Genomic DNA, 288,358 nt, shown 5'->3' on the forward strand with positions numbered 1-288,358 from the left:
AGCATTTTCAATTCGCCAAGAAATTTTTTATATCAAGTAGTTTACCTCCTGCTGTGTTTTTGACGAAATCATTTTCCTCTTTGATTTTTGTTGCGCAAATTTGATCACAAAATGAATAAAAATCCTTCACAGACTCTTAATTACCAATACCTTTGTACAGTTCTCATAAAGTTGAACCTTTCCTCATCAGCTTCAACATGTCATAACCTTCAAAATCTGTCGTAGTATGCGATAGAACAGCCGCCGAAAGTGGAGTGTATCTCATTACTGTCGCGTGAGGCCTACGCATAGCGTCTAAAGGTTGCGATAAATTAGAAAACCATCCAATTTCCAATGTTTCCAACCTCCCTTTCATCGGCCTGACCTGCATGAAACTCCATTCCATCAATCCCGCGCCGCCCATACCAATTCCCCTCCCACCCACCTATCAGCTAGTTCTCCTCTTTGCCGCCGTGTTCCGCCGACTCCCAAGGCATTGATTCGATTGCGAGATAACTTTGTGGGGGCCCTGGGTTTATCCTCCGGGCAAAGGCGGCCCTCCGCCCTCCCGCCGGCCGGCCGGCCTCTGGAAAGATTTCCTACCTATGCTGCCCTCTCAAACAATACACCCACACGCCAAAGAATCGTGAGCTAATTGGCACACTTATCTGCTCCCTTCCACGAAAATATTTCCATTAATTATGCTCTCCCCCAACCCAATTTCCCCTCGCTTTGTTTCACGGCGAGTTCCCCCTCTCCCACCTGTGCGGGAAAAGGGGTCGCGTGCCGCTGGAATAATGGCTTCAGCCTCTCTCTCTCTCTCGTGCCTTTGACATCAGATTATCACACTACTCCCAGCGAAACAGAATGGCATCCTTCCCCGACATGCAATACAACTTCCTGCTCAACCCTCTGGGTCGTTTGAGTCCCATGGGTGGTGAAGCGACCGGACAAAGAAATAATATGTTATTTATACGAGGGATGCCCGGAAAGTATTGCAACATTTTTTTTCTTCGACATTTAATTTGTTCACGTACTGAGAATTACATACACGAAAGAATTATGCTTCAACTATACACCCTATTTTTCCACTTAATCTCCGACCCGTTCTATGGCTTTCCTTTCAGTGATAAGTCGTGTGTTTGCACTGTTAGTATCAAACTTTGTTTTGGTCCCCGACCGCTGCAAATCCAGCCCTCTGATGCCTTCGTCCTCTGAGCCCAGCGACGGATTGCACAGTTGACAGCAGGTGCTCCATACACTTGCACAAACGTTTTTCAATATGTCATATAGTATCTTTTTCTGCTGTGACAAATTCAATGACGTCGCGCTGCTTGTAACGTGCATCACGTACAGATGCCGTTTTGGTCCTGCAACTACTCCATCTGTCGGGAGAACCGGAAATTGAAACCACCACCTCCCACGAAACTTCAGATAATGCATATGCGACATTTCCCATTCGCACCAATGTCGTCGGCTGAAAAAAAACCTGGTGCATTTCTTCGTTGGTAATCCTCGTAAATATACTTATTTCGCGGAAACCTAGTGTGAGCATCACCAGGAAAGACTATAGCTCGGTGATGCAAGTGATGCGTGATAAGGAACAGGTGCTCCGATAGCAGGAGATTCGGGATCGTATTCAGGTCAAGTCAGAGCCGAATGACTCCTTTTAATGACGTCCAATGTGTGTTTCATGCTTCGAGGAAAGTCACCAGTTTCACGCAGTGCTCTGACAAGCGCCTGTCGTTGAATGATATTTAATTTCCGACCTTGGTTTCTATGGCATAGGAAAAATAGCATGAGCGTTGAAATAAAGTATCTGCAGTTGAAACCTTGCTCAGAAATATTGTTTCAGGATGTGAAATTTGGAAGGTTACTTTATGACCAGGAGTTCATGGTCACCAAGTCATTCCAAGGTGCTTGAGGTAAACGGTGGAACTTCTAATCAGATAGTATTTAGAATGTGCAGTCTGTGTAATTTTTTAAGAAATGTATTCAAAGCTTGTTGATGTGCCACTTAATACATGTTACTTTCTGCTCTAAATTTTTACTTCCTTATTTTTATGCCAGTTGTTCGGTCTATCATGATAGTAATATTTTAATACAATTGTATTACTAATATATTTTTTCCATTTAGTTTTTTATTATGTTATTGCCAGTATTTTTTATTTTGTTGCTGTGTTCCCTAGTACATATGTAAATTGGAATTTTTATGCACCTTATTGTACTTAGTGGACAATTTTCCTAATCACTATACAGTATATCTATCTATTTATCGCAAAATATTGCTAAAAAATACTGCCTAACGCAAGGATTTACGCGAAAGAGAGTGCTTCAACAACTCCGCATCTTAAAGAGATGCATTAAAATGACTTAAAGACGTGCTTTGTTCGTAATGGCCGTCACCCAAATCAAGGAATTCCTTCCCGAGCTCAAACCAGAGCCACTGTCACGTTCTCCCCGCCAGAGAGAGAGAGACGCGGGAGGAGGAAAAAAAAATCACCGTCGCTGGAGTGCGAGATCTCCGCCGAAAAAGAAAAGAGGGAAAGTCTGCGAGGAGGGAGGGTTGGGGGAATTGCAAATTCTTGCCATCATTTCTTTTCCCTGTTCTCCTCCGAGGACGAGACATCAAGGAGGAAAAGGATTTTGAAGGGAAAGGGTGAGAGATTGAAGACGGCAGAACGCGGCCGACGACAGCTTGGACAGGAGTCGGGAATGAGCTCGTAATGGGCGCCTCTTGTGAGAGAGGAGCGAACAACTTTCGCGCAAGTGTGCGTCCCTTAGATGCGTAGTGTATGAGGGGAAGGTGGAATGCTTGGAATGGGGGTCCATGTAAGGGAATGGAGGGGACATTGCAAACAGGAGGACCTAGAAAAAATAATATAAAGGATCTGAAACGGATATTACTTGTAATACGTTATAAGCCTATTGTTTAGTAGAACAAAGTTGAAGCATAAATTTGTGAACATTATCTTTCAATAAAGTTAGGTAATGGCCTACAAACATTCAATTTAAAAAAAAGAAGAAATTGGAATGTAAGGGAAATTTCCAAAAGTATGCAATCGACTTTGTTTTTTCGGTAATCTCCTAGAGTACCAACACCTCTATGCCTCACTAAAAAAATAAAATTAGTGTCGCTGACTGGGAAACGTTATTGAATTGAGCGAGAATACCTTTTGGTAAAACGTTTTCCCAAGTCCCGTGGACAAAAATGCGACGGATCAGCGGTGAATGGTCGGAGAGGGATGATGCTGGGGGGTGCGTTGCTCCCCTGTGCCGTTTAAACCGAAGCCGGAGAGCAATGTCACGTCATACATTGATATCAAATTTTTATGTGGTTGTCATGGCAGGAAGCACCTGGTTTAAAGTTTTTCATCAAACTAAATTCTCATTTAAGCTTTTATGCAGGGGAAGGTGGGGTAAGATTACGAACTTCCGCTTCCATTTTTCCTCAGTTCATCATCGGCATCTAAACTCACGTCGCCAATTTGGTTTGTAAGATCACAACCGTAACTAATTGTTAAAAACCTACTTCAGAAATAACTTCGACATGATATGTTGCATCCTGGTGATATTTTGGGAAAGAGTTAAAACAAATTACAGTAATCGAGTGATTCCTTACTCTGACAACTGCAAAAATGACAATCGCGAGGGAAGAAAGCGCATCTTGCTTGCCGCTGCTCTCAAATACTCTGGCTCGCCGTACATTGCGATGAACGTTGTCATTAATGGCCTGAGACCATAAAAGAGCTAGAACTCATGCTGCTATCTATGAATGAATAAAGGAAAAACAGAATTTTTCATCTTACCCCCTTCTTCTTCCCAAATTTCCCATATTTACCTTTCTTCTTCTTACTCTTACTCTTACCAAAAGTGCGTATTGAAAGTTGTAATTTTTATGAGGACTCTTCACCAGCCTCGGTGGTGGCGGGGTAACGTCCTCGCCTGCCGAAAAAGAGGTCGCGGGTTCGAATCCCGTATGGGTAGGTTTCCTCTGACCAGGACATGGTTGTTCGTGCACGGTTACTTGTTGAATTTGTCGCAAATCCCGATCTAAAATGGCCAGTATGAGCTGTATTCGGTGGTTTGAGAATAAAATAAAAAACATGTATGATTTGAAGGTGATAGTCTTCGACTGACTTTCGAATTGAGTGGAATGAAATGCGTTGCCGCACAAAGGAGGCGAGAGTCTTGATTTGATGTCTCGTAGCGAAGAAGTCATTGCGAGTTGCGATTTTGGGTTCCTTGCCCCTTTTAGAAGTCATTCATTTGCCTATGAAGGGAATGTTCATTCAATTAGTGCATACTTTAGTTCGGTAACTGTTGGCTGAATGGCAGTTTTGTACAACTTCTCCTGCTCTTTGCCAACTTTCTCAGTCTCGCACATGCATTCAGCAGATGATCTGAGGGGTTACCTGATGAAACTCATCTATGAAAAATACAACGAACATAAGAGGATGGAGCTAATTGGTAAGTGACAAATACGGGGTTAAAAATGAGTATAATATATATATATATTCGTTTTCTAATTCTCGAGTATTGTTCATTCAGTTTTATGTTCAAGAAGTCACAGAATGGTTCATTCAATGAGCGAAAATGTTTCGCTGTTCTTTGCAGTCAGTTTTACGTTTTAAGTATGCATTAGTTCGCTAAAATTAACTGTGGTAATTGAGTAAACACTATAAAATGTAATTTCAATAATGAGTTAGAACTATTCTGCATTTTCCCTACCCCATGAGTTTCATTCGAGAATAAGAAATTATAGCAGAGTTAAGTTCATTTCAAATGAATTTTACATGATATTACTTAATAAAATATGTCAGTTATATTTTGAATTTAATTTTTCGTTAAATTAAAATTTTAACGAGAAATACACAATTGCACGTCGCAATTCATTTCATTCGTAAAAGGGAGGTGCAAAGTGAGTATCTGATAATGAAAAATCAAAAGTGTGTTTTTTATAGTGAAATTTTCGGAAAAAGAATGGTCGTTAGCTATAATTGGCTAAAATTAAACAATTTTGAAATCAAATTGCTTTTCAGTTTTTATCATGTATGTTAGTGCGAATGGAATAATTTCCAAAAGCTACTCAGAAAAACAAAATAATAGTCAAAGAGGGAACGTGCTGACTGGCCGCTCAGGCTTAGAGGGTTATAAAGGGTAGGTACTCATTTTCTGCCTTTTCTTCGCAATTGGCGTTACTATATTGATATCGTACATTTTTAATTTAAAATCGTGATTGATTACGGATCAGAGGAATTAAATTATTTTACTATACGCATGAAAGTAAATTGAAATCATTTTTTAATTTTATCTTCAAATAAATGATGCGATCCGTGATAAGGTTTTCTGTCCACTTCATTTGTCTTTATATTCTCAATTTTATTTCGGTTTTACTCTATTTTGGCCTTCAAATTTGTCATCAAATGTGTGGCTCTTGGCTACTATTCCTGTCACAGCACGCGACGCATCCTCTTTATCGATGGCTAGGTTCTAACAACACCGTTCTCAAATTCGGCCGGTTTGAGACGGATATCTTAAACAAAGGGTAATAAAATTAAAAAAAAAAAAAACAAAATTCAAGCAAATAACACCTCTTTGTTTGTCATTGAATACTTCTTTATCACTTTTATGAACTTCTGGTTTTTAATTTCAGTGTAAAAACAAAAATAATAATCGTTTTTTTCCTCTACCAAAAAGTCGCTATTTTTGAGATACGTGTTGTTAGAGCCTAGCTATCGATATGTTTCTGTTTACCATGTATGTGAATGTGGGCGTATCTCTTGAGATACAGATGGAACGATCAAATACTCCGATGCGAACACTCATTCCAGAGAGAAAATGGAGAGGCTAGGTTTGCAATTAACCACATATTTGAAATTGGATATCATTTCGCGGAATGCTGCTCCTGCTTCGGAATCAATCGTCGTCGATGTAATATACCTACCGATGGAGGTCGAGCGTTTGCTCATCCTGTGGATGGTGGAGTTATTTCATAAAATCTTGTCCGGAATTGTAGATACCATTGAGGAGAGCTGTAACCATGCATGCTCGAGTGTTTTGGAATGCCCTGGAAATTCAAATTAAAATCATGTTACTTTGAAAGTTTACCTGGAGGCAATCATATCTTTTGACCACTTGTATTATTTTTTCAAATAGAATTTTTTTTCAAAATTCTGAGTTCGAACTGTACACAGACATCTCTTATGAATTTGAATCAGCCGCATTTGGCGTATTAGAAAAGAGACTTAATTTTAGAATAATATTAATGAAACACCGCATGTAACAAGTCGCTCAGTAGTCAGTCACTGGTTATATGCAGTGGTTTGGTAAACCTGCGTCGCCAGAGAGTGTGGAGTTTTCTCTTCAGGGGCGGACTAGGAAGCTGGTCCTCCGTCTCCCGTGCCACAACGAGCACTTCAGTCGCAAGTACCGTGGTCTTCATTAAACCCAGTCTGAAATTCACACTGAAGGAAGATGGCTTGCGGCCGTATTCATAGATTTCCGCTAAAACACGCTAGTAGGGCGACTAACTTATTCGGCTACTAAGACCTTTCAGTCGCCTACTAATAAATGGTATTCATGGATTCTATTAAGTGAGCTACCAACTTAGTATGCTACTAGCCAGCTCGGCAGCCGATACTCGGTAGCGATTTGGGTTCAACCCGCTAGGCTACGCATGACAAAACTGCATCTGACTCCTCCGCGGCGCGGAAAATTCGTAAAACTATCAAACAAAAGAAATTGATTCAGCAAAATGCATCGAAATTTTTTACTTCATAATGGATAATTCGATGTGATGTCGCATCGCATAAATATTTTTGATTTCTGTACACAAACATTATGCAATACTACCATTGGGAAAGGGTAGATTTATGAGTAATACCGAAGCATTTGTATGTTTGAGATGCAGTTATTGTTGTACAAACGGCCGTGTATTCATTGATCATATACATTGCATATTGTTTGCAATTCCGATATTTGTTTCCATTAGTGTATGCATGACTAGTATGGAAAAACATAACTAGCAAAGTCAGTATTATACACATTTGTATTCGGAAAGCAAAGATACACCTCGAAAACAACGAAAAATTTTGCAATGCAGAAATGAATCGTTAAGAAAATAACGTTAAGATAAATTTGTGAATGATACACATTTACGCGAAATTTACACACTGGCGAAAGCTCACGATGAAGTGACTAGAATAAGTAATAAAATCAAACACAACTTATTAACGTACAAACGAATGAAAATTTATAAGCGTTTGCTGTATCCCTAAAGAACATCTGCTTCAAATATGGAACATACCCCTCTCGCAAAAGCTAGTAGATACCTTTGATCGAAATGATTAAACCAGTATGGAAGAAATAAATTATTTTGTCGAAGCTCATACACTCACAAATCACTTCACTTGTCGCTTCACTCTTTACTTCAGCGTCTTTATGCAATCAATTCACTTAGGGGTGCATTGAATGTACAAATTACGACTGGGCGGAGTACAAATGGGCGACTAAGAACCGGCTACTAAGATAGTAGCATACTAAGCTTAGTTGCCCTTACTAACGATCTATGAATGCCAATTTGCTAGTATGCTTCTACTTAGAACGCTACTTAGGCTTTAGTAGCTTACTAAGGAAACTATGAATACGGCCGTTGGTGTTTTAACAGGTGGCATACCTGACCGGCAATTGTGAGCTCTGGGTTCGAATCCGGATAATCCAAATGGTTTTTATGCCAAATTCCACACTTTGTGGAAATATAAAAAAATATATATTCATTGGTTCTATCTGCGATTTGGACAGTCTTTGGTTCGTGAAAATGTTAGTATAGGTGATATTTAAAAAGACTAAATGGCAAATGAATTTAATGGAAGACAGTTTCCCCACTTGAGCTTGGGCTATTCGATAAGATACTGAAAGCAAAACAGAATAGCTGCGACAAGTTAGCATGGGAAGTTAGTATTCAATTAATATTTGACTTAGTTTTTAATTGATTCTAGATTTTTCACCCTTACTATCTGAATTTTGCAATTTTTCTATTTATTACTATGCAACCCATTAACTAGATATTTTAATTTACGCGAATTATGTATGTATCTTTTATTTTTTCAACTCTGAGCGCTTTCACTCTGTTGAAAACCGATGCTTACATTAAATCTGCCATTCTCTGACGCCATGTGCATATTGTATGGCGATGATCCAAGAATATATTTGTGAGACTGTGCTGTGAATGAAAGTCCTTGCAAGCTGAAATATTTCCTGGGAGCTTGGGTTTATGTACGTTGTTTGATGGAAGACTGAAAAGCTATTTTACATTGTTTCAAGTGTTATTATAGAAATCATAGTATGGGCGTGAAATGGACCATATTTTCTTTCAATTACGCGCTCCTTCCTCGATTTAGACCTATAAATTGTTCCAAAGGGTTGAATTAGGAGCACTCTTGGGAAACTTTTCCAAACTAATTTTTCTTTTATTTGCCTGAAGGGGCTCGATTTATCTGATGTTGCTTTGATTTGCACGAGAAGAAAAAAGTTATTTTTTTCATTTTAATCATTTCTTTACTGTGGGACACGAAGTTTGTCGTTTGAAAAAAAATGGCGCCGATTCCTTTCCTAATGATTTTAGTTTCTCGAAGTTGGATGCAAAGTTTCATCGTGGTGGAGGATTTTATTTTTCAGTCCCACTCTTTAGTTGGCCTAATTTTGTGCTGAAAGGGATACACGAGCCGCAGTACCTAGAGAGTATTCCGAACTTATTCCTGGGATAAAGCAGCCTTTGCCACACAGCTAATGGGGGTTTCTCGTTAAAACCAATCCATACGGACTGCTTTCACGTGCCGTGCGAGCCCTTGTGAGCATTTAGTGCCTTCTTCTCTGTACAAATAGCAAGAACGACTCTCGATCATTCGCCAAAGTGTGAATAGTCATTGAAAACATTTATTAATGTGCATGTTGGATACAAACGTTTTTGAAGTATTAAATGCGTGTAACCTATTCTTGACTGTAATGAGTATTAAACATGCTGGTGAAAAGTTAAATCGTCTACCAACACTCATAAAAGTTGCTACAGTGTTTTATTTCCTAAAATAATGGCTAACGTTATGTTTTTCTCTCATTTTAAGTATGACGCTGGTAATTGCTGTGTGATCAATCGATTCTGTGCAGATTCGTGAATTGGGGTGAGTGATTCTGTAGAGACTAATTGTGAATCCACTTGAGCATCAAATGAGATGCTGAAAGTCAAATAGTAAAGCTGCGACAAGTTAGCATGGGAAGTTTGTGTTCAATTAATATTTGAATTAGTTTTTAATTTTTATTCTTGCTTTTTCACCTTGGCTATCTGAATTAACCAATTATTCTATTTATTCGTATGCAACCCATTACCTAGAGATTTTTATTCACACGAATTAAGTATGTATATTTTCTACTCTGAGCGCTTTGTAACACTTTGCACTCTGTTGAAAACCGATTTTTACATTCTTGCCCGCCCAATTTATATTAAATGACAATGATCCAAGAATATGTTTGTAAGAATGTGAGTCCTTGCATAGTGAGAATCTGAAATCTTTCCTGGGAGTGAAGCTAAAAAGATATGTAATTCTTCAAATCATCATTTAAAAGTCAGGAGTCTAAAGATTTTTTTGACCCAACTCTCCACTCAATTCTCTTATTCTGCTAATATATTCAATCCAAGATAGTATTTCTTCTACTTGGATATAAACTTTTCTCCTTCAGTTCTTTGGATGTGTTTAGGACGCTGTCTTCACTTCAGATTTTTGTCATGATTAGGATTTATCTGTGGGTATGGAGAAGAATGGAGAGGGTGAAATGGACGGAGAGGAAAAGGAACGACGAAGTGCTGGATATGGTTGGCGAGGAGAGGCAGCTTTTAGATGAGATACGCATGAGACAGAAGGTTTCGATGGAGTTAGTGCTTAGCGGGGAGGGGATGTTGAAAATAGTGTAGAGGGTAGAATGTTAGGTAAACGAGGGAGGGGAAGGAAAAGAATAGGATTTTTAGATAGATTGAAGGAGAGTAGGCCTTACAGTGAATTAAAGAAGGCAGTGCTGGAAGGAAAGGGAGATACTCCATGAAAACCTACCTTAATCGGTAGAATACTATAATAATAATAATAATGTCCCCTAAAGTGAGCACTTATCTGGTAAATGGGAATTGGTCTTAGAGACTTATTCGCACTTGCTCTGAATCGCAATCTAGTTAAATTCGTGAATATTTCATTCATGTTTTACCGAGCATAATCTTCTCCTTCTTTAATCATGTTGATATAATAATATAAATGAAGGTATTTGATCGGTTAAGTTAGGTTTGGATGGAGGATTTGAGAATCACTGTGGCCGACTCCACTTCCATCTTCGATTCACTACATGGCCTTCTCTCAGTCATTCTGTTTATAAATCCTTTTCCATTCCTCCTCCTCCTAACAAGCATTCGACTCTTTAGCACGGTTTTTAACATTCCCTCTCCACTAACTCGATCCAAACCCTCATCTCAATCTCATCCAATATCTTTCTCACCTCGACCACCATGTCCAGCACTTCGTAGTTCCTCCTCCTCTCCGTCCACTGAAACTTTTCCATTCTTCTCACACCCACAATTTGGGCGTAAAGTATCTCATCTCGTCCTCCTTCCTCAATGTCCACGTTTCCGCACCGTAAAGCGCTACACTCCAAATCTGACACTTCTTCACAATTATTTTCTTCAAATTCGTATTTAATAATAATGTCATTATTTTTTTCTATCATGAACGCCTCTTTTGCCTGAGGAAGTCTAGCAACCATGAAAATTCATGGCATTTTGATTTTATAAATCGCTAATGGTTGCCGTCTATTGAGTCTCGGTGTCTTTATTGACGCACATGTTATCCTGGGTGATGAATCAATATCATATGCCTTAGAACTGTGAGGATGTTCTTTATGACAAGTTTATCTCATATGCCCTCGTCACCCCGTGTACACCCACCCCTGCTTTTCCGATCACTTCCCTGTAGATTAAGTCAGGTAGGTTCATTTTTTCGCCGGAGTACCGACCATTTCATTTTCGTACGATAGACTGTCAGCCGTAACACGTAACAACACTTTTTCTTTACTTCATAATGGCGACTTAGACAGTCCACGCCATTTTTTATTCGTAGTATTTTTCACTATTAGATTTTTTTCTCTCATCTTAAATTCATTTAATTAAGGATAGAATATTTTTTGGAGTATAGGTCAAAAGGTATAGTATTAATAATTCTTGGAGTATTGGTTTTCACCTATACTCCAAGAATTATTCTATCAGTATTTTTCACTTGATGACTGACGTATTTATGATATTGACTTGGATGGACTGTGTAACATAATTACTCAGTATTTCTCTCATGAGCATAATAAATCGATGAGAGGGACCATATAGTTAATTTCCATGTCTTAATTGACCCACATCTTTTCCTGGGGGATGAATAAAGGTCATGCCTCTCGGAACTGCGAAGTAGTCGGGCCACGAATGTTCTTCTTTTACGTATTATTCTACTAAGTTTTCGTATTTGCCTTCCTCACCCCAACCAACCCCCGCTTTCTTACGACCCCTTTGTTTTCCTTGCCTGCCTCACCCCCCTCTCGCTGACTCCGTTGCCCTCACCCTGTCCCACCCGCTTATATCTCCCCTTACGTTTTCCCCAAGGATCATCCCAACTCCTGTTACCTCCCGGAGAAAACTTAGGCTCTCCTCCTCGCAAAGAAAAGACCCCTTTCCCGAAGAACCAACCGCTTCAGTCCTTCGTTTCACTCTTTCATCTTCGCCCTCGCCCCTTCCAAGCGAAAAAGCCGTTTGCCCGCCACTCCAACTCTCCGCAGAAATTGGTCCCTTCTCTTCGATTTTATCATCCATAAAAATACCCCTTTTCCTCTCCTCCCTTTCCACGCAAACTACTCTTTCCTCTTCCGTACCTACTATTCTCCTCTATTCCTATGTCCTCCACTTCGTATTGGTGTTACTTTTTCCCTTTTCTCTTTCACTCTTCACTCAGCGTAACTGCGGAGTATAAAACTTTGACTTTTGGCGCCAACTGGACACGCTTTTTATTTTTTATATCCATTATAGGACTTCAAGGAATGAGATGTATATTTCAATCAATTGAAAGAATGGGTAATTTCCCTTTCAATGTGTCGAACTTACACTACATTGCGCCTGAATCGGTTGAACTTATTTCAATCAAAGTTAGAGTAATTGAGCAATATCCCATCGCCCGTTAAATTGAGGTAAAGAAGATCTCTCTGGTTTGTAACTGGTGATGCTTGCTTCTAGTACTCTATTTTTGGCGTGCAGAGAAATAAACTCTGCTGTTATCAGACGCCTTACAATATTCTGCTCTATAATTCCTCTTAATCCTTCCTATATAATCCTCGGGCCTTTACTGTTTGCGTTATACATAGATGTTCTAGTTAACATTATCTCCTCCACCAATTGCAAAATATTATTATACGCAGATGACTGCAACATTTTTAAACAGATTGATTCCCCGAATGACTGCCTTGCTCTGCAGAAGGCTCTTGATGCCATAGACCAATGGTCTGAGATTTGGAGTCTGAAAATTAATCCAGCCAAGTCTACCATTCTACCATTCACCCTACGCAAGTCTATCCTGAGTATAAATTACCGATTATCTGGACATCATATTCCTTCGGTCACCTCTCAGAAGGAATTAGGGGTTATTTTTTACTCTAAGCTGCTCTTTCGTGAGCACATTAAATCCATTTCCACCCGCGCTATGTCTTTGGTGGGTATGATGTATCGCCATAGTGAGGTGTTGGATTTAATTGCTCTACGCACCTTCTTCCTTTCCTGTGTCTCTCCGGTCCTAGAATACTGCAGCCAAATCTGGGCTTCGGCCCCACCTTCTTCATTAAAGCTCCTGGAACGTCCATTGAACTTTTTCCTTTCTGTTGTCCGCTACCGCCACTTGCCTTCTCGTAACTTCTCCCTCAATAAGATTACATCCTCCCTTGGCATTTCTACTTTAGCTGATCGCCGTATCCTCAATGACCGGAGACTCTTTTTAAATATCATTAATGTCAAATACAGGTCATCAGACCTTCTTTCTTTTTTTCCGCTTCGTGTTCCTTCGCGCACGACGAGGTCGAGTGATCTATTTCATTGTTTCACCCCCCGCGTTTCTGTTTCTAAACGTTCTTTTCTATTCAGACTTCCTTCTTCCATTAACTCATATTCCAAATGTGTTCCAAATTTTGATCCTTTTTTTCATCCCACACCCAACTTGCACCATCACTATCGTAATATTCCCCCTATTCCTTGCACCACCTGATGACTATTCTTTGTTATTATTTGTAAATACTGTTGAATTTTTTTTTGTTGGTTACGTTGCTTAATGTTATGTAATCATTTCTCCTGTTATTGTAGTCCTCTGTAATTGGCCTCGTGCTGTTTTTGGAACTAAATAAATAAATAATTACCAATGGGTTTGAATAAGGAAAAAGTATAATAAGTGTGCGAACTGCTTTTTCAAACAGGAAAGGAAGAAAAGCAAGATAATTTCATAATTATGTTATTAAGGAAATATGAATTGTTATTTTGCAATCTTTTCCGTATAAATGGTATAGCTTTTGAACATTTGTTTCACGGTAGGTATGTTAGCGCATGCACAGTATTTTGATAGAGTAGGCGACTGATCGTGAAACGGAGAAATAACAATCTCTTTATTTTTTAAATTCCATCACATTCGGTTGTTAGCAAACATTTTATGAACGAGTGTATAATTTTTCGAATCTGAAATTAGTGTAAGGGTAGAAAATTACCGATGTTATTAATTTTAAATCATTTCCTTTCCTCTCCCCCAGCATTTATGTTTGTGCTTCTTTCTCCAACACCCGATCATCTTATTTCCTGCCCCTTCCCTGAATTTTTCTTGGAAACCCAACCCAAACCCCTTCTCCTTCCCTCTCTCTGGGTCGCTGTTATGTTCCACCCACTCTCCGTCTTTCTACTCAGTGGGTGGGACGAGGAAAATATCTCGCCAGGGCAACTTCTTCTTCATCTTCTACTCGCTCGGAAATCATTTTCCGTCCTGTTTCACGGTTCCCAGCTTTTTTCTCCTTCGTTCCCTGGCAGATGGACCACTGGGAAATGCTGTAATAGTTTAGGCCGGGCGCGATAGACTACCAGTGCATCTCTGATCAGGTTAAATATAAAGGGCTCCCCAGCAAAGGGAAATGGACACACTTGTGAGCTTCATCTTTTTTTGGATCTCATTGTTTTTCAACCGAGTACATGGGTGCCAATTGCATTTTCCTTAAATTGAACTAATATTTCCATTGTTCAAAGGATATTTCGATTTAATTATCATTGATCAACAATCCTTGAATGGCTGTATCGCAGCTGTGCATTGCCTTCTCCTGCAAGATCATGCATGTAACTTTTTGGTAAATTTAAAGCTACGCAGTATATGACTAATTGTTTGGTGTATAAAGTATGATATTTATTTTCCCTTATTAGTAATTGAACCCAAAGGTCTTGAATGTTCTTTACATTTTTAAATGCCAACCATTTTATTACAGCAGTTAACTTTACATTTAATGGAAAATATTTAAACATTTTTATCCTTCATTTATTTTAGAACTGTTTCTATATCACCATGAAAAGAATTTATGTTTAATCATTCCGTCTCAAATACGACCCTCGCTTTAAATAATTGGAAACAACAAAATTAAGCTGATGAAGTCAATATTGTTCTCCTACACTGATACACAAAATGTGTTTGACTAAAAAGAAAAATGAAATGTACTGTACTGCCCTACACTATCGAACGAATGCGTCAATACGCTAATGTTTGAAAGCCCTCATTTTAAGGCCAAGTTTTGTTTTATGTCAACTAGGTATGCAAACTTCGTGCCTTTTCTTCTCTGCTGTCAGCTGTTATTGTAGTTAGGTTATTTATCAATATTAAACAAGTTGAGGGCTTATTGCTGCTGTTCTCAACAAGTTTTGTGATCGTTAAGTTTATTTTTATTCCTCTCGAGGTTTTATTCGCGTGCAGGAAGTTTGCAATTGTTACTGCCGTGCGGGTAAAAGTCTATTGAGACACCATAAATAGCGGTGACCCAATTAACCTGGTGTATAATGCTTTTCCTTGGTAAACACAGGTGACGCTATGTTTTACGTCACAATTTCGAGTGATGAAATATTGCATTGGCTAATTGAAGCATGAATTTCCGAGTTACTGCAGCTCTGAGAGTATTTCAGAATTCATTTTTTCGCGTTTCCTGGCATCGTGAAGACATGGTCACGCGAGTGTCTCGCATTTCTTGCAGTGGATATATGCCACAGCTAAAATGGAACATATACTCTTGGTACAGACCTTTCTTTTCTTATCAATGAGTTTGCGATACCATAATGGTAACTATAACGCTTTGCCAAAACTTTGGCTCATTAATTTTGATGGCCTTATAAAGCTCTAGAATATGATTTGGTCCCGGTATCAATTCATGGATATATAGTGTGCAAAATTCCTCATCAAAATTTCATAATTTTTTGATACCAAATTGTTAATGAAAAATTATATCTATTAGCCTGACTTCTCTGGCACAGTTTTACTCAAAGTCCTCTCTAATTTGGTGTGAAAATCTTGATAATCTGGTAATTTTTGGTAAAAAAAATTATATCATCGAATATGTCTGGGTTTAGTTTAAAGAATATAGTGTGTGTTTTGTTATAAGTCAATAGCTCATTATTATTTGCCTACTCACAGCACCGAATATAGTAATGTATTTAGAGCCTTGAGTGCATATGTCATCTGTTGCTTACCGTGTGTGTGATTAAACCTTTGATATTAATTAATTTTATTTTTCATTTCATTTATTGTGTTTCTAATGAAACAGTATACAAAACTACGAGTACACCGATATGGAAAATCTGTATTCAATAAGTATAATTAATTTTGCACGCGTGATATCAGATTATCTGAGTTCACTGGGCATTCATTTTATTTTTAATTAGATATGTTGGATTGCCGTATTTTACCAGTCTTATTTTTTTCTTTCCTAAGCCTATGTTTTGATTGGTAGCCAAGCTGAAGGTTTTGCGAACTTTCAAATGTGTACGTCACCGATACACCGAGGTGTTAACTCCAAGCGTGGGACATATTGTCGGTCTTTCAGTGGTGTTGGGAAACTCTACAGGCATACATTTTGCAAGGAGATACCGTCATGGATAGTAGTTTTTTTTACCTTTCGAAAATGTATTCTTACTTCTGTTAGAACTTGGGACCATGATGTGAAGTCCGGAAACTTTCTAACTGAGAATAGGATTCTTCGTTAATAGGATTTCTATTGTCATGACCTTTCCGTGGGAGATAACGAACAGAAATTGCAGATCAATATAGAATAAAGGAATGGTAAGTCTGATTTTATGCAGAGAAAAGACTAGACTCTTCATTTTTCAGTTAATTCCATGATTTTGGTATCCTGTGACAGTTGATTATTGTACGATTTTCGGTTGAACTTTTGGGAAACGAATCGGTACCAAAAATTAGATATATTACAATTGAATACAGTGTTGGAGTTTCTCGCGTTTACTTAGAAAATAGGCTATTTTCTGTATTCATTAAACCTTTAATTTACCAGCAATTCAAAGATCCAATTATTAATAACCTCGTATCGAGGAAAATTGAGAAGTGGGAAGTAAATTAAAGTGGCCTTGAGTGATGAGAAAGATTCGCCGCCAACATATCCGAGAATGTGTACATGAGAACAAAAAAAACATTTTTTAAATGATTACAAGTCGAGAGAAAAAAAGTAGAAGAAAAAGAACCTTTGTGCCATTAACATGCTCTCTATACAACTCGTTGCCATGGATTGGTTACAATTCTTAAACATTTTCGATAGGTGTAGTTTCAAGAGCGAACACATGTTTATCAACATGCATAAACTTTTTACTAAGTTCTTCTAAGAACTTTTAACGTGAGAAAATGTAGTCAATATTGAAACCGTTCTTTCTTTTAACTTTAATCTAAGCACCTGCCGCCTGTATTCTATTGGGTTAAAGATCTGTGATTAGGATCCATGTGACATGATGAAATAAGGATTATTGGTTTCAAATCGGGGTAAAATAACGTCCTAGCTATGGCGATTTCTTGGTGGAGATGGTATTTGAAGGAGGTGATCGACAGCTGAGGTCATCTGCACCATGGAAAAAGGTTAAGGAAAGAAGAGGAGAGAAAAACACGGCGTCGGCATTAGCTTGATCTTAACGATATGCTCCATGGGATGGGGAACAAGACTACATGGGGACCACAATAACGTCCCATGTTGCGCTTGAATTGTCCTCCACACAACAATCAAGCAGGAATCGGGGTAGTTTTCTCTGTAACCGTCTGCAAAATTCTCTGCAACCGTCGGAATTTGAACCAGATACCACGGGGAGGGAAGCCGACTCTCTAGCCCCTATATCAACCTTATCACCATGAGTTACCTTGCTGCATTCATTTTCAAGTCGTTAGCAAAAGAATGAATTGAAAGTCGCCAATATATTTAATTCAATTTTTTGCATAAATTAATTGACACAAATATTTTTCTTTGCCGTTAAGTCAACACTCTAGTTACCACTCCTATACGATCCCCGACGATTCACTGATGGTGAAATTAAAGAATCAAATGCATCGCGTAATATATATTGGGAGTAAAAAGTCTTTTCCTTAAAAATCCGATGGAATAGTAAGGACTTGGATGCAACGGAAGCATGTGTGTGTGCCCTGCTGGCGTGCACTAGTATCGAGGGAGAAATCGCGGTGGAGGGGGCCGAGGGGTTTAGGGGGTTATTTAAGCGTGAAGCGTGCGTGGGTTGGAATAGTGTGTTCGGAAGGCGAGAGGCAACTGGAGACGGGGTCAGATGGGAGATCAAAGAGAGCGCCGCCGCCACGTGGCGGAAAAAAATGGAACCAGTCCAATGGGTGGGGATCACGCGAAGCCGATTTTGGGGGGGGAGGGAATGTTCTGTGATCGTGCGGCTCGTAATAACAACACCCCCTCCCCTCATCTCACCCCAAGTCACGCCCACCCCAAGCCACAAGACATGGCTCTTCTGTTCCTCTGTTTCTTTTCCACCGCGGCGCTAAGCACTAAATCATGACATCAACAGCTCTTTTTGTAAGATTAGAGGCGTTGATTTGCGCTAATTCTTGCGCAAAAGTCTTCCCTAAAGTCATGAAAGGCACTTAGGACAACGTCGGTGGAAAAGGAATCAGATCTAAATATTATGCAGGAAATGTAAGCTGCGGAGCTGTGATGATTGAGTGGGACAAAATATCTTATCAAGAGTATCTACGCTAATAAATATTTAAAAAAGTATTCTTTGTATAGATTTTACCATAACCAAAAGATACGAAGGAAAATTCAGATTCTACACCTTTTAAGACATAAACTAGGAGACATTTTGCTCGTTGTGACCTTGGTATCAGATTTTTAACACGGACAGATAACCGACAATGTGTTCCAGGCACACATTTTTTATAGCTGCTAATTCGAATTAAAACAATTTTACTGGGTGGGAATGTTGGTACTTGAGGAATTCAACTCATATTGGCATCCATCATCACACTAGTTTACATCACATTAGCAAAGTTTTAAGTGAGCAAAGTTTCCATCGATGACTTCAACCTGTTATTAGTATTTTCCTACATGATTAATTCTTAGGAACTTAGACATTGATGCTGAAAATTACTGCAAGACACACTCAGCAAATATAATTTATTGTCTCCAAAAAATAACTTGAATATACAGCCAATGCGGAAAAAATAAGAAAATTCGTGATAATTGTTCACGTAAATTCTATTCAAACCTTAGGTATGCGTAAAAAACATGTAGATATTGTTCTTCCCTGTATTTTGTACCCATTTCGTTCATTGGTTTGGTATCGACTTAATTCCAGTAATTTTAGTTTCGTTTCGACTTGCGTCATCACAACTTTTGTGATATGCTGATTCCTCTATGGAATTTGTTCTTACTGATAGTAAGTGAGCGGGAATTTTGAATTCATCTTTATGAAGAGGAAGAGTAGTAAAAGTGGCGCATTTTTTGTGTATCTATGAAGTAACTTTAAGAATATCTAAGCTTCTAATTTTTGTACTCAACCTGATACTCAACATTTAGGGAAAACCTGTATTTTTTTGGTATTTTTGCAATCTAACTTTTACACGAATTTTGGTTCTGCGTGATGGCAGAAATAAATTAGGCAAAATATAAAATTGGAGATATGTTGATGATTGTGTTCCAGAATTATGTTCAGAACTGGTATCAGTGCTGATGGTGGAGTTTAGAAGGGTTTTAATCCCATCTCCCTACCATAGGATATTACTCCATGCTAGGACAAAGGATTTTATGAGATACTGCTTTCCTCTCGATCGTCTCTCGAGCATAACCAGCCTGTTAGCAAAGAATAAATGAATGGCGCATGTGTTTCCGTTGACTGTGTAATTTGATGTTTTTGAGAAATTTAAGCTTCAAATAAATGATTTTTCTAACCAATTACTAAATATAATTGAACAAATTGTACATAATTCTGAGAATAAAATATTATTTTTTCTCATTACCAATGTGGTAATTTACTTAGGAATAAAAAAAATGCTTTGTTTTCCTTGGAATGGCAAGAGCGACTTTCTTTCTTTTACGAATTTTATTTTGAGGTCTCTGTTTTTGTGAAGTTTTCACACAAATATTAAAAGTTCGATGAATGAATAATGGTAACACATAACCTGTGATTAGAAGGTTAAAAATACTAAAAACGAATAGAAGAGGAGAGTAATTAGACGTCATATTATTGTAAAATGCCTGCAAAGTGTAAATTGATATCCTTCAGCCAGAAATTACAGTTTGCAGAAGTCCAACGAGTGTTGGCTTTAAATTTTATTTTGGGTGGATGCTATTATATAATAAAACGTGAAGGAGTAGATGACTTCATGCTTGGTTTGTGGCCCAATATTGCCGTATTCAATTATTTACCACTTAATTTATTTAGCGCACCACGCGTTCCATTGTGATGACATGCGTTATTCGGTTATTGCAAAGGTCATTTCAACGAAATGTGTTCTGCACGTTATAAATTCAGCGTAAACAATTTGCTTCACCTCATTCAAAATATGTCTAGATGAAACTTAATTTGCCAATGCATTCTTCATTTCTGAGGGCCAACCTGTCTCCACCTTAGATCACCGTTTGACCTGGCGCCTTGAACTTCCTCACCTACATTCTGACGAGTTCCTAGAGCCACTCATGCTGGGGGTCGTTTTTCAAATCCCGTCGCGTTCATGTTAGGCCTCGATCTTGCGTTGGTTTTTCAGTGCGATCACTCCGTTTAGACAGCCCCTGTCAAGCCTCTTCGTCTCTTTGTCTAAAACTCCCTCGCGTCACGCTCGCATTTCTCATAGCTACAATTTACGGTTGGACTATGAATCGCCGAGATTTTTTTCCATCCCACCTTTTGCGAGGGCGGCAAACCTCTTAATCTTCCCCAGAGCGGTGTTCGCCCTTAGCCATTCCTTTTTAGTGTCGGTGGTTTGTGGGCCGTTCCCCTTCTTTCGCTACCGTCTTTTCTCTCTCTCTCTCTGCAAGGACTTGCTCTGCGTTTGCCGCGGAATCGCGACTCTTTCTTCGCCACGAGGGTGTCACCTCATCCTTTTCAGTCGCGTAATTAATGGCCCGGCTCATTCCCGCGCCTTCATGTTTCGTCGTCATGTTTCAAGCCATGTGCCGCTGACAGGCCCGCCGACGCGACGTCGGTGGAGTTCGCTGAAGAAAAATGAATGCTCCTTTTCCGTAGACTATGCTACCTAGATTTTCTTACGAGGAATTTAGGTCTCCGACAAAAACTTGGTTCCATTAAGTTCATAAAACTAGGTGCCTCTTAAACTTCTGATGTTTTTGTGCGTGAGCACTGGGACGCGTTCCTAACGTATTACTCGTATGAAGTTGACACCATCATCGTCAAAATATTCAAAATATATATTGTAGACCGTAGTTAACATTTCCCTGTATAGCATAGGTACACGACACTTTTATTTGCTTATGAGTTATAATTAAAGTATTCTACCGATTAAGGTAGGTACCTTGGATAACTTAAAAACTATACTGGCAGTCTCTCCTGCCTTCATTAACTTCTCTTAAATTCAAAATAAGGCCTACCCCCTTTCATCCTATCTAAAAACCCTACTTACTTCCCTCCTTTCTCTCCTTCACCTAACATTCTTCCCTCTAACACTGTTTTCAACATCTCCTCCCCGCTTAGTACTCGCTCCATCCATACCTTCTGTCTCCTCCGTATCTCATATACCAGCAATATCTCCTCACCCACCATGTCCAGCACTTCGTCGTTCATCCTCCTCACCGTCCACTTCCCCTTCTCCATTATTCGCCACATCCACGTCTCGAATGCCTCCAGTATTCTCTCGTCCTCCTTCAAGTGTCCACGTTTCTGCACCGCAAAGCGCTACACCCTGGCTAGTAGTTTTTGGGTTGAGTTGCTTCATTCGTCATGCTAGATATTGCAGTCTTCAGAAAGACTTATTTTTTAAATTTGAAATTGTTATTTTTGGAGAATTCCTTCCTTTGGCATAGCTCCTTCGCTTTCCGATGCTGATTCATCTTTCCCCCAAGCTTTACTTCATTTCTTAACTTTCTACGTGCTATCACCTACCAGCAAACATCCTAATCATTTCACTGGTAATTGAATTGAAAAAAGGCCTGCATTTAAAATGCGGTTTAAAAATCATTGAGTGTACCTACCTAGCTTTAAAAACATTTAATTCTTTTTCAGGGATTTTTACTCCAATTGATATATATATGAGTATTTTCCACTGGGATATATGTATTTAGTTGTTATAATGGTGGAATCATGTTTAAATTTTCAAGCTTACCCATTGAGAATTTAGAAACAATTTATGGATGAGCAAAGAGTGGTCAATCGCATGATATATCTTGGATTACGTTTGGGAATTTAGTTTTAAATCGTTTAACACCCGTAATTATCAAGGCTTATGAGTGAATATGGATGGATTTTTAATTGTCCTGTACCCAATTTCAGGAAAAAGCATCACGCCCACACCCCAATTCGAAATGTTCTGTGCAATTTATAAATTATATCTATTTAGAGAATGTTCCCGATCCGAGCATTCAATTAAAAATCTGATTCATCATACGAAAATATCGAATTTTTGGTAGTTATTAAAATATAAGTTCACTGAATTCAGTGCTCATATTTGAATCCAATTCAGTAAGTAGGAAAAACGGTGATTCGCCTAAAACGGTGATCGCTTTGGAAATAAATGTTAAGCGTGATCAAAATGGATTTATCGGCAGCCCTTTGGAAATTATTTTTTCAACTCATACTATTTCACATTACTAACCCATGAGTTTTATAGTTCTTTTTGTAAGAACATTTAAACTCCGGTATTGACTCATCGTCTCTTTGGTTCACACTTCTTAATTGGTATGTGACGGTATGGTTTTTGTAGCCAATTACTTTTAGGATAAATACAATGTAAAAATGTGCCTCTGCTCGATGATCACTTCATTTTTTTCGCGTAAATTCTAGTTTTAACAAGATTCTATGAATATATTAAAGGATGCGAGGGATAATATATTGGTGAACACAAGACTGAATGGAAAATGAATTACACGAAGTATATGGGATAAGCCATTAAGAAGGAATCGTAACTTTTTTAATGTTGTGCTGGTGGAGGCAAATTGTAAGGGTTATTGGTCATTATAACACAAATTACGTATTTTAAATTATGGGAAGTATCCGTCTGTTTATCTGCTAAGGCGTTTATTTTGTAGCAATGTATTATAGTTACATATAGTTATATATTATTTATACCCAAAGTACACAAGTGACTGTGAGGACATCTGTCGGAAAAGAAAAGGAGTAGTTGGGAGGCGGGGGTGAGGGTTAAACACGGACTGAAATAGGGAGAGGGGAGGGGGAGAAGGGAGAAGGGGCAGCCTTGGTTTGGGACGAGGGTTTTTTACCAGCCAGGGGAGGGCGGGGTTAAAGTGGGTGAGGAGACGAGAGCTATAGAAGGTGGCGGTGTTGGGGAAGAAGAGAGGGTTAGCGGGTTACATTTGAGTTTTCTAAATGACAATAGTCTATGGAAGGTCGTTGAGTCCGGCTGTGGAAGGTGCTGGTATGGGTTAATAATTTCCCCGAAGGACATGGGTCACTGGGGGAATTTTGGTAAAGGCACTGCTCAGTATTTGTTCTTGGAAATTTTAACGGCACACATGTGGATAGGCATTTGAGAATTTAAAGGTTGTCACTGTAAGAGTTCATTTATGGGGATGGAAAAGAGAGGGGAGTGGGAGGGGAGCACTTGTTTTTTGGCAAGGGGGGAGTTGTTCTTTAAATGTTGTATAATCTCCAACGTTTCCAGGGCATCGAGTCTCCTCCTGTTTCTTTCTGAATGTAGGATATCCGGCTTAAAATCACTATTGTGTTTACCTTCTAATAAATGATTGGCGAAGTTGGAATGAATTTTCTTCTTTTTGAAGCAGTTGCGATGCTCACTCACACTGATATTAACACTTCTCTCCCTTCTGCCGATGTATCTCATGTCACAATCGTCACACTTCTGGCAGTAAATTCCACTTCTTCTTTCTGGTGGGAAACGATCTTTGCAGTTGGGCAGCAATGTTTTGAGAGTTGAGGGGGTGTAATAGGCGATTCTGTATTTTTCTTTCGGGAAGCAAGAGGTAACGGAATGAGAAATTTTCCCTAGGAAGGGAATCCTGCACCAATTTTTGGGGTGTTGATGGGGGAGAGAGAGAACACCATTGATAAGGCCTGTTTCTTCCGCACTCTATTGAGGATGTTATCAATTACTGATTGTTGATAGCCATTAACCTTTGCAATGTGTTGAATGATTTTCCATTCCTTGTTGTAATTCTGTTTTTTGAGAGGAATATTGATGAGTCTATTGATTAAATGATGGAACGCTGCTGTCTTGTGTTGGAAGGGGTGGCATGAGTCCGCGGGAATGGTAACGTCAGTGGAGGTGGGTTTTCGGTAGATATCAAAAAGATGTATTCCTTCATTTAGTTGAATGTTTAAATCTAGATAGTTAATTGAATTATTTCCTACTTCCATAGTAAATTTAATATTACTGTTCTGGGAGTTGATGCAGAAAAGCTTCTGGATAATTTTGAGTCAAAATTATTTGATTCGAATCACGTTCTAAGTAAACATGTTCACTATTGGTACAGATATGTGGACGACGTGCTATGCTGTTGGACCGGCACCACTAGGCAGTTAGAACGATTCTTCACATTTATCAACTCCCAGAACAGAAATATTAAATTTACTAAATTTAATATTAAATTAAATGTATGATGCATGCAGGTTTAGTCACCTGACGATGTGACTAAGTTACGAAACCCGGGTCGTGCCCTTAATTAAACAATCAGTGAACCTTACTAAGTTTTATTTCCTTAATTCCAATTCTGAATTTCTGAAAAAAAATAAAATTGTGTCCGCAATATTTCTTTTCACACGTCGTTTCTAGATGGGAGGGAATTAAACTTATCCGAGCAGGCGGAGGCGGGGGATGAAAATACGGATTTACATATGCAAATATTCTCGAGGGTGGAGAAGCAAATCGGGTTTCCACCCCTCACTAACCCGCGTATCGCCTCCGTGCCACCAACCATCTCTAACCCAATTCCCACTCCCCCTTCTTATACCCTTATTTATTGTCCAAAACGACCCCCGAGCTATCTTTGGCCCACTCCATTGACTTGAATTCGTGTGGCTAATTCTGTTTTCCTCTTTCCGATCATTTCACAGCGCCTGACGGAGATTTTCTCCTATCTTGGCCTCCCCCTCGCGTTGAAAATCGGTTCACGGTACGCACGACTGGCCTTAATCTATCGACATCTTGTGTTGAACTTATTTTGCTTTACGTACCCTTTGGGATATAAATGAAATAATAACGACCATGATTTTAGAAATCATTCTGCAAAGTGAGGATATCATCATAATTGGAGCTTCAAAAAATGTATCATTTGGTAGAAGCTGCCAGGATATCTCTTGTGGCGTAGAGATTGGATTTGTTCTTATTAGTTTAACTTCCTTTTGTGAATTGGTAGATGGCAATTTTAATTTCTAACTTGTATGTTTCCAGCACGCTACGCGTGCACTTGTATACCGGTTAGCGCAAATGAAAATAAATGATGTTTAATGAATGACGCAGACGTCGGAGAAGGACAAGGCGAAAGAATAACGGGGTATTATGGATTACGTATAGGAAATGATAAAGAAGAAAGAAAACCTAAATTCTGCACGTGTTGCAGGCCAGTGATTAATAACAAATAATTTAAAGTTCATAACCGAGAAAGAGACGGTTGCACAATGCAACGAAACGTGAGGAGTGTTTAAATAGACTGCAACTTAGCGAAGCAGTCATTTACTTGATTCAAAAGGCAAGTGAAAAATTCAAAAGCTAGCCCGGGGCTGATACCAATAGCGGCAATAATTCTATAACGATGAAATGCCACCTAATATTAAGAAAAAGTGAAGAGAACTATATAGAACGTATCGCAGGTAGAAAAATTGGAGGAGGCTCATCATCAGCAAAAAATCAGCTGACATTCCAAGAGGAGGTTGAGGGTAAGATGAAAGAGGATGTTACCGAGAAGTCAATAGAAGAAAGCTGGAATATCATTAAAGTTCGACCACAGGAGACGGAAAAATAAGTTCTTAAAAGAACAATTGCAGGCTCATTGAATGAAGAATAACGTGCAAGAATGCTTAAACCGAGGAAGGGTAACTAAACTATAGCAATGAAGTTCGAAATTAGTTTTTTAAAACGTGTAATTTGAGAAACGCGGAAGAAGAATATCAGCGAAGATGTGCGGAACGACCTCTCTCGGGGAAAAGTACAAGCTGCTTATGGAATACTGAGGAACCGTTTTTAGGAGCAAAGCGCAAGATACAATGTCATTTCGAGCGAGAACGAAGATCTCCTTACTGAAAATGTTGACGAATAGATGGAAGGAGTATCTGTAACAGTTACAAAGTGGTAATAATCTTGCCCCCAAATAATTAAAGATAAAATTGAAGTCGGAAGAGATGCTACGGAAGCTGCAAACTTAATACCCGAATTTGACGCCTTAATAAAGGACGTGAAGATGATTAATACGTCTGTAATTGTCAATGTTCATGCATATATCATTGTAAATGCACAAAATATAATAATTCAGCTCTACAAAACCATGTGCGACATGTTCATAATAGGAGACATAGCAAGGGAACAAGATAGTATAGATACCTAACTACTGTAAAGGAAATTAAAACATGTTATTTCGTCTTGTTATCCATGATGATGGATAGATTCTTTTGTTGATATCAGCTCTTTCAACTCATCTTTAGGTTTCTGTAACCCTTCCGACGATATCTTACCTTTCCTCTGACGTGAACTACACTTATAAAGAATGACTCGCCACTAATCAGGGTCTAAGTTATTTGTTCGTGAGAGCGCCATCGCAGTTACAAGAGCTCATCATCTGATGGATTTCGAAAGTTCGGTCTTTCCAACTCTGTTTAAGATGCCTGCCTCGTGAGAGCGCTGCGAAGGCTGTGAAGTATGTTGTATTGAGGTGATAATTATAAAAGTGTCGCTACCATTTCACTGATTTGCTTTGTTATATATCCAAGTATTACAATTTATGCGTTGGATTTTTATTGTGTCACATGCACACTACTTGCGGCGTAACGTTTTGGAACCGGATATTACGAGCGTTAGTCCATTCGAGAACAAAAACTTTTTCCACTTGTCGCTGACCCAAATGAGGAAAAAATCCACAAATCATAACAAACATAACCAAATAGAAAAATCAGATTGGAAGTATATTCCCAAAAGCTCAGCCACGATTAGTAGAAACCAACATTTGAAAATAACTGCCCTTAAAGTAAAACTTGGCCTGTGAGTGGACTAGACTTTAGGGATTAAAATACAAAACTAGCCACCAAAGCAGCCCGATCCCCCGACTCTAGTTAAATCTTTAATTACGCATTCAATTTACGATACTTTAAATGACTTTACACATGAAATGCACTGCCAACTCTGAAAAACTAGTTAAATCCGCCTGGTATTCAATTTAAAATAGTTTAGCTACAGCCTAACATACAGTCTAAAATAAAAATAAAATTTTTAAAATAGTTTAGTTCCAGTCAGTAGGAAAAATTCTGTTTGTAATAAAATGCCCCGAGTTAAATATCGAATACTCTCCTCTTAAAATAGTGCTTTTCCATGCTTACGCTCTTGTGGGTACCGGATTTGAGTGCATCAGGAGCAGTATCCCTGCGTAGCACTTGTAGATCGCATTGGCCCGTAACTAAAACAGTAATGTTGCCTCAACTTGGCTATCTATATGGTGAGGAATTTAATTTTTATCTTAAAACTGCCCCATGCAATGTTTTAAAATTTTGCGGATTTTTTTTGATTGTTTGTTAGTATTAAGAGGTTGTTCACCTCCTTGTTGTTTTCCTCCATGCCTAAGCCTTCTCATCCCTTTAGCCGAAAGAGTGCCAGAGAAGTAGGAAGAGGCGATAACGGTGGCCGGATGGTGGATGCTGGCTTGGATATTTTTTGGGTCAGTCGATGAAAATGAATCGGGGAGAGAGAGGGAGTCTGTTGTAACCCGAAATGAAAAATTTCCCGCGCCCGAAAAAAAGAAAGGGAAGGATTGCCACACGAATAAAGGGAAGAATAGTTTTGAAAAGTGGTTGACGACAATGCGGGGGAGGGGGTGGGAGGAAGGTGGAAATGGAAATAAATAGGGGATGGCAAGGAGGAGTCGAGGGAGGGTCTTTTGTTGGGGGTGGGATGGGCGGGGATGATTGGGGGTAGAGTTGGGGAGGCGACGCGTCCTCGTCTCGTTGTCCATCCCTCTCCCTCCCTCCATATTGATTCCTTCGGCTCAATTTTGATCCACTGATAGCGGAGACCGCGCATTTCTAAGCCACGGATCAGAACGTGGATCTGCAGGATTTGCGGTGATATACCTTCCTACCGCAGAAGACGAGATCTTGATGTTATTAATCTGCTCAACTCCATGGGATAAGATTCACTGACATCTTTAAACAAACGTAATGAATAGACTCGAACATACTCCTCCGAAAACAAGATATTGTTGCGAAAGCAAATGTAGGCTTTTATCAAAATTTTAATGCGATAAAAACAAAAGAAAGTTTACTATTAGTTTGTCAACTAAAATCCCGCCGCTTTTTTAGATTGTTGCATTCCGCGTGTCATTAAATAATTTTTGTTCAATGTATTAAGTAATTTGAAAGGAAAAAATTTTCCCAGAATGCTAACTAAGATTTTTGAAGATAAATTTCCTTTACTTTTCAGATCGATAAAATGGGATGTTAAGTTCAGTAAAATGAGCATTTTTAACCCATTCTTTTTTATTTTTATCGAAATTAAAAGGCCACAGAAGATTTTTGTAACATTTTTTCTATGTATGGAGTGGGTGCTGTAGCTGAAAGAAAGGCTCGAGATTGCTATGCGAATTAATGAAAGGATATTTCGACCTCTCTGGCCGCCCGGCTGAATTCGAAGGCAACGTAAAAATGGCAGAAATGTAGCTGCAACTTAATTCTTTGAGAGATGGTAATCTTCCATATTGCCTGAACGATAACTGCGTGAATTTAATTTTTTTTAAAGCGCAGTTAACCGACTGAACTGAAAATGGCTTATGTTCATATCTTCCGAAAAAGGAAACCGTCTTCTTTCAGGACCTTGATGGGATTTTTCTCCTCCATTGTATTCCTAAATTGAAAATTTCATTCAGCGTTGTGTTATTAATTCAAATTCCAACGCACTCGAGGTGCTCTTGAAGTGCTTAAAAGACTCGAACAACAATATACCTGTAAAATATAAATAGCTTTGCCTGTGAAAAGATAATTCATAGCATTGAAGTCAAAATCGGAAGAGAGGGATTCACGTTTCAAGCTCTCCTTGACCTCCGTGGATGCGTTCGCGTGCCGTGCTAGCCATGGGATCAGAGGCACGCCACACGCAGAGCCAAACTCTGTCTCTTCAATGACTTGTGAATGATCATGCGATGGCTCATGTTGCAGATTCCGGGAAAGGAAAATTTTTCGTGCCGTTAATTCCTGCCCGTTAATTGCTGCAAGAGATTACAAACGGCGAACGCAGAAGCAGACTTCTGTCTGACTATCCTGACATGGCGGCTCGTTCATTGCGTCTTTGTGCCAACTCTTGCAAAATGGAAGACTCGAAATTAAATTTAGCTCCACTCATCGTGTGCTGGTGAAACTTTATCACTTTGAGATTATGACTTCAATTTTAAAGCTTTACTATGCACTAACCTATCTCTAAAGGTTTAAGAGTTGTTTAAAGAGTACAAAAATAATTTCTTTTAATTTCTTTTATAATGTTGGTCATACAGGAATATCATGTGAAATATTTGACGCAGAAGATTTGGTTGGCGTATTTACACTACGGGCAGATCGTTTTGTTGTCGGAAGAATGTCTGATAGTTTAAATCCCTGATATTACCTTTGGACAAACCAAACGAAAATCCTCTCGGTTAGAAGCGACTTAAGGAAGTAAACTGCCTTCTCCGGATACCAGAGAATCGCACTCCTCAGGCTTACTCCAGGTTGAGCCCTACCCTCAACTATCAGATATCAGAGTTCACATTTGGAGTGAAACATTTCACTGTGGGTGTTGGCTCATTAAAAAAAGGATGAAATAAATAAATAGACCCAAGGAAATTAATTTCTTTCCAAGGAATGTCGTAAAAGAATAGGATAGGTAGTATTAGTGAGGGAAATGAGGCAGTAGCGTAGCCGGGGCGGGGGGGGGGGGGGTGGTTCGGACCCCCCTGAAATAAAGTTGTTTTCTTACTTAAAAGAAAACAAATTATTGAAAAATCATGAATTTACAAAATATTTCTTTAACAAATGAAGTTTTTCGTTGATGAAAGGTGATAAAATTAGTGTAAAACCCATTTCTTGGTACCCTGTTTTTCAACTAAGTTCCCACCTCGTTTTGGACCCTCCCCGACTACGAAATTCATGTCTACGCCACTTGAGTGTGGTAGTCTAAAGGGTAATTGGCTTGGCTGCTGATCGAGGGGGTTCCAGCTAACTTTTCAAAATCCGGAGCAATCCTACAACTACCTAATGATCCCAAAGAAGTTATCGTCACTCCTACATTGTGGACTCGTGAAGCCAGGAAGCCCACGGCTCCCGCTGGTTTTGTTTATGCTGCAGGTCGTTTGGGGGGGAGGGCCTTGGAGTTCAATGGGCCACGCGTATCCCGGGAGTCGACTCCACCGACCGCCAGTGTTGGATTCGCTGTCACGGAGACAAGACTCTCGCACCGCGGTCGCCTCCGTAGCAATTTCAATCCGGTGCTTTGGTATCTCGTGCATAGCCGTGCTATTTTTGCCAAGTTTTGCACGGTTCACAATAAGCGATACGTGTTCTTTGCAGTCCAACAACGGCAGAATAGTGGAACGGACGACGTTTACTTTTAAAGCCGTTAATAAAATAGTATTCACTTAGATATAAGGTAAAAAGCTTTCCCGACGATCTCGTCCCATGAATTCTCTTCTGGTTCCCCTCCGGGTCAGGTTTTTCTTACCTCTTAGCTTTCGGTGCTCGCCTCGTGTATCTAAACGTGGGTCACGGATATCCTGACGCGATGGAGAACCTAAGAAGAATACCCGTAACTTACCTGGACATTGTTTTTTGTGGATATTTAATTTTTGCGTGGAACAAAATGCTTTCCATGTGTCGCTATGCAGATATGCTCGCTTAAGATCTTGTATCTGTTCGCGTGCAGTGATGGGCTACTTTTCAAGTTCAACATTTTGTATTTTCGTTGCCGGCCATTGATTTGGTTGCAGTATGATACTATTTTGGTGGTAGTGTTGCTTATAATTTAAATTAAACGTGAAATTACCAGGCCAGTGAATGTTTCCGGATAGTGTTACTCGGTTTAGCGAGGTTACCCTTCAACCAGCATCGCAATTCGGATTTACTTATATCCTTTGCTGGTGATTCCACTGTGAACCATATTGCGGCTATCTACGTGCTTAACTTATCCACGTGAGAGTTAATGCATTTTGCTTCTTTCCGGAAGTCTGCATACCGCTGGAGTGCATGGACGATGCTGTGATTGTTGGCCAGCCATTAGACACTTGGAAAACTTCAGCCAGGAAACCGGTGAGAGCATAATTTATTATTATGGTCATCTTCAGTTCCCTAGCAATATCACATGCCTCGTTACCGTATTTTTATTTCGTCAAGTCTTGTTTGTTGGTCACTTGATTTATGATTTTTCATTTATTCCACATTTTAAACAGTAAATTTTCCACTATTTCACCTGCAACTGTAGCATCGGCGAAAGAAGCAGACGCTTCAGAGACGAAGTTGAAGGCCATAAAATGCGTTTCATAAATTGATCTCGTTTCACGAATCTTTGTGCCGCTGCTATCATTTTTACAATGTCGACGTTGCTGATTTTATCCGTTTTCCCATCCATGGAGCCGAGTTGAATTTCTTAAAGCAATGTGAAATTGATTACTGTCGGTCTTTAGTCATTTGGCGATAGCTTTTAATGAGATCTCACCGCTTCATGACCTTACGCTCCCTCCTGTCTGTTAACCTCTTGCTCGTTGCCCCCACCATTGCGCTTGGAGCGCGGTGCATTGTGGGATTACTGGAATCAGGAAAAGCATTCAAATTGAGATGGGTGGACAATGGCTGATGAGCAGGAAGAGAATACGTCGGTCCGTAAAACAGCAGAAGTCGAAGCGGCAGCATCGTGGCAATTAGGAGATGGGGATTGGCTGGCGGCTTCCAGGGGAATCTGTGCAATATCCCACTCGATAGTTGGCGCTGCAATCCGCATCTCTCGGGTTGGAAATGAAGAGGCCGTCGTCGTTGTTGTTGCATCAGTCGGGTGAAACGATAGCCCTGCGCGGTGTCAGTTGAGTTTCCCTTTCCAATTTTGTGATCGATAGCTAGCTATTCAGCGATTTATCGATTGCCTCTCCTCATTCTGAGTCACCATTCGACATTTAATTTCTTTTACCCTTCCACGCAAGATTAAATGCCTTTTGGGACTACTTAGTATGAAGAATAAAAAAATTTAAACTTCGTTTTTCCACAGAATATGTTCTAATATTCTATGGAAAAACAAAGTTTAAATTTTTTTATTCATCATGAGTAAGTTCCACTCAGTAACGTCTCAAACCATCAACTACTTAGTATTCCTGTAATATTTCCCTGATAAAAATCATCTATATTTCGGAAATTGTATAGTTGTAAAATATAAAAATATGTCCAAATGTTGTGGTCGATAGCTGTTCAGCGATGCATTTTTTGCCTCCACCAAGTCTTATTCGTCGTACGACATTCTTTAATTTCTTTCCCCGTTCATCCTAAATAACTGCCTTTTGCGTCCTCTGAGTATTCCTCTAACATTTGTCTGATTAATATCATTCATACTTTCCAAATTATTTAATTTAAAACATAAACGCCAAATGTTGCTTAGGGCATACGGCGGTGAATAAAATTGAAAATTTTCACTTATTGAATCTATTTGATGAAAGGACTACATTCAATGCACTGAATCAGCGTAGAGCTCCGGGATGGAAGTCCCTCAAAGCCGATTCGCCGCACGCAAGTCGACTTGCGATACTTTCAAGGTGATAGCGTAAGCTTGTCGTTGGTGATCAGTCACTGAAAAAGACCGACTGAGACGGAGTAACGATTCCTTCTAAGGAAGATCACCACCTTAGCGTTACGCTCGGAAAATAATATCCAATATACGTCTTTTAGGTGCTTGTGAATTCTGAATTTTCACAGAATAATTTAGACGTATATTTCAAGTTTTTTTCATTTTTAAATTAAATGCGGTAAATATATATTCTTAGGCAGTATAGCATGCTGTTTTTTCTATCTCAAACTGAAAAATCTTGTCTCCACATTGCCTCAGTTAATGTTTTTTGCATTTAAATTGCAAGCAAATTTTGAAAACGGGGTTATCTCTAAGCAGTAAAAGTTTTAAGTTGATAGCGGAGTTTTGAACGAATAATTTTCATAATGGTTTTATTCCGATTAAAGTATGTTTGCATAGAGCGTTCGCTAATTTTTCCGGGCGTCACCATTCCCATCATTGAGATCCCTGTTCAGTTAACAATGATACCTATTCCCTTTCATCCTATCCAAAAATTCTAGTCTCCACCTTCCTCTCCCTCGTTTACAAAGCATTCTACCCTATTGCACTGTTTTTAGCATCCCCTCCCTGCTCAGTACTTACCTACTACATACAGTACTATACATACCTTATGTCTCCTCCGTCTCTCATTTAGAAGCTGCCTCTTCTCACCCACCATTTTCAGCACTTCGTCGTACCTCCACCTCTTCGTCCACTCCCCAGTTCTCATCCAATCGCGCATTTCAAACTCTCATAGTCTATATTCTGAGGTTTCAGGCGAGATGGAGTGGAAACGGTACACAACGAAGTAGCAGAAGCAATTTCCACAATTTTAAATTTTATTTTTTTAAAATCTTATTTTTAATTTTAAATATTTAAAAAGTTTGAAATTTAAAATTGTGGAAATTGCTCCTGCTTTTTCATCCCTTCTAGTCTTTTCTCGTCCTCTTTCTCAACATCCATGTTTTTCGCGTCGTTAAGTGCTTCACTCTAAATGAAACTCGAGAGCCTTATCTAAAGGCCGTTTTACACGGTACACGGAATTGCGCAGTCTGACGTACGTGTGAAGGCGCAATCAAAATTGCGTCGTGTAAAGCGGTGAATTGCTAGAACACATGCGAGAATGCGTGGATGCGAGACGGCATAATAGCCCCTGTTCTAATTTCGTTCATGCATTCGCGCAATTCCACGCCATTTTAGAAATTAATGCAGCTCTAACCTGCGCAATTCCGTGTACCGTGTAAAACGGCCTTAAAAAATTATTCGTAATGATCGTCTCATCATCTCCTTCATGTTCATGACCGCCTCCTATCACAATGCAATTAATTTCTCGAATTTCCTTTCTACTGTATCCTCTCTTGTACTACAGAAAGAGCAATGCATGACCATATAATCCTAACATTCTGTTTTGAGCTACCTCATTAGTGCCTATGAACCACGTTTGGTCCTCCGCATTGTTTCATCTCTTGATCATGTTTCAAGCCTCCTCACCCACGTCTAGCACTTCCCTTCTGCTGCGATAGTAGCGGCTCTGTCAAGTGGTGAGGGAAAATTATATCAAGAATATTACTTCTGAACATAATAAGACAATTCTAGAATTATTATCATTGTCACGAATTATCAGACATTCTCAGCTGGTTGTCTCTAGCAGGAAACTATTCGAGTAATCCATAACAATGCGTCAAGTTTGGAGCAACACTGTTTTATTTTGCCCGAGGTTACCTCTATTTGCTTTAACCCTCGAGCGGGCGCGCTGGCGTATAAAGTACGCCAGTCTTCGAAACCCAAGGATTTTGACATTTAACGCACATTCTTGTCCAAAAATGCCTCATGTATTCTTAAAATGTACTTCTACTATCTATTGTACGTGTTTTAAAAGCTCCAATTATTGTAGCTAATTTATTTTTAGATCGGCATGTGGAACGCCGGTGGCGTACAAAGTAAGGTACGCGACCGGCCGTGTACCTCTTGCTTCGCTTTTCTTGAATGGCCTCGTGTATTCTTACAATGTCTATATTTTGAATGTCTATAGTGTGATTTTTTAAAGCATGAGGTTTTGTGGCAATTTTTTTTAGATCGGCAAGAGGAACCCGACACCCACGGTGTATAAATTATGCCGCGCGACCAGCCGCGTACAGCCTGGGTACTTTTGTAACTGCATAGCCTATAAATGTTCAAGCTTGGACTAATTTCTACAAATAAAGATAAATTTAAACAAAAATCGAGTGTTATCATATAAATGCATGTATCGTGGACAAAGTACGCCACGTGCCCGGTCGTGTAAAAATATCAGGCGCGCCCGCTCAAGGGTTAATACCAGCTTCTTAATTGATATATTATTATTTTACCTAGTACATTGTTACTTTATCATCATAATTCTCTTATTCTGGTGAAGCATTATTTAAATACTACACCTTGTTACACGTCGGGCGTTTAAATGGATTTGCAAAAGTTACCTCTTTTAATTCTGATGAGACAGTGATCGCAATTTCAAGGGACTTCAGTGTATAATCATGGGCATTAATCAACATTTATTATCCATGAGACGCATTCTCTCCAATTCGTACATTTTAAGTGCTTTTTCTCTTGGGAACAATTAGGTATTCTTTTTTAAACATATGGATAAGACAAACCCTCTGCTGAGCGCATCGGCAAATTAAATCAAGTTGCTAGCACCATAAACAATGGCTTATGAAACAACATTTGAACATTTCACACAGTTTTGTATATTCTTCAATTAATTTTCATAAATAGACGTCATTTTCAGCCCCCTTGAATTCGATCGGAGAGAAGGCATGCAAATATGTGTGGAATGTGCAAAATTCTTTCCGTTTACCATTTTTAATGTTCCAATAAACTTAATTTACTCTGCCACGGCCCCCAGGTTATTAATTGGTTTTCAAATATGACCACAGATAGATTTTATTATTACCAGTTTTGCTGTGCTGTATCTAATTGTCCCAGGAAAATATTAATAAAGACAAGGAACTGCTAAATATTCTTGCAACAAAATGTTCGCTCGAATCAATTGCATTAAAATGTATTACAATACTCCGACCATATGACTACGAATTCATTAGGGTGGGCAGATGAAATGGTTGTAATATCCACAATGCCTTTTGCCTTTGTCCATTAATTAAACAAGTTTCAAGCTGACAGAATGCGGTATGGCAGTGATGTAGCCAGGAATTTCGTTCCGGGGGGGGGGGTCCAAAACCAGGGGGGAAATATTTTTTAAAACAGGATACTTATTACTAAGTAATGGGTTTTAAACTAATTTTAACACTTATCACAATCGAAAAAACATCATTTGTTAATAGAATACTTTGTAAATTCATGATTTTTCAATAATTTTTAAGGAAATATCCTTTCCTTTTATTATGAAAAATAATTGTGCTTTTATATTTCGGGGGGGGGGGGGGGGTTCCGGACCCCTTCTACCTTGGCTACGCCACTGCGGGACCCTCTCTTGGCAATTATCTCCTTTTCCATATAAATCGCTTTTGAGAATCGGACTCGGGTCGGTCAACATGCGATGGCTATTCTTTTGGATGCGGTCATCGGTGATTCCGTTACGACGGCGATGCAATGAACTTCCTTTCGAGCATTCAGCTCCGCCTTCGTGCTGCCCGCTTCAACCGCCCACCGAATCCAAACGAACGCGTGGCCACTCGCCGCTTACCTCTCTGCAGTGAAGGGAACATGCCCCAAAGGGCAACACGGGCCACAGTGCGCCTCTCTCTCTCTGAATGCAGTGAGTCTTCGCCGACTAGCGGGCATTAACGGGGCCATTAGAGAGCGCCCTGCTTCTCCTCCTTCATATGTCAGGGCGAGAGGTGGTGGCCACACAGTCACTCCTGCGAATGCATTCCAAAGGCACGCATTCCTCAAGAGCCCTTTTGCTTCGCTCCTGCAAGCTGGAATGTGTTTTTCAATTGGATGTAGAGTATTTCGCTTGGTCCCCTGATGGATGGCGCTATGAGGAGTTTTTGACCCCAAAAACACGCAACGTGGGCACTAGGAAAGATGGAGAACTAATAAGAGATAGATTATTGTTATACTGTCAATTTAATATAGAAAGCAACATGGAGTCGATAGAATTTATTAAAATTCACAAATATCATTATTTTTATATGCTCGTTATCGCTCATTGAAAAATTGCAAATAAATAACAAATTGTCTCTCTCAGTTTTATTTTTCTTTCAGGGTAATTGGAGGACTCGATAACGTTTAAACATTTTCTTAAATTAACAAGAAAACATACGTTATAAAAGTAAAAAAATCCATTTTCTTTATCTGCATTAATTTCTGTTACTTATTGTGCTAGATGAATGCTCTTGACGTAGTAGTTATCCCTAGGTTGAGTTACAAACTTCATGAAGTTGACAAAACGACTAAGTTTACGGTGCGCGGAGTTATTTATTGCACTGGCGTGTCTACATTTTTGAATTTTTCATAAAAAATAAAAAAAGGATTAAGAAAAAATTATCTTTAGAATGGCGTTTAATTTTTTTCCGTACAAGCCCATTTATAAATTTGCAAAGTACAACGGCACATCATTCTGACGCCGACAGTAGAGTCACTAGCCAGCATAGAATACATATTTCACGTATCAAAGCACAAAGGAAGATTTTTTTGCTGTTTCCGGATTTAATTTCAAATTTCCATCCATTCATTCATTCTTATTGGAGTCAAGAATGAAATGGATAACTTAATTGGTTTTGAAACAAGGCAAAAACGAACAACTATTTCGCGTTCTTCCACAGGCGAGTATATTATTTTCATACTGCTCCTCATAGGAATTGCTGTGAGGCTATTCAACCCAAAATCACCGAGCACGGTAACTAGGTGAATTTGGGAAAAGTCTTATCAGAGAAACTATCTCTTGGATTAATTGCTCAGAAGGTATATTTCCAGTGTCTATTTATGAGTGCACGTACTAATTCTTTTCCAAGAACTTTTCTTAAATTGAAGTTGCCCCTTCACCAGCGTAAAGCTAAGAGAATAGGGTTGTTCACCATTTTTTTTTACTGTCTTAAATGAAAGTGCACACCGAGGGGATACCGGCGGCAGTTTCAGCGCTTTTCTATCCAAAAATTTAATCCCAAAAAGGCTAAGCGAAAAGTGTGGAATCCGAGGGCCGGCTCAAACGCTCCGAAAGCGCACGAAGGTTGCCGAAGGCATGCTGACGTCACACACAGCGAACTTCTCGCGGAACCCGTCAACCCCGTCGAAAAACCTGTGATCCTGGGTCAGAGAAGAAACAACGAGGGTGAAAATAGAGGACATTAGGAAGAAGGCGTATCTACTAAATTACTTTCCACCGCTTTGTAATTCTAGCACAATAAGAAATACGGGAAAACGTTTTATTGCTGTGCCTCTTAATTCTCGTGTGCGAAGGAAATGGTTAACTGCAGCAATGCGAGATGACCAAAAACATCAACGGCAAGACATCTTATTATTGCTGTGAAGATTATTTTAATGCTAGTGTTAAATTTATACTAAATGCCAGCATCACAACGTCAGTTAACGTGATTTGTTGTTTTACTTGCTGTCTTCCAAAATAAGTCGTACGGACGAAAACAATTTAAATTTAAGTTATTTGAAGGGAAATCATTTACAAAAGATTAAGAACAATATTTATGCTACTATTCAATGAGCACCGAAGTTAATTGATGCTAACATAGTCTTAGATTTAATTCACCAGAGATTACCATACAGTAACCAAACATAATGTTTATTGATGAAATATTCTCGAGCACATTCTCAGCCGAGAGTTTTGGAGTTGGTGAAAACAATAATATAACTGACTTAATAATGAAGTTACCCCAAGAGGTACTTAGGAATACCTAAATGATCCAATGTACGTCATTGATTTGCCCTCTGGAATATTTAAGACTGCCACCAAGAGACATTTTCATCGCCATTAAATTAAATGACAACTTAAAGAGATTAGGATACCAATTACAAATCAGTAAGACAAGAGTTCCTTCTACTATCCACGCAACTTTACCTCTTATTTCAGATTGCTTAAAAATTTTAATATTTCTTCCGAAGCATAACAAATTTGATCTACTTTTGTCTTTTCAAGCCAATTACAGCAATGTACAGTATATAATTGAATGTTTTGAAATCCAAATTTAAAAGCCCCCTGATCCAATAAATCAAGCTTTGACATGGAGTGAGTATATAAAAAATGTAATGCCATCAAGTATTTAGTACCTTGTGAACCATATGAATTTGTAAATTTTGTTTCCTCTGGGTATGGCGGAAGAATAAGTGACAAAAATCATTTTTCCTGTGGTTTCTTCTGATTTTGTGCTCAGGACAAACTGTTCCTTTCATAGTGTATATATTATTCTCTTTTAAGCTGGATATAGCTAACTGCTGAATCGCCGTATTCTTTTCTGGCAGCGCTGAAATAGTTTTCAACCCTTAGACCCAAAGCACAAGCCGATTTTGGACGGCCGTCAACATTCCAATGGTGAACAATGGAAGGGCATGGGAGATTGCACACTGACCGACCGCGCACCGGCACTGGTAACAAGTCTGTTAGCTACCGGCCAATGCCACTGCGGATCCCCTGCGCCAGCTCAACAACCAAGCAACTTATCTTTTGACCTATGAAAATCCGGCGTGTGTGCAAGCAGCGCTTCACCGGTAAATTATCGGCCGGTATTTTACCGGCCGTCCAAAATCGGTGCGTGGGCCTTGCAGTAGCATTCACAAGAATAAATATTGACAATAATTCGCCATTCCATAATCATGATTCAGACAAATCTGAGACGAACGAAGGTGATTATTTTACGGTATTAGTTCCCTAATGTCACCTAAGTTTTTATAGGCTATAAATTATCAAAAGCCTTTAAAACTAAAAAAACGAGCATTGTGTGACATGGATTTATGATATTACGAGTCGATGGGCTCTTGAATTCATCAAGCGGGTTTTGGAGAGGAGTGGGAACATATTTGTGTCACGTGCGTTCAAGTATTGGGTCCATAAGTTGCTTAAAAAGGGAAATAAAACACTTACAATATCGTTTTAATAGATGAAATAGACGGAGGATACGCTCTTTTGCTCTCAACAATACTTAAGATATAATATGAAATGTACCCCTGCAGAACCATTCAGCGTTTACTAGGGGATAATTCGAATAAAAATGGAAGCCAAGGTTGAGTAAATCGTAACAAAATTAAGTATTTGATGCAAAATATACTCATAAGTACGATTAACATATTTAACAGTGCTATCATAATTAATATGCATTGACCCCTAACTTGCCTGCTCTTAACTTAACTCCTTGAATTTCCGGAGCGCTAAAAATGTCATTACTGCGTATTTAGATATTTTCTTGTCTTAACCTCTTTTTATTCATGATAAAAATGAGCATCAGAGCACTCATTTTAGGCACAGTAGTAGAATTAGCCCTCACAAAACCACAATCCGAAGGCATTTCTCACCACGGCATCCACAAATTCAAGCACGGCTCGGATAACGGCGTTCACCGAAAGCGTGCAGACAGCGAGGTAGCTGTGTGTGACGTCACAGCCATTCGATCCTGACTTCCCGCCGAAACTGGCCGTTTCAAAGGCGCACAAATTTCAACGGAGCACTAAAGAAAATGTAATGCTCCTATTGAAGAAATTTTTTCACCAATGTGAATTATTAGCCAAACCTCACCGTTATCATCTACTTAAATGGGTATTTTCGTTTGAGGTTAACACCCCTATTGCTATTGTGGTGGTCTTTAGTATGGTTTCCGCCGAGTTTGTAGACCCCTCCCTTTGTGTCTGTTTCATTTCAATCCTGATTGGGAATGTTCTATAGTCAGTTTTTTGACCGCCAGCAGTCAAGATGATCATATTTGTAAGCTTTCCATAGTTTATAGGATAAGAAATAGCTTCTTCATTGCAATCCGTTGGGATTGAGGAAAATTGAGCATTGCTCATTTAAAAAAGCAATAGCTAATCAAGTGTTAATCAAATGCTCTTTAGAGAGACTAATTCTATGCGAATTGAAAATAGTTCAGTGTATCGGAACGCGAGAGCAGTTTGTGGATGTGAATTATTGGATTAATGCGTATGGCCACACGAGAGCGAAGTGAAGAAGCGTTTAGTCTTATGTACCCTCATTAGATCCACTGTCCTTTTTTCTACTTTAATACTTCTTTATGACATGTGGTTTTGCGTCAATTGTGAGACTGACTGGTAGGATTCAATATTTCAAATAATTTTTTTTGAAGGCTTAAAAAAGTATTTCTCACAGATTATATAAAAACCGAAATTATAAGTAAAATTACAATGAAGGTTTACTGATCAATCGGCGTCTATAGAATTTGGTGCTGGATCACCGTTGGCGGGGAATTTCGTTTTTATTCACATGAAAGCATACCAGTCTTTTAATATTATGAAAATTCAATAATTTCGTAGCATAGAACTATTTTCAATTGGTTAGATAAACGATTTGTGCCATTTATCGTGTTTTCTGCCCAAAAGGAACTAAAGACTTTTTTGACCACTCATTCTAGAAAATTTTTATCTTCATAAAGCATGAATAACTATGATAAAGTTCAATTTTAAAATGCATTTTTATTCATGTGATTGAACTAATGAAAGTATTTGGCTTCAGTCTTATAGAATGTGGTACCTGACATAGGAAGTGTGTGTTCTTAGGCGATGGTAAAACTAATTGGTAATCATCATTAGCACATTGACCTAAAAATTCTTTTGGTTCAGATGTTTTCGACTGACATTCATGCGACACTTGATACTTGATGAGTTACTCCCGCAATACTTGACATTTCCTTCGAACAACTCGTATATATTACTTACTTTTCCAGATGTTCGTTGGAAAAGGAACATGTTAATCATCTCCCTGAATGTGTCATATTCATACACCTTTAGCTTGATCCGAGATGTCCACCACCCACACCTATCCACGCATTGACTTCCGGCTGTAGTCACTGGCATGGTGTACTATGATTCATAATTTTTTTTCTTCAAATAAAACTTTTGAACAAAAATGGTGACTTGGGTTTGGTAACTTCAAAATAGTAACAAATCATGGTTGTAATAATAAATTTAGAATCAAAATTTAACTTATAAATCGAATCCCAATTATGGTAGAGACCTTCGTTAACAGGCATTCTCCGTTCAAAGTTTCATACATGGATCCATGCTTCCATAGGTGTGGATAATAGGGTGGTTTCCTATTATTTTTTTATTGCCTTAATCGAAAGATTATTACTCCTGGAGTACGTATTTCACGCTTTTAGATTTTTAAATGACAATATCTATTTTTCGCGATTAAATGAAAAGTGAAAATTTTCAAGCGCGCGAAAACGCGACGCTCAAGTATGAATGCTGGGAAATATCTCCGTACGTCGTATTTCTGGTTCCCCCTCCCGCCCGGTGAGGTGACCTTGAGGCGAGGCTTAGCGCTGATACGTCGCAGGCTGCCAGCGGGTAGCTGAGTACCTTGCTGAAGGGTAGCGCTTGGCTTAAAAAAGGTTTATTAATACCTTATCAAACGAAGAAAACTTTCTGACCTTAGCCAGTTTTAGTAGGTGATTATTAAGACATGTTTCCCTGAGCTTTGTGCCTCATGCATGCATTGGTAACCTCAGACGATGTATAACTCCTATCCTCTCGTGTAGAAACTAGGTCCCTGTGACGTCACGTGGAGTGGAATCGCATGGGCGCCAATCTGGCCTTTTTCAAATGAGGATAAAATTTGACCCTTGCCATTCGTCTAAACCGGTATTTCAAAAACCAAATAATTTGTGTATTATGAATACACTAATGGTGGGTAACGAATCGCAATCAATGCCTTTCGTTTTCTTTGATGAAGGAAACTACCCTATTACCGTCATATTAAAGGAATTAAGATTAATGGTTACCTTTTGAAGCCTGGGTTGGTGATTTTTCATAAAATTGTGGATAGTTACTTTAGAAGTATCTACCTACCGTCATGGTAAAAAAAATCTCAAATATCTCTCTTCTCCACCATCATTAAAAAAAATTTTTGGGGAAGACCTGAGTCAATATTTTGCATTTTATTATTTAACTTTCAAATGAGACCATATCATACAAAGCAGGCAAATAACTTGTGCCGTGAAAAAACACTACGCGTATTTTTTTCTTTATCATATATTGAAATAAAAGAGGAATTATTTACACCAATGATGAAAGGTGCTATGAAAAAACATTTGGCTCAGTAAGAAATTCAAACCTGGATCTCGCAATTTCCGGTCAGTCATGTTACTACCTAAATCACCAAGTGAATCTGGGAATAACTTGAGTAAATATGAACCCGTGCGTAGCGTAACAAAGTATTTGGACCCAAGAGTGAGACTGCACCATTTTCATTTACTTTTTACATTAAAAACCAAGTGTTAAACTATTTTAAAGAATGCGAATAAGTAGCCGTGAGAATGGGTAGCGAGTCGGTACCCGAAACGTCGCACAGTGGGCTAGAATCGAAAAAAGCTGGCCAAAACCTCAAAATCGATTTTTTTGAGCTGGGAAATTGAAACTTCGCATACATATTCTCAAATAAATTGTACGTACCTTTCCTGATTATTTATTTCCTGTGTTTTCACGTTAACAATATATGTGAGGTCAAAGTTGAACAAATTTAGCGAAAAACGACGACCCTCGATTTTTTCTGAAAATTGCCAACTTTATCCTCGTGCACTGGTTTTATGAATAGTTTTATCGACAAACTGTTATACGATCTTAATTAACATTTCTTTTTCTTTCATTTGAAGGGTTTTTAAAGATTTTGTTTCATCAATACCCATAGATATATAGCAAAATGGCTCAAACGAATTGCCTTACCGTTTATGATTCCCCGATCGCCCCCGGGCCCACATCATCCACTATATTCCCCGCATTTCAGATTTTAAGCCTCCTCTCCAAGCCTTATCTTTCGCAATCCTTTCCTTTTACTAGACGGTTGTTTGGAAGATGCAAAATCTGACCTAGCATCCTCAAGATAGTTTTTCGGACCCGCATTTTCTTTCTGAAAATTTTGTATATTTGGTCTAGAAATGTTTTGGTTTCTCCTTCATCACGGAATGATCTACATCTTTTTATATACATGGATAATGTGGAATGCTTAATACACTTTCGGCACTCTCTGATCACATAGAAATCATCTCATCAGTTGACATGTTGGGAAACCAGGGGGATGTTACTCGTTTTTGCCATTGCATAGTTGCTTCTTCTAATCTTTGCTCGGCGTCTAAACCAAGGACTGGTTACCCGTGAATCACAGTAATAGCGATGTGGGATGTGTAATTTGTGTTGCATCGTGCATGCATACTATCCGCGAAGGAACGTGTCATAGAGACATTATTGTTGCATGGGATAGTCTCTGCAATATCGGCGTTCCTCAAAGGGGGCATTTCTATGGATTCGTGTACCTTTTTCTTTGTTCCCATACACGATTCCATTTGATATTCTTCAGAGCTGCGTCCGATTTCTCAGTCACCCGTGGCTAACCCCTTCAGTCTAATCCCTCTTTCCCCTGTCTCTTTGGCCAGCCACCCCTTCCCCCCTCTTTTTCCTCCACCCTTTTCTTCTCTACTAGTCGTTGGTGTGAGGGTGGGGGGTGGGTGAGTGGAAGGGGGGGGCTGTAGTAATCATTTCCCTTTTGCCCCCCGAGGGCTCCCCGCGCCTACCTTGTTTCCCTTGACGGACGTACTTTGGCAAATCGCTAATCCGGGCGATGTCTTTGGCCCCTATTGATCCCTTTAATCGTTGAGAAGCGAACGCAAGAGATCCCTCAGGGTTTTCCGAGTAACTTTTTTGAGGCTGAGGAAAACTTAATCCACGAGATTACACGCTGACTAAATTCTTAATCTACCTGACCTACGTTCGTTCTTGAGTTTTTTATCCCTTTATTTCTTCGGAGGGATAAAATTATGCAAAATGGCGGGATTCATCGAATAATGCTGTATTTTACGTTAAAATGTTGAGTATCGTGTTATTGAAAGGTAAAATGAACTCTCTCGAAGAAGTTCAAATCCAATTTAATTTTCTGACTTCTCTGACATGTTTAAAGCGTCTTAAAGTATTTTTAACAATGTTCAAGTCACTTCCAGGAAGAAATAGCTACTCTGTATTTCACTGAATAATTTTGTGTAGGCTCAAATGAGGACATCAGGCTTTTTGCAGCCTTATTAGGAAAAAATATGAATGATATTTTTCGACCTTCATGTATTAAAAAATATGCAATAATTAGCATTGAATATTCCAGATGATGACAAGTCATTGATAGTGTTAAACTATTACATGTCTTAAACGATTTTACATTTGTTTCTTGCTGAAATCATACAAATAGCTATCCATGCGGCTAATTAAATTATTTTTTAATATTTTTTCTTAAAATTGGGTTACACTTTTTGGTCAACCAACGCTAGTTTCCTTTCGCCAACGTATTCAAATGCATTCATAATAATAACCTCAACATGTTTGCATTCGGAATTAATTGCATATCATTACTTGGTCTTTAAAATAATAATTATTAACGGAGGTGCACGAATAAAGCTGATGTAATGGAAAGAAATTATTGTTACTGTTAGCCGACTGAAAAATATGTGCTGAGGAGACATTTTTAATATATTTACTCTGTGTTTCAATCCAATGGTTGAATTTATTAAAATAGTGGTCAACTGTAGTTTCATTATTCCTTTAAAAAATTCTAGTTACTTTTTAGTATTGTCTACTCAGCCAACGGTGAAGATGAGAAAGTGGTTTCATCCCATTTTACCTCAGACCTTCACGTTTCCCACCCTCAAGCATTTTTGGTAAAGCGCGTGCGCGTGCGGAAAAATGTGTGTAGACGTAATGTGGCGCATATTTTTATCCGCAGAGGTCTGTCTCCCTTTCTCCGTCTCCTCTTTGTGTGGTCCTCTGACATGGCATTCCTTGGACGCCAAGCGTATTTGCGATGACATCCTTCGGAGATTCAAGAAGAATGGAAGGAAATGCGAGGAATGGGTAGCGGGGAGGAGAACGAGGGGGATGGAAGTGGGAGGGGGGGGGCAAGAGTGGAGGGAATTTGGCGAAGAGCGAATCGGGCTTTAGGAGAAGTGTAGAAGAAAACACAAAGGAAGAGAGGAAAGCGTCAATGGTTATGCTTCGTCATGGGATGAAATTGAGGCAGGCAGGGAAGGTACCAGAATCTTATAAGGACTTTAATGGCGGGAATAGTTTTTAGCTCTTTCAGAAAATATGTCAAAAATTGCATTGACTTTATTATTAAGTATGCACATCAATAGTCACAATGCAGGAAAATTGGAGAGGCTATTAATTGGCTGCGTGAAAAGTTACATTGCACACGAATAAGACTGGCAATGGGTATAGAATTGGCATTAGATGAAAAGTTTGTGGTAAAAGAAATGTTGAATTTTGATTTTTTGAATATTTAAAGATAAAATATTTCACAATGAGAATGTACACAATGTGATCTAAGAAGGCCTATCCCCGAATGATCTCTACTCTAAATAAACCGAATTTATTTTTAAGCCCGAAACGCTAATTTATTGTTCAAGAAAACTTTTTTAATTTGACCGGGTCTAATGGTTTGGTAATATTTATATTTTAACGACGAATAATACGGGGATGAAAAGGGAGTCATTCGCAAAACGCAATTATATATACCATTTCAATAGCCATTTAGTTAGCAAAGCAATACGAGGTTATTACGTGACACAACGATGGTAGTGCTGACGAAAGTTGAGCTCTTGGAATCGTAGATTACTTAGGCTCAATGACAATTCGGCCACGTACGCAGTGGAGTTCTGGCACAGCTCATTGACGCTAACCTGAGCGTTCCCCCTTGACTGTTCACGGGAGAACCGTTTCACATGAGAACAAGTTGAAGGGTGGATGGTAATATTCGATGAGTATCTTGTGACCCTGCTGTGTTCGCAATGGGCGAGTACGGTTCGCATTTCAACTAATGTTCTTGACTCCTTCGAGTGGATCTTCAAACAAGTGACCCATCTGATATTAATGTTACCTTAAGGCCTAGGTTGAAGTTGACCCACGTGTGCAGCAGACAACTGTCACGCGACGGCCAAGTTATCGCAGATGAAACGTAAGAGCGGGACAAAAAAGTAAAAGTAAAAACTTTTCCGTGTGGTAGGTCTTATTCGGTGCTCCGGCAGAAGAGAAGAATTTTGATACCCGAGTCGACCTGATCCAACAATGGGGAAGGGTTCCATAAAGAGCTTGAATATTAAATCTAATTAACCATGGAAATGAAAGCAATGCTGTGCTGGCACGGACCGAAATATCGGTCTGATTGAAAACTTCAAAGAAATAAAGGAGTTAAAAAATGATTTGGGAAGAGAAAAATTTGCACCTCAAACATTATGCATGATACCAATTAGTAAAATTAAATGAGGCTATTAATTAAATGGTGATAATGACGAATTGCCTTTTGTACACCGGATAACATTTTCTGAAGTGATTCATTGGAATATCAAGATCAAAGTTCACTTTTCTACTATTAGCAACTGTTACAGGAGAAATTGATTGTCACATCGCACAATTAGGTTTAGAGTAAATGATGGATCTCGCACATAATCACATCAGCCCCTTCACCTTGGCAACCAAAGCAATTGGTTCCAGCATCAACCTGGCCAGTGATGTGGTACACGTCGTAGGAGCCTGTGGATGAAGTTATTTTAAGAATACTTTCCGTTTTTCAATACGAATTCTAGCAGGGAGCTTGCTGACCACAAACAAACAACAGCGGTGCGACCCCAGCTCCTCAGGGCCATCTCCTCTACAAACATTGAGAACAAATTTAATATGGAGGTTTATTTTTTAGCAACTCGTCCCGTGATTGCATGATTGATCATTTTATCTACGTGCTACCCCGCAAGCCACCTCATTAAGCTCGTGGCGGGGGTGTCAGCATGACAGCCGTTTACAAAGCAAAACAGAGGAGGAGATGAGCCTATTGAGCTCCACCTAGCATTTATTGAAGTCCTCTTTGTTCGGATAATGTCTAAGAATGACTACAGACATTCCTTCGAAAAACATATTTCGTAATTATTCGTTTCTGTCTGTCTGAGAAATATGGTGGGGTTCAAAAGTGTTTTCCTTGTCGCTCTTAGACTTGTATAAACTTACTTTCTCGAGAAATCTAAGACAAGCAAGTAGCCTCCGAATCTCCATTGGATCAAAGCATAATTCGTACATAAAAGAACTAGCTAATTAGTTGACTGTAATTATACAACAAAATGGAAGAATAAGTTAAATTAGCCTTAAAAGACCAACACCAGTATAAATGATGGGTTTAGACTTATTTTTAGCGTAACGCGTGTTTTTTCAGGAAATTGCAACACTGTATTGAATCAGGCAATGTTTATGTATTTTTAGTACATTTATGCATTTAACATTCCTTACTACATTATGAATGGAAGTAATAAGTATATCTGCCATGCGGTAGGCCAGGCAAGGGGAAGCAGGGGCGACGTAAGCGCTCTTCATTATTAATTTATTTTGTAAATTGATAAGTGAAATACTACTCACTTGTATTCATTAATAAAGGAAAAGGTTACATTAAATGACGTAATCATTTGATTTTAACGTAAACAAAAAAATATTAAAAGCAATTACTGTTTGTCAAAATGTTGGGTAATAAGCGTCCATTAATTACGTGAAGTGATTTTGGTGATTTTGAAACCTCCCTCCCCGTTAGTGACATATCGTGAGATTTGGCTCGACCCCCTCACCCCCTCCCTCTAGTCTCACGAAAGATTGTTCAAAATGCGTATTTTCAGTGTAAATACGTTAATGTATGCTTCATTGTGTTGGATTTATTAAGAAGGAAAATTTTAAATCATTTTTATGAGAAGAACAGGTTTTTCTCCATTTAACCAAGTTTTCTCACAATTTTACCCTGTTTCTTGCGGAAAAAAAACTTGCCATGTTCCCACCCCCCCCCCCAGGAGATTGGTTTAGAATCGGGTTGACCCCTATACGCCCCACATAATTAGTGGATGCACCCTAATGGTCCTTGTGGGCAGCCATACGACCCTGGTCCTTATAGTGTTCTGCAATGGAAAACATCTGTTTCGGAGATTATTTCCTGCCAAATTTATATATGGCATATTGATTGCTTGTTTCTGACGTACGTATTCAATGGACTGTCTCCTTTTTTGTCTAGCTCTGTTTCCGGGGGCTAGTGGTCTGCGCGACGTTCGCATCGAAGTGCCAGAGGCGGTGCGTCGCGGCGACCGGGCGAAACTCAGCTGCCACTCCGACCTCGAGGGCTCGCCCCTCTACTCCATGAAGTGATACTGCGGCGACGAGGAGTTCTACAGATACGTGCCCAAGGAGTCCCCATCCTCAAAGGTCTTCCCGCAGCTCGGCGTCAACGTGGATGTGAGTCTCATCCCTTCTCTAATGTTACGTCAACTATTCTTAACACTGTAAGAAGTTGATAAATGTTTAGATTGAGTTCACTGTGGTAAAAGGCGAAAAGAAATATATATGATTGTAATCACTTTGAGGGCTAATGACGTAAAATTACGTTCTCGCGAAACTTCGTAAACTGCGGGCATTGTAAAAGTTCGTCAGTTTGAATTTCATCGTTTTTTATGTTGCCGCCGTAATAATAAGCGATTTTCCGATTACAAGACCACCACTCGTATGTGGAGCCTCACCATAATAAGTGTTATAATATCGAAATCGTATAATATTTTTCAAGATTCTTATCTATGATAAATAAATAATAATTGCTGTTATCTAGAGGTTTTTGTTTTATTCCATATTTATTAAGGGTTGCTATATTTTCCGCAATATTGTACATGTTTGAATTCAGAACTGCTTTAAAGTTATATACATGGAGCTGGATTAGAGTTGTGAATAATTTGGGTTTATTTGAGCCGAACTGGTTCTTCTGTCTAGAATATCTTAGAATTCCTCCAATTTTATTGTTTGTAGCTTAGCTTAACACTGCGGCAGAACGAAATACATTGATGATTTTTCGCTAAAAATATGCCACAGCTTGGATACCATGTATTATCAAAGCTCCTTATGCTGTGTACGTTGTACCGATAGTATTTATGAAACAGTGTATCATGTACTCTTCTCAAAAAAACGTATTCTAGGGTGCATCTTTTCTTTAATTACCACTTAAGAGTCCACTTGGATAACGGCACACCGCGTACATGCGCCCTTTTTTCAAGTAGGAAAAAATAGCACATAGGTATGACACCCGTGATTCGGTGCTGACTTTGAGCAATATTTTTGCCGAATTTATATTGTATATTGTATGTATGTAACTCTTATGCGTTTATGTTGGAAAGTTTGTTTTCCGTGCGTAGATTTTTGAAATATCACAAGTGAATGCAATCGGTAAGATAACAAATCACTGAATACAAAGAAAGAAATTTACTTTTCACAAAATGTTTTTACACCAGACCTGTACAAAAGGTGTAAGATTGTAACCCCAAAACTATTCAATAAGGGGTGTCTATACCTATATTCCACAATTATTAACGTGTTTTCTGATGTAATATATTTGAATATAAATGGAATAAAGTTATACTATTATTAAAATAATTCTAGCTGTACAGGTCTTTGAGTCAAAAACACAAAATAAACGGACCGCTAGATAGGAGTTTTACATCGTCTGAGAATACCAATGCATGCATGAGGCACAGAGCTCAGGAAAGCATGTCTTAATAATCACCTATTAAAACTGGCTAAGGTCGGAAAGTTTTCTTAGTTTGATAAGGTATTAATAATCCTTATTTAAGCCAAGCGCTACCAGCTAGCATGGTACTCTGCTACCTGCTAGCATCCTTCGTCGTATCAGCGTTCAGAGACTCGCCTCAAGGTCACCTCAGATGCGGCAGCGGGAACCTGAACGACGTCACTCGGAGTTTTTCCTGGCATTCCTACTTACCCGTCGCGTTTTCGCGCGCTTGAAAATTTTCACTTTTCATTTGATCGCGAAAAATAGTATTCGTCATTTTAAAATCTAAAAGCGTTAAATACGTACTCCAGGAGTAATAATCTTTCGATTTAGGCAATAAAAAATTATAGGAAACTACCCTATTGTGGATATTTCCCAGAAACGGTAATCAAATAACGCAATTGTATTCTACACTCAAGCTATAAGCCTACTGGTACTTGGCTTGGTACTGGTACTTGATATTATTATTTATTATTATTATAGTATTCTACCGATTAAGGTAGGTTTCCATGGAGTATTCGAGAAGCGATCTGGGAGCCTCTCTTTCCATCCAGCACTGCCTTCTTTAATTCACTGTAAGGCCTACTCTCTTTCAATTTATCTAAAAAACCTATTCTTTTCCTTCCCCTCCCTCGTTTACCTAACATTCTACCCTCCAACACCATTTTCAGCATCCCCTCCCCGCTAAGCACTAACTCCATCCAAACCTTCTGTCTCCTGCGTATCTCATCAAAAGCTGCCTCCCCTCGCCAACCATATCCAGCACTTGGTCGTTCCTTTTCCTCTCCGTCCATTTCACCCTCTCCATTCTTCTCCATGCCCACATCTCGAATGCCTCCAATCTTCTCTCGTCTTCTTTCCTCAGTGTCCACGTTTCCGCACCGTAGAGAGCTACACTCCAAATCAAACTCTTCACCAGCCTTATCTTTAAACTCTTACACAACGATCCTCTCAGAAGCTCCTTCCTGTTCATGAACGCCTCCTTCGCTAATGCTGTTCTCTTCCTGATGTCCTTACTACTGTATCCATTTTCCTCTAACGTACTGCCTAAATAGTTGAATTGCTCAACCTGCTCAAGTTTTTCATCGCCCACCTTTATCTTGAGTCTCACATTCCTCGCTCGTGATGCTTTACAAAACCGCATAACCTTAGTTTTCTTGTGATTAATCATCATCCCATACTCCTCGCAACGTTCGTATAACGCATCCACTAGGGCCTGAAGCCCCCTCGCTGTCTGGCTGATCAACGCTTGGTCATCCGCGAATCTCACTGATTTGAACATCATTCCTCCCACTTTTATACCAGCTTCTAACTCATCCCACGCGTCCCTTACCATCTCTTCAGCGTACACGTTAAAGAGCAGCGGCGATAGAGGACAGCCTTGCCTCCCACCTCGGCCAATGCTTGCCCACCCAGATTCTCCGTCCGCTATCCTCACCTGCGCAGTCTGGGCCATATACAGATTACGAATCAGTCGTCTATCCCTCCAATCTACACCCATTCTCTTGAGAATAGCCATTAGCTTCACCCAGTTCACCCTATCAAACGCTTTTTCAAAATCCACGAAACACGCATATACGTCCTGGTCATATTCTAGCCTCCTCTCCACGAGGGACCTCATTATTGCTATTGCATCACGAGTTGACTTCCCTTTTCTGAAACCAAACTGATCTTCGCCCAAATGTTTGTTTGTTTGCCCTCGCCTCCATTCGTCTGTTCAATATCCTCAGTACCACTTTCGCCGCATGCGATATTAGGCTGATAGTCCTATAGTCTCCGCATTCCACAGCTTTCTTCTTCTTCGGAAGCGGAATTAAAACCGTCTTCACGAAATCTTCCGGCCAACATCCCTCTTCGTAGATCCTGCGCACTAGTTCGAAAAACCTATTCTTACCTTCCTTCCCTAGATTCTTCAGAAGCTCACATGGGATATTGTCCACGCCTACTGCTTTCCTAGCCTTCATATCACGAAGTGCTCTCTCTATTTCCGAATCTAATATCCCCGGCCCAAGATTGTCCTCCTCCACTGCACTTTCCTCCTCTAGAGTCAATCTCTCTGGTCTGTTCATTCCGTCATACAGGTCCTCCACGTATTCCTTCCACCTACCCTGTACCTCTGCTCGCTCGGTTAGCATCCTCCCATCCTTAGCCTTAATTTTAGACATGGTTTGTCCTCTTTTGCCGCCCAATAGCGACTTAACTTTGGCGTACAACGCGCCTACTTCTCCATCCTTCTGGAACTTTTCCATTTCCTCGCACTGTCCTTTCCACCAAGCCTCCCTTGCCCTCTTAGTTTCACGTCGTAATCGATTATTCAATTCCCTATGCATTCTTTTGCCCTGTTCTGTGTCCACGTTCTTCCACTTCCTTCTCTCCTCCATTTCTTTTACCATTGCCTCCGTTATCCACGGCTTCTTTATCCTTCTACTGTCCACGTAGCCAATTGACTTCTCCGCCGCTTTGACTATTCCCGTTTTAATATTATCCCATCTTTCCTCAACAGTCTTGGTGCTGTCAATGTCCCGCATACTAATGTCCACTAGTTCCTGATATTCTCTCCTCATGCTCCCTTTCAGGGCTTCTACGTTCCATTTCTTCGTCTTCCTAACTCTTATAAGTCTTTTGAATTTTACGTTGCATTTCATGAGCACTAGATTGTGGTCCGAATCCGCATCCGCTGCAGGGAAGCTGCGCGAGTTTTTCACACTATTCCTAAACCTCTGTCTTACCATAATGTAATCTATTTGATATCTCACCGCATCCCCTGGACTTTTCCACGTGTACCTTCGCCCTTTATAATGATTGAACCACGTGTTTGTGATGAATAATTTGTTTCTCCTACAAAATTCTGCTGCTTTCTCTCCCCTGTCGTTCCGTTTTCCTTGACCAAAATCTCCTATTTCGTTTCCATCCCTGCCTTCCCCGACTGAGGCGTTCCAGTCCCCCATTACTACCAGATTTTTCGTACCCGGTGTATCTCTAATTATTTCCTCGAGCTGTTCATACACCTCATCTACTTCTTCCTCCCTATGATTGCAAGTGGGCATGTAAACTTGGACCACCACAAGGTTGTTGGGCCGCGCCTCAATTTCTACCACCAGAATCCTATCGCTTACCTGGTCTATACCTACCACACGCTTACCCATCTTCCCGTTTAGTACTAAAGCTACCCCTCGCTGGCTTTCTTCTCCTCCACTATATATAACCCTATACCCATCACTCCAATAGTCCCCCCCATCCCTCCACCTCACCTCGCTTAATCCTAAGATATCTATCCTCCCTTTATCCATTTCCCTTTTGATATTTTCTAATTTCCCCGCCCTCATCATAGTCCTCACATTCCACGTCGCTACATTTACAGCCGACGTCTTCTTCTCCATCTTCTTGGTCTTATTTTCTTCTTTCTTCATTGCTGCTGCTGCTGCTGATGGTGATGATGATAAGTCTCTGCAAGGATTTCGCATGTTGGCGACCCCGAGGACCTTGCCGACCTCGCTGCCGTGCCCGACACCCGCACTTTGCGGACCCTTCGACCTATCTGGCATGGGTGGCCCTACCGGGAATAATTTAGAATTAATCCCGCCAGTGCAGCTCTAGGGGTCATAGGAACGCGCAAGCCTTTCCACCGCGACTAGGTTGTAGCCCAAGGGAAAGGGAAATGGCAATAATTGACAGAAAATTAAATGACAAGTTGTAATATTGTGGGAATAAAACGTACTTTTTGGAAAACATCTTACTTATACCTATTGCATGCGTTTTTGGCAGAGATAATTTTGTGGCGTACAATGAAGTATAATATTATAGAGTCTCAGTGACATCCCATGTGTAGAATACATGCAAAAGATAATTGTGGCACATTTTAAAGTTAGGATTCATCAATCTAGAAACGATAGTAATATTTTTTCTCTTAAACACTCTTGAATATTATTACGTAAATGTGAAATTTAAGATGAATTACTTGGGAAAATGTTATATTGTCACTTTAGAAGTGAGTCAGTGAATATTTGTGGATAGACTAAATTTTTTGTTATTAAATAAACTGATCAAATGAAATAGTGTGAATTTTCATCTACGTTCCGTACATAACCGCAGTGATTTAAAACGAAATTCGTAGCCATTACCGGTTAATTTAAAACTGAAATATTTTAACTCGCGTAGATGTTTTGTTTGTACCCGATATTGGTTCCAGCACCAGAAAGTTTTCACGCGGAGTCCTGAGGATTTTTCCTGGAACACTAACGTAGATGTTGCAATGAGTTCTAATGCGGTAGAGCACCCCCAAACAATTACAATAATACAATGTCATGAATGAACTTCTCACGTTAAAATAAAATTGGTGAGAAGCTACTGTGCCGTTGGGAAAAACTCCTTCGACTATGAAGTGTATATTAAGGGTGTTCTATCCTAATTCAAAAATCCAAATTCAACCGTCGCCGGATTTTAGTTGCGAAGTCGGCCGCAACGGCCAGTGGAATGGGAAACCTCCTTGGGCGGAGGGGAGTACCTAGTCGCTGACCGAAGGAAAAAAAAGGAAAAGACGAGGGGTCGAGCTTCGCTCCGACCGAAAAAAACACCCGGCGCTGTATCAAATTTCACTGCGGAGGTGCGATATTGAGAGTGGTCGGGATTCGGAGGTTGATTTTTGCTCTCTGGTGGCATTAGTCCCATCTCAGCCACTCGGTTGACGTTTCGTGGAAGAATTCAAATACGCACGCTCTCGACGAGGCTGGTAAGTACGGCCGGCTTCTATGAAGAAAGGCGATTACTTGCATTGTTCTCTCCTTATTCGAATCCCCCTCGAACGGGAGAGCTGGTCAACGTTCTCATCTCAAAATTGTTAAGTGTTCTTCAAAGCATCGTAAAAGTCAATTACGCTAACCGAAATGCGCGTACTTCGTGAAACTTTTTTTTAACGTACAACTTTACATTTTTACGTTATTCCTCAGTATGAATGAAATAGTAACCACCCACGTACATTTGAAAACGTGTATTCAATACAGTTACTTTCCGAAACATGTTTATTCAGTAATCATAGCGCTACAGGGAGAACACTAATGAGAAATATGACAAATAATGAATGAACGAAAATTGATTTTCAATCATCTTTAATATTTATTGATTTATATGGTAAGAACATCATAAATTGCATATTGCATCAGACATCACATACAGCTTTAATAAAGCCAATAACCCTGAATATATCGCATCGGGTAATATATTGACTTTTTCTTGGATGTTTTTTTAACAAAATGATGCCGTTCGAACTAGAGTTTTTCTGGTCTCTAATTTCTTGTAATTCTGACTGAAGTAACGTTTAATATTCAAAGTGTTCCCTAGTTTTGCTGCAACCGACGTTTTGACCCGATGCGACCGAAAGTGCTACAATTTATTCTCGCTACCGATCCATCGTGGAGACGATTAAAATTCATTCGCTCGAATTTGGCTTGATGAAATCGCCGATGACTCATCTTCCTGGAATACACCCATGTGCAAAGTGTGTATAATGAATCATCAGCATTTCGCCTCTTTTTGCGCAGAATTATTAGATATAATTGTGAAAATCACAAATCTCTACTTTAACTCTGTTTCTGGAAATTATGCAAGAGATCGTGATACAAGCAGTTCAGTGAAGATGAATAACTGGCTCTTATTAGTCTCCTTTTTCTCTCAGGTGCGTATAAAATTTCCCATGTTGATATTAGGGAGATTTGGAGCAAAGAAGTCTATCAAATTTTTTCCCGTACACTGAACTATCGAATTTTTTTTCTACGGTGCATTAGTTTTTATGACCTCAGCACTAGACTAGAAAGTAAGAAAAGTGACTAGTAAGCTGCAGTTACTGAGGTCATTAATAAAATATCCAACAAATTTGAATTTGCAAATACACCATCAGAGTGCATCACGATCCTTGAGCAACTTATACCATTTCGAGGCCGATGTCCTTGAACGCAGTATCAATCAAAAAGCCAAAGAAATATGTTATTGAAGTCATTGCTGTGGTGGATGCTAGGAAATTTTACCTAAAAATTGAAATTTTTATGGGCAGGTAGCCAGATGCCCTTTCAAAGAATCCAATTCACCTCATGAAATTGTCAAACGCTTAGCAGAGCACATTGACTGCAGAGGAAGAAATATTACCAGTGACAGTTGGTGTACCAGCATGCCTTTAACAGTAGAACTTTATCAAAAAAAGATTGAATATGGTAAGGACGATGAGTAAGAACAAAGCAGACGTTCCTCCTGAATCTCCCCCAAGAAAAAATAGAACCTTACATCATAGGCGAGGGGCAGGGGGGGGGGGCAATTGCACCCCCTCCAGAAGCAAAAATCGCAGAAGTCCTTAAGCAAAATCGGTACTGAATTGAAACGAAAGTATTCAACAAATTTCCTTTAAACCCACGAAAAATGATATGCATTAGTAGGTATAAGATATGTACTTAACTAAAATAAAAATATTTTTTCTATGAAATGATATCAGAAACTAATAATGCGCTGTTATAATTTTCTTAAAACATTTTTTTCATTCACCTTTTCCATGCTAAAATGTCACAACTTGGCTTGCGCCCCCTTCTAGACTATGGCTTGCCCCCCCTAGTTATGACCCTGGGTATTCCCTTGTCTTACATCCTTCCCTTTTTGCTTTACTCCCGACATTTCCGCGTTGTTATACCTACGTTTCAATAAAATCCATGTAGTATTTATTTCTGCCATTATCCATGACGCAAGTATTACTGCCTCAAGTGGTAACAAAATGCTTCCTGGCTTTATATCATTTTACAATACTATCAAGGGGGTGTGGATTCAAATGATCAGCTTTGCTTAAATTATCGCTGGACGGTATGAAAATCGGCCCTGACACCATTCCTGCTATTTCGTTTTTAAAATGACCTCCTAAATCCGAATATTAACTCTGTTTTTCTCCATCACCCACCATTCTCGGAAGAGCCTCCAATTTTTACCACTTTTCGGTCATTTGGAGAAATTAAAAGGATTATTTTAGCATTTAAATTTTTTCTAGGGGTTTTGAGGGGTGCAAAATTCTGAAAAAATAATATTAATGGTAACGATGTAGATTTGAGGGGAATTAGTCTCCGTCAATTGTGTAAAAACGCATTGAAAATGACCAATTTTGCCATTTTTTCGCAAATTTTCACGTATTTAAAAATATTTCCAGCTTCTATTTCACATCATCCTCCCCGAAAGATAATAATACAAAGCAGCAAGAAACAGCAGTATTAATAAAAATATTTTGCAGTTTAGCATAGCAGCAATAATTAAAATATGTAGCAATAGCTCGGAAGATTCACTTTACTACTCTGGCCCTCGCAGTGCCTCTCCCGCTCAGGCTTGGACGGCAATTTTCTTGATTTCGCAGCTAAAAAAAGAAAAGTAATACTTTCTAGTTCCACGAAGAATGTAAAACTGAGATATTATAATTTCATTGGATTAAAAAAGTATTCTTTCTCCTTAATCATGGAATTCCGCAAAGTATCAGCCTCTAAAATCAATTATGTATATTGAAGTTGTCATCATCTTCCCTCGGTATACCTCTAGCGATCGCAGAGTCAACTCTTTCGGTGTTCTGGACAAGGATCCTTTTTTTCCAAGTAGGTAATTTAAATAGTGCAAAACAGTAAAAAATGTTTTACTCCGACTTTTTCCAGGTGAATGTCAGTATGTGGGCTTGAGTTGTGAATATTACCGTGATTTAATATGTAATTAAATTACACGTGTGTAAAATCATCGTCATCGCTTCTGCTATGTTTGCGGTGAATTGACTAAAACATCGCAACAATAATCTCTTTCTTTAATTCTTTAAACTGCTTATAAATTTTTCTCTGGCTGCCAAATTGGCGGTCAGGGCTAGGATTAAGCTCCAAGTGTTTGCTGCACCACTTGTTACAGTAATTTGGCCAAATACTTGGAGAAACTAATGTAACATATCGTACGAAGTTGCGCCTATATGGATGCCAATCTCTTACAAAAGGGCATAAAAATCTTTTCCAGTAGGACAAGAGCGCCAACACTGAAATTAATTTCTACGTAAGATGAAGGCTTGGTTTTTTTACTGTAATTAAATGCATTGTTGATAGAAATTATGATGCCATGTGACCCAGAAAAATGGAGACTGTTTATGGATTCGTCAAAGACAAGCTTTGAAGTGGTCCTGTTGGCCAATGGGAATGAGTTACCTTCTATCCTATCTGCATACTCTGCTGATATGAAGGAGACGTACCGATATATCAGTTGAATCCTTGAGAATACTAATTATCGTGATTATAATTGGTAAGTTTGCGCTAATCTGAAAGTTGTCGCTTTACTCACGTGACTGCAATCAGGCTTCACGAAATACTGCTGCTCCCTTGAATACAACAGCCGCGCCCGAGAAAACATTACATCTTACGGAAATGGCCTCTGCGAGAAAGCTTCACTCATGGTTATGAAAATGTCGCCCATGTTTCCCTGGTTCCGACAGAAAATATTCACTTGCCACCATTGCACATCAAACTAGGACGGATGAAATACTTTGTGAAAGCAATCGACAAGACAGGAGCTGAATTTCAATTTTTAACTAAAATTCCTTGTCTTAGTGAGGCTAAAACCAAGGAAGAAATTCTTTTAGGTTTTTAGAAGACTTATTTTAATTCCCACTTTCTTAGCACTCCTTCATTACTTACTCATTCGATCAATTTTATCTTCATCATTCTTCGGTGGCACCACATTTCGAATGCTTCCAATCATTGACTTCTCTACTGCTATCAACGTCCAAGCCTCACTTCCCTAGAGAATCACACTCCATATGTAGCTTATGATGAATTGCTTCCATACTTCTATGCTTGTATTCTCATGTGTGAGAAGATTCATCTTTTTGTAGTAAGCCCTCTTCGCCAGCGCTATTCTACTGACTATTTCTTTCTTGCTTCGTCCATCGTTGGTAATTCGGCTTCCCAGGTAAGAAAATCTCTAATAGCTTTTGATTTCTTACCTTAATGTTTGTCCTAGCCTCCTCTCTTTTACTACATACTAATATCTTAGTCTTCCTTTTGTTAATTTTCAACTGATATCTGGCCATTTTCCTTTCTATATTTGTCAAAGACTTCTTAAAATTCTTCTCTGTCTCGGCTATGATTGCTATGTCGTCAGCGAATCATAGAATACTATTTTTCTCAGTCAATATTGACACCCAAACCCTTCTCCTTCCAATCACCTAAAATTATAAGGTTTTCTTCACGTCTTACCTGTTTGATTACTGCGGTGATATCTTCATAGACGCCTTAAACTTCTTCATCCTAGTAGTCCGTCGTAGGTTTGTTAACATATACCACTACGGTATCTACCGGCTTAGTCTCTAGCTTTACCATAATTATCCTTTTATTTTGGGCAGAACCTTTTTCCCTGAATTTCTATCGTATGCTCCTTATCTTTTACATAATTAACGGAAGGAGGAATATATCTCGCAATTTTCAAAGTAAATTAGTAAAGGCATTAGAAATAATTTATCCCCTACGAAATTAAAGCGGGCCAAATATTGGCAAAGTCGAATCCATTAGTTCGGAATCAGACATAACTTAGTCCCAAGAAGATACATTGAATGAATAACACGCCATTTGTACGTTGAAGATGTTGTTATATCATTGAAATCTAGGTCACAATAACTTTTCTTATAATCGTGGAAAATATCATTAATCATTCTACCAATTAAAGTTGTTAAGCATGGAACGGCAACTAAATACTTGCAAATACTTCATCTAATATAAATGTATATTTAATTTTCCTTGCTTTATTAAAGCTTATTTTTCTGAGATAAAAGATATTTGTATGCATGTTAAACTCTAAAAAAAATTGAATGACCCCTTTTTTTTTTGGGTTTTATGCATTTTTAGGATGGGGAGGGAGATTTCGAAAATACTAGTTTTTATTTTTTCTTGCAAATACTTCATCTAATAAAATAATTAACTGTATTTTTTTGACTTACAAATTATTGTGAGTTTTATTCTTGCTAAATAATCTTTTTATTTTTATTTTATATACCATTTTTGGGTTTTCTAAAAGAAGAATTTTGTAGTATAAAATATTGTTTGTTAAGTTAACTTAGATACAGTAAATTATGTAGATTCGGTTAAATTCGTGCCAGCATCCGCGGTTATACGATTGAGTCAAAAGATTATTATTGGTTAGTAGTACTTATTTAAATTCTTATTATTATCCTATCGTACAGTGGTTACAGTTATTTGTGAAAGAGGATACTCCTGCGTCACATGCAAAAGGTTTTGTGCTCTCATTCATACAAAGTACTGCGTCGAAAAAGCAACTTTGTACGCAGTCACGCGCACGAGTGCATAGTTAAATACACCAGTGCATAGTTAAATAAGTATGATAATCGACATGAAAAAATCATTTGACTAACCTGGGATTCGAACCCGGATATCCCCGATGGCCGGTCAAATATGCTACCAATTATACCTCGAAGCAACCTTTTTCCTTGAATATGAAATTCTCCTCTTACTTGTGTCTAAGATTCGCCTAGAAAAAAATTACTTGGTAATGTAGCTGACCGGAAATCGGGAGGATCTGGGTTTGAATCGCAGCTAAGCGAAATGTTTTTTTCGTGGCAAATAACAGTTTGGTATATATGTATTCTCATTCATGTTAAATAATAGTGGAGTATAAGAACTAAAATTCCCTTCGGAATTAATAAAATGGGAAACATATAAAGTAGAATACCTAACTTCAATGCAGGGTTCCATCCCGGAAGGGTCATACAGTGTACTGAGGGGTAGAGGTAAGTATGAGTATGAGTTGGACTGAGTATGGATTGATCGGGTAATGCTCCTGAGAAATTTTAGTTTCTTCCCAAAGACTACAACCGCGCTGCGGTGATGTTAGTATCATTCTAAACTGAAGAATTTTGATGAAATTACATTTATTTGTCATAAATTTCTAGACGCATTATTATGCCGAAGAATTTCAACAGTTAAATATAATGAGTCTACCTGATCCTGTGCACTAGTATTTTATATGAAGTCTCGCATATTTATATCGCAATGTGGTCGTTTACTCTGACACGAAATCGTAATTTTAGTTAATAATTCGGTCGATGGATGGGCAAAAAAAAAACTAACTACCTCGTTCAGTCATTCTCACAAAAATTAGAATTGAAAAATCGCGGAAGTTGCCGCCCACTTCCGAGAAATGTTGCATTCATCATCAGAGTTTCGGTTCATTACGACCTGTAGTGAGAACCATTCATTGAGAGAATCAATCGCTCAGAAGAGTGTAAGCAGCACGTGAAACAGATTGTTGGTGAGAGATATACCGCGAAGTTAGTTTGCATAACTTCACTCGAGCGAAATAAATATCCCACATTCAAGTTTTATCCGTGTGTATTGTTTGTTTTCTCGTCATTCCTGCTACACAAGTAAAATTCTTGCCTTATACTTGTAAAACTGGTTCGCAGGCAGGATCTCGTGTATCTATTTTTTGCATACAACAAGAATATTTACGTAAATAGGAGATAGTTACCGATTAAATTCGGTTATCTTGACGTCATCGCTGTATTACATCGACCAAACATCAACCCCTGCTTAGTGATACGGTGGTTCAAGTTCAAATTCTTTCTTTTGGGTGACTCACGTAATAATTAATAATATTAATTTTAATGATAAGAATATTTTTATAAGAAAATAACTTTTCGAAGTTTTCTCCCTCGGTTGCAAGTTATCGAGAAACATATATGTCGGAAATGCAAGACAAATAAACCAGCGTGATACTTTTCATATCGTGTTTTGATGACATAACGGTTACTTTAAAAAATATTTAGACACAAAATGAAGATATGCACGTTATATTACCTACTCGGTGAAATATTTATTCTTGATTATCGTCTGCGAGAACTTAAAAGGCAATGGTGTAACCTAGAATCTAATTGATAATGTGCAGTATATTCTCTATATTCATCTTATTTTCAATGCTTGGTTACAAAAAATTAATATATTATAGTCATAGCCAATACATTATCGAGAGGTACTTACTTAAAAGCAGTTTCTCCTTCTGCAGTGTAAATAACATCTATTGTTGCAGGTTTGTAATGACTAAAATGGTTAAAATAATTTGATAGTCTATTTATTAGCTGCATCACGTTATTAGAGATTTTACGTGGATGAAAATACGTGTCTAAAGATATACAAACTATTATTAATGAAGCACACTTCAAAAGGATTTATATATTCACCATTATTCCTAGTACTTCTTTTCCACCTTCCTACATAAGATATGCTTCCTCTTTGATTTCCTTTCACTTTCCATGCATAAGAACAGAAAACTTGAAAACTCGCGCTAGCCCCGTTTCAAACATGCCGCTCGCAACACAAGAACACAGGGCTTCGGATAATAACGAAAAGAAAACTGTTGGCCTGCTGGGTCAGACGGGCTTCTTAGGTCGAGGAAAGCATAGAGGAAAAAAAAACAGATGGAGGGGACCCAAGAGTCGATGGAGGGGAGGTATTGAGAGAGACTGCTGTGGGGTGAGAAGCTCTTTCACCGAGAGTGGGGGGTCATACAGCAGCGCCATGGAAGAAAAGATCGTAGGCGCTTGACGTTGAGAAAACACGCTCGGGAAATTAGGCTATAGCGTGGTTATTACAAAGATCACATTGATGAAACGTATCTTATTTCCAAGAAGAAGGAAGAATGTTCTCATTTCCCGAAAAAAAATTCAAATCGCGCTTTCTACGTGGTAGAATTACATCGAGAAAACAGGCGTTTTATTGTGTTTTTCAGCGCCAATAACTAATTAACAAATGCTTTTAAAATATTTTTTTTTCGCTTGCCGAGAACAATAATCTTAGCTTAAACCATATCCAAAACAAGTTCTCTCCCGAGTGTATAATAAGCGAGCAAATGGCGAGCAACCTGAAGTCTGCAGAGCCGTTTTTCGCGGAGGTATAGAACACCCTTAAGCCGAATCTGATTAAGTAAATCACAATTTGTAGACGTGGAAAACTTTGTTCACGATAGTAGGTGTTCTCAGTGAAGTTTGGCCTCCTTAACTAAAACATGATCTTCCTCCCTGGAGTTTCTCGGCTATAATGGCGTGGCCTCCTAAAGCATTACTGTATGCTCATGGTGAAGCATACGTCAATCATCATCCAAATATCTCAAATTTTCTGGCTCCATAGCTCTACTTCCATATATGAAACCATTCACCATGTTCTACAAATACAGTGTGCAGTATGTTATCCTATTAATCTAATGCATCATTATGAATTGCAAATATGTGCTAGTTTTTTTCAAAAACGTGTGTGATACGATTTTTTGAGTGCCATTCCCGTGTTTATGAGGTTGAAATACATATAGCTCCTCTTATCCCTGTACTTAGAAAAAATGAAAATGTCTCAATGTGCGTGTTCGCACGCATTTCACTCGCAATTTTATTAACTTCACTGATGATTCTGCTCGGAAAAAGTCATGGCCATGCGAAGTTGAGCATCTGCAAGGAAAGCAGGATGCTAAATATTTACCATTGGTTTTATCCTGACGCTGCTACCGTTGAAAAAAAATACAAATTCATGTCATAGGATTTTTACTAAGACTACGGCGAGCGAGTTACTGAGGGTTCCTTATACTCCTCATCAACGAGCAAGAACTCGACGTCTAGATAATTATATTTTTACTTGTTAATTTCTTTTAGTTTAGTATCGCTCATTAACGAGCGTGTTATATAGCCAGCGCTTCGCAGCGATTCTCAATAACTCTTTAAGGCTATAGATAGCCATTTAAGGAGAAATTTTAATTGAAAATGGTTACCATTTTTTTATGCAGCGTTAAACACTAATTTACGGGCATACACTCGCTTTAATCCCTCGTGGAGCGATAGCATAACTGCAGTTTTGGTGTGCGCGCGAATAAATAATTGCTTTGCAAAGTTGACCGTCAGTACCGCGGGTGAGGTCATATTTAAGCATTTGTTTAATCCGCACGCAGTCTTTAGAGGACATACAAGACTGCACATTTCACAGTGCGATGTTGAATGAAATTAAGGCTTTATTTTTTATGAGTTATTCATACGTAATCGCCGAAGCTTTTTCCTTGAAAATTTGACTGTTAACTTACACAACCACATTGAGGGAGATCTGGATATTCTGACCTAATGGGACTGAAAACCTTTGCCTTCGGTTTTGGAGGCGAGAACTTTATCCCACCGTCACAGGGGCTGGCACATTTTTTCTCTAATTATTTAACACTAGAACCGCTGAAATTTCCAACTCCACCAAAACCGCGGCATGGGACTTTTTTGTCCCATTGTCCCGTTGATCCTGTCACGTTTAAGTATAATTGACGTTTTTTGTGGTTTGTGTGAACAAAACACGTGTATAGGTAATGCTTAAAACGTTTTATTAAGTTTAACTAGGAAAACAGTAAACTTATTTTGACGTGTTGGTTGCAAGCTCAGACCTGCAGACGCGCCGGGCAGAGGTGACGCGGCCGGCGCAGTGGTCGGAAATCGAAAAACGCGGACCAAAGTCCGAAATGGCTTTTTTTGAGGTAGACAATTGAAATTTGGCACAAATACGGGGATATAGTTGCTGATTTTGAAATAGCAAGTCATTTTTATTAAGTCTCGGCCGTTATGGAGTTACGGAGGCTTAAACATGACGAAATTTCGAAAAACTTGCCATTTATCATTTTTCTTCGAAAATGTAAAAAGTTACGCAGAAGGTAGAGCAGTGGATGGATTTTCATGAAATTTTTAACATGTTTATCTGTCATTATAGTTTCTTCCCTGTACTTTGCATAAGTTTCAGACATTTTGGTTGATATTTGTGTGCTGTAATGTATCAAAATGGCGGAAGCTTTTTTCAAGCAAAATTTCACCTAAAGCAGTCATTATCTTTTTTATAAGAAATATGTATGTCGAGATATTTCGCCCGGCAGAAAAAAACACTGATGTAAACCTTAGAAAAAAAAACTCGGTAAGGATTGCTATCACTCACACTCAATATCGCGAGTAAAAAAATATTTCATCAGAACAGATTTCTCCCAATTCACTTCACCACATCACTTCACCACAAATACCAAGATAGAACTACTGCTCAACATGCATTTTCTATAGGGAAAGTCCACCCAGGGAAAACCCATCATAACTGTTAAAGGGTGCGTGGTGTCATAAAAACTCCCTCAGGGACCGAGTCGTATGGTGCTGTGAAGGCGGAGGGATTTGGCGGCTTGCAGTTTGAAAATGCAAAGAGAGTGGAAAGGGAAAACAGCCAACCCCACACTCTTCCACAAAAGAGGGTATGAGGGACAAAACACCCTCATGTGCACTCAGGAATTGAAGGAGTTCATAATAGGAGGGAACACTCAAAATTAGAAATTGGATTTAGTTATTTTAAACCAAAAAGATTTTTCAGCTTTTTCTCTCGTTTTCTTTCTTATTTACAGGTTTTTTGTATTCGTAATTTCGCTGTCAATGCCAATATGATTTAATTGAAGCTAATGCAAATTTTTTAAATTAATAAAAAATATGGTGGATAAAAACCTGAGGTCGGCGTTAACGTACCTACAGTTTGCCGGCCTCGGTGGCGGTGGGGTAAAGTCCTCGCCTGCCAAACCGTAGGTCGTGGGTTCGAATCCCGCCTGGGTAGGTGATCCCTAACCAGGGCATGGATATTACCTTGTTATTATTGGAAACCCTCGTTGTAAAAGGCCGTTATGTGCTGTTTACGGGGGATGTGATAAATAAATAAATAAGTCTGGCAAGAGTAGTCGCACATTACATTGTATAATTGGACACTTATTCTTTTTCGATTGATGATAGTTCAAACTATTTGCTAGTATTCATTCAGTACGCATTTTCCTTTGGTTTCTCTGTTTTGTTGTAAGATTAGAAAAATTAAAAAAGAAATAAAAGTTATTATTTACTATTTCTGCTTCCATTAATAAATCTGGCGGCACGGTGACTCAAATGTGTTTAGTTCTGCTTGCTTTGAGTAATACGATATCGTAGTATTTCCTAGAGTACAAATTTGTGATTATGATGTATTACTTTGTACTATTTGGCACATCACCAGGTTAGCGTCGAAGACACTTTCCGTTACACTAGTTAGCTTTTAATGCGCAAGATAGATACAAAGAGTGAAAACCGGGGAAAATATGTAGTAAATGCACACGAAATAATCATTAAATCCAACATTAATTGAAACATAATGATGTATTTGCAATTAAAAAGTCAAATTTCCCGTTAAGCGCGTACGTATTTTAGCTAATACGAAATTTTGCTATGTGTAGCCAAAGACAACAAAAGGAGTAATGGAAACTAAATCCCATTGAGAAGCAGAAGAGACTTACATTAAAATGGCCCTCACTAATTCTATAACAGCCCATCTCTGAAGGAATATGCTGTCTCCATGCGACGTCGTACCACCGCCTTCCTCGGTCTGGGTCGTTTGGCACTGCAAAAAAAATACTTTCCTTGTGTTTAACGAGAGGTAGATTCACATTAAGCACACAACAGTACACGTAAGGTTTCCTCCCACTCATTTAAAATTTTCCGTTTCATCTACCATTTATTTATACTCGAAAAAACGCCTGCGATAATGCACTCCTTATGCAAGCAATGCAGACATAATGAGGTTCACACGTCATCAACATGGCGTCGCCCTAGAAATACGTTTTTGGCGCGGAATTCAAGTTGAAACTTCAAACTCCTCTAGGGGCGAAATTATTCAGCGCTCAATGGTAAAACTTGGTGAGAGGCTTTCTTACACCCATTGCTTTATAAATCAAGAATAATATTTGGTAGTGTAATCCCTTCTATTACTCGGAAAATTCCGTGGAGTAACCGAAGAAAAGCATATTCATCACAGTTAGGCATCACAGTCTACAAACACATGCGCTGGATATAGTATCCCTCTATGATAATAAATATATGGCATTTGGTTATCATTGACAGCATGGATGTCTTGAGTAAGGCGAATACAGGACATTAAGGTCCTCAGAAATTCGTCAGTGTGGGGAGTCGGAGTTTCGAGGCCGCGCTGAGCCGAGCCGGGCCGCGAAACGCGATCGAAAATTGGAATTTTTTCTCAGGGTCGCAAACTTTTTCCACAGATTTTTGTAGAATACTTTAAAATTATGTTTACTTAATATCCTGACAAAAAATTATGATATACATTTTTCTAAAACCAGAGATATTGACTACTTTATGTTAACTTTTGCCTAACAAAATGTCCGCCATTTTATGACCTAATGACCAATACTGCTTTCAAAATATCTTCGATAGAGGACCTTAGGGAATCCACAAAAGTGTTTTTTGCTTGAAAAAGGTAAATTTGAGGAATTTAGGTGCAAACCACTTCAACCATCACACGCAATAGATATTACCGGGGTCCGCCGCGTGGAGCCGGACCGCGATGCGCGGTCGAAAATTCGAATTTTCTCTCAGGGCCGCAGCCTTTTTCCCAACCCTTTTGCAAACAAACGTTTAAATATGTTTTCTTAGTATTATTGCGAAATATCTCGACATACATATTTCTTATAAAAAAGATAATGACTGCTTTAAGTGAAATTTTGCCTGAATAAATCTTCCGCCATTTTGATACATTACAGCACACAAATATCAACCAAAATGTCTGCAACTTATGCAAAGTACAGGCAAGAAACTATAATGACAGATGAACATGTTAAACATTTCATCAAAATCCATCCACTGCTCTACCATCTGCGTAACTTTTTACATTTTCGAAGAAAAATGATAAATGGCAAGTTTTTCGAAATTTCGTCATGTTTAAGCCTCCGTAACTCCATAACGGCTGAGACTTAATAAAAATGACTTGCTATTTCAAAATCAGCAACTATTTCCCCGTATTTGTGCCAAATTTCAATTGTCTACCTCAAAAAAAGCCATTTCGGACTTTTGTCCGGCGTTTTTCGATTTCCGACCACTGTGCGGCGCAGTGGACAGATTATTCCCTTCTGCGCTTCTAGCTGGCAGAATAAAGGTATCTGTGCATCGATACCCTTCCAATAAACTGTTATTATGCTAAATACAAAACAAGTGTACCAAAAAAAACTGAAATAGTATGCTTTCCCCATATGGGAAAAAGTCCCATCCCGCGGTTCTAGGTAAATCGTCGTTTTTCTCGCGAACCAAACATCGTTCAATATTTTCGTTATGACAGTAAATTTCAAAGGGATCAAACCACTAGTACATGAATGGCAAACGTTTGCAAAGGGCGATGGGACAAAAAATTCCCGTCCGCGGTTCTAGTGTTAATATCCAATTATTAAGCGCCTTTGTCAAAAATAATTCCATAAGTGTGAAAATGGGACGTATTAGAAAAATTAACTATTACCTACTACAGCTCATTATAATAGTTAGTAAGTAATATAATAGTTTTACCTCGTAATTTCATCACCTTTTAGATGAGTAACTGAGTATTGGTCAGGAGAATATATTTTTACAAGCAGTTATATTCATCAGATTGCTTTTTTATGCACAGCATGAAATGAATTGTAAGCAATGAAAAATTAAATTATTGGCCAATTATTGATTATTCAAAGAAATTAATAGTTATGATAATGCGTTTCGTTAAAATAAATAGACTGGCGAAGATGGTCTTCGACACGGCGGCGGGCGAGGTCACATTCAAGATCTGGTTCTATCCGTTCGAGGCCGCTGTTGACCTTGTAGCTCTAGGAGTTACACCATACGATGTTGACTATAGTTGAGATTGTCCTTTCAATTACAAATAGCCCGAGCCAGGTATTTTGCACGAGAAGTGCTAAAAAAAGAACAATGGGAATTTTCTTAGTAATTAGTTCTTTGAAAAAGTATTTGTTTATTCGTTAACGTTTATGTGGTCGCCTCGGAATAGTCTCCATTTGATATTAATGAGGTCATATGTTCATAACCGCTTCTTTAAATTTTCCTGCATTTTCATCGGTTTTTGGTGTGCCGAGGTGTTCGTCAAATTCAACGTCTTCACGTCTATCTTGGAAGCTCTTACGCCACTCATAAATTCATGTTTCACTATTGCCACACTGTTTTAGCAAACGGAAATCCCTGAGCTATTAAAAAAATGTGTCTAACGTTTGTGGCTGCCACTAAAAAAGTAAACAATGAATACAACGGGGAACTTAATCATATTTCGGGGGAATGTTTATAAACACATTAAAAGTAGTTGACAGTCAGACTCTCCAAGCATGCGAGAAATTTAAAAATTCCCGTTAGTTTCGGAAGACACCTCGTAAATGAGTTTACGTGCACATCCATGCTCAAGTAAGAGTGAATTACGTACCCTGACAGTACACAAGTCGCAGATTCCGATTTAGAAAATGAAAATTCTCCCCCAAAAGCACCGAAGCTGGTCTGTTTTTCTTTCTCATCTTTAAGTGCATTATAATCACATTGAAAAATACATATAAATGTAACAGTGTCTTATTAATATTATTCAACTTATGGATAACTACCTCCTTTAACTAAGAATTGGTTGAGCTCATTATTTTTAACCGGCTTCATTTTTTATGCAGTTTATTAATCAGGAGAGTTCAGCAATTAAATACGACCTTCATGGTATTTAGTAGAGAAATAAATACGCTCATCAGTGTCAATTTTTAGCATTCGTAAAATATTTAAGTTTGAATACGCTGATGATCTACCCCAGATCGATTGAATTTCAGCAAATCTGTGGTATTTAATGAAAAAGCAATTCCCGTGGAGAAGATTGCTCTCGGCGTAGGTCCCATTTAAGCACTTTTTTTGTCCACTCGAAGCTGCAGTTGAACAGGCAGCACTGCGCATTACTTTAAACGGCGTTGACTGAGGATAAAATTGTATTTCTAATGTTTATACTTGTACCGAATAGGCAAAATAAATTATTTATTATTTAGTGAATGATCTTAGCAATGATGATTGAGATTTTATTTGTTACCGTGGAAGGACTTGTTGCCAAAGTTTTGGTTAAGTTGACGAAAATTTTATCTCACCGCCTTCTATTTCTTTCATATCTTCATGTCCATTTTGATTTTTTGACAATAATTCCATAAGTGTGACAGCTTTGAAAAAATTTATGGAAGACAGGTAATTTTGTAACGAGTAACGTGAGGTATTGTCGAGATAAAGCATTTTAGCCGATTGATTTAATTTTGGTTGAGTTTCTCATTCATAAGAGTGCCTTTTAAGTAAAAAAGCCATAAGAATGACTTTTTTATTTACGGGTATTGAACATAAAAAGTTGAAAATTATATTGATAGCCACCTACAGAGACTTTAGAGTGATGAACATTTAAAAATTGTTGCACGCGTTATTTGTCTAAATTAAATTCAATTTTTGGGCAATCTTCGCCTTGACTTGAAGCGATTGCATTAGAGTCATTTGCGTTGGTGATGAAATAAGTAAATAGCCGGGCTGGCAATCCCTTACAAAAGTCTTGCTGTTATCCATACGAGGCCATCATTTAAAGATCATCCATTGTATGGTGCGATCGCGACTCAAGGTAATACAAACTTGCCAGCAAACAATTCCACTGCCCCCTTCCCCTCCAAGGCGATCAAGTGTATTTATTATCGGGGACCCAATTAAGGCTTTCATTAGCTGTGATAATTCACTGAGCTCCTCTTTCTACCATCCTGGCCCCCCGTATAGTGCCTCCCTCTGCGTGGATATTTATATCGTGAGCCTCTTCCCACGCAGAATTCCACTCCGTCCGCGCACTTCATAAGGCGAAGGGATCTTTTGTGCCTCTCTGCATAACCGGACGGCCGGCATCCCCACCATCGTGCTCCAGCATCCTCCTGCTCTTCAATTCTGTTGCTCCTCACTATTTCATTCCTTTCTCAGACGACGAAATAACCCCGTACACTTCTCCTGCACCATTGTCCCCTGAACACTCTGCTCATGTATTACGCCCACATTTAACTGAGCCAGAATCGCAGGACGATGCAGAAAAATCAGTCATTTTTGGTCAATATTTCAATTAATAAATGGTTTGCTCTGTCATGTTTTTTTACCTCCCAATATTTGTGCACAAATTAACCATACGGGTAATTTTATTTCATGCAAACATTCAACGCTCATCGTAATACTAATCGAGATAGTATTACATGCATTTGTCACTAATATCACCATTGGCAAGGATAAATAAAATTGGAGATCAGTTTTTAGTTTTTAAGATCAGAAATTAATTTAAAAAAACCTTTATCCCCCCTTATTCCATACTTATTATTGTATATTTACAGGATATAGTCCAACCATTGTCAAAATTCCTATAAATAATAAATACTGTTATTGCTACGATTGTAGTTTTTATTGGTTGCCAATGAATACAAGAATGATTTTTGAGAACAATATGAGATTATTCAACCAAACAAAATAATTTTAGGCGAAGTATGAGACCTTGTGGAAAATCGATGCGAAGAATTTTAAACCTCCGTTATTAACCATCACATGAAGCTCAGCCCTATTTTAGGATTGAAATTTTTATTGAAAATCAAGATATTGATCCGCTACACAATGCTCAATAATTGGACCACGAGGGAGGGCCTTAAGGCTTCTGCTTGGAAAATTATTTTTGCTATGGTTGAACTTAAAGATAATTGACCCATTACATAAGCCAACTAACATGGTGATCGGTGAAACTAAGTCGAAGTATATTAGCGTCTGATATTGGTATAAGAATCTTTTTTACGGCCGTCCGACGGCCTTTCCTTCCTACCACAGAATTCTCTTGGTCCAATTTATTTCGTTCCTTTTCCAGTTTTGTACATAACCCACCATTGCTGCCCTCGCCCGTTGACCGCTCGAAATTGAACGACCGGCTTGCAGCTAGTTGCAATTAACCAGAGATGTCACTTGAATGACAACACATCCTGCGCATTTTCTAATTTTGCTTACTTGATGAACATTTGAATAAATCACTGTTATATTCGCCAACAAAACACCTTTCAAAATACCTTTATTTACAATGCACTTTCGTCGTAATAGAATATAGTTAATTTTCCTTGAAAAGGATTGGTACCCTAACTCACCCCTCCAGCCTTTAAGAATGTTTTACTTTCAGAATAATTTATTTGTGGCAGTTCCGTAAAAAAGTACTCTCTAATTACTTACTACGGGAGGTAATTTATCAATTTTTTAATTAATTTTTAATTTGAATCACTGGTCACAAATCATTGATTTTTTTAGCTTAATTTATTTTACAATACATGCACATAATCTATGATTGATTGTTTTAGTAAAATATATTGTTTTTTTTCCAACATTTTAGATGATTGGTAATAATTCAATATTTTTCTCCTTTAATAACCTAGTGTCTTGAAGATTGAAAATACTCATTGGATAAGTGATCAATTCTCTTTCAAACAAAAGTTACTTCGAGCGTAGGTTTCCGCGGCGATGGTTTGATCTCTGCATTTCTCCAGGGTTTTCTTCCGCGTCAGATTGTTGGTTGACAACAGTTTCGCTGGCTATCCTGCCAGCGTCTTCAGGTCGAAGGTGTCGGCTGCATCGCATCGCATCGCATTTCTGGTTAACGTATTCGTTAATGTCACGATATTCAGCATCAGCTGGTAATCGGCGAGTTGGGTTTTAGTATATAATGGCGTTTGTGTGATTTGTGGTTAATTAGTCAATTTTGTTCAGCGGTTTGGATGTGTAATGGCTCTTTTGGGTCTGTTGTATTTAAAGTGTGGGTTTTCTTCGTAGTTCCAAATTGGTGTGAGTAGCGTGTTGTTTGTTCTGTGCAGAGAGTGTTCGAAGGATTTGGCTATGTCGTGTAGGCATTGTGTAAGTGTTTTAATTTTGAGGTTGTCGTGAATGTATTGGTTGCGGACGAACCAGGGGGCGCCCGTGATGGTCCTTAAGACCTTGTTTTGTAACACTGTTAGTTTGTGTAAGTGAGTGTGTGCTATTGATCCCCAAGCCGGGTAGCCATAGGTGAGATACGGTCGAATCATCGCCGTGAAAAGTAGTTTCTTGGTGTCCAGCGCCAGGTGCTGGCTCTTTAAAAGAGGGTAGATGGACGCTGCTGCGCCCCTTGCTTTTCGGATGGCTGCGGATGTGTTGGCGCTCCAGGTGAGTTTCTCATCTAGAGTGATGCCCAGAAATTTGGTGGTGGCACTTCGGACGATCCTTTTGTTCCCGTAATAAATTGGCGTGGACAGGGATTTTTTCCTCTTGCGTGCAAATTGCATGACCTGGCTTTTGGTTGGATTCAGCTGAAGTTTCCATGTGGACATCCATTCTTCCACGTCATCTAGATGATCCTGGATGTGGTCGGCGGCCGTGTCTGGATCAAAGGACTTGGAGAGAATGGCGAGGTCGTCTGCATAAAGGTAGGTATCGGTGTTTGGATGGGATGGCAAATCGTTGATATACAAGTTAAATAGGGTAGGGGAGAGGAGTGATCCTTGGGGAACGCCAGAGTTGATAGGGTATAATTTGGATTTTGAATTGGAAAAGGATGAAAAGAAGGTTCGGTCAGTTAGGTAGGATAAAATAATTTTGGTGAGGTATGAGGAGACGGGGGAGGTGTGGAGTTTGTGTATAAGTCCCTGATGCCAGACACGGTCAAATGCCTTCGACTGATCGAGGAATACGCCAACGATGTATTTTTTCATGTTATATCCTAATTGGATGTATTCCACGAGCCTGGTAATCTGGTGGGAAGTGGAGTGACCAGTGCGGAAACCAGCTTGTTCGTCACGGATGATGGCGTTGTCGATGAGCTCAGGTAGCAGGCGATTTAGGATAGTCTTCTCCAGGATTTTGCCAAATGCCGATAGAAGACTAATTGGTCGGAAGTTATTCGGGTCCCGTGGAGACTTTCCCGGCTTTGGGATGTGAATGACCTTGGCGGTCTTCCAAGGTTTGGGGAAGTAGGATAGCTTGAGGCAGGAGTTTAAGAGGTGTCTGAGGAACATGGTATAGTTTGGAGGCAGTTGCTTGATCAGGTGGTTGGAGAAGAGGTCCGGGCCTGGGGCTTTCTTTTTCGGCATTTGCTTGACGATGGATTGGAGCTCTGATGGAGAGACCGGCGGAAAAGGCGGTGTAGGACATTGGAGAACGGTGGAGTGGGAAATTTGGCAATCTTCCGCCATGTCTGAATCTGCTGAGTCCCGGAAAGTTTCTGCAAGCAGTTCCGCAAACTTGTCGGCTTTCTGTTGATCGGTGGCCGCTTGTGAGGTACCGAAATCGACAGGAGGAGAAGGGGTTTTTCTATTTTTTAAGGAACGCGCTAGTTGCCAGACGGAATGGTCCTTATGGCTTAGAGAGGCGATTTTATTATCCCAAGACTTTTGACGGTGGTCCCTGATGAGACTGGTAACTCGGTTGCGTAGCGCTTTGTAGAGATTCCGCATAGCTGGATCATGGGTTCTTCTCCAGCGGAGAAGTGCGTTGTTTCGGCGCTGCATCAGCGGAAGAACTGACGGCGGCAGAGAGTCGTCAATGAGGGGAGAAGGTTTGGGCGTGAAAGAAGCTTCAGCAATGCAGTGGTTTAAACTGTTGTTTAGGAGGGTTACATGGTCTTCAAGATCCTCGGTGGTGCTGCAGGTGCGTGGGTCGGGAAGAATGACCTTCGAGGCACAGGCTGTAAATTTGTCCCAGTTCACTATAGGGGAAGGAAGAGTCATCGGGTATGAGAGAGGTAATGAAATTGAAATCGGGATATGATCAGATGAAAGTTGTGGAAGAGTTGTAGGCAAGAGGAATGGAGAAAGGTTTTTGGTAAGGAAGAGATCTAGTATGTCAGCTGAACGGTTGGGATCGGCAGAGATGTGGGTGGGGTTTGGTGGTGGGAGAATAGTGAACGGGACTGTTAGCTCTGCATGATGCAGATCTCGTCCTCTTGAGTTTGTGATGCGGCATCCCCAGGCAACGTGTTTACAGTTGAGGTCACCGCCGATGATTGCGGTGTTAGTTAGTACAGATGCAATGGCGTCAAGATCGGTGCGGCTGATGCCATGCTGTCGGGGGGGGAGGTAGGCACTCCAAACATCGATACTGCCGTTGCAAGTGGAGAATTTAGAGCCGAAAATTTCCAGTCTATCGGTGGTTGGTGACTGTAGTGGCGTTTCTGATAAGGACTTCTTGTAGCCAAGCATCACACCGCCTCCACTTGTCCCTTCAGCGCGGTCCTGTCTTCTGATGTTGTAGTTTGGGACTGAAAAAGCATCTCTCTGTTTGAGCCACGTTTCTTGCACGAGGAAAATGTCCGGTTGGTTGCTGTGGACTAGGTGTTTGAATTCCTGGGTTTTTGGCCGAAGGCTGCCCGCGTTCCAGGACAGTATTCGGAGATTGTGGACTGTTCTGTTTTTATAATCCATTGAGAAGGATCATGGCGCCTGCGATGACTTCTTCTATTAAGATGTCCATTCTGGATTTGCCCTGTTCCGGTGCAATGATTTTTTTAATGAGCCCGGAGAGCCAACCTTTCAGTTGACCCTTCCAGGAATCATTATGAACATTTGGGGCCGATGGCGGCTGGCTGTTTTGCGGCGGTTGTGGGTTGCGGCGGGGGAGATTGGTAGTAGCGGAAGATGTCGAGGGTGCTGAGGGCATTGTTGTGGTTGAGGGTGCAGTCTGGGTCTGAGGAACTGTGGGCGGAGTTGTGGCTGGACGGTTTGTCGTCCGTCGCTGCGTCCAGGCGTTCGTAGGAGGAGGTGGAGGAAAATTTGTTTCGTTGTTGACCGGAGCTGCGGGGGCTTCTTCGGTTGGAGCGTGTTTCAAGCGCAGCGCGAGAGCGAGCTCTTTATATTTTGGGCAGCCTCTGTATGTCGAGATGTGCGCTCCTTCACAGTTTGCACATTTCCCCGGCTGTTCCTTAGGCTTAGTGCAAGCTGAGTGGTGATGCGGGCCTGCGCACTTGAAGCATTTGATTGCCAGGGCACATGCTTTGTGTGAATGCCCAAACGCTTGGCATCGTCGGCACTGTATGGGACCGGGAGTTGCTTTATAGACTTCGATCTTGGCAGTAAGGCCAAGCATGTGGTTGATTTTGGTAAGATTAACTCGTTGCTCCGGGTTGTCAAGGCGTACCTGAAACATGGGCAGCGGTTTCAATTGGATCGGTGGCAGTTTAGCGTTAGGATCATCACGACGCATTTGAGTGCGTGCGCGATTCTCAGCTGGCGTTAGGCGCGACGTGTGCAATTGATGCACGTGTTCTGTGCGTACTCCTTTAGATTGGAGTTCGTGAGCGATTAGTTCAGGCGGTGAGTCGGCTGGAAGGCCACGTATCACAAAATGTTGCTTTTTATCCTGTTTGAGTTGATAAGAGTAGTGCGGAATCTTATGTTCCGCAAGAAATTTTGTTGTGGCTCTAAAATCGTCCACTCCTTGGCATTTCACCATGATGTCGTTTTTCCGGAGGGAAGCGACGGGCAGAAACTGGCAGGCCGATTTAATCAGCCGCCATTTTTGTGACCATTTCGTCGTCTCGGTAATAAAGATTGGAGGGATATTGGAATGGCCTTCCCTAGCGTTTTCGGCTTCTTCTTCTTCCTCGGCGTCGCCTTCCTCCATGTCTGTCGGGGCGATGGCTGCAAACTGGTTGGCTGTTTCTATAGATGGCTGCTGCGGCTGGTCTGCTGGCGGAGTGTTTGGGCGAGTCCGTTTGGTGCCCACAACGGGCGTAAAATCAGGTGGAGGCGCGGGTAGAGATTGGGCTGCCTCTGCCTGGCTGGCGAAGAAAGCACGCAAATCGGCACTACGTTCGCTCAGGAGCGCCAGAAAGCGCGGATCTTGGTCGATGGGTAGATTGGCTACCGCGGCGGGAGAGAGTGGAGAGTCGAGGGACTCCATATTGGCGTGTATATGTGGGTTTGACATATGTAACCTATTGCATGTGTGTGTAGTCCTAGCGAGGGGACCCGGCGGGTCCCCCAAGACGTGCAGTGAGGTTTCCCTCTGCCTTGGGGTTGCCGACCGAGAACGACCAGGGTGTAGGAACGGTCAAAGCGCCACCTGGGGATTGCACCCGCCTCCCCCCAGATGCCTTTGCCGAGTGAGTGTACCTAACGTGTGAGTATATTTGTGTAAATAGGCCTCGGAAGGCCAATGTTGGTTGTGAACAAGTGGTGAGTAAATCTATCAAACGTTAACTGATAATGCTGTTGAGTCCCCAATTGGGACAATTGAACAACCTAAGTCCCCAAAAATGCCTAACATTACGGTATATGGAGTCTCTGAGTGGGTCCCATTGTATGCTGCACTGGAGGAAACTCTGGTGGTTCCGCCAAAATGTCAACTGAGAGGCCCTACTACGGTGGTAATCTCAACTTCATCCCCGAGAGATTACAACGAGGCCAGGAAGGTGCTGACGGGAAGGAAGATGGATCTCTAGACAGGACAAGGTGACGCTGTACAAATCGTATATTCGTCCTCGGCTGCTTTACGGGTGCGAAGTGTTCGGCAACACTTCCCTCACGAATATCAAACACTTAGAAACATTCCAGAATCGTACTCTGCGCTACATCACAAACCAACGTAGACTCATGCCAATGACTGAAATAAGACGCGCTCACAAAGTACCCAAAATACACGAGTTCATCAAGTCACAAGCTGTGAGACTACAGAACTCCCTTCCACGTAACACGCTTACAAAAACACTATGGGATTACCCTGTACATTCAAAACGCTTCAAAAGCTACAGACTTCCAAAAGAAATATTATTTCGCTGATAACGAATTCTATCCTATGTCTTTTCTTTCAAAAATTTAATCATTGTTATGGTAATAATTATATTGTGGTTTGAAAAGAAAATGGAAAACTTAAACAAAAAAAAATATATAAAAATGCTAAAAATCAGACAAAAAAAATATTAAAACTGATAAAATGAACCAAAAAAAAAAAATATAAAATGAGCAAACACGCATTGTATGCGACAAAAAAAATGATAAAAATAATAAAAGCTCAAAAATAATTATTGTAAAAATTGTAATGTCATTTTGGGGCCATTAAGGGCCGTTCCCGGCTTCCGATGCCGTTAGTTTGTAGTCTTTTTAATTTTTAGAGTGCTTTTGCACGCGCTCACTAGAAGCCTGTCTTTCTAATTCTCCTTCACTTACACTGGAAAGGTTACACTGGTCCCTATACACTTGTTGAGTCAAAATTCCCTTTTTACGCACTTGCGTAAATTCACCACAGCCGGAGAGGTGGTATATATACGCACCGGAGGTTGGACGAATCAAGGGTATAAAACCCCGTGAAAATTGAGGATCGTCGTCGTCGTTTTGCTTTGTTGATGGTAGAAGTGATGTGGTGTGACCATGTTAGACGCTTATCGAGTTCCACGCCGAGGTATTTTGCGACTTCTTGCTTCGGAATGGTTTTGTTTTTGAAGTAAATTCGTGGTCCTTCACCGGCTCTTGGGCGTCTGGAAAATACCACATGTAAGCATTTGTTCGGATTTATGGAGAGTTTCCAATCTTGCGACCAGTCTTCATATTCATCAATGTGTTCTTGAAGGCGATCCGCTGTAGATTCCGGGTCTGAACCCTGAGCCAGAATCGTGGTGTCGTCTGCGTAAAGGAGAAGGTGGGTTTCGGGATTGGTTGGAGTATCGTTAACATAAATATTAAATAGGGTAGGGGAGAGGATGGCTCCTTGGGGAACACCAGAGGTTATTGGGCGGAAAAAGGATTGAGCGGAATTAACTTGGACGAAGAATGTACGGTCGGATGCAAAGGACTGGATTATTTTGAGTAGGTATGATGGAGTTCCGATAGCAGACAGTTTGTAGATTAGGCCCAGGGTCCAGACACGGTCGAACGCCGCTTCCAGGTCTAAGAAAACGCAGTGGGTGATCCATTTGCTATTGAATCCGGAAGTGATGGCTTCGGTCAGGCGTACAATTTGGTGCGTAGTGGATATTTTCTGCCGGAATCCTGCTTGCTCTGGTCGCAGAACGTCGTTTTTTCTGACGAATTCTTTCAGCCGGCGGTGAATGAGAATTTCGAAAAGTTTGCCAAGAGTGTCTAGAAGACTGATTGGCCTATAGGAGGAGGAATTGGTTGGAGGTTTGTGTGGTTTCGGGATCATAATGATCTTGGCTTTCTTCCAGGAAGTGGGAAAGTAGGAAATTTGCAAAAGGAAGTTGAATAGTTTGGTTAAGAGGTTTATGGTGGGTGAAGGTAAATTTTTAAGGAGACGGTTGGGAATGTTATCAGGGCCGGGAGCAGATTTGGGTTTTAGGGTTCGGATTATTGATGTTATTTCGGAAGAGGATATAGGCGAAGGTTCAGAGATTGGGTAGTAGTTTAGGGCTAGCCAGGATGTGGTACAGTCTTCCTCTAACTCGGATGGCAAGTCGTTTGAAAAACGTTTTTCAAGCATTTCGCTGAAAATTTCAGCTTTTTGATGATCCGTGGTTGCCCGGCCGTTGACGGTTTTCAATGAAGGAATGTCTCGGCGCGGTTTGCGTAGAGCTTTCGACACTGGCCAGATACTGCCGTGATGTAATTCAATATTCTTCAATTTATCGTGCCAGGATTTCTTACGATGATTTGCAAGAAGTCGTTGTACGCGATTTCTCAGCGCGTTGAATTTCATGCGATCTTCTCGCAGTCTTGATTGCTGCCACGCCTTCCTGGCTGAATTCCTGTGCCGGATAGTTGTCAGAATTTCAATAGGAATTGCGTCAGGATGCGATGTCGGAGGAGGAATGAATTTCGCCTGTGCAGCAGAATCGTTGATCAGGTCCGTGAGTTTTCCTATGAAAACGTCTGCATCAGACCGGGTTTGCAGCGGAAGATCTTCAAGCTTGAATGAATTATCTCCGATGAGTCTTGTGAATTTGTTGTAATTAATTCTGGGCTTTGAGGGATTGATTCGGTCGGAGGGTGAGCAAGGAATGGTGTACAGGATGGGAAGATGATCAGAGGCGGATGAGTCTAGGATAATGGGTTGATTTGGCAAAGGGATATTGTAGGTTAAAACGATATCCAGTATGTCGCTGGAACCGCGGGAAGAAAAGTGAGTAGGAGATAAGGGAGCCAGAATCTCGAAGTTCTTCTCTTGCTGCAAGCGGTGGAGTAAGATGCCAGGACGATTAGTTGCGTTGCATCCCCAGGTTGTATTTTTAGCGTTGAAGTCGCCTCCTAAAACGGCCATTCCGTGCAGAAGTGCTGCAATTGCTGCAAATTCTTCTTTTTTAGGGCAGTTGTTTGGTGGCCGGTAGATGGACCAGATGGCAACGTTTCCAATCCTTGTTCTAATCGATGCGCCAACAGCTTCAACAGAAGAAGATTGATTATAAGGGAGTCTTGACGCTGCAATCGAATTTTTGACAAGTAGTAAGACTCCTCCGCCAGTTTCCTCGCGATCTTGCCGGAAGCGTTGATAGCCCGGGATGAAGATATTCTTTTCTGGCTTTAATTTGGTTTCTTGAATTAAGGCAATGTCAACAAGTTGTTCATTGAGGAGATGACGTAGTTCTTCTTGTTTATGTTGCAGTCCACAGATATTCCACTGCAGGATCCGTAACTGAGTAATGTTCTGATTAGCCATCGGACAGCAGACTAAGAGCTCCTTGGATTATGGCATTAAAAAGGATTTCGGATTTGGGAGTGGTAGAGGGAGTAATTAGTTGCCTGACTAAGTTAGAAATCCAGGAAGTGATTTTTTGCCGAAGGGATGGGGTGAATAAGGTTGATAGGAAGGATTGTAGATCGGAGGCAGGAGAAGGTTGTTGACTGGCGGAATCTGCAGTGGAATTGGTACGTGCGTCTGATAGTGGAGGATAATGCTCGTTGTTGTTTTCAGGGACGGTGCTTGTAGCAGTTCGTCCAGCTCGCATTTTTTCTGCAAAAGTCTTGTAATGAGGGCACTGCTTGTAGTTAGCTGGGTGCGGTCCTTGGCAGTTTGCACACTTAGCAGGTTCTGGGCGGAATACTGTGCAATCGGTATGAGAGTGTTGGCCTCCGCATCGAACACATCTTGCTTGCAATCCACAGGATTTGTGAGTGTGACCAAATCGCTGACACTTGACGCATTGAGGTGGCCCTGGTGAGGGACGAAATGGTTCTATTTTGACGCCGAGTCCACAGAGATTGGTGATTTTTTCAAACTTTTCCTTATCCGCTGCGGATGACAGCTTTAGTTGAAAAAGCGGTAGCAAGCGTGTAGGCAGAGGTGCTAATGCTGCGCCTGGATCATCGGCAAGAATGCGCTCTCGGCGTTCGCGTTCAGATTTCAGGGGACGAGTAGTCCGAAGCTGTACAATGTCGTCCACGTTCAGTCCAATGGCTTCTAGTCCTTCCTGAATTTCTTCGATGGTAGTGTCAGCCTGCAAGCCGCGGAGGAGAAGAAATATCTTCTTATCTTCTTGAAGCTGGTACGTGAAATATTCCCAATTTCTTTCTTTAAACAGGCGAATAATAGAGCGAAAATCGTCGGAATTGTGGCATTGGATGCGAATGTTGGATCCAGTGGAGTGGCAGACTGGTGGGTTGCTAGTTGCAGCAACGATTGCTCTGTTTTTAGTTGACCATTGGCTGCCGTCTTTCAGGAAAATTGGTGGTATTTTGACTCTTGGTGGATTAACGCGAGCGTTCGAAGGTCCTGCTGCCGTGGATGATGACGCGGCGTCCACTGGGCGAACTACCTGTGGTCTGGGAGGCGTAGCGGCGCTAGTACTTTGATGAGGGTCCTTAAGAGGGCCGTTGCTTGAAGCAGAGCTAGAGTGCTTGTGGTTAAGGCCCTTAAGAGGACCATTGCTGGTGTGCTTGTGGCTAAGGTCCTGAAGAGGGCCAAAATGGTCCTTATTAGGGCCGTTTTCAGAGTCTACACTGGCAAATACATCAAAACGGTTGCTGGTAACGATTGGAGGTGGTGACATCGGAGGCGAAGATGACATACGCTGTCGTTTGCGATATAAGGTGAAGGCACTATCGCCGGATTGAGTGACGTTAGGCGTCAACGGCGGAAGGCCGAGTAAATCGCGAACACTTGGATCGTTAAGCTTGGCTTTAGGCAAAGAAATGCTAATGAATGTTTCATCGGAGACACTGGGATCACTATGATTAACACTAGGGGGATGGTCAGTGCCATGACTCACCGAGTCTCGAACGGGGATGGCCGACGGAGACTGGTTGGCTGCTGTCTCGGATGATTCCTCAGGAACGGGGCTGACTGATGGCCGCCGGAGAGGCTGGCGTGATGCTTTCTCAAATTCCCATGCAATCTCCGGATTCGGAGACTCTGGGGACTCGAGATCCATGGCGCCCAAAGGCGCGCAGATGCTGGAGAGCTCCTTGTTGTCAGTTGTCGTGATAACGAAGCACAATAATAATAATACTGGCGCAAGGCGCAAGAAGATCAGCCGCACTTGAATAAACTGCCTGCAGGGAACAGCTACTCCGTGTCCGACGGGGGGAGATGTCTCAACTTGAGGTTTTTTCTACTGTGAAGTATTTAAGAAGTCATGGCACTGACGGTATCAAATCAGGGGGAAGGGATGTGGGAGGAATTTAGGGCGGTTTTGGGTTGTTTGTGACGGAGGTTTGTGTAATCATAGTCCCAGATTTTGTCGAGCATTTCATTATTTAAATTGCCAAGCGTTTTCGAGAATTTAATTATCTGCGATTTTAGGTCGGTTAATATTGGGCAGATTTTTAGGTCTTTTCTGATGCTGGCGTTACTCAAGAACCATGGTGCGCCGATGAGGAGCGTCGATGGCGTGTTTGATGGTGACCAAGATCAATGACCAAGTGAACCAGGTAGCTACCCAAGCTCTTAAGGTTGTAAGCAGTGGAGTCATTCCAGAGCAGAATCAAGGTGTCGGCTGTTGGTTTCTGCCTCGCTTATATACTGTAGGCTGGATGGCAGAAATGCGATGCGATGCGATGCGAGCTGCACTGTGATCGGCTGTCTGACTGGGTGCTTCTCTCTGGTTGGCTCTCTCTTTGATCACTCTTTTCCAGGCGCTGTGAAGGAAGTATCCATCTTCTCTATTGAAATTTAAAGGTGTTTTTTGAATTTCTATTGCTTCCCTGATTTGTCTAGGGAATTATCGGCACTCCTTAACTAAAAGTTTCTTCTCCTAAAATTTAATGTCATGGCCGGGTTCCGACCATGCATGTTCGGCGATGGCAGAGAGTTGAAACTGCTTGTTCTTGGTCGCCCTCTGATGTTCTATATGCATGGAGCGGCAAGTTTCCCCTATGTAGGATTTTCGGCAGGAGCAGGGCACCTTGTATACCTCCTCATGCAGTTCTTGAGGAATGATATCCTTGGGCCCGGGGAGGAAGTCTCTTATCTTGGTCACACAGTTATATCTGGTGATCACGTCGTGCTTTTTTAATATTCTGGCGATCCTCTCTGACGTTCCAGCAATGAAAGGGATGGTGACGTATAGCTTCCTTGACGATTCTTCTTCTCCAACGTCATCACTCTGGTTTTCAATGGTGGCCTTGCGTCGCTTTTCCTCCTCCTTCGTGGTCCTTTTAACCCCGTGGTCCTCGGAACCCGGCCATGACATTAAATTTGAGGAGAAGAAACTTTTAGTTAAGGAGTGCCGATACTTCCCTAGAGAAATCAGGGAAGCAATAGAAATTCAAAAAACACCTTTGAATTTCAATAGAGAAGATGGATACTTCCTTCACAGCGCCTGGAAAAGAGTGATCAAAGAGAGAGCCAACCAGAGAGAAGCACCCAGTCAGACAGCCGATCACAGTGCAGCTCCCATCCAGCCTACAGTATATAAGCGAGGCAGAAACCAACAGCCGACACCTTCGACCTGAAGACGCTGGCAGGATAGCCAGCGAAACTGTTGTCAACCAACAGTCTGATGCGGAAGAAAACCCTGGAGAAATGCAGAGATCAAAAGTTACTGCCTTGTATATGCATTTGCGCTGTAAATTGAAAAGGTAGTAAACAGAGGATATTTAAGGAGACTCTCAAGCCATAGCACATATTCTGGGCTCTTCACGGAGGACGTGAAGAATAATAGTGCATCGTGCATTGAAATTAAATCATTCACAGTTACGAGGATTATTCCGTTGGAATTCGCACCGCGTTAGGCAAAGGAGAGAGAGAGAGAGAGGGTTCTTGGCGATAGATTAAATATGTTCTCCATGACAGTCAGGAAGGGACTGGGCGGAGGAGTGCGTCATTGAGATGCCATGTAGCTTTCAAATTATGCAAAGGAGGTTATCATCGTTCCGCTGATTACAATATTCCAGGCCGTAAAAATACGATCCTTCCCGCCGCTACCCCGGAGTGGAGCCCTCTCGCCCTCCCTCACCCTCACTCTGGGATCTCCCACGGCGCGGCAGTGTATCCTCCGCCACCGCATGCTTGTATAAAAAAAAAATCAAGATAAAGGATTTTACGAGGCGACTGGCACAGGAGACATTTCACGGCACCCTTCGTTCTGTGCTTTATTTTTATTTAGCGCGCGGTCAGGCGAGAGAAAAAGAAAGAAGTAAAAGAAATAAAACAGATAAAAAGTCTCTATTTATTAAGTTGCTATGTACAAAAGTTCAGAAGACCATCCTATGTTACATTCCCCTTCTCTAGGGCTTTGTTATACTAAAAAGGCGACCCACAAAGTGTGGGCCGCCCTAGTAATATGCATTGGCTTTATTACAATTATTTCGTAACCCCTCATTTAGGCCCGTATCCAGAAACCATGCTTCAGCTTGTAGCGGCGCGCTCCGCTGAATGCTGTATCCAGAAACCTCACTACTCCTAAACGCTCCAAATGGGTGGGGGCAGTGTTGCCACATTTATTTTGGGCTGGATTGATGACGTAGACGAATTTAGCGACATTTTGAGTCCCTAATATGCGGGCTTTGGGAGGAACTAAGGGCGACAATTGAATAACGAATATCGCAACGCGACTTTGTTTGCAAGCAAAATGGAAACGGGTTGGAAGTAGAATCTCGGCGTAGGAGAAGAGTTTGATTTTAAAACTAATTATTGATAGGAAAGTTGTATTGGAGTGCAAGAAAACCGATGCTGTGAGTCTTTCTTTAAAGGTTATGGCATGGAAGAAGGTGGAGGTTGAATTTAATCGGCACGATGGCGTAACGAAGGTAAGCACATTATTAGGCCGTGATTTGTGAAATTTCAGCAGAAACTCTTTTGTCTTGTTCTTAAAATCTGAATGGAAATTAATGATAAAATTTCTCTTTTTTAGTGGTGTTCATGGAAATATGGTGTCTTAGGAGATGCGGTATCTCACACGGAATTTATTCTCCGTTCCATGGGATTTTCCTGGTCCTTCAAGTTTCTTCTGTGAATGTGGTTCCGTTCATTGTGTGAAAAGAGTTCCTCTAAATCGGCAAAGTTATAATTGAGAACCTGCTGGTACATGCTGATGAATCTGGGTGCTCAGAAATCCCCCGACGTGTACCAAGTGTCTCGACAGTGTCGATCGCCGATGATTGCCGGCTGGCCTCGGCTCTGCCGCCGGGGAAAGCCGGCCGATGCCCCAGGCCCCGCACGCCGAAAATGTACCAAGCTGGGTGGAAAAGAGTAACCTTATCAAGTTTTGTTCAGGATACCCAAGTTTCGGTGCTGACTTATTTGATCATTTTTTTAAATAAAATGTTTTCATCTGTTACAATTATTGTTGACAATGCGAAATGGAAGGAAAGTGAGCATTTTTTTAAATAGTGCCGTCATTAAGTTGTACGGGTCGTTGCTGCCGATGTTTCGCTCTAATTACTTACTTCTTGTGTTCGCAATGTGTGTGTAAGTAATTTGATTTGTGAATTTAAAGTTAGTGTTTTCGCTCCCGAATTTCTTCGTGTGAACATTTCCTGGACAATTTTATTTGCAATTAGTGTTAATTAGATTTGTGAAGTAACAGTACGTGTCATGTTGATATTGATTTTCTTCGTGAGTACTTTTCTTGGACAAGTGTTCTTGTAAAGTGTGATCATTTTATTTGTTGAATCGAAAGTGAGTTTTACGACGTTAATAAATAAAAGTTTGTGAACTCAGTAATTCTTGTGATGGTATTTATTGCTGAATAATCCTTGGTGTCACTAGCGCAATTCGTCATTGTGGTTGACAAATATACTCGTACAACTGTCGATCGTATTGGTGTAGTTGGATATATTAGACATTGCGGTATTGTAATAGGTACATGTATAGTATTTTAATGACCAAAGGTATACGTGACATTCATTATGAGATGAATATCATGTGCTATTGAAAGCGGACCAAGAAAGCAACATGCCATTTCCATCGACCCTTCCCTTAAACTTTAACTCATCATTTTTGTGACGGCATAAATCACTATCGGTAAGTTTTCACGTAATTGAGCATGGTTTTCAATGGCTCGGAACTGACATTACTTAAACTAGCAGTAACTGAGTGTGGATGTAGCTGACTGGAAGACGGCCTTGTTGCTTTGAGTATTTTACGCAAATTTTGAATGTCAGAGGCGCAAAGCTGGTGATTGCAACTTTATTTGGGCACTTATATATGTGTTACTATTAATGGTTTTCAAGGAAAGCCACGGTCTATACCAAAGTTAATAGCTATTAGAATGGCAAAGCCGAAGAGGTTTCAGTATAGTTGCGTTGACAGTAGTTATTTTTCGTAAAAAAGTATTTCACAAGCATCAAGGCAAGACATTACTATGTCCCTAAGTTGTTTTTCTTTAATTATAAATGGTTTTCAAGGCATGACAGGGCCCGTTTAGAAGTTAATTGCAATTAAAACGGAGAAGCCTAAGAGGTTTCATCACGGTATTGTTGACAGTATTTATTGGTAGTTAAATTAGGTAAAATATTTACTCATTAGGATAAAAGCTGGTTATTGAAGCATTCTTACTATATTTTTAAGCAATAATAAATAACTATCATGAGCTTATAGCCCTTTAAACATCAATAATTATTAATAATAAATGCGAGACGATAAGCAGACGAAACCCGGCGGCCATATTACTTGTAGCGAGTAGCATGCCATGGACCTCACTAGACTTGTGCAGCGGTGAGCGTAGCGGTGCTCGGCCGCTACAGCGGCTACGTCATCATCTGATGACGTATCTAGCAGTAGTGAGGTTTCTGGATACGGGCCTTAGGGGTTACTTTTCCCCGCCGGCTTCGAAGCGAGGCCGGTCAGGAAAAATGTCGGAGTTTTTCGTCCACAACTCTTTGCACAGTGCACTCTTCATTTTTCATTAGCATTCTCACATATACATCTATCTACATCTAAATAATACCCTGCGAGCCACCTCTAGGGTGTTTGGCAGGGGGTGATCAATCACCAACATGCAGCATGCATTTGGACTACCACATGCACACCACACCGTCCAAAAAACGTCCCGCATAATAACAAACCATACTACCACATGCTGTTCGAAACAATAATTGAATGAAGAAACATGCATTAAGTTTTACATAGGTTAGTAGGCTACAATACAAGTCATGCAATCTATTTACGAGGTCTATTGCAGCCGTTATAATCTCTTATTGATCGTGGAAAAAATGACATTCGGAATCTGTCTGTTCTACAATCTATCTTTCTTATTTTATTTATATGATCTGATCTTCCGTAGTATGTTGGCGTCCGTAAGATATGGTTAACTTCGTCAGAAAAGACACTGCCCTTGAATTTATCTAAAAGGTTTAGTCTGTTTTTCAATCTTCGGTCCGACAGAGATCCCCATCCGAGTTTATCTAAGAGGTCAGTTACACTAACAAGACTATCGTAACGAACATTTTCATGAGGGTCCCAAACACTGGCAGCGTATTCCAAATGTGGTCTAACGAGGAAAAAGTAGCTAATTTCTCTCTCTTTGTCGTCGAACTTTCCCAATATCCTTTTAACAAAACCCATTTTACGATTAGCTTGACCGGTTATTTCTCGAACATGTTTATTCCATGATAGATCATTATTGAGTCTAACCCCTAGATATTTCACGGATTCAACTGCCTTTAATTGGGTGCCCCGAATGATATAGTTACGTTGTAGGGAGTTATTCTTGATCCAGAAATTCATTACGACGCATTTTTCCAAATTTAGTTCTAACTGCCATGCATCGCACCAAGTTGGATAGCAGCAAGGTAATTTGTTAGTTCATTTATATCTTTGCTGGAACGGATTTCTCTGTAAACTACAGCGTCGTCTGCAAATAATCGTAACTTACTCTGCACTACTTCGCCAATGTCGTTTATATAAAGAAGGAATAGGAGTGGGCCAATGAAACTACCCTGAGGAACGCCAGAAGTGACTCTAACCTCATTGGAGACTGCACCGCCTAATACTACTCTTTGGACGCGGTCGCTCAGAAATTCTCTAATCCAGGAAATGACATCTTCGTCTAGACAATAAGATTTCAGTTTTATTATTAACTTTCCGTGGGGTACTTTATCAAATTCCTTTTTTGAAATCAAGAAAAATCGCGTCTACTGGAATGTTGTCTTCCCCGGAGACTAAAATATCGTGGGCGAAAAGCGCTGAGTTTCGCACGATCTGCTTTTCCTGAATCCATGTTGAGTTCCCATTGATAAGTTTTGCGCGTCTAGGTGTTTCATTACCGAGCTGACTACGATGTGTTCAAGGACTTTGCAAGAGATGGACGTTAAAGATATCGGCCTGTAATTAGATGGTTGTTCCTTGTCTCCACTTTTAAATATTGGCGTTACATTAGCGATTTTCCAGTCATTAGGTACTTCGTGTTTCTTGATGGATTTACTGAATATTAACTGCAAGTAGGGGGCAATTTCTGAGGCTAGTTCTTTATATACGCGAGAAGGGATTTCGTCTGGACCAGGTGATTTATTTGGACTAAGCGATTTCAATATATTTTCTATTCCGAGCGTACTAATGTCAATAGGTGGAATCTTATGTATACAGGGATTGTCATCGGTCTCGGGTGAGTTTTCGGAAGGCTCCGTGAACACGCTCTTAAAGTAGGAATTTAATAAATTGGCTTTATAGTAACTGCTTGTCAACACATCTCCATTGTCGTTTCTCAGCGAACATACGGTAGATCGTTTACCTTGAACTTCCCTAACATATGACCAAAATGCTTTTGGGTTATCCTGTAACTGCTCTACTAGTGTTTTTCTTTTAAAATTCGTGAACGCATTCCTGCGAACGCTTCCTTCGTGGCGGCTTTAGTCATCCTATATTTTTTAATTATTAGCTCGCGTTCATTAGCGGATAAATCCGTGCTGACTTTCTTCATTTTAGCATGACACGCTCTCTGTCGCCTCAATGATTTTCTCACTTCCGCGTCGTACCATCTCGGTTCGCTGCCTTCTTTTACTATTTTACTAGGGAAGTAGCTATTTATTCCCGAAGTTACGAGCGAAAGAAAAGCTTTCCAAGTATTCATCTACATCTACATCTACAAATTACCCTGCGAGCCACCTCTAGGGTGTTTGGCAGGGGGTGATCAATCACCAGCATGCAGCATGCATTTGGACTCCCACATGCACACCACACCGTCCAAGAAACGTCCCGTATAATAACAAGCTATACTACTATATGCTGTTAGAAATAGAATATAGAATAGAAATTCAGAAACATGCAGTAAGTTTTACATAGGTTAGTAGGCTACACTACAAGTCATGCAATCTATTTACGCGTTCTATTGCTGCCGTTATAATCTCTTATTGATCGTGGAAAAAATGACATTCGGAATCTGTCTGTTCTGCAATCTATCTCTCTTATTTTATTTATATGATCTGATCTTCCGTAGTACGTTGGCGTCCGCAAGATATGGTTAACTTCGTCAGAAAAGACACTGCTCTTGAATTTATCTAAAAGGTTTAGTCTATTTTTCAATCTACGGTCCGACAGAGATTCCCATCCGAGTTTATGTAAGAGGTCAGTTACACTAACAAGACTATCGTAACGACCTTTCACATACCTGGCAGCTCTTCTTTGCACGCGTTCTAACTCTGTTATTAAGCCTTTTTCATGAGGGTCCCAAACACTGGCAGCGTATTCCAAATGTGGTCTAACGAGGGAAAAGTAGCTAATTTCTCTCACTTTGTCGTCGCACTTTCCTAATATTCTTTTAACAAAACCCATTTTACGATTAGCTTGACCGGTTATTTCTCGAATATGTTTATTCCACGATAGATCATTATTGAGTCTAACCCCTAGATATTTCACAGATTCAACTGCCTTTAACTGCGCGCCCCGAATGACATAGTTACGCTGTAGGGAGTTATTCTTCTTCCAGAAATTCATTACGACGCATTTTTCCAAATTTAATTCTAACCGCCAAGCATCGCACCAAGCTTGGATAGCAGCAAGGTCATTCGTTAGTTCATCTATATCTTTGCTGGAACGAATTTCTCTGTAAACTACAGCGTCGTCTGCAAATAATCGTAACTTACTCTGCACTACTTCGCCAATGTCGTTTATATAAAGAAGGAATAGGAGTGGGCCAATGACACTACCCTGAGGAACGCCAGAAGTCACTCTAACCTCATTGGAGACTGCACCGTCTAATACTACTCTTTGGACGCGGTCGCTCAAAAATTCTCTAATCCAGGAAATGACATCTTCGTCTAGACCGTAAGATTTCAGTTTTAATATTAACTTTCCGTGGGATACTTTATCAAATGCCTTTTTGAAATCAAGAAAAATCGCGTCTACTGGAATGTTGTCTTCCCCGGAGACTAAAATATCGTGGGCGAAAAGCGCTAACTGAGTTTCGCACGATCTGCTTTTCCTGAATCCATGTTGATTTCCCATTAATAAGTTTTGCGCGTCTAGGTGTTTCATTACCGAGCTGACTACGATGTGTTCAAGGACTTTGCAAGAGATGGACGTTAAAGATATCGGCCTGTAATTAGATGGCTGTTCCTTGTCTCCACTTTTAAATATAGGCGTTACATTAGCGATTTTCCAGTCATTAGGTACTTCGTGTTGCTTGATGGATTTACTGAATATTAACTGCAAGTAGGGGGCAAGTTCTGAGGCTAGTTCTTTATATACGCGAGAAGGGATTTCGTCTGGACCAGGTGATTTATTTGGACTAAGCGATTTCAATATATTTTCTATTCCGAGCGTACTAATGTCAATAGCTGGCATCTTATGTAGACAGGGATTGTCATCGGTCTCGGGTGAGTTTTCGGAAGGCTCCGTGAACACGCTCTTAAAGTAGGAATTTAATAAATTGGCTTTATCGTAACTGCTTGTCAACACATCTCCATTTTCGTTTCTCAGCGAACATACGGTAGATCGATTACCTTGAACTTCCCTAACATATGACCAAAATGCTTTTGGGTTATCCTGTAACTGCTCTACTAGTGTTTTTCTTTTAAAATTCGTGAACGCATTCCTGAACGCTTCCTTCGTGGCGGCTTTAGTCATCCTATATTTTTTAATTATTAGCTCGCGTTCATTAGCGGATAAATCCGTGCTGACTTTTTTCATTTTAGCATGACGCGCTCTCTGTCGCCTCAATGATTTTCTCACTTCCGCGTCGTACCATCTCGGTTCGCTGCCTTCTTTTACTATTTTACTAGGGATGTAGCTATTTATTCCCGAAGTTACGAGCGAAAGAAAAGCTTTCCAAGTATTCTCTACATTTAACTTTAATACTGATTCTTGAAACTCGGGGAAAGCATTTTTCATATGACTCTTAAACCCATCAAAATTAGCTCTTTTAAAAACGAAAACTTTACGCTCTTTTTTAAAGTTTATTAAAAGTATTCTCTACATTTAACTTTAATATTTATTCTTGAAACTCGGGGAAAGCATTTTTCAGATGACTCTTAAACCCATCAAAATCAGCTATTTTAAATATGAAAACTTTACGCTCTTTTGATTCTGCCTCCAGCTCCTGACCGGAACGGACGCATCCCTTGCGCGCTCCCCAGGGCCACCTGACTACCTGCTCTTGCTACCTGCGCTTGCTGCTGCTTGCTTGGGTCTTGCTGCTTGTGCATAATAGTGCAGTGACATATATTGTCGTAGCTTATTTGTTTATTAGCGTAGGATATTTAAATTAGTCTTAGTTTTAATATAGGGGTGCAATATTAATTGTTAGTTGGTGTGGGTTTTGTGTGTGGTGTGTGCGAGTGAGTGAATATCCTGATTTTGTTTGATCCCGGTTCCTGCGACGTGTGATTATCGAGTATCTGCTAGTAGTGATAAGTAGAAAACTTACTTATATCTCAAATTTTTCTCTTCCCTTTAGTATTATTTATTGCATAGTTATTTGCACGTTATCTTTATTTGTGTCGCTGCGCCTTTACTAATCTGGTGTTACGGTCGTTAAGTAGAATATATATTTGGCTGCTTTAGATTTAATTTTTCTATCGGAATAGTGTCTTAATATTATTTAAGTAATTTTGTGATAGTTGCCCTCTTTCTTTTACATCAGGTGTGTAATCCTAACTCTTAATTCTTATTATAGGCTAACGATATATATACATATTGTTTTAATATATTTTTTTCTGTTATAAAGCTCTTCATATATTATTTGTTTTACCGTTGTTTTGAGGTCTATTTTGACTGTTAGGATTTTTATTGTAATTTTCGTAGCGCAGCACTCTCATTGTGATCTTGAAAACTCTCGTTCCGTTCTCCAGTAGTGGTCATTTTAGCACATATCTCCCCTTGAAACACAGGTAGTTTCTTCCGTCCCTCTTGTTGTTAGTCATTGACTCACCCCTTCACTCCTAGCCCTCTCAAAACAACACCTGCGTCCTTGAAGAGCTAGGCACACCTCCCCCCCTGCTATCAATCCCTTTTGCTAATCCGTTTCTTCCACTTTCGGTTAACTCGAGTGACTATTTAGAGGGTAGGAGGTTGACCTTTTTCTTCTTCAGTTATTTTCCATTGCATTTTCGAGTGCGGTTTTGATATTTTTGCCTTGTTAGCGTTTTTCATGTGTTAGGATATACTTTCACCAAACGCATTGCAACTGATCACACTTTTATCTCAAGGACTCATATACTCTTTTTTACTTATTTATCCAAAGTCTATTTATACTTATTTATTTAAAGTCTATTTACGCGTATTTATATATTGTTGTTAGTACTTTTATTACTTATTTACCCTTATTTATACATTTTTGTTAGTCTATCACCCTTTTTATAGCTTTGCTCTTTCGTGGGGATCATATTGCGGGGAATTTATATTTTAGCTAGTTAGTTTCGTCTTTGCTCTCTTGTTGATTATTATCGTTAATCTATTTGTCCCACGTTAAGTTATATCTTAATTTCGTTAATTAGTCTTCTTTGGAACTATATAGTTTTCTAGTTTTAAACCCATTAATCGACTTAATCCATATCCAGGTAACTACATTCCCTTATTTACGTTTAAAAAGAGACAAGTTAGTAAGTTTATCGGTTTGTTTTACTCTCTCTCAAATATCTATTAAGCGTAAATATCTATTAAAAAGAGACAAGCTAGTAAGTTTATCGGTTTGTTTTACTCTCTCAAATATCTATTAAGCGTATCTCCCGTCAGGTAAGCTTTTCTGAAATCCAAAGTTGCGATAGTGATAGGATGCCTTCGAATAGGTCACCCGTTTCCGGAGTTGAAAACGCCGGTGAATGCGAGGCTCTCGGAGACCGCATTACCGCGTTGGAGACGATGGTGCGGGAACTTCGGGCCCAGTTTGAAAGGGTGGCTGATACCGCTGAGGGGAATGGTCCGAGGGGTGGTTCTTCGAAAGGTCGCCGTGCCACAGGGGCTGCACGGGTTCGCCCGATTGCAAATAGCGGCTGGTCGATCGAGAGCCTTCCTCGAGGTCCATCTCTCGATGACGGGGTCACGTCACCCCGTAAATCTGAGTTTTGGAGGGTCGTGTCTCGGAGGGACGGTGGTAGTGTCACTCTAAGACGGGGTTTGGGGGATGCTGAGGCAAATCCCGTCCCCGTCTCGAACAGGTACCAGTTGCTGTCGGATGGAAACTCCGAGGTGCCTGACGTGCCTACTCCTACCCCGAAACCGGCACCTAGGAAGGGGCGTCAGAGTGGGAAGGGGGGGATCATAGTGTTAGGGAGTAGCAATGTCCGTCGTGTGATGGTCCCGTTACGGGAGAGGGCAGACCGCGAGGGTGTAAGCGACCGTGTAACGTCATGGTGCATCCCTGGTGGCGGTGTTCCTCAGGTGACGCAGGCGGTTGGTGCGGCGGTACGGGGCACGAAGTGCTCCAGACTGCGGGTCGTGGCTCATGTCGGCGTCAATGATGCCACCTTCCGTGGATCTGAGGAAATTCTAGATTCCCTCCGGGATCTGAATTCCGAAGTGAAGCGGGTGGGTGGGACCATTGGAGTCGGCATTGAGCTTTCGATTTGTAGTCTTGTCCCGAGGATCGATCGTGGTTCTCTAGTTTGGAGCCGAGTGGAAGGCATAAACCAGAGGCTGCGTCGTTTCTGCACGGACATCGGAGCCTCCTTCGTGGACCTTAGGCCGGCAATCCGATCGTGTAGGATCCCTCTGAACCGTTCGGGAGTCCATTACACGGCCGAGTCGGCTAGTCGTGTAGCGAGTAGCATATTTGAGCACTGTAGGTCTTTTTTAGAGTAGAGAGTAGGGCAGAGTGTAGATATATTAGTGGGTTGAAAAATAAAGGGGTAAGTTCAAAACTTTTCACAGACAAAGATTCTTCCAGAAATGAGAATAGAGAAGTAGAGAGAAAAATCAGCGTTTCAGGTATTACATTTAAGCACGAGAAGCGTCAGTCGAGCAACACGTTCAAAGGCAGTCAAGGCTCAAGTCATTTTGATAGTGTGTCAATAAGACATGCATTTCCATTTATCAGCGGTATAGAGCCTGTGAATAGTCTATTCGACAAAAGCAAATCAGAATTATTCCCGAATCGCAATAATACTAGTTCCGAAGTTTTAATCGTGGCTGTGGTTAATTGCCGTAGTTTAAGAAATAAGATTCCCGAATTCCACCATTTAATTCATAGTACGAAGTGTAACGTCATTTTTGGAACAGAAAGTTGGCTAACAGATGATGATTCAGACAATGAGATCTTCCCAAAATCGTTCACTGTTTATCGGAAAGATAGAATTAATCGAGTTGGGGGCGGAGTTTTTATAGCTGTAAAGAATTCAATCGTCAGCCAAGCGATAACCGTAACTGAGACCAGCGTTGAATCTGTGTGGTGTTTAATTAAATGTCCAAAATTCAAAACTATTTTATTATGTTCGTATTACAGACCACCTAACTCAGATATAACGTCAATGTTGGATTTTCAAAATCAAATAAACAGCGTAGCATCCAAGTATCCTGAAAGAAACTTGATTGTGGGTGGAGATTTCAACGTACCTTCTATAGATTGGGAGACTTATAGCTTCATTCCTGGTGGGAGGGATAAAGTGATCTGCGAGGCTTTATTACACACCTTCACATCTAATTCATTGTTTCAAATAGCATCCGCACCGAACAGAGGAGAAAATATTCTTGATTTATTAGCGACAAATATACCACATCAGGTAATAAACGTTGGCACTGTCGAAGGAATAAGTGACCATAGGGTAGTAACTGCAAAGTTTTCTCTAAATACCGCTGTAAACTTTAAAAAAGAGCGTAAAGTTTTCATTTTTAAAAGAGCTAATTTTGATGGGTTTAAGAGTCATATGAAAAATGCTTTCTCCGAGTTTCAAGAATCAGTATTAAAGTTAAATGTAGAGAATACTTGGAAAGCTTTTCTTTCGCTCGTAACTTCGGGAATAAATAGCTACATCCCTAGTAAAATAGTAAAAGAAGGCAGCGAACCGAGATGGTACGACGCGGAAGTGAGAAAATCATTGAGGCGACAGAGAGCGTGTCATGCTAAAATGAAAAAAGTCAGCACGGATTTATCCGCTAATGAACGCGAGCTAATAATTAAAAAATATAGGATGACTAAAGCCGCCACGAAGGAAGCGTTCAGGAATGCGTTCACGAATTTTAAAAGAAAAACACTAGTAGAGCAGTTACAGGATAACCCAAAAGCATTTTGGTCATATGTTAGGGAAGTTCAAGGTAAACGATCTACCGTATGTTCGCTGAGAAACGACAATGGAGATGTGTTGACAAGCAGTTACGATAAAGCCAATTTATTAAATTCCTACTTTAAGAGCGTGTTCACGGAGCCTTCCGAAAACTCACCCGGGACCGATGACAATCCCTGTATTCATAAGATGCCAGCTATTGACATTAGTACGCTCGGAATAGAAAATATATTGAAATCGCTTAGTCCAAATAAATCACCTGGTCCAGACGAAATCCCTTCTCGTGTATATAAAGAACTAGCCTCAGAACTTGCCCCCTACTTGCAGTTAATATTCAGTAAATCCATCAAGCAACACGAAGTACCTAATGACTGGAAAATCGCTAATGTAACGCCTATATTTAAAAGTGGAGACAAGGAACAGCCATCTAATTACAGGCCGATATCTTTAACGTCCATCTCTTGCAAAGTCCTTGAACACATCGTAGTCAGCTCGGTAATGAAACACCTAGACGCGCAAAACTTATTAATGGGAAATCAACATGGATTCAGGAAAAGCAGATCGTGCGAAACTCAGTTAGCGCTTTTCGCCCACGATATTTTAGTCTCCGGGGAAGACAACATTCCAGTAGACGCGATTTTTCTTGATTTCAAAAAGGCATTTGATAAAGTACCCCACGGAAAGTTAATATTAAAACTGAAATCTTATGGTCTAGACGAAGATGTCATTTCCTGGATTAGAGAATTTTTGAGCGACCGCGTCCAAAGAGTAGTATTAGACGGTGCAGTCTCCAATGAGGTTAGAGTGACTTCTGGCGTTCCTCAGGGTAGTGTCATTGGCCCACTCCTATTCCTTCTTTATATAAACGACATTGGCGAAGTAGTGCAGAGTAAGTTACGATTATTTGCAGACGACGCTGTAGTTTACAGAGAAATTCGTTCCAGCAAAGATATAGATGAACTAACGAATGACCTTGCTGCTATCCAAGCTTGGTGCGATGCTTGGCAGTTAGAATTAAATTTGGAAAAATGCGTCGTAATGAATTTCTGGAAGAAGAATAACTCCCTACAGCGTAACTATGTCATTCGGGGCGCGCAGTTAAAGGCAGTTGAATCTGTGAAATATCTAGGGGTTAGACTCAATAATGATCTATCGTGGAATAAACATATTCGAGAAATAACCGGTCAAGCTAATCGTAAAATGGGTTTTGTTAAAAGAATATTAGGAAAGTGCGACGACAAAGTGAGAGAAATTAGCTACTTTTCCCTCGTTAGACCACATTTGGAATACGCTGCCAGTGTTTGGGACCCTCATGAAAAAGGCTTAATAACAGAGTTAGAACGCGTGCAAAGAAGAGCTGCCAGGTATGTGAAAGGTCGTTACGATAGTCTTGTTAGTGTAACTGACCTCTTAGATAAACTCGGATGGGAATCTCTGTCGGACCGTAGATTGAAAAATAGACTAAACCTTTTAGATAAATTCAAGAGCAGTGTCTTTTCTGACGAAGTTAACCATATCTTGCGGACGCCAACGTACTACGGAAGATCAGATCATATAAATAAAATAAGAGAGATAGATTGCAGAACAGACAGATTCCGAATGTCATTTTTTCCACGATCAATAAGAGATTATAACGGCAGCAATAGAACGCGTAAATAGATTGCATGACTTGTAGTGTAGCCTACTAACCTATGTAAAACTTACTGCATGTTTCTGAATTTCTATTCTATATTCTATTTCTAACAGCATATAGTAGTATAGTTTGTTATTATACGGGACGTTTCTTGGACGGTGTGGTGTGCATGTGGGAGTCCAAATGCATACTGCATGCTGGTGATTGATCACCCCCTGCCAAACACCCTAGAGGTGGCTCGCAGGGTAATTTGTAGATGTAGATTTTAAGTTTACAGCGGTATTTAGAGAACACCTGGGAAAATAAATGTTTGCCATTCACACATGTTTATTTACATTGCAATCGTACCAAACACACATGCGAGGCGGCCACTTACACCCCGTGGCTGCCCGCTCATTCATACTTGCGCCGCGCCGTGGCCACTGAGGCATTTTTCTCCTCCGCGACGTTCTTATGTCTTCCCAGGCGCGTAGAATGCTCCCGTGTTCCACGCGCATCTGGTCCTCGCCGGCTGCTGTCAGCTCACAAAGATCTATGGAAAATTCCATGCCCACGCGCACCTCTGCCGCGCAGCCGGCTGCATGCCCAGACGACGAGGCGGGGGGGACGGGGAGGCCATGGGGGAAGCGGGGAGGGATCGCTGCAGAGGCGGGGTAACATTCCAGGCGTGCCTTGCAAGGCCGCCGCCGCGGGGGGTAGTGGGGGAAGGGTGTATACGGCGCGCCTACCTTCACTCACTACCGCCAGAGCGGCGGAGTTACACACACACATTCAAACATAGAGCATCTGGAGAGGTCGTTAGCTACCCATCCCACGGTAGGAAAGTGAAGCCAGGGGGGCGTGGCACTTCAGCCCGTCCGCCATATTCCTTTACCCCGGGTGAAGCAGAAATACATGGTTCCTTATGGGATATTCGTCAAAGGAAACTCAATATTTTCCCAACTGACAGCCGGAAAAACCCGTTCCCACCGATGAGCGAAGATTATTTGTTGAATATAAAACCGGAAAAAATGCATCTTTTGGATGATATAGACGATTTAACCACGGTGCGGCAAATTAAAAATATGACGCACGACAAGTCACTTGCGACAATAGCAACTAATTTTCGGCTGTAAGCTGAAAAATATCTGATGAATTCATGTGAACCCTTAAAGTATATAACTTCTGATATTTACAATAGAATGTTTTAAACCAAATTCAATTATGAAAGTAAATATAAAAGGATAAATGGACGAGAGAGGAATGGGAGGACACTGACTGCTACGATAATAATCACGTTTAATTGCTATTGCGTGCACTACAAGATTTTATTTGGCTAACAATCCGTCAAAAATATACATAAATCGTGATTCAAGGAAAATAATATGGTTTAGCAAGACTTAAAACATTACATCGGGAATCATGCCTACCATTACTTATGAATGCTCTACAAAAAGTATTGATGAGAAAATTTTAAACACAGCGAAGTCAAGCTTCGATTCTTGGCTCCGGACATTTTTTTCGGATATGTAACTTCAATATCTAAGTGTTACACAGTGTAAATCATTTCCGAAACTACTGTTAATAACCTCATGGCCATTAATCAAAAGGGCTTCCTCATCAAAGGAAAAATTTGAGCATTAGGAAAGTAAAATGTCATCTAAGAGACAAGCTCGAAAGAGATTTCGCTTACAATTCCGAGTAAACTGCCATGAAAGCAATACTGTCTTAAGAAATTGAGGATGGGTCTGATGAATTTCAAGTGCTGACAAATCAGAAATTATTTTCCTTCCCCGAAATCAGACGAACATGCACAGTGGGTAACAGCTGTGTTAAATGGAATCGTTGTAGGAGGTATCAAAAAAGAAAAAATTCCCATTTTCCAACTTATATAATGTACACACCCATCAAATGTTACATTTTCAGATTTGCAGAATGATTAAACAATGCTATTGAAACTAATTATTTATACAATCAATGCAAAGTAACCAAATTCACAATAAATCTCAGGCAGACATGATGTAAAATTCTATTAAGATATATTCAGATTGGCAAGAGAATTATGAATACATGATGAAGGCCGCCACACCTCCGGGATTATTTCCAATGTTTGTACATTCATACAACCTCAATTACATCGGCTACTGGATTAGCTGAACCTGCAATTAAAAATATGCATAAATTCTTTAGCTATATTAAACCTAAATAGGAATTATTTGACAATTTCAATGGGCAGAATCTGTGTGATATATCAAATGCTTAGCATCACCAATCAAGATAAACCTCTAGATATTTATGAAAAATGCTATCACTTAAGTTTCTACTTCATCAGGAGAACAATGAATGAGAAATTTCAATTTCGAGTTCATTTGAAGTTCATCGCTAATTAAACAAGTGATTGAATGCAAGATATTCAGAATAGGAGGACTGATTACTTTCTTTGACCACCACAAAATGCATGAATTTCTGTTGGATGTGTCAAAAGGTGTCACACTTCAAGCAGTAGCCCAATGGTCTATCCACTAGGCCACCGCACTTCCACACTGGTGGTAAACAGAGTTGGTCCTTATCAAATTGGGAACAATTTATTACACATATACAAAATAATCCTATTCCATTTAATGTTGTCTGAATATGCAATATTTTTGTCACCCTTTAATGCCAAAACAGTAATGAAATTGAATTTTTGCAAGCTAGTATTTGAGTAACTTGACATTATGGTGCACATGTGTGGTACAAAATAGGTGCATACTTTTGTTTGCTATGTATTGTAGTGGTGTGACATATGCGTGCACCTAGTGTACATATAGCCTAAAATAGATTGTTTATTGTATCGTAAGCAATAACCTTAATGAGTGTTATTCACATTGATTAAAATTGAAGTGATAATTGTAACGAAAGACAGATATGTTGAGTCAAAGGGGGAAATTCATTGACAGATCATGAGTTCTGGGCGAGTAGTTAGTAGGAAACCACCATATGTGCCACAAACTTTCATCGCCTTATACAGGGTAATTACTTATTTTTTTCAAATTGCAAAAAAGATGAACACATGATTGATCATGATGAATACATTCACAAAGAAGCAATGAAAGGGGCACTAACTTGAAAAAAAATGAAAGAGGCACCAACTTGATCATAGCATAGATCATAGCATGATCACAGCATAGCAAGGAGCTGTTGCTTCAGCAAAGTTGTAATCACAAAAACAAATATAAAAAACACCTGCGAGCAAAAAAAATGAACAAGAGCAAAATGAAAAATGATATTAACCAGAGATTTCTGTAACTCAGCAAAAACTAATTAGAATGTTCCCTCCACTTTCTAAGAGATTAGTTGACATGAATGGGCTATGAAACAAGAAAAAACACATTCTGGGCATGTAAAGTGGTTCATTAATACATATCAACTTATGCTTTTACAACAATATTTTTATGACTAAGCATTTTATTTCTAAATAAGATCAATTAAGGTGTGTGTCAACCCATCAACAGAGGAAGAAGTTCGTGTTCTTTTTTTGCTGAGTAAGTGCTGTTATTGGTCATCGCTAATGATCATAATAACTTTTCGGTCGATAATTGAATTATTGCTAAGCATTCCTTTCGCAACATGAGACGCCAGGCCAGACGTAAGGCCAGTATAATAACTTAACAATTTTGCATTTTAGATCTAATTTCCACAATTTGTAGAAAACAACATTAATTTGCCAATGCTTGGTTGAGAACCACAAATTCCTGTACATGTGTTATGATTTTTAACTAATGTCGAATTTCGGTGGCTAAGAGTGCCATGCGTATCTCCGCTCTAAATAGACCTAATATCTGAACACCAAGTGTTCAATGAAGCACGAAATTCACTCACATCGCGCAACTTGTACCGCGAATTGGCACAAAAATTTTTGTACCATTATGTCAATACACAAAAATGTTCAACAGCGATGGTACGCAGGGATGAAAAGAGTTCCGAAAAAGAACGGATAGTTTTAAATAACTTACTTCATTACGATAAGCATTATCACTCATGACAAAATTCAACATAGTATAATACAATTTTAGCACTGATAAGGATAAGTAACAAATAACCAGTACACTGCCGCACATGAGTCCACCTGCTGCACGCGGCACATACATAGACAATTAACAAGGTTGACCATGCACTTCAAGCCAATGATATAGATATTACTAATAATTGACCATTTTGCAACTTACCGGTGGAATGTGAGTCCACGTATCTGTTTACCGGGGCAATTACTGCACCCGTAAGCCGCGCAGCAAACCATCTGCGAAGGTTGAATAAACATGTCGTTTTCTAGATTAAATACTCACTTTTTAAAGGAGATAATAATATACCAGTATTAAGATGAATTCTAGAAGATCAGCATACCTTCAGAATGCTTCAGCAGCCTCGGTATACTGAAAATTAGGTGATTTTCTTAACACGTACCTTTATGGGAAAACGAGCGAGTGGGGTAACGGAATATGGCGGACGAACAAAAGCGCATCGGGTAAACAGCTTTCTGCTAGCTTCACTTTTTTCACCTAACGCCCTCTCCAGATGCTCTATGCATTCAAAACACTCACACACATTTGCATTTGGCCGTTCCCTCCCCTCCATCGCCAGCGCTGGGTGATGGGCAATGGAGGGGAAGCCTCTAAAGATCTAAACGGAAATTTAGGGAAAAAGAAGGTCTCTACGTGGCCTACACAATTTCCTATGTACACCGCGATTTAAAGCTGTAACAGTGTGCGTTGGCTCGATCAACCCAGCCAGTTTACAATGAAAAATTAAAAATAGCGCACGTGTTCTGTTGTGGGTGTATTGTGTTGTTCGTGTGACATAGAATCTTATAACTAGAATTTTTAATACAGAAATATTGAATTTTTTGTAGTCATAACATAGGTTGGTACCGACCATCTCTCTACACATCCGTCGTAGCAAAGCGTCTTCTCATCTACATCTAGATCTACATAATACCCTGCGAGTCACCTCCAGGGTGCTTGGCATGGGGTGATCAATCACCAGCATGCAGCATTCCATTGGACTCCAACATGCACAACAAACAGTACAAAAAACGTCACGCATACTAACCAATTATACTACTATATGCTGTTAGAAATAATAATGAATTTAGGAAACATGCATTCAGTTTTACGTACGTTAGTTTGCTACACCACATGTCATGCAATCTATTTATGAGTTCTATCGCTGCCGTTCCGGAAGATTTCGTGAAGACGGTTTTAATTCCGCTTCCGAAAAAGAAGAAAGCTGTGGAATGCGGAGATTATAGGACTATCAGCTTAATATCGCATGCGGCGAAAGTGGTGCTGAGGATATTGAACAGACGAAAGGAGGCGAGGGCAAACGAATATTTGGGCGAAGATCAATTTGGTTTCAGAAAAGGGAAGTCATCTCGTGATGCAATAGAAATAATGAGGTCCCTCGTCGAGAGGAACGTAGAATATGACCAGGACGTATATGCGTGTTTCGTGGATTTTGAGAAAGCGTTTGATAGGGTGAACTGGGTAAAGTTAATGGATATTCTGAAGAGAATAGGTGTAGATTGGAGGGATAGACGACTGATTCGTAATCTTTATATGGCCCAGACTGAGCAAGTGAAGGTAGCGGACGGAGAATCTGGGTGGGCAAGCATTGGCCGAGGTGTGAGGCAAGGCTGTCCTCTATCGCCGCTGCTCTTTAACGTGTACGCTGAAGAGATGATAAGGGAAGCGTGGGATGAGTTAGAAGCTGGAGTGAAAGTTAGAGGAATGATGTTGAAATCGGTAAGGTTCGCGGATGATCGGGCGCTGATTAGCCAGTCAGCGAGGGGGCTTCAGGCTCTAGTGGACGCGTTATACGAGCGGTGCGAGGAGTATGGGATGAGGATTAATCACAAGAAAACTAAGGTTATGCGGTTTTGTAAAGCATCACGAGCGAGGAATGTGAGACTCAAGATAAAGGTGGGCGATGAAAAACTTGAGCAGGTTGAGCAATTCAACTATTTAGGCAGTACGTTAGAGGAAAACGGATACAGTAGCAAGGAAGAGAATTGCATTAGCGAAGGAGGCGTTCATGAACAGGAAGAAGCTTCTAAGAGGATCGTTGTGTAAGAGTTTAAAGAAAAGGTTAGTGAAGAGTTTGATCTGGAGTGTAGCTCTCTACGGTGCGGAAACGTGGACACTGAGGAAAGAAGACGAGAGAAGATTGTTGGCTTTCGAGATGTGGGCATGGAGAAGAATGGAGAGGGTGAAATGGACGGAGAGGAAAAGGAATGGCGTCCTGCGTCCTCGAGGACCTACTAGTCAGATATTCCAAAACGGAAAAACTCCTTGAGACTACCCCAACTACGATAACCCTTGGGAATTTATCATAGGTTTATGTTAGGCACGTGCTAAAATGAAGTGTACAAAATGTCAATTTTTCAACTTTTTTATATCTTGATCATTTTTGAATGAAAATATTATAACATGCATCAATGAAGATTCAGAGGATGACGAATAAAATTCTTTAGAGAAAATTCACCAGAAATCGATGTTTGACCAGGTATTGTTTATTTTTTATAAGTTTTTTTTGATATTTGTATGCCAAACAGTAAAAAAGTTGAAAAATTGAACATTTTGTACTCTTCATTTTAGCACGTGCCTAACATTAACCTATGATAAAATCCCAAGGGTTTAGCGTAGTTGGGGTAGTCTCAAGTTTTTTCATTTTGGAATATCTGACTAGTAGCTCCTCGAGGACGCAGGATAAATCTCGTACACTTACAAATAAAATTATTCTCAGCTATGAAGGAGTGGGGAAAGGGTTTGGGTGTGCGGAAGCTTTTGATTTTAAATAGCTTACTCGGAGGTTTTCGGAGTCCTGAAGCCATTTCGGCACCAGCATCCACAAAGCTCTGTCCCTTGAGGTTGGAATTACAATCGGCATGAGTTTGAGCGTTAGTGAGAGGACTAAATATGTGCAAGATGGTATGAAACGGGTGTTATGGGGATAAAGGTCATGGGAAAAACAGCAAAAAATGGCCAAAATGGCATATTTTATTTTTTTCGGGGTGTTCCACCACCTAAATGTTCTTTTTTCATTGCATTAGCTGAAAGGTATTTAAATACTCCTTCGAAACACATTTTTTAATTGTGGCGCTTTCAAAAATATTTTATGAAAACTAGCGTTTGAAATTTTCAAATCGCCGCCATTTCTCCTTATGCCCCTGAAAATTTGTGAAGAAAATTATGCTCCATTAAGAGAGCCATCAAATGGCGCAAATTGCATTGAAAAATATGCTTTCTATCTCGAGATATTTAAAAAAGAGTGGAAATCGAAATTCCGAGCTAGCCGGCCCTGGTGGGCCTCTAGCGGGCTGGAAGTGTGGGGAGGTTAGTCCTATTTGATCCCAAATCCTATGCCCTAAGTCTGGGAAAAATCCGTGAGGGGGGACTTTTCAATCTCTTACTCGGCTATGCCCTTTATAACGCATCATCTTCATCTGCAGCTCCAGAGCCCGGTGTGGGCTTTGGCTTTTTGTCCTTCACCATTCTTCCTACATGACCCAACCGTGTCAACCGAGGTGATTTGGCAAATCAAATTACACCCTTCTCTTTCAATGTCTTATATATCTCCATTTTCATGCTATTTCTCCATTTCTGCCCTTCTCTAATTCGGCTTTCATTTTCCGTATGACATTTCTTTCAAATTTTCTTATGGTTTAATCATTGTTTCTTCCCCTTGACAGTGTTCATGTCTAATTGTATGCTTCATAAGTCACAACTATGTGTAACGTAAAATGAAACCTTAAATCGACTACTAACTGGTTAAAATTATTCTCTCATAGCATTAACGTAACTGCTGAGTTGCTTTATTAGACTGTGAGGTCAAATTCCAGTATAGACAACCCGGATCCCACTTCAGCACCCCTACTCCCTTAGAAGCAATATATTGGCTATGACCTCGCAGTGTTTCGTGTTCTCGCAGATGCGCATGAATGGTACATCTACATACTAACCCGCTAGCCTACTCAATAGGCGTGTGGCTGGGGGTGTTTGACATCAATATATTAAAAGAAAATGCTCAAACAAAATTAAGACTACAATTTATAGTCCTTCATGGCTCGGGGCAATAACGAACTCGCATATCTATCCGTTCGGAAAAAATATTTCTCTTAATTTATCACTTCTTTAGGACCTGGGAATATAGTGAGGTTCTAATATGTTCTACTTGTCGCTTTGAGGATATCTATTCTCAATTGCTCCAGAGTTCTTCGCCTAGCAGGAATCCTCCAAGCATCTAGCGGCTCCCAGCCAAACTTGTTTTACGCTTTCTGTACTTCCGTGGCGCTTTTCGTCGAATCACGGGGCTTTCCTTTGCATTTTATTAATTTCACGGATGAAATCTTTCTGCGTCGGAAATTTACCTTTCTGTATCTTGCTGAAAGCCATTCCAAGTAACTTGGGGCAAGGAATGTGCCAGTTTAATGCTGATATATCCTTTTCGGGAAATAAATAATATCGCACTTGACATTGACAAAGCGTAATTTGTTGGCTGAACGAAAATTTATTAAAACATCTCTTCTACAGAGCAGACATTTCAGGTGCCAAGATTCCCCAAACACAAGTTCATATTTGTAGTGTTTACGATATTTGGGCTTCTTAAAGCTCAGAGCTCAAATTTATTTTTACTGTTTTTTAATCATTCAAAACCAAATTAGCCTTTAAAAAATATACCGTCTCAGTGGCATCATTGTATATTGCATGTTAATTTTCTATAGTCAAAGATATTTCTAGTGTAAATATTTGTTCCAGCAAATATTATTTTCAGTTTCTGCAATACTGCGGTTTTTTGCATTTTCATATTGCATTTTTCTGTGCAAAACTGTGTAAACATTCTCGAGTCCTTCGTCAGTCCTATCTATGTTAGTTAATTGGTCTTTCAGGCAAGGCGAATCAAATTGTGTCAGATCAGTGGACTTTTAAGTTTCAGTGTGATGCTGACCTCAAAAAACCTTTGAATACTCTTCTTTGGTGTCGATGAGCAACCATACTGCACTTTACAGCATTCAGTGCCACTGCGCGCCTCCACTTGCCAGAAGGAGGAGGAATAGCTGTGACGCCCTCCCTCTCAAAGTGACCTCCACGCGCATGTGGACGTTTCAAACGCACCCACGGAATGTTTCATGATGTCACGCGTGCGAACGTATGGCGGAGTGGACGCTCATGTTGGGATGCGTGTGTGTGTATGAAATATGGTGCAGGAGTTGGTGCGAGCGTTTGCGAAGAAGAATGGCTGAAGGCGAAATCAAAGCGGGGGCAGTCGGGGAAAGGGAATGCCGGGAAAGATGAGGGACCTCCGCTTTCCAGGTCGACATTACGTATGAAATGATCGCATGGAATAATGAAGCAATCCAAAGCATAAAAAGGTCATTTAGTTGGGGGAGCGATGAGGGTGGGAGGAGGTAAATAAAAGGCGACCGAATTTCCATTGAGCGGACGAAACAAAAACGGGAATGAACTGTCGGGGAAAACAAACAGCTAAGCCAACGACATCCGAGGGACATTTCCATGGGGGAGGGGGAGGGGAGGGATTTGAGGGGAGGGCGCGTTGGAGACGAGACTTTTCTCTCTCCCTTTCTCTCGAGTGCTTTGTTGAAGGGCGAGGAGCGTTTATGTGAAACTGGGGCTGGGCCGATGCAGTTTTATGGGGAGTGAATTGCGATGCTAGTATTTCTTTGATGGTGATGCTCCGATTCTCGAAGCTTGAGCGTTAAAAATATATGATGATACTTGCGCTTTTATCTCTGCAATATGCTTTTATCTCTGCACTAGTCTTGAAAATGGTACAGTGTACCGAAACTAGTCGGCAATAAAGTGTGTGTTTTGTAGAAAAGCAAAGTAATTTTCTTCCAACCAATGTATATTTACGTGCGAATCTCCACTGGGATGTGTGCTGTTATACTTTCGCTGTCCGTCGTTAGTAGTCCATTTATTTAGGAATAAAAGTTCAAATATACCGTGTTTTAGTCATTAGAAACCAAATTAGCATCAAAATTATGCTATTGCATGTCAGTTTTCTGTAGCCATAGGCATTTCCTGATACAAATATTTGTGGCAGTCAATACACAGAAAAATTGCGAATTTGACATCTCATTTAAATTTCAAAGTTTTTTTCTAAGCGAAGTTATTAAGAATTTATCGAGGATACCATCGGTCCTCTCTGTAATACCTGGTCTTTCAGGGTAGGTGACTGAAATTGTGTTACACCGATAGGATTTTAAGCACCATTGTGATGATATCATCAATGATACTTGATATATTATGTGATGTTATGTATTGATGAGCGTGGTAGTCCAGTGGCTAGTGCAAATGCCTACTGATTAAGGGGTCCCGGGTGGAGTATTTATTATTATTATTATTAGAGTATTCTACCGATTAAGGTAGGTTTGCATGGAGTACTAAAGAAGTGATCTGGGAGCCTTCCTTTCCTTCCATTACCGCCTTCTTCAATTCACTATAAGGCCTACTCCCTTTCAATCTATCCAAAAATCCTACTCTTTTCCTTCCCCTACCTCGTTTCCACTAACATTCTACCCTCTAAGACCTTCTTCAACATCCCCTCCCCGCCGAGTACTCCCTCCATCCATACCTTCTGTCTCCTCCGTATCTCATCCAAAAGCTGCCTCTCCTCACCCACCATATCCAGCACTTCGTCGTTCCTTATCCTCTCCGTCCATTTCACCCTCTCCATTCTTCTCCATACCCACATCTCGAATGCCTCCAATCTTCTCTCGTCTTCTTTCCTCAGTGTCCATGTTTCGGCACCATAGAGAGCTACACTCCAAATCAAACTCTTCTCTAACCTTTTCTTTAAACTCTTACATAACGATCCTCTAAGAAGCTCCTTCCTGTTCATGAACGCCTCCTTTGCTAGTGCAATTCGCTTCCTGATGTCTTTGCTACTGTGTCCGTTTTCCTCTAATGTGCTGCCCAAATAGTTAAACTGCTCTACCTGTTCAAGTTTTTCCCCACCTACTTTGATCTTGAGTCTCACATTCCTCGCTCGCGATACTTTACAAAACCGTATTACCTTAGTCTTCTTGTGATTAATCCTTATCCCCTACTCCTCGCACCGCTCGTATAACGCATCCACTGGAGCCTGTAATCCCCTCGCTGACTGGCTAATCAGCGCCTGATCATCCGCGAACGTTACCGATTTCAACATCATTCCTCCCACTTTCACTCCAGCTTCCAACTCGTCCCACGCTTCTCTTACCATCTCCTCAGCGTATACGTTAAAAAGCAGCGGCGATAGAGGACAGCCTTGCCTTACACCTCGCCCAATGCTTGCCCACTCAGATTCTCCGTCCGCTACCCTCACTTGCGCAGTCTGGGCCATATAAAGATTACGAATCAGTCGTCTATCCCTCCAATCTACACCTATTCTCTTCAGAATATCCATTAACTTTACCCAGTTCACCCTATCAAACGCTTTCTCAAAATCCACGAAACACGCATATACGTCCTGGTCATATTCTACGTTCCTCTCGACGAGGGACCTCATTATTTCTATTGCATCACGAGATGACTTCCCTTTTCTGAAACCAAATTGATCTTCGCCCAAATATTCGTTTGCCCTCGCCTCCTTTCGTCTGTTCAATATCCTCAGCACCACTTTCGCCGCATGCGATATTAGGCTGATAGTCCCATAATCTCCGCATTCCACAGCTTTCTTCTTTTTCGGAAGCGGAATTAGAACCGTCTTCACGAAATCTTCCGGCCAACACCCCTCTTCGTAGATGCTGCGGACTAGTTCGAAAAACCTTTTCTTACTATCCTTCCCTAGATTCTTCAGAAGCTCACACGGGATATTGTCAACTCCTACTGCTTTCTTAGCCTTCATATCACGAAGTTCTCTCTCTATTTCCGAATCTAATATCCCCGGCCCAAGATTGTCCTCCTCCACTGCACTTTCATCCTCTAAACTCAATCTCTCTGGCCTGTTCCTTCCGTCATACAGATCCTCCACGTATTCCTTCCATCTACTCTGTACCTCTTCTCGCTCGGTTAGCACTCTCCCATCTTTAACCTTAATTTTAGACATGGCTTGTCCTCTTTTGCCGCACGATAGCGACTTAACTTTGGCGTACAAAGCGCCTCCTTCTCCAACCTTCTGGAACTTTTCCATTTCCTCACACTGTACTTTCCACCAAGCCTCCCCTGCCCTCTTAGTTTCACGACGTAATCGATTATTTAGCTCTCTATACATTTTTTTTCCTCCTCTGTGTCCACGCTCTTCCACTTCCTTCTCTCCTCCATTTCTTTTGCCATCGCCTCCGTAACCCAACTCCTTTTTTATCCTTCTGCTGTCAACGTAGCCAATTGACTTCTCCGCCGCATTAGCTATTCCAGTTTTAATATTATCCCATCTTTCCTCAACAGACTTCGTACCTTCAATCTCCCGTACACTGATGTCCACTAGTGCCCGATATTCTCTCCTCATACTCCCCTTCAGTGCTTCTACATTCCATTTCCGCACCCTCCTGCCTTTCATGAGCCTTTTGAATCTTAACTTTGCATTTCATAAGTACTAAATTGTGGTCTGAATCCGCATCTGCTGCTGGGAAGCTGCGCGAGTTTTTCACACTATTCCTAAACCTCTCTCTTACCATAATGTGGTCTATTTGATATCTGCCTACATCCCCTGGACTTTTCCATGTGTACCTTCGCCATTTATGATGTTTGAACCACGTGTTTGTGATGAATAACTTGTTTCTCTTGCAAAATTCTGCTGCTTTCTCGCCCCTGTCATTTCGAATTCCTAATCCAAATTCTCCTATTTCGTTTCCATCCCTCCCTTCCCCGACTGAAGCGTTCCAGTCTCCCATCACTACCAGATTTTTCTTACCCGGTGTGTTTCTAATTATTTCCTCATGCTGTTCGTAAACCTCATCTACTTCTTCCTCCCTATGATTGCTGGTGGGCATGTTAACTTGGACCACCTTGGTTGGTGGGCCGCGCCTCAATTTCTACCACCAGAATCCTATCGCTTACCTGGTCTATACCTACCACACGCTTACCCATCTTCCCGTTTAATACTAAAGGTACCCCTCGCTGGCTCTCTTCCCCTCCACTATATATAACCCTATACCCATCACTCCAATAGTCCCCCCCATCCCTCCACCTCACCTCGCATAATCCTAAGATATCTATCCTCCCTTTATCCATTTCCCTTTTGATATTTTCTAATTTCCCCGCCCTCATCATAGTCCTCACATTCCACGTCCCCACATTTATAGCCGACTTCTTCTTCTCCATCTTCTTGGTCTTCTTTTCTTCTTTCTTCATTGCTGCTGCTGCTGCTGATGGTGATGATGATAAGTCTCTGCAAGGATTTCGCATGTTGGCGACCCCGAGGACCTGGCCGACCTCGCTACCGTGCCCGACACCCGCCCTATGCGGACGGGTCCCGGGCGATGAGATTCCGAGGCTCATTTTGTTGTACTCCATGTGTTCAGGGAAGAGATAGTTGGTAGGGTTTCCCACTTCCATTCCAATAGTGTTTTTTACGTGACACCATCACGTGGACTACCTTTCGTCTGGCTCCTACCCTTCGACCTATCTGGCATGGGTGGCCCTACCGGGAATACTTTAGAATTAATCCCGCCAGTGCAGCTCTAGGGGTCATAGGAACGCGCAAGCCTTTCCACCGCGACAAGGCTGTAGCCCAAGGGAAAGGGGTGGAGTATTTGGATGCCCCAAAAAATCCTCCAAGTGAGAGGCGACCCAGTGAATGGAATAGGGCCTCCTACCCTGAATGTGCGAAATTCTTAGTTAGTTTGAGGTGAGCTCTACCGTTATCCATCCCAGCTAACCTTTGGGTTGAATCAGGGAGTGAGAGAGTTTTCATCATGCATCGGCAAACAGACTACCCATGGCTGTTGCGTCATTATCTTCGTTAAATATTGTCTCTCATTAGTCCTATGCATAGGCGAGGCGCAGATAGAAGCTTTAATGTGAGACTGGGACTGAACCGATGCAGTTTTATGAGGAGTGCATTGCGATGTTCGTGTTTTAAATGACGATACTGATAGCTTGGGGGGGGGGGGGGGAAATATGGTGACAACTTCGCGTTTATCTCCGGCACGTTCATAAGCACACGTTGAATTTAGCAAACGTTATAATATTTTCGTTATACTCTTCCTTGAACGTATTTACCATATTACTTAGGCACCAATACGCACTCATTCCAGTTTCATCGAGTTACGAACGCTCTAAATCAAAGTAGTCTCAATCGATAGAGGCACTATCTCAGCTACTGTGCAAATCCATGTTTTAAGTTTAAATGTGTAGCAGTTAACTACATTATCACATGGGAAGCGTTGCTGCAAGGAATATTTTGCTCCACCGTCGCATTTGAATAACTATATTCCTATATAAACGCCAAATTGTCTATTGTTCTTCATAGCCATCATAAAATCCTTTGTATGTACTAGTAGTAAAGTAGTCTCTCATATATGCTGTGTAAAATAGGTCTTGACCGATGGACTATTTTCAGTTACATCATGTACTTATTATTTATGACGATATAGATTGGAAATACTCCTTGTGTAGGTAAGCAGAGCCTCGACGTTTTTATTTTTTTATTTTTCGAGGCATTTCTTTCATCTCTCGAGTCCTTTGTGAAGGTTGATGAGGGTTTGTATGAAACTGGCGCTTGACCGATACAGTTGAAGAGGTGTACTATTGCGATTCTCGTATTTTTTTATGACAAAACCTCGATTCTGGGAGATTAAGCAGGAATCATACGGCATTTTCGCTATCATTTTAAATATGCATTTAGTTAACATGTTTGTGCGAATCTTGAATAGTATTTTGTGGTTTAATCTCCAATCGTGGCAATCTCAAATAAGGATATGGGTGAGTAAATGGCTTCACCGATGCAGTTTTTAACTTTTTGTATTTTTCAGTCATTGTGATACTAGTCATTGATGGAACTTTCAAATTTTTTACAACGCTGGGTATTAAGCAGAGGGCGTTAGTGTTGTATTGCAGACGAGGTTCCTTTGCGAAGGACGAAGAGCAAAGAGAATTTACGTAACCAGAACTGGATCGGTGCAGTTTTATCCGGTGCAATGATATGCTTGTATTTTTCGTTGTAATTCTCCGATTCCGATTGATTTAGCGGCTAATATAAGTAATGCAACACTTTCCCTTTCGTACCCCTTACATTCATATATTCATGGACATCCGTTCATATTTTACTTTGATTTCATTTTGTCTCATTGGTATAAATATAATTGGACTGAACTGAAAATTATCTCGTTAATGAGCTCAGCATGTCAATTTTTTAGTTCTATTGTCATGCTTACTTTTCGTGGCGATATTCCAAATTATATGCAGTCCTCCTATGGTTAATAGATCCTGACGCTTGCGATATTTCCATCGCTCGATAAACGTTTCTTCTTCCCAGAGATTCCGTGTAATTGTTCTCGCTGACATATCTGTAACTCTCCATTTCACTTTGTGTGATGATGTAGTCCTTTCTCACTAAGTATTCTCTATGTCCCACTTTTTATGTTTCGCGGAAAGATTTTCTAAATTGGAGGAATTTATTCATTGTGCTCCTATCTGAAAAAAAATATATAATAAATCGATGTTATATTTTCATAACGTTTTTTTTCACTTTATTGAAAAGTAAGAAAATATTTCTTACGTCATTTTAAATCTTAGAATCAAGAATGTCCTTTGAGTGATATACGATAAACGATTTCCTTCGTATTAATTCAATATCGCGAAAAAAACTCCGGTTCCTATTGAAAATTGTACTTCTCAATGAATTCACTCGTTCGATTTGTATTTTTACTTGGAAACGAACCATATCAGCTCCGGCCCAAAACTTTTAAGCTCCATATAATGGGCGATCGGGTTGTTGTAGTGGCTAGAGTGCTTATTTAGTGCGATTTGATTGGAATACTATTGAGGAAAAAGAAAGCTTTTTAATTATACGCTAAGAAGGGGCAATGGTGGTAGGTTGAGGTGCAATATGGAGTTGGAGAGAAATCATTTAAAACAGTAATGTGAAGCATTGGGAATATTTTTTCTCTTTGAATACGAAAACGAAAATGCAATAAGATGAAATGTAGTACATGTAATATTGTGTACATTATTATAACACGGTGGTAAAGAAACATGTTTATTTTAACGATGCCATGAAAAAAACGCAGATAATCACGAATAACTAGTTTCACAATGATTTGAATGCGAAGTTGAAGTAAACGTTACGGGTTAAACGAGAGTGACATGGAAGTTGAAGGAAGGGTCGAAGTTCAAATATGAAGAGTGCAAAAGGTACATACATTCACGCACTGAGGTAGGGGGGGGAGGGAGAGGCTTTTCCCGAGGTTTTTCTCCCCCACCCCATCTACCCTTCCACCCCCTTTTCCTCCATCTTTATTTCCTCGTTGAATTTCACTCCGGGTGTCGCCCTCTTCGAATTTAAAATGAGGTTGCCGAAACAGCGAAGCAAAGTGAGTGTCACCCGAAGAGATAGTTCTGTCTCCGCTACATACACACCCGCTGAGACCACGCCCCCTTCCCCCTTTCCACCAATACATCCGTCGCTCCTCTCCGCAACTTCCTCGTCGTTACATCACACTGGTTTTGTCCCCGGGTGCGAATGGAGGATTCCCTTGCCACTCGTCACAGGACATTTCTACGATTTAGTTTGCGAGAAGAGTTCCGGGAAAATTCGTTGACGAACTCCGAATAAAAGTAGCTGATAGACTTTGGATGCCATGTTGAGAATGTTTGACTTCGAACTAAGTTAATTTGCGTGGTTGAATTACAAAGGGGGAACATAAGATTATATCTAATTATATCCTTGAGCCCGAAAAAACTTATTGTACTGCAACTTTTTTAGTATATTACTTATCAACAACTTGCTTTTTTCAAGTTTGTTTGTTTGCTTGTTTGCTATATGAGAAGTATTGCAATAATTTCATGCTGATAAAATGGGAAGCGTAGGATACCCTGATGCCGTTTCCGAAATTGCCAATTATCAAGTTACCTTGATCTCCAGTTCATTTGAAAATCGAGAACAGCAATCTCTAACAACAATTTCAAACCTACAACAAAATATATATCACGTGGTCATCGCAGGGGAAAAATTGGTGGTCGAAATTCAAAATTGGGTAGAGAGAGAGAGAATCGCTAGCTACTAGCGACCTAACCTCTCCCTTCGAAAAGCTGCTTCCTATAAGGTGGTTGACCGTCTCTCCACCCCCTCCTTCCCCATCAGTCGCAGCGGTGGCCACCACATCCATACCATAGTGATCTCACCCCAACCCTCTCATAGCGACCCATTAGCAGCCAAATGTTCGGGTGATTCCTCCATAAAAGGAGTCGCTCTCAGAGTGCTCGGGCAGTGTGTGTCGCTGTGCAGGAGACCAGGGAAACACTGCCCTTCAGCGCTCTCTCTGGGGACTCCTACGTGGATGCGCCCCCATTTATGCCCCCACCGGTTCGCATAAGGAACGCGTGACGAGAGGCATGGATTTTGCTCTTTCCCGACGCATGACACTGGTGAAATTTTCTTCTTGATTCTGGTCAGAGCCAGCCTACAATCAACTCACCCGGTGAAAACTTGAGAAGGTTTTAACCGAAGAGCCATAGGGTTATCTGACTGCACCAAATATAATAGCGTGAAAATTATTGCGAGAGAGTTAGAGAAAAAGATTTAAATACTCATAAGTTAATATGCTTCGCAACTACTGGCCTTTTGACGCTCATTCTCTGGCCACGGTGTTTCCCAGTTCGAGAGTATTACGTGATGTCTCTATCTCTGAGTCTCAATTGAACTCAACATCTAAGTAGCTATGTGTTTCCAGATACTGCCTTAGCATGATTTCTATTTAGAATGTGGAAAAAAGTGGAACAGGTTTTACCCATGAATTTTAAAATGAATTAGTTACAAGTTCCAATAATATTTTCATATCTATAATTCTGCTTGCATTGACGAAATTCTGTGACTTAAAAAATATAATTCTCTCTCATTAGTTTAGTTACACAAATTATTGTCGCCATTATCTCAGCATTATCAGGCGTCTATAGTGCTATTAAAATTTAACGAGCCTATTTTGCCTATAGTTACGATGTTAACGTGCCATAAAATAAATGTTAATAGTATCTCTGTTATATGTGAGTCTGGTATTGCTTATGAAAAAGAAAAAGAGAATAGCATAATGACGGAACGAGAACGTTGTATCAGATTAAGGTCACCTAAGTTTGCACCTTGTTGAAGCTTGGAGTTTTATTCCTTGCATCCTGAAAACTGGCAGTTATAGTTGGGTCTCCAACTCCCGTTAAAACAAACCCAAGTTATGAAGTAATCGTTTACTTCTGATTTTATTTTTCTCTATCCATGCTCATTTAAGCAATACTTTGATATAATTCCGCATTTTTCGGATTATTAATTGATATTATTTAAATTCGTGAAATTTTTACGAAAGTGTATTTACCTTTTATTCTATGTGGAAGTGTCAAAGCGAGTTTACTTTCTTATTAGTAGTGTTCATGCGAACCATCATATTACTTAGGCGCTATGTTTTATTTTTAGGTTTAATATTAGGTTTCAGTTTCATACGAGAATGTATAAAATATTTATCACTTCTTCTGAAATATTCCATGTTACAGAAGAAGTGATAGTTGTGGGCCATAATTATGAGAGATTGTACATTTCAGTGTTAAAGAAAGCAGACGTACAACTAAATTTACTTATCATTTATCAACATTCTTTCACAAATATTCTGACCGAAAAAAATTACACGCAGTAGCAACAATTGGTCGTCATATTTTCGAAATAAATCATAAGTCGGGACTGTATTTAAGACTACAAATGTTCAAGATTCAATGTTTTTCAAGTTTTATAGAAACGCGTCTACAGAATTTTTAAAATTAAAATTAAAATTTTGTGTTAGAGTGCCTATTCCATGCAATAGTTCCATGTCCATAAAATAGAGTGAATAATTACTGGCACACTGAAAAGAATAACCGCTGGTGTTGTAGCTTTCCGAGCTTAACTTCCTCCGCATATTCTCTTTCAGGGTATTTTATGCAAACTCTTTCCAACTTTTGCTTGAGTTACAAATGTTTTACTTCAGTATCTCCTATGGAAATCTTCCACTGTTGAAATACAGGACATAATTAGAAAGATTCTATTTTAATATCCGTCAATTTAAAAAAAATGAGTGTGTTTCCTGGACTACTAACAGGTCTAAACCGCGCTGTTTTTCTTTTTTCGGATGAAATGGCCGAAGATGCAGCTGCCATGAGATGCGCGAAAATGTCAAATGCGATAAATGCGATATAGATGCGATGTGCGCAAATAAATATGACATTGATGCAATGACTGGACTTCTATGATATTCTTATGCAAAATTTCCTAAAGTAAAGTATATTTTTAAAAGAAATACACTAAAACATGGTTGCCAAGGGATACGAGTGAGTCTCTATTCTGGGCTGGCATCGAGTAGAAAATCAAATGCACTACTAAATATGTAATGAAACTCGTTTGTTCTCTTTGCGTAATTTCCGCATATAACTCTGTTTAAAAAAGGAAATCACTTGTGCCCCTTTGGCTTCTCACCCACTCGTATACTAAGTAGTTATTTTTGTTGAAAATTATTCATCTCACTTGTTGAGGGAGGGGAAAGGCGATTGTTAGGAACACCAAGCTCGCCTTCGAAGCGTTTGACTGTCTAGTACGCAGTAATTACAAAATACTTTAGAGATAAATAATTTGTACAAGAAATATTGACGGATAGGTTCACTCGAGTTTAACATAACATGATGATAACTGTAACCTAAGTTTCAAGGCAAGGGAATACTGAATGGATAGGGGAAGTTAAAAACCGTGTTTGGGGGGAGATTGTAGGGTAAGCGAGGGACAGAATAGGAATTTGGAAAATGGAAAAAATGAATGGGTCTTACTCCGAACTGAAGAAGAAAGTCAAAGTTGGGAGGAAGGACAAGGGGAGTGTTCTGGAGAACACTCCACCTTAACCGGTAGAATACTTAGATAAAATTCGCAAAAAAGTCATCAAACTGCCAATTTATCTCATCTGCTAAAACATGAAAAGCAATCAGTGCTTTGAAATGTGAGGGTATTGCGGTCCTCCGTCACGGAAATTCCAGCAGCAAGAAGGCATGGGGCTGAATTACCGATTTTCTTTTCGCTCTATTGTATGCCCTATATTTGTACGAAAACTATTGTTGACTCCTTATTGTAAAGGGTTGAGTAAGGTCAAAACTTATCATTACTCATGAAAGTCATCAGGAACAGTTCTGTTGGCATAACCTACCCTGTCTAAAGGCCTGTTTAAACGGTACAATATCACGTACGGGTTAATGTCTAAATGTATGAACGCGAGAATGAACGCCAAAATTCACCGTGTAATCACCCAACTTGTGCGAATGCATGCACAGAAAATAGAATCTGTTCTAATTTGGTTCATGCATTCGTACATGTTCCGTTCCGGTCCACAAAAATCATTCACGCAAACGTACATTAACTCGTATGTGTTAATGTATCGTGTAAACAGGCCTTAACGCTTGCTGTAGAAGACTCACCAATGTAAATGCAGCACCAAGCATAATTCGTATGAATCATAAATATTCTAGTAAATGTGAAGACGTAACTAGAATTGTAATATTTCCTTGCGTCTAGTTTTGACTCGTGGCCCAGAATAACTCGATTTTTAATAGAGTGCATTTTATTCAGTTTGACTTTCTACTGCTTTTCGTTGTCAATGACCTTTCTTTTCTAAGTTCATATGCTACTTTTATTTCAATGCCACTATGCATTTGTAGCTTCAAATGGATTTGCTGTGTTGGTCGCCTCTTTACAGACTATTGAAATTAAAGAGAAACGAGCGATTTTTGGCTTTTGTGCATGAAACGGGGATTGAAACGGAAGAATCACCAATCGCATAGTTGATAAAGTATGACGAGAGCGTTTCTTTTCATGTATTTTTGCGATTTTAAAATTTTATTATTTCAGTGCAACATAAATTAAAGTAGAATCATGGAAATGAATAGGTATGAAGTTTGCAGTGGTGTCCATCCGTACATATTTCGCATTCTTTCTTTTAAGTTGCTCTCTACCAGTGCCGTGGGAGTTAGGAGAGCCTTATTTCGGTCAGGCATGGGTGCCTTTAACGGTTAAATCGGTTTCCGTTTCTGAGAATTCGTTTATTTCGGGATACGTATTCTTGAAAACCGTCATTTTAAATTCACGGTAATCTGATGGCAAATGCTAAAAAAAACACCCGGGGACCTAAGTTGGTCCTAACACCGAGGTAATGGGAAAACCGATGGAATGGGAAAAATTCAAAACACTTTCGCACAAGTCGCCAAATCATCTGTTTCACCTTGAAAACTGTACAAACATGAAAATAATCCATTTTTCGCGGCTACGGGGTGAAAATATGTCGATATGTATGTTTTGATTGAATAAAAATCGACGTAAAATATGATTTTTTTCGCAATAAAATTAACATCGGCTTACATGTTTTTTGTGTGAATATCGTCGAAAAAAGCTCATTATGCAGCTCTCCGTGAGGGCTAGCTGCTTGCAAAAATTCGTTTACATTTCATGGAGTCGTGGCCGTAAACAAGGAAAAGCAAAAAACGCGGGACAGATGTGAGTCAAAATACATTTCATATTAAGGTACTGTAACACCAAGGCATGTAAACAATTGTCCTCCGATGACATATGGGTGGTTCCGCCCTGCTCTGTTGGGTTGTTCTCTATGTCATATGGTTGTAATGCTGCAATACTGGCTATGTCCAATAAGCCAGACCTGACTACGGAGCAGGCAGCACTGGGGGGCTAGTCAGGTTATTTATTATTAATTAATCAGCAAATGCTTCATTTGGTATCCATTCCCGTTTATCACTATAGTACTGAAGTTGCGCGTTTCAAATTCTCTACTTGACACTCGAGCACTCTTTTTCGCATCTCTGTCGTCTAATGTCAACAGGCGTCCTCGGAGTGGCGTCGGATGTCATGGGCGGACGCGTCATGCTAGTGACCGGCAGCGGTGGACGTCAAATGACTGCTCGATCGAGAATCACACGGCGCGTAGCTTATTTTCCGATGCGGCCTGCATTCTTGGAAACGTTCCGTGCGGTGAGCGATGTGTGGTTTTGTTGACCGTCACGGATACGCCACGTCTCCTGCGGGCGTTTATGCACTCTTTCCCACGGAGTTATATATATATAGGGTTGATGCGTAGTTTTCCGCGGCGTTGTCTAGACGATGTCTCCATGCTTCTGGGTTTCACCGCGTGGATTTTCTTTGCGACGACAGTTTCTCTGGTATTCCAACCGTCGTCTTCAGGTCGACCTGTCGTCGCAAAGAAAATCCACGCGGTGAAACCCAGAAGCATGGAGACAAACTTTTTAGAGTTTTGCTTTCGGCGTTTATCCGAAATAATCCCTAATCCCGGGCCGTATAAGAGAGTATATAAAAAGAGCGTATGTAGCCAATACATTAAGGTGGCCCTACTAACCTACGCATAACTTAATGCATGTCTATGAATTTTCCCAGTATTCCTAACAGCATGTTTAGCATTTTTAGCTTCATAGAAATATTGACTTGATGAGAGGTCGGCAAGTGTTGTCTTTCGCATGAATGTGGATGCATAATTAGTTCGTAAGCGCAACGTTTTTATGACCGTGTGGTGTGAATCTGGGAATCCTCTTGCATACTGCATGCCAGAGATTGATCACCCCCTTCCACACACCCTAGAGGTGGCTCGCAGGGTATTATGTAGACGTAGTGCGTCACTGGTACGCTCTATCTGTGCTGCCCCTAGGCTCGCTTTTTAACTGCTTTAAAAAAAATGTCCGCTCTCCAGCATTTGTTGCATAGCCTTCTATTAATCCTTAATATCGATGGCTACGTTTTAACAACACGTATCTCAATATTTGGCCGATTCGAGACGAATATCTTAAAAAAAAGTGTAATGACAACCTCTGCGAGAGCTTTCAAACAAAACGGTTCATGAGTAGGACGGCGCATACGAAGATAGAATCGGAACTCTTTCCACCCTTATGGGGCGTTGCATTCACTGAAGCTATTATTTATAATTTTGGATCCAGATCCGATGTCTTCCGCGACTTTTGATCCAATGTATCCGATTAAGGGCAATATCCGCGGATATTTGGATCCGAGGTATCCGATCCGACCATCCCTAGAATAAATACATCGCTATGTGACGATCGCCGCAAAATCATTGGGATAATTTGTAGCCCACCCTTACGAAGAATGTCTGTAGTGTCCGGTTTTTTCCTTGCGAACAATGGCGAAGTGTATAATTCTCTGGTAAGGTTTCCCAAATCTCCCTCCGACGCTTCGTTGATCGAATAGATTTTCATTGGATTGCATTGCACCTCTGAATCCGTGAGTGCGATGGAAGGCTCATCGAAAAGTTGGAAAGATTTTTGGAAAATCTTACCCGTTTTTAAACCCGAGACTATTCTTCACTGCCAAATATCTTCTTTTTTATCATTTTGAGGTCGCTATGGATTCATAAAAATGCAGTATTATTCCGTTTCCTCGCTCATTAACTCAGCGAATCAACGCAAAGGTTGTTTAGGATAGAGGGTAGGGATCTCGTATCATTGCCCATCGTGGGACATTGAATGTCGCACGCACAATCAGCAATACTACTTAACCTCCGAGATGGTGATGTTTGATTTGTCATGCGCTACCAGAATAGTTTAAATTAACACTTGCGATTTTTCACGATTGTAATATATATATGCCAACCTAGGTTTCAACATTACTATATCATCTTCAAGGTACAAAATGGTGGAAAGGTACAAAACATTTTTTATCTTGAAGATGATGTAGTAACCAGGCACGCAGGTAGGAATTAAGGTTATGGAGGGTTTTAGGAGCAACTAATACTGGGGTTGTGGAATACGGGAGGTGCGGGTGCCTTCCACCAGAAATTTAAAAAGATGAATGGTTCAAAATGCTGAGTTTCACGGCTTTCTGAGGGATATTTTATTAATCCTTACACTATTCTTTAAGTGATATTTATCCAATTAAGTAAAACGGATTAAATTTTAAAATTTCTCTGAGTTATGGGGGTGGTTTATCCCCCAAAAACCACCTCCCTTGCTGCGCCACTGGTAGTAACAACGAAACCTAGGTCGGAATAAATTTCATAATTGCGGAAAATTTCAAATGTTTATTTCAATATGGAACAATTCCACTCCATCAGGATTTGATCTTGGGATTTTATACTTTACGAATGGGTTGCTTCGGATAAGCTTTGACAAACTGTGGTCCAAGTGTGGGCCCCTGAGGAGACACAGTGGGCGATAATTCAAATGATAAACTCCAGTTGGAGTGACGTTATTGGACCGTTGTTTCTGAATGGAGTCCCACTTAGACCCAAGTCCCGACGGTCGTAAAATGTGTGGCGGTCTTCACGCCACCTACCCTCGTTATGATGTCCCCAGATATTATTTCCCACGACCCTCTTAATTGTTGCCGTTCAGAAGGATTCTTTATTCCCCTTGAAATTTCTAGCTCTTATATTCACGAGTCCCTTTTATTTATTTGCCACAACACGGTGAACCGAGGGTGTATACATTAATACCTCCACTGCATCAACGCTCAAGAATCACCCACCGAATCAACTACGTACTAGATGAGCGGATTTGATTCGGTGGCTGATTGTTGAGCTTTTTTTTCAGTGGGGTTATCGATTTTCCACATGAGAAAACTGTAAAAAAAACGTCGGTGTTATGTTTCATGGAACCCTTAGCTGTATGCCTTAAACCCATTATGCGAGGCGTTAATTCTTAAGATCTCTACATCGACTCATCAGAGCTAGAGAAATACTCACCCCCGCTACACGCATTTCTCTAGTAAAGACACTAGTCTTCCCGCGCCTGGATTATCGTAAAGTCTTGTTCTGTAATCCCAATAATTAATCCTTTTGTTTTCCTTTCATCCAGAAGTAAATGATTAGTCTGCGACCAACTGCTAATTCTCTCGATATCCTCACTGATAATTGAGATTGTACTATAACGATATATAATAACTATATATTTTTAGTACAACGTCATTCAAAGTAAAATGATTAATTTTCGCTGATTATTTTTCTATGGCACTGTCAAGAAATAAATTAGCGCCATTCTTTTATCCGCATTACCTATCTCCTACATCCACCTACAGCAATGAAAATACCTCTCTAGTCGCTTCTTTTGTGCTGCTATTTTTATAAGCTTGTACCGAGTTATTTATTCGGTACAAAAAAGTCCTCTTCGAAGTACTTGAAAAAACTTCAAAACTCTTGATGAATTAAAAAAAATTCTTTCATTACTCGTTCATAATTTAAGTAGTTGCATACATTTTTGAAAGAGTTCCCTCTCCTTTCTGTACACTATGTGTCTTAAGTGACCGAGAATTTGGGAAAAATATTTTTCTGCTACTGCTCGCATACATATTTTGCTACTTTATCATACGATTTACATGCGCACTAACGTCACGATCTTGCGTCTAAACAAAGCAAAAGTTACCAATTTACCAGTTAAAAATCGCACAAAAAACCAGAACTAAAAATCGCAAAGTTACACAAGGAAAATCAAGACTGGATTGAAATGAAAGTTTTGAACAAATTTTCTGTAACCCCACGAATAATGATAGTAGTATTCGAGACTCAAATCACCGATGGCGGCGCTGCAGGCGCTGACAATATGGCCGACGCAGCGAGGTTAGGGTTCTGATAATAGCATAGGCGTAGTAGGAGCACAACTCTGTGGTATTAAGTATCGTCGAGGCATCCCGCTGTATCAATTGAAATATGTCGAGGAAGATTTTTCTTGGTTATGAAGAGGTATATGGATACCTAGGGGCAACAACGAATACCGGCTGTGCCACGCAGGGAGAGTGTATTTTAAATGAGGGAATTGTTAATTTCCGTTGGTTGCCTTAGCCAGCAAGGCGGTGAATTGAAAGTATTGGCTTTGGAAAGTATTGGCTATTGGTAACGCATAACATATATTACTTACAACGTTATCACAATACTAACAAATTAACACTGGACGGCATGATTATCGGCCCTGACACCATTCCTGCTGCTTCTACTGTGAAATGACCTCCTAAATCCGAATATGAACTCCGTTTTTTCCCATCACCCACCATTTTCGGGGGAGCTCCCCCCTCCATTTTTTATCACTTTTCAGTCATTTGGAGGAATTAAAACGATTACTTTAGCATTTAAATTTTTTCTAAGGGTTTTGAGGGGAGCAAATATGGTAAGGAGGTAGATTCGGGGGGAATAAGTCTCCATAAATTGTGTGAAAACGCATTAAGAATTATCAATTTTGCCATTTTTTCGCAAATTTTCACGTATTTTAAAAATTTTCCAGCTCCCATTTCACGTCTTCCTCCACCGAATGATAAAAATATATATAAAACAAGAAACAGCAGCAATAATAAAAATATTTTGCTGCATAGCAACAATGATTAAAATTTGTATCAATACCTCGGAAGGTTCACTTTACTACGCTGGCCCTCGCAATGCCTCGCCCGCTTAGCCTTGGACGGCAATTCTCTTAGCTTTCGCAGCCAAAAAGGAAAAGTAATACTTCCTTATTCCACGGAAAATATAAGACTAAGATTTTATATTCTCATTTCAGTTAAAAAGTATTCTTTCTCCTTAAAAATGGAGTTGCACAAAGTATCAGCCTCTCTAATCAATTGTGTGTATTGAAGTTGTCGTAATCTTCCCTCGGTATCTCTAGCAATCGCAGAGTCAACATTTTTCGCTGTTTCGGACAAGGATGATCCTTTTTTTCCAAGTAGTTAAAATTGTGCAAGACAGTAGAAGTTCAGCGTGGAGGTTCTCGGGGTTACATAGATTCATCTCTGCAGACAAATCTGATCGCAAATCAATCTACAGAATCTACGCGGTAGTAACCCCGAAAACCTCCACGCTGAATCCTCACCACACCGCGAAAGCCTACACAAGGATTACAGTAGAAGTTGTTTCACTCCGGCTTTTTCCAAGTGAATGTCAGTATATGGGCTTGAGTTGTGATCATTACCGAGATTAAATGTGTAAAAATCATCCTCATCGCTTCTACTATGTTTGCGGTGAATTGACTTAAGCATCGCAACAATTACCTCTTCTTTTAATTTTTAAAACTGCTTATAAATTTTGCTTTGGCAGCCAAGTTGGCGGTCAGGACTAGGATTAAGCTCCAAGTGCCTGTTGCACCACTTGTTACAGTAATTTAACGAAATATTTGGTCAAACCACTGTAGCACATATGGCACATAGTTTCGCGTAAATGAATGACAATCCCTTAGAAAAGGGCATAAAAATCTTTTCCTGTCAGTCAGCACTGAAATTACTTTTTATGGAAGGTAAAGACTTGTTTTTTTCTGTAATTAAATGCATTATTGATAGAACCGATGATGCCATGTGACCCAAAAAATGGAGACTGTTTATGGATTCGTCAAAGACAAGCTTTAAAGTGGACCTGTTGGCCAATGGGAATGAGTTACCTTCTGTCCTGTCTGCATACTCTGCTGATATGAAGGAGACGTACAGATATTTCAGTTGAATCCTTGAAAGAATTAATTGTCGTGATTACAATTGGTAAGTTTGCGCTGATCTGAAAGTTGTCGCTCTACTCATGGGACTGCAATCAGGCTTCACGAAATAGTGCTGCTTTCTTTGTGAATACAACAGCCGCGCCCGTGAAAATTCATTACATAGTACGGAATTGGCCTCTGCGAGAAAGCTTTACTCATGGTTATAAAAATGTTGCTTATGTTTCCCTGGTTTCGACAGAAAATATTCACTTGCCACCATTGCACATCAAATTAAGACAGATGAAATACTTTGTGAAGGCAATCGAAAAGACAGGAGCTGAATTTCGATTTCTAACTTAATTTCCTCGTCTTACAATTAGTGAGGCTAAAACCAAGGAAGGAACTCGTGGACCCCCAGATTAGGAAACTTTTCAAAGATTCGACGTACAGTCGCTTTCAAAAGTCGGTCCCCATACCTGGCGCAGCCGTCTCCGTTATTCTCCGAAGTCGACCTTTGCGTATTGCTTACACGTTCCTTGTCCACTGGGGATCGATTCGACTTGATCAGGTATACCTTATTCCCGAACTGAAGGCGGCTGACCTTGAGCGTGCTCGCAACCCACCCACTCTTCTAGCCAATCACAGAAGAGCGACAGGAGAAAGTGTGCAAGAGCCCGCAGTCTCTCTCCGAACTCCGTTGAGTGCACATCGCTCTCCAGCTGGCAGTGTTGCCAAGCCGAATCTTTGGAGATCGCCGAGCACTCGTTCTGCTGCCCCCGAAAGTACCGTTACTCCCAAGGCTGGCAACACTGGTCGACCGGATGGAGGGGAGCGGAGTGGAAAAGGGAAGGGGATGGAGGGGAACGGAGAGGTGGAAGGGGCAGCGCTTCCCATTGGCTACTTTCTATTTTCCACCCAGCCGCCTTCAGTTCGGGAATAAGGTATAGTACAAATGGTGCAACTTGACTACTTTAACCGTCGTCAAGAGCCCCACGCACGATTTCAGAGGTAGGAAAGCCGCGTGAACCTCCCCCCGACCCCCACACAGGAAAACAATTCCACCACCGAAGAAAGCGGAGAAGAATATATGGGTTTTTCCGGCAAGTAACCCATCGCACGAGGAAGAGAGGAGACATCTGTGTAGTTTGGTAAACTTATACAAAACATATTGTGCAAATAAAATTTCGGAGGATTTCGAGCATGTTACTCCAATATTTTTTCTTCACATCGCCTGGTGAAAAATACGTAAATATATACGCCTATGTAAATATTGTCATTTGCGTCACGGTTACCATCCGTCATCGCGTTCATCCATGCCGGCGGTTAAAGATTTTCAGACATTTTTTCAATGTTTACAAGTTATAAATAGCAGTCACTCCCCAAGTAGTAGGTTATTCGGACAACAAGTAGTGCCTACATTTTGAATAACACAACTTATTCCCATACTGTGAATAGAAAATCAGAAGAAGTTTTTAAATTTTTACCGGTCAAAACTACCGGTACAGCAATTTATTATGGGAGAAGATAATTTTGCATTATTTTTTCGAATAAGCAATTGGATTGTCTTTAAATTTTATTGAATTGCTTTTAAGATAAACGTAAATTTTCACTAAAAGAAGCAGCGAGATGTTTATTGGCATCAAGTGAAATGGCAGGCTGTTAGACCATAATGCGTCGTAGGAAGTGTTGTCCTTTTGTTTATGGGAAATACTCTTACATTAATATTGTTCATTTTTTTAAGAAAAACAGTACAAGCAACATGTGCGTGGAGTTATGATGGTTAGTCAACCAGTTATGGTGGTCATAGAAAAACATCATATACCTGCCTTTCTGAATTGAAGATTTTACGAATCACAGTGCCTGCGCCTCTCCCAACTTGAACTTACCCCTTTAATTAAAAGTGACGCCCATTCGCATTAGGCCCTTTCATTCTAACCATATCCTTACCTTCATCCTTCCCCTCCCCCCTTACCAAAAATCTCTCGACCATGGATAGCACTTATTCTTTTTTTCCTCTCCATCCTTCTCACCTTTTCCTTTCTTTTTTATACCCACATCTCGGATGCCTTCATTCTTTTCTTGTCCCTCTTTTGTCGTCGCCTAAGTTTCCACACCGTCAAACGCTACATCCCAAGCAGTATATTTGGCAGCTCATAAGTTTAATGTGTATTAATAATGCAGAAATAGTCATTAGGTACCCAACACGGTATATTTTTATCGGATGAATATTATGCGTGCGTAGTTTAGTGTCAGTAGGAATATGATCAGTATTTGTTCGCACGTAAGACTGACTCAAGGTATTCATTACATGAGTGTAAGTTCTATTTATGATGTAAAACCACTTATACATAATAATGTGTAGGATATGGCCCTGCATGATATCAGCAGGCGCCAATTACGACTGGTTTTAGCAGAAAAAAATAAGCGAAAAAGGGGGAAGACTTAGGTTAACCTCTCAATGAAGGGGCAAAGATAAAACATATGTATAGTATTAATATGCCTTTAAATGGTAATAAATAGGCACACAAGTCATGTAACTAATGCTTCCGTTGGTATTTTCATTATAGAATATATATTTATGGTAACTATTAAGACATTCGAACTTTCGATGAACATAAATATGTCGGTTAATTACTTCCTGATACCTCGAATGTATAAAGCATTATTTAAATATTTTTTCATATGGGATATGTTAGTAACGACTGGAATAAATATGATACAGAATTAAACATTACAATTTAGCGCACATTAATATTTTTGATTTCTTGCGTGATGAGACACGTAGAAAAATGTAGTATAAACCATGGTAAACATATGTATCCTAAGAAAATGGTTAGGAATAATGAATGCGCCAAACAAAGTGTTTGAAATACTTAAACATAGAGCAATATATATTGATGATGTTGGTAATAATGTGTTAAAGGTATAATCTAGAAGGTTATTTTGTAGGAAACTTTTTGAATACTCTTTCAGACGTAAATTCCAATTTTCGTTTCTTCCTCATATGTGCGTTGCGACGGAGATACGTCTCGTTATTTTTTAGTGCAAGCCAGACTACTCGGAATATCCATCTCAGAATACTATCAGGGTGGGAATCCCATGACTGAGAACATATGCTTCGCCTTGTGTTGTGGCACTGGGAGTCGGGGAAGTCGCGAAGTATTTAGGAATAGTGAAGAATGCCTCGGGAAGACTTGCGCGGACGGTGAGAGTAAGTCAAACTGGCCCGTTCAAGACACAGAAGGCATAGCCAATACCCGAAGTTCGACCTCCGAGAAAAACGTAGTTGCTCGCGCTGGCCGTGGGGACCTACTTTTGAAAGTGACTGTACATGAAACACCTGAATTATAAATAAAATCGAGCTTGGCTTGGATTCTGAAACGTGTGTTAGCTATGAGAATGAGCTCAGAAACGTGTGAACTGCTGTCAGCGTATTAGGCCAAGGGGTTTAACGTGTCACTAAAAATGCATTTCCTTCATTCACACCTGGATATTTTCATAGAATATTTAGGAGCAGTTTCAGATTAACACAGGGAATGGTTCTATAAAGACATCATCAAATTTGTGAGGAGATTTTCAGGGAAATTGAATGCGGGCATGTTGATATATTAGGCCTACTGCTGTTTTTGCATGTGAAACTTCTACTTCACTTCACACTGGTTATTTTTTTCTTTGTTGATGCGCGTGTGGTATTGAGGGCACCAGCATGGTAGCGTACCTTCTCAACTGTTGGCACACATTTTCATTATTTTTTCTATGCCGTGTACCTAAATATTTTTATTATTGCTGATATAATCTGTTGATATGTATATTTTTCCATCATTGTAGGATATTTTGGGTATGGGAAAATAAAATAGGAGCTGAAAAATGAAGAAAATAAGTGAAAAAATTGCGAAAAAAGCAAAGGTTCATCATTTTAATGTGTTTTTAAAATCATTAACGGAAATCAATCCCCCCAAATCTACAACCTTACCATTAATTATCATGTTTTAGAACTTTTCACCTCTAAAAAACCTAATAAGAAATATAAATTCTAATATAATCCTTTTCATTCCTCCAAGACATATGAAAGTGATGAAAATTAGAGTGGGGGCTTCCCCATGTAAATGATGGATGAAAGCGGATTTCATGTTCGGATTCAGGAGGTCATTTTGCATAATAATTAGCAGGAATGGTATCAGGGCTCAAAAAAATTGTTTTTGCCGTCGAGTGTAATTAGAGAAAACACAATATACCCAACAATGTCAAAGATTTCTCAACGTGGTTTCCCACCGTCGGGGTTTACCGTCAAGGGGAATGATGAATTGCAGTGATCAAAATCAATTAAAAGACCTCACACACATTTATATAAATGCATAAAGTACATTACTAACGAAGTTATCCAAGCTTAAAACTAACAATTTATCCAGAGAAAACTGACTACCTACCCTACAATGCCTATGATTTCGCAACGTGTTTCTATATTACCAACGTTGTGTAGTTGAGTGACGAATTGTAGCAATAAAACCAAACTAAAAGCCTCAAGCACAATATCAATGGATAAAATATATTGCTTACGACGTAATGATAGCTTCATGTCAACAAAATAACTACAGAAATCAGAGAATACCGAACAATACCAATGCTTGATCAACGTGGCTTACTGCGGTAAATTCCTAGCCACCAAAGGTTCCCTCGAAGCTCTACTTTCGAATTCGGCCGATAGTTGGCGTCTCCCTTGTCTGGATTCTCGAATAAGACATGTTACTAAAATAAAAATAGCATTTATTCAAGCAAATAATTTTAAAAACAAATAAAGCGCTGTCATAATTTTCTTTAAATGTTGATTTTATTCACCTTTTTCATTGCTAAAATTTTACACCTAAAATTCCTTCTCTCTGTTATCTTTGTTATTCTGCTGTAAAATCAAAATGCAGGGGTAAATAAAATAATAATAATTATTATTCACTTGAACGACCATGGCTTGCCCCCCTTCTCTGTTGTTTTGATCGTGAGTACGCCCTTGCTTGTAACCCCTTCTGTTGCATATTCATTCAGTTCGTTTCTCTCCTCACCTTATAGTGATCGTTAGGAAAATCTTAAATTTCTCAAATTCACACATTTCTCATGCTGTCGCCTACCATAAAACCGCCAGACCTCTTGTATAGCATTTTTTGCGTATTTTCGTTTTAAAAATAATTTATGATTTAGAGGGGGATAAAAAAATGTTTCTTCCATCGAAATGCACTGGTTTTTCGATCCAATCCAATCGTCTTTTTAATTCTACCTTCGCTTACGACTTACCCCACCATATGCTTCTTCCCACCCACACTCTGCCTTTTATTTCCTGTTCAATCTCACGCCTTCAACATTTACCTCATTGCCAGCGAAATAAACCCCATTCCCCAATCCTCCCGAAAAAACTAACTTTACATCGCAGAATATTTTCTAATCTTCCGTTTGTATAGGTCAATGCCTACGAAGAGAATCTTTAGGGCATTATAAGCACCCACTGGATAAGGACGGTAGAATAAGCAATTGCGTTCTTTGTGTTTGAGCGATTTAACGTGAAGGAACGATTTAACTCTCTTTTGCTGGAACATGTAGACTATACTTACTTCCTCGACACTACGGCCCGGTATGGGCTTTGGCCTCCCTCAAGACGCCTGTCCATTCTCTCCTGTTCTGCACTTTCTCCCACTATCTGACAACCCTCATAGCCTTTATGTCTTCTTCCACATCCTGCATCCATCTTTTCCTAGGTCTTCCTCTTTTTCTCTTTCCATCCATATTTCCATGTAGAATCTGCTTAGGCATCCTTTCTTCACTCATTCTTTTTACATGACCTAGCCAAGCTAGCCGTTGGGTCTTCACAAATCTCACTATGTCTTCGCCTCGGATAATATTTTCTATTTCCTTGTTTGTTCTTATCCTCCAAGTTACCCCATCTGTCACGGGACCATATATCTTTCGCAAAACCTTTCGTTCAAATATCCGCATAGCTTGCTCGTTTCCAGCGGATATGCTCCACTTTTCTGCTCCATATGTCACGACCGGTCTGATAAGTGTCTTATAGATCTTGAATTTCATCTCCTTGGATAGAAGAGTTGACTTCAGGAGCTTAATATTAGCAAAGTAAGCCCTATTTCCAACAATTATCCTCTTGTTTATCTCTTCTATCATTGAATTCTTACAGTTTAAATTAGTACCTAGGTAGCTGAAATATTTTACATTTTCAAAGTTGTACTTCCCAAATGTAACGTTTTGAGTCCATCTTCAGTCTTTCGTGGTCGACATTTTCATGTATTTCGTTTTTCTCTCATTGATTCTGAGCCCTATATTCTTACTCTTCTGCTCTAAGATTTTGAATATTTTTTTTCGAAGAATCCATATTCCGTGCCATTAGAACTATGTCGTCGGCGTAGGCACATGCCTGAGTAGATTTATGAAAAATTGTCCCCTCTAACCCCAGTTCTTTCATGGCTTCATGTAGACACAGAGTAAATAGTACTGCTGATAGAGAATCTCCTTGTCTTACTCCAGTTCTTATCTTAAAGGCTTCGCTAGTCTTACCCCCGATGTAGGCCTTGGCTTGAGATCCTTCCATAGTCATATTTACCAACTTAATTAGTTTTTTTGGTATTCCAAATCCCTCCAATGCCTTCAACATTTTTCTTCTATTAACACTATCAAAAGCTTGCTGGAAATCAATGAAACGCATATGTTGGTCAATGTTGTACTCATAACATGTAGACGTATACTCGTGGCTTTATGAGAATTGAACAGCTCACATACGGTCGTCTTGTCCGAGAAATAGCCTCCCATTGAGCCCATCCTCTTACGCTTTCAATCTGTCCTTGACCTTCAAGAACTCCGCGTATCTAATGAAGTCGTTGCCTATGTTCTCGGGTGACGTTTGAGCTACCAATGGCCAAATTAAGTGGCGATGGAAGTAATTGGGGGTTATTACGTTTCGTTTTCACGCTCATTTGGTCGTTCCTAGCGGTTATGGGTGACTTTTTTTTACTCTTCGTAGGTGTAACATAGGTTTTTATCAAAGACAAGTAGTCATATATTTATTGCTGCTCATCTTATTTGCCTCATTATAAGCGTTGCTAAGGGTACCTACGTGTGGTAAATCTCTTATGGGAAATGCGGTCTCTTTTTTATGAACCTTTCAATTTAATGTTGGCCTATGCTATTTTAGCTAGAAAGACGGCAATTCCGGCTCACATAGCGTTCATGGCTATTACTTGCACTAGCATCCAGAAAACATAATGAAATTCATTCTGAAAACGCGGACATGTGAGGGAAAAAATGATCCACCTAAGAAAGCATTCTATAAACATAAAGACATGACTAAGGTATCTACATCAAATTTTCCTTAGGAATAATTGTTAGCGGCCGTATGGTGGCAAAAAATTAGGGTTTAAGGGGTCGGTACCCAGTGCCTAGGATGGTACTTCAAAGTTAAAATTGAAACTGTAGGCTTAAACAACATTAATCATGACACAAGAGGAACAACCTATTCAATTCTGTACCACTAGCATGTAAATATTGTCATCATGAGGACAGTCTTTGGCGAGGGAGGGGAGGGGGTGAGGGGAAGTGTCTAGTAAGTGGTGCGGGCCGTACCTCAGCGGCGCCGCGGTGCGGGGTGCCGCCCCGGGGATGGAGTGTATTACGACGGACGATATCTCCTAAACGATTAGAGATAGGTCAAAACAAATAGAAAATCGGCTCTAGAGAACTTTACTTTTACGTTTTACATAGAATTAGCACTTTTTCTGCTCCAAAAAACTCAATACAGGGTCCTCAGTACTTAGGGCCCATGGGGCACGGGTTGCCGTTATTTCATAGTATCCAAATTTTAACATGTGAATATAAATTTTCGTCTGAAGATTTTCACAGCTTCTTTTATCTATATTGGTGGTGGCTTTCGGGTATTGCTGTGTAGAAAACATTTTCACTCAACGTTTCACTCCTCCTACTGGGAGCGTTATCAAGAGAATGGAAGGAATTTATTCTTGTCCCGAGATTATTTATGTTTTTTTTCGCTACCCATTGTTGTGCCGGATTTGAATTTTAGGCGATAGGCGTTGGTCATTACATTGTGCTAGGAACCCTCTCCATATACGGCTGAGGTTATACCCATCCTCCCTATTAAAGTTATTAGGCCTTTTCGCTATCTCGATGGATTCACGTATAAGACGCGGATGATATTCTTCCGTCTTCGCCAATACCCATGTAGCGTCAAACATTATTCTATGCCCAGGGCTGGAGGCAAAATGTTCAGCAACAGCTTATGCGTCCCACTGATGTAATTTTAACGCCCTTTCGTGCTCTTTAAGCCTTTGGGAGATTGAACGCCTGCTCTGTCCCACGTAGCTTCTGCCGCAGCAGCAGGGAACCTCATACACTCCCATAGATTGAAGGGGAGGATGGCTATCCTTCGGTGAAGGTAGGATATTCTGAATCTTCTTCACGGTGCAGAAGCGAGTCTTAATGTTGCCTTTATGGAGGATTCTGGCGATTCTATCGGTGACCCCGGAGATGTATGGAATTTTAGCGTATGTAAGTGGCTTCTTCCCCTTGTGGCCGTCATCTTGAGGAGGGTGTTTTTCTTTCATTGCTCTTTTAATGAAAGAGACACTATAACCATTACCTTTCAGTGCCCACATAAGGTGTTGCATTTCATCACTGATATGCTCAGCATCACACACGATTTTGGCTCGGTGGGTTAGCGTTTTAATGACGCAGGCCTTTTGTTGTGGGTAGTGATGCGATGTTGAATTCAGAGACCTGTCTGTGTGGGTCTTCTTTCTGTACACTGAATGGCCTAGGCTTCCATCCATTTTTCTTTTAACCAGTACATCTAAGAAAGGGAGACAACCTCCTTCTTCGAGTTCTTTTGTGAATTTTATGTCTGGATGTACTGTATTTAGATGTACGTGGAATTCCTCAAGTTTTTCTTTTCCATGTGGCCAGATCACAAAAGTATCATCCACATATCTCAACCAGCATGATGGTTTCTTCTCGCTCGTCTCAAGTGCCTTCTTCTCGAAAAACTCCATATATAAATTGGCAATCACAGTTGAAAGTGGGGAACCCATTGCCGCACCACTTTTTTTGTTCATTTATTTGCCCGTTGTTAACGAAGTAATTGTTTCTAAGGCAGAATTCTACCAATTTTGGGTAGTCTTCTGGTAGTCCATCACCTGTAAGAGTTCTTAAAATTTCCACTGAATCGGGGACAGGAACTTTGGTGAACAGCGACGTGACATCAAAGCTGACTAAAATATCTCTTTCGGTCACTCGAAGGTCTTTCAGGATCTCTATAAAATGCGCCGAATTTTTTATGAAGGAATCCGTTCTACCAACGAAATCCTGGATGCCTCTTGAGAGATAACGGGCTAACTTATTGGTCGACGAACCAATGGTATTTACAATAGGTCTCAAAGGTGTACCTTCCTTATGGATTTTTGGTAGACCATATATGCGTGGAGCTCTGGATGCGGAGGGCATTAATTTCCAATGATTTTCCTCGGGAATTGAAAACCTCTTGATCAATTCTCTCACTTTGCGCTCGATTCTGGCTGTCGGGTCTTTATTTAGTCTCTCGTAAGTATCGTCATCCAAAAGGGAGACAACTTTCTTGCCATATTCTTCCTTATCCATGATGACCGTTGCATTGCCTTTGTCAGCTGGAAGTACGAGGATGTTGTTATCACACTTCAATTCGTTCAAGTAACGTAGTTCAGCTGCTGGTAAATTTAAGTTAGGCATTTTTGAACGTCGAAGCACTCGCACAATTTCATGTCTCATGCTGTCAGCCTTGTCTGGAGAAAGTAGACGTATTGCAGCCTCTGCTCCTGCAATGATGTCTTCCGCTGGTAGGTATTTAGGCGCAATTGCAAAGTTCAACCCTTTTGAAAGAACTGAGACTGTCTCTTGGGCCAAATTATTCTTCGATAGATTATAAACCGCACTTGGTAGTTCAGTCTGCGGTTTCTCCTGCCTCAATGCGAAATTTTCAAATTTGCGCTCAATATGGCTTCTGGCATAACAAGCCTTTATTTTTTCTGTCACCAAGGTGACGACCCAAATGGCGCTGAGGAATCAAAAAGACAACTAAAACAAACAACAAATGAACTTCAGAAAATGAATCAGAATGATAGCGTATATTAAAATCATGTGTAAAAGTGATGAGGGCCATTCATCACCCCTTCCCCCACCCCTTCCTCACTCCGTTGTGACGTTACGTCGTAAATCTAGTTGATTTTTCACGTAGGCCCAGACAAGGGAAATACTCCAACCGTCGGTCACAAGCTGGATCAGGGAAAGACTCCACAAACAAGAAAAACAGCTCACAAGAAAAGGTAGCCAAAAACAATTTACGAATATAATCAACAGATTTAGGCGTTACTTGGTGGAACGATGAGATATTCATGGTTAAATAAAAAACACAGTACTATTCCACAACCTTATATTTTGCAGTCTACTAGTTTCAGCGTTACAACGTCATTATAAAAATAATTAGTTAAAATATATTGCAGTCTCCCATACCCTCATTATGATGTCCACCACGTATAATGACGTTGTAACGTTGAAACTAGTAGACTGCAAAATATAAGGTTGTGGAATAGTACTGTGTTTTTTATTTAACCGTGAACAATTTACGAGTTAATACCGTTCGATATCTATTCAAAGTAGAGTATTCAAAAATCAGAAGTATTACAGAAAACAATGATAGTAATTCATGATGCCAAAGGAAACATTGCCAGCTAAATACCAGCCGAATAATTGCTCAAAATTTGCCATGTCTCACTAGATATGCGTCCTCGACCAGGGCACGAGCAGAAGAGCGCTTGACTATTGCAAGACGAGATAGGATTTTGAGGGGAGGGGTTTTTCCAAGCGGGGGAGGGGGTACTCAAGGCGAATTCAACTACTGCGCCACTGCTCCTGTTGACCGGCTGCTCCGCAAAACATCATCCCCTGGGTTTGAGTCAACAGCATACCAGCCAGAATTCTCCCCTCAAACTTCTGGGGGGGGAACACTAAAAAATGCCACACCGTGTTACGTCACATTTAGAAACAGTGGCGGCGCGTGCGTATACGCATGTTAGCTAGTGCACACCCAAAGATGAATAAATTATAAAAGAAAACCATTCCTTTGCAACGCGAAGGATAAAAGTACTGTCTGCATATGCAAGAAACATGAGCCTCCGAACGCTACAGCTATCTCCTTTTCGAATTCACCGCTCTACAAGTGTGCGATCCCGTGGCATCATGCCGGGCGCATTTTCGGTCTGTGCGATCGCTTTTGGGAGCTCTGGCGGGACGAGGTAAGCGGGGGGGTATGTGCTGTTCAAAGAGGTGATGGGAGCAGACTCAAAACCATGCGAATGCGCACGCGCATGTTTTGTGACTGACTAGCAGGTAGTGTAGTGGTGTAGCCGCCACCTACACTACCTGCGCCCAGGATCCTAGTCCGTCTACAGAGCCATCTGTATAGCCGTTTTCTTCACTACTTCCTCATAGGGTGTAAGGAAAAGAGAATGAATTTCAACTACCGTCACTTGTAAAGGTGTGTTGAGAATAATTATTTTCATACATGCTAATATTATATCTGTTCATGCAATTTTAAGGGTAGAGTGTACCAGTGATATGTTTTGCTTGCTATGTATTCTATTACGACGAAATATGACGCTCATGGATTAGGATTAACATAATATAATTAAATCATCCTATATCTGCTCTAATGCACACCCTAGATAAATTACCACCAGCCGCCACTGCTTAGAAACATATCAATTGTTATTGATTTTGAGCTATCCAAGGCAACCGACTCCATAATAGCCAATAGTCTGGAAACGCAATGGCATGAGACGTACTTACACTTCGGATGGACAGGTAGCAGCCAATACGGAGAGCCCTCAGAACAGTTCCAACATCTTTGCGAACCATAGTGAAGCGAGTCTGACTTACACCATTGTATATCCATGCAGCTGCCACTTATTGCTGAATAACATTGCATAATTACCTCCCATTGCATGGTGAACAACATTTCATAGTGAAACCCAATGGTGAAGAACTGTTAAGTCTATTGATGGAAGGGTGTGATACCGATGAAGATTAGGATTATAATCCTGAGAACAATGACCAACGCAAGGTTTAATTATGGAAAAACTTTGATATTTTGACTAACTCCATCATTTTTCTATTCGATGCCAACATAACGAAGCTCTCTCTTAGGAGAAAATGTTAATGTATCTTTAAAAGGCTGAGTTTTTTTCTGGCAGCTACTTAAGGCAGATGTTCTTACTTCTCTCGATTTTTGTACCATCCGTGGAGACAAGCAAAAGTGTATTGTGCGGGATGAGTGAAAGATTAATTATGTACATAGTGTAGACGGCATGCGAGTGACATAAGAAAGTCGTCGTAAAACCTTATTGTTTATACGTTTTAAAAAAATACTAGTCTTGCGAAAATCTGTTCAACCTTTTTCAAGCAAACTAGTCAGTGTTGTCTAATCTATGAAAGCTTGGGAAGCATTTCATTGTGTTAAATAAGTGACTTGGATTATTTCCTCGAATGTGTATTGAAATGATGCGACTGATAAGACGGAGGCTGCGGAGGCAATAATTTTTAATGGTTAAATAGTTCTTGGAGTATATGTCCAATGTAATGCTGTTAATATCTTCCATTTGTCCTGTGGAAGCACAGGTACTATAAAAGTTTGTTTGAGTGACTGTAAGAACCTATGGTCTCAATGCGTTTAAGGCATTGCAATAACGATGGATTTTTGGTATCTAAATGGTTTCTTGGTAAGTCGTGATGACCTTTTTCTCAATCGAAAAGATTTGCGTAGTTACAATTGGCGATACCTACTACATTTTATGTCCTATGGGCCTTAATATTTTAAATTTTACATTTTCCTGAATTTTTTTATAAGAAGCACTTGTAGAACAGATCACTTGGATCTCATCACAATAATGTGTGCGCTTAATCTTGTATGGTGATCGCTTGTAGCAAGCTATATCGGTTTGCATTTTTGCTATGACCTCAATGCAATTCTTTATAATAAATCGAGCTCAAACCACTGTCTTAATGCGTAGAACTTCGATCCTTGATTATGATATTGTTAGCGACCATGCCGCAGAGCTAGCTAGTACTACATTTGGCGGAGCTCTGGCAATTTAATCCACGAGAAGGACTTCCACTTTGATTCCTGATCCAATAAGAGCTCTTAGAGTATCGCATCCGATAATGAGTCCTCTCAAATGGATTTCAGATGATAAACTCCGGTTGGAGTGACATCATTGGACGGTTATTTTTGAACAGATTTCCACTTAGCCCGAAGTCCCAAGGGTCTTAAAATATATTGCAGTCTCCCATACCCTCATTATGATGTCCACCACGTATTATTTCCTTCGAGCCTCTTCATTGCTGCCGTACAGAAGGGATCTTTATTATCTTTGAATTCCATGACCTTATATTCCTAAGTCCAGTTTCTTTATTTGCCACAGCACGAGGTACCACAGGAATTTATGTACCAACGTCGCGTCCTTGCATCCATAAAAGGAGCAATTTGCAGTAACTTATGGTGAAGGGTATTGTTTATATGTCTCGTGAAGTATGTAACTTCTCTTTCCGATATAAATATCGTGCGAGTTTTCAAACTTTCTGATTTTGGCTGAGCGTGATAGTTTTCGTTTTTTTGTCGGGCAATGCGACGGTTGCATTGTTGTCAAGTACGATACATTCTACTAGATACAAATATTAGAGTAATATACTAGTACTCTAGCACTATATCTGCATGTATTATACTCTTATAAATTTGAATGTAATGGTTTCATTTATTGTCATTGCTGATACCTATTTTTAGAGTTTTCGATTCTATACCAAGAAAAACTTCATGCGAGATTTTTAAGGGGGCGCCCTAGCACGGTCGCGGAAGACGATGCAGACCCTTTCTATTAACCAGTTTGTGCTTCGCTCATTATAGGTACATAGCGGTTTCTTGACTCAGAATATTTCAAAGCTTAAATCTGTGCCTTGAGACAAAGACGGGTCTTTTACCAGGTTTCCTACTGGAGATACTTGAGGCTCAATTTCACGATTTTCGATTTTTTTCAATGACTATCACCACGTCGCTAAATCGCGTAAAGAAAATCCAACCAGCCAAAGCATAATATAATCCTTCAACTTCAAGCAAAGGCTGCACGTATGCCACACGTCGTAGATCAAAGCTACAATTTGGGAAATTGTGAGACTTTGCAGCCAGTTTTTCGATAACGCGCAGTCGTTTCGAGTCATCCTAAACACCTTTCCTCCTTCCGCGAGTCATCCTTCACTTCTTTGCCTCCCCTCCTGGCCCTCCCTTCCGAGGCGCGCAGGCCCTCCCCTCAACAGCAACACCGGCAGGCGGTTTTCTTAGCTGCTTGATTTTGAGGTCGCATCGACGTTCTTTCGTTTTGCGTATTTCTTTTTGTAGAGCGATGGAAGTGTCTAGCAAGCCCCAAGGGAAACGACGCCGTCGAAAAGAATGAAAGCCTTGGAAAAGGAGGACGTGTAACAAACAGAGACTTCTGTCAAATTAACATTAATTGATCTCAATAATGTTTTCTTATCTTTTGATAAAATTATCAGAAGTGCATGTCTACAGTTGCGTTTTCTTTTAAAATGAGTAATTTTTAAGGATGCCATAGCAAGAATGAATATGAATAGATTCCGCAGTAGTGAACATTTCTGTTCTATTGATAGTTTCTATTATTTTTTATGAAACGATGAAAATGTTTTATTTTTCACGTCGTGATAACATGGTGAGAGAAAAACTTCATGTTTATTCACATTGCTACGCATAAGATCTTACACCGCATAACAAAAAAATTATCAACTTTGATTCTCAAAAGAGAAATCTTGCACCGACCTGCCACCCCACCTCTCCTATCAAGCTATGTGCCTGAGTGTCCAACCACCCGACGCGATGATTAGATGCGGAAATTTGTTCAGCATTAGTTATAGTTGAGGATATTTCGCTAAAGATGAGACGACATTACAGTTTTCTACACTTGCATACATTATAAATTCCATATGTGTTATTTTTTGATTTTTTAAATGTACAAATTACGATTATATGCATGAGATATATGTTACGAACTCGACGATTGCGCTGGCAAGTCAGAAGCTTGTCTGGGAAAGGGCGCGGCTGCAAGGAAATAGTTTCTTATTCTTGGAGAACCCATATCTTACCGCAATGTACCCGCATTTTGCTAACCACATTCTCCTAGGTCTTTCATAGCTCCCATCAGCTCAAACATTGGAAAGGGCTCAAGAGTGGCGGCAGGCCAACCGCGGTAACCCCTATTGTGACCGTTAACCCTACCTCAGTCTTACGATTTTTATCTAGCGTTTAAAAAGTTTTCTACGAAAAGCATACCTGTCCGTTTGTATAAATGCCGCTAACTGCTTTATTGCCTCGTTATATGAAGGGTTTTTGCCATTTTGAGGATCGCTTATCTTCGATACAGGTGATTTCTACGAGGTGGCTCGCATGGAGTTTCCCACAAATGCTTCTTCCCAATTGATTGCTTCACAAATGCTTCTTCCTAGATTTGAATACTTTTGTTAATTTATAATGGTTCATACATAATTTCATGTTTTCCATTGCATTTTCAAAATATAAAATGTTTGCGAGGTGATTTCTGATGAATGCTATATCAGAAAAAATGATGACACAAAGTTCAACTATTAATTAAGTACTACTTTTGTCTTTAAATGCAGGTTTCGGCTCTCCCACGGAGTTTTTTTTCATAATGTTCTGTTTTATTGCTTCTTTTCATCGGTGTTAATAAAAAAACATTTCTAGCTCTAACTTAAGTAACTGTTGCTTTTCGCATCCAAGTGTGATTTTCAAGCAGGCTAGCTGACATATATTGTTACATTTTATTAATAATTAATTATTATAGTTGAATATATTTCACGTAAGTATATATCAAATGAGAATCCTCTCCACTTTTCGTTTGCCACCCGTTTTTCCCTTCCGTTTCGAAAACTGCGAGCGATGATGTCTTCGTTACGTAAAATGACTCTACATTCCGTTAAAATAACATCATAAACCACAATTCAATGCTGAAATTTTATTTTTTAAATTTATTTTTATTCCAAAACCACCGAATACAGTTCAAATTGAGCCATTTTGTATTGAGTATTCAAAAAGTTTAACAATTATTCACACGAACAACCAAGCCCTGGATAGGGGAAACCTACCCAGGTGGGACTCGAACCCGCGATTTCTTGTTTGGCAGGCGAGGACATTACGCAGCCAACACCGAGGTCGGAGATGTTATGTTGACGACATGCATGTTTACGTAATGAAGATATCATCGCCAACAATTTCGGAAAAGGTGTAAACTCAAAAGGACCTTCGCATTCACAGGCCTATTTTTTTAGCGCATGAAAGAGGAACCAGAAGTTGGCTTCTAATATTTTTAATTGGCTCGCCGCCACTTAGGTGTCACATATCAACTCCGACTGCGAACCCTGTTCCAACGACCCGTATCAAGTTTATCCTGAGTATCAAATTTCTCCTCGGAGTCGTCGCGGGTGAAGTTGGGACGGGAGTTGCTCTTCCCCCCCCCCCCTTCTCTCCCTCGAGGCGCTTCTGCTTCCGTCTCCATATCCCGGCGCTGCGGCTAGAGGCCTTTGTGAGCCGTTAAATTGGGAAATTCAAACGCTAGGGCGCCCCCTTAAGTACCGCCATGAGAGCAAAAGATAGTAGTTTTCTCTTTTTGAGGAGCAATGCGAAAGTTGCATGAAAATTGTTAATGAATTATAATTTACAGTGATACATGGAATTGGGTTTTCCGTGAGAGCAGAAATTTATTCAAAGTAAAGAAATGAATATTAGACATCATTCAAACCAAAACCAATGCTGAAACTCTATGGAAAGCCATCCGAATTTCCGTTCGCCCAGCAATGCCATCCAAAACCCTTCCTCCCCCCCTCCCTCATCTTCAGCTTGCCTCATTCTTTTCCGATACAATTCGTATGTTATCGACTCTCTTTTCATATTCAGAGGGAACTTGATGTTTTTTCATTATCACCCTAATTCAACTTTTTGGCCTGCACACATGGCGAAAAACGGATACAGCAGTAAGGACATCAGAAAGAGAATTCCATTAGCAAAGGAGGCGTTCATGAACAGGAAGGAGCTTCAGAAAGGATCGTTATGTAAGAGTTTAAAGAAAAGGTTAGTGAAGAGTTTGTTCTGAAGTGTAGCGCTTTACGGTGTGGAAACGTTGAAACTGAGAAAAGAAGACGAGAGAAGATTGGAGGCATTCGAGATGTGGGTGTGGCGAAGAATGGAGAAGGTGAACTGGACGGAGAGGAGGAAAAACGACGAAGTGCTGGAGATGGTGGGTCATGAGAGTCAGCTTTTAGATGAGATACGGAGGAGACAATGTATGGATGGAGTTAGTGCTTAGCTGGGAAGGAATGTTGAAAACAGTGTTAGATGGGAAGAATGTTGGGTAAACGAGGTAGAGGAAGGAAAAGAGTAGGATTTATTTTAGATAGAATGCAAGGGTGTAGGCCTTTTTGTGAATTGGAGAGGGAAGTTTATGAAGGGAGGGGAAACTGTCAGAATATATCTTCAATAATCCAACTTCAGAACTTACCTTAATCGGTAGAATGCTTTAATAACTATAGCAATTCATCCGGTTTAAATATGGTATAGAATTTGTCTTGCTTATTTTAAGTCAGAAATTTTCTCTTAAGTGCGCTGAATGAGAATATGGCAAGCATGCTAATTAGGTTTGTGCATAGCTTTAGGGACTTGTAAGAAATTAAAGGAATGGGATTAAGGGTAAATTATATTTGGATGAACAAAGTATTTATACCACGACATTTCACATTGTTGACCCGATGGTTATTAGAAATTCTGTCGATAAAAATGTGTTTTTATCTTTTAAAAATTGGTTTACATTCTCCTGGAATATTCTCATTGAGTGTAATTATGTTTTAAAGCCATGATTTGTGTGATACGAGGATTTTTCGTAAGCAAAATTAAAATGGATGAATTGGGGTATTATTAGAGTATTCTTACGATTATGGAAGATAGGTCAGGTACGTCGAATCTTTTCTCCTTCATAGAAGGGAGCTTATTTCCACAAAAATTTTAGAATATATGAATCAGAATATCCTCGAACAATGTGCCCTTAAGTTCGCAATCCAAAATCAAGGAATGTAATCTAAATTGAATAATAGCAATCAGCAGTAAAGCCATTTTTGATTTCAGTGAAAGTTAATGTGCTCTTTACCAGCCATGCTCTCATTAAGTATTATTACTATAAAATATTATGACTTGGGAGAAACGGTACTAATTCAATAGCATAATTAAAATGAATTAATTAGGGTTATTATTAAAGTTTTCCAAAGATAAAGGCAGGTCAATTACTCCAAATCTTATGTTCTTCCAAGGAAAAGACTTATTTCTATGAAAGAAATGAATCAATACGATCGCTCTACATGGGGATAGAAAATCTAATTAGATTAAAAAAGAAAATCGAGTTTTAATAGTGAAAATCAAGGTAATCGTGATCGAGCCATTATCTTTGATTTGCGATCCAAACTTGATTCTTTAAACTTCGATCTTGATCGTTTAGACTCATCTCAGCAGCGTCAATACCGGCCTATGATAGCGTAATCCGTTCCATTTTTATAACACTTTTCTCTGAGGCCGGTAAAATTGGAAAGGCACGCCCTCGATCTTCGAGAAGGCATAACAATAATCTTATATTTTTCAGAAAATTCAGTGAATCTAAATTGTTCCAAGCGGTGATCCTAACAGTAAACACTCGAGAGGGCGCGCCTGAAATTTTTACACGACCGGGCGCGTGGCGCGCTTTGTCCACGATACATGCTATGATAACTGATATGATAACTGTCGATTTTTTAAAAAAATTATCTTTATTTTTAGAAATTATTTCAAACTTGTACATTTATAGGTGGTGCAGATATAAAGGTGCACAGATGGTACTGCTGGTACGCGGCGGGTCGCGCGGCGTAATTTATACGCCACTGGTGTTGGGTTCCTCTTGCCGATCAAAAAAACCCTCTCACACGCACACCCACTAGTAGGAAAGCGTTTGCGCTTTCATTCTTCTATCTTCCCTCTTTTTTTGTAATCGATTTCTAGAAATTTGAAAACTATAATAATCAATCGAATTGCGATTATTTGTTTTACTCTTGGATTCTCAAAACGATTTCAACTACTAGTGTACTTGGTTATTTAGTGAAAATAGTAGTTACTAAGAGTAGGAATTTTATTCAACCGGGATTTGGCAGTAATTACCCGAAAGGACACGAAGACACAACCACCGCCACCTCCCTAGCTTATTTCTTCACCGTGAATAAATCCGTTCATAAATTAATATGTTAACTTAGATGTATAGAGTCACCATTTTAATATGAAGTCATTTTAAATAAATCAGAATTGATTTTTTTTAAACGCCCTAACGTTGTACCCTACCTCGCACAGAATGGTAAAATGCTGAAGCTAATGATAATGCATTTTAGCTGGACCGGCAAACAAAGTTCAACACAAGTAGCCAGTTTACATTTCAATATTTATGGAGCGTATCTGTTTGAGCTGTGTGCGTAGTGTGTTTGTTTTGATGGCAGATACTTATGGATGGATAACTTTATTTACTAAAGATATATATGGATAGAAAAAGATAGATAAAAAACTCGAATAATAAAATATATACGTATTTTCAATCTCTAAAGAGCCCTTCTAGTTGAACAATCAAGTGAGCAAGTGAGAATGAGCTTTAGAACAAGTTTTTGTGTCCAAGAAAATGGTATGATGCGCCGAAAGTTCTGTTTTAGTCGCATAAGGACCAATACCACTTCGCATGCATTTCACGGTGACCCTTTCCTTTTCTCCAGCCCGCCGTCAGGGTGAAAGGCGTAATGGAGCGATCGTATCGAGTTTTACCACCGATAAATTGCCCAGAAAATGGCATTATGTGCCGATACCTGTGTCGGTAGAAAGAAATAAGTCTGGAAATGCGCAATTTCTTTTATTATGTTAAATATATGTCCACCAAATCGCGCCGAAAACTTTTTGTCTTTTAATCCTTGTGTAGTCTCCTGCCTTCCATCTGTCTCAAAATCACAAATTTAAATAATATTTCTTCCTGTAACGACGTTTAAGGAAGTTTAGTTTTCAATTAGTTGCTTCTTGAAATTCGTTTAAATCCTGTATCCTTGGTTCTGTGATGCTCGCCTTCTGCTTTAAATGTAGTCCGTATGATCCCTATTGATTCTAATATGACTTATATTTTGAACGCCGTTTTTGTTCCATTTTATGTCTAAAATCTCATAAAACTAACATCACCAAGTTTGGATTGTACGGGTACTTAAACTCACATTAGCATGTCTAGAACCAACGTAAAGTGAATAAAATGTATCATATTGACGGATGATAACTTTTGTGATGACATTGAAAGATTCCAATAGGGTCAGAGGGTGCATAATATTTAATATTTTCCGTGAAAACTGAAAACCGTTGATCCTCATATAGCTTTGTGATGTTTTCATGCCTGTTCTTAGACAAAGGCGAATCACTTTTTTATTCGATTCCGGCGTCCACGCCCCTGAAGCCAACTATGAACGCGCGCCTCTTTTCTCCTCCCTCTCCCACGACAGAGCTGCCGGTACGGATAGTAATAATAATAATATGCCTTATTTCGGGCGAGGATGAGACTAAAATGTCCCCTCTTCCACCTAACCCCTCGATAGCGTTATTGGAAACACATTAAAACATGGTAAAAAAAACCTTTACAATACAAAAGATATACTACATACACTATTAGTGAAATGCCAAAACAGATAAACAAGTATGTGTGAAATTTTTGTGTAAAAAAGATTTCTGTTTGTGGGAAAAACATAAGAATAAGGGTGTAGTATCCTTCAGCGAAAACCCCCACTGCAGGAATACGCCCACACAATAAGGGGGGCGTGAAAACCCCGCGAAAAACTACTACATATCACTTTGTCGTAGGCGCGGCTCAGTGTCAATTATATTTACCAGCTAGTTGTGAAGTGAAAAGTGCTTTGTGTAGCCTCCTCTTAAAGGATGCCAATGATGATGAGTTTCTAGTTGAAACGTTAAGATAATTACATTCCCTACATGCTGTAACGATAAATGATTTGTTGTAAAGTGGATTATCTATATAATTAATAAGATATATTGAAGTTAATAGTGATATTTAATGTAAATATTATAAGTACTAGCATTACATTCATAGTGCGGCATACAACAGTGCCAATCAAAATTCAATTGGCCCATTGGCTCAGAAGTTAGTAGATGTTTGCGTTGCTAGCATGAAGTCCATCAATTTCAGTGGTGTAAACAACTCAATTTACACAAACTGTAAATACCATATATGGCTTCATTACATCTAAAATAAAAGGTATTGGAACGGAAACTACGGGAAAACCCAGCGTTGAAATTCCGACAACTAGATTTTGCGCATAAAAACGAGTACTTTTTTTGAGAAAAAAAATTGTACAGGAAATAATATGGAGCCAAAGATTTTTTAAGTAAATCATTCAACGTAGAAATAAATTCTCTTTCGTATGCTTTTTGCTGCATTGAAATTGACAGCCTCGTTTAAGACGATAAAGCTCCTAAAAAATCGGGGGTCTTGATTTTCTTTTTTAGACGGTAGTCACTGTGCGCCTACATAAGCATATTCAGCACTCTTTCCCATACCCATCTTGTTATCCCGGGGTTGGTTGACTCGACGGACTTTGTCAGGATACAGAGAAGGAGACTGTGGGGCAGGAGGTGGTTGGCATTCGTGGGTTAAGAGGTCCGTCTTTCATCCTCTTTGGTATTCTCTCTTTGAAGATACGTCCGATAGAAGGGAAAGGGGTGTGGAGGCTGCCTTCACGAGAGACAAGACTCCACATCGATTTCCCATCCGCGGACGACTCTTCGCTTGTCGCGCGGATAACGAGTCGAGGGATTGAGGCGATCATGATACTTCCTCACGTGTCCTTTCCCTCTCGTCCTCAAATCTTATCTTCCTGCCCCATGGTCCTTCACCAACATCTCGAAAATAGGGCGTGTCAAATTTCCTCTCATTTTCCCGCGTCTAACCAAATCGACCACATCGCCCATCGTCAACGCAATGTCGACAGGAAATAAAAACATTCGGTTTTACTTTGGGGTAAAATTAAAAAAATCGTCCGCACAGTTAGTTGCCATATGATACGTTTTAAATAAAACATCAAAAAATGTATTGTTTTTTTGGAACCTATAGTAATTTTTTATTATTTTTAATGCAAGTTAATTATTATTTATTTGTGATACATGTCAATTAATGGCTGATTGAGTTCATTCTCTGTAAAACACTGACGGACGTTTATTTTATTTATTACGTGTAATGTGAAATGGTTTCTGTTACGTCACAGTATGATCTTTCCCTTTTGTTGACGATATTGTAACACTCCTCTGTCTCCATACTATCGCCGGCCCGCACAGAATTCATTTGTTAGGAATACTATTTTTTCTTTTATTTTATGCATGAATCGATTCTGAAACAGCTAATTGTGATGTACAGTTATTTTCTCATAGACCTGCAGCTCGATTCTGTAAATGTGATATGACCGTCACAAGCGGATTTTGTTAATGTATTCACGGCTTTGACGCTGAAGCGAATCTGAAACTTTTTAGTGACGTCACTCTCACTGCCGCATCCCTGAAACTATTCACGCCAAGAGGGCCCGTGGTAGCTTCGTCGCGTCAATGCGCTCTAATTTTTCATTGTGAATTTACGCTGTGATTGATAATTAATAGCACATTATTCATTAATTACGATGGTGGCTATTTTATATTGTCACTTCCCATTAATAATATGTATTAAAAACAAATAAAGAAATGCGTAAAGTTAAATTTACATCCGCGTACTATTTAAATTCATTGGCTTTTATTGGGATTGAAGTTGGAGAGAAGTTAAACCTTGCGCTGAGGTTTTCACAATTAACTTATATTTGTGCATCTGCTAGAATGTAGAAGTCAAATACTCACAACTTATAATGTTCATAATAATTTGGAGTAGAACCAATAGTAAAAGTATTGTGCGGTATTGAATGTTAACAGATTTATTTGATATTTGTTTCGTAAGTTCAAGCCTTCGATTTGTTTTTATTAAGGAGAGTGGAGGCTCTTTACATAGCTCCGCTAGTGTTGCATGAGCATCAATGTCGACGGAGGCAGTAGATGCACATACTTCGGCGGCAGATACGCGATATCAACAATCCCTTCGAGATGCGGGAAGAGTATTTAAGAGGTGTTTGTCCCACGTATCTCGAGGATATGCGATGGATACAGGGTTTGTCCCAAAAGTAATGAGCCTTTCTTCAAAAAAATAGATTTATTGATCAAACATATAATATAACTTAATATAATAAACTTCAAAATAGTCTCCTCCCGCATCTATACGCCTTTGCCAACGTGTTTTCTATGCATCGTAGGCCCTCTGGAACTCGCTTTGCAGAATGCTGTTAAGGCACCTCGTCGTGGTTTTTTAAATGTTGTCTAGGGTCTCCAGATGCTTTCCTTTCAGCTCCCTTTTTACCCTAGGAAACAAGAAGGAGTCTGCCGGGGCTATAGGGGGGCTGTGGCACTGTTGAAACTCCGATCCGGGTCAGATAGTAGTTGACTACAAAGGCGGTGTGACTCGGCGGGTTGTCATGGTGGAGTCTCCATGACGACCGAATCTCTGGCCGGACGCGGGTAACTCTGTGAACAATTCGATGAACATCTGTTTTCGGCAAATTTAATTGTTCTATCATCAAAGGAACACTCATTCGGTGGTCTTTGTTCAGCAAATCTCGCACACGAGTGTCATTATTGTCCGTTCGCGATGTTGATGGACGCCCAGAACGGGCCTCATCGGCCACTTCTTCCCGGCCTTCCTTGAACGACTTGTGCCACTTTTTGACCTGCAAGTACGACAAGCAATCATCCTTGAAGGCCTCATTGAGGGAATAAAATGTATCCTTCACCGTCATTTGAAGTTTGACGCAAAACTTTATCGCATAGCGTTGCTCCAAAGTTCTCTCCATCCTAACCACGACGAGGCACTGCGCGGAGGTTTACTAAAAATGAAGTCCTACCGTTCTGAAAGCTCGTATGCAACTGAAAGAAGCGTTGCTGACAAGCTTAGAGTCCCTTCCACCACTTCCAACCAGTCGCACAGGTGGCATTGTACAGTCGCATTGCAAAAAAAATGAAGCTCATTACTTTTGGGACAAACCCTGTATTGTCACTGAGCTCACACCACGATTAATTCGTAGACGTTTAGATGGCTTGCCGGGGCATTCTTTAGTACGTTAAGGTAAACATTAATCATCCATTCCATCTCTTCCATGCATTATTGCCGCCGTTCAGTAACAAGACCAGCATGATACTTTTTTCAGTTGACATAATAGAAATACTAAGACATGTAAACATCTCGTCCTGTAATAGAAACTGTTAATAATCAACTCGTATTCGAGCCAGAAACATTTTCGCCAGTATAAATCGTGAATAGTGGCATGTGCTTGCACTATCAGACATATAAAATGCATTTAAAATTATGTACTGAAATAATGAGAACAGCTAACGAATACGTAAAGTAACTAAGCAACCGTAACTTATCATTAATAGGTACTTTTAAAAGAAAAGACTTCTCTCAAATTTGAGTAAAGAAGTCTTATCTCCTTTGAGAATGAATCTACCACAGCATTGTATATGTTCCTCTATGGTACCTAACTGAAGTTGCAGTTGGCCGCTGAAGTAAGTTTGTGTCGGAGATTCTGATTCGTTCTTCGGATCCGCACTGCTACCAACATAGGAAACTCATGTGATCGTTCGCAATCTGTCAAGCATCTCACGACTCTGGCTTTCAGAATCGCTCGAACGTCTTTCACGGTAAGAGGCGTGAGAACTCCACTGTGGTTCAAAGCACGCGAAACGCAGATATCACATTTACAGAATCGAGCTGCAGGTGCCTCAGAAAATTAAGGAAATTATTAGTGTGGCAAGCTGTTTTTATGTGAGCTGGATAACATTTTAAAAAGTTTGTTCCTGAATCACACAAAGAATTTTTCCAAGATTTTGCTTCCGATCAAAAATTCGTACTGAAAGTTTCTTTAGAAGTTCTCAAACTGTTCAAACTATAATTTCAATAGTGCTGAGAGAGCAATGTGTTTCATTCAGCTGAGTGACGAAGTTCGTTTTTAAGATAGTTTTGGAACTCAGTTAAGAGGGCGCGTCGGTGGCTCTCAGTCTCAGAGTCCTCCGGATTGTTGATAACACACTACAAAGTTGAGGGACCCTATGAGGGAGTAGTGCAGAGAACTGCCATCCAGAGGACTCTGTCGTGGTTTGTTTGTTATCAGTCTGACGTGGTTAGTTTGTTATCCCGGCGTATTGCTCGTTTAACGCAAGCGGTGTCCCCTTAAAAGTATTCTATAAAATAGCTTAATACTCTAAATTAAAGTGCGTATAGATGAGTGGATTTGCGACGCAAAATCCCACAGTTTCAAGTTATGCGAGTTACGGAATTGAACTTTTATGTTACCCAGGCATAGCTCAGACCCAGTGAACGAACCGCCGCTGGTAGAGATGGGGCGGTTCCCCAAAACCATGGTTGAGAGGTGGACAATTTATATTTATATTTTTATTAATAGGGCGCCAGGTGCATGCATTGGATGCACCACCAAGGAAGATAAGTCACCACCTTTTATGACGAAATGAAGTATAACAGATGCAAGTTTTATTTTCACCAGGATTTAATATAAATTCACCAACATTCTGGGAATAGTAAGGAGTTTCCCCAATTCACAATTATGCCTCCAATCAGGAAGTTTTCTCAAAGTTAACACAAACTCACTCTGGTCACACTCCCCGAAAACATTTACTCTTTATCTTACCACACTTATCTTATGTAAGATAAAATAAAATTAAACAAAAATATGACTCCTGTTATTCCAAAGTAAATATTCTGCTGCTTGCACCCTCAAACTTGGGAGAGGAAAAGAAAATCCACTCTGCAGCCACATGGCGATGTACGCCATCGAGAGAAACAGCTCTTTGCACTTAAATGGGACCCGATGCGGGCGAAGCAGGAGGCGTGGCGGAGAGGACTGCCTCGGAGCGTGTCTGTTCAGACTGCGCACGTCGCCGGGTTGGAAGGGCTCCCGGGAGGGGAGGCGTGGAGGGGGAGTAGGGGGGGGGAGAGGGGTGCGGGACGGGAGGTCACGAAAACAGTAGTCCACACTCAATTAATGCACACAGGCGAGTGCCACACATCAAAATCTGTTCCTAAGGCTCCCCCCTACAACATTCGGTCTTGCAGACCCCCCTCAATCTTCCTGCCCGTGCGGAAAAATAAACAGTCCTACTACTCCTGGATACCACCCTGTATTTCCAGGTCCGACAGAACCTGTTTTCTCAGACGCAAGTCGGATCGCGAAGAGTCCCCGTAACTAAAATTTTCCGTCAGCTGGTGGGCATACGCAGAAGTCGCGGCGGAGACCGTGACAGATTTCTTAACACTGGAATGATCAGGGTTATGGTTATGTTTGAAGGAGTTTTTTTCCAAAATATATCGAGGTGCTTCTTTGTTTGAAGGGCCTCATTTCAGTTAATTTTGTATTTAGTTTTTTTATTTGGACGGCCATTCAATGTTAGCTCTCATTTTAATTAATATTTAATTTGGGCCCTCAGTACTTAGAGCCTTTGGGGTATGGGTTAATGTTATTTTTAAGTAACCAAATTTGAGCTTGTGAAACTGGTTGGCCTATTCGCCAAGAATATCCTTTAATGCAACTTTTTTCTTCTCCCCCATCACGATTATTATACGCATATCTGTGCAAACATTTTGCTTACTAGGCATGTGGAATTTTATATCCACCATCACAAAAAATCAACTCCTGGGAGTGCAAACACATCATGAAAATTATGTGTACCTGGTGATCAATTTATGGTGTCACCTGCAACGCATAAATTGTGCGTAGAGACACCATTATCTTATGTGGATATTTGTGAACTCTACAGGACAAGATTGTTTGAAGTGCTGAGCATTTGATGAGACTGACAGTCCAAGTCGGGCGCACTTCGCCATAACCAGAGATCATAGCCTGAAATTCGAACAAAAGAGGGGTTCGCTCTTGAATTATTTAAGTTTACCGTAGTTTCACTTGTTATTTACAGCAGTACTTGTCCATTTTTTATTAGATCGTGTTGATTGGCGACCCGTGAAATAAACACTTTCTCGACTCAATTCCATACCTTTACATACAATTTATGCCTTCCACAAGGATGTAAAAGACCTTAGAGTTTTTGTATTTTTTCTATTTGTACAACGAGAAAGAAGGGCTAAAAAGATATTCCCTAATAATGAGGTGTTTAGTGGCGAGACATAGAAGTATAAGTGCCCCTCACCTTCTAGCCGTCCTTTTACTTATTTCATGTTTATCGGCTTAAAAAATCTACATTATTCTCCGGTGACGCACTCCCCCTAACGGCAAAGGGACTTTTGTCTGACATTTCCACTTGGGCCTGATTTAAGTGGCTTCAAAGAGCTCATATGAGAGCGGAGATTCTAACTGCTTCCATTTGTGGCTAAAAGTTTTCTACTTTTACTATCCGGAATTTATTTTCTATTTCATCATGGCAACGATTACGAGGGCGTGACTATTTTAGACGTGATTACTCCGGGCGTGGTCATTTATATCCGCATGGGACCTATGAGACCCATTAGTGTCTCGTGAGTTTACCACATATTAATATTAGGCTCTCAAGGAGATGACCCGTGACGTCTCTTGTTTACTTAAATGCATTTTTTGACCTCAATTTCGTCCCTCAGTTGAATCAGTATTAGTGGACCATGGCATTAGTTGCCCTTCTAGTATGGTTGAATAGTCCTTCTAGTAACGGCAAGATTCTCGAGAAGAACGGAGTGAAACGAGATCACACACGATTTTCAAGGAATTAACTGTGCGTACTTTGGATTCATGTGTCGAAGATGAAGTTTTTCAGTGCTTCTTGTACATTCGAATGGTTTGAAGTTGTGTGTGTTCGTTTTCGTTTTCTTTGAAAGTGTGGTTTAATAGGCAAAAGTTGTACCAATTCTGTTCTCAGGTAGCCTGTTATTTCTGTTTGCATTTTTAGAGTAACTGTTTTATGTCACCTCCAGTGTATGTAATTCGAAATAGTCCTTTTCTTTTTTAAGTGGATTATTTACCTCCTATAACTTCAGCAAGAAGTGCATAACATAATAGATAAAAACTTCCCAAAAACTCGGTCATTCCAACCTTTGTTTCGACAAATACACAGTTTAACGGCCAAACATCGGGAATAGATATCAGGAAGATGAAAATTCTGCAAAATGTAAGTACAAATTTAATAAGTGGTAGTCTAAATTCTGGTACAAATTTTGAATAATGATTAGAATGCTAGAAACATTAGAGCTGGAGGTTTCACCAATTTTCCGATGTCTATCACATAAAATTACGCAAGATATTTAAAATACATCTAATTAATGTAATGCTGGAGGCAACGTATGAGAACCTGTAACGCATATTTTGCTTAGGACACTTGTTAGAGGCTAAACATAAATGAAGACGTATGTGTACACAAACATCGTAGTCCCTCAAAATTTCTTAGAATACGTAATTTTTACTGTGGCCATCACTGTTTCGCGAGCATATTCAAATTTGACATGTGGCAAATCTTGGCAAGGTGCAGAAAAAAATCAGTTGCCTTACACACTCACAGTAGAAATTTGATGATATATAGTCACGTACATATATCAAATGATCTTCACGAAAAAGATTTTCAATAGTCACAAAATTCATAAATACATTAAGGTCAATTCAAATAATAAATGATAGTCTATATCCTTTTAAAATGATACTACCTTCGTGCCTCCGAACATGAAGTATTTTATCACCTTTCATCAACTTTTTCTGAAGGCCTTATGGGAGGCACTTGACATTCAACGTTCCCTCTGGTCAACATCATGAGGTTTGTATAGTCAATGTATTCATCTGCAAAAAGAAATAAGTATGCCATTAAAAAGTTAGTTAGTTAGAGTTACCTGAGGTGAGTTATTCTTAAAGACTGTGCAGTGCAAAATGACCCATCCCAAAATTTATGGTAAATTTCCATTTTTGTAACCAAATGCATTTTATAATTCTAATTAACTGTAAAATTTTCGACTGTTCGTCGGAAGTGAAGGTGGTGGAAGAAGTAACTCGAAAGGAAAATATAATGTTACTTTCATATGGCCTCACTCAGTGGGGTAGCCAAGAATTTCGTTCGGGGTGGTCCAAAACCAGGGCGGAATTTTTGATCAACTGAGTTCTGAGTATAAGGTTTTAAATTTATTTCAACACTATTCAAAATCTAAAATACTTCATTTTTCTGAGAATTATTTTTGTAAATTCATGATTTTTCAATATTTTGTTTTCATTTGTGAAGGAAAGCAATTGTCTTTTCATATTTCGGGGGGATCCGGACCTCCCCTCTCGCTACGCCACTTGTGTCACTAGTAATAATAATAATATCCGCTAAAATATTACCCATTCATTAAACGCTACGGCAGCAATTTAGCAAATCTGCGGCATCCAATATAGATGGACGTAAGACCCAATGACGCTGGCTGTGGTATCCAACGAGTTGGTTGTCACAGCCATCTCTAACCCAGCCATTTAAAATGGCTGCCTCATCCAACTAAATGGATGGCGCCCCAGCATCCATTTAAATTGGGTGTGGGATCCAACTCTTGGATATCACAACCATTTTTTTCTTTCAGTATAGATTAAGTGCAACTGTGCGCTGTTTTCTTGAAGCCCAAACAACTGCATCTCCATAAACTTTGAAAACATAGCCTGACACAGACTTTCTATCATTATGATTAGCATAGTCTGCATCAGCATATCCATCAGCATTGCTGTCATTAAGACCTTTGAAGAACAACCCATAGTTCTTAATTCCTTTTAAATAACACAGAACTCTTTTTAAACCAGTCCAAAGAGCTATAGTGGGTTTGGTCTGATATTGACCATAAAAACTAATTGATGCCGAAACATCTGGCCTTGTTGCTACACATGCATACATAAGTCCTCCTATCAACTCTCTGTATCTATTATGTTGAATTGGTTCTGATTGAACATCACAGAATTTGCCAGATGCCAAAGGATTTGCTGTAACCATATTAAATCTCTCAATAATTTTTCAATATATTTAGTTTGACTTGGAAACGTACTTCCCACTCTTCCTTCTATCTTTATACCCAAGAAATATTTTAATTCACCATGATCTCTCATTTGAATTTCTTCTCTTAATTTTCTTACAGTACCCTCAATTGACACCTTTTCATTACTGGCAACAATTATGCCATCTACATACAACAAAACATAGTCAATAGTAGAGCTTAGACATCTTACATACAAAAATTTGTCACTTACACATTGCTTATAGTTAAGTTTGGTTATAAACTCATGAAATATAAAGTTCCACTCCATAGGAGTCTGTTTAAGTCCATACCATGTTTTCTTTAACTTACAAACCAAGCCTTCTTGAACTTTCGAACCTTCAGGGGGTATCATGTATATATCTTCTTTCAACTCTCCATTTAAAAAGGCGTTCTTTACGTCCAATTGATGGGAATACATATTTTTATGATTAATTACACTTAACAGAGCTCTAAGTGATGACAATCTTGCTACAGGTGCATATGTCTCTGTATAATCTATACCTTGTTTTTGTGAACATCCCTTTGCGGCGAACCTAGCTTTATATCTAATTAATTCTCCATTACCATCTCTTTTTAGAGCAAAAACCCACTTGCTTTAAATCGGTTTTCTATCTGGTGGACATTGAACTAATTCCCAAGTTTTAGTTTTATGAAGTGCATTCATTTCCTCTTGAAAAGCCCTCATCCATTCCTTTTTATCACTCCTGCCTTCTATCTCATCAAACGTTTCAGGAACACTCTCAGAAAAAGCTGTTGCATTTAAAACTAAATTAGAATATTCTTCAATCTCGTGAGTTAGAGGTTTAGTGTTTTCATCAGTAAGAAAATGAGTCAACAAGCAGTGATCTATTTTGTCTTGATCCTCTCTCTGAATCATGTCATTATAAGCTAATGTCACATAACTTCTAAGATAAGTAGGACTCTTGTGCTCCTCCTCAATCCTTGATCTTCTTCCTCATTTTCAGTTTCACTAACGCTATCTTCTACATTTTCATTCTTACTCTCACTCCAGAGTTCTACATAATTTTCCCCATCAAATTTAGTCTTATTTTCATTAAATATAACATCACATGCCGATATCATTTTATTCTCAGTCGAACTCCACAACTTAAACCCATTTGGACAATAACCTATAAAAATACATTTCTTAGTCTTTTCATCAAATTTTCCTTTAAGTTCATTTTTGTTCCTTTTTGACATAGGCAGCACAACCAAAAACTCTCAGTTTCTTCAAATTTTGACGAGTACCATACCAGAGTTCCGCTAGAACTTTTAAAGGATCAATAGCTTTTGTCGGTATTCCGTTAATTAAATACACAGCTGTTAAAGCTGCTTCAATCCAGAAAGATTTCTTCAAGTTACTACCATTAACATACACCTAGCTTTGTCCTTAATTGTTCTGTTCAGACGTTCAGCTACTCCATTTAATTGAGAAGTATAAGGGATCGTAAGTTCCCATTGAATCCCTTGTTCCTCAAAGAATTTAATCAATTCTTCATTTACATATTCCCCACCATTATCACATCTAAAGATCTAAAGTGAACTACTTTACAATTGAATCTACTTGTTACCATTGTTACATACTGTTTTACAAATCCTGCAGCTTCTGATTTCTCCTTAAGTCCATATTTGACACAAAAATGTGTAAAATCATCAACAAAACTGATCAAATATCTGACTCCATTGTAGGCAGTTGGAGTAATACGGCCAATAAAATCGGAATAAACTCTTTCTAATTCCCTTGTTGCTCTATCTCTGGTTTGAGTATGTGGAACACTAGTTTGTTTTCCTGAAATACAAATTTCACAAAAATCTTGACATACGTTATAAATGGAATCAAAACCGTCCACATATTTAACTAATTTCTGATATGTCAAAGTCTCCTGTGCCATAAATCATCAGAAATAGTAGCATTATAACATTGACCCGCTAGATTCAACTCTAATTTATACAGACTACTATTCCTTGTACCAACCACTACAACTCTATTTTGTTTCTTACTAACTATTGTAAATTCACCATCATCAATGAACGATTTATTACCTTTGTCTTTAAGTTTAGAAATAGAAAGCAAATTACACTTCAATTGGTCAACAAATAAAACATCTAAGAAATTAATAATATAATCTTACCATTTACTAATGTGGAAGCATGAATGTCACATATATTTTCGGCAATTATAAAATCAATAATTCAAATATTATTGGCTAGGGTATCATTTCTCACCAAAGGTTCAAGCGCACCAGAGTCCATAACCCAGTCATCTTTGGATGCATTCCCCGTATCAGCTTTAACCTCAATATAGCATGCTTTAACTTCAGTAACAAAATTATAAGTTAAAGTTATAACAAGAATTTTAATCGTCAAATAACATTTATAAATTTTTCTCTCCTCGAAAAAAAATCGTGATTATAACCGTGATTATATAAGGATGTTATACTCCAAATAACATTATTAATTTCTTATATTTTCGCAGTGAATTCAAGATTATAACAAGCATTTTAATCGTCAAAGAACATTTTTAAATATTTCTCTCCTCGCAGTAAAATCGTGATTATAACCGTGATTATATAAGGATATTATACTCCAAATAACATTGTTAATTTTTTATCTCTTCGCAGTGAATTCAAGATTATAACAAGCATTTTAATCGTCATTTCACATTTTTAAATTTTTTTCTACTCGAAGAAAAATCGCGACTATAACAAGGATAATATACTCCAAAAAACTGTCATATTTTTTAACTCTTCACAGTAAATTCTAGATTATAACAAGGATTTTATTTGTCAAATCACATTTTAAAATTTTTGTCTCCTCGCAGTAAAATCGCGATTAGAAAAAGCATATTATACTCCAAATAACATTATTAATTTTTTATCTCTTCGCAGTGAATTCAAGATTATAACAAGCATTTTAATCGTCAATTCACATTTTTAAATTTTTCTCTCCTCGAAGGAAAATCACGACTATGACACGGATAATATATTCCAAAAAACTGTCTTATATTCTTAACTCTTCGCAGTAAATTCAAGATTATAACAAGTATTTTATTCGTCAAATCAAATTTTTAAATTTTTCTCTACTCGCAGTAAAATCACGATTAGAAAAAAGATATTATACTCCAAAATAACATTATTAATTATTTAACTCTTCGCTGTGAATTCAAGATTATAACAAGGATTTTACTCGTCAAATCAAATTTTTAAATTTTTTTCTCCTCGCAGTAAAATCGCGATTAAAAAAAAAGATATTATACTCAAAATAACATTATTTATTTTGTATCTCTTCGCAGTGAATTCAAGATTATAACAAGCATTTTAATCGTCGATTCACAGTTTTAAATTTTTTTCTCCTCGAAGTTTAATCGCGTCTATAACAAGGAAAATATATTCCAAAAAACTGTCTTATGTTTTTAACTCTTCATAGTAAATTCAAGATTATAACAAGTATTTTATTCGTCAAATCAAATTTTTTAAATTTTTCTCTCCTCGCAGTAAAATCGCGATTAGAAAAAAGATATTATACTCCAAATAACATTATTAACTCTTCGCAGTAAATTCAAGATTATAACAAGCATTTTAATCGTCAATTCTCATTTTTAAATTTTTCTCTCCTCGAAGAAAAATTTCGACAATAACAAGGATAATATACTCCAAAAAACTGTCTTATTTATTTAACTGTTCACATTAAATTCAAGATTATAACAAGGATTGTATTCGAAAATCAAATTTTTAAATTTTTCTCTCCAAGAAAAATCGCGATTAGAAAAACGATAATATACTCCAAAAAGCTGTCATATTTTATAACTTTTCGCATTAAAATTCAAGATTATAACACGGATGTTATTCGTCAAATCAAATTTTTAAATTTTTCTCTCCTCGCAGTAAAATCGCGATTAGAAAAAAGATATTATACTCCAAATAACATTATTAATTTTTTATCTCTTCGCAGTGAATTCAAGATTATAACAAGCATTTTAATCGTCAATTCATATTTTTAAATTTTTCTCTCCTCGAAGGAAAATCGCGACTATGACAAGTATAATATCTTATATATAAAAAAGGTAATATAGTCCAAAAAACTGTCTTATTTTTTTTAACTCTTCGTTGTAAATTTAAGATTACAACGAGGATTTTATTCGTGATTTCAAATTTTTAAATTTTTCTCACCTCGCAGTAAAATCGCGATTAGAAAAAAGATAATATACTACAAAAAACTGTCTTATGTTTTTATCTCTCCGCAGTGAATTCAAGATTATAACAAGAATTTCAGTCGTCAATTCACATTTTTAAATTTATTTCTCCTCGAAGAAAAATTGCGACAATAACAAGGATAATATACTCAAAAAACTGTCTTATTGATTTAACTGTTCACAGTAAAATCAAGATTATAACAAGGATTGTATTCGAAAATCAAATTTTTAAATTTTTCTCTCCAAGAAAAATCGCGATTAGAAAAACGATAATATACTCCAAAAAGCTGTCATATTTTATAACTTTTTGCATTAAATTCAAGATTATAAGACGGATTTTATTCGTCAAATCAAATTGTTAAATTTTTCTCTCGTCGAAGAAAAATCGCGGCTTTAACAAGGATAATATACTCCAAAAAACTGTCTTATATTTTTAACTCTTCGCAGTAAATTCAAGAGTATAACAAGGATTTTATTCGTCAAATCAACTTTTAAAATTTTTCTCTCCTCGCAGTAAAATCGCGATTAGAAAAATGATATTATACTCCAAATAACATTATTAATTTTTTATCTCTTCGATGTGAATTCAAGATTATAACAAGCATTTTAATCGTCAATTCACATTTTTAAATTTTTCTCTCCTCGAAGGAAAATTGCGACTATGACAAGTATAATATCTTATATATAAAAAAGGTAATATACTCCAAAAAACTGTCATATTTTTTTTAACTCTTCGTTGTAAATTTAAGATTAAAACGAGGATTTTATTCGTCAAATCAAATTTTTAAATTTTTCTCTCCTCGCAGTAAAATCGCGATTAGAAAAAAGATAATATACCCAAAAAACTGTCTTATTTATTTAACTGTTCACAGTAAATTCAAGATTAAAACAAGGATTTTATTCGTCAAATCAAATTTTTAAATTTTTATCTCCTTGAAGATAAATCGCGATTAGAAAAAAGGTAATATACTCCAAGAAATTGTCTTATATTTTTAACACTTCGCAGTACATTCAAGATTATAACAAGGAATTTATTCGTCAAATCATATTTTTAAATATTCTCTCTCCTCGCAGTAAAATCGCGATTAGAAAAAAGATTTTATACCCCAAATAACATAATTAATTTTTTATCTCTTCGATGTGAATACAAGCATTTTAATCGTCAATTCACATTTTTAAATTTTTCTCTCCTCGAAGAAAAATTGCGACTATAACAACAATAATATACTCCAAAAACTGTCTTATTTATATAACTGTTCACAGTAAATTCACGATTACAACAAGGATTTTATTCGTCAAATCAAATTTTGAAAATTTTTCTCTCCTCGAAGAAAAATCGCTATTAGAAAAAAGATAATACACTCCAAAAAACAGTCTAATATTTTTAACTCTTCGCATTAAATTCAAGATTACAGCAAGGATTTTATTCGTCAAATCAAATTTTTAAATTTTTATCTCCTCGAAGATGAATCGCGAATAGAAAAAAGGTAATATACTCCAAGAAACTGTCTTATATTCTTAACTCTTCGCAGTAAATTCAAGATTATAACTAGGATTTTATTCGTCAAATCATATTTTTAAATTTTTCTCTCCTCGCAGTAAAATCGCGATTAGAAAAAAGATATTATAGTCCAAATAACATAATTAATTTTTTATCTCTTCGATGTGAATTCAAGATTATAACAAGCATTTTAATCGTCAATTCACATTTTTAAATTTTTCTCTCCTCGAAGAAAAATTGCGACTATAACAACAATAATATACTCCACATACTGTCTTATTTATTTAACTGTTCACAGTAAATTCACGATTACAACAAGGATTTTATTCGTCAAATCAAATTTTGAAAATTTTTCTCTCCTCGAAGAAAAATCGCTATTAGAAAAAAGATAATACACTCCAAAAAACTGTCTTATATTTTTAACTCTTCGCCTTAAATTCAAGATTACAGCAAGGATTTTATTCGTCATATCAAATTTTTAAATTTTTCTCTCGTCGAAGAAAAATCGCGACTTTAACAAGGATAATATACTCCAAAAAACTGTCTTATATTTTTAACTCTTCGCAGTAAATTCAAGATAATAACAAGGATTTTATTCGTCAAATCAAATTTTTAAATTTTTCACCCCCGCAGTAAAATCGCGATTTGAAAAAAGATATTATACTCCAAATAACATTAATAATTTTTTATCTCTTCGATGTGAATTCAAGATTATAACAAGCATTTTAATCGTCAATTCACATTTTTAAATTTTTCTCTCCTCGAAGAAAAATCGTGATTAGAAAAAAATATTTTACTCCAAATAACATTATAAATTTTTTATCTCTTCGCAGTGAATTCAAGATTATAACGAAGAATTTATTCGTCAAAACAAATTTTTAAATTTTTCTCGCCTCGCAGTATAATCGCGATTAAAAAAAGGATATTATACTCCAAATAACATTATTAATATTTTATCTCTTCGCAGTGGATTCAAGATTATAACAAGCTTTTTAATCGTCAATTCACTTTTTTAAATTTTTCTCTTCTCGAAGAAAACTCGCAATTAGAAAAAAGATAATATACTCCAAAAAACTGTGTTATATTTATAACTCTTCGCAGTAAATTCAAGATTATAACAAGGATTTTATTCCTCAAATCAAATTTTTAAATTTTTCTCTCCTCGCTGTAAAATCGCAATTAGAAAAAAAGATATTATACTCCAAACAACATTATTAATTTTTTATCTCTTCGATGTGAATTCAAGATTATAACAAGCATTTTAATCGTCAATTCACACTTTTAAATTTTTTTCTCCTCGAAGGAAAATCTCGACTATGACAAGGATAATATACTCCAAAAAACTGTCATATTTTTTTTAACTCTTCGCAGTAAATTTAAGATTACAACAAGCATTTTATTCTTCAAATCAAATTTTTAAAATTTACTCTCCTCGAAGAAAAATCGCGATTGGGAAAAAGATAATATACTCAAAAAAACTGTCTTATATTTTTAACTCTTCGCAGTAAATTAAAGATAACAACAAGGATTTTATTCGTCAAATCAAATTTTTAAATTTTTCTCTCCTCGCAATAACATCGCCAAAAAAAAAAGATATTATACTTCGAATAACATTATTAATTTTTTATATCTTCGCAGCGAATTCATGATTATAACAAGCATTTTAATCGTCAATTCACATTTTTAAATTGACCTCTCCTCGAAGAAAAATTGTGACTATAACAAGGATAATATACTCAAAAAACTGTATTATTTATTTAACTGTTCACAGTAAATTCAAGATTACAACAAGTATTTTATTTTTCAAATTTTTTTTTTAATTTTTATCTCCTCGAAGAAAAATGGCGATTAGAAAAAAGATAATATACTCCAATAAACTGTCTTATATTTTTAACTCTTCGCAGTTAATTCAAGATTATAACAAGGATTTTATTCGTCAAATCATATTTTTCAATTTTTCTCTCCTTGAAGAAAAATTGCGACTATAACAACAATAATATACTCCACAAACTGTCTTATTTATTTAACTCTTCGCAGAAAATTCAAGATTATAACAAGGATTTTATTCGTCAAACCAAATTTTTTAATTTTTCTTTCCTCGAAGAAAAATCGCGATTAGAAAAAAGATAATATACTCCAAAAACTGTCTTATATTTTTAACTCTTCGCAGTAAATTCAAGATTATAACAAGGATTTTATTCCTCAAATCAAATTTTTAAATTTTTCTCTCCTCGCAGTAAAATCGCGATTAGAAAAAAAGATATTATACTCCAAACAACATTATTAATTTTTTATCTCTTCGATGTGAATTCAAGATTATAACAAGCATTTTTATCGTCAATTCACATTTTTAAAGTTATCTCTCCTCGAAGAAAAATTGCGACTATAACAAGTATAATATACTCCAAAAAACTGTCTTATATTTTTAACTCTTCGCAGTAAATTCAAGATAATAACAAGGATTTTATTCGTCAAATCAAATTTTGAAATTTTTCTCTCCTCGAAGAAAAATCGCGATTGGGAAAAAGATAATATACTCCAAAAAACTGTGTTATATTTTTAACTCTTCGCAGTAAATTAAAGATTACAACAAGGATTTTATTCGTCAAATCAAATTTTTAAATTTTTCTCTCCTCGCAATAACATCGCTATTAGAAAAAAGATATTATACTTCAAATAACATTATTAATTTTTTATCTCTTCGCAGCGAATTCAACATTATAACAAGCATTTTAATCGTCAATTCACATTTTTAAATTTACCTCTCCTCGAAGAAAAATTGCGACTATAACAAGGATAATATACTCAAAAAAATGTATTATTTGTTTAACTGTTCACAGTAAATTCATGATAACAAAAAGTATTTTATTTTTCAAATCAACTTTTTTAATTTTTATCTCTTAGAAGAAAAGTCGCGATTAGAAAAAAGAAAATATACTCCAATAAACTGTCTTATATTTTTAACTCTTCGCAGTTAATTCAAGATTATAACAAGGATTTTATTCGTCAAATCACATTTTTCAATTTTCTCTCCTCAAAGAAAAATCGCGTATAAAAAAAAAATATTATACTCCAAAAAACTGTAATATATTTTTAACTCTTCGCAGTAAATTCAAGATTATAACAAGGATTTTAATTGTCAAATGAAATTTTTAAATTTTTCTCTCCTCGAAGAAAAATCGCGACTATAACAAGAATAATATGCTCCAAAAAACTTTCTTATATTTTTAACCCTTCGAAGTTAATTCAAGATTATATCTAGGATTTTATTCGTCGAATCGAATTTTTAAATTTTTCTATCCTCGCAGTAAAATCGCGATTAGAAAAAAGGTATTATTCTCCAAATAACATTATTAATTTTTATCTCTTCGCAGTGTATTCAAGATTATAGCAAGCATTTTAATCGTCAATTCACATTTTTATATTTTTCTCTCATCGAAGGAAAATTGCGACTATGAATCGGATAATATACTCCAAAAAAACGGTCTTATATTTTTAACTCCTCGCAGTAAATTCAAGATTATAACAAGGATTTTATTCGTCAAATCAAATTTTTTAATTTTTCTCTCCTCGTAAGAAAATCAGGATTAGAAAAAGTATATTATACTCCAAATAACATTATTAATTTTTTATCTCTTCGCAGTGAATTCAAGATTATAGCAAGCATTTCAATCGTCAATTCACATTTTTAAATTTTTCTCTCCTGGAAGGAAAATTGCGACTATGAATCGGATAATATACTCCAAAAAACTGTCTTATATATTCAACTCTTCGCAGTGAATTCAAGATTATAACGAGGAATTTATTCGTCAAAACAAATTTTTAAATTTTTCTCTCCTCGCAGTATAATCGCGATTAAAAAAAGGATATTATACTCCAAATAACATTATTAATATTTTATCTCTTCGCAGTGAATTCAAGATTATAAGAAGCATTTTAATCATCAATTCACATTTTTAAATTTTTCTCTCCTCGAAGAAAAATCGTGATTAGAAAAAAATATTTAACTCCAAATAACATTATAAATTTTTTATCTCTTCGCAGTGAATTCAAGATTATAACGAGGAATTTATTCGTCAAAACAAATTTTTAAATTTTTCTCGCCTCGCAGTATAATCGCGATTAAAAAAAGGATATTATACTCCAAATAACATTATTAATATTTTATCTCTTCGCAGTGGATTCAAGATTATAACAAGCATTTTAATCGTCAATTCACTTTTTTAAATTTTTCTTTTGTCGAAGAAAACTCGCGATTAGAAAAAAGATAATATACTCCAAAAAACTGTCTTATATTTATAACACTTCGCAGTAAATTCAAGATTATAACAAGGATTTTATTCCTCAAATCAAATTTTTAAATTTTTCTCTCCTCGCTGTAAAATCGCGATTAGAAAAAAAGATATTATACTCCAAACAACATTATTAATTTTTTATCTCTTCGATGTGAATTCAAGATTATAACAAGCATTTTAATCGTCAATTCACATTTTTAAATTTATCTCTCCTCGAAGAAAAATTGCAACTATAACAAGGATAACAAGTGAACGAATATAAATATTTGGGTTTGATTGTTGATTGTAATTTCACTTTTAATTCTCATGTATCAAAATTGAACCAAAAGCTCAGGTTCATTATGTACAAATTTTATTATCTGAAGGACAGCGTCACGAAAAATGTACTCAAAATGATGTATCACGGTCTTTTTGAGAGCCTTCTCAGATATGGCCTTACTGTGTGGGGATCATGTGGTGTGACTAATATGAAAAGATTGAAGTCCAACCAAAAAAGGATTTTAAAAATGATTCATCAAACTAACTTTGAGGAAAATGGTGGATATTCAGGTGACTCGTATTTTAAAGACCTTAGTACATTACCACTTGATAATTTGTATCAGTACATATTAATAATTGATAATTATTTTAATAATAGATACAAAAGGAAAAGAAATATTAATAGTAATATCGATTTAAGGGCTTTAGGAATGTATGAGATTCCGCGATGTTATACGCATAAGGGTAATAGGCAATTGAAAGTTGTTGTACCTAAACTGTTCAATAATTTGAAGAGTGAATTTAAAGAGTTGAAATCTTTGAGTGAAGTAAAAAGAAAAATTAAGACATGGATATTGTCTGGTTGTTGATAATGGAATGTAGCAGTATTTTATATATTGATATGCTTAATTGCTATTAAGAATGTTTTTTTTTTAATGTATAATTTGTTTGTTAGTGAAATTGTTAATTTAGTAATTTTTACAAGACACAAATTGTAATGCTTAAGTTGGCACCTGCTGACAAGCCAATTTCGGCTTAGCGGGACCAGAATGTTTGTTTTCTTTTGTAAATTTTACACTGTTGTATAAACATTATTTCTTGTTTGTACATAGTTAAATGAATAAATAAATAAATATAATATACTCCAAAAACAGTCTTATTTATTTAACTGTTCACAGTAAATTCAAGATTACAACAAGGATTTTATTCGTCAAATCAAATTTTTCTCTCCTCGAAGAAAAATCGCGATTAGAAAAAAGATAATATACTCCAAAAACTGTCTTATATTTTTAACTCTTCGCAGTAAATTCAAGATAATAACAAGGATTTTATTCGTCAAATCAAATTTTTAAATTTTTCTCTCCCCGCAGTAAAATTGCGATTAGAAAAAAGATATTATACTCCAAATAACATTAATAATTTTTTATCTCTTCGCAGTGAATTCAAGATTATAACAAGCATTTTAATCGACAATTCACACTTTTAAATTTTTTTCTCCTCGAAGGAAAATCTCGACTATGACAAGGATAATATACTCCAAAAAACTGTCATATTTTTTTTAACTCTTCGCAGTAAATTTAAGTTTATAACAAGGATTTTATTCTTCAAATCAAATTTTTAAATTTTTCTCTCCTCGAAGAAAAATCGCGATTGGGAAAAAGAAAATATTCTCCAAAAAACTGTCTTATATTTTTAACTCTTCGCAGTAAATTAAAGATTGCAAAAAGGATTTTATTCGTCAAATCAAATTTATAAATTTTTCTCTCCTCGCAATAACATCGCTATTAGAAAAAAGATATTATACTTCAAATAACATTATTAATTTTTTATCTCTTTGCAGTGAATTCAAGATCATAACAAGCATTTTAATCGTCAATTCACATTTTTAAATTTACCTCTCCTCGAAGAAAAATTGTGACTATAACAAGGATAATATACTCAAAAAACTGTATTATTTATTTAACTGTTCACAGTAAATTCAAGATTACAACAAGTATTTTATTTTTCAAATTACTTTTTTAATTTTTATCTCCTCGAAGAAAAATGGCGATTAGAAAAAGATAATATACTCCAATAAACTGTCTTATATTTTTAACTCTTCGCAGTTAATTCAAGATTATAACAAGGATTTTATTCGTCAAATCATATTTTTCAATTTTTCTCTCCTTGAAGAAAAATTGCGACTATAACAACAATAATATACTCCACAAACTGTCTTATTTATTTAACTCTTCGCAGAAAATTCAAGATTATAACAAGGATTTTATTCGTCAAATCAAATTTTTAAATTTTTCTATCCTCGAAGAAAAATCGCGATTAGAAAAAAGATAATATACTCCAAAAACTGTCTTATATTTTTAACTCTTCGCAGTAAATTCAAGATTATAACAAGGATTTTATTCCTCAAATCAAATTTTTAAATTTTTCTCTCCTCGCAGTAAAATCGCGATTAGAAAAAAAGATATTATACTCCAAACAACATTATTAATTTTTTATCTCTTCGATGTGAATTCAAGATTATAACAAGCATTTTTATCGTCAATTCACATTTTTAAAGTTATCTCTCCTCGTAGAAAAATTTCGACTATAACAAGTATAATATACTCCAAAAACTGTCTTATTTATTTAACTTTTCACAGTAAATTCAAGATTACAACAAGGATTTTATTCGTCAAATCAAATTTTTCTCTCCTCGAAGAAAAATCGCGATTAGAAAAAAGATAATATACTCCAAAAAACTGTCTTATATTTTTAACTCTTCGTAGTAAATTCAAGATAATAACAAGGATTTTATTCGTCAAATCAAATTTTGAAATTTTTCTCTCCTCGAAGAAAAATCGCGATTGGGAAAAAGATAATATACTCCAAAAAACTGTGTTATATTTTTAACTCTTCGCAGTAAATTAAAGATTACAACAAGGATTTTATTCGTCAAATCAAATTTTTAAATTTTTCTCTCCTCGCAATAACATCGCTATTAGAAAAAAGATATTATACTTCAAATAACATTATTAATTTTTTATCTCTTCGCAGCGAATTAAACATTATAACAAGCATTTTAATCGTCAATTCACATTTTTAAATTTACCTCTCCTCGAAGAAAAATTGCGACTATAACAAGGATAATATGCTCAAAAAAATGTATTATTTGTTTAACTGTTCACAGTAAATTCAAGATAACAAAAAGTATTTTATTTTTCAAATCCACTTTTTTAATTTTTATCTCCTAGAAGAAAAGTCGCGATTAGAAAAAAGATAATATACTCCAATAAACTGTCTTATATTTTTAACTCTTCGCAGTTAATTCAAGATAATAACAAGGATTTTATTCGTCAAATCATATTTTTCAATTTTCTCTCCTCGAAGAAAAATCGCGTATAAAAAAAAAATATTATACTCCAAAAAACTGTATTATATTTTTAACTCTTCGCAGTAAATTCAAGATTATAACAAGGATTTTAATTGTCAAATGAAATTTATAAATTTTTCTCTCCTCGAAGAAAAATCGCGACTATAACAAGGATAATATGCTCCAAAAAACTTTCTTATATTTTTAACCCTTCGAAGTAAATTCAAGATTATATCTAGGATTTTATTCGTCGAATCGAATTTTTAAATTTTTCTATCCTCACAGTAAAATCGCGATTAGAAAAAAGGTATTATTCTCCAAATAACATTATTAATTTTTATCTCTTCGCAGTGTATTCAAGATTATAGCAAGCATTTTAAACGTCAATTCACATTTTTATATTTTTCTCTCATCGAGGGAAAATTGCGACTATGAATCGGATAATATACTCCAAAAAAACGGTCTTATATTTTTAACTCCTCGCAGTAAATTCAAGATTATAACAAGGATTTTATTCGTCAAATCAAATTTATAAAGTTTTCTGTCCTCGTAGGAAAATCAGGATTAGAAAAAGTATATTATACTCCAAATAACATTATTAATTTTTATCTCTTCGCAGTGAAATCAAGATTATGTCATGGATTTTATTCGTCAAATCGCATTTTTAAATTTTTCTCTCGCAGTAAAATCGCTATTATAACAAAGATATTATGCTCCAAATAACTGTCTTAATTTTTTAACTATTTGCAGTGAATTCAAGATTATAACAAGCATTTTAATCTTCAATTCACATTATTAAATTTTTGTCTCCTCGCAGTAAAATCGCGATTAGAAATAGGATATTATGCTCCAAATAACATTATTAATTTTTTATCTTTTCGAAGTGAATTCAAGATAACAACCAGCATTTTAATCGTCAATTCACATTTTTAAATTTTTCTCTCCTCGAAGAAAAATCGTGATTAGAAAAAAATATTTTACTCCAAATAACATTATAAATTTTTTATCTCTTCGCAGTGAATTCAAGATTATAACGAGGAATTTATTCGTCAAAACAAATTTTTAAATTTTTCTCGCCTCGCTGTATAATCGCGATTAAAAAAAGGATATTATACTCCAAATAACATTATTAATATTTTATCTCTTCGCAGTGGATTCAAGATTATAACAAGCTTTTTAATCGTCAATTCACTTTTTTAAATTTTTCTCTTCTCGAAGAAAACTCGCGATTAGAAAAAAGATAATATACTCCAAGAAACTATCTTATATTTTTAACTCTTCGCAGTAAATTCAAGATAATAACAAGGATTTTATTCGTCAAATCAAATTTTTAAATTTTTCTCTCCCCGCAGTAAAATTGCGATTAGAAAAAAGATATTATACTCCAAATAACATTAATAATTTTTTATCTCTTCGCAGTGAATTCAAGATTATAACAAGCATTTTAATCGACAATTCACACTTTTAAATTTTTTTCTCCTCGAAGGAAAATCTCGACTATGACAAGGATAATATACTCCAAAAAACTGTCATATTTTTTTTAACTCTTCGCAGTAAATTTAAGTTTATAACAAGGATTTTATTCTTCAAATCAAATTTTTAAATTTTTCTCTCCTCGAAGAAAAATCGCGATTGGGAAAAAGAAAATATTCTCCAAAAAACTGTCTTATATTTTTAACTCTTCGCAGTAAATTAAAGATTGCAAAAAGGATTTTATTCGTCAAATCAAATTTATAAATTTTTCTCTCCTCGCAATAACATCGCAATTAGGAAAAAGATATTATACTTCAAATAACATTATTAATTTTTTATCTCTTCGCAGTGAATTCAAGATCATAACAAGCATTTTAATCGTCAATTCACATTTTTAAATTTACCTCTCCTCGAAGAAAAATTGTGACTATAACAAGGATAATATACTCAAAATATTTATTATTTATTTAACTGTTCACAGTAAATTCAAGATTACAACAGGATTTTATTTTTCAAATCTACTTTTTTAATTTTTATCTCCTCGAAGAAAAATCTCGATTATAAAAAAGATAATATACTCCAATAAACTGTCTTATATTTTTAACTCTTCGCAGTTAATTCAAGATTATTACAAGGATTTTATTCGTCAAATCATATTATTCAATTTTTCACTCCTCAAAGAAAAATCGCGTATGGAAAAAAGATATTATACTCCAAAAAACTGTCTTATATTTTTAACTCTTCGCAGTAAATTCAAGATTATAACAAGGATTTTAATCGTCAAATGAAATTTTTAAATTTTTCTCTCCTCGAAGAAAAATCGCGACTATAACAAGGATAATATGCTCAAAAAAACTTTCTTTTTTTTTTAACTCTCCGAAGTAAATTCAAGATTATATCAAGGATTTTATTCGTCGAACCCAATTTTTAAATTTTTCTCTCCTCGCAGTAAAATCGCGATTAGAAAAAAGATATTATTCTCCAAATAACATTATTAATTTTTTATCTCTTCGCAGTGTATTCAAGATTATAGCAAGCATTTTAATCGTGAATTCACATTTTTAAATTTTTCTCTCATCGAAGGAAAATTGTGACTATGAATTGGATAATAAACACCAAAAAACTGTCTTATATATTTAACTCCACGTAGTTAATTCAAGATTATAACAAGGATTTTATTCGTCAAATCAAATTTTTAAAGTGTTCTCTACTTGTAAGAAAATCAGGATTAGAAAAAGTATATTATACTCCAAATAACATTATTAATTTTTTATCTCTTCGCAGTGAAATCAAGATTATATCATGGATTTTATTCGTCAAATCGCATTATTTAATTTTTCTCTCGCAGTAAAATCGCAATTATAACAAAGATATTATGCTCCAAATAACTGTCTTAATTTTTTAACTATTTGCAGTGAATTCAAGATTATAACAAGCATTTTAATCTTCAACTCACATTATTAAATTTTTGTCTCCTCGCAGTAAAATCGCGATTAGAAATAGGATATTATGCTCCAAATAACATCATTAATTTTTTATCTCTTCGAAGTGAATTCAAGATTACAACAAGCATTTTAATCGTCAATTCACATTTTTAAATTTTTCTCTCCTCGAAGAAAAATCGTGATTAGAAAAAAAATATTTTACTCCAAATAACATTATAAATTTTTTATCTCTTCGCAGTGAATTCAAGATTATAACGAGGAATTTATTCGTCAAAACAAATTTTTAAATTTTTCTCTCCTCGCAGTATAATCGCGATTAAAAAAAGGATATTATACTCCAAATAACATTATTAATATTTTATCTCTTCGCAGTGAATTCAAGATTATAAGAAGCATTTTAATCATCAATTCACATTTTTAAATTTTTCTCTCCTCGAAGAAAACTAGCGATTAGAAAAAAAAAATTTTACTCCAAATAACATTATAAATTTTTTATCTCATCGCAGTAAATTCAAAATTATAACAAGCATTTTAATCGTCAAATCACATTTTTAAAATTTTTCTCCTCGCAGTAAAATCGCGACTACAACAAGGGCAATATGTACTCTGAAAAACTGTCTTATATTTTTAACTCTTCGCAGTAAATTCAGGTATTAACAAGGATTTTATTCCTCAAATCCAATTTTTAAATTTTTCTCTCCTCGAAAAAAAATCGCGACTCTAACAAGGATAATATACTCCAAAAAACTGTCTTATATTTTTAACTCTTCGAAGTAAATTCAAGATTATATCAAGAATTTTATTCGTTGAATCCAATTTTTAAATTTTTCTCTCCTCGCAGTAAAATCGCGATTAGAAAAAAGATAATATACTCCAAATATCTGTCTTATATTTTTAACTCTTCGCAGTAAATTCAAGATTATAACAAGAATTTTATTCGTCAAATCAAATTTTTAAATTTTTCTCTCCTCGAAGAAAAATCGCGATTAGAAAAAAGATAATATACTCAAAAAACTGTCTTATATTTTTAACTCTTCGCAGTATATTCAAGATTATAACAAGGATTTTATTCCTCAAATCAAATTTTTAAATTTTTCTCTCCTCGCAGTAAAATCGCGATTAGAAAAAAGATAATATACTCCAAAAAACTGTCTTATATTTTTAACTCTTCGCAGTAAATTCAAGATTATAACAAGGATTTTATTCCTCAAATCAAATTTTTAAATTTTTCTCTCCTCGCAGTAAAATCGCGATTAGAAAAAAAGATATTAAACTCAAACAACATTATTAATTTTTTATATCTTCGATGGGAATTCAAGATTATAACAAGCATTTTAATCGTCAATTCACATTTTTAAATTTATCTCTCCTCGAAGAAAAATTGCAACTATAACAAGGATAATATACTCCAAAAACTGTCTTATTTATTTAACATTCACAGTAAATTCAAGATTACAACAAGGATTTTATTCGTCAAATCAAATTTTTCTCTCCTCGAAGAAAAATCGCGATTAGAAAAAAGATAATATACTCCAAAAAAATGTCTTATATTCTTAACTCTTCGCAGTAAATTAAAGATTACAACAAGGATTTTATTCGTCAAATCAAATTTTTAAATTTTTCTCTCCTCGCAATAACATCGCTATTAGAAAATAGATATTATACTTCAAATAACATTATTAATTTTTTATCTCTTCGCAGCGAATTCAAGATTATAACAAGCATTTTAATCGTCAATTCACATTTTTAAATTTACCTCTCCTCGAAGAAAAATTGCGACTATAACAAGGACAATATACTCAAAAAAATGTATTATTTGTTTAACTGTTCACAGTAAATTCAAGATAACAACAAGTATTTTATTTTTCAAATCAACTTTTTTAATTTTTATCTCCTAGAAGAAAAGTCGCGATTGGAAAAAAGATAATATACTCCAATAAACTGTCTTATATTTTTAACTCTTCGCAGTTAATTCAAGGTTATAACAAGGATTTTATTCGTCAAATCATATTTTTCAATTTTCTCTCCTCAAAGAAAAATCGCGTATAAAAAAAAAATATTATACTCCAAAAAACTGTATTATATTTATAACTCTTCGCAGTAAATTCAAGATTATAACAAGGATTTTAATTATCAAATGAAATTTTTAAATTTTTCTCTCCTCGAAGAAAACTCGCGATTAGAAAAAAAATATTTTACTCCAAATAACATTATAAATTTTTTATCTCATCGCAGTAAATTCAAAATTATAACAAGCATTTTAATCGTCAAATCACATTTTTAAAATTTTTCTCCTCGCAGTAAAATCGCGACTACAATAAGGGCAATATGTACTCTGAAAAACTGTCTTATATTTTTAACTCTTCGCAGTAAATTCAGGTATTAACAAGGGTTTTATTCCTCAAATCCAATTTTTAAATTTTTCTCTCCTCGAAAAAAAATCGCGACTCTAACAAGGATAATATACTCCAAAAAACATTCTTATATTTTTAACTCTTCGCAGTAAATTCAAGATTATAACAAGAATTTTATTCGTCAAATCAAATTTTTAAATTTTTCTCTCCTCGAAGAAAAATCGCGATTAGAAAAAAGATATTATACTCCAAAAAACTGTCTTATATTTTTAACTCTTCGCAGTAAATTCAAGATTATAACAAGGATTTTATTCCTCAAATCAAATTTTTAAATTTTTCTCTCCTCGCAGTAAAATCGCGATTAGAAAAACAGATATTAAACTCAAACAACATTATTAATTTTTTATCTCTTCGATGGGAATTCAAGATTATAACAAGCATTTTAATCGTCAATTCACATTTTTAAATTTATCTCTCCTCGAAGAAAAATTGCAACTATAACAAGGATAATATACTCCAAAAACTGTCTTATTTATTTAACTGTTCACAGTAAATTCAAGATTACAACAAGGATTTTATTCGTCAAATCAAATTTTTCTCTCCTCGAAGAAAAATCGCGATTAGAAAAAAGATAATATACTACTCGAAAAAACTGTCTTATATTTTTAACTCTTACAAGTAAATTCAAGATTATATCAAGGATTTTATTCGTTGAATCCAATTTTTAAATTTTTCTCTCCTCGCAGTAAAATCGCGATTAGAAAAAAGATAATATACTCCAAAAATCTGTCTTATATTTTTAACTCTTCGCAGTAAATTCAAGATTATAACAAGAATTTTATTCGTCAAATTAAATTTTTAAATTTTTCTCTCCTCGAAGAAAAATCGCGATTAGAAAAAAGATAATATACTCCAAAAAACTGTCTTATATTTTTAACTCTTCGCAGTAAATTCAAGATAATAACAAGGATTTTATTCGTCAAATCAAATTTTGAAATTTTTCTCTCCTCGAAGAAAAATCGCGATTGGGAAAAAGATAATATACTCCAAAAAACTGTCTTATATTTTTAACTCTTCGCAGTAAATTAAAGATTACAACAAGGATTTTATTCGTCAAATCAAATTTTTAAATTTTTCTCTCCTCGCAATAACATCTCTATTAGAAAAAAGATATTATACTTCAAATAACATTATTAATTTTTTATCTCTTCGCAGCGAATTCAAGATTATAACAAGCATTTTAATCGTCAATTCACATTTTTAAATTTACCTCTCCTCGAAGAAAAATTGCGACTATAACAAGGATAATATACTCAAAAAAATGTATTATTTGTTTAACTGTTCACAGTAAATTCAAGATAACAACAAGTATTTTATTTTTCAAATCAACTTTTTTAATTTTTATCTCCTAGAAGAAAAGTCGCGATTAGAAAAAAGATAATATACTCCAATAAACTGTCTTATATTTTTAACTCTTCGCAGTTAATTCAAGATTATAACAAGGATTTTATTCGTCAAATCATATTTTTCAATTTTTCTCTCCTCAAAGAAAAATCGTGTATAGAAAAAAGATATTATACTCCAAAAAACTGTCTTATATTTTTAACTCTTCGCAGTAAATTCAAGATTATAACAAGGATTTTAATCGTCAAATGAAATTTTTAAATTTTTCTCTCCTCGAAGAAAAATCGCGACTATAACAAGGATAATATGCTCCAAAAAACTGTCTTTTATTTTTAACTCTTCGAAGTAAATTCAAGATTATATCAAGGATTTTATTCGTCGAATCCAATTTTTAAATTTTTCTCTCCTCGCAGTAAAATCGCGATTAGAAAAAAGATATTATTCTCCAAATAACATTATTAATTTTTTATCTCTTCGCAGTGAATTCAAGATTATAGCAAGCATTTTAATCGTCAATTCACATTTTTAAATTTTTCTCTCCTGGAAGGAAAATTGCGACTATGAATCGGATAATATTCTCCAAAAACTGTCTTATATTTTCAACTCTTCGCAGTAAATTCAAGATTATAACAAGGATTTTATTCGTCAAATCAAATTTATAAAGTTTTCTCTCCTCGTAGGAAAATCAGGATTAGAAAAAGTATATTATACTCCAAATAATATTATTAATTTTTTATCTCTTCGCAGTGAAATCAAGATTATATCATGGATTTTATTCGTCAAATCGATTTTTCAAATTTTTCTCTCCTCGCAGTAAAATCGCTATTATAACAAAGATATTATGCTATAAATAACTGTCTTTATTTTTTAACTATTTGCAGTGAATTCAAAATTATAACAAGCATTTTAATCGTCAAATCACATTTTAAAAATTTTCTCTCTTCGCAGTAAAATCGCGACTACAACAAGGATAATATATGTACTCTGAAAAACTGTCTTATATTTTTAACTCTTCGCAGTAAATTCAGGTGTTAACAAGGATTTTATTCGTCAAATCACATTTTTAATTTTTTGTCTCCTCGCAGTTAAATCGCGATTGGAAAAAGTATATGATACTCAAATTAACATTATTAATTTTTTATCTCTTCGCAGTGAATTCAAGATTATAACAAGGAATTTATTCGTCAAATCACATTTTTAAATATTTCTCTCCTCGCAGTTAAATCGCAATTAGAAAAAGGATATTATACTCCAAAGACATTATTAATTTTTTGTCTGTTCGCAGTGAATTCAAGCTTATATAAAGCATTTTAATCGTCAAATCACATTTGTAAATATTTTTTTCCACGCAGTAAAATTGCAATTAGAATAAGTATATAATACTCCAAATAACATTATTAATTTTTTATATCTTCGCAGTGAATTCAAGATTATACCAAGGATTTTAATCGTCAAATCACATTTTTAAATTTTTCTCTCCTCGCAGTAAAATCGCGATTAGAAAAAGGATATTATACTCCAAATCACATTATTAATTTTTTAACTCTTCGCAGTGAATTCAAGAGTATTACAAGCTTTTTTATCGTCAAATCACATTTACATTTTTTTTCTCCTCGCAATTAAAACGCAATTATAACAAAGATATTATACTTCAAATAACTATCTTAATTTTTTAACTCTTCGCAGTGAGTTCAATATTATAACAAGGATTTTATTTGTCAAAGCTCATTTATAATTTTTTCTCTCCTCGCAGTAAAATCGGTTTTATAACAAGGATATATAATACTCCGTCACGCGGTAACGCTGACTGCATGGACGAATGCAAATCATGATAAAACATGAAAATTAATGTAATTAGTTATGAAGAGTGTGGTAATGATCTTTGAAATTAGTCAATAAACAAAAAAGGCTAAAAGTAGGGTTGTTTTGTTCATTGACATTCGTTAAAGGGGTGCGATTTCCAGATTTCGTGAGGTTCTTCTGTATGGACTAAAATTATTTTTTCAATATATGTCAAAATAGTATTTAAGTGACTCTTTTAAGGTCTTATAAGCATGGTTAATGATTTATTACTTTACTAATTATGTATTATAATCATTCATCATCAGATTATTCTCAATCTCACCCATCCCTCTCCTCTCCTATTCGCTCGCAGAATTATGAGACTCCTGCAAGACCAAGAGATCACGAACCTCCTGCGAAAGTTCTTTAAGGCCCCGACATTTGTTCAGTCAGTTCCTAATGTACTAATAAAAGGGTCCGATGTCAGGATCAGTCACCGGAAAATATCCTCATTCGTATGAATTCGAGATATTTTTCTCGCGTTATTCTCGCGGTATTTTCTAATATCTTTATTGCGAGATTCCTGGGCCTCCTCCGATAGTTCTCCAATAGGAAGAAGATCCGACTCGATAACATCTGCACCATGCATAAATACTTCGTGCTCCGTGGGTGGCATGTAAAACCATCCATAATGTCTCACAAAATTTTACGCTGTATCTAAGCAGAACTTCTTAAATTTTACCGGATCAATCAAAAATCCGCAGGACAGAGATCTCAAAATTGTTGAGAATTGAACGACTAACTCTTTTTCTACTCCGGCAAATTAATTGACTTCAAGCAACTTCGTTTTCCTAATTTTGGAGTACGTAGTAACGTCAGTGAATTGTTTACTTGGCCTACCCCTTTGTACATCGGAAGTACCTGTTAAAAAATAAGACTACTAGAACAATATCCCAGGGGACCCCACGTCACCATTAAAATGATAGGAAAATACGAACCCGAGGTGCTTGGAAGGTTGCGAAATACATCAGGGGAATCAACAATTTTGTTCAACCAGTGGCCATTCCTCTAAAAAAAGAGATTGATCGTGAACTAGCTCGCCATGTTCTCTCGTCGGAATAAAAAAATTTCATGTTCAAAAAATTAATAAGCTCAAGTTTTGCCTTTCATCTCCGTGTAATCTGAAACAACCCCCTAGATATGCATTCAAATTCCTTTTTCGAGCAACTATGGTTTTCTCTTTTTTCTCAAGGGATTTTTTCCTTGCAGTTCTCGCCGCGTAAATGTCCATGAAATTTTTGACAGTAAAAAATAATTACACAGGTTTGTAAAAAGCTACACAACAGTCTTCTTTCTACAAAGTTTAAATATAAATTAGAAGGGAAAATCTAAAAAATAGTGCGGTGCCTCGTCTCAGACCAATTTAAAAAAACGGAAACTAAAAACGGAAATAAATGAAACATAGTATACCTGCTCAATAATCCTTATTTATGTGGTTGTCAGGAACTAATAAATCACTGAATCACATTTTTTAGTTATCACAACCCTATAACTTCTTTGTGAGATCACTGTTAAACACAAAAACTGTGGCCAAAATAGGACTTCTCAATTAGTAATGGGTATGCGTTCACATCGACAGAAAAGGAGAAACTGAAGGGTACCGAAATGTTTTGACCGCTATTTGGACGGAGTTAAAAAGAAGAGCCATGGAAATGTGGCCCTTCCCTCAGATAACTTGTAGGGGTAGGGTTGGACCCCGTAAAGAGAATGTGAAATGTTTAGATTTTGTGCGAAAATGCATGCTAGCGGCGGACCTACAATACAACCCGTCCAAAAGGAGGCGGGTGGAGGGTAAAGACCTCATCTATTAACACGTGTAGCTTCAATTGCAGGTCAGACCGCCCCTAGGAAAGCAATAAACTCAAGTTGGGTGGTGCACCAAGTTAAGATAACAAAAGGTCCCGACTAAGGAGCACTTCCCACGTCCCTAAGGTCCGGCATGTGTTCGGGTAACGGGTCTCTTGCCACTTCGGATTGAAAGAAAGGGAAGCCGGTAGTGGATTTTCCCATTAGCAGTGCATGTAGCCTATCGTATTTACTTCAATAGATTACCAAAACGCAATTGAAGTCGTTCTGAGAAGCGATCGAATACAATACAATTAACGCTAAAGACCTGAAAAGAAGGAAACCGGTTGGGTTTTTAATGCATACTCCGCTCGTTTCTTCTTAAGAATAGGGATTATAATGTTCCTTTCGAAGTCCTTTCGTATCTCACCTGTCTAATACATTTCACTAATGATTTTGTGTAGCTGGTTCAACGTCTTCTCTCCCGAATTTTTAATTAGTTCTCTGTGTGGAATACAACAAAGGTTATTTTTGTGTCCATAATATATATTTTATTAATTAAAATGCTCATTTGCAAACTTTGTTGTATTCCACACAGTATGCATTTAAAAACCCAACCGGTTTCCTTCTGTTCAGGTCATTAGCGTTATCTTAAACCTCTAGATAAACCTGAATATATCGAAACCGGTTGAGTTTTTTCATTAGTACTGTATTGAATACTAAATGGTTTAGTTTTGAATTTATAATGTCACCATACCGCGAAGTTAATTCACAAAACGCTATTTCAAGTGTATATATACGTTCGTGATCGTCTATTTCATCGCCTGGTGTGGTCCTAAAAGTAAAAATGAGCGAAAATTGGTCTCGGTAGGCGATGGAAACTCTCAACTAGGAAATCCGTAATAATGAGTTGATCTTTAATAAGAAGGAAGAGATCTTTAGAATCGCAATACAAGGAGGGGTGTTTTGGAAATAATAGAAGATTTACTTAAGGTATCGAGACCGAATTCTACAGGTTATCTTTGTGGCCGGCATGCAATCCGAGCGAGCGAGCAGCTGGAGAAATGACTAATATGAAATGACGATTATACCTGTGAAACACTACCGCTGCCCGTTTCTATCACTATTATTATAGGATAAGGACCATATTTTAGCAACTGCTAGATCAGGAGAGGAAAAATGTCATTTTAATGCACGTTTACAGCACTATTCATGAATCTTCTCATCCACAATATCCATCTAATTATTAATAATATATTCACCGCGGGAATAAACTGCGTCACGTTTGTATCCTGCCGTTTCATTCTGCCCCCAACCTTGCTGATAAGGGACATGCAAATATCCTCACTCATCGTCAATTATTTTCGATAATATACGGGAACATCGGCGACCAACTCCTTCTCCATCATGTTTAGCATGCTTATTCCAACGCTTTCATACCGCCTTTCCAGCCAAGGCCAAGTTCAGCATTCCTTCTGTTTTCTTTTTTTTCGCCTCCTTAATGTTCAAGAGGCCTGTTAAGACAATTTCGCCTGCTAAAAAAGACAGAATCCTTCACGTCCATAATCTTCCAAATTTGTTTACATAAATATCGTCTTTTTCCTTTTCCTTTTCGTCCAAATGATATGCATCGTGGGACACCCCCGTCCAGTTGCATCAAAATATTTGCAATGTGCATCAAAATTGGACAAAAATTTTGATGCTAATTTGACCGTGGGACACCGGCTTAACCTATGTGGCCTCTGTGTCAGTGCTTGGCGATGCTTTTTCGTCAAGGGCCCTGTGAATGGTTGGTTTCATCCTATTGGATGAAAATTTAGAACCTGCCCTATCCATTTGGACAAAACGGTGTTTTGTACAAATGACAGTACCAAAAGCCAATTGGATGAAATTTTGACCGCGGGACAGGGTGCGCGTTAATTGCATCAAATTTTAATGCAAATATTTTGATGCAAATTTGACCGTGGGATATCGCACAGTGGGCGGAAATCGGAAAAAGCGGACAAAATTACAAAATGACTTTTATTGAGTTATAAACTTGAAACTTCGCAGGTATACTCAAAACTGATTGAAATTTAAGGATATGCACTTCATTTGACAAAGATCCTACCCGATTCTGAGATACACAGGCTTAAACGTGAGCAACGTTCCATAAAAACGCCCGTCTTCAATTTTCTCTGAAAATCTTCCAAAGAAAGTAAAAGGTGAAGTTGTAGGTGGATTCTTGCAGAATAAAAAACCACATAATCTGTTGGAATGGTGTTCCTTCTTTAGTTTTCCGTAATCTTTAAGAATATCATCGATAAATTCTTACCGTGCAGTTACAAAATGGCGGGTACTGTTTTGCGACAAAGTTCTACATTGAGGTAGAGTTTCAAATGATTTTTCGGCAAAGTCACGCAAAGTAAGTTATATGAGAGCATTTTTTGAAGATTTCTTGAGGTGTTTATGCAGTTATCTTGGAAATAAGTTTGCAACGCCGAAAATTACATTGTTTTATCGATCGCGCGGCAGGGTTCGTCTGCGCGCGTCGGGAGTTGGATTAGCCGCGACGCGGTAATGTTATTGAAACTGTATGGGTTTTAACGCACAGCATTAACCGTTTTTATGTTTTGCTTCAAGACACCGATTCTCAAATGGTCCGTGGTGAAGACTGTGGAAGTATTTTAGCCGAGGTGAGTGCACGTTTCATGGAAGTTCATTTCGTTTTCTTTGGATACGATCGAAGACCATGCTTCTATTAAGAGTGTTCAAACTTCGAAAAAGTGAATTGTTTTCCCGGGAATCATACAAAAGACCTACCAGAAAGATACGAGCTGAGACTTATACCTTCTTTACTCTCCAATCCCTCACCCCCAGGATTTTACTGCGAAAACGGACGTTTTATGACACCGCGGTGCGGAGCCTTAGACCGTCTCAACGGGGTATGTCCACGGGAACATCTAAGATCTAATAAGAATATTTGTTTAAATTTTTACTATTTAAAATTTCTCTAAAGCATCAAGCCTTGTGCCCTTACTGAAGGGGTGGAGAAAATTCTGGTGGAAAATGACAAGAATGAAAAGTCTGTACCAAATGTTTGGCGAGAGGTGACGTTTCATCCCAATTTCCTGCACCTTCTATGTTCTTTCATTCTGATAATAAAACTTCTGCATGTTTGACCAATGAAACTCAAGTTGCATGATTCACGATTAACTTTGTAAATGCCGGATTGATGGATGGGTTCTATTTTGTCTTTGTTACGACACAGAACTTCACCGAGAGTGCAAGGGATGTAAAAAGAAACATTGAATTTATTTTTGGGGAATTTGTTTGCAAGCCTGTTGGAAACGTCTCCCACAAAAAATGACCGGCACCAATTTTTAGAATTCTCTATGATGGGGGAAGGGAGCAAAGCTGTGAAATAGATCGCGTTTTCAACTTTCTCTGAAGGATTTTAGTTTAAGTATTTAAGCTGTAGCCATTTGAAATAGCAATTTATTTCATTGTGGAAAGTTCACAATTGAAATTGACTGTATTTTGAGGTAGATTGACCAATCTATGTAACATAGAATGAAAGGAGGATACATTTTGGGAGGTTGGATGGCATCAGTAACTCGGAATGATTGTATCACCATAACAAGGGTTTCTGTATACACCAAATTCATGTTTGTCACCAACTGTGGATATGGAGAGATCGAGAAAGTTTAGTTGCTTTTTGGATTCTATTTCTACTACGAAGGTAATATTAGGATGTCGAGGATTTAAAAGATTCAGAAAATTATCTAATTGTATGACAATTCCGGTCCAGCGGCAAATGATGTAGTCAACATAACGGTACCAGAAGATGTTAGATGAGATAGAATGCCCGAATCAAATAATTGGCGATTTGAATTGTCCGTAAATATTTCGGCTATTACAGGTGAAAGGGAATACCACATCTCAAGGCCGTCTGTTTGGTGATAAATATTCTTATTGTACAAAAAATAATTTTGGCTGGCACGCTGTTCCATTAGACAATGAAGTTTACAAGACACACAAGACTGTTTTTAATGTTGTGGTATCTCAGTAAGTCTCTCATAAGTAACGAAGTTGTTTGTACAGGTACAGAAGTAAATAGATTTTTAACGTCAAATGAAACTAGCTTGGAGTTGGATGGTAACGTATGAGGTGTTGAAGTTTCTGTGGCAAAATGATGGGGCTATTAATATTATATTTTGGTGAAAAACCAGGCAATTGCCTAAAGATGATATTTAATTTAGGGGCTAATTTATAAAATTAGAGCAGGAAGATAAAGCTTTTTTAGCACTTTTTTGGAATGATTCCGTTGGATCACGGGGGAGAATCACGAATGAGGTATCCTCCAACACATCATCACATTTGGCGATGCATGAGACCTTATTACGGATTAGCACACTGTTCCTTTTTTCTGCTTTGGAAATAATCAAATATTCTTCGGTTACAATCTAATTGATTGATCAAAATCAACTTGGTTGTGATTAACTTTCATTTGATCGTCAAATCACATTTCTGAATTTTTCTCACTTCGCAGTAAAATCGCGATTTTAAGAAGGATATTATACTCCAAATAACATTATTAATTTTTTATCTCTTCGCAGTGAATTCAAGATTATAACAAGGAATTTGATCGTCAAATTACATTTAAAATTTTTGTCTCCTCCATTTTACTCTTCGGTGTGAATTCAAGATTATAACAAGGATTTTGATCGTCAAATCACATTTCTGAATTTTTCTCACTTCGCAGTAAAATCGCGATTGTAAGAAGGATATTATACTCCAAATAACATTATTAATTTTTTATCTTTTCGCAGTGAATTCAAGATTATAACAAGGAACTTGATCGTCAAATTACATTTAAATTTTTTGTCTCCTCGCAGTAAAATCGCGATTGTAAGAAGGATATTATACTCTAAATAACTGTCTTAATGTTTTTACTCTTAGCAGTGAATTCGAGATTATAACATGGAGTTAAACCGTCAAATCACATTTTTAATTTTCCTCTACTAGCAGTAAAATCGCGATAACACAAGCATATTATACTCCAAATAGCTGTCATAATTTTTAAACTCTTCGCAGTGAATCCACGATGACTGTCTTAATTTCATTGCTCTTTGCAATGAATTCATGATTATAACAAGGATAATAATCGTCAAATCACATTCTTTCAATTTCTCTCCTCGCATTAAAATCGCTTTCGATTATAACAAGGACATTATACTCCAAGTAACTGTTTTAATTTTTTAACTCTTCGCAGTGAATTCAAGTTTATAACAAGGACTCGCACGCTCCGCGCGCTCGTTAAGGGGCTCCGCCCCTTAAAAACCCCGGTTCCGGCTTCGCCGTCTACATTTGTGGTCGCTCGAAGGCTTTTAAAGTTCGAATAATCTCACCTCAGCTATGGGCCGGCTTCGCCGGCCAGGGGGTAGGGAGGCGTCCCACTCATTCCTCGAAACGGCTTCGCCGTTCCTCGCTGGAGGGCGGCTTCGCCGCCCAGGGGTTGAGTGTGAGTTGAGATGGGTGGAGTCTACAGCGGCTGCGCCGCTTGAACATCGAGGCGGCTTCGCCGCCCGAGGGTTACTGCAGCTCCCCCTCGCCTACGCCAGTCACTCCTCGGAACGGCTTCGCCGTTCCTCGTTGTGGGGCGGCTACGCCGCCTTGGGGTCGAGGAGCCCCCCCGCGGCTGCTCCGCTTAGTCCTCATTAATGCTCTTCTCCACCGAGAGGGGTGCCCAGTAGGGCGGATCGGAAAAATCGATTTTTTTCAAATCCATCTGGCCCAATGAAAAAAAGTTGTGGGACCGATCAAAAATAAGGCCTGAAAAATTTGAGACCTCTAGGTGAACCCCTGACCCTCGCTCAAATGCAATTTAGGGGGGGGAGGTCGAAATTCGAAAAACATAGTATTTTATGGTCATTTCCTATAGATTTTGCCGAGTTACTGTCCTTTAGGGCAAAAATTTCATGCATTTTGACGTATCTGCCACCGTTTTGCCACAAAATGCCTAATTTGAGTCCGCGTCCGCGAAGAAAATGTTCCAACGCCCACGCAACGTCGCGGATACAAGAGCCGCAGGCCGATCCCCTCCCCTCCCCGCTCGCTTCTACCCCTCCCACGCCTCCAATACATCAAAATTCATCCCGCGTATGCTGCTAGGAGGTCGTTTATCTGTGATAATATAAATCGGAAGATGGTAGAAGGTAATAAAGGAAGCTTAGTGAGACGACTTGTCCCTTATTAGGCGCCTCCTCGGGGTTCAACAAATCGATGTTACCACCTTTCAGAGAAATGGTGAAATAGTTTTAGATCCGAGAACGCAGGAAAGGAGCCTACGGTCCATGAAAAGGCCTCTCGAGTGGCTATAAAGGTGTGCGAACTATGGTGACGCTCCCCTTCCATTATGAGTGTGACTAAATGGATTTAGCGGTACAACAGGAAGTACTAAAACTTACGGAAAATGCAAATAGGCCAAAAGTAGGGTTTTTGCTGAAGTACAAAACTCAAGCACTTTTGAAAGAACATTTGAAATTATGCGATATTTTGCGTGTAAGTGCAAGAAGGAGCATAAGGTTCCCCACAATGAAGTAGGTTGAGAGACCAGCGGACGAAACTAAAGATGATGGCTGCTAGATTGAGTCCTAAAGAAACTCAACAACTGAGGAAAAAAAAGGGAATCGTCGGAGAGCGTTGAGTTGACATCGTCAATTCTTGTATGGGAAAATAGTATCAACAATTTTCTTCATCAATTCATCCGAAGAAAATTAAACTGAAGAGAAATCATCCGATTTTTATCTCTACGTTCCTCATCAAATAAAAATGCAGGACTTAACTCAAACTGGAACTTCTGCGTGGAAAATGCGTCTGCCAAATGTGATAGAGGTATATGCAAGAACCAAGAAACAGCAATGATCGTCCCCGTAACTTTAGTTGACGCAAAAATCATAACTTCGACAGAAACATCCAAGGTAGTTTGCAAGAATTACTTACGTAGACAGAAAAAGATGCTAATTATTGTGAATACGAAAAGAGAGGTATCAAAGGGTGTCATCAAAGGGCTATATTTTTATGGAGTGAATGACTATACTTTTGTCTGATAAAAAAGGCGATAGCACTTATCAATCCAAGTTTAGAGGGGAATGTGTGATGTTAGTTGAAGAAACAGGGTCCCACTTTTGGGTTTGCCTCCCCCGTCGGAGGATTAGCAAAAGTTATAAAATCTACGATTCTCGATTCCTTTCCGGGTGAAAATTAGATACACAAAAATAAAAAGGATTTGAATGCGATGGTGAATGCCGCCCGAAAAGGAGGCATCATCCCTATGCTACAAGCATAATTCCAACATCCCTTGCTATGTGAGTAAACTCTTCTCGGGATTCCCACCGGGTTAATTTTTCCATAATGGCAAACGTTTCAAACTTCGACTCGGGGCTCATCATCAGGGATAAATTTCGTTGAATCCCGAGAAGAGTTTACCCACATCATTCGCCGGGAAAGCATCAAATCATACTTCATCCCTTACAGAGGTCTATTTGCTAATTGCACTAAGTTGACTTAGATTTGCGACATAAACATTGGAAGGGCAATCTAAGGACCGAATTTGCGTTGTTGCAAGTATGCGTTTGGCGGCCGATCCGAGATTTTTTAAAGTGCTGGATTTAAATATCAACTTTAAGGACTACTCGCTTATGACATATTGGAGAGAGACCACAGTACCTCCGGCTACATCTGACCTTAGTGCTGTGGATTTTCAAAAACCTATTGATGAACGTTCAAATTTGAAGTTAAATATTTATTTTTATTATACATACGGACGAGAGATTCGCGAATAAATTCACCAAAACTTTGTTGACAACAGCGAAAGACGAGGAATGACACTGACATAAGAAATACAGATTGGAAAGCAGCTAATTGAAAAATTCTTTCGTGATTGTTCCTCCACAGACGATACTGAAACATTAAATATTTAGACTAACGAAGTAAGACGCAATTGGTGTGAATTTTTGTGCATTTGGCGCGTGGGAGAAGCTTGCGGGGAGGGGATGCGAGCGGCTTTCGCCAAAAATCCATTTAATCACATCTTTCGGACAAAGCCGAAATTGGAGCGCATATCCGATGTTAGCACCACTTTATAGCCACTCGAGAGGCCTTTTCATGGACCGTAGGCTCCTTTCCTGCGTTCTCGGATCTAAAAATATTTCATCACTTCTCTAAAAAATGGTAACATCGATTTGTTTAACCCCGACGAGGCGCCTAATAAGGGACAAGTCGTCCCACTAAGCTTTCTTTATTACCTTCTACCATCTTCCGATTTATATTATCAAAGATAAACGACCTCCTAGCAGCATACGCGGGATGAATTTTGATGTATTGGAGGCGTGGGAGGGGTAGAAGCGAGCGGGGAGGGGAGGGGATCGGCCTGCGGCTCTTGTATCCGCGACGTTGCGTGGGCGTTGGAATATTTTCTTCGCGGACGCGGACTCAAATTAGGCATTTTGTGGCTAAACGGTGGCAGATACGTCAAAATGCATGAAATTTTTGCCCTAAAGGGCAGTAACTCGGCAAAATCTATAGGAAATGACCATAAAATACTATGTTTTTCGAATTTCGACCTCCCCCCCCTAAATTGCATTTGAGCGAGGGTCAGGGGTTCACCTAGAGGTCTCAAATTTTTCAGGCCTTATTTTTGATCGGTCCCACAACTTTTTTTCATTGGGCCAGATGGATTTGAAAAAAATCGATTTTTCCGATCCGCCCTAGTGCCCAGGGGGATTCGGATGTTTTAATGTGTTATGCATGCGGTCACTAATCGTCCACAGTGATCACGTAGCGTTCATTGTAAAGGGTAGTGCAATGCGGAGTAATAGTGGCGACAAGTACCCATAAAAGAAGACTTAATGGCAAGTTTTCCATTTTTTTGCGGGAGGTACCAACGGAATACCGGGGGTTTTATACTTGTGTTAAACCAGTGGACACAAATCGTTCTCATAAATTCCGTGCCGATAAGTCCTAGGGGAACGGAAGAGTGGTCTGACGATTCTTTTACCTGGAGAGGCGATTTATTAGAAATCTTTTGGGAGGTTTCACGGGGTTATCGGGGGTTTTAATAATTGGTAGGGGCACCGGTTAAATTACGACGAAAACTACTCGGAAAGGCGACTTTAAAATTCATTAATTTTTTTTCAGCGATGTTCCAGGAGGTGATCGGGGGTTTCTGGTATTTTTTCCCGTATGGTTTACGGTTGCTCGCCCTCACCAAATATTCCGGATCTAGAGCTCAGAGAGGACGGGTAGTGTGGCGCAGTGTTTGCGAGAAGAACCCAAAAGGGAGACTTAATGACACATTTTACATTTGGGAGGGATTTCAGGGCGATACCGGGGGTTTAAATGTGTGTACTCCTGGCGGTCACCATCCATTTACATAAATTCCGTGGGGATGAGTCGTTGGGGGCGGTGGAATAGTCACGAAAAGTACCCAAAAAGTAGACTTATATGCAAAATTTTATTTTTTGGGGGGTGTATGAGGGTTTACCGGGGGTTTATAGGTTTTTACTGCCAGCGGTCGTCAATTGTCCACATCAATAGGGTAGTTTCCTTCATCAAAGAAAACGATAGGCATTGATTGCGATTCGTTACCCACCATTAGTGTATTCATAATACACAATTTATTTGGTTTTTTAAATACCGGTTTAGACGAATGGCAAGGGTCAAATTTTATCCTCATTTGAAAAAGGCCAGATTGGCGCCCATGCAATTCCACTCCACGTGACGTCACAGGGACCTAGTTTCTACACGAGAGGATAGGAGTTATACATCGTCTGAGGTTACCAATGCATGCATGAGGCACAGAGCTCAGGGAAACATGTCTTAATAATCACCTATTAAAACTGGCTAAGGTCGGAAAGTTTTCTTCGTTTGATAAGGTATTAATAAACCTTTTTTAAGCCACGCGCTACCAGACAGGAAGGTACTCAGCTACCCGTTAGCATCCTGCGTCCTATCAGCGGTCAGAGCCTCGATCAAGGTCACCTACCAGGCGGGAGAAGGAACCAGAAATGCGTCGCACGGACTTTTTCCCTTCATTCCTACTTACGCGTCGCGTTTTCGCGCGCTTGAAATTTTTCACTTTTCATTTGATCGCGAAAAATAGATATCGTCATTTAAAAATCTAAAAGCGTGAAATACGTACTCCAGGAGTAATAATCTTTCGATTTAGGCAATAAAAAAATAATAGGAAACCACCCTATTCCGTAGCGATGAGTGGTAAGGATTGGAAAAGCGGCGGAATTGTGACGAAAAGTACCCGGAAAGGCTACTTTTGTAAAAATTTTAATTTTTTAGGGGGTTTCGGGGGGTTTAAAGATAACGATACTATATGGTCACATTCGTTTACAGTCATATCGAACAGAAGTGTGCCCTACGACATCCATATTTCGAGAGTAATACAATAAAAACCAAACCAGTCCCCGAAAAAAGTGAGTAGTGCCCGCCATTTTTATTTTTTCACGGTTAAATACATTGAATCATTTATTAAACGTTCATGTTTTCTGAAAGATAATAAATAAGTGTATGTAACTACAAAGTTTGAAAGAAATCGGTCAGGTTAAAATCGACATAATCTTATGTTAATCTTTTGGAAATCGTAATTTTCGGTGATTTTCGGAATATTTTAATTTTTTTCTGAGTAACCACGGACGACGAAAGAAAATTGTTACCTACATTTCGTAGACGATGTTATAGGCATATATAATAATCGTTTTCGTTATCCTATACCTTAAATTAAGTCGAAGGGAGCGGAAGTTATGAAATTTTAATAGAAAAACGAATATTTGGACGCCATTTTGGCTGCAATTTTCTTAAAAACAAATTAACAACATTACGTAATTATGTGCCCACGTTTATCAGCTTTCAGTAAATGCATTAATGATCCGTGTGGCACGCACAGTTCGCGCGCAGGAAAATAAAAACCGAAAGACGGTCCCCGGAAAAAGCGCGATTTCGGCCATTTTATCGTCCTAGCGACGACACATGGCACGACACGGTGAATCAGGGATCGGTGATTGAAGAAGATATAAGGGTTTCAGCTGGTATCTTTCTGGTAGGTCTTTTTGTATGAGTCCCAGGAAAACAACTCACTTTGTCGAGGTTTGAACGCTTTTAATAGAAGCATGGTCTTCGATCGTATCCAAAGATAACGAAATGAACTTCGATGAAACGTGTAAGTACATCGCATGAAAAACCTCCACTGTCTTCACCATAGACCATTTGAGAATCGGTGTCTTTAAGCAAAACATAAAAACGGTGAATGTTGAGCGTTAAAACCCATACAGCTTCAATAACCTTACCGCGGCGCGGCTAATCCAACTCCCGACGCGCGGAGAAGAACCCTGCCGCGGGATCGAAAAATCAATGTAATTTCCGGCGACGCAACTTTATTTCAAAGAAAACTGCATAAAGACCTCAAGAAATCTTCAAACAATGCTCTCATATAAGTAACTCAGCGCGACCTTGCCGAAAACCTATTTGAAACTCTACCTAAATTTAAAACTTCGTCGAAACACAGTATCCGCTATTTTGTTACCGCACGGTAAGAATTTATGGGCTGTATTCTTTAAGATTACGGAAAATTAAAGAAAAAACACCATGCTAACAGCTTATGAGGTTTTTTATTCGGCAAAAATCCACCCATAACTTCACCATTCACTTACTTTGGAAGATTTTCAGAGAAAATTGAAGACGGGCGTTTTTATGGAAATTTGCTCACGTTTGAGCCTCTGTATCTCATAAACGGGTTGGATCTATGTCAAATGAAGTACATACCAATAAATTTCAATCATTTGTTAGTATACCTGCGAAGTTTCAAGTTTATAACTCAAAAAAAGCCATTTTGTAATTTCGTCCGGCTTTTTCCGATTTCCGCCCACTGTGCGTCGCGTTGTTAATCGATTTTGTAACAGGTATTTTCATATCCTAATCACATCTTTACTCTTTTAACTCCTCAAAGTAAAATTGCCTTTATAACAAGAATATTCACATCCAAATCACATTTTTACTTTTCAACTGCTCGCAGTATAAAAGACTGTATAAAAAGTATTTTCATATACAATTCACATTTTTAATTTCTTCAACCCGCGTAGTAAATTTTTTTTTATAACAAGGGTTTTCATATCTAAATCAAATTTTTAATTTTTACACCCCACATAGTAAAATCGACTCTATAATAATTATTTTCGCATCCAAATCACATTTTATCTTATTTCTCTCCTCTTACTAAAATTGATTTTATAACAAGGATTTTCATATCCAAATCTCATTTTTAATTTTTTACTCCTCGTAGTAAAATCGACTCTATAACAATTATTTTTGCGTTCAAATCACATTTTATCTTATTTCTGTCGTCTTACTAAAACTGATTTTATAACAAGGGTTTTCATTTCCAAATCACAGTTTTACTTTTCCACGCCTAGTAGTAAAATCGACTTTATAACATTTATTTTCGCATCCAAATCACATTTTATCTTCTTTCTCTCCTCTTACTAAAATTGATTTTATAACAAGGATTTTCATATCCAAATCACATTTTTCCTTTTTTTACCATTCGTTGAAAAATCGACCTAAAAATAAGAATTTTCATATCAAAATCACATTTTTATTTTTTTACTCTTCGTAGTAAAGTCGACTTTAAAACAACGATGTTCATATCCAAATCAAATTATTAATTATTTAACCCCCGGTAGTAAAATTGACTCTATAAAAGTAGTAAAACCGACTCTAAAACCCAATTCAATTTTAAAACCCAATTCAAGTATTTAATTTTTTTACGCCGCGTAATAAAATAGACTTTATAACAAAGATTATCATATTTTAATCACAATTTTCCCTTTTTTCCGTAGCGTTGTTAGTCGATTTTATAACTAGGATTTTCATGTCCAAATCAATTTTTTACTTTTTTACCGGATTATTATTATTAGTATTCGACCGATAAAGGTAGGTTTTCATGGAGTATTCAAGAAGTGAGCTGGGAGCCTCCCTTTCATTCCAGCACTACCTTCTTTAATTCACTGTAAGGCCTTCTCTCTTTCAATTTATCTAAAAATCCTATTCTTTTCCTTCCCCTCCCGCGTTTCCCTAACATTCTACCCTCTAACCCCATTTTCAACATCCCCTCATCGCTAAGCCCTAACTCCATCCATTCCTTCTGTCTCCTGCGTATCTCATCTAAAAGCTGCCTCTCCTCGCCAACCATATCCAGCACTTCGTAGTTCCTTTTCCTCTCCGTCCATTTCACCCTCTCCATTCTTCTCCATACCCACATCTCGAATGCCTCCAATCTTCTCTCGTCTTCTTTCCTCAGTGTCCACGTTTCCGCACCGAAGAGAGCTACACTCCAAATCAAATTCTTCACCAGCCTTTTCTTTAAACTCTTACACAACGATTCTCTCAGAAGCTCCTTCCTGTTCATGAACGCCTCCTTCGCTAATGCAATTCTCTTCCTTGCTACTGTATCCATTTTCCTCTAACGTACTGCCTAAATAGTTCAATTGCTCAACCTGCTCAAGTTTTTCATCGCCCACCTTTATCTTGAGTCTCACATTCCTCGCTCGTGATGCTTTACAAAACCGCATAACCTAAGTTTTCTTGTGATTAATCCTCATCCCATACTCCTCGCAACGTTCGTATAACGCATCCACTAGGGCCTGAAGCCCCCTCGCTGTCTAGCTGATCAACGCTTGGTCATCCGCGAATCTCACTGATTTGAACATCATTCCTCCCACTTTTATTCCAGCTTCTAACTCATCCCAAGCTTCCCTTGGCATCTCGGGCGGCGGGGAAAAAGGACAGCCTAGCCTCACACCTCGGCCAATGCTTGCCCACCCAGATTCTCCGTCCGCTACCCTCACTTGCGCAGTCTGGGCCATATAAAGATTACGAATCAGTCGTCTATCCCTCCAATCTAGACCTATTCTTTTGAGAATGTCCATTAACTTAACCCAGTTCACCCTATCAAACGCTTTCTCAAAATTCACGAAACACGCATATACGTCCTGCTCATATTCTAGGTTCCTCTCCACGAGGGACCTCATTATTGCAATTGCATCACGAGTTGACTTCCCTTTTCTGAAACCAAACTGATCTTCGCCCAAATACTCGTTTGCCCTCGCCTCCATTCGTCTGTTCAATATCCTCAGCACCACTTTCGCCGCATGCGATATTAGGCTGATAGTCCCATAATCTCCGCATTCCAAAGCTTTCTTCTTTTTCGGAAGCGGAATTAAAACCGTCTTCACGAAATCCTCCCCGTGTAGTAAAATCAACCTTATCACAACGATTTTCGTATCTAAATCACATTTTTTACTTAATTTCCGTCACGTTGTTAACCGATTTTATAACAAGGATTTTCATATCCTAATTACTCTTACTTTTTCACCCCGCGTGGTTAAATTGACTATAACTAGGATTTTTATATATAAATCACATTTTAACTTTCTTCACTCCACGTACCTTAAATAAACCTTATAACAAGGATTTTCATACTCAAATTACTTTTTTTTCACTCCTAGTAGTAAAATCGTCTTTATAACAATTATTTTCATATCAAAATCACATTTTACTTATTTCACTCCTGGTAGTAAAATCGACTTTATTACTAGAATTTTTATATCCAAATCAGAATTTAATTTTTTCACTCTGCGTAGTAAAATTAACTTTATTACAAGGATTTCCATTACCAAATCACATTTTTCCTTTTTTCAACCCGCGTAGTAAAATCGAGTTTATAACAATGATTTTAATATCCAAATCACAATTATACTTTTTTACCCTGCGTGATAAAACTGGTTCTATAGCTAGGATTTTCATATCCAAATCATATTTTTAATATTTTCACTCCACGTAGTAACATTGCCTTAAAACAATGATTTTCATATCAAAATCACATTTTTACTTATGTCACTCCTGGTAGTAAATTCGACTTTAGAAAAGCAGTAAAACTGACTTTACAACTAGGATTTTAATACCCTATTAAATTTTTAATATTATCATCCCGCTAATAAAATAGACTTTTCAACAAGGATTTTCATATTCCAATCACAATTATTTTCACTCCACGTGGTGTAATCGACATAATAACAACTATTTTCTTATCCATATGAAATCTTTAATTTTATCACTCCGCGAAAAGAAACGTATTTATAATATGGATTTTCATATCCAAATCACATGTATAATTTTTTCACTTCGCCTATTAAAATGGATTTAATAACAAGGGTTTTCATATCCAAATCATGGTTTCACTGTTTTCAACGCGCTTAGTAAAATCTAATTTATAACAAGGATTTTCATATCCAAATCACATTTTTAATTTTTCAATCCGCGTAGTAAAATTGACCTCATAACAAAAATGTTCATATCTAAATCAAATTTTTAATTTTTTATTCCGCATAGTGAAATCTTCTCTATTATATTGATTTTCATATCCAAATCACATTTTTATTTCTACACCTTGCGTACTAAAACCGACTTTATTAGAAGTATTTTCATAACCGTACAAACTTTTTAATTTTTTCACTCCGCGTAGTAAAATCGACTTTATAGCAAGGATTTACATATCCAAATCACATTTTAACTTTTTTCACTGCGTGTAGTAAAATCGACTTTATAACAATGATATTCTTTTCAAAATCACATTTTTACTTATTTCACTCCTCGTAGTAAAACCGAATTTATAACAAGAATTAACATATCCATAACATTTGGCTTATTTCACTCCTTTTGGTAAAATCGACTTTATAATAGTAGTAAAACAAAGTACAACTAGGATATTAATACCCTGTTCAAAATTTTAATATTTTCACCTCGCGTAATAAAATAGACTTTATAACAAGGATTTTCATATCCATAACACATTTCTTATATTTTCCATCTGTGTAGTAAAATCGACTTTATAACAAGTATTGTCATATCCAAATCACATTCTTACTTATTTCACTCCTGGTAGTAAAATCGACTCTATAATAGTAGTAAAACAGAGTACGGCCAGGATATTAATACCCTATTCAAATTTTGAATTTTTTCACCTCGCGTAATAAAATTGACTTTATAACAAGGATTTTCATATCCATAACATTTTTCTTATACTTTCTATCTGTGTAGTAAAATCGACTTTATAACAAGTATTGTCATATCCAAATCACATTCTTGCTTATTTCACTCCTGGTAGTATAATCGACTTTATAATGAGGATTTTCATTACCATATCACATTTTTACTTATTTCACTCCTCGTAGTAAAATCGAATTTTTGACAAGAATTAACATATCCATAAACATATTCATATATACATAGAATTCATGTTCAAATCACATTTTTTCTTTTTTCACCCCGCGTAGTAAAATCGACTTCATAACAAATACTTTCATATCCAAATCTTATTTTAATTTTTTTACTCCTCGTAGTAAATTCTACTTTTTAACAACGATTTTCATATCCAAATCACTTTTTAAATTTTTTAACTACTGTAGTAAAATCTATATTATAACAAGGATTTTCATATCCAAATCAAATTTTTAATTAATTCATCCCCGGTAATAAAATCGACTCTATAAATGTAGTAAAACTGACTCTAAAACTAGGATTTTAATGCCCAATTCAAATATTTAATTTTTTCACGGCGCGTAATAAAATAGACTTTATAACGAGGATTTTCATATCCATATCACATATTTAATATTTTCACTCTGCGCAGTAAAATCGACCCTATGACGGGTAAAGAATTGTCATATGCATATCACTTTTTTAATTATTTTACTCCGCGATTTTGATATGAAAATCTTTGTTTTGAATTCGATTTCACTACGCGGAGTGAAATAAATAAATAGGTGTTTTGGATATTATTATCTTTGTCATTAACTCTAATTTACTACGCGTATGAATATGAATATATATTTTATTATATATTTTCATTAATTTTTTAAACGTTTTAAAACTTGACGTATCGAAATCCGATAAGAATTACGGTTACCATGACCAAATGTTTAATTGGAAATCGAATTCTTGGCTCTGGGTGTCCTAAACAAAGTATATCATACTTTTTTAAATATAAATTTTCCCGAGCTTAAACTATATATGTAATTTTTTATTAAATATTTGAACGTTTTAAAACTTGAGTCATCAGTATCATATAAGAAATACAGTTACTACACCCAAATGTTGAATCGCAATTCTAATTCTTGGCCTTGGTTGCCTGGTAAAAAAATATATTTTTGAAACTATTTAATGTACCGAAATGAAACTCCACATAAAAATTGTTATTAATTTTGCTGCACATTTCAAAACTTGACCTATCAAAATCCGATAAGAATTACGTTTGCTTCGCCTAAATGTTGAATTTAAAATCTAATACTTGGCTTAGGTGTCAGGTGCCAAACATATCATATTTTTGAAACTATTAATTTGGCCGTACTGAAACTCCATACATGTATTTTTTATTAAGTTTCTAAACGTTCTGAAACTTGACCCATCAAAATCAGATAAGAATTACGGTTATCACGCCCCAATGTTGAATTTAAAATCTAATTCTTGTCTCTGGGTGTCAGATACAAAACATATCTTATTTTTGAAAATATATTATATATGCCTAACTTAAACTCCACATATATAAAAGTGCTAAATAATGTACTCAAGTTTTCACATACTTTCTTAGCATCAGTTCCATTTGCCATAGGGTACACTTCAGTCCACTTGCTCTCACTATCAACAATAACCAGGAAATATTTCTTTTGTATAACAAAAAAATCAACATGTAATCTGCCCCAAATATCAACCCAGGGCCATGATGCCTTTTGCGAACAGTCTGGTTGAAAATTTACAATTTGGCATGCTTCAGAATTTTTCACCGTCTCCTCAATATCCCTGTTAACATTTGGCCACCAGCATAATGAACGAGCAAGAGACTTCATTCTCACAATTCCTGGGTGTGACCCATGCAATAAATTCAGCATGTCGTTCTGCAATTTGAGGGGTATGATCAACTTTGACCCCATTAACAAACATCCATTTTCTATGGAGATACCATACCTATGTCTGAATAATGGGACAATTGCTGGCTCTCTGACCAAATTTGGCCATCCGCGCTTTGTAGAATCCAATACCTTAGACAATACCACATCCTTTCTAGTTTCTTGGCCACCTCCACATAAGTCAAGGGAAAATTTGCAGGCAATACACTAAACACATTTTCCACTACATTCTCCTCAGGTACTGGCAATCGAGATAATGCATCTGCAGGGCATAGCAGAGTTAACTTACGGTATTCAATTTAATACATTTATGCTGATAGTACAATGGACCATCTCTGCAACCTAGCCGCAGTAACTGTAGGCACCCCTTTGTCTGGTGCAAAAATGTGCCGCAGGGGTTGGTGGTCACTCACTAGGGTGAAGTGTTGCCCATACAAATATTTATGGAAACGCTTCACAGCAAAAATCAATGCCAATGCCTCTCTTTCTAACTGGGAGTAATTTTGTTGAGCACTGGATAATATACTGGATGCAAAAATCACTGGTTTCTCAACACCATCAATCAGGTGACTCAGCACGGCTCCAACGCCAACCATATGGTGATGCATCAGTTGATACCGAACACTATGGAATACTTAGGATCGTAATGCACCACCAATGGATGGCCCAATAAGAGTTCTTCACATTTACCAAAGGCTTGGATACATTCAAAAGTCCATCCCCTAGTTGTATCTCTTTTACCAGATGATTTTAGTTTTAGTAGGCTTGAAAGGTTAGGCAGGAAGCGATGATAAATATTTAACATTCCCACAAAGGATCTCACTTGTGATACTTCTTGGGGAACCTTAGCCTCCAGTATGGCCTTCATTTTGTGTGATATTGGACAAACACCTTTTGCACTTATTGTATGACCTAAATAATCCACAGACTCACAAAACCATTTACATTTATTCATATTAACCCTCGCATTATATTCATTTAGCCTGTTCAGCACCATTTCCACCCTCTCTTGGCAATCTCTGAAATCTTTCCCTAAAACTAATAAGTCATCCAAATAGCATGTAACCATGGGCAAACCCTTGACAATTTCCTGCATTACAGAATGAAAAATACCTGGAGCACTAGAGATGCCAAAGGGTAGGCGGGTAAATTGATAAAGTACATCATCAGTGTTGATGGTAAGGTACTTCAGAGATTCTAGTCCAACGCCTAACTGCAAATATGCATTTTGGAGGTCTAGCGTACAAAATACAGTCCCCCCGGCCAATGATCCAAACACATAATCTAATTTGGGCCAGGGATAGAAATCTGTGACCAAAACCCTATTTAAGGTCACCTTAAAGTCAACGCAAATCCTAACACCTCTGTCTGCTTTTGGAACACACACTATTGGGCTTGCCCATTCTGAGTGTCTCACAGGTCTTAGAACCCCACCGGTTACCATTTCTTCCAATCGCTTAAGGCCTGGTTACACGGTGCATTAACCCGTACGGGTTAATGTATGAATGCGTGTCTGTTTGCATGTCTGAATTCATGGACGTTTGCGTGAACGAGGAGCATGAATGAGCGGTTACACGGTACATGCGTCCGCACAAGTTTTCACACATTTTCTCGTAACGCGAGGCGTTTAGTTTTTGTTTATTCCCTTCACAGTGCGCAAAATTTAAATGTGAAAACAGTATCATTAGGTAGGAAGCAGACGATACCTACCAGAAAAAAATTCCCTTTTCGTTGTTTCCTGTAGGACCAGGAAATTTCACATACTGGTAATATATTTGCGCTGCCGTGTAAACAGTGGTTTTCATTGTAGTTGCCGAAGTTATTTCGTGTCAGTAATATTTATTTATATTTAATATTTATCGTTAACGCTCGCTTAATGCTATATCTCAATAGTACTCTATTTATTTCAAACCGTTATCAAAGTTAATACTTAGGCTGAAAATTTGTAGACGCATCTTGTTTTTAAGCCGTGTTTACTAGACATTTTTCTGTTATCTGTTTCACTGAGTGTAGATGATGTATGAGAGTAGATATTTTTAATACTTTGTTCTACTTTTGTCCGGGACGGTTATAAAGTTAAGAAGATATTTGCTGTTGATGGAAAAGATGTTGGTTTAGAGGTCTTGTCGATTTATGAACTTGCGTAATGTGAGTCGTATTTTTGTGGTGGGCCAGCGCATTCCCACCTCGGACGTATAAAAGGTAGAATTGTCGTTAATTCGTATGATATTAATTATGTTTATAAGTGTTCTATAAGTCGTATGATAGCCGTTGTATTTCACATATGTCGTATTGAAAACTCTGTGACAACCTCATCGATTGTTTTGTTCCGGCATAATACAACCAATAAGATACCATAGGCATAAACTTGGTATGTCCGGCATACATACAGGGATAATCTATGCGAATATTAGTGTAGATGCAAATGGTGAGTTTCTGGTAGGATTCAAGCACTTACGATACAGTACAAATGAATAAATACGCGTAAAGAGTTACTGAATAGCCCAGACGGCCGTGGAATAGCCCTGCAGATGACAACTAAATGTGTCGTTTCCCACTAGGTGGCTCTGTTATCAACTTGTGCGAATGCATGAACGAAATTAGAACAGGTTCTATTTTCCGTTCACGCGTTCATGCATTTGTACATTTTGGGGTGGTTACACGGTGAATTTTTCCGTTCATTCTCGCGTTCATACATTTAGACATTAACCCGCACGGGTTAATGCACCGTGTAACCAGGCCTTTACAAACTTCCCCTTTTAAGGCAAAAGGTACTGAGTATGGCCTATGAAAAATTGGGATAGCATTCTCCCTAATCACAAGATTTGCCTTAACTGCTTGATCATGTTTGAATTTTTTCCGCTGAAAACATTTTGATATTTGCATGCATAACTGGATAGCAATTTGCTGTCCTTCAACAGCTATTTACAACAATTGCCTTCCAACATTGTATTTGACTCAAACTTGAAAATATTGTTATCATCCACATCAAGGTACCCCTAATTTGAAACGCAGCAAGAAAGCAGCCTCTTTCCTACATTCTGGCCAAATATCAAGCCAGGGGCGACCCATGAGACGCCTTACTCGCGCAGTGGAAGACACAACAACTAATTCTAATGTGTGGCTCTTACTAGCATTCCCACTGACCCAAGATACCCTAACTTCAATTTTTCCTTTGACATTAATTTGGTCACCTGTGACTGACTTCAAGGATAGGATACACTTGTGGAGTTTAGCACCGTTGAGATACCGGTGATATGTCTCTTCAGATACTAAAGACACTCTAGCACCACTATCTACCTCAAAAGCTAATAATACTCCATTCACATACATATTTACAAACAGTGGTGCAGTACCAGATACCGATTTAACAGCAGGGAAGTAAATGCATTGCGACTCTGACCTTGGTTTGGCGGGATGGGTGTTTTGCGAGTGGGAAATGTCATTTGACAGACCGATCTCCCAATCGTCTGAGTACACCTCACGAACTCCCCTGCTTCGACACATTCTGGAAGCGTGTCCCCTTCCATGGCACCTAAAGCACTCCCGATCCCGGGAGGGGCGGGAATCCTCTTTGTGGAATCTTCCGCACCGTTGACACACAGCATTCCTCTGATACCAATTTGTCCGTCACCCGTTCTCTTGACGTGGTCCCGGTTTTGCTGGAATGTCCTCTCTCCTGCGGCTCGAAACAGCATCTGGTTGGCGGTGGGAGTTCTGATTAGCGTTTGGGGATCTCCTATAAACTACCCCAACTTTCAGATTCGAGAACTTGCTAACACCGTCAAAAATTGAATTCCTCTGCGCCAGCTCCAAATCGGTGGCGATGATGCACGCCTGCTCAAACGTTAATTTACTCTCCAGAAGTAATCTCTATCTAATCAGCGCTGATTCTACACCACAAACAAGCCTATCTCTCAAAGCATCGTTCAAAAAATCTCCGAAATCACAACAATCTGCGAGTTTCTTGATAGAATGATGAACTCTTTCACGTTTTCATCAGTCTGTTGTATGAAAATTGTTCCGTTTCGCAATAGTCAGTTGTTTTGGAACATATTGAGTCGTAAGAACAGACACGAATTCCGCAAATGCCTGTTCCATTGGCTTTTTTTGGGAACAACATGTTTTTCAACAGCGTATATGTTGATGCCCCACAAAATGTTATAAACATCGGAACCTTCACTTCCTCTTGCGTTATCCCTTTCAGTAGAATATACTGCTCAAAACATTCGGCGTATGATACAAAATCTTCCTCGTCCGGGTTGAAAGGGTCCATGCGCCCAATTAGGGCAGTCGGGCAGTCTTTACCAGAGGGTTCGCCATTGCATATGATACACAGTAATTACTACGGAGGGGGATTGGGTTGGTGTGATTGCTAGAGTGTTGGCTTCCCACCCGGTGGGCCCGGGTCAAATCCCGGCAGCGGCAGAGAATTTTCAGAGACTGCCCGATCCCTGCCTGAGTGTTGTGTGGAGGACATTTTAAGCGCAACACTCCGTCCGTCGGATGGGAAGTTTAGCCATGGTCCCCTTGGCGCCTTTCGTTAAGAGCAGGCTAATGCCGACGCCAGGTTTCTCTCCACCCTTCCTTCCATACCCCTTCCCTCATGGCGCAAATGACCTCAGCTGTCGGTCGCCTCCTCCAAATACCATACCAATTACTCCGCAACACACGCACTGGATGCATACTGACTCATCGCTCGACGCCACTTGTTATGTTTTCACCCGCGGTAGGTACATTAAAATAAACACGCGCAGATGTCTCGGGATTTTCACTATTTATTCTACCACACACGATCACATACATCCGGCCCATGTGGCCACGCAAAGCTTCCTCCTCACTCCCACCAGGGGATACCACATCACTCAATAGACAATGGACTCTCGAAATAAAAATACACCACATTTAGTAAGCTTGAACCTATTATTATTGCCAATTTAGTTGTTTAAAAATATATATAATTTTGAATCTTTTTTTTTTCAATTATAACACCGTCAATCACCATGGTGATGGCATGGGTCGGTCCATGTAATAATTTTTTACCAGGGTAATTGTTTGAGGGCAGCATTGCCCATATCAGTGTCTCATGGAGTACGGAGGGATTTATGATAGCAAATTGGCATCTCCTCTTATGAGAGGCAAGTCGTCTTGAATAACCCTGCCAACCTCCAATTGGACGCAATCAGGGTTTACTTATGCTGTCCTCACCTTTTAGATTTTTGTTTTATTTCCATCTTTTATCAATCAGCAACATGAAGACATCCTTCAATTATATTCAACATGGAGGGTACTGGTTCGAAGCCTGATGACGACTGTCAATTTAATTTGCTTTTTTTTCATTATTATTGAAAATGGTATTTACCTCTTATTGCCTTTAAAATGTTTGATGTAACTTTTATTCGTGGACAATTACACTTTCAAAAACTTGAACTAAAATTTTTCTTGCAGCATTAAAACATTGTCTATACCAAGTATAAAACTCAAACAATCCAATATAGCTGACAGTTGCATTCCTTCACAAAACACTGCAGGATGTTTATTGCTGCCACCATCTCCTATGAATAATTCTCCCTTTTTCCCATGTGTCACGGACATTGCTTTTTTGGGTAGGACCAATTTCTTTTAAATTTTTTAGTAAATATTATGAAAATAAAGCAACCCAAAAAGACTATTTTGGACTGCTTATATTGTTGTCACTGGTTAAATGATAGATTTTATATTAAATTATTTAGTTCAGGTTGTTAATTCAATAAACACCTCTTCGAAAATCTGTCAGACTGATGTGACAAATCATAGTGCGTGGACATTAAATTTTAGGAATATTATTTTTTTGTATAATAACATTCCAGTTTAATTTTAATTTGACAGTTTTGCTTTTTTATGGCAGTTCATGGACATAATTTTTTACAATCATAGGATAATGACCATTATGCAAAGACATCTGCAAATTTGAAGTTCCTCCAGTACTCTGACATAGACTTCCAACAGGTGATTAAGGTTACCTACGCTACAGGTACGCAACCTTAAATGCACCTTAGTGTTTTTTTTTTCAAGTACATTTCAAACTATCCGTGGACTTGAAATTGAGTGGTATGAAATGAATTTGCACATTTCAATAAAATTTTTGAAATTGGAAAATTCCAGCAATAGTGTCATTCATGGAAATTGTAATGCTGTTATTGATTGAGGTCCAATAGAGTTTAGCACTCTGAATCCTGACTTACCTAATTTGACTTACCTAAACACCAATAAGTCGGCAATATTTTCATGTCCAGCTTCGCAAGTGACTTACCTTTTGCTGAATGCTGAATTTTAATTTGCTTTCACCTGCTGAAACAGTTATGCATACTACATATAATTGAAGATGGAGTCGTAGAAATGAGGAAAGTCTGTTTGCTTTTATGCGGCCAGTGCAAAGTAACCCTTTTTTCACTGACAAAAATCTTCTTTCTATCAGTCTCTTCCAATGTATCGGTGGATATTCACTAAAAAGGCACTCTCCCTGTTGTATCTGTCAACAACGGGACGTCTCGTTACTCTTTTAACACTTTATTGCAAAGTCAGAACTTAAGAGACGACTCAACATGCACTGACTGGACTTGGGCCTGTCTCGTGGGTCACACCCTTAGACTGCAGTGGAGCAGGGGGATGACTCAAGTGGATGTTGGTGTATGTTTAGTTGTTGTGAAAATCCTGATGTGAAGGCCAAATAGTAGTGTTTTCAGTGGTGTGTTCATAAAGAAATAAATATTTATTGTTATTCTTACAGTCATTCACACGACGGCGTAAGCGAAAACTTCATAGGGAAAGAAAGAAATCAACACATAGTAGAAAAAGGGTGCTGTGGTAGATGGAAAAAGCCAGAAATGAAAGGGTAGAAATGCAGCCTTACTGTGACTCAAACCCAGGTTGCCCACTGCCAGGACTCTTATATTTACAATGACTTTGGCAGGGGTTTATGCACATAAAGTGCCCTTTACTTTATTTACATTATTATTTATTCACATAGATTTTTAAGATTGCTTTAAGCTCTCATTGAGAGCTTTCTTCCCCTGACCACATATCTTTTTAGAGGTGATAACGTCACCATATTCTCACTGCTCCATGCCCTCCAGCAAACTGTCCATGCAGGGAAGCCCCTATCTGTGACTCTCTACTCCCTGTACTATCTGTCAAAGCCTGGGAGGACTTGTCAGCATGCAGACGCATCCACGATGGTCTACAACAGACCACAGCATTAAGAATATCATTGACAATCGGTGCATTTTGAATATTGTAATCTCACTAAGTAGCAACATCATTCATAGTAAGCACATTTTGAACATTTCAATCTGAAAAAATGACAACATTATTGTCAGCTTCAATATCACTCCTATCCATATCTTTATCTTAAATTGCAATGAGAACATGACTTACCATTTCGATTTCAATTTATTTGACTTCCCTGGACATGTAAATCTTTTTAGAACCATGCATGTCACCCAATCTGTATCCCTTCTTCCCGGGACCATATCCCAACATACATAATTACTTCTTTTGATGTGGGATCTAGCTTTCTAGCAACCAAGCACCCTGAGGTGAGATATAGTATTGACTGTCTTCCCTGACCATACTTCTTCAGGCATTTGATGGTTGAGAGATCCAGTTGGGCATCTTTTCTTTAGAGAGATTGCTGTTAAGACAGCCTCTTCCCAATAGCGCCTGCCTAAATTTGAATCACACTACTGAGTTCTACAGCAGTCAGAAATAGTTCCGCCTGCCCTTTCAGATGAACCATCCTTGAGGTGTATCTGGACATGTTGTTTCATGAGATATACCATGAATTATAAGAAATTCTAACATTTTCCCATCTATATAATCCAGGGGTGCTGACTTACAGAAAATATAGAGGGGGGCCCAAACCGGGGAATTAACCCAGGAAATTGTATAAATAGTGATTAAGCATTTGAGAAGAGTCATATGATCAACATTATAGAATCCTGATAACTCCAATCTCAATATCTGGACACTCCGGGGAAAATCGACTAGCCTGACACATTTCTTCCTAACACCCATAACAAATTTTTCAGGCCCCGTGGAGTCGGCACCACTGATATAATCACCACCACAATCAGATATCAGATATTTAACCATATGACTTGTTTGTTTTTCTACTCATGACTTAAATTCCTTAAACTTGGAAAATACTTCACTTTTGGTTGCCATGATACATATGTGGTATACTTCATTATAAAATATTTTCTGAAAAAATCATCTGTCAATGTAACAAAATATCTGGCACCACCCCACATCAAAACTCCCTTTGCTGGATAGCAGACATCAAAATTAATGCATTCCAGAAGCCAGATACTCAACCATCTGTTCGCGATGCTTACCATGTATGCATGGAATAGACTGTGTGCTGTCTATTATGCTATAAACTAAATCCTTCAGCTTAGACAAATACCTGTAATTAAGGAGCCTTGGCCTTTTATGCCAAATTTCCTTAGATACATGGAGACATTCATCACAAAGGGCAAAACATAATGCAGATATCGTCTGCAACAAGAGGAATTTGTTAAGAAATATCAGAAATAATACCATTAGATGGACATATTAAAGATCCACTTGTCATAGCAACATTAACCTTTCCATTACCATAGACAGTCCCTGTCTATTATAAGTACATATGACAGTGGCATAAACTACTTAACAAAATTTTTACAACTTTATTACCAAGAATACCAACACAAATATCTGCCACCTTATTCACAATGGAAAGGTTTTTCCATTTTGATCTAACTAATAAATGCCGCCAGCAGCACTGCCTGTAAGCTGACCTGTAATGTTAACTTGGTGATCATTAAAATAAAATGGAACATTTCCAACACCTTGGCAAGTCATTAGAGAACCTTTAGCCGTTAGGATATCAACATTAACAGAAATTTTGAGATCATCAATCCAATCATCAGGAGATGTCAGATACTGCCTTCGACCGCTATCAAAGAACCACTGATCTTTTGGCATTTTAATTCTACTATATACCGCGACAGACAGAAGTACAAAGCCATTATTGACATAAAATTTCTTGGAATTTTTTTATGTATCTTTAAAACTTGAGGAATTTTCGTTTTTCAGTTTTTACACTTTGTGTATTGTAGTCATTTATGTTCTCCTTTGTTGCAGTAATGGCAAACAATTTTGCAAGGAAGTTTTCTCATTAGAGGATACAAAACCTTGCACCAAAGTATTGAAAGACTCTCATAGACCAATTTACAAAATTCTCCCAGCTTCATCACCAAGAATAGCCCACGGATAACTGCAAGATGATTTACAAGGGAAAGGATTCCATTATTGCATTCAAATATCGAACTGAAATCTTCATAATGCACTCTCATCAATTGTCTCATCAACATAAATTCATTATTCAGTCCAGACTTTTCAAAAGGTTTTTGAATATTTTACCTTGCTTCTTTAGTTGTGCTATATCTATAAATGTGACCCCCCCTTTCAGGCCCCACAGCACAGGGGGGGGCATGGCCAGCAGGGAAAAGTAATAGCTGGTAAACAATGCGTATACTATACTTAACCATAAAATCATATGTAGGTTTTTATATGGAATCGGGATAGAAGCCCTAATTGATTCATTTCCATTCATACAAGCATAGCATATGCATAGTACATAGCCCCACCAACATTTTCGTGCCACGCACTAAATCCTTAGTGCACTAGTAGCATGCCACCACCGGGACTAGGTTAAGGCACATTATTATCAAAATGCCAATTTTCGTTGGATGATTACCATAATTAGGATATACATATAACTTAGGCATTTCATGTTCTAAACAAACATAGAGGTGGGCGAAAGTTCTACCACTACAAATAAAAAATGAGTAATACAGTACTTATCAAAATGCCCAATGGGTAAATTTTTCGCTGCAGGTGCCATCAAAGACAACAAAGGACGATTGACAACAATACCTGATTTTGATGAGGAGCGTTGGGTTGGGTTGGGGGATGTTGTTTTTATAAAACGATGGACAACAATGCCACATTACGACAAGATACCAGCACCGAAGAGTTCCACTCATGCTATTCCGCTAGAAAATAATTAAAATGCAAATTTCATGTATTATTGCTATTAAAGAGCATGTAAAGAAATATTATTAAATATACAATACATCATTCCAGTAAACAATGTATTAGTAAATGCTAATCAAGAGGGTGTGGTTACCAAGTCAAAACCTCAATATAACCAGACCAATTTGCAGAGAACCCTATGTAAATTTCAGGAGGGGGATACGGCTCCAAATATGAAAATTTCTATTTGTCGGCAAAGAGTAAGTATATACTTACTCTATGGTATCGGTCTCGCCATGACGAGGTTAAATAATTTGTTCTCAGGAAAACAATTTTACTTTTTGCCCAAATTAAATTGTTGTTAAATTTCTCACGGCTATGTATACTCTTAATTTTTAATTCAACATAAATAATTGGCACTTGTTCATTGATTCCTCCTAGGTCACTGTAAATGCTGTTCTCTGACATAGTGACAATGAGCTCCCCTCGATATTGACAGCTCATGGAAATGACATGAAAGATTCTTATGAGAATATGCAGTTACTTTAAGAAAAAATTCACCACAAATAATATATAAGTGGACAATTTATGGAGATGTAAAAGTAATTGTAATTTCAATAGGCTTACAGCTTGGCTTTACAAAATATTGTTGCGTCCACTGCGATTGGGAAAATTGGCCAGAACTTATTCTGGCATTTTTTTCTGGATGCAAAAATGTCCTTTTTCAGCCATTGGTCAATCTGAAAAACATTCTTCTACAACCTCTCGACATTAAATTATGACTTTTTGAAATTTTGTGAAAACCATGAACAAAAATGGCGCTGGTTATGAAACAAAAATTCTCTAAAATCAGTTAGGCTAAGATCAAAGAAGGATTTTGAATTGTGCCAATGATTAGGGAAGTGCTGAAGGATTTGGAATTTCAACAGCAATTTAATTCAACAGAAAAAAGTGCACTGAATGCATTCATAAAGGTGGTTGAAATTTTTCTAGGAAATATCATGGCTGAAAATTAATTACTATCTGGTAGCTAACTTAATTAAATTGCATCAAAAAATGGGCAGCAATTTGACTTTAAAAATTCCCTTCCTCAAACCTACACCTGGACTTTTTTCCACCAAACCTTAGCACTATTAGTAATGAACATGGTGAGCATTTCAAACGGGATATTTTACACATGGAAAAATGGAGCCAAGGAAAGTTCAGCAACGTCTTAGCACATTACTCTGGGCACTGAATAAGGACTAACCAGGTACTAAATATGTGAGAAAATCCTATGCAAGCACCCATTTTTTTAAATTCATCATTTATTTGCTGAGTCTTCCTCGAACCCGAATTCAATCCAGCTTTCCTAAGGAAACTAAACGTGATAGAAAAAATCTGAGCCCAGATTCAGAATCAGCATGAAGAACACCTCTACAATCACCTAACAACATGTCTGGGACAGAAAAAAGATTATTGTACACCAAAGTAATCTCCTCTCCCTGTTAGTAGACTTAGTTAGGGGAATGTCTCAAAGAGGGTATAGAGGACATCATGTCCCCTAAAACATGCCTGTTATGTGCAGCTGAAGTCTTATGAAGGTGCTTTAATATCAGCGGTAAATTTAATTACTCAATAGACATAAGGGACAAAGTCCTTCCCATATTATCCCGGAACACATTTTTACCTATTTGGTATCCGATTTTTTGGTATGCTGCTCTATTTGTACTACTTGCTATGGGAAAAATAGTTAAAAAAATCAGAACATCGTACTTTTGCTGGGAGAGCCCGTGTCTTTAAACACACGGTGGGATAAAGCCCAGATCAGACTTGCCGGCAATCAATGTGAGGGTGGAATGCAAAATAAAAAATATGTGAGTTCTCTACACAATTTTATTTCACAAACAACTAATAAGACATTGTGTTTCACACTTAATATATGAGCCCATTTCTTTTTAAGCATCATCATTTGAAGTCACACATGTTCATGCTCAATAAAAACTTACACATTGCACATTAGAATGCATTTCTATATTTTACAATAGTGTAGATTACAAAATTTTCCATTTATATTTCGAAAATTTTTTGTGGCATATCACTAATTGGACTGATATTTTACATGGTACTCCTTGAAGCAACAATCAGGGTGCACGCCCACATTGCACTTTTCACAAATGAACTTTGAGCTTTTACCGCAGTGATCACACCGCCGATGGGTCTTAATTTTACTTATCCAGTGATTATAACCATCAAACCTTCCATCTGTTATAGCTTGTCTCATTGTTCTTGGTGCTACTAATTTAGGCTGAGTATCACTTGACAATAGCCCGATAACAACCTCTCTCAAAAAATCAATTTGATTGCTTTTCCGATTGTTTATTCGGAAAATATGCCACAAATTAACAATGCTGCTGTTCAGACAAAATCTAAATAAAGGCCAGTACCACTTGTTTGACCTTATTTTCACACGATACACTGCGCACTGTTGATCAAATAAATCTACACCTCCCATGCCATGGTTATACATTTTCACAATTTGTGGCTGGCATAATTTCATATGTTTTTTATACTTTGAATTCCAACGGGTGCAGGAACTAAGGCCGAATACAGTTTTTGAATTTTACAGGGGCTCCTTCAATGCGGTCTTTTCTTATTGTTCCAATGCAGTTTATATTACTTTCTTTCAGTTTTTCTAGCAATGAAAGTGAGGTAAAAAAGTTGTCTACAAATAGCTTTGAACCAGGAGGAAGGAAGTCTACACACATAGATTCTGTCACTGGGGTACCGAGAGAGATGCCTTTGGGTCTGTCTGTTTTTCCTGTGTAAACACTAAATTTAAGAAGGTACCCTTTTGAAGTAGTAACACACCATATTTTGTAACCAAAACGGATGGGCTTTCCTCTAATAAATTGCTTCATAGAATGACGCCCAAAGTATGCTCCATACCCTCATCCAGAGAAAACTCACTACCGAAGCATTCTATGATCTCGGTAAATTTTTTATTCATGTGATCTACTACAGGTCTAACTTTGTAAATCCTATCAGTGCTATCTATCTGGGTGTTATCATTAAAATGAAGGCATTTGTGAATCAAATCAAATTTATTGCGGCTCATTGATCCAGCAACTAGAGAATGGAAAGTATCTCGTTTGGTTTCCCAATACATACGTCTGAATGGAACACAACAGTAGCAAGAAAGTAATAACACGCCAAGGTATTTGTACAAATCGTCCACAGAAAATTCGGCATTTGCTAAACCTTTCTGAACAGCATACTTGTTTGTTTCTATACATATCATATTCACAAAATTTTCGTCCCAAACCCTCTTGAACATTTCCAAAGGACTTTTATCTAATAACTCTGGTTTTGGCTGCATTCGAACAGGCTCTGAAGGTGGCATGTTATTTGTTTTCAGAGTTAATTTTTTCCATGATCTATCTTTCTTGCGGTAACTACCTGCCTCTAAATGGCTAAATTCTTTATGAGCGCTGGTGGCCGAGCAAACATTGATTGAACTCTTAGCTACTTTCCTTCTCTTGCTATGACAACTTTGCCCATTCTTTTCATTAGACATATCAAAATCAGATCCAACCTCATTATTGTTTGAGCTTATTGAGGAACAGTCATCAGAAAAAAGTGGTATATCAATTTTACCGTGATTAGTGTCAAGACGTACCTCACCTAATTGGGCTAGGACACCTTTGCCTAAATCCTTTATGCACTCTGGAGTCTCACATTCTTCAGGCGCATCATCTTCATCAGAGCAGTCACCATCTCTTGCTGGAAGAATAACCACATCTACAGTGTTTGCTTCATCAATTTCTCGCCCTTGTTCATCATTGTCATCCAAGTTGTAGAGTTCAAAGAAGATGTCTTCTGTGTTGAGTTCTGACCTAAAAGAGATCGGACATTTTGATTTTAAAAGTTCTAAACACAGCTTGAGATGGCGTAATGACACCTAAAAACTATTTTAATGAGGAAGTGAATAAATATTTGCAATTCTTACCGTTTTCTGTTGTTTGTCGACATTGCGAAGGTGTACTCAGGATCCACTGTGATGCACAGCCAACAAATGGATGAGCTAAAATAATTTAAACTTAGGAAATTTGTTGGGCAACTACGAAACGAAGAACTTACGAACACTTGTTCTACAGCTGCCAAGCTTGCAAAATGCAATGGCAGGTACCCTTGGGTCGGTCCTTTATATATGTAGTGTCTAGCCATGAGGAGCAAGAGTTACATTTTAGCGAGAATCTCAAACTAAGTACATGGATTATATTTTAGCTCTTCAACCTCATAATTATCTCAGGCATCGAGTTAAAATGATTTTGAAATATATTTTGAGCAAAGAATAACTCATCTGAGACGTTTACAGACAGCTCAACAATGTAAGGCAATTCCATCATTGGTTTAGGGAAGAGTAGCGGTTTATCCCACCGTGTGTTTAAACACACTCAAAGTTTACGCTTTCATTGAAGTGTTTCAATTATCTTCACGGGAAATACTTTACTAACATCATGTTTCCTCAACATTCGAATGTATAAAGGCAGGAAAAGTTTTATGTTCGAATCTGGTGTTCTCAAGAAGATGAAGGTTAAACAGTTTGCCTTTCAATTTACACATGCAGGGGTAATATTTTTTTTCAATGGTGGCCAACCTGGGGATAGAAGGCTGTAATACAAGATGTAATGAGCCTTCAGAAGTTTCAAAGAATGAGTCAAAGTAATTAGAAAATGGTTGCCTCTCAAGAGTGGCTAGAAATTATTTTTTTAATTTCCCCGTACTCGGCGTGTGTTTAAACACACGCTGGTAAAATATGGGTTAAAATTAAAGTATTAGTACTCGTAGAATTTATTCTGAAAATTGATATTGAATATTTATATTTTAAATTTCTTAACCATTCGGTATATGTCATGTGTCGTGTATGGGAGACAAAATGAAAGATCATGAATTGATACATTGTATGCCAAGACATTAGACTGCTCACTCGAACTCAGGCGAACATAACTTGACTGAGGACCAATGATGTCATGACCTGGATTTCTTTTATTGATGAATGAAGCATGATATCCTTCGGTATAGAGCTCATTTCATCTTGTCTGCTGCCAAAAAATATCCAATAAAAGTATTTATGTACTTACAAGTTTCAATTTATCTAATAGGCATATTCTCATCCTTATGAAACAACCCAGGCGAAACGGAAGCGTTGAGGAAGTGTTGCGGAAGCGTCGGACGGAGTGTTCGGGAAGTGGCGGGCGAGTGTTGAGGTAGCGTTGAGGAAGTGTCGCGGAAGTGTCCGGGAAGCAGATTAAGGCCCACCTGGAACGATTCCGGAAGCGTTTCGGAAGTGTTCAGGAAGTGTCCAGGAAGTGTCCATCCGACACCTGACGCTGCCACATTGCAAAAAAAGATTTCCATGTAGAAAATAAAATTTTAATCGTAAATCATGGAAATAATAATGAAGAGAAGTTTTTTGTAAAATGAAAGGTAGAAACAATTTATGAAAAAAAAGTCCGCGTCCAAGAATCGAACCTTGGACCCCGAGATCTGGGTACGAGTCAAATTCGGTAACCACCTGTCTACCGCTCTTCGGTAGTAAATTAGTAATTCTTAGGCATTATAGCTGCTGCGACCCTCGCTGGCGGCGGTGGGACTCAGGAAATCTACGGCGGCACGTCCATCGTCTTCACTACCATAAATTGCTCTGTGTAAAGCCGTAGCTGTTTCTAGTGTACTACCGTGATAACATTTAAAATGCTCCCACAACACTCAGCTGCTACTTCCATTTCCGCAATACTTCCTCGACGCTCCGTTTCACGTGGGTTGTTTGTGAATTCTCTCAAATGCAACTTCAACTGTTATTTACCCTTTCCATCATACTTTATTAATTACAAATTAGCAATCCTTTGAGGAAGTCTTATGACCAAAATAGCGAAGCCGAAGTGTCGAGAGACGGGAAGTGTTGAGGAAGTGTTCGGGAAGCGTTTCAACCCGGGAGTGGCGAGGAAGCATCCACGAAGCCGAATTTTCGGGAGACGGGAAGTGTTGAGGAAGCGTCCGGGAAGTGTTTCAACCACGAAGTGGCGAGGAAGCGTTTGGCAAGCGAAGGGTCGACAGTCAGGTAGTGTTGAGAAAGTGTTCGGGAAGCTGCCGGGAAGCGTCCACATACCGTTAAACGCTTCCTGAACACTCCCGCAACACTTCCTGGACACTTCCCCGAACGCTTCCGTTTCGACTGGGAAGGGCATACCTAGGATCAAAACTAGGGGGGGCAAGCCATGGTTGTTCAAGTCGTAGGTAAGATTTCAGCATGGAAAACGTGATTGAAACCAACATTTTAAGGAAACTGTAGCAGCTCTTCATTAGTTTTTAAAATTATTTGCCTGAAAATAATATTTTTTTCAAGCAAATGCCCTGTCCCTCGCTGGGTAGGCCCATGGTGCCCTTTAATACCAACACATGATGCCAGTATCCTGTCAGAGAAAGAAAACCCTGTGATGTCCTTGATTTGTTGCTCATTAGACTGTTGTGAAGATAAGCTACAGACCATTTCACAGGGGGTTTCTTGAGTAGATTTGGAGAAAGAGCAGGGAAAGAGAAGATTTTGTCATTGAAACATGATAACATTTGGATTCTTGTCCCAAGACCTGCTGGCTAAAATATTGTGCCGTTTAAATGAGTTTTAAAACCCTAACAGTGTGATAGCAATATAGCCCTCAATTCCATCATCATGTTTCACAATAGTGCATTATATTTTAAATTTATAGTATTCTTCCAATGAAGGTTTGTTTTTCATGGAGTATTTGCAAAATATTCTGCCATTCTTCCCCCCTTCAAGCACCTCCCTCTTCAATCCACAGTAAGTTCTACTCCTTTTCATTCTATCTAAAAATCCTATTCCCTTTCTTCCTGGTACACCCTCTCCAATACTCTTCCCTCCATTACACTGTTTTCAACATCCCCTCCCCGCTCAGCACTCACATTATCCAAGCCTTCCACCGTCTCCTCCGTATCTCATCTAGAAGCTCCCTCTCCTCACCCACCATGTCTGGCACTTCATTGGTCCTCCTCCTCTCCAGCAGCCTCACCATACTCATACTTTGAATCCCTCCACTCTTTTCTCATCCTCCGCTGTAAGTGTCCATGTTTCCGCCCTGTAAAGTGCTACAATCCAGCTAAAACCCTTCCATAGCTTTTTCATGAAACCATTACCAACGTAGCAACTCTCTTATCCATTGAAATGGAAATAATGGAGGTATATAGTGTAAAACTGGAATAATAATTTAATGTTTACTTATGTCAGTGCGAGCAAAACAATTTTTCTCGGAATCAGACATGTTGATTTCCACCACTGCTGATTATAAATTAAAACTTACCCACAATTCTTCACAAACTATTTTATTCAATACATTTCGCATTATCGTCAGGTGTCTCCCATTGCATTTCCTATTACCTCCCTCAGAACTTTGTACGAAATGTACTGAAACAGTCTTGTGAGTCAAATAGCTTGCACAAACTTGCTAGTAAGTTTCAATTTACAACATGTTAGAATTCCACACATTGAAGCCTGTATCAATTCTCTTTATGTAACTCTGATGGCTTTTACCAACATGCCCCATGGAATTATATTCTGGCTGTTACTTTTCAAAAAGCAAAGAATTTTTTTACAAATCGCCCACCAAGCACATTGAGATAAGGCAAATTTAAATTAATGATTTTTTTCCCATCCCATCTAGTAGTCAGAAATGGCTATAAAAGAAATAAAGGAGATCATCATCATCAGTCAACAATTCTAATTCTGTCAGTCCTGACATTGTTTCCTTCCTCAACATTAGAGTGTCTTCCCGCCACACCCGATCTACTTCTTTACTTCACATTCCTACACCCAGGCTATCGGTAATTAAGCGATCACATTTCCATAGGCTTTCCCTTTTAATAAATACTCTGCCCAGTGATATTGATCCGTTTGGTCTGACACTTAAAAATTTTACTCATCGGGCATTAGCATATTTATCGCATAAATGACTAGATATCCGGATAAATGTTTGTTTTTCTTTTTTATTCTATTTAAATTTGTAATCAAATCATTATTATTTAATTATTTAATATTTGTTGTTATAAGTGCACTTTAAATTGGCAGTATTGCTGTATGTGTATCTCTTTATTAAAATAAAAATAAAAAATAATGATTCTTGATTTGACGCACCTCTCCATCCTGCTCTCCTATTTGATATTTAGCCTTTTCAGATTGACTTCCCGAGAGAAAATAATGTATACAATTTCTGCAATGTACATACAATCAGTGGCGGAGCAAAGAGGGGCTGAGGGGGGACTATACCCCCACTAGGACATCCAATTCACTCTAAATATAATGGTAATTTTGTTCGGACCCCCACTACTGCTGGAAGATTATCCCCCACGCTCCCCAACTCTACCCCTCCCTACATCCTCATCTTGGATCCGCTACTGTTTACAACGTGAACATCAAGAATATGTGCACACAGGAAAGATTTTGAGAATGAAAAGGACACATTGCAGTGGCGTAGCCAGGAATTTCTTTCAGGGGGGTCCAAAACCGGGGGGGGGGGGGGAGAAAAACCCGGCACTAAGTAATGGGTTTTAAACTAATTTTAACAATTTTCGTTATCGAAAAATCTTAATTCGTTTAAGAAACATTTTGTAAATTCATGATTTTTCAATATTATGTTTTCTTTTATGAAGGACAATAATTGTGTTTTTATATTTCGGGAGGTCTGGACTCCCCCCTGGCTACGCCACTGACACATTGTATACAAACTTTTCTCCTTGTGTAGTTTTATACAATAAGCGTATAGAGAATATAATATGTATGTATTTTCATAGGTAAATTTTCCATTTTTTTATTCCAAAAAATATTTGCATAGTCTCCAAAATGCATTAAATATCCTTCTGAATTTCTTTTCTTTTACATCATTCACAGCATAAAGTATGCAACTATGGCCATCCATTGCTCTTTCAAAATGGAGATTCACTGTCGTGGAATATAATGGGATGCATTAATTCTGCTAAAATAGTTCATCTTACTCCTAATCGAGTTCTATTGTGCTTAGAAAATTAAAATACATGATTATAAATTTGATTAAAAGGGCATAAGCCCCTGATATGAAAAGCAGTACAATATCAGATAAGATGAATGATAATGAGGTACAATAGAGGTAAAAGGCAATTACTATTCCCCCCTTGAATTTGAGAAGGGATCCGTGAAGATCCTCTGTGAGATAAGCTGATTGGGTCCCTCAGGAATTATGTTGAACCTCGCGACTTGAAAATTCCTGGATGAGTATTTCCTCCTCTGACATAGATCCCATCTTACAACCTGATCGTTAACTTATCTGTTCATTTGACCAATAATACCAGTTTTTAATAATTTACATTGTTTTCTTGCAGCCAGAATGGGTATACAGGTGATGTGCATTTTATTAGGCTTTTTAACGAGCCATCTTTGGCTAATGAAATTAGGCACTCTATCGAGAGAGAGGTAGCTAGTCATCTGAAACTGAAACGAATTCGAAAGATACTTTTCCGGTCAAATGAAGTCCCAGAATGACCCTCTGAATGTGCTTGTGTCGACTGTGAAAGAAATGAAAGGCATTAATGAGGCAATTTATTACTTTAATTAATTAGGGTAATTATGCACCAAGCCTAGAAGCATTAGCATTGACTCCTTGCACAAAGAATTGGAAAACTTATGGTATTCCCCGTATAGAGCGTGGAATCTCAAAAATTGAAGGAAAGTAGGTGACGTGGAAAGTTGGTGTAGTGATGAGATAGTTTCGTTGGTGAAGTTTGTTCGAAATTAATGTCATGTAAGGGTCAAGGCCGAGGTAGATAATCTAAAGGCTAAGATGCAAGTATGTCTTGGAACCAGTGGCGCAATGAGAGGGTTCCAAGTTCCATTTTACTAAATTGAATTGATATCACTAATACAATAGTGCAAGGATTAATGAAATATCCATCAGAAAGCCAAAAAACTCACAATTTTAAACCATTTATCTTAAAATTATGCAATTTATTAATATCACACCAACCCCTAATCCTGGTGGATATTCCATACCCACACACACTCCGGTACTATTTGCTTCTAAACCCTTCCCCCCAGCCTTAATTCCTAGCTGCGCCCCTGCTTGTAACAGCGATGCATTGACTCTCAAATCTTGTTTACTTGACTATGAAAATGTAGAAACTCTCCCAATCAAATTAATCTTGAAGTCCAAGAGTCTGGAAAGCGCAGTCAAGTTGAACCGAACTCTTTGCTCCTCGCAAAGGAAACGTGGGTGGGGATCGCAGCGGCAGGGGGGGTGAGTTCGGAAAACTCCCGCCTCAATTGAGGATAACCCCATATGAGGTTGGTTCTGAGGTGGTGTAGGGGTGAATGGGCTCGTCTGGAGTGGGCAATTTGCACTTATTGGAAAGGATCGTGGACCACAAGATGCATATCGACATACTGAAGCAAAATTTTTCTAAAAGGCGATCTATGTCAGAGGAGGAAATACACATTCAGGAATTTTCAAGGTCCAATGGTCGACATAATTCATGAGGGACCCAATCAGCTTCTCAGAGATTATCTTCACGGACCACTTCCCAAATCCAACGGAGGAGTATTCATTTTCTTTTACCAATAATATATAATCTTATGATTCGTTTATGTGAGATTGTAATAATTTGGATATTATGTCCATATAATAAAATGTATAATTTTACAGTAGGGGCATAACGTTTTCCACCCTACTCCAGATTAATGCACTAATCATCCACAGCGTTACAGTTTCTTCCTCAGCGCGTATTAGGTAAAGTATGAGTCATACCCCCATGTTGCCGATGTTAATCATCCTACGATAAGAAACGCTAAATATATATGGTATTTACTCACTTAGGTGAGGAATACAACTGTTAATTTTGTTCATTATTTCATCCAAGGGCATACCCAGGATCATAACTGGGGGGGGGGGAAGCAAGCCATGGGATTTATGGGATTATTTCCTTGAAAATATAGTTTTATTTTGGTTACATGTTTTATACATATATATATATAATTTTTCGTGGGTTTAAAGAAAATTAGTTGAATTCTTTCGTTTCAATTCAGTGCTGATTTTACTTAAGAGTGTTCTATCCTAATTCAAAAATCCAAATTCAACCGTCGCCGGATTTTAGTTGCGAAGTCGGCCGCAACGGCCAGTGGAATGGGAAACCTCCTTGGGCGGAGGGGAGTACCTAGTCGCCACGGCGAGTAGACTTGTAGGTGAGGGGGGGAGAAATTCGCGGCGAAGCGGGGTTGCGCCGCTACCCCGGCCACCATGGCGTGGCAATCGCGTGACGTCAGGATAACAGCCAATCGGAATTGACTGCCAATGTCGTCTGCATATATTGCTGTATTTACGTATTACTTATTATTTTTTCTTATTCCCTTTAACCAGCGCGAATTTAGGGACAGGATTTTGTAGGGATCTTATAAGGATAGGGGTATTACTGCTTCAAATAAGTAAAAAATCCGATTACGCTTCAAAAGCCTTTATTTTGAGCTGGTGTCTGTACATGAAAAATCGTTATTACAACAGAAATTATTCTTTAACAAGCAGGACAGGAGTCCACAAAATTCACACGTAAAGCGGATAAGGATTAGTTTGTAAGAATTAATTGGAACGAAACTCCTATGTACCACTCGTACGTTCTACCAGTCTAAACTAACATTGTAAAAAGTTAGGAAAGCTCAAATCAATAAACATGGGTTACAACCAACACACATTAAAATAATATTTATACATTGAAAATGTAGTCATTATATTAACAAATAAGCTTCCATCATAACAATTAATGTACAAAATTTTATTGTAAATATCAGGCTATATACAGTAATGTGTACTACAGTATAATGTCCTACGTTTGATGCAATATAATTAAATTAGAAGTTGAAACGAAAACCAAATACTGTTTCACAAACTTTTTATATGCTATCAAGACAAATTGTCTTGGTAATGATGTTGAAACTAGTTGATAGCATTAGTAAAATAAGACATTGCAATATTTCCACTGAGTTTTATTATGACACTACGTGTTCCGTCGTTACAAACAACGTTATCAAGTATGGCCAAGCAACACCTGATAATGTTGTTTGTAATGACGAAATGTTAGTGTCATAATAAAAGTCAGTGGAAATATTGCAATGTCTATTTTACTAATATTAAAACTTCCACCATATCGTGCCCAACATCATACAAGATAGTTGATACCAAATAAAAAGTTTTTGGAACAGTACTTTGTTTTTGTTTCACCATGAATATTTCATCATTCTACTAAGTAACGCCCAAATCAGTTGAGTTTAAATGAGAAGGCTTCAGACATTTTGGTAAGGGTGGAAATCAAATTGGAAATGGGAAGAATTCACTCAGGCAGATGATTCTCGGTAGCCTACTGAACCCGGTCGGCTACAGATGATGTTCGGTTGTCAACCAAATCGGGATTGTTACTGACGATTTTTAGTTGCCTACCTACCAAACATAGTAGGATGTTTCAAAAAGCATATAGCCTACTGTAACCGGTTGGAAAAATTTTCAGCTGCAGTTATCCATTCATATCTCAAAGTGCATTCGTATCAATGAAAAGTAACAAAGTGAATCTTTCCTATTTCCAATTTGGTTTCCACACACACTATTATGGCTGAATCTCTCAAATGTACTTATCATATATCAAACTTAGGAGATTATACTGCACTGTACAGTGTAGAGTACGATGAACAGAAAACCACTACTAATCCATGGTATCTCATTCCAGTTTTTAATCCATATTGCACAAAATTAGTAATCAAATCAAAATTTCTAAACACAGGAGAAATTACTGTAGTGAAAGGGATGTTATTACATATCACATGAATTGAGGTGACTTTTGAAGTTGAAGTAAAGCCAAGGTACAAAACATATTATTATGAAAATATCTTACCATTGTCAATAATGTCACATGATTTAAGACTCCCTTAAAAATTCAAATGTGTTTTGCTGTTAGGATTATGTACATATGCAGTAAAACCTCTATGCAGTGAACCTCTTTACATCATAAACCTCCACACTTCATACCACCCCTGCGGTCAGTTTTACATGTAAATTTATAGGCAAACCTCTCTGTAATGTTAGAGCGTAGGTTTCCGTGGCGATGGTTTGATCTCTGCATTTCTCCAGGGTTTTCTTCCGCGTCAGATTGTTGAAACTGTTGTCAACCAACAATCTGACGCGGAAGAAAACCCTGGAGAATTGCAGAGATCAAACCTCTTTGTAGTGAACCTCTTTATCTCATAAAATACTTATCATACCAAGGAGATACTCCCGAGACAGCCTAACTACCTCCAAACATCAAATTGCCCAAATTTTGGTCCCCTCCATTGCGATGTAAAGAGGTTTTACTGAATAATTGAGGATCTTAGAAACCAAGAAAGATAAGTGCAATTAATTACCAAGAATTATCAGCTATTATGTAAAAAAATTGCACTAGTCCCCCTAGGCTTCTATGGTCCTCATTTGTTATGTAAAATGAATGACTAAATGAATTAATCTAAAAAATCTTTACACGTGAGAATACAACTCAAAGCAAATTAGCAGTAGGAACACTCGTGTATTTAAAAATTTTGACTGCAGTAACTTTTCAACAGTCTGACTGAACTATTAAATAAAAGCAAACAAAACAATGAGGTGGGAAGGGGAAAGATTTTTCTGATTACAGAAAAACCCAACTCTCTGTCTTACTTTGAAATTTGATTAATTTACCCAGCCTTAAATATTTATTTATTTATTTCAAAGGATGGAAAAAATACACTTTTGCATTCAAAAGAAGCCTAAGTCTGGAATAATGAACAGTAGTCTCCATGTAAACTTACTAGGAATTTCCAAATTAATCAATTTTAGGGGCGTACAATCCACATTGAAATCATGTAAAACTCAAGGTCGGAAAATGTCAGAAAATTGCAAATGCCCTACTACATGCTTCAAAATTTCCATTAAAAGCTGTCCAGATTTGCCAAAGCAGTATCCACTCCTTTGTTTGAAAAATTTTTTTGAGTGACCTTAAGTGTTTAGGGTGGTAAAACATTTATCCTTGTGCATTTCTTATGGAACAACCGTTTTGGTTACCAAAAATCGAAGGCAGCATTTCTTTACTACCTCCTTTAGGCAAGTTTCATTTGAGATATGAAGTTATAATTTTCACATTTATGCTGACAAATAGATGAGATTCACTTGTCTAGCAATCCGTTTCTTCCCACGATAATATCTCCCTTGATAAATGCAGTTATACTGATTAAATAATTCATATTCCCCCAACATCAATAAGGACATAGATATTTACTTCCTAACCATAAATACCAAGGGCAGGAAACAGTAATCTCATCTTCTGAAATCCATCACTTAGAAAACCAGATTATCAATGCACTAGATAATAAAATGGAAGTTGCTACAATATTTTTTGATTTCTCAAAAGTTTTTAACACTGTGGACCACCAATTGATACTCAATAAACTTGACTTGATGGTTTTTGTGTCATAGCTAATTTTGATTGAAACCTACTTGTCGGACCATATTCAATTTGTCATTACCTCAGGAAATGGTGTAACTTTCATTTGCCTGGGTACAGGCCTGAAGCAATGAGTTCCATTAAGCTCCTTCCCTGTGCCTATCCTATCACTTTCAGACATAAATGATCATATAAATAGTTTTCTACAAATAAATGGTTCCAATCCATTCCCTATGCTGTTGACACCAATATTGTTCTCACAGCAACAATAATTTTGGAGAATTGAAAGAAAAATGCAAAAAGTGAGTCATACTTTCTCTACCTATCTCATTGAATACATTGGAGTTCCTCGTCTCAGACAATGGCCATTTTTATAGATCAAAAAAAAAGAGGCATTTAGGCTATGAATTTTTAAAAAACATGATGCCCTTTACTGTCCTCTGTTCAAAAAGTTGGCTGTATTACCACTGCCATGCAAAAATTAGAGGCTTTGGTACTCGTTGTCTTTAAGTAATGGTTATTTTATTAAAGCTGGTAGCAAAAACTGTAACTACTGTTTTCACTAATATTTCTCATATCTTGCTCACTAAGGGTGAGGCCTTAAGACAAAGTTTCATTACACTTCCCTAAAAGACAGAGAAAAGAATATCTCATAAGATACAAAGAAATAATATCTCCTTCATCTTACACAGGAAACAGTATGTTTATACATATCTTGAATGGTATTCCCATCGTTGATTGTTGAAATAAGTCAGGCCATTATATGTACCGAATAATTTTGTAAGGTGTGCTAAGAATGTTGGCTATGTTGTGTAATCTGACTGATGTGTTCTATTGAATCTTGGTGCATGAGTAATTAAACAGACTAAATGAGTAACAGGGAAAGATACTTTCCAAAAAACCATACCATACAACTTTGTGAAAACATCAGGAGAGGTACAGGCTAATGCTTGGTCAGAGAAATGCAAATTGTTAGAGAAATGCAATTTGATAAATAAAATATACAACATAATATAGAAATACCCACTATAGAGACTGCACAGAATTGGCGAATCACAAATATATAAACTTTTTCAATACCTTCTTCCTAAAATTCCAGATGCTGACATTTATCATGCAAGAGGCCACAAGATTTCCATTCGAGTTCTTCTGTTGGGCACTTCCATTAAAGCTGCAAAACTGCTTTATGAATTGAACGATTTCTGCAGTCACACTCACACCTTAATCAATCCACCCTGCAATAGACAGTAAAAATAACATGGATGTCTCCCTTACTAAATTTATCTATTTACAGTTTCTCAAATCTGTATGAAATCATACTCACCTAACCGAACAAAAATGTCCAAATGGAGAAGACAGTAATCGACAGAATGCATGGGCGGCAAGGCTCCCTTTCATTTTCTCTCTTCACCTAGGATTAAGAGTAGAGGTGGATATCTTGGGGAAGTGAACGATATTCCCAGTGTCTTCCACTCAGATTCTTTAGTCTCCTCATTGTGGGTCTATTTTCCAACCCTTGTAATAGCTACACCACCAACTGTCATCTACAACAAAATTTATAATTAATTATGGTTATTTACATAATACTGACAATTTTGAAGTATTTGCTAATGTTTATACCTCTTCTTTATTGTCATATTCCATGAACATGTTTCGTGGGCACTTCAGGAGATGTGGAGGGTCATCGATGGTGAACATTTTTTCACCCGCAAATCTGAAATAAAGATAGGATATCTTTGCCAAAGTGTTGGAGGAGTAGAAAGGACGATCTTCAAAGGGATTACTCATCACGCCAGCTTCCCTAATATAAGGGTACTCCCGTGGAAAATTATCTTATAGTGAATGACTGTCTCTCGCATGGAAGAAAATAATGCCCTAATAGTACTTAAGTCCCCACCCTTTGCACTTGCATTTACCCCGTCATAACACCATTTACAGCACATATATAGCATGACACTAATGAAAAAAATCCACAGATACTCCAAGAACATAAGAATATTATACGCTAAGTACGATATGTCACATAAAAACAGATTGTTTTTATGTGACATATCGTACAGTGCATTAATGGCCAACTTATACTACAAGATTCTTTCACTTTGTACTTACAGACGTTCATTCCGAGGAAATGAATGCAATTTGATAGGGTTATCAGGAGTTTTCCGCGCGCCGTATCCAAAGGCATGACAACGGTGAGACGAAGGCAATCAGTTTAGATTCAAACGATTACAAACGGTTTGCTGTTGTCTGCTAGTCGTTGCCGATTGGCTGTTATCCTGACGTCACGCGATTGCCACGCCACGGTGGCCGGGGTAGCGTCGCAACCCCGCTTCGCCGCGAATTTCTCCCCCCCTCACCTACAAGTCTACTCGCCGTGTAGTCGCTGACCGAAGGAAAAAAAAGGGAAAGACGAGGGGTCGAGCTTCGCTCCGACCGAAAAAAACACCCGGCGCTGTATCAAATTTCACTGCGGAGGTGCGATATTGAGAGTGGTTGGGATTCGGAGGTTGATTTTTGCTCTCTGGTGGCATTAGTCCCATCTCAGCCACTCGGTTGACGTTTCTTGGAAGAATCCAAATACGCACGCTCTCGACGAGGCTGGTAAGTACGGCCGGCTTCTATGAAGAAAGGCGATTACTTGCATTGTTCTCTCCTTATTCGACTCCCCCTCGAACGGGAGAGCTGGTCAACGTTCTCATCTCAAAATTGTTAAGTGTTCTTCAAAGCATCGTAAAAGTCAATTACGCTAACCGAAATGCGCGTACTTCGTGAAACTTTTTTTTAACGTACAACTTTACATTTTTACGTTATTCCTCAGTATGAATGAAATAGTAACCACCCACGTACATTTGAAAACGTGTATTCAATACAGTTACTTTCCGAAACATGTTTATTCAGTAATCATAGCGCTACAGGGAGAACACTAATGAGAAATATGACAAATAATGAATGAACGAAAATTGATTTTCAATCATCTTTAATATTTATTGATTTATATGGTAAGAACATCATAAATTGCATATTGCATCAGACATCACATACAGTTTTAATAAAGCCAATAACTCTGAATATATCGCATCGGGTAATATTGACTTTTTCTTGGATGTTTTTTTTACAAAATGATGCCGTTCGAACTAGTGTTTTTCTGGTCTCTAATTTCTTGTAATTCTGACTGAAGTAACGTTTAATATTCAAAGTGTTCCCTAGTTTTGCTGCAACCGACGTTTTGACCCGATGCGACCGAAAGTGCTACAATTTATTCTCGCTACCTATTCATCGTGGAGACGATTAAAATTCATTCGCTCGAATTTGGCTTGATGAAATCGCCGATGACTCATCTTCCTGGAATTCACCCATGTGCAAAGTGTGTATAATGAATCATCAGCATTTCGCCTCTTTTTGCGCAGAATTATTAGATATAATTGTGAAAATCACAAATCTCTACTTTAATTCTGTTTCTGGAAATTATGCAAGAGATCGTGATACAAGCAGTTCAGTGAAGATGAATAACTGGCTCTTATTAGTCTCCTTTTTCTCTCAGGTGCGTATAAAATTTCCCATGTTGATATTAGGGAGATTTGGAGCAAAGAAGTCTATCAAATTTTTTCCCGTACACTGAACTATCGGATTTTTTTTCTACGGTGCATTAGTTTTTATGACCTCAGCACTAGACTAGAAAGTAAGAAAAGTGACTAGTAGGCTGCAGTTACTGAGTTCATTAATAAAATATCCAACAAATTTGAATTTGCAAATACACCATCAGAGTGCATCACGATCCTTGAGCAACTTATACCATTTCGAGGCCGATGTCCTTGAACGCAGTATCTATCAAAAAGCCAAAGAAATATGTTATTGAAGTCATTGCTGTGGTGGATGCTAGGAAATTTTACCTAAAAATTGAAATTTTTATGGGCAGGTAGCCAGATGCCCTTTCAAAGAATGCAATTCACCTCATGAAATTGTCAAACGCTTAGCTGAGCACATTGAATGCAGAGGAAGAAATATTACCAGTGACAGTTGGTGTACCAGCATGCCTTTAACAGTAGAACTTTATCAAAAAAAGATTGAATATGGTAAGGACGATGAGTAAGAACAAAGCAGACGTTCCTCCTGAATCTCCCCCAAGAAAAAATAGAACCTTACATCATAGGCGAGGGGCAGGGGGGGGGGGGCACTTGCACCCCCTCCAGAAGCAAAAATCGCAGAAGTCCTTAAGCAAAATCGGTACTGAATTGAAACGAAAGTATTCAACAAATTTCCTTTAAACCCACGAAAAATGATATGCATTAGTAGGTATAAGATATGTACTTAACTAAAATAAAAATATTTTTTCTATGAAATGATATTAGAAACTAATAATGCGCTGTTATAATTTTCTTAAAATATTTTTTTCATTCACCTTTTCCATGCTAAAATGTCAAAACTTGGCTTGCGCCCCCTTCTAGACTATGGCTTGCCCCCCCTAGTTATGACCCTGGGTATGCCCTTGTCTTACATCCTTCCCTTTTTGCTTTACTCCCGACATTTCCGCGTTGTAATACCTACGTTTCAATAAAATCCATGTAGTATTTATTTCTGCCATTATCCATGACGCAAGTATTACTGCCTCAAGTGGTAACAAAATGCTTCCTGACTTTATATCATTTTACAATACTATCAAGGGGGTGTGGATTCAAATGATCAGCTTCGCTTAAATTATCGCTGGACGGCATGAAAATCGGCCCTGACACCATTCCTGCTATTTCGTTTTTAAAATGACCTCCAAAATCCGAATATTAACTCTGTTTTTCTCCATCACCCACCATTTTCGGAAGAGCCTCCAATTTTTACCACTTTTCGGTAATTTTGGAGAAATTAAAAGGATTATTTTTGCATTTAAATTTTTTCTAGGGGTTTTGAGGGGTGCAAAATTCTGAAAAAATATTATTAATGGTAAAGGTGTAGATTTGAGGGGAATTAGTCTCCGTCAATTGTGTAAAAACGCATTGAAAATGACCAATTTTGCCATTTTTTCGCAAATTTTCACGTATTTAAAAATATTTCCAGCTTCTATTTCACATCATCCTCCCCGAAAGATAATAATACAAAGCAGCAAGAAACAGCAGTATTAATGAAAATATTTTGCAGTTTAGCATAGCAGCAATAATTAAAATGTGTAGCAATAGCTCGGAAGATTCACTTTACTACTCTGGCCCTCGCAGTGCCTCTCCCGCTCAGGCTTGGACGGCAATTTTCTTGATTTCGGTGCTAAAAAAAGAAAAGTAATACTTTCTAGTTCCACGAAGAATGTAAAACTGAGATTGTATAATTTCATTGGATTAAAAAAGTATTCTTTCTCCCTAATCATGGAAATCCGCAAAGTATCAGCCTCTAAAATCAATTATGTATATTGAAGTTGTCATCATCTTCCCTCGGTATACCTCTAGCGATCGCAGAGTCAACTCTTTCGGTGTTCTGGACAAGGATCCTTTTTTTCCAAGTAATTTAAATAGTGCAAAACAGTAAAAAATGTTTTACTCCGGCTTTTTGCAGGTGAATGTCAGTATGTGGGCTTGAGTTGTGAATATTACCGTGATTTAATATGTAATTAAATTACACGTGTGTAAAATCATCGTCATCGCTTCTGCTATGTTTGCGGTGAATTGACTAAAACATCGCAACAATAATCTCTTTCTTTAATTCTTTTAACTGCTTATAAATTTTTCTCTGGCTGCCAAATTGGCGGTCAGGGCTAGGATTAAGCTCCAAGTGTTTGCTGCACCACTTGTTACAGTAATTTGACCAAATACTTGGAGAAACTAATGTAACATATGGTACGAAGTTGCGCCTATATGGATGCCAATCTCTTACAAAAGGGCATAAAAATCTTTTCCAGTAGGACAAGAGCGCCAACACTGAAATTAATTTCTACGTATGATGAAGGCTTGATTTTTTTACTGTAATTAAATGCATTGTTGATAGAAATTATGATGCCATGTGACCCAGAAAAATGGAGACTGTTTATGGATTCGTCAAAGACAAGCTTTGAAGTGGTCCTGTTGGCCAATGGGAATGAGTTACCTTCTATCCTATCTGCATACTCTGCTGATATGAAGGAGACGTACCGATATATCAGTTGAATCCTTGAGAATACTAATTATCGTGATTATAATTGGTAAGTTTGCGCTAATCTGAAAGTTGTCGCTCTACTCACGGGACTGCAATCAGGCTTCACGAAATACTGCTGCTCCCTTGAATACAACAGCCGCGCCCGGAAAAAAAAATTCCATCTTACGGAAATGGTCTCTGCGAGAAAGCTTCACTCATGGTTATGAAAATGTCGCTCATGTTTCCCTGGTTCCGACAGAAAATATTCACTTGCCACCATTGCACATCAAACTAGGACAGATGAAATACTTAGTGAAAGCAATCGACAACACAGGAGCTGAATTTCAATTTTTAACTAAAATTCCTTGTCTTAGTGAGGCTAAAACCAAGGAAGAAATTCTTTTAGGTTTTTAGAAGACTTATTTTAATTCCCACTTTCTTAGCACTCCTTCATTACTTACTCATTCGATCAATTTTATCTTCATCATTCTTCGGTGGCACCACATTTCGAATGCTAAATCATTGACTTCTCTGCTGCTATCAACGTCCTAGCCTCACTTCCCTAGAGAATCACACTCCATATGTAGCGTATGATGAATTGCTTCCTTACTTCTATGCTTGTATTCTCATATGTGAGAAGATTCATCTTTTTGTAGTAAGCCCTCTTCGCCAGCGCTATTCTACTGACTATTTCTTTCTTGCTTCGTCCATCGTTGGTAATTCGGCTTCCCAGGTAAGAAAATCTCTTCTAGCTTTTGATTTCTTACCTTAATGTTTGTCCTAGCCTCCTCTCTTTTACTACATACTAATATCATAGTCTTCCTTTTGTTGATTTTCAACTGATATCTGGCCATTTTCCTTTCTATATTTGTCAAAGTCTTCTTAAAATTCTTCTCTGTCTCGGCTATGATTGCTATGTCGTCAGCGAATCATAGAATACTATTTTTCTCAGTCAATATTGACACCCAAACCCTTCTCCTTCCAATCACCTAAAATTATAAGGTTTTCTTCACGTCTTACCTGTTTGATTACTGCGGTGATATCTTCATAGACGCCTTAAACTTCTTCATCCTAGTAGTCCGTCGTAGGTATGTTAACATGTACCACTACGGTATCTACCGGCTTAGTCTCTAGCTTTACCATAATTATCCTTTTATTTTGGGCAGAACCTTTTTCCCTGAATTTCTATCGTATGCTCCTTATCTTTTACATAATTAACGGAAGGAGGAATATTTCTCGCAATTTTTCAAAGTAAATTAGTAAAGGCATTAGAAATAATTTATCCCCTACGAAATTAAAGCGGGCCAAATATTGGCAAAATCGAATCCATTAGTTCGGAATCAGACATAACATAGTCCCAAGAAGATACATTGAATGAATAACACGCCATTTGTACGTTGAAGATGTTGTTATATCATTGAAATCTAGGTCACTATAACTTTTCTTATAATCGTGGAAAATTGCAAGTGTTTGTTTCAGTATGGAAAAATTCCGCTCCATAACGTTTGAATCTTCGGATTTTATTTGTAAGTTGAATTAAGGATATGTTTTTATGTAGAGCGTTTGAAAGTCATTAATCATTCTACCAAATAAAGTTGTTAAGCATGGAACGGCAACTAAATATTATCTATCGTACAGTGGTTACAGTTATTTGTGAAAGAGGATACTCCTGCGTCACATGCAAAAGGTTTTGTGCTCTCATTCATACAAAGTACTGCGTCGAAAAAGCAACTTTGTACGCAGTCACGCGCACGAGTGCATAGTTAAATACACTAGTGCATAGTTAAATAAGTATGATAATCGACATGAAAAAATCATTTGACTAACCTGGGATTCGAACCCGGATATCCCCGATGGCCGGTCAAATATGCTACCAATTATACCTCGAAGAAACCTTTTTCCTTGAATATGAAATTCTCCTTTTACTTGTGTCTAAGATTCGTCTAGAAAAAAATTACTTGGTAATGTAGCTGACCGGAAATCGGGAGGATCTGGGTTTGAATCGCGGCTAAGCGAAATGTTTTTTTCGTGGCAAATAACAGTCTTGGTATATATGTATTCTCATTCATGGTAAATAATAGTGGAGTAAAAGAACTAAAATTCCCTTCGGAATTAATAAAATGGGAAACATATCAAGTAGAAGACCTAACTTCAATGCAGGGTTCCATCCCGGAAGGGTCATATAGTGTACTGAGGGGTTGAGAAAAATTGATCGGGTAATGCTCCTGAGAAATTTTAGTTTCTTCCCAAAGACTACAACCGCGCTGCGGTGATCATCATTCTAAACTGAAGAATTTTTAATGAAATTACATTTATTTGTCATAAATTTCTAGACGCATTATTATGCCGAAGAATTTCAACAGTTAACTATAATGAGTCTACCTGATCCTGTGCACTAGTATTTTATATGAAGTCTCGCATATTTATATCGCAATGTGGTCGTTTACTCTGACACGAAATCGTAATTTTAGTTAATAATTCGGTCGATGGATGGGCAAAAAAAACTAACTACCTCGTTCAGTCATTCTCACAAAAATTAGAATTGAAAAATCGCCCACTTCCGAGAAATGTTGCATTCATCATCAGAGTTTCGGTTCATTACGACCTGTAGTGAGAACCATTCATTGAGAGAATCAATCGCTCAGAAGAGTGTAAGTAGCACGTGAAACAGGTTGTTGGTGAGAGATATACCGCGAAGTTAGTTTGCATAACTTCACTCGAGCGAAATAAATAACCCACATTCAAGTTTTATCCGTGTGTATTCTTTGTTTTCTCGTCATTCCTGCTACACAAGTAAAATTCTTGCCTTATACTTGTAAAACTGGTTCGCAGGCAGGATCTCGTGTATCTATTTTTTGCATACAACAAGCATATTTACGTAAATAGGAGATAGTTAACGAATAAATTCGGTTATCTTGACGTCATCGCTGTATTACATCGACCAAACATCAACCCCTGCTTAGTGATACGGTGGTTCAAGTTCCAATTCTTTCTTTTGGGAGACTCACGTAATAATTAATAATAGTAATTTTAATGATAAGAATATTTTTATAAGAAAATAACTTTTCGAAGTTTTCCCCCTCGGTTGCAAGTTATCGAGAAACATATATGTCGGAAATGCAAGACAAATAAACCAGCGTGATACTTTTCATATCGTGTTTTGATGACATAACGGTTACTTTTGAAAATATTTAGACACGGAATGAAGATATGCAAGTTATATTACCTACTCGCTGAAATATTTATTCTTGATTATCGTCTGCGAGAACTTAAGAGGCAATGGTGTAACCTAGAATCTAATTGATAATGTGCAGTATATTCTCTATATTCATCTTATTTTCAATGCTTGGTTACAAAAAAATAATATATTATAGTCATAGCCAAAACATTATCGAGAGGTACTTACTTAAAAGCAGTTTCTCCTTCTGCAGTGTAAATAACATCTATTGTTGCAGGTTTGTAATGACTAAAATGGTTAAAATAATTTGATAGTCTATTTATTAGCTGCATCACGTTATTAGAGATTTTACGTGGATGAAAATACGTGTCTAAAGATATACAAACTATTATTAATGAAGCACACTTCAGAATATTCACCATTATTCCTAGTACTTCTTTTCCACCTTCCCACATAAGATATGCTTCCTCTTTGATTTCCTTTCACTTTCCATGCATAAGAACAGAAAACTTGAAAACTCGCGCTAGCCCCGTTTCAAACATGCCGCTCGCAACACAAGAACACAGGGCTTCGGATAATAACGAAAAGAAAACTGTTGGCATGCTGGGTCAGACGGGCCTCTTAGGTCGAGGAAAGCATAGAGGAAAAAAAACAGATGGAGGGGACCCAAGAGACGATGGAGGGGAGGTAGTGAGAGAGACTGCTGTGGGGTGAGAAGCTCTTTCACCGAGAGTGGGGGGTCATACAGCAGCGCCATGGAAGAAAAGATCGTAGGCGCTTGACGTTGAGAAAACACGCTCGGGAAATTGGGCTATAGCGTGGTTATTACAAAGATCACATTGATGAAACGTATCTTATTTCCAAGAAGAAGGAAGAATGTTCTCATTTCCCAAAAAAAAATTCAAATCGCGCTTTCTACGTGGTAGAATTACATCGAGAAAACAGGCGTTTTATTGTGTTTTTCAGCGCCAATAACTAATTAACAAATGCTTTTCAAATATTTTTTTTTCGCTTGCCGAGAACAATAATCTTAGCTTAAACCATATCCTAAACAAGTTCTCTCCAGAGTGTATAATAAGCGAGCAAATGGCGAGCAACCTGAAGTCTGCAGAGCCGTTTTTCGCGGAGGTATAGAACACCCTTAAAGACCACTGCGATTTTTGCTTCTAGGGGGGGGGCTTCTTTTTCTGCCCCCTGGTGCCCGTAGCTGGGTACGCCCATGATTTCATCGCTATCCCGTTGTGGGCATTACAGTCCTACAACGGTGGCAAAGATGTTTTGTTAACGCACGCAGGAAGGTAAACCGCTTTAATCGCCCTGATATGAAATTCAATCACAATTTATGGCCAAAAGTTAATGACAACGGCGTAGCAGAAAGGTTTAAGATTAACATGGAGGCCAATGGCACCTAAGAAGCTCTCTAAAACATGGTGATCATACAGTATTATAATTTTTCTTTTACCGAGTTTTTTCTTACTATTCTTATTGTTGTTTTTACTAAACCCTGAATCGCATTATCATTCTTCCGTCCCTTTTGAGTGATAGCTATAGCGATCGCTCAAATGGTGGCAAACAAATGACAGTTTCACGCAATCATTTTTTAATGACGGTTCCAGGGATGGAAGATTCTTCCCTTTTTTCATCACTCGGCGTGTCCCTTTTTCCCGTCGCTGAAGCCATCGCTGGCACCTTCCCTCAGTCAATCATAAAATACGGCCGCTGATAGCGGTGGTAATGTCGCCCTATGCTTTAAATTGAATGTCAGAGGTGAATACGGAAAGAGACTGAAGAAGCGATAGAAAAAAGGACGATGGGAATGACCGATTGATTCAGACAATGATGGGTCAGTGAGAGATCACTTTTTTGGTCCCTGAAATCCAGGGGCGCAGCTAGGAATATAAGCTAGGGGGGTTTGAGGCACAACTAATACTGGGGAGTTAGGGGGTATGGAATACCCACTAGGGGGAGCGAGAGGTGCGGGGGCCCTCCCCCAGAAAAATTTAGATAAATGGTTCAAAATGGTAAGTTTTACGACCTTCTGAGGGATATTTTTATAATAATTATTATTCCATAAGTAATATTAGTCCAATTAAGTAAAATGGATTAAACTTTAAAAATTCTCTGAGGCAGGGGGGGGTTTATCCCCCCCTGCCTCAGAGAATTCAGCCTTTAAAAATTCTAGGGGGCAGGGGGGGGTTTATCCCCCCCCCCTGCCCCCTAGCTGCGCCACTGCTGAAATCTATCGTTGAAGATATCACTCAATCTAGGGACGGAAAAAAAGATCGTGTGATTCATTCTTAACTTACAATCGGTCGAGAGGGTATTCTTTGTTCTTTATTGAAATTGATGCTCGAAAATGTTTCTTATACGTAGAGGAAACGCTAGTGTGTCCCGTGGACGTTTCGATAACATTGTTACCAGGGGCGATTTTCAATTGTTTCCGAAAACGCTCGCATCCCGGTATTGGGTGATCCAATTGTCCCCTTAACATTTGCAATAGAGCGTCTGCAATCGCGAGGAACGGCGTGGAAAGGAGATGAACGTGATTCATGACATCAGGGGCGCAGCTAGGAATTAAGGCTGGGAGGGGTTTAGAAGGCACTGATACCGGGGTGGAGCGTGAAATACCCACCGTGATAAGCGGTAGGTGCGAGATTAATAAGTTGCAGAATTTTAAGATAAATGGTTCAAAATGGTGAGTTTTCGGCTTTCTGAGGGATGTTTTGTTAATCCTTCCCCTATTGTATTAGTGATATCAATTCAATTAAGTGAAATGGATCAACGTAAAAGTTTCTCCTAGCTAAAGGGGGGGGGGTTTACAACCCACTGCACCCCCCTCGCTGCGCCACTGCATGGCATCACCTCGAATATAAATGTCAGTTATAGGTACTTCCTAATACACAGATATCAGCTCAATCACACGAGAAATTCGGATCGCTCTGTCTCTTTTGTATAGCCGCTTAAACGCGCGGTGAAGGTCACCTGAACGGAATGGATTCCTCTACTTAATAATATTCGTGCCGTTTTCATTAGAATTTGTTGATGCTTTCTCGTGCATAATGCCGAGTCCCTTCGCCACGTCTCATGGGTGGCGACGCATCAGCCGATGGGGAAATATGGCGATCGTTATTCAATTGTATGGGTTTATCCTCGTTCTATCGTCTCATGTAATAATTTTCATTTTGAGTCGACCCTATCGAATACCGCGGTGACGGCTGGTCTTTTATCCCTCGGTTCATATTATGTTCGGTACTAACTTGGAAGGGACGAATAACTCTGGATTCCGTGCGATCATGGGCGTACCCAGCGAGGGACAAGGGGGGCAGCTGACCCCCCTAGAAGCAAAAATCGCAAAAGTCTTTAAGTTAAATCAGTACTGAATTGAAACGAAAGCATCCAACATATTTTCTTATAACCCACGAAAAAAGCTATGTATTAGTGTAAGATATGTAACTAAAATAAAACTATTTCAAGGAGATTATCTCATAAACTATTGTCACAACTTGGTTTTCCCGCTCCCCTAGGCCATGGCTTGCCCTCCCACCCCCTAGTCCATTAGACATGCCCCCCTAGTTATGATCCTGGGTAAGCCCTTGCGTACGATGCCACCATAAAAAATCGCTAGCATTCACGCACGCGGTCAACACGACGCATCACCGCTGCCGATCAACCGCTTGCATTTGTTCTGTTGTTTAGGGGCTAAAAACGCAATGAACTGTGGTCCGGAACTAACCGTTCGAAGAGGCCGCGCCTTTAGACCTTCGGCATGACGCAATTCGGAGTTAAAAAATGGAGGTTGGAGGAAAAATTCGTATCGGTGCGAAGCCACTCACATAGTTCAGTTGATGAATAACCATGCGATGAGAAGGTTGGATTTTATTTGCCTTACGTGCCTTTTCTTTCTTGTGAAGTAATCATTCCCGTTTTCCAATGAAATGAAGGAAGTGTTTTGTGCCAATAAAACACGTGAATTGTTTGCTGCGCATTGTGAAGAAGTGCATTGGCGTGTGTAGAGTGAGGAGGAAATCTGAATTTGAAATTTCCTGGGTCTGTGCACGGAAATTGTTTAGTGTGTTCGATGGTGTATGCACGGAAGCATCTCGTGGTGATTGTGTGACATTGTGTAGATTGCTGAGTTACCATGAGAGTAACAGAAGAGGAGTAATATATCAACCGATTCTCGGATCTTAGGATTTGGCTTCATTCTCGTCGAAGGAGTTAAGTGGCTCCAAATCCAAGGAAAAAGACAAGTAAGGATAATTTTTATCTCTTAAAACTACACAACAATAATTACCTACACAGTTGCTTCCGAGGAAACAATTATGTTGGCTTTATTTGACACTGTGAGTGTATTTACAACTCTTTGCCGTCGCGATACAGCATCTTCGTACAATGCAACCAACTTCCGACAGCTGACTCACTAATACCAATGTTTAGAATGGACGAGACGAGATACGACAAAAAGCCACAGAATCGATCCTTCGTCCGAAATCATCTGAAATTCTGGGAAAAATTGTCGAAATCCTAAATTTCCCGTGGTTGCCCAGGATAGGCCGGACGTCAGCAGGATAATCTATATAGATACAATGAGACCCACTTCTGACCACTGACTCACTCATGCAAATATTTGGGTCTCTTATCATTTAGAAAATCGCCGGAAATCCTATTAAAAATTGTCGAAACTCGAAATTTCCTACATGCGTATCATAACTGCCAACTGCTTTTACCTTTTGGAATCTGTGTGCGTCAAAAAATCGATTTCTCAAAAATGTTATTTTTTTAATACAGATCACACAGTACGTCGATAGACCAATTTTCAAACGTAATGGTACCGTATTTAAAATCTTCTCTATTTCATAAGCGTCTGGGGGAGGGGGACGTGCCCCTCCCTCTAAATCCGCCGATGTCCATATCAACAAATTGTTTACAAGACGTCCACAGATTAAAATAGTCTGCTTAGGTACATTGTAAGTGAGGGTTTTCTAACGGTCAAAATATTCGCATGGAATATATTGCTTATCATACCGGCGTTTTCTCATTTCCAGATAAAACTTGCTGTGGGATGAAATTCTTGAAGAGAGTATGTTGGTTAACATCGACTTTAACAAATTCAATGACCCCGCTTAGGTCTACCGATTTGATCGATAGACTTTTCTTCCTCATAGGAAAATCTACTAAAATTGGTAGCATACTAATTGCGTAAGCTTGGTTTCGCTGATGGTAGGACCTGCCCGCCTTGTGACGGTGCAGGATTCCTCGTCCCTTCCCTTCCTTCCCCGTCCTTCCCCTGGAGGCGTCGTCGGGCTCTCATCGCGGCGGCGCCTCCTTTCCTTGCTCCTTCCCGTCCTTCCCCTTCTGGTGGCAGAGGAGAAAAGCTAATCGCTTATAGTCCCTGCCCCAGGAGTGTATCCCGCGAGCCCGTCCTAAGGGTTTCGTTCCCACTGACCCCGCTTAGGGTAGTCATTAGTTGATAGAAGCTATAAATTCGCATGAAATTAGCAGTGGCAACTCAGATACGTGAGTAGGAAACCACCGTTTTGGTAAAACTTGCATAAAAAATGCGAATATTGTACATCAATTTGGATTGACACACTTTGCGTACATTAATAGACAATTTTTACAGTTATGTACGTTTTGTACAATGTACACAACTTTGTGTACATTGTATAAAAAGTGTACTAAGTACACAAATTGTGCAAAGCCAAATCTCGCGAGAATTTGGCTTTGCAGTACAGCATAGTGTCATTAATACGGACGACGAAAATCAGGATTCGCACGCGGAGAAAAAGAAGTTGACGAGCCTATGATTTACATGTATCTATAAATATATGTTTATGCAAGGATCAAACACTACGTGATGATTTCGCATTAATTCATATATATTGATGACCTTTATGTATGTGCATTTCATACAGCCCGAGAAAAGTAGCACCTGGTAGCCTTAAACATCCAAATCAGTGTCTTTTATTAATTTCTACCCCAAACACTAACATGCTGTTTATCTAAAAACCTTGAAAGTCTGAAGTACGTATATTGATGTCTCTCTCTTTATAATATAGTGCTTACATTTCCCTTCCAATTTACGGGTATATTTGTGGAATAAGAAGTAGAGTAGAGATTAATTAGCCGAATGTCAGAGTATTGGAACTTGAGTACTGTGTATTACTATGTATCGGAACTTACGAAGGGGTGACTACAAAGTATAGTCATACATATAAAGAAGTGTCTCTTTGAAATAATACGCATCAAGTTCATATCAAATGGTTTTATGTCCCTGTTGTAATTAAATGGCCACAAAACAATTGTGTACGGCATTTTGTTTCGAAGTGTTTGTTATGGTATCAATGATATCACTTCTCTTTTGGCTCTTTGCGTATAGGTACCCATACTTTTCGATAAAGTGGACTTCTGTCCGTAACGAATAGGATAAGCAATGCTCTACAGTGCTTCGAAAGAATGTACATAATTAGTCGGAGACAAACGGGGATTTTAAATTAAAGGCAAGGTTATTCACTAAAAGTTGAGGTCATCGTCGGTTGAAGGATGGTGTAAGGAAGAAGTTTGGAGGTGGGGGCTCAAACGGTTCCTCATAAATATGCGGAGAACAGAACGAAGAAAATCGGTCCGTAGTCGCTTTTTATTTAAATGGATTGCATTGGCGGAGGACGTATGTCAAAGTGAATGCATTTTAAATTTCGGCCTTTTTCTTCCATAATAAACTAGACCCACGCAATTAACATTGAAACCCAAACCTCAGTATTATATGCTGAAAGTTAATAGAGGAACAGGAATAGAACATGTGTAAAGATAAATTCATTTCGCAAGCAGATTCGTATGAAGTAACCCTCTTATCCCAGCCTCACATTCTCTGAGATATTTATAGGTCCCGATGAATTACTGGATAATCACCCAGCTATCGGAAATGTTGTCGTTTTTTGGAGGATTAAGTCGTCAGGTTTGTAAGAGTGAGCCGTCGTCGTCGTCCAGGGAGGCGGTTGGCACCCCAGTATACATTGGAATTTCACTTGAATGAACATGAAAATTAATTTTTCACTCACCTTATCACGATTTTTCCCGTAAATTTCTGCTCTGCTGTCATACTCGTGCCGTGTGCCCGCCACAAAGTTTCCAGTTACTTCAAGCTCATATTCGTGACAGCATCCTCGACGGACACTAGGATCAATTCCACAGAAACCGCTTAGTTCAGCGTTACTGCAAAATTAAGCGAAAGAAAACGACACGAAAAAGGGTTTGGAAGTTGGTATACCTGATCATGCATGGATCCGAGAGTTTTAATACATTTTAGAGCATTATGGCCATCTATATCATTTACAGGGAATATGTTGATAAGATGATTAAACAACAAATGGCACCAGAAAATATCAATAACTGACCACATTTTTACCACTTCTTGAGGAGTTGCTTACCAGTGAAATTGTATCATAGAATGGCAACAATCGCCTATATTGTTATATTTTAATAGAAATTTGCAAAAAAAAGGCGCACCGAGCATTGGAATGCATATTATGATAGAAAAAAATCTATATCACCACCAACTAAACACTCACTTACTGAATCCCGTGAATTTCGACTCAGCAAGCCGCAGTTTGCTCCAAGCATACCTCTAATTGTAACCACAAATTCACGCATTTTTTCACTCCTTTTAGATTTCTCCAACATTCCCTGGGTGCCCCAAATAGTCACGTCGCTGCAACTGTGTATCAATTGGATGTCACGCCGATGTTGATGGAGTTAGGGTCGGTGGTCCGCTGATGTAGACAATGTTACGCTAGCAAGCAAGTAGTTTGCAATGACACAAAAGAACGAGTCATAGTCTGCTGACAGTTAACAAGGCCGTTATGAAGGGGGGGATATTGATGTACCGCGAACTCTAGGAGGGGGAAAGGGTTTTAAATGCAATGAGGTGACACCTGGTTGAATACGGCAAAGAAAATGTCCGACAGTCAAAAGCGCCCAGGCACTCGAACTACCGAACTTGTTGCGTCACGCGAGGGAAGTAGGCGAGGCGACTGGAAAACAAAAGCAATCGGTGGCTCTATGGAAATAAGCATTTTGGAAAACTAACCTATTTTTTACGAAATGATAAAAAATGTTGCATTTTAAAATTAATTTAAATTTAATCCTATTCATTAATTTGATTCCGATTCTCAATTTTTAGTGTTTATACGACAATAAATTAGACTCGCTTTCTCGTGACGTCATAAACGTCCTTCACTGACGTGACTGTTCGCTCCCGCGCAGCTGCGATCGTCTTTAGTTTCGCGGTAGCCGGCGTGGGGTGAAGAGGTAAGTAAGCCAGCCATGTATAATTTTCCCTTTTACCGTGTCATACCTATGTCATTACTATTTCGTTTAGTTTTTAAGATATCAGTAAATTTGCTGTTATTTAATCCGATAATAATTCGTGATATTACTGCTTCTGTAAGCATCATCCACCTTCGATCATGTGTTACCCTTTGCAAAGAACCGCAATGTGTGAAGGTAGTGATTTGTGAATTCTTCGCCAATGTTGTTGCCATTGTTCCTGCCAAAGGTACAAGGATAGTGGGGGTATTTCGTTTAATATTTCCGATCTGTCCCCTACAGTCACTGCATATTTATTTTCACGGGTCCCATTGCTATCGTGATACTTATGAATTGATCATCGTGTGTATTAATCTAGCATCAGTTATGTTGGCAGCAAGTCTTACTTAGAAGATGTTTGTAAATTGTCCCTTGCCGCGATCCATTGGTCATATGGTGATCATTTTGTCTCTGATGCCTAGTAAGTATGATTAATTAGAGCTAATTTGATAATTAGTGAATCTCCTACGAAGTGCGTTCCCCAAGGACGTTTGTTCTCACTAGTCAGTTGATCTCTTGGAGAGTTTGAGGTGAGCTTACATATTTCAAAGATTTGTTCCCCATCCTTGGCTGTAAGCGACTGTGATTGAATTTTTACGTCTTCGTAACTCTTACGCAAAAATATTGATTTTTTGGGTGCTTGTCGCCAAGGTAATGGAGTTTTCGTCAAACTGTCCCATTTGACCGCGGTATGCTATAGTTTGCTGTTGTCCGTCACAAGTCATTGAGCGGAGAGCCTACGGCAATCGTTTCTTAATATTCCGTGCTGAGATTTGAAATCGAGGCCTCTCCTTAGTGTTGTCGACAAGTGGTCGCTTTAAATGACAGTTATTCGGGAAATTCGTCGGAATTCAACCAAACATAACTTCTCGTGTTCGTCGCATTCCCAGTTTTCTCAGTGAACTATCTCTTCTCGGCCGTTGAATTACTGTCCATAGCAATCGATTGTTTAAGTTAGTGGATTAACTACCATATTTTACTTATTTAATTTCCGAACGAAATTTCGCAGTGGCCGGACGTTGCTGCGATCATATTTCGTATTCATCTTTTTCATTCGTAATTCATCGTACTCTTGTTTTTTGCATTACGGCAGCGTTATGCTAATTTGTGCCTCTTTCTTATTATTTCCAGTAAATCGATCCCGTGTGAAATTAGTGCTGTGTCAGTTATACCTACGAGTGAAATTTCTCGGAATTCTTCTACAGCGGAGAGGGATTCACAGGGGTGAATGGTAAGCAAAATTTTATTTTTTTTAATATTATACTACTTTTTCTCATGTCGTATGCCAAAAAGTGTGCTTATCTTTGGCAGCTTCAACAGCATTTGATGTGTTCTTCCGCTGGTCTCTGCGGTATAGTTAAACGCATTGTAAAGGCCCCTTAACTTAATCGTTCACTTCTTCGGAATGCATTTAGTAATTAAGCTCGTTGAGAATTCCGAGTTAAGAAAACTTCTACAGAAACCTATCGTCACTTTATTGTTTTCCAAAGTATTTCCAACGGAAATTCTTGTGTCGCATATTTTCAGATTTGAAGAAATTGTTTCCGTTATTAGAAAAGAAAATATAATGATATGCTAAATGAATGGTCCCAAAATACAATCAAATAATTGTGACTTCGTTGCTTAGTCCTTTTCAAAAGAGAGACTTTGACCTTCAGAGTCATTGGCTTGAATTTTAGTCTTCACAAAGCTTGATTCCGCGGTTCAAAAGACGTGGTTTACTAAGGTCCTTTTTTTAAATTGACATTGTTACTGCAGCTACGACTTCCAAAAGGACTCTATTTTCAACCTTATCCTTCTTTTTCGTGTGTTTTTTAGAAGTACATCCTATTTCCATTGCCAATACTCTACGCATTTAGTTCTCGGTCGTCATTTCCCATTTTCCAAGAAAATCTTTCCTATATATTATTTTGTTTGAAGTTGTGTTGCTTGAGCAATTGAGCCCGATGACCTTGCCTTTCATAATTTCATTTTTTCCAATAATTCTTATTCTGCATGGACTTCTTTTGGTGTTTGCTTGTCTAGATTTTTTTCCGTCCACGCAGTTCTAGTAAACCTCCTGGAAACCTCGTCTGTTTTTAGTTGCACTCTTCTTTTGTGTCGATATCTCAATGCCTTGAGTCAGAACACTCCGTTCAAAAAGGAATATTTTCCCTCTCCCAACTCCAACGCTGATGTATACCATGAGACTTCTCTTAAATCGAAGGGTTTTCTTGGCTTACCCATTACTTTCATGATAAAAAGGGCACACTGACGAAGTTCCGTCTTGAATTTATTGTTTACTTATAATTTATTGTGTCATTTATCGTTATCGGGGAAAAACGAATTCCCATGCCAATCCGTTCGCCGAAATATCTCTCTTAATTTACCGTTTCTGTGGGGCCTGGAAATGCAGTACGGTTCTAACATGATCTTTTCCGTGTCGCCCTGCAAAATATCTACTTCAATTGCTCGAGCAATCTACGCCGTGGTGTGGCCTCTGCAAATAAAATTAAAACGATATTTTTTGTCTTTGCTAAGATTGCATAGGAATGTTGTTGAAGTTGATTTTAACGGGGCATTGAAGGACGGAGGGAATTTCTTAACTAATGATAGCAAAAAGTTTCCTCCATTTAAAATATTCTACAAGCCTTATTCTTACGCTACTGCGAGGAGAATTTGCTTTAATTGTCAAGGTTTGAAATTCACAAGTGCTAACAAGAGTGGCTCGAGATTTATGTCTTCTTTCTCTAACCAAGTGTAACTTCCCTCAATAAATTTCCTCTTACTGTGTCGTTTAGGGCCGTTATTAGCTTGGGTACAGAAACCTAAGTGGTTAATTCCTTGTGGCGTGTAAGAACTGTTAGTTCATTTTATGAAACAATACTTTTTTAGGACAGAAAAGTCAGTGACTCTCTTACCATAACAACTGTTAATAATCCCTGCTGTGTGCATAATGTCTGTATTGTAATAAACTCTATTATGGTCTTGGAAGCAATATGGCGATATTCACACCGGCCAATGAGATAATGAAGGCACGTGCTACGAAAAGAAACTTCGAATACTTTGAGCTTTTGCATACAGTATTCGGACCCGATGTTTTTATTTTTTTAACATTACGAAGCGCCAGAGTTTGTTCCGCTTTCATTACCCTTGAGGTTTTACGAAGTTCTCAGTATTTCGCAACACATTGCAAGCTCGTACAACGAATTACTTAAAAATTGTCATTCGTTGAGCGTACGTGAAAAACGCTGCATTATAATGTAGTCTATGTTTATAAAATGCAATAAACACTCGAACTATATATACAAAAAAAATATTGGAGTCAGTGAGAGCGGAAAACTGCGATAAAATTTCAATAATTGGTGTCATATTCGGCAATTTTGTTCCCAGACAATTATTTACATGCCATTCCAACGTCTTCCTTCGTACAGCAGTCACCTCAATATCTACCAGCGGAGCGTATATCTTATCTCTTCATTCGAATACCATCTCTTTGAGCGACCTCTATACCTCGTTTCCTATGGAAGCCGTATACGCTATACGTACTGCGGGGGTAAAAAGTATCCTAACAAAATTTGTGCCACCGCCATCGCTCTGCGGGAAAATTGTTTTCCCTTCTGAATTGGTATGTCTTTCTCAGGAACTAGATAAGGAAATTTCAAATGCGGTCTCCTTTCGGCAACCACGGTTGTGACAGAATATGCACTGCCAACCCGCTCTAATCTTAATTCCTACTGTTTATTATTTATACTGGTCAACATAGATTTTATCCTAAAGACGTTGTTGGGTGATTATAGGCGTAATTTTTTCGCTGATTCCGAATGTGCGCTTAGATTCTTTCTATTATGTCTAGTCCTTAGGACAGCTTAATGTATGTTTTTTCTTTAACGAAAGTAAGCGATTCAATTCATTTGTATATCATGATGGCATGAGCATGTGAAAATAACTTAACAGTCAAAACATGTTGTCTTATGATGTCAGGCCTTCCTATTCTCTCAAAACATGCTTCAACTTGCACTATCCTATTGTTTTGTTCAAAGCAATGCTGAATCAGCTGCTACTCCACAGCACTATGAGACCGAATGTAGGCACGTGAGGAAGTTTGTTTTTTCTCTGAAGATGGTTTGAGAAAAGTTGTTGCTCGCATGAAATTACAGCTTATTACATTGTGATCGCTGAGAGGTGGCTTAGCTTTTATCATGCCTAGATAGTGCGTGAACCATCCCAATGACTTTTGCTACGTGTGCGCTGAAATTACTTTTAAGGCTCAAAGACGGAACATTACTCCCTTTTTGTAGGTATTTGCGATCAATACTTCTTAACCTCGAGTCGAGTTGAAAACTACTCGCGCGTATCGAGTCGAGCATGGAAATAGCGAACCAAGCAATACAGCAATGCATGGTCCAACATATTTCCAATTTTTCTATCGCCCATTTTCTACTCTGAATGCTTAGTTTGATGTAAAAGGAAAAGATAATGAGGAAAGTTGTTGTAAATCTTGTCAGAATTCTGAGATGATGAAAATCAATGTCTTTTCAGTTCCTCAAAAAAAGTTCATTAAGCATAATTGACATTAATTAACCTGTAGTAATATGTCGTCAATTTAAATAATATCCGCATTAAAACTGCTCAAAAGAGCCCTCAGTGAAGGAATTTGCACAATTTAAATATAGAATATATACGGAAGTAAATCATGTAATATTTGATCCTTTCAAATTCTCATGCAGGAAAACAAATTGTTCTACATGCCCAGGCGTCTTTAGGTTTTGCCCAGGTTTCGGCGTCTCCACCTTTCATTATTACTGCCTGCTGAGAATTGTATTTTGCATCACACTTGTGTGGCTCGACAATTACAATTTCAAGGCTTTCGTAAGATTTGACAACCTTGGGAATTTTTTAATCTAAATGGAATTTAAGTGGACGAAGCGAACGAACTATAGAACTTAGCTTTAGCTTTGTAGACCAAAACATTTTTACTTCATTTCTTGCTTCGTTTAATCAATCATAGAAGCTCTTTTTTGTAAGTTCAAGAAGGAATCCAAACATAATAAAGGAGAAATTAAAAATTGACAACGGGAGTTCCTACGTAGTACTCAAAAAGGCTAAAATATGGCACCCACTTGTGACACCGAACACCGCGAAAACCTGTATTGCACGCTAAAACCTTAAAGTTGCATTTTTTCCATAAAAAAATTAACAATTTTTACGCATGATCTCAGCGTTCTCCCTCACTCGTATGCCACCAAGAGTCGACAAGGACGGAGGCAGACGCGACCTAGCTACCGAAGGTGGAGTCAAACTGAAGGAACATAAGCCCAATCAGAATTAAGATTATCGGATAGAATTTACTGGGGTAGTTCACGCACACACTCACGTTGCGTGGTCTGAGTGTTTTCTTTCGGGCTGCGTTTCGAGGTTTTTCCTATCTTTTGATTCATATTTGGACTCGCCGTTTATCTCTTACTTATACGTGGTTCCGTGGCCGAGTAGGTCTATACTGTGCACGGCAGTTGCGGTAAAGTCTATGGAGGGTTCGTATCCGAAAATATCATACTTTTTCACTTTTTAAAGGAGACATCGTAAACATCAAATTAATCTATGCAAATGACTCAAGAAAAAGTTAGTGCTGATTTTTTAAAAGGCTTAAGTCATTAAAATGATGACTTATACAACGTTAACACATTTCTAAACAGTTTCATTCACGGAGAAGAAATAATCACGGGGGTGAAAGTAGATGTGCCTTCGTTTTTTCTGCTATTTACTGTCAAATCTCCGTTGGTATTAATTCCTACATTCCACAGTAATTAAAATTCTCTCTAAATAATCAGATACATTGGTATTTGAAATCATCATTTTTTGACCGTAGAGTATGAAAAATAATTGTAGTTCGATCGATAGTCATAGTTTTTACATTTCTAGTTCTTTGTCAAAAAAACGTGAGAAATAATGTGATTAAAAGCGATTTCAGTAGGAGAGCGAACCACAATTAGTATAAGAACCAGGTGGAAATAAATTGATATCTTTACATTTTACCCCTGGCAACTTCAGAAAAACGCCGTAGTCAGCTCATTCACCTCACCTAAATATATCACAGCAAACTCTTGGGTGACCGCCATTAATAAGTTTGAAGATATGGAGGATAGCAATTGCGTTCGCAAGTGTAAAATTGTTAATAGTATTTCATCATCATTTTAGAACATGAACATCTTCTTACTACCCTGCAAGCCGCCTCAATCGGTGTTTGGCGGGGGTTCTAGGAGAGCCTGCCGTTTACCCACTTAAATAATTACTTTTATGTAATTTCGCCTACCATTTATTAAAGTCCTTTTTTGTGCGAGTGAAAAATGAATTCCCATACCTATTCGTTCGGCAAAAAGTCTCTTTATTTATCATATCGGGACCTAGGAACGTCGTAAAGGCCCTAATGTGATGTTCTCCGCGTCGCTCATAAAGATATACATTCACCATTGCTCAAGCAATGTAATTAAGTCTAGCGCGTAGCCTCTTTTTCCTCTTGTGGCTCCCAACCTAATTCGTTTAACATCTGCGTAAACGCTTTCTGTCCGCCCGTAGCAGTATTTGAGTGCGAATTAGCACCTATCTTTTACTTTCTCGACCGAGAATATTCTCACTATACGATTGACTAATTTTGACTTCTTCAGAACTTTGCCTGCACTTTATCTGTCGCTTTTATGTTGTGACTATCCACTGCACATACATGGGGATAGTTGGACGACCTTCGCAAGAAATGTGGCGGCATGGGTCATTTATCTATATAATGAACACATCTTGTTTATTCCGTTAATAATAAATAAAAATGACCGTTAAAAAAAGCTCTCTCTATTTCTCAAGGAACCTCCTAACATCGTTGATGTACCACAGAGGTTTTTTTTGCTATCAAACTTTCAGTTTTTACGGAATATATTAGTTGACGTAGAATTTCTAAGAAGTATTTACTTAATACGTCAGTGATTTTATTATCTTCTTTTGATACGTCACTCTTTTTATTGTCTGCTTTAGCTACGAAGTCCGTGTACGATTTTTCAAGCTTCTCTGCCAAATATAATGAAATTTCACGTATCAAATAAGTACTCAGTTTTGGTTTTACGAATGAATCTACACCAATTTTTAAGGCTGCAAAAATTAATTTGTGATCAATTAAATGGTCAGTTATATTGATTTGTTTTATCAACTCATGATGGCTTACTCCTAAAAATACTGTTTTATTTCCTCTTATATATTTGTCAAGTACAGTGGAACCTGGATAATTCGAACTTCTTTAATTCGAAATATTCTTTAATTCTAATATTTATTTTAGTCCCTAACATTTTGTATTCAAATAATGCAGACAAATTCGTGGATAATTCGAATTTTATTTTGGAGAATTCAAATTTTTGGTATGTCAAAGTAATGTATAAATTATATCCTGCGACTCAAAATAATTTTGAATCCATCGGAAAATATGCTTTATTAACGCTTTTGTCAAAAGGTTTGTGTTAGACAAAATGCGTGCCAGCGCAGAGTCTAATGACTCATCCTTCCCTTCCCACCCGCCGCGCCAACCGTTCCAAGCCGACTTCATAGTTTGTTGAAATAATTATTCCTGTTTTAAGGTGGATTAAAATTTTGATAATAGGCGTTTATCAAAGCATTTCAAGAGTGTCAATTTAATAAAGAGTTTTGGTTAGAAATATGAATTTTATATTTTCGGACGTATTAATTTAGGACTTCTTTAAATCAAATTTTTGGATAAATCAAAGTTTTTAATTGGTCCTTTGATGTTCGAACTATCCAAGGTCCACTGAAGTTGTGTGAGTGAATTGCTTGTGCGTTAAGTAAGATAATGCTGATTAATCTCCCTATACTTTGAATTCGATTTGCAGAGTAAGAATCCCAATTTGGTGATGATAGATAAAAATTACCCCAATTAATCATTACACCTTAGCTGAATCTCAAAGTAAATGCAGATATTTGAAAATCTAATGGTTAACTAATATCGATTTCGGAGTTAGGAGGCCTAAAAAATAGCAACTATATATACTCCTTTTGTTTCTTTGTTTAATTGAAGACCATACACTTTTACTTCATAGCCGGTAATTTCGTGAAGAGTACGGTGTAAATGGGATTTAACTGATAGAAAAACTCCGCCACCAGTCCTATCGTGTCGATCGCATCTGTAAGTTTTGTATCCTTAAGGAAAAGCTTCGTTGTCGCTTATATATCCTCTACAATCCAACTCTTTGTTCCTATCACCATGTATGCGTCCTGAAATTTATGCTCAATTTTTGCGCTCTTGTTTTTAATGCTGCGGCAATTAACTACGGAAAAATTGATGTAATATTTTGTAGACTGGCTTTTGGTTGATTGTTTTCTACGCTTATGCACTAAGTGGGCAAATTATACAGGCAGTATTTATTAAATTGATTTAATTGCTTTCCCTGAAGTAAGCGGTTTGTAATTTTGTTTTTTTTTCGGCGTTACCGCTCATAATTTAATTTTATGTTGAAAGTTTCGTAATGCGGATTACCTCGGAGGCTACTTTTAGCTAAATAACTTCAGTCGTTTAAAACAAAATTCAGTAGTACCTTTTCTTGAGTCATCTGCATAGATTATGTTGACGTTTAAGATGTGTCTTTTAAAAAGTGAAAAAAGTATAATGTATTCGGATTTGAACCCTCCCAGAACTTAACCGTGACTGCCGTGCACAGCATAGACCTACTCGGCCACAGAGCCCCTTTTTGGTATGAGGTAAACGGTGAGTCCAAATAAGAATCGTAAGATAAGAATAAACCTTGCCACGAAGACCAAACGAAAACACTTCGACGCGACGACCAGGCCCCGCTCACTAGGCAGATGCTAACGAATGCCTGAAGATGTCAGGGCAGTCGCCGGGAACAGCGCCTCTGGCGGCTCGGCACTGATTAAAGCGCGAATTCGAAAATCCACAGGGGAAATCGGGAAATCCTTGTACGTAGTTTATGTCTTTATTGACTAAGATTTTTCTCTCGCTATAATGCCGCAACTTTGTAGCAAGAGGCATTACGTTCATGTTGTTCACCGGCTGGGAAACGAAGGTAGCCAAGATACCTCTATGATTTAAATAATACTACCGGTGACTTCGTTGACCTACAGCACTCTTTTTCTCGACGTCCACTGTCAGGGCCGGCTCAAGGCAAAATACTTACCACGGAAAACTACTGTTTTGTCACCCACCTACTGGGGGTTTTGGCATGAGATATCCCCGAATTACTTGGGGTTTGGTATGGAATAGCCCACTATCAAATTTGGTCGCCCCCTAGCTATGTCGCCCGACCCTGTCCACTGTTGAGACTAAGTAAGCAGTTAACTAGAATACCATGCCTTTACATTAACAATAGCCAAGTTACATTTTAATCATAAACGACATTACTAAATTAATATGCATAAATAGTATTAGGAGTACGCAATGTGAGGAAAATCTCAGTAAATGGTATTGTATGCAATGAAACCAATAATATGAAAAGAATCAATTCCAAAAAAAAGGAAATAGACTACTACTATGGAAGAAGGAGGAGAGGAGCGCAATCCTCCTACTCCTTCCATGTTACTAACATAATATTACAAGGATAAAGAATAAGACAGCAATCGTCTTTTAGGAATTTATTTGCTGGATACCTTACATTAATCATGGATTTTTTCGATTCATCCAATCTTATTGCTTCACTATGTTAGTGTCCTCTAATTTGAGAAAGAGAATGATTTACTTTACTACAACATTGTTAATGGCGTTACTCACTGAACATGCGAAAGTCACAGCATCATTAACGAGCCAACCTAATCAAATTTGGATTTCTTGAAGAAGTCACTATTTCTTCTTTTGTCCTTCATCATGATATAAACTGATGGGATTCGCAGGCACAAAACTTCAACTTCACAAGTCCGTGGTATAATCGCCAGATACATCTCTTTCAAAGTCCGCTATTCATATTGTAAAAGCTCGGCACCATTCCCAACGAGCAAGAAAACACTCCGGAGTACAGGTACACGCACACAAAAACAAGTTATAATTAAATAGGAGCGCGTAATGGGATCAAAATAACGATACACATGCATCACCGTTTACAAAACAAACAATGGAATTCATCCGGGTAACGACACTTCGATCCTAATCGGTGACCATCTCTATCGATAGTGTCAACCCCTATCGATTGTGAGAGCCACAATCGATCATGAGACCTTCTATCGATAGCTGCCAAATAAGTCCGAGCCAGATGTCTCCACCGTCGAAAGAGAGATAGAGAGAGGGCAAAAAGCTATACTATAGGGCCTTATGGGAGTGAGCGAGGCCTGGCGACGACCCAACGCGAGCGTGGACATGAGTTACCTCGGTACATTCCATTCGCTTATCTTAATCTTCCAATTGGGCGATGCTCCTTTAGTTTGAATCCACCTTCTGTGGCTAAATCGCGCCCGCCTCCGTCCTCGTCGGCTCTTGGTGGTATACGAGTGAGGGATACAGGTCGCTTTATGTGCCAACCTCACAAGTTTTCACCGACCCGGCTCCATCAGTTTAGTGGGATTCCTGGGTGTCTGCATACTTTTGAAAACGATAGTACCTCAGTGCATTCCATTTGCTAATCTTAATTTCGATCGGGCATTTTTTCTGGGGTTTGACTCAGCTTCGGTAGCTCAATCGCGTCTGTGTCCGTCTTCGTCGACTGTTGGTGCCGTGAGGGTAAAGGACGCAGATTGCTTCATGTGTCGGCATCCCAAGTTTTCACTGACCCAGCCCCATTAGTGTCGTGGGTTTTTTAACCCATGATTTGTTCTTGGGTTGGCAGTGGCTAGATCAAGTGTATTCATGAGACGTATAAGTATTGAGTGTAGAATACGCTCCTAAAAGTTTGTAGAAGATGAGGAAATATGACATCAGTTTAGGGGTCTTTACACCATAGAACGGGGTTACAAGTTTTCATTCCTGCCCACGACAGATAACCGTGTAATACTATGCTTGAGGTTCCTTGAAAGTAAACTGCGTTAGAATTTGTTGTGTTGTTAATTCATTGATTTATTTTTTAGCTATGCCGTGAATCAAGATGCGAGAACTTTCAATATTTGGGGGATAAAATTGAGTAGGGCAGGCGAGATGTCGTGGAAATATCACATGTTTGTTGAAGAGAATAATATAGCACTTTCTTCATGTGCAGTTACTTTCAAAAGTCTTAGGAAAAAGTTAATTGCGCCACTTCTGCTTCTCGAGGAATCTAAGTTTCCCTTACTCTTTTTGTTTTCCTTGGTTACTCACCGAAAATATTTCGTTTGTGCATGAAGAAATATTGACTCAGCATTTTCTTTTCTAGGAGAAAAATTTCGACTCGGTTCATAATTGGTAGAGGCTAATTAGAGGTGGTATTAGTAACTTCGTATATTGCGATCACATTACCCTGTTAGAGACCCATTTCTAAGGCCATGTCCGGAAACATTTGACCCGCATGTGAATCGCAAAAAAATGTGGTTCGCGCGGCTGTTAGCTGATAATTATTCCAGTGTATATTAGTGTGCATATTGTAAGCGCTCATGGAGAGAAGGTCGTACTTAAATTTGTTACAATTTTAAGTAATCTATAAAATTGGCGGTAAAAAAAATTTGTCCTACACAGCTATGCCAAATTTGCAATTATCCGGGAAAAACCGGTGGCGGGGGCAGGAGGCTGTTGTTGGCCGCACCCCGATATACAGGGATAAATATGTCACCACATTTTCCCTCCGGTACAGTGTGGGCATGTTGAAAATCAGGGATAAATATTTGAGAGGAAAGTGTCGGTTCAAATGAAAAAGCATCAATACCAGTGTAATTATTTATTGTAACCTGATGCATTCTGGCGTATTTTGGGTGACATAAAGTTCACGTAAAACTCCTTTAATTTTTCCACCATTTCTGTGGCCCAAAAATGATTTTCCCTTGGCTTTCTATTAATTGAAATACCATGAGGATACAACAAAATAAAATCACAATATGTATTTTTTATTAGATATTTCTTGCTGTTCCTGCACTTGGTAGAAATATCTGCTTCTCCTGCGTAGCTTGTAATTTCCTTCTTTTACTCTTAAGTTAATTCTTTTATTTTTAACTCCTTTCTTAGGAATATTTGTATAGTTATAGGGACTCTTGATTTCCACCAAACCATCAGATATTATCCCATCAGGACTAGCAGGTAAGATTTAAGCATGGAAAAGGTGAATGAAATCAACATTTAAGGAAACCGTTGAATTAAAACTTTTGGGCTATGTCGCCGCGTCAGATTTTGGGTGGCCTTTAAACGAAGAATTTAAGGAAACTGTAACAGCTCTTTAATGGTTATTAAAATTATTTACTTGAAAAAATATTATTTTTCTTAAAGAAATTTGCGGTTTGTGCTATTAAAGGGGTGGGGCAGCTGCCCCCTCCTGCCGCTCGCTGGGTACGCCCATGGGAGATAGATATCCTTTCATATGCCGCAACTGATGAAATGAGGGATCAAATGCTCCTCTCCTTCATTGGGCCATTTGCAATTATAGATGTCGCATTTACTATGCATAAACTCTTCTCGGGGTACCGCGCGGGTAAGATTGTGTAAGAGCGCCGACTTTTCGGGTACCGACTCGTTACATATTCTCACGGCTACAATGCACAATATCACCCGCGCGGTATCCCGAGAAGAGTTTATGCATGTTGTTCGCCGGGAAAGTGTAACATCTTACATTTACTATGGTTTTCGAGGGTAAAAGTTCCTGATCTTTAGCCGGTTACTCTCCGAACTCCACTTCACGTAACGAGTCAGTTGTTCCATTCTTTATTTTCCCAGAATCCTATCACATTCGACACTGAGGTGGAAAAACACTCGGGTCTCTCCCAAATAAGATAATCAACAGTATTCATGAAGATTTGATTACACGATTTAGATTTTTTGCGTGAATTTGCATGTTCAATACTCAGTATTAGGATTCGTCGTGACGCGTACAAAAAAATACAATAATTACCTCAAAATATGCATGGCAATGAGTTATAGGGTACTTAACCTTCTTTAGTCTCTTTCTTATGTACGAATCATATGACGGTACTTCTACAAAACCACGAGTTTGAGACAAGGGTTATCACCATAGCTATAAAAGATTGTAAGCACTAAGCTTATAGGAAGGACCAGGTTCGTAGAAGGCAGAATGAGATGAGAAGTCTGGTTCCACACGTTTAATTCAGAGCACAGTTACAAACTCCCCCTTCGAGATACCGCGTAAGACTCCCCGTGTCTATTCCCTCCAAGAGGCTTCCTTCCGTGTCGCGTCCGTCCCGTGACCCTCTCGGCGTCCTCCTATTGGCTGGAAAAGGCCGCAAGATCATGCACATCATACGCCTTCCCACGCCAAGATACTGCAACGTGTTACGGCATAAAGTGTTGGAGGAATACGCGGAGACCAATTCCCACGCGAGAGCAAGTTGTTAATCGGAGTAGGGTGTCAGAGTCATGCACGAGGATGGATCCCACGCAAGAGGTTGCAACGTGCTATGAGTTTCAGATACTGGACCCATCACTCGAACGTGACTCTGCGATTCTTCCATTACCCCAAGAGCGGAACCGAGCTGACACAAGACGGCAAGCGACACCCTTACAAGATGTTATTTGCCATAGAAGGCAAGAAAATCAATGTTATTGAACGGTGAAATGCATATATTTTTCTCAACGAAACAGAACTGTGAGCTACACCTCGAATTTTATTTGATCGCAGTATTTTAGATATAATTATTTCCGATTCTAGAAATGCAATATCCTACCATGTATTTACATCATACAAGTGTAAACACATTTGCACGCACGTATATGCAACAAAAATCAAAATAACAAGAACTTTCTCGGGCACAGATGAGTGCTTTTTGTATAGCCAAAGTTTCTGCATGACGGACGTCATCAGGTGCTTGAACAAGAAGACTTTTTTTAACATCAAGGTAGAAGACGTTCTGATGACGGCGTCTTAGTCTGAAAAAAAACACTGGCTGTAAGAAAAGCACTGATCAGTTCGCGAGAGAAATTCAAATGTATTATTCACCACAAAAAAACACCAAACATTGAAGCGTAAGCACCGAAATCGTGTGTATGACATTCCCTTCGAAAATAGCATCTTTATAACCGTTCTCACTATAAGACAATCAAGCATCCGATGCAATTTTCAGATACGTCTCCGTAAAAACACCCAAATATCTGCTTACTTCGAAACCAATGGGTCAATTGAAAATTGATTGGTAGCGATGGGAGGTTTGCGTAGTTTACATCAAATCAATCAATTTTCAGTGGCATTAACAATTTGTTTTCCACAAAATTTTAATACTAGATGTGACTTTATTATAACAAAATTGAAAGATATTGGTACGAAAACTACGGGGATACCAAGCGCTCAAATTTGGGCAACTAGATTTTACGCGCAAGAAACTGGTATTCTTTGAGAAAGAATTACGTACAGGAAATACTATGGAGCCAAATATTTTTAAAAGTGTGTGATCCAACGTAGAAATGAATTCTCTTTTGTATGCTTTTTGTTGTATTGAAATTGAATTCTTCGTTTAGACGCTGGAGCTCCTCAAACTCGGGTGCCCAGCCTTTTTTTACAGACAGTCTCACTCTCGCGGCACGCTTGAACACGCCCGTCTCGCGTAACAAAATTCTATTCCTCTTCGGCTACGATACCGAAGCAGCAGAGGAGAAGGAAGGCAAGAGAGAGGCAGTGGGAGAGAGAGGGGAGAAGGAAAGACCCCGACGTAGGGAGGGGAAGTGTAGGTGGGGGGATCCTTCTCTGGAAGACCGCCTGTTCGCCTGTGCGCCTGTTCCCCGCCGGCAATGTGATAGTCGTCGAGCCGTAGAAAGGCCAAAACATCCACCACGCTTTACAACATTACGCGAATCTGGTTGCATGCACGCTCTACTGGTATATATATTTGAAATTATTAAAGACACAGCTTTTGTGCAGATGTTTGATCAGTTCTGATTCTCTATTTGGAGCGGAGTTATTCTCGCGAGAAAAAGGGTATTTTTTGGGAAGTTAGCAATTTTTTCCTCCTTAATCGTTCCACATGAGTAACTGTGAAAACACTTACACTAAGGCTACATGTATCCCATGAATTTTACTGAAAATGGTTCCTCGTTACGTGTAAAAATGCCCCCCTAGCGATGTTAAAGGTAGCGTCCTGCAAACGGCACTTACGGACGAGGTATCCAGGCCCCTTAAGTCAGTGACGGCGCTAGCAGGTGCGGGGCTAGGGGCGAACCTTCAGTGCGGGGCCCTTCACTTAAAATATTAAACTCTACACCCCATCTACAAACTCGAGCATTTTGAATCCCTACCACTCTCTGGCTAAGTATGTGTTCCCCTACCAAATTCAGACTTCGTAATTACGCCGTTATGTTACCATCACGCAGTTGAGTTCAAAATAGTATAATGCAAATTAAATTTATAATTATATTTATTCATAAAATTATAACGTAAATTAAACATAAAAAGCGCGCTTTTTACTTTAAATTACTGCATTATTATTCCTTTTTCATAATATTAGTTTTTGTCTAGCACGGACTTAACAATACAGTAATAGTTGAAAATGCGTTTTCAAACAATCGTATATTTTAATTTTTTCACGAACGCGGGGCCCCCCAAAGCTCGGGGCCCGGGGCAGTCGCCCCGGTCGCCCCGCCCTAAGGCCGGCTCTGCCTTAAGTAAACATGCTTTTTCCCCCGTTCAAGGGAAAACCTCTAAGAGACCCTCAAGTACAACGAAATTATATATTTGAGCCACCTTGAAACCTCCGAGAAATAGGTTGTCTGTTTTAAATTCACATTGAAATGCCTTGCTCAATACTCTATACTAAATAATATATTCCTGAGGATTGCTATGGAACAACTTAATATAATGCAATTGCTAAGGAATGTGAAATCGAATGGACTAAGGTAACGGAAAAATTGATTGTCTTCCAAAATTGCTTTTCGTAATGCTGTCATATAACCGGTTTAAAAACTATGGCCTTAATACCGGTATATAATTACATCCGTCGCATTATGACAACGCGCAATAGATCCAGCTGCAAATTCTTCCCTATGTTCGCCAACGACTCTCCTAGAATCTGTGAACACCCTCGGCGTAATGGGAATTGGAAATGCTTAAGGGCTCTATCGTTCCGGTGGTGTAGAGGGTAAAGTTTCATGCAACGAGCCAGAGATTACACAGATCAGGTGTCCGTGACGAATAATTACATGCTGCACACACACTGTGGACATTTTTCTGATCTTAAAACTTCGCAACACCTAGCACGAGATCCAGCGGGTGATACAAGGCTATCGAATTCTTACGCGCTTATTCATTTGTGGAAATTCAACTCCTATCTTGCATAACCATCGGGGCAGAGAAGTGACTGTGGAGCGAATTTTGACTATCTTTTCCGCGTCGTCCGACCTGCCTTCAAGGCCCCTAACATTCGCTGCATGTGCGATGTTTCACGGTCTACTCATCCTCCCTGATTTCAAGGGAAAATGAATTCCTGGGAAGTTGCGCAGTGCTAAGTGAAGGCAGAATATCGAGCCGCCCAAACTCAGTAATTTTCAATTGAGAAACTTTGAGCTTGTGTGCAAGAATTAATCGTCATCGTAAACATTAACCTAACGCAATGTTGGTATAGGGAAGTAAACTAGTGTATCAAATGCACCAAACACATTTTTTAAATTAGAGTTCAGAATAACATAATGTCGTAAAACCACAGTTTAAATCATAACAGTGAATACTTGATTCGAGATAACTGTCCGAAATATGGAAATATTCAAAGGCCGCTAAAACGGGTGTCCATTTTAAATACTGGCCGTGACGTCACAAGGCAGTAGCAGAAGGCAGCTTCTGCGCCTTTTAGTTCTATCACTATTATTGCATAGAAAAATAACTGAATTTGAGGATATCCGTTTTTTTGCTGCCATTAAATATCTTCAGAATATATATGTGGCTGCTTCTCTTATGAGTTCATGACTTCATCATTGCGTAATATATTAATACTCGCCGCGCTGCGCGCGCTCGTTAGGGGGCTGCGCCCCCTAAAACCCCCCCGCATCCGGCTTCGCCGGCTGCCCCCACCGGACGGCTTCGCCGTCCCACGCCCGACGTCTCGGAACGGCTTCGCCGTTCCACGTCAGGGGTCGGCTTTGCCGCCCAGATATTGAGGTAGCCCTCTGACGGAGATCTGCTAGTGCCTGGGAACGGCTTCGCCGTTCATCGTGGAGATCGCTCAACGCTCCATAGAGATGCGATGCGTTAAGGCTAACAAGGGGAGACCACGTACTATCGTTTTCAAAAGTATGTAGATACCCAGGAGCCCCACTTAAATGATGTGGTAGGGTCGGTAAAAACTTGGAAGGTTGGCACATAAGGTAGCCTGCATCTCTCACCAGTACGCCGACGAGAGCCGACGAGGACGGACGCGAGGGCGACCGGGCTAGCGAGACAGGAGTCAAAACTACAGGCGCTATAGCCCAAGCGGATGGAATACACTGAGGAAACTCACGCACACGTTTTGGCCGTATGGAGATTTTTCATTTGGGCTCCCTGGCGAGGTTTTCTTCTCTTTAGATACAAAGGGCATAGCCGGATAAGAAGGTGATAAGTCCCCCCTCCCGGATTTTTCCCGTACTTGGGGTATGCAATTGGGGATCAAATAGGACAAACCTCCCCATATTTCCAGCCCGCTATGTGCCCACCAGGGCCGGCTAGATCGAAAATACGATTTTCACTCTTTTTTAAATATCTCGGTCAAGAATGCATATTTTTTACTGCAGTTTGCGGCATTTGAAACCTTATTTAATGGCACATATTTCCAATTGTTTTCAAGAACTTCGAGCGGGACAAGAAGATATGGCGTCGATTTGAAAATTTCTAATGCACGTTTTCATAAAATTTTCTTGAAAGGGCCAAAAAGAAAAAACGTTTTCTGGAAGTGTTTTTTAATACCTTTCGGCTGGCGTATTGAAAATATAACTTTTTGGTGGTGGAACATCGCGAAAAATGCGATTGAAAATATGCGATTTTGGCCATTTGGCTCTATACTCTGGCCACCAGAATATTCTACTGATACACGAACGGCACCAACAAAAGTTCAGCTACATTTTATCAGATTAGTGGTGGACACTGAAAAGGGATTCGACAGAAGCTAAATATCCGAGAATATTACGAGTGAGTACCCATTTTTCACATTATTTCAACTCACAATTTATTAACTTAAACTCCCATGAATCCCCGTTGAATCCGATTGTCCTAAAAAACTAAACGTAGAAAACATCTGGGCCCAGTTTCGGAATCAGCCCGAAAAAGACCAGAGGATCGGCAAAAAACATGTCTAGAACAGAAAAAATTATTTTTTGGTTGATCAGTTTTATCGATTGAGTTGCAAACATCATGATCTACGGCTATAATTCTGATTTCAACAACGAGTGTATCTGGCTATTGATTGAGTATTGTCCATAATATCAGTAGAGATTTTTATCAATGGAAATTTGACAGTAGCAAGGACAAATTACAACCTCTGCCACTTCCCCTGCTTATTTCCCCTCTTTGAATAAACTTGCTTAGAAATAAATGTGTGCAGATTGTGTCTTTATGTTAAAAAATTAGTCACCAAAAATTCTGTGTTAATATTTTATTGAGTTAACTATATACTATATTATATTGATGTTATCAATTGACCTTTCACAAAATAAAAAAATACAATTGGTTCATATTCGAATCCCCCCCATAACTTCAGTGCGCGTGAAGTATTCCTGCTCAGCTACGGAGCCATAGACACATTCCGTGTTAACGGTGAGTCCAAATATGAACCTGGAGCCCTATTCAGTAACTAAGTCTCCTCGTTTCCGTGATTTCGGAATCGAACTTTCAGTTTCCGTGTCCGATTCCGTTTCCGTCACTCGGAAGCGTTGTTATGCTATCCACTATACTTCTCGGAAAATATTCCGTGCCCTCCCCCCTTCTTGGGCAGAAGAGGCGGAGATTGCCGAAGTTACTGATGACGTATCCTCTCGGAGCCAATGGCTGATTACCGTCCGGCAATTGTTTATCATACCTTTGAAAATGGAACGCGGAGGAGGTAAGTGAAAATATGTTAACTTTTAATAAATATTATTGTTTTAGGTCGCAGGCAACTATACTGGACAATTCTCACAGCATTGATATTTTTCATAAGTAGCGAAATCGCCAAATTTTACATTGGTATACCTAGTATACTTGTGATTTCATTGAACGTTGTGAAGATCTGCAGACGACGTAAGAGGATATCAAAACCCACAAGCTTTTCAAATGTTGTCAAGGAAAGATCAGATGATGAGAGTACTGAGCCAAATGTGACAAACAGTGACAGTCATACGCCAGGAATTCCCGCAGGAAACGAACTTTCTCAAACAATCAATCATAACTTGTCAAAGATTGCACTTACCTCGCAAGATGTTCCGAGTACGAGGTACTACTATAACAAAAATCAAGGTCCAAACGGTGCGGGGTCAAAGCGTTAATCCAATCCAAAAATCGAGGTCCAAACGGTGCGAGGTCAAAGCGTTAAGCAAATACTTGCCTAAAAACGTCAGTAAGTAGCGATTCCGAAAAAGAGTAAGTCCAAGAGGTCAGTCAAAATAAAGAGAGCAGTAATCCAAAATCTAGCAGGTCGAAATCCAAACACAACGTCAAATTCGAAACAACTGACTCCAAAACAAATTGATTAAGTACAAATTTAATGCATTGTTGAAAAGCGTCAATGCCTTTAAAGGCAATTATTTATTTATTTCAACGGATATCACCATTTCCCAAATTGGAACTTATTAAGAAAGTAACTACAACAAAAACAGGCATTGACTTCTTCGGTTCAACTGCAACTTTATTTAATTCCAAACTTCGCACATAATCATCTATTTACCATTGTATTTAGTACACATACCGTGCCAGTATTGCAAATGATTTGAGATTTCTTACCAGCTTCTACAGCATCACTTTATCGGTAAAAATATTCCATAACTTACCAGCTGGCATATCACTTTCCGTTTCCGAGAAACGGAAAGTCACTTTCCGACACCCTCCGTCATTTCGGCTGCTCTCGGACGAGTTCCCGTGACGGAAAGTTCGGATAGACCTTAGTGAATAGCTCATTCCGTAATGATGACGTCTTTCCGAGAACAAACCACGAACTATCCGAGAGATTGTCTTATGCCCCGTTTACACCACGATCGTCGCGACGTTGATTGCGACTACTGCACGTTTACACGTCTAAAAGTTACCATCGTAACTCAGTGCTGCCCTCGTTGGCGAATGGTGTCAGATAACAACTGACGACGACACTGCGTGAGAAAATTGAAATCCTGGAAATTAAGAAGCAAAAGAATATTAATGTTTTCATGTGCTAAAACTGAAGCTAGACCGAACTGTCGGTAAAACGTTAAAGAATATAGGTTTCTTTATGGGAATCTGTCCAAAGTTTAGCAATATTCGTGCGGTAAAGACAGTAGATATGTCTCCTTGCTACGTTCCAAATTGGAATATTTTGCTAACTGGTCACTTTATTATAATATCGACTCCATCCGGATTGAACGTGTCCAAAATAAATTTTTCAAATTAAATAATTGCGATTTATTAATCTCTTTGTCTGATTACATCACTTCATATATTCTTTCCCTAGTTAATTTGAAAACTTGCACGACCAAGGATCCTCCAACAAAGGCATATTCCTCTACAAAATTATCAATTAATATTTAGATTGTTCCAATCTCCTTTATTAGTAACTTTTAATGGATCCCGTCATAGCTATATAAATCCTCACCTGCTTGTTTTTAATTACCATAGAGCAAATTATGTCTTCAACTCCCACCTATGATGAGATAAAACTAAAACTAGTCACAACAGTCCGTGAAGTCTTTAAGAAACTAGATTCTTCGAGAGAATATGTCAAAACATTCAAGAATATTCACGCATTAAAGACAGTACATATTGCTGTTATAATTTAACTAGAAAAGGCTTAGATTTCGGCTTGATTCGGCACAAGTATTGATATCTCCATGTCCTCATCTAAATGTTATGGTTATTTCTGGCGAATTTTATTGTGAAATCCTGTATACAATGATTTAATTGGTTAACATTTTGTGCATGTTTGTTATTTTCCATCATCTGTGAATTATAATGTAAGGATACATGGTTATGGGTTAACCTGTAAATAACGAAATGCATAAAACTGGTATAGTACAGAATATCCGATATCATTTGGTAAATAGAACATCAGAAAAAACTTTCCCCTAACGTCCTTCCATTGCCTGCTGAATAATGTCTTCAATCGTTGCCATATATCTTTGATATATTAGAGTTATTTATGAAATATCAATTACTGTATCAAGATTGCAACGGCGCGAAAGAATCGTATATGCATCGATCTTCATTTCGATCTCTTTTTTTCTTGGCACACTAGCGCTAACCATCGTAAGTTCGGCAGTGTTAGGTACTAAGGCCTACGATGGTAACTCTGCGCGTCTACACGACGTTTTGAGGTTACGATCGTACGGATCAACGTCGCGACGATCGTGGTGTAAACGGGGCATTAGTGGATAGGGCCCCTGAAGAGAGGAAATCCTCGCCACGGAGCTCGCAAGAAAACACACCGAAGGCCCAACATGAGCGTGGACGTGAGTTTCCTATCCACTGGGGCATTTGAGCTTGTAGTTTGACTCCTGTTTCGCTAGCCCGGTCGCCCCCGCGTCCGTCCTCGTCGGCTATTGCTGGCGTATTGGTGAGGGATGCAGGCTAACTCATGTGCCAACCTTCCAAGTTTTTAAAGACCCTACCACATCATTTAAGTGGGGCTCGTGGGTGTCAGCATACTTTTGAAAACGATAGTACCTTGCTCCGCCTTTTTCAATGGCGTATTTTTTATGGTCTTCGGAATGGTGAACACATCTCTGAACTAGTAGTGGTTCCCTTGTTTGGGCCTTAGCTACGCTGTAATTAATTAATTTTCATGTGGTACTTTTCACAAACGATATATAAATTTAACACTAGGAATACCGGACTTGACACCCCCCCTAGAACTACCGAATGGAGTCATTTTGACTCCTACCTTATAATTGTTTATTTTTACTGTTTATGTCTGTTTTTATTGATAGATTGCATTAGTTTATCATTTTTTTAATAATTGCAATATTTCAGACGTCGTTTTAACAAAAAAAATATTTTTTTAAATGCGAAATTCGACAGTATTGCTTTGAAATTCTTTTTTCTTACATGTTCTGTTGTTTTAATAGAATTATAATGGAGGAATTGGATAAAACAGCAAACGTAGACTTTTCAACACATTTTATCATATTGTTTGAATGATCAAAAATATTACTTAGGCTACATGGTAGTTGGGAAGATAATTAACTAAAGCAAAAAAATGCAGTTGATACGCCACGCATTTGTTTAAGGTGCTTTAGAGTTCAAGCATTGTCGTTCATTTTCATTGCCCACACAAAGACTTTTGGCAGGTCTTACAATTCCCAACTGATAGATTATTTTTGCACTTTGGTTTTGCCTGGAAATAATTTTTTTGCAGAAACCCGTCAGAAGAATCTGCGGCATTGGACACGCAACGCTTTTATCTACATCTAACATGAGGATCAGCCAACTCTGTAACGAGCTTTTTCTAAATCGTCTTGCGCGAAATGTTTTAGGTAGTCTCATTGTACACTATCCATGAACACCTGCTAAGTCGGGAGTATTTTCCAACGAGTAGATAGGCTATCACTGAGTAGACGTTCTTGTGGTATATTTGTGATTTCATATCTTTTGGTTCTTCTATTCTCTTTTATTTACCTTTCCCACAATGCTAGTACCCTGGATTTTTTGCTGTTCAGCGAGTTTGACTGAGGTAAAGTAATTATATACAGTAACATTTCGCCCTTTTTCAGAAATGGTTGCATTAGTTTCAGTACTGCTAAACGGCAATCTGAATGAAGTGAATTACCTTTTCCAACATAAGGGAAGATACATTTCCAACATTTGCAAGATATTTGCTCTCCTTGTCAACAGGTAGCCAATATTCATGGCCGTATTTGTCCGGATTAGAAGGAATGTACAGAGTGAAATATACCTAATTACACTGGGAAAAAGTTGTTCATCAACTATAATGTACGGACCAGGTTTGTAACAAGCAATGTAATTCTCTATGAATCTATCGTACACTATTGAAAAGAGGGCAAACTTGACAGTTTTGAGCCGCTGGAATCAATTAGATTTCTCATCAATTCTTAGACATTGCAAAATGTTAACAAACCTAGTCGTTCGTTGTAGAAAATGGTATTCCCCAGTCGTTTGACCAAATACTCTCAATAGAGTAATCATTTGTACCTAGTATTCCTCGGGCATAAAATATGGCTATACATGCAACTAGCTCCACATCGGAAAGTGTAAAATCTTCGTAATTTTGCCTGCGTGGTTCCACAATTGTACATCGCTTTATGTGAGTCAGTATAAACGAATCGATAAATAATCGTATGTAATACCTTTTTTTGTAACTACCCATGAAAGGGAAAGTAAATGTAAATTACTGCTTATATGTCGCACGCGTTTTGTCTGAATCTTCAGACTCACTAGAAACGTTTTCAGGAATAAAATCCTCGACTTCGTCACAGCCGAAATGATCTTTTGTTTCGCGTTCCGATTCACCTTCCGGTATAGAATGCAACATAGATAGGACTTCTTCACGCTTTCGCCTACTTCTTCTAGCCATACTCCCAGTCAGGAAAAATGAAATCCTTGCTTCATAGGAGTTTTGCAGTCCACTCGAGAGTTCACTGGATTCACTAATGCAAAGGACAGCGCACGGGTTTCCTGTGCGGCACCCGGCAGCCAGCGCTATCAGAGCCGAACGTGCTAGGACAGTAACTTTATTTCATTCTACTGATTTATTTTCCTGGTTCATCAGTATATCAATTTTTCTGGGGAATCGGTATATCAGAGATACTTTTTCATATTTGAAAATCAACTTCCACGCAGTCAAGGCTGAAATAAAAGTGCAATGCACAGTATTAGCGGGCGGCGGCAAAGTTGGGCGGCGAGAAGGAAGGGGTAACGGAGGAGGGACAGACACAACGGATTCTAAACACATGGATTTGAAAATGCTATGAATTGCATATTCACCACTTTATCGCAAGGTAAAATAATATCAGGACATTCACATAGTTTGTAGATCCAAACACATACCCGTAAAATAAGAAATGCTTTCAAAGTCTCGCAAATATGGGCCAAAAGGAAAATGATTGTATATTTAAGCCTTTGATTGATTTATATTAATTATTATTGACATAAGAAGAGATAAAAACTTGTATAAATATTACTATTTGGTGAAAAGACAAGCAAAATACATTAGGGAGTCAAAATGACTCCCTTTGGTAGTTAAAGGTAAATTTTGAAAAACGTGCACTATTTTATTTTCTAGAATTATTTTAATCGCACAGCCTTATTTTGTGTCGAAAATGAATAAAAGTCACGGAATTTCAGGCTGGAATTCGGAAAATTTTAGACAGGGCGGAGAAATAAAAATGGCGAGGAGTCAAAATGACTCCATCGGTAGTTCTAGTGTTAAAATACCTTCCAGTAATAGATGGGTCAGGTGGGGTAGTGGTAGCGTTTACGACTCCCACCCTATGGGCTGGGGTTCAAGTCTTCGCAATGATAGAATATTTTGTTGTTTTCATTTTGATCATACGGCGTCAAGTTTATCGTTAATTTTAATTGCAGCATTCATAGACATGAGAAAAATTTTTTATCATCATAATGGCGTTTAGGTATTTAAGCAGTGTCATTTCAAACGCAGAGATACGACGACTACATGGGTTGGCGTCCGCTAAAATGTTAATTTTTTCTTTACTTATACTGACCAACTTCCACATTAAAAATGGGAACCACTCATGCAAGAGAACATGCCATTAATGGCTTGCGGGGAGCAACAATATGCGTACAGACATAATTAATAAGAATACAAAACGAATATAAAATGCCAATCTCTCGAACACTTGTAATTCACATTACTCCAGAGGGAGTTTACTTACACAGTACCCATGTGCTAAAAGAACCATTCCGAATTATAATTTCAATTAACAAATAGGATGAAATAAAAGTTGATAACCCTGGACCGGGCGCGCTGGCGTATAAAATACGTCAATTTTTGAAAACCAAGGATTTCAACGTTGTACGCACATTCTGGGCTAGAATGGTCTTGTGTATTCCTACAATGTACTTAGATTGCCTCTATTGCGAGTTTTCAAAGTTCGAGGTATTGTAGCTAATTTTTTAGATCAGCAAGAGGAACCCATCACCAGTGGAGTATAAATTACGCCGCGCGACCTGTCGTGTACCTTTATATCTGTATCACCTTTAAATGTACTAATTCAACAAATAAAGATTAACTTTAACAAAAAACGTTTGTTATCATACATGCGAATATCATGGGCAAAGTACGCATTTTTCCCGGTCGTTTAAAATAACAGTCGCGCCATAAATCTTTAACCAAACTACTTTCAGTTTATACATTACATAGGTCTACGCGGAAAATGCTATATTTTGACTCAACACACTTTCTGATATGAATGAGTTACCTTTTAAGTAAATAATTATAATATAAATATGAATTTGATCTTACAATACCTTCAAATGATCTTCAAAACAGAATTTCATCGATAGGTAAGAGTCAGGAGCAGCCTTGAACCATTTATTCCGTATAGCTTGTGGTTAAGGCACGGGAATGAATATCTTTTCCAGGCTTTCGTTTCGACGTCGAGATGCAATTTGGAACAAAAAATCATTCATAATTCTTTTTTTAATTAATGTTTTCCGTACTAGCCGACATTTTAGGAAGCAAACTCCACCGATTCCCGGGAACTCTCGCCACGCTAAAGAAGGCGACGGAATACAGCGATACTCCACTGGTGACTACTGCCTTGTGACGTCACATCTCAATAAAGATGGAGGCACTGTGTTTCAGCGCAACATGAAATTTTCCGACTTTCAAAACGTTTTAAAGTGCATACCCCAGATGCAGGAAATAAAAGTGACTATACTAATGTTTGTTTTTTTAGGCTAAACTTTCAAATTCGGCAATAAAAAAATTATTGCACTTCCCTATTGCCCTTAAATATTACGGCAATTTGTGCATTGCGTATGCCTACATTTTTTAAGTATTTCATTGTTATCATGCAACTAATGCTATTTCAAAGTCTTAGATATATTTCACTGTCGACGTTTTCCGTTGTTTATTTAGTCCCCACTTTCGGTTTGTAATGACTTGAATTAGGTAAACACGTTTTTCTTCCGTTCAAGGGAAAACCTCGAAGAGACCCTCAAGTACAATGAAATTATATATTTGAGCCACCTTGAAACCTCCGAGAAATAGGTTGTCTGTTTTCAATTCATATTTAAATGCCTCTCTCAATATTCCATGCTAGGTAATAGAATGCTGAGGATTTCTGAGGAACAACTTAATGCAATGCAATTGATAAGAAGTGCGAGGTCGAATTGACTAAGGTAATGGAAAAATTGATGTCCAATTAAGGCTTAAATAATTTCTTTCTTATGGATATCCGAATCAATTATTGGATTTGCTCTCTGATCGATTGCTCTCATACTGAAAGAGATGTGAAAATAGACGTTTGTGAACTTTATAATCACTTTAAAAATTGATTTCTTATCACATTGATTCCTACGAACGCATATTTGAATGTGATCATAAATTAAAATTAGTTCTTTATTGGAACTCCGTGTGACGTCGTTCTAGTTCCCGCTGCCGCATGTGAGGTGACCTTGGGGCGAGGCTTTGAGCGCTGATACGACGCAGGATGCTAGCAGGTAGCAGAATACCCTGCTAGCTGGTAGCGCTTGGCATAAGTAATGATTATTAATGCCTTATCAGACGAAGGAAACATTAGGCCTTAGGCAATTTTAATAGATGATTATTAAGAGATATTTCCCTGACCTCTGTGCCTCATGCATGCATTGGTAATCTCAGACGATGTAAAGCTCCTATCTACTCGTTTAGAAACTAGGTCCCTGTGACGTCGCGTTGAGTGGCATCGCATGGGCGCCAATTTTCAAATGAGGTTAAAATTGACCATTAACATTCGTCTAAACTGGGATTACTAAAACCAAATAATTTGTTTACAGTCAGGTGACGCACCACGATGATGTAACCACGTCACGAAACCTTGGTCGTGCCTATATTAAAATAATAGTGAACCTTACAAAGTTTTATTTTTATTTACATCCAATAATTACGTTTCACTTCGTAAAACGAATTAAAGGATGAAAATCGGGAATCGTGTTTCTTAAACTACGGCAATTCTTTCTGGCTCATCTTCTCCTTGGTCTCCTCTGATATCTGGGGTTCCTCAGGGGAGTGTCCTTGGTCCTTATCTGTTTAACTTGTATATTGATGATCTTGCCTCTTTGCTACCTTCTTCCCAAGCTCAAACTCTCCTTTATGCTGACGATTGTAAATTGTTCAAGGAAATTCAAAAACCATCTGATTGCCAAGACCTACAAGATGCCTTACGTCAGACATCGAATTGGTGTAATGTCTGGAATCTTGCATTAAACCCAGATAAATGTAGTGTGATGTCCATTTCCCTAAAGAAGATAACTCATCAATTTGACTACAGTATTTTTAATCACTCGCTGAAACGTGTATCAACATCTAAGGACCTAGGCATTATCACTGATGATAAATTAAATTTTTCTCCACACATACAATCCATCAAGTCTAAAGCAATGTCCCTCTTAGGACTCCTGTTCCGTTTCACTGAAATTAAAGACCCCCAGGCACTTCGAACTTTTTTTTCATCTATCATTCTTCCAATTCTTACCTATTCTTGTCCCATTTGGTCTATCTCTTCACAAACCAACCTCTCATCCCTGGACTGTGTCAGCAATTTCTTTGCCAATATAGTAAAAAATAGAATACCGCATTTACGCAACATGTCCACTAATGCTATTCTCTCCTCCCTCTTCATCCCTAATCTCACTACCCATAGGCTCACAGCTGATTTAAAACTTATTTATAAGATTCTCAATTCCACCATCGACTGCCCAGCATTGCTCTCTTTTATCAATTTTAAAGTTCCATCCCGCCCTACCCGTTCTCATCCCCTAATCCACATGCCCATTCCTAGAATTTCACTCACTAAACGTTCGTTTTTCTACCGCATTACTTCTGTGTTGAACTCACTCCCTCCACACATCGACCCCTTTGCACTCCCATTGACATCCTTCATAAGCCTTTCCCTATCCTATCTGTCACCGAAGTAGTCTGTCACTGCAGTTTCTTGTTGTCCTTTTGTTTTTGTAAATGTAATTATTGTTTTCTACATGTTATATTGCGTCTTCGTCCTCTAATTTATGTATTGTTACCTGGCCACTATAAAATGGCATATGCTGTATGTGGTTATATTTCTTTAAAATAAAAAAAAATAAATTTACCACTGCCACGATTATTACTTCGGAACTTGTATTTTTGCGATTCGGAACTATATCGGATTCGCTCTTGTCGATTAAGCTATTTTTAGGCTCTATACCCCTGATAAATGGAACTGCAGATTATTTAGATTTTATTATCTCACCATTAAAATGACTTGAATCTTGAACACCTTTGAAATTATGACTCAACTGATATTTCTCATTCTTAAAGTTACTACCTGTATTATTGTAAATTGGTAATGCTGATTCTGAAACGCTGATTTTTTTATTTTATTACTCTCTAACTAATACTAAAACACTAACAATCACTAACTCGATTAACCCAACTACAGATAAGCCTATTTACATACCAATCACTCCTTCGATAAAACAATTTTCACATTATAAGTCAACTGATCACCAAAACAAGGTATTCTGCAACACTGTCATGCCAAGATTATACGACCGCCGCGGCGATGTCACCTCACTAGATATTTCGCACTGCGCATGCTCGGGCGGCGTCCCCAGAATTACATAAGGCACGAGCTTAGACGCGTCATAGCACCAGCAGCCCCCACCACTACCACTCTCCATATAACTGCATGGGGATGGATTGGGACGCTCTGGCCAGCGCCCCACGGCTACAAATACGAACTTCTCGCGCTATTTTTTCGTCTTTTTCCTACATTTTCGATGCATTTGATTGAAAAAAATACTTCGGTTGATTCCACGTAAGTGTTCTGTGATGGCAAACTCAATGGAAAAAAATGATGGAAATAGGGACTGTGATCATCCCGGCCACCTCTGAAAATGATTACGTGGAAGAGTCATAACTGGAGCCGTCATTTTCGCTCTCCCTGAAATAGTACGTGGTTATTGGTCGCGTCATTCTAGCTTAATTATCGCATAAATAGAGATTTATAGTGGCAATAATTAAAAAATGAAAAACTTGACAAATAATTAGCAAACAGCTCTGGGTCGTTGATAAAAACATAACGCGTTCTGGATGTTATTCAAATAACGAAATTCAGTGAAATGTATAATCCATGGAGATCAATTGGAGAATAAGGGAAAAAAATGATAATGCAATGCAATTAGATAGCCAACCACGTCATCAAATTTTGATGCATGCCTGGGTACATTCAATGAAACATAATGTGGTTTTGGCATGCCATAGTGATATTGAGACGATGCCTTTGGTGACATGCATCATGATATGTAGGACAATTAGGGAAAAATCACATTATCACACCGAATTGAAAAATCACCAAAATGAAAGCGCTCGATTAAAAGTATTTAAGCTATTATAGTTCATCGTGAATTACCTACAATTTTTCATGCCATCGTATGAACATGATGCGTGACAACTAACAATTTCGATTTTACAATGAGAAAAGGAATATAATTTGGAACTTGATCACCTATTGTGACATAATATCAGCGAAACAGCCATTCGTTGTATGCCCTTCATGGAGTTCCTCTCTTCTCAAGCATTTTCAATTCTTGCACCATTACTTCGTACTCTTGGAGATCGGAAGCCATATCTGATGTACAGTCACTTTCAAAAGTCGGTCCACATACCCGGCGCAGCCGTCTCCGTTATTCTCCGAAGTCGACCTTCGTGTATTGCTAACGCGTTCCTTGTCTACTGGGGATCGATTTGACTTGATCGGTTTGTGCAAATTGACTACTTTAAGGGGGCGCCCTAGCACGGTCGCGGAAGACGATGCAGACCCTTTCTATTAACCAGTTTGTACTTCGCTCATTATAGGTACATAGCGGTTTCTTGACTCAGAATATTTTAAAGCTTAAATCTGTGCCTTGAGACAAAGACGGGTCTTTTACCAGGTTTCCTACAGGAGATACTTGACGCTTAATTTCACGAATTTCGATTTTTTTCAATGACTATCACCACGGCGAAAAATCACGTAAAGAAAATCCAACCAGCCAAAGCATAATATAATCCTTCAACTACAAGCAAAGGCTGCACGTATGCCACACGTCGTAAATCAAAGCTACAATTTGGGAAATTGTGAGACCTTGCAGCCAGTTTTTCGATAACGCGCAGTCGTTTTGAGTAATCCTAAACACCTTTCCTCCTTCCGCGAGTCATTCTTCACTTCTTTACCTCCCCTCCTGGCCCTCCCTTCCGAGGCGCGCAGGCCCTCCCCTCAACAGCAACATCGGCAGTCATAAGTTTTCTTGGCTGCTTGATTTTGAGGTCGCATCGTCGTTCTTTCGTTTTGCGTATTTCTTTTTGTGGTGCGATGGAAGTGTCTAGCAAGCCCCAAGGGAAACGACGCACAGTGGGCTAGAATCGAAAAAAGCTGGCCAAAACCTCAAAATCGATTTTTTTAAGCTAGGAAGTTGAAAATTCGCATACATATTCTCAAATAAGTTTTGCATAACTTTCCAGATTATTTTTTTTCCTGTGTTTTCACGTTAACAATAATTGTGAGGTCAAAGTTGAACAAATTTAGCGAAAAACTTCCACCCTCGTTTTTTTACGAAACTTGCCGAATTTATCCTCGTACAGTGGTTTCATGAATAGTTTTATCGACAACACTGTTATACCATCGTACTTGACACTTCTTTTTCTTTCATTTGAAAGTAATTTAAAGATTTTGTTTCATCAATAACCATAGATATATAACAAAATGGCGGAGCCTGTTTTCAGCCCATTTTTTTTACATAAACGTAGAGAAAAAGTAGATATTATCATCGACTTCCACGAAGTAACTTATATCATGTCGTTCTTTGAAGCTTATATATTATAATAATATATTATAATATTTACTTTTTCTCTACTATAGTTTCTATTATTTTTTATGAAACGATGAAAATGTCTTATTTTTCACGTCTTGATAATTTGGTGAGAGAAAAACTTCATGTTAATTCACATTGCTAGGCATATGATCTTACACCGCATAACAAAAAAATTATCAACTTTGATTCTCAAAAGAGAAATCTTGCACCAACCTGCCACCCCACCTCTCCCATCAAGTTATGTGCCTGAGTGTCCAACCACCCGACGCGGTGAATAGATGAGGAAATTTGTTCAGCATTAGTTATAGTTGAGGATATTGACGATTGCGTCGGCAAGTCAGAAGCTTGTCTCGGAAAGGGCGCGGCTGAAAGGAAATAGTTTCTTATTCTTGGAGAACCCATATCTCACCGCAATGCACCCGCATTTTGCTTACCACATTCTCCTATGTCTTTCATAGCTCCCATCAGCTCAAACATTGGAAAGGGCTGAAGAATGGCGGCGGGCCCACAGCGGTAACCCCTATTGTGACCGTAAACCCTACCTCAGTCTTACGATTTTTATCTAGCGTTTAAAAAGTTTTCTACTAAAAGCATAACTGTCCGTTTGTAGAAATGCCGCTAACTGCTTTATTGCCTCGTTATATGAAGGTTTTTTGCCATTTTGAGGATCGCTTATCTTCGATACAGGTGATTTCTACGAGGTGGCTCGCACGGAGTTTTCCGCAAATGCTTCTTCCCAATTGTTTGAAAAACATTCCTTTCACGATTTTACCGAGAAAATTAGTCAACTTTTACTAGTAAGTGTGAAAGGATACAGTGCTTGTGCTACGGAAGCGAGGAACCAAGATCTATTTTCCCTAGAGCGTGAGATTTCAGCATTGAGGACGAACTACCACTACTGGAGGATATATCGCAACGATAAAAAGGTTCCCATGTTTTCCAAGATAAATATCTCACTGATTTCGTGTGTTGTATTATGCAGGGTATTATATTCTAATTTCGATTTTCATCTTTGATGATTCAGATTGTTGATATTTCGGATAAGAAAAATTGAGCGAATGAAAGTAACACGAAAAGAAATACATGACGTTATTGTTAATAGAAGTGGAAATTCGTTGTCCTCATAACGTAAATTTGCCGTTCGATATCTTCTCAATAAGTTTAACTGGGAGCAGGAAGTGAAGACGAAGGAAGTAATGCAGAATGTCATGAACAAATACTTTTTCAATACGTATTTCCAGAAATGGGACGAATGCAAGAGAACCAGCGACAGGTTTGAAATAAAACGTCGATGTTGGTTAGAGAAAGGTATATCCACCTGACATGCATAATAATCTCCTTGAAACTCCTTGCACAGTTTGTAACCTATTATTGTTTAACGTATTCGTATTGGCTTTACTTTCCTCCTAGGCGATTTTATGTCACTATTGCTATCTAATTCCTGGTTTTTCTGGGTAAAGCAGCAAAGAAAGGCCTATGAAAGACTTTAAGAGGTCTAGTGATAGGTCTAACAATAAGAGCAGAAAAGTGACTGGTTCGAGAAAGCAACAGCAGCTGAGCTATCGCTAGCCACAACTGTGACACTGCGCTCGCAAGGGAATGATGCGGCAGCGAAGATAATCACGGAAATGACCACGACCACCCCCACCCGAGGGAAACGGATATTACAGAAATGGAGGAAAATACCATAGAGGTATCCTCTATGGAAAATACCTACAATTCAAAATGAACTGACGCCATGAAGAAGCAATATCGCTGATTATTGACGGCAATTTAACAAAATTTCTATCCAAAATTATTCATAAGACTGCCAAGATCCTTGGGTATCAGCTTTATCCTAGTTATGATAGGGCTAGACGAAAAAAAAATCTTCATACACAGAGGGGACATCAGTGGAAGAAAAAAATTTTAAGTGGATCTTCAAAGGCTTCTGAACCACACAGCCTCGCGCATCATAGCAACAATGCCAAGATTAAGTGATGTTAAGGGGTCAACTTTTCCCTTGAATGCAAATGAAAACTAGTTGTGGAGCTGGTGAACTTATTCTTGATTTTTTCTTATGATTTAAATACTTTTGTTAATTTATAATGGTTCATATATAATTTCATGCTTTCCATTGCATTTTCAAAATATAAAATGTTTGCGAGGTGATTTCTGATGAGTGCTATATCAGAAATAATGATGACACAAAGATCAACTATTAATTAAGAACTACTTTTGTCTTGAAATGCAGGTTTCGGCTCTCCCACGGATTTTTTTCCTTCATGTTCTGTTTTATTGCTTCTTTTCATTGGTGTTAATAAAAAAATATTTCTAGCTCTAACTCAAGTAACCATCGCTTTTCGCATCCAAGTGTGATTTTCAAGCAAGCTAGCTGGCACATATTGTTACATTTTATTAATAATTAATTATGTTAGTTGAATATATTTCACGTAAGTATATATCAAATGAGAAACCTCTCCACTTTTCGTTTGCCACCCGTTTTACCCTTCCGTTTCGAAAACTGCGAGCGATGATGTCTTCATTACGTAAAATGACTCTACATTCCGTTAAAATAACATCATAAACCACATTTCAATGCTGAAATTTTTTATTTTGTTTTATTCCAAAACCACCGAATACAGCTCAAATTGAGCCATTTTGTATTGAGTGTTCAAAAAGTTCAACAATTATATACACGAACAACCAAGCCCTGGATAGGGGAATCCTACCCAGGCGGGACTCGAACCCGCGATTTCTTGTTTGGCAGGCGGGGACATTATCCTGCCGTCACCGAGGTCGGCGGTGTTATGTTGACGACATGGCTGTTTACGTAATGAAGATATCATCGCCAACAATTTCGTAAAAGGTGTTACCTCAAAAGGACCTTCGCATTCACAGGCCTATTTTTTCAGCGCATGAGAGAGAAACCAGAAATTGGCTTCTAATATTTTTAATTGGCTCGCAGCTACTTAGGTGTCACATATCAATTCCGACTGCGAACCCTGTTCCAACGACCCGTATCAAGTTTATCCTGAGTATCAAATTTCTCCTCGGAGTCGTCGCGGGTGAAGTTGGGAGGGGAGTTGCCTTTCCCCCCCACCCTTTCTCTCCCTTGAGGCGCTTCGGCTTCGGTCTCCATATCCCGGCGCTGCGGCTAGAGGCCTTCGTGAGCCGTTAAATCGGGAAATTCAAACGCTAGGGCGCCCCCTTAATTTGATGTTAAAAGTTTTGTAATGCGGATTTCCTCGGAGGGTAGTTTTAGTTAAATAACTTCAGTCGTTCACATAAACAGTACTAACTTTTTCTTGAGTCATCTTCATAGATTATGTTGATGTTCAGGAGATCTTAAAAAAGTGAAAAAAGTATTATAATTTCGGATTCGAACCCCCACCCTCAAAACTTTACTTCTACTACCGCGCACAGTATAGATCTACTCGGCCACGGAGCCGCATAAGTAAGAGATAAACGGCGAGTCCAAATATAAATCTAAGGATAGGAAAAACCTCGAAACGCAGCCCGAAAGAAAACATTCAGACCGCGCAACTCGAGTGTGTACGTGAGTTACCCCAGTAAATTCTATCCGCTAATCTTAATTCTAATTGGGCTCATACTCCTGAAGTTTAACTCCAGCTTCGGTAGCTAGGTCGCGACCGCCTCCGTCCTCGTCGTCGGCTCTTGGTGGCATACGAGTGAGGGATGCAGGTCGCTTTATGTGCCAACCTCACAAGTTTTCACCGACTTGTTTCACCCATTTGTGAAGTGGGACTCTGGGATGTGTACATACTTTTGAAAGCGATAGTCCAAAAGAAAGTATGATAAGGTAGTAAAGTATGAGCATGAGAGAATATGAGCGGTACAGTGGTCCACTCCGATTAGGGCGCGTCAGGTTGGAAGACGGTTGGCCGCCGCGGCTGACGAATAGGTCGCCCACGTTGACTGCTTTGGTCAGGGATACCGACATGCAAAAAATATTCGGGGGGTATTCATACCGGGTATCTTGTCCCGGGAAATGTTATTAGTAGTGAGTTATAAGTTTTTTAAGCATTTTAGGAGAGCCGTATTATCAACATTAGAACCCTGACAACTCGAATCTGGACACTCCGGGGAAAACCGAAGGGCCTGACACATTTTTTACTCACACCCATAACGAATTTTTGAGGGGGCTCGGGCCCCATGGAGTCGGCACCATTGGCTATGGTGATTGACTGCTACGTATACAAAGAGCTGACACTCCTATACCAAGGCATAAGGACGACTTATCGACTCTAAAAACGATATTACTGCAGGAGTTTCATGATAGCACCTCTTGTCGGAAGATTTATAACCTACTGGGCTCGACAGATCTGTAAACGACACTACTCGACGCGACAGTCGTAATACTACTCGAAACACTCGAGGCGAGTACCAACGACTTCACTCAAATTTTCGAGTACTCGCACACCCCTACCTTTTTGAGACAGTGTTATAAGCTTTATTTTTGACTGCCTCTAGGGGTGACAAAGGTAAAGAATGGGCTTCAAATGTGATGTGTGGTTTTACTGAGGGAGAAAGTCATGAGAATTTTGCCACCCTCATGATTTGGTGGCATTTGACTTGAAAAAATCGTTACTTAAAAAAAATTGGTCAGGACGCAAAGCACTCATTCCTGGATCTTAAAATGTCCTTTTTTCAACCTTTGGTGGATCCGAAAATATTCATTTGCCACCTATACGTATTTACCGTTCCGTGACATTGCTTAGAAAACTTACGCGACGACTGAGGGCATCTCAGGTCACACACCATTTATAATTCATAAATTATATGTTGTGTTCTAGTTTTTCCTGTAATTAAATTTCCTGTAATAAAACTTAATTATGTTTTAATGGTTCTATTATCTATTTAGTGCATTTGTTCCTTGAAATTGCCCTGAAATTTAATAAACCTGTAAAAAAAACTTTTCGAATAACTCTTTCAAAAAGCAAAAGTAAAGATGTAAAATATTACGAAGCAAATTTTGGGGCCAGATAAAGACTTTTGGTTGCTATGAATGAACTATTTCTAATTAATTTTGGCATGGAATATGGATAGGCATGTTACGGCAGTCCCACAGTCATAGGTACCCCTTACAATTAGTCAAAAACTCAATGCAAGTGAGATATGTAACAATACGTAGCCATTGTAGTCTCGTATTTTTTCTCGACGGATGAATTGGGGTGTCGACTACCTACTAACACATGCGGGGATATCGGGTTTCGCTACGGAACTGGGGACTTTGGGATGAGTGAAGGGAAAAATATCATGTCACACAGTCCCTTCTACGGTTGCCACTCGGGTTTCTTCTCACGAGGGAGATTCACGCGAACTCGTCGTCGTATTCGGCCTAAGCGTAGGACAGGAGAGAGAGAAGAGACCGCGACCAGCGCCCCAAGGTACGCCGTGGCTGGCTGGGGAGCTGGCCGGCGCGCCAGCCGCTTCATGAAACACGCGAGTACACGAGCGTTGTGGGGGCCCCCCGAAGCTCGGGGTCCCCCAGAGTCCTCTAGATGGCAGCTCTCTAAACTACTCCCTAATGGGGTAATCGGGTTATGAGGGATATGTAGTGTATTATCGACAATCCAGACGACTCTGTGGGCCTCAAAAGCTCGGGGCCCTAGGCGATCGCCGACCAGCCGACCTAGGCAAACCGCCCCTTGCACACTAGTGGCGGCTGGAGGTTATTTATCCAGGGTGTGCATTAGAGCAGAAACAGGATGATTTATTTTTATTCTAATGCATGAGCATCATATTTCGTCGTAATAGAATACATAGCATGCAAGACATCCCACTGGTGCATTCAACACTTAAAACTGCATGAACAGAAATAATATAAGCATAATAATGAAAACAATTATTCTAACCACACCTTTAAAAGTGACGGGAGGTGGAATTCATTCTCCTTTCCTTCTTCCGAGCGAACTTGTCCATCACCTTGTCATTGAAACCTCCGATACCGTCCTGGAACTTTCTTTCAATTGACAACATCGCCTAAGCAGTGAGCCTGTCCTCGTCCATCTGGCTAGGTGAGAATGTTTTAACACATTTAAGGGTAGAAAAAATCCTCTCTGCTTCAATAGTGGTCATCGGAATTGTCGCAAGAATCTTCAGTAGTTAAGTTGTTTCACTGAATGAGTTTTGAATGTTATTGTCAACGATGAATCCTAGTAGGGCAGCGACACTTGACACTTTCCGGAAGTCCTCATGCATGTAAATTATTTCAAGATCAGTTTTCAAGCTCATTTTCAATTGACCCATTGGTTTCGAAGTTAGCAGAAATTTGAGTAGTTGAAAACACATCCGTAAATTTTCGTGGTATAAACAATTGTAATCTAAAAATGTTAATAATAGACCTGGCTTTCATGCATAAAAATTCCATGATATTGATACGATAACTACGAGAATTCCAAGTGCTCAAAGCTGGACAACTTGATTTTACTCGCATAAAACGGGTACTTTCTTAGAAAGTAGAGGGAGTACTATGGAGCGAAATTTTTCTTTAAGTAAATAATACAACGTAAAAATAAATTCTCTTTCATGCGCTTTTTGTTGCATTGAAATTGATTGGCTCGCTTGGAGGATAGAGCTCCTCAAACTCGGGCGCCTTTTTTTTACAGACAGTAGGATCCCGGGCGCAGGTAGTGTAGGTGGCGGCCAAGGCCATACATATGAAAGGTTCTGACAGCCATTGTTGGGTCCTCTGCAGACAACGGTGACCACCGATTGGATAAAGGGAGTCACGTGACTTGGACGCGCCATTTTGATTCTTCACTCTATGTGCTGACACCTTTGCGACAGGTTGATACAGGGCAGAAATTAAGGGGGGGGGGTTGAGGTACAACTAATACCGAGGTGTTTCGGGGTGTGGAATACCCACCAAGATAAGCGGTAGGTGCAAGATTAACCACTCATCTGGGTATACCGTATATATTCGTCATGAGAGGTTTAACCCTCAGTGGGTATCCTGTATATATACGCCACGCCGATTTAATGTTCATTTGCAATGGGTTAGTTGTGATATTCCATTACACACCTACTGCAACTCGTAGATGGCTCCATGGAGGTCACTTTCTGCCCGGTAGATGATACATCAGACCTTTTTTTATGTACTTATGCGTCTCGTAGCATAGCTCTGTCGCTGGTTTGCGGGTTGCATTCTAATTGCCCCTTGACGTATTTTTATACCTTCATTTTCTCCGATTTTCTTGCCAATGTATCTATTATTTTTACTCTCCTGCATGTATTTTATTGAAAGCTCTGCTATTTGTAAACGCTCCGTGCTGCTTCGGTCATAATTACCGATCCCATTCTCTTCACGCAGCTTCGGTCGATATGATCGAAGGAAGTAACTTTTTTCGCCGCTTGTAGCATACCGTATATCAGGATAAACTACAAAGTGGTGTGAATACGATTAGCTGGCAAGTGCAACCATCTGAGAATGAAGTTTTCAAACTGAGAGACTATGTATTGTAATCCAGCCTTCTCTCTAGATAAGTCTCCTCTGCGTCGGTCATAATGACTGAAGCGGCGCCGCAGTGGGTGAATTGGTCGAAAATACGGCGGCAAGGAGCGTGTTAGAAATCTTTTACTTTTATACATATGCTGCCTCTTTCCTTGGCAAGTAAATTCTATGCTATCTCGACAGCATAATCCACAAGAAAGACTCATTTTATTTCGTACTCTTCTCTACTCTGCAGTGTGTTTTTTTTTCTAAAGGCATTATTGTTTCTTTACCCTTGTAATCCTTCGCAGTTTGCTCGATTATTCTATGTGAGCGGAGTAACTGATTTTGATATTTAAGCTACCTAAGTTGTCCTCAGTTTTCCTTTGAGCTTCGGAGTGGAAAGTGTTTCGCGGTTTTGGGGATTTCTAGTGTGAATAATTAGTGAGTTTTTCGATAAATGTTTTGAAGTGCTCTCGCTTTTGGAATAAGAATAGTTTCCATAATGTTTGCTCACATTTTCTAATATGGCTTCATCTGGTAAAAGGAAACGATCTGAACCAAGTGCAGAAGAAATTATAAGCATTTTAGAAGAGAGCGAAGATGAAAGTGCCTCTGAGTATTTGGATGACGATTACGTAAACACTGATATTAGTGATAGCGAGAGTGATGAAGACGACGATCTTTTGGAAGAGGAGGTTACCAATCAACCTGGGTATCCTTACGTTTGGAGTGAACGAGAGGTAGTGGGAGAGAAGTTCAGTTTCTCAGGTTAATCTGAATTAAATGTGGATGTTGAGGTTGAGGATGACATCCTAAAATGCTTTGAATTATTTGTGGATGAGAATCTGTGCTCGATAATAATGGAGCAGACAAATATTTATGCTCAGCAATTCCTTCCGGCAAATGTTAACCTGAAGCCGCGATCTAGGGCACGGAGTTGGGTTGAGACAACTGTGAATGAAATAAGAGTGTTGCTAGGAGTTTTTATTCTACAGGGTATTGTACTGAAACCCGATTATGCGATGTATTTTACTAAAAGAGAAAGCATCGCAACTCCCTTTTTTTCTAGTTTTTGGTGAAAAACGGTTCCTTCTCCTTCTGAAATTTTTACATTTTGTGGACAACAAAACTTTCAATGCTGATGTCAGCAATAGAAATTTTTTTTAATTGAACCAGTGCTACAGTACTTGAAAAATAAATTTTCATCAAATTACTCGCCCAATCAGGCTATTGTTGTTGATGAATCTCTTCTGATGTGGAAGGGTAGACTCTCTTGGAAGCAGTACATTCCATCAAAGCAGAGTAAATTTGGTTTAAAATTTTTTGTGCTTTGTGAAAGTGAGTCAGGCTACATATGGAATTTTTTTTATTTATACGGGAAAGGACACAATGTATTCCAACAAATATGAAGGAGAAAATATCACCGCCAGGATTGTACTTGATTTATCCGATGATCTTCTAGGTAAGGGGCATACTATATATGTAGACAATTGGTACACTAGCCCTAGATTAGTGGACATGTTATCCGAGAATAGAACGGATGTGGTTGGGACGATGGTGTCAAATAGGAAGGAGTTTCCTCAATCCGTAAAATCTGCCAAATTGAAGAAAGGAGAAATGGTGGCGGCATTTCGTGGGAAACAGATGGTGATGAAATGGAAAGACAAAAGAGACGTGATAATGGTGAGCACGTTTCATGGAACTGAAATGTCCGAAACTGAAAAATGGGGTAAAAGAGTGGTGAAACCAATTGCGGTACAAGACTATAACAAAAACATGGGAGGCGTTGATAGAAGCGATGGACTCATGAATATGTACAAAATTGCCAGAAATCGACCAAGGAAATACTATAAAAACATTTTTCGGCACTTGTTGGACATGGCAATGTTGAATGCCTATGCGATTTACAAAAAGAACAAGGGAAAATTGAGTCGAAAATATTTTCTAATCTCGCTAGCTGAAATACTAATTGCAAAGTATGCAGTAGATGCCTAAGCACCCCAGGGAAGGCCATCTAAATCCCCTAAGCCTTCTCGCCTTACCGAGAGACATTTTCCTGATGCTGTTCCCCCAACAACCAAAAAGTGCCCCACAAAAAGATGTGTTGTGTGCTTCAAAGAGGGGAAAAGGAAGGAAACAAAATATTGCTGTCCAGATTGTTCAGTTGGCTTGTGCCCTGCTCCATGCTTCAGATTATATCATGTTCAAAATGATTTCTAAAAATATATATTCATTGAATTTTTAAATAAATGTTCTTTTGTAAGACAGATGCACTATACAAATAGATGCGGAGCTAATTTGAAGCAATGGTCATGATTTACCGCACCATTTATTTATAATTTTATTTTTCTTCGTTTATACTTCAAACAGTTTCATTTTTTGTAGCGTTTATTTGATGTTAATGTGAAGTGTGAAGTGTTTTTTTGAGTGGAGATGAAGTGTTGTAATCATTGAAAATTTTTTACCATAGGAGAGGAAAGAGTAAAAAAAAAATATGTGTAAGGTGTGGTTGTCTACATTGCCCCTTGATATGAAAAATTTTCGAACATTGTATTTTACTTGTTGACATTTTTATAAACATTCTGCTACCACTATGTTTACAAAAATTGTTAATATTCATTCTATGCGAATGTATTCATCACTAATAATTCGAATAAGTACGAATAATTCTATTGTTCCCTTTTGTAACTTTTTAAAACAATTAATGTTTATCATTAAAATTAATTTTTAATCCACAAACGTTCAACATTTCAAACGAATACTGAAAATATTAATACTATAGTGAAAAAAATAATGAAACGTTTGTGCTTACTCTTCTTACTGCAAAAATAGAACTTACGGTTCAGTGTAAAATTAAATACCCATCGCAGGTTGGACATGGGAAAATTAAACACCCAGATGAGTGGTTAATAAATTGCGGAATTTTAAGATAAATGGTTCAAAATGGTGAGTTTTACGGCTTTTTTAGGGATAATTTATTTATAATTTAGGACCAGCGCCCCAACGGTCGCCGGCCGCTGCATGATACACGCGAGTACGCGAGCGCCCCTGAATCCCCTGAATCTCGGGGCCCCCATATACCATGGGATGCCACTGGATCGCACACTTGCAGAGCGGTGAATTCGCCTAGGAGATGGATGTAGCGTTCGGAGCTTCATATCACATCAACAAGTAGACAGGATTTTTATCCTTCTCTTTGTTAAGGAATAGTTATCTTTCATAATTCATTCTCCTTTGGGTTTGCACTTGCTAACATGCGTAAATGCATGCACCGCCACTATTACACACACAGATTATTTCAATTTTATTAGTAACATTTGGTGGTTTACAGAGTCAGATGCTTTGGTTATATGAATGTATAATCCTACAACCTAGTTTGAGTTCTTTATACCGTCATAAACATGAGAACGGAATTGTACAGTAGCATCGTCAGTGCATTTATATTTATGAAATCCGAACGGATATCTATAACTAGAAAAACTTTTGAACATTAAAGAAACAGAGGAGTCTACTTTTCACAATTTTCTCTAGTATTTTGGAAAATACCGGTCCTGTAATTATTTAAATCTAATCTGTGACCTTTTTGAAAAATAGGAATAAAAATTACTATTTTTAACGGATGAGAAAAAATCCTAGCCTGCAAACTGAGGTTGGCTATTTATGTGAAGACTATGGCGATCGTGTCATTCCTTTAATTAATTATATAGGAGCTAATGCTATCACTTCCTATAGATTTCTTTGGTATCAAGAGTGATATTATTTTTTATAAATTTCATGTTCGTTTGTAGGAACGAAGAATAAAGACCCTCAAACACTGTCCCAGAAAGCCATGATTATCACTATCTACGTATTAATAAGTATCAGGTTCCACATTATTTGACCGAATGAACTTAAAATTGGAGGAGAATCCGTCCACAATCTCTTGCGTGTTTGTTAAAATTTGTGCATTATTTTGAGACTTAATCTTAGAGATTCATCCCTTGGTTTAACTCCGATTATGGAATTCAAGATTCTTCATTGGTTGGTAGAATTACCATCATTGTAGTCAAATAGTAATACTTATAATAACTATATATGCATATTTTTATTTCACGTTTTTTACGTGTTTTTACGTGATAAGAAGTAAAGCTATAATTGTTTTTTTTTATTTTCGGGTCTTTTACCCATTTTTAACAATAAAGGGCGCCTAAGTAGGGTAGAAATTCTGTCTCTCAAAGCATTTGTCATCCACGGTTTGAGAAATCCATACTTTCTTCTACTTTTGATTGAATTCCTTACTTCACTAATTGAAGAAGTTCGTATTTTCCAATAGCATTGGCGCCGACTTCATGGGGCCTGATGGGGCCCGAGCCTTCTCAAAAATTCGTAATGGGTGTGAGGAAAAAATGTGTCAGGCTTGTCGATTTTCCCCGGAGTGTCCAGATATCGGGATTCGTGTTATCAGGGCTCTAATGTTGATCATATGGCTCTTCTACAATACTTAAAAAAAAACTTCAAATTCTCTACGTATACAATTCTCCGGTGCAGGATCCCCGGTTTGGGCCCCCCAAGATTTTTGGTAAGTCGGCATCCCTGCCCAATAGGAAGACCCCGCAGGTGGAGTCGGAGAGTTAAATGGTTGAAATTGATTTTAACACAATGCTCTTCTGGTGATTTTTGAGATTCATGTGCAACAGGAGTGTCGAATAGGGTAGTTTACTTCATCAAAGAAAACGAAAGGCATTGATGGTGATTCGTTACCCACCATTAGTGTATTCATAATATGCAAATTATTTTTTTTTAGAAATGCCGGTTTAGACGAATGGCAATGGTCAATTTTATCCTCATTTGAAAAAGGCCAGATTGGCGCCCATGCGATGCCACTCCACGTGACGTCACAGGGACCTAGTCTCTATACGAGTACATAGGATTTTTACATCGTCTGAGATTATCAATGCATGCATGACGCACAGAGCTCAGGGAAACATGTCTTAATAATCACCTATTAAAACTGCCTATGGTCGGAAAGTTTTCTTCGTTTGATAAAGTATTAATAATCCTTATTTAAGCCAAGCGCTACCAGCTAGCAGGGTACTCTGCTACCTGCTGGCATCCTGTGTCGTATCAGCGCTCAAAGCCTCGTCCCAAGATCTCCTCACTTGTGGCAGCGGGAACCAGAACGACGTCACACGGGGTTTTCCCAGCATTCATACTTAGCCGTCGCGTTTTCGCACGCTAGAAAATTTTCACTTCTCATTTAATCGCGAAAAATAGATATCGCCATTAAAAAATCTAAAAGCGTGAAATATGTACTCCAGGAGTAAATATCTTTCGATTTAGGCAATAAAAAAATAATAGAAACCACCATATTGGCACAAAATCATGCGATGTTCTGTTGTTAAATTTAAATTATCCGTATTTATATAAAAAGATAGATCGAATCTTCTGATCAAGCCTATGGCTCGTCAAAGTTGCTTTGTACACATAAACTAAATCATTATCTTGTAGAATTTATAAATATATCTCACCAGGTGACCAATAACTAATGGCTTTGAATACTCACTATGTATGTTCTCGTAATATTTATTATAAACGCAAATACAATCATTACACTACATTGATTTGCGATTGCGGACTTTGGCCAACTGCCAAACATAGTGCATTGTGGGTATCACTAGGCCATAAAGATGGGCGGTGTGATTTTACGAGTTATTTTGAGAGATTAGAGTACTCAAGTATTAAAAAGTTATGAAAAAACAGTTATATTCATGTTATATAACATAAAGCATTCCGTTTTGCATATCTTTAGCTACTGCATATCCTGCAGTTACTGTTATGCGTTATGACAGTCGTAACAGCTTATTATAAGCGAATCAAGTCTTCCGTTTTGAAAACCTTTTTATTCTTACTATATCATTTAACAACATAATCATTTACAAAGTCTGACACTGGATAAAAGTTACTTAATAATCATTTCTAATCTCTGGCCATTAATTTTCTCACGATACTCTCTTCTTTTAATAAGCAGTTACAACACAAAGCGGGGAGTACCCGATCCCCCCCCCTCGAATTTTTCTGGGGGGCTTCGAAGCTATTGAGGGGCTGGGTTCCCTCTTGACCCACTATCTAGTCCGATGTTGCAGACATGCCTCAACATAACTAAATTTATAACCGAGCTACAGGGGTCCCACCCCCACTGATTTTTCAGGGGTACTACCATCCTTCCAGGGGGACAGGGCCTCCCTAACTACAGCCCTCCTTGGAAATAACAAAACCTGTGACGAAAAGTTAAGATTGGCCCGCCCCCCCTTCCGATGTTTCTAGGGGGCTCAGACGCTCATGCTCCTCGCCATGCTCATGATCCCCCCCCCGTGACTCCTCAGCTACTCCGATGTAGCTGACTTTAACATAGCCTCATCTTTTACAAACAGCTAGGGGGGTCCCAGCTCTTCCCCGAATTTTTACGGGCAAGTACCTAACTACGATCCTTCAGTGGAGGCCGGGACCCGCATTGCTACGCTCATGCAGAAGACATGCTTTAACATAACTAAATGTTTAACAAATTCAACTGTTCAACGGCCGAGGATAGTTCAATCACTTATATTTTAACCAATTACTTTCGGAGGGCCGTTTCTTCTCCGAAAAATCTTGAAGTGACTACCCTCGACAGACCCCTGTACAATCGATAAGTTATAATTTTTGAATATTCATATATGTATAAATAAATTTGGTCACATGGCAGGCATGCTTAACGAGAATAAACCCATTCCAGGACTGATACTTTTAATTCACAGTTAATCAATTTCGGTGCCGATTCAATTGCGACGACGACTGCGCCATGTCGCATTTCCGTAATATTGGATAATGACTTTGAATTCTCATCATGTGGGTTCACATATTATTTATTATAAAAGCAAAGAGACTCATTACACATTAAACTATCTTACATTTTAATGCTTGAACAGTATTTCAAAGGTTGAAGTTGCTAAATATGTACTCACTAACATCTATACACATATACATGTATATGTATCTCATTGCATCCAATTTCTCATGCTACATTCTCAAAAGTGGGCTGTGCTTTTCACTATGAAAGTTGAGAGGTGGAGTATTTCTGGCACCTACAAATGGATGGACCAGGTTGTAGGCTTCTTAGATATTCGTCTTAAGCATCTAATATGGTTATCTGCTTTGGTGATAAGAAGATACGTATATACTACTTCTTCTAAAAACCCTGAAATTTATTCATGAGCCATAAGGCCTATGGCGTAAATGACTTCAGAATGATTACTATGATTCCTAGTGGCGCTCACCGATTTTACCCTATATCTTGGAACATCAGAGAAATTAATCTTATTCTTCATTTATTTTTCTAATATTTTCCAAAACTTATCTTGTCCTTTTTCATTTCAATTTTCTGTATTAAATGGATGATAAACCACACTGTTCTTGATTTGAACATTCTGTCGAAGCAAATAAACTTGGATTTTCTTTGATATGTTTGGATATGCATCTTGTACAACTATTTCATCCAGATCCTCATTACCATTATTGTAATGTATACTCATGTCACATGTGCAAATGTTTTCATTTTTGGAAATCAAATCACAAAAATCCCTTGATTGACAATGTAACAAACCACTGCTTCAGTGAAGTTTAAGAGTTACAGATTATCAGCACATAAATAGTAAGTCAATGTATGAGATATTTTTATCCTTAATTTTCAAAACTGATAGATGACCGTATGTGGTCTGAAATCTTCTTGAAAGAAAGGTCTTCAGTGAGTCTGTGACTATAATTCTAACATCATTTGATTCCTTCAAGTGCTCTGTGACATGTGGAGCTGGTGAGCAAGGCCGACCATATTGGTGCGAACTTGAAGGAAAAGCTGTCGCTGAAGCATATATTGCCGTTCACGGGGCGGAGACCGAAATGACGGAACTCCTGTACATGTTCAGCCATGTAATGCTGGTCCTTGCAGTTACTCTGATATAGATAATTGGATTCAAGGAGAGGTAAACTCCTCTTTACGTCTGAAATTCTCATGCTTCCAGTAACATCTAGTCATGAAAGGCAGGAAAATGGATGTGACGATGGCATCAGAAATTCTGGCATAAAAATCTCATCAAAAACCTTTATTCATCTGATTTTTAGAATTCTTTGCTGCTCTTAATAAAAATTATTCAACCAAGAAATGTCAGTGAAATAAGGCTGAGTCCAACTCTTCGTAGGATAAAGCACATCAAGCTTAAATACGTACCAGCAAAAACATTTATCTCCACGGAGATCTTAGAAGTAGGCCCAGTATGTATGATATTCCTTCATGCAGGCTTGTCTTCTTCCATAGGAATATGTGATATTTTGTTTCAATTCTTTTAGGGATTTCAAGAAAGGGTATTGTTTTGAAATCCATTTATTGTAGATGAGGTCCACATGTGTTTCCTAAGAATACTTCATGATTTTACATGACACTTGACTCAATTTCTTCACTTTGTACAATGCTTAATGAAGGCAAATATGGCTTTTTTGAGCAAATATTGGCATTTTGCGTGTTAAAAATTATTTTTATGTCAGTCAGCTGCCCATGACAGTTCCCCATAATGATGTTTTAATAAATTTCTGTATTTTTTACATACCTCTTTGCTTATAAAAGGAAATTTTGTGTTTGTCAGGCTTCTTTTAAAGTTGTCCTTATTTTTTCCTGCAAATGTCCCTCTTGTGAAGCCTTTGTTCAGTCACCTCACTTATATCCCATGGTGGCAATTCTCCTGGTTTCATGTTTCAATTGTCTTTTGCAGGGACCAGTGCCCACCGCCCACCCGTCTTTGTCGTCTTCGCCTCTGATTTCTCCATCCACGGCCCTTTTGCTTCCTCGCACTCCCCCCCCCCCCCCCCCCACCCTCATCGCGATGGAGTCACTCTGCTGACATTCGCGACTCTTATTCCTTCCCACTGCCAAGGCCGAGTCTAAATTATCGCTGGGAGCTGGACTCTGGGGACCTGTAAGTGTGATTAGGAACCACGTTTCATGTACTGATAAGATGGTTTCTAATGTAGCTTTGGGGAATTTATAATTCATGTTGAACCAGCCAACTGGAATAAAACTTTGAACACCTCTACAGGATGATTCAATGCCTGATGATGTCAACTATTTGACATAACCATGGTCATGTATAAAACCGTCCTGAGAAAGCATACAAAGTTTTCACTAGCTTGCAATGAGCCGTGAATGGAAAGTGCTTAGCATGCATTAATTTGGAGGGTAAACTACGTTATTTAGAGGGATTTATTCAGGCTGAATTCAAATTGAGATTCTCCTTAATATGGTGTTTGCCAAATGTTCTGGGGTCAAGCATTTGGGGAAACTCAAGTGGTACCATAGTACCTCGACAGATATGGCATTCTGCTCTTAGTTAATGCAATAATAATAAGGCAAAGGAAAAATCATTTTCCTTACCCATTTGCCGTGTACTAAATATATTGTTTTTTTTTCTTTTTCCACAGTGATGTTGGTAATATGAATTTGAAAGATTTTAATTTAAAATTTGATCACATACTGTATGTGGATCCATCCCAATTAGCTAACAATAGTGCATAAACAAAAAATTGCATTTCTTAAAATTACAAATGCATGAGCCCATAGGTCACACTAACTATTTTTGCGTGTAAGGGATTTTCAGAAAACTTGTGGTGGTGTTTAGGAGTTAGCTGTTAAAATGCTCTTATTTACTTCTTTTACATGACAACATCATTGAATTCAGCATTTCTATTTTGCAGGGAAGTTTTCACAGGGTCTTGGAAAAATTCGAATTTAGCTTGATGAAACTGAGGATTCTAACATCTTGCAAATCTTCATACTATGTATCATGAAAATCATGCTAAGAAGTGGCCTTATTGCAATCATTGTTTGCAAGTTTTGAATATATTTTACATTTGAAAGGTTCATTTTAGGAGGCAAAGTCAGAAAAGGGAGTGGCTGTGACTAAATATATACTGTTCCTCTTGTAAATTATAGTGGT

General features: G+C 38.5%; 3 long non-coding RNA genes across 3 annotated transcripts; 1 reads left to right on the forward strand and 2 right to left on the reverse strand.

Annotated features, from left to right (window-relative positions):
* Positions 1-31,196: 31,196 nt before the first annotated feature.
* On the forward strand, positions 31,197-207,577 carry LOC124172636. The gene is made up of 3 exons (XR_006868225.1): positions 31,197-31,237; positions 48,925-49,142; positions 207,413-207,577. It is a non-coding gene; the product is annotated as an uncharacterized LOC124172636 (long non-coding RNA).
* LOC124172634 lies at positions 100,037-102,509 on the reverse strand. Its single transcript, XR_006868224.1, has 3 exons — positions 102,335-102,509; positions 102,160-102,230; positions 100,037-100,110 (listed from the first exon to the last, which is right to left on the reverse strand). It is a non-coding gene; the product is annotated as an uncharacterized LOC124172634 (long non-coding RNA).
* A 15,681-nt stretch (positions 207,578-223,258) lies between the features above and the next one.
* LOC124172719 lies at positions 223,259-224,089 on the reverse strand. The gene is made up of 3 exons (XR_006868258.1): positions 223,685-224,089; positions 223,389-223,608; positions 223,259-223,299 (listed from the first exon to the last, which is right to left on the reverse strand). It is a non-coding gene; the product is annotated as an uncharacterized LOC124172719 (long non-coding RNA).
* Between the last annotated feature and the right edge of the window lie 64,269 nt (positions 224,090-288,358).

Source organism: Ischnura elegans, assembly GCF_921293095.1.
Source record: "Ischnura elegans chromosome 13 unlocalized genomic scaffold, ioIscEleg1.1 SUPER_13_unloc_2, whole genome shotgun sequence".
NCBI classification, from domain to species: Eukaryota; Metazoa; Arthropoda; class Insecta; order Odonata; family Coenagrionidae; genus Ischnura; species Ischnura elegans.